Genomic DNA, 288,358 nt, shown 5'->3' on the forward strand with positions numbered 1-288,358 from the left:
ATTTAGTCATAAAACTAAATAAAAAGAGGGGTTGTTGCTCGCCACAACAGATACCAAGGAGCATCATTTCAGACACGGATACAAGATTTCTCAGTGCATTCTGGACTACATTGTGGGAGAGGATGAACACAAAGTTGAAGAAATATACAGCATTCCATCCACAAACCGATGGGAAGACAAAAGTAGTCAACAGGAATTTGGTACAGCTTTTGAGGGGTTACAAACAGAAGCATCCAAAGACCTGGGATGAAAATTTGGTATATATACAACATTCTTATAATAGCGCAGCCCACAGTTCTACAACAAAGTCCCGATTTGAGACTTGTTTTGGATATTTTCCACCTTCACCTTTGGAAATTGCATATGGACAACAAGGAGGAGTGAAGGAAGATCTTACAGGAGATTCTTTGAGGGCTTAAAATTTTATAGAGAAGATCAGGCATCTACAGGTATAGAAAAAACTGTAGAAATCTCTGGAGAATTATAAGGCCAGGCACGATCAATACAAAATAGAGAAAACATTCAAGGTGGGAAATAGAGTATGGCTACAGTTGAACAAGGAGAGGATGCAGGGGCCTAGTAAGAAAATCAAGGGTCTCATATATGGTCCCTTTGAGATATTGGAAAATGTGGGTGATAATTCCTATCGACTCAGTTTACCACCATCTATGCGTATTTACTCAGTTGTAAATGTAGAGAATTTGAAACTTTATGAGCCTTCAATGCTAGATTAGGAAAATGAATAGGTCCTACCTTCTGTGGACACTAGATGCTTAGGCAGAGTTAACAGAAGATATTTTTTGCAGAAGAGGTCCAGAACTACAAGACAAGGGCAAAAATACCTTTGGTATATTGGGTTGAATGGACAACTTCCAGGCAAAGTTGAATGGTACACCAGAGAGAAGGTGGAGGAAAAATTTCCTCACTTCACTCAGTAAATGATTTTGGGGACCAAAAGCCTCCGAAAATGGGAGGTGTGATCCGGACTGCATCTTATATTAATTTTCATCCATCTTGATGCATTTGGAGTGGAAAAAGTGGAGGAATCAACTCATGGGACCGTTTTTACTGGCGGGACCCAGTTTGGAAAAACGGCGTCCAAAACCTTCTGGGAGTGTTTTGAGGCTTCAAAAAACTTTCCTTAGGCGTAAATTTTTTCCCCTTCACGGTGTACATTTTCATTCTATTCTACACAAATATATTTTTCAAACGATGCAATAATCGCAGTAATCGGAACCCGTATGCAAAAGTTATGCCACTCAGAAGTTGACCTTCCTGTTTTCACACCTATATTTCGGGAGGATATCGCATCAGCAACCATTATTCATGGAAAATGGGATAGCCACGTGCTTTTGATGTAAAATACTCTAGAATATTATATTTTGTAACTCTACTTAAGATTTGATGTAATCAAAATTTACCACTAGTAGGCTATCGAGTTGTGTTATAACTAGACCACTAGGAGGAAGAGGCATTCCATTCTTTCGAGAGCATTTTCTTCCATAGCAAATAAAATATAGTCAGGAGAGCTAGGATGTAGAGAAAACATAGAGTATTTGTGCACTGTAGTAGCCCACGGGCACAGGCATTACTTCTTTGTACCTGCAGCCATATTTCCAAATAGAGAAAGAGAGTGAAGCGACCTCACCTTCCAGCTAGGTTTCCTCCCGAAAGGGTTTCTTAGAGAGCATATATTGTGTCTTATTTGTGTGTGAGCTTGTTTTTTCGTTCTCTACTTTTCTTCATAGTTTATATTCGCATGCATGCACTAATTATAATTAAATCTACAAATATTAAAGTTTAGTAAGGCTGGAATAGTGTAAAATCTCAAATTTTTAATACAATATTATCATATTTGTTGTGACGAACTATCTAATGGAATATCCACAGAAGTTTACAGATCATTTTTGTTAATCTGGCACAATCCATAGAATTTTGGTGCCAATTTTGTTTTCCCCTTCTATTTTAAGGACAATTGCTTGTAGGGCTAAATTTTAACAAATACGTATTCTCCAATGTCAAATTCTCTATGTTCTATTTCATTCAGTTCGTTGCTTCATATGATTTCTTACAATATTTGGTTTTTCCTCTAGTTCTTGGAAGACTTTTCGGGTTTCTTCCAACTAATCTTTAACTACTAGAAATTTTTTCTCGATAATGGAAAATTCCTTCCATTTAGGAGGCTCATAACCATATAGATCTCGAAATGAGTTCATTTTTGTTGAAGTGTGAGAATTGGAATTGTACCACCATTCAGTGAGGTGTAACCATTGAGCCCACTTATTTTGTTTTTTTATTCCATAACAATGAAGGTAAGCTTGTAAACATTTATTTACAACTTTTTTTTAATCGTATGTTTGAGGATGGTATGTTGAACTCATATTGAGGTATGTTTTGATATGTTTGAAAAAATATTTCTAGAAATTCCCCTTAAATTTGGCATCTCTATCACTAACAATGACCTTGAGAAACCCATGTAGCTTGTAGTCTTCTTGCAAAATATGTTAGTGATTTGTTTTGTTGAGTCTTATTTCTTCATTCCTATGAAGTGTGCATAATTGGTGAGTTTATTGACTACTATGAGGATTTTGTCTTTTCCATCCAACATGGGTAGCCCTTCAATAAAGTCCATCGATATTTCTTCCCACTTTTGGTTTGGAAAATTTAATGGATGGAGCTATCCAGCAGTCATAATGTTCTCACTTTTATTCCTCTAGCATTGATCACACTATGCTACATATTTTTTAATATCATTATTCATTCCTTTCCAGAAAAATGATTGCCATGCATTATAGTAGGTTTTAAATAAACCTACATGGGACTCCTTGAGAACCTTGGACTTAAATTTAGAATTTGGGCTTAGGTAAATTCTTCCTTTAAACCACTAAAGAACATTTTTCAATTTGAATTTGGAATTCTAAGGAGGATTATTGATTATAGCACATACTTCTAGATCTTTTGCATACTCACTTCAAATTTCATTGAGCCATTTTGGAACTACAAACGAGATTGCAAGCACTAACCACTCTTCATATTTTATGGATAGGGCATCTGCTACTATAATGTCTTTCCTTTTCTTATGTAATATCTCCATGTCAAAGGCAGAAATTTTTTCGATCCATTTTTGTTGTTCTGTAGAAAGTGTTTTTTGTTGGAGAAGGTGTTGCGGGCTATTATGGTCTATTCGTATCAAAAACTTCCAAAAAGATATTGTCTTTGTTGAAAGATGTGTAATCAGGTTTCAGTCTTCATATAGATGAAATTTACTTTTGATTCTTATAAAGTGTAAAATGAAAGAAAATTCTTATTATTTTTGGAGCATGGGTTTCATGTTCAAGTTCTTTTATTTTATAGGTCTAGCACCAATTGAGTGCTTCTATGGTTTGTCCTAGGTCAAGAAGTCAAACGAGTCATTGTCATAAGTTGAAGACACCATCGAGCACATTGTAACTTGTAAACAAAATTATTTTTTTCATAAAAAGTGTCCAGATACCCTCCAAGACCAAGTCGGCCTCGTAGCTGGCAAGTCGTCTTAAAAGGAAGATCCACATTGACCTTGAAGAGACTATATAAGGGAGGGAACTCATCCTCCTTGATACACATTCACTCATCTCTCATTTAGCGAAGAAGAAGGAAGAATAATGTTGTGAAGAAGGAAGAGGATGAAGAAGATATTTGTATGGTCTATTTCTCTCTCACACATGCTAAGGAGAACTAGGGTTTCTAAAGTGAGACCTAAGGTTTCTATCTTCAAGTTCGATCTTGGAGAAAAGGAGACAAGTAGGTCAAGCGAAGGTCACCAAGGGTAATACTCATGCTCCTGAAGTGAGGGAAAATTAATCAAAGTTCAAAGGAGGGATCAGAAGGTAGATTGAAGCTCACACGTGTGGAAACAACAACTATGGGGGGGCGATATTTCAGATCTGCAGTGGAGGCCGAAATTTATGTAGCTAGAGGTCAAAGAAGTGCTACTAGAAGAGATTTGACTGGGTTTGACATGATCAAGGATATCACATCATCCAGATAGGTTGTATAGGTCTTGGAATTCGTCAATTGAAGAATCTATAAGGAAGAGAAGGCATTTGCGGGTTTTCCTTTGAAGTGGAGAGGTTTTGGCCCTGGCTTGCAGCCTATATTATGTGTTCTTTTTCTTCTTGTTTTGGTATTTTTTTATGATTCCAACATATAATAATAAGTAACAAAGATAATAAGTAAAAATACATCACAAGCAGTTATCAAGTACATATAAATCTCTATAATCATTTCCCTTTTGATTTCTCAACAGTGTCCACTTGGCTATTGCATGCATAATGGTGATCATTTCCTTGTTGTGTGTAGACTTTAGACATTCCCTTTTATTGAGACTCATTCTTTCAAATTATATTGGATGCCCATCCTATACCAACATTGATCCTATTCCAAAACCTAAAGCATCACATTCAATTACAAAGGGCTTTGAAAATTCTGGAGTTGCTAATACAGGTGCATTAGACATAATTTCCTTTAAGGCTTCAAAACACTTTTTTGCCTTATCATCCCATTGAAATGAGTTATTCTTTAAAATATTTGTTAGGGGTGTAGTTACATGAGCATAGTTTTTAATAAACCTTCGATAGTATCTAGCCAACCCTAAGAATCCTCTTAACTTGGTGATGTTAGTTATTTTGGGCCATTCTTTTATAGCCTTGATCTTATTAGTATCTACTTTTACTCCTTCCTTGGATATTATGTGTCTGAAGTACTCAAATTCTTCCTTACCAAAAGTGAATTTGGACATCTTTGCATAAAACTAATGTTCTTCTAAAACAGGTATTCACTATGTTCTCTAATCTTATTCTAATTTCATAGTATCCTGATCACAAGTACAATTTTGAAAAGTATTTGACTTCATGAAGTTCATATAACATTTTGTATATAAAGGGAAATAGGTAACTTATTCTTAATTTTTATCTTGTTCAATCATCGATAATTTGCACATAGTCTAAACAATTCATCCTTGTTTCGGACTATAACTATTAGAGAAGCATAAGGACTTCTACTTTTTGTGATGATACCACACTTTAAAAGATCCTAGACTAATCTTTCGATTTCAGTTTTTTGATGATGTGGATATCTATATGGCTTGATGTTGACAAGATTTGATCCCAATTTGACTTCGATTACGTGATCAATTTCTCTTTCAAGTGGCATCTAAAGTCGGATATCTTGGAATACCTTCTTGTGCTTTTGAATTAACTCCTGAACTTCAGGTGGTTCTTTGTTAATCAATTTTGAAGCCAACATTTCCATCTGATGAAATTTCACTATATACGTTGATGCTCCTTTTTTAATCAACTTAATCATCTAGTAGGATGATATAGTTTCATTCTAAGGTGGTTGAAAACTATATAGTTTATATTTCCACCCTTCCCATATAAACTTTATAAATTTCTTTTCATGGTTGGCGAACTAAGTGCCTAAGGTTTGCATCCCTTGGATACATAGAACCACATCCACCCCTCCTAGCAATACCGTGTAAAATGAGGACTCTATCTTGTAGTCTTGAATCTGCAATTTGACCTTATGGCATTTTCTTACTTTAATGGTTTTCTTTCCATTTTGTGACATCACTTTCGTATTGGGCATTGGATATGTAAATATGTTAAGCCTTTTCGCAAATGTGAGTGATTCATGCATCTATTAGAACCATTACATTGCTCCTTTTGATATTTCCTTTTAACTTTAATGTTTTGGGTTAAGATATCCCTATCATGGTTGATAACACTACTTGCATAATATTTTCGTTGTTTGATTCTGGAGAAAATTCTTGAGAATCCTCAACTTTTTCTATGTTTGATTATTCACTAGTGTTGGAAATATTGAGAGGGGGGTGAATCAGTATTTCTTTTTAATTGTTATTTTTACCAGTTAGATCACTTATATTTAGAACACAAAATGAACAATGAGAATAAATGTTTTTATTAATTTCTTCTTTATAATAAATCAAGTACAATATATGCAGGGCTCCAACCTTAGATGAAGACACCGATCTTCAATCTCCTAGGCTCCAACCTATATTTTCCAAGCACCTACTTGGACTTCCAAGGCTCAAACCTTGTCAATTTTGAGGCACCAACCTCAAGGGATCCAACCCTATATCTGGTTCAAGCTCTGACCTGGTTTCTTGAGGACTCCAATCCTCTAGGGCTCCAACCCACGGCTTCAATTTGTCAAGATAATTTTAATAGTTCTTCAAGGCTCCCAATATCTTTTGCAACCAGCCTTAAAAATAATCTTCAACTCCAACAATCCCCTTGATCTCCAAAGAGCTTAGCTCATTAATGACAACTTTGTCTTCTTAGAAGGCGTCTCCACAACTCTTCATGTTACCTAAACAAAACTTCTTCAAGGTTACCTCATGATGGCTTCAATGTATCATGGTCTTCAATGATCTCCACAAATCTTCAATATGTTGCTTCACAAAGTTCTCCACCTCTGCCCTAATATGTTCTCAAGAGAAGACTTCAACAAGCTCTATTTTTCAAATCCCAATAAATCAACACTTCAACCACGACAACTATGACAACTTCGACCACGATAGTTTCAACAACAGAAACTATGACAACTACGACCATAGCAACTATGATAGCTTCAACCATGGAAACTATGGCAGCTTCGACCACGACAACTACAACAACTTCGACAATGGTAACTTGAACAACAACAGCTACGGTAGCTACAGCAGCTTCGACCACGGCAACGACAGCAACTTCAACCATGGTAGCTTCAGCCATGGCAACTACGACAACTTCAACTACGATAGTTGTGACCATGGAAACTACGCCAACTTCAATCACGACAACTACGACAGCTTCGACCATGGTAAATATGACAATTTTCACCACGACAACTACAACAACTTCTTTGCTCCTAGCTCGAACCTGTGGGAGGCTATTTAACCCAATAATAATTCCATAAACTTGTCTTCCTTGCTTTTCTAGGCTACAGTTGCTTCTCTACCTCTTGTCTTGTCTCCACCGAAAAATTTGACCCTGAATGGATGAATTTGGGTTTATATTTATAGTGTTTTTCCATATTCTGAAGGGACACATCTTTTTGCCAAGGGTTATGAGCCTACTCAAGTCGGCTTGGATAGTTTGATAATTTTTTACATATGCTAATTTCAAAAATTGATTTCTCTTCAACAGTAAGGAATTAGGAGGCAAGTGAGTGCTCATTGGAAAGCTTATGACCTCCTCTATAAGTTGGTATAGTATTCCCTTCAACATATGACCTCTAATGATGGAAATTTAATTTTTCTTTCATCATATGCATATTTTTTCATAACAGCCCTATTAAAGAATTTCTTTTATGGAGTTAGAGCATCAAGTGGATTAGAATTTTTTCACTAATTTTACATGCTAGTGCATGTGATCTTCATGCATTAGGATTTCATACAAGGAATAGGGTTTCTTTGACATATTCATACATATAGGGTTACTAGATTAGGGCTTCATCACATGTGAATTATGAGCATCATTCAACAAGGCTAGGGTGCCTTTTCAATATGTCTTCATGGGCATCTTCAACAAGGTAACTTCTTTCTTAGGGCATCTCCAACAAAGCTTGGGAAATGCATATAAGGGAAAGTTATTGGCTTGCCATCATTAATGACTGACATGGATAGCTTCAACAATGCAAACATGATATCATAATGACATCATTTCTAGCACTTCATTATGGAAAGTGCATCTAGAATTTCATTAATATACACATGCACCTAGGGTCTAGTCAAGTAGTTAGGGTTTAGGTCTCCTAGGGTTTGCACAATATCTAGGGTTTGTTTCAACAATTCAACTATGATGCCATCAATGACAACTTTATTCAACAATCTCCCCCTTTGTCATTGATGGCAATACTCTCCCCCTTTCAGCATTCTCTCCCCCTTTGACATCAATGGCAAATGGGGTGCCCAAGTACTCCCCCTATCAAGTTGCTTCTTGACATGTTGCTCCATCATATTTTCTTCATCAATGATAGTACTCCATGATAGATATGTTTCTCCCCCTGTCATGGTGCTCCTTCTTGTTATGTTTCTCTTTGCAACTCCCTTTGTCATTATGCCTTTCTTTAATGGACTTGCTCCCCCTAAGCCTTTGCATGCTTTCATGGAAATGGATGAGGTAGATGATGTTTTCATTTCTTCATGTGATCAACCAACTCCCCCTGCCTGCATAAACTCCTTTAGCTCTTCTTTTTTCTCAAGACAAGAAAGATTGTTGCCTTGTGATCAAGTGGAAGACATCTTCAACAATGGATGTGTAGTGAAGACACAATATCATGATTTTCTTCAATGGAATTACTCCCGAGAGATGATCTATCAAGAGATGATTATCCATGTGTGACTCATCAAGGGTTTCATAGGGTTCTTCACAGATAGCTTCCGTAGGAATAGTCAAGAATCATAAGCCTCCCCTATTAGTATCCTTTTTGGCAAAATTTTATCATCAAGACTTGGAATATCATATCTGCCAAATATGTACTCATTAGATCAACAACATGAGTTGATGTCTTGAGTGTTCAAGAGGCTTTCTGATCCAATTTTCTTTATTTTCCAAACGTGTGTGACCTTCTTCTCTTACATCGTATTCATTTTTTTAGCTTGGTTAGGAACCCAAGTCAAGTTACAATCACGAGCCATATGACCAATATTATGACATTTGTAGCACTCAATTTTGTACATAAATGAGGAAGCATAATTTTCTCCTGCAAAGTTGCTTCTGGGAGACTGATGGGGACCATTATATTTGTCTTTGTGATATGCCCGACAATCTTTTTCCATGTGCCCAAAGTTTGTACAAGAATAGCAATAACCAAGAAATATACTTTGGTACCTGGGAGATGAAGATTTCCTTGATGTACTTCTAAAGTATTTTTTTCCTTGGGATTCTTTGATGATATTCATTGCCATTTGTATTCTTGACACCATCTGCAAGTCTCCTTGGAGTAGGATTTCTTCCATTGTTGTCTTGATTCTTCTCCTTGCTTTTACTGGAATTGGGAGCATCAACATTTCTTCCAAACTTCCTCATATCCTTGTTGTTTGAAGCATTGCGTTTTGCATCATTCTTGCTTGAGGATTCACCTGCATAGCCAAGACCTGTCATCTTCTAAGGGGAAAATGGGATCACTTTCCTCAAGGTTCTCAAAAGGAGAGTCATCGGGAGTAATATCCTTGAGAAAGGTAAGGTTGGTCTCAACTTCATCCTTCCCAACACGTGTTCTCAAAATCATCCTTTTCGTCATGTGGACCTGAGGAGGACTCGTCTTCTTGCTCATTACTTAGATTCTCAATGTCTTGATGGTGGTCAATAAAGGCTTCCTCTTGGATGCTTAATGTGGAGAATACTTGAAAATGTTTAAGAAATCCATCAAAAAACTCCTCAATAGATGAGATGCTCTTAGGTTCATGATCATGCAACCATGAGTTATGACCACTGAGAGATCCCATGAACAACAACATAAGGACATCTTGGTGAACAACCTCCTCTCTTGAAGCATGTGCATTAAATCTTTCTACGTGGTCAATTGCACAGAGTGGATCACCATCAAACATGGGAACCCCACATACCATCCTTCCCGTGACATGATTAGGGTGCCCAAGGATGCTAGAAATGTCCAAAGAGGGAAATTCATCAAAGAAAGACAACCTATTTGAGATATACATGAAAAATATGTAGGAGTCGCCAAGGTGAATTTAAATATGCCTAGAAAAATGTTTGCTTCACCCTACAAGCATCGACCTTAAAGTTCAATGAAGAACGAGGGCTTCGTTCTTCCAATGAAGTCACCAATAATGTTATGTCAATATGCCGTATGGGGAACAAAACACGCATTTCGTGTCCCTGACAACAACACCAAAAATGTTACCGCTCAAACTAGCAGGGATCCTAGAAGGGCAATTGCTAGGTCAAGAGCAACAATGAAGCTAAAGCCTGTTGTCACCATAGCTAAAGCTTCCTTCTCTTTACAAAATTTCACTGATGGGAGGAGACCCGATATATAGAGAATCAATTATGAAGGATAAATCAACTAAGATAGATGTGAAGTGATCTCGATGACCATTTCATACGAGACACTCAAGAGTGGGACTTGCTTGCTTCTTAAGCAAGGTGCAAGGTTCTCTAGGATAGGGGAATAGGGAATTGAGGGGTCAGCTTAGGGAATGTGACTTGCAAAGGAGCTTCGTAAACCCTAAAATCCTTTTGGAACTTCATTTCCCAAGTGGTTTTTGAAGAGTTGACTTTGATAAGATATGGGACCACATGGGACCAAGTGGACCCAGGTTAGGTCAAGAGGAGGGAGTTTAGCAACCAATGATGAGCTTGACCTAAACAAGGAAGAGAAGAGGATTAAAGAAAGAGTCTTCACTTAAAGGTGATAAAATGATCCCTATGAGTTACTAGCCTAGGGAAACCTAGAGAAAGGTCTCAAGGCTAGGGCTTGGGATATTTCACAATCCCATCATCGAAATTCCCTAAAATTTGGAGGAGACTTAGGAGACACACCGGTGAAATGCCCAAGAGATCGAAGTTTTTCTATGGGTAGTTTGTCAGGAAAATGATGCCTTAGGATCCCCAATGTGACTAGACCTAAAATAAAGAAGGAAAGGTAAAGAAAAATGGTTCTTAAATTGATCACCTTATGGTAGACCAGTACCTAATCCTTTGGGGAGATTGGACTCAAGAAGAATAATGAGAATGGACTTCGTTTCTAGGTCAATGAGGCTTCAAGGACTACTTCCCTTAGCATTAGGGCAAAAGAGAGTGACCTTAAAGCTTTATACTTCATTTTGCAATATGAGATGGCATATCATGATGAATTCAACCATAGAATTATCCCTAGAAAAATTTGTTCAATATACATGGCCCCTACATAGAGAGTTGTTAAGTTATGGTATGTTCTATGCTTATAACAGTTTACTTCTTTTTCTTATTATATTCCACCGATTAGCAATCACATGTACATAAAGTAAAGTGCAGATAGAACATTAAACGATGGACAGAAAACAAGCCAAGACAAGAGACACAAGATGTGGCGGCTAGCCAGGGACAAACCCCACAATGTGTGGGGAAACCCTTTGATCAAATCTTCTTTTATCTTCAATAATTCAGCAGAGAGAAATAGTACAATAAATCTGATTCATATCAATAGTAGCAAACCCTAGATCAGTAGCATCAGCATTAGCGGCTTCATTATCAAACTAGGGCAGACCATATCTCACAAACCGACAGTCGGATTGACTTCATTCCACCACCAAAAGTTTCGGCTTCCAGAGGAGGTTCAGATGAACCTATAGCGCAGTTCAGATGAGGAGATCTTCTAGGCCACGCAAGTCAATCTTTAATTCTGCAGTTGTAGCTTCAGTTTCAGCAGTTTCCGGCTTCAAACTAGGGCAGTCGATATCTTGCAAACCGTTCGTCGAATTGACTTCATTCCACCACCAAAAGTTGCGGCTTTCAAAGGAGGTTCGGATGAACCTACAGCGCAGTTACAAAGAGGAGATCTTCTAGGCCACGCAAGTCAATCTTTACTTCTGCAGTTGCATCTTCATTTTCAGCAGTTTCCGGCTTCAAACTAAGGCAGTCGATATCTTGCAAACCGTTCGTCGGATTAACTTCATTCCACCACCAAAAGTTGCGGCTTTCAAAGGAGGTTCAGATGAACCTACAGTGCAGTTCCAAAGAGGAGATCTTCTAGGCCATGCAAGTCAATTTTTACTTCTGCAGTTGCAGCTTCAAATTCAACAGCTTCCGGCTTCACATGTGTGAGAGAGAGAGACCCATTTCAGCGCAGTAGAGAAGAGACTCATATCTGCGCAGTAGAGAGAGAGAGAGATGTGATGAGATGAGTGAGTCTAAATGAGGAAAAGTCCTCTTATATTTATACACAACGTTGGTGGGTGAATAGATGCGACTGTTGGGCTTCTAAGCCTACATGAGTTGTAGGTCGGCTTGATAATAATTCCATAATCAAAATAAATTCATATCTCCATGAATACTTATCGGAATTGGATGATCTTTATATCAATCCTACACCTCTCGACGAGAGGAATCTAATAAAAATATTATTAGCCATGAATAAGATGACCCACATGAAGTTTTGCCCTGGTTGCCAATTTTAACAAGAGTTGTTATCTAGAAACAATAATTCCACAATTTCGCAATAATGCGTGTAGCAATTAGCCCTAGTATAGCGAAAATCCATTATTAATGCATGTGATAAAGTAAAAAAAAAAAAATAGCATTAAATTTGTACTCACATGTAAGAGAATATATCGAACCATCAACAAATTGCCCATCAAGAAGCTCCAAGACAATAATAGATAATCCAAATATCAAAATTCATTCAATCCTCCAAAATTTCGTCCACCAAGAAGGAATAGCAAAAATCTCTAAAGAGATGCAAGTCCAAACCAAGTGATGATGCTAAAATGAATTCACATCACTTGTATTTATACACTCCTAATGAGTTTTATTTAGCTAATTAGGCCTACATTAGCCCCTAGAATAAAATAATGTGCAAAATAATTAAAATTTGGTGACAACCCCATCAAACTAGCTCATAAACAAAAGAAGAAGTCTCTCAAGAGGTTGAATGATCAATAGTACATGTCGTTGAGCCATATAAGAGGTTTGATGAAGTCCATGGGTGCCATAATGAGAAACAGGACTCCCAAAAGTAGTGAAAAAGGGGTTGGCCCCTTGTTCTCCAAATAATAAGTCTGTGGTGCTCCCAATGGGTGTGGGGGCACACAAGTGTCCTCATGGGTCTCCAAATAGACTAAAGATGTTTGTAGATCATCAGAAAGGGTTCGGATGATGGTGTAAGTGATGCCACATCATCATACAGGTCCTAGGTCATCTGCCAAGTGCATAATACAACTGTGGGGCTAGTTGGGCATGGTGAACCAAGTGCATCTTCCTCATCCAATAGATGAAACTCGAAGAATCTCTAGGGGATCCATGGAATGATGTCTATTGTTGTGGAGGCTCGTGGCTCTCTACACACATCCTACATGTGCCAATGTAGCCCTCTGGAGAGTTAGGACCCCGTATAGGGAGACCAAACCCAAAATGGAGACAATCTGCAATCCTGCATAAGATCTAATGCGTCCCCTTGCCTTCTAGTACAACAAGTCATTTAAATAAATCGAGTTAAAGAGCTTACGAACCATGGACAACAGGTGGGCACTTTATAATGGCATGTCCTTCCATAGTGGCCTTTGGCCTGTGCTAATGTTTCCAAGCTCCAAGGGGGGTTAACCAAGTGCCCTATTAGGTGGTTTCTACTTTTAAAGGGGATGATATGCCCAAGGTACATCCTTCAAATGGTGGTGGTGTGTGATAAAGTGATGGAATGGAGTAGGGGATGGAGGGGGCAATCCTGGGTCACATACCAAGGTACAAGGGTAGCTAATGAAAGGGAAGCCCATACTTGGGTATATAATGTATAGGAGGGAGAAATAGTGGTGCATAAAGTGCCCCAGCCTTGATTTTTCCACCCTTCTTTATATGCCTTTTTCCTTTTATGATTTTTCTTTGATTAACTACTCGGTGCTCAAGGGATAAGAGCATGATGTGTAAGGTATAGCAGTGGATACCCCCTTTAAGGTAGTGTGGTTCATTGCCCACCAGGGGTTGGGAAAATCATGGGTTCCTGAATGATAAAGGAGGCTCATCTAGGGCCTATATGAACCAAGGAAATGGTCATGATAATGGGGTAGAGCTCATGTATTGGCGTTTGCCCACGTGATAAATGTGTTTGTCTCGACTATCTTTCGCATTATGTGATACATTTTCCCGTTGGATATGGCCAATTATGCTTTTACTTTTATTTTCAGTTGCATCAACCTCTAGGGCATCATTCCAAGCCTGACCCAAGGTGTGGGCAAGGCGAGAGGAGGCTAACCCTATGTGGACCCAATGGAGGAATGTGGAACCAGGGGGGAGAAATGACGAATGGGGTTATAATGAGTGGAAGGGGAGATATATATGTGGGTGACGGAGTCGGACCACACAACCAAAATCAAGGTTTCCCATATAGTATCATCCATAAAGCCCAAAGGTCAGTAAAGAGATCCCATGGGACTAGGGTCCAAGGTTAACATCCAAAAGAGGCATAGGGGACAAGAGCACAAACCTAACCCACTCTTTCTATCGAATCCCCCCATTAATCCATGCCCAGAAGTATCAATAATAAGCAAACTACAATACTCAATTACCAAATGACAAAGCATACCTTTAGGTTCAAGAGGCCCACCTTCAAACATATGATCATGACAAATGGGTAAGGGACCACATGACTGACTTAGGTGGTGGAGAAATGGCACAATGAGGTAGTTGGTGGCTACAAGGGGTTCTTGGCTGTCGATTCAGTACCATTTTGGGGAAAATTTTCTCCTAGGGATATCACCCACAAAATGGTGCGTAACGCACCCCACAAAATATTATTAAAGAAGCACTCCACGAATAGATCCTGGACGATAAATTATTAAACCAAGGAAATAAGAAATCAAAGTAATTATAATCCAATTTCAATAAGTGATATTATAGTGGGGAAAAATATAGTTGGTACATATATATATATATATATATATATATATATATATATAAGAAAAATAAAAACACTTGTGAAGTCCATTATAAATATTAGAAAAGATTTATTTAAACAAATTACAAGTTAATATGAGTTCCACATATAAGCCAACATTTTGGACTATATTTCCGTTTTGTGAAACAAAAACTATGTATCTATGGTTTCCTACAAATTGCGAAATATGATGTCCAACATGTGGGAAATTATTTAGTACGGAAGAACGTCAAAGTAATGAGCTAATACAAATGAGAAAATTAGAAGAAGAACTCGGAAAACTTGAACAAAAAATTTAAGTATCAAAAAAGAATCATAAAAACTTTGAAGATATGTTATACAATGTGTCAAAAGAAAAATATGAGGGACTTTTGAGTCTAAGGGACCATAGTCAAAAATTACTTGCAAAGGTGAAGAAGTCCAAAGATGCAAAGAAAAAAATAAAAGAAGAAAAAAAATGTCTTGAGAAGAAATTCAACGAGAATCTATTGAAAATGGAAGAAGAAAATTTGCGCTTAAAAACCCTTGCTCAAAGGTTAATAGAACAAATTAAAGATTTAAAAAATGAAAAGTTTGAACGTCAAAACATTAAGAATAACGTTGATGAGTCAGAAACTTAAAAACTCTTACATTTTAGAAATCATAATCCAAATCTAGTCACTCAAATTAAGAAACTTAAAAATGACAAGAAATCATTGAAAAACAAATTGGAAACACTTATCACCAAAGAAGCATCAAAGTCTTCAGAGGTAACCATCCATGTAAAAGATAAAGGAACAAATACCGATATAGTTAATATTACAACTCAAGAAAAGGATAAACCAATGGAATTAAGGACATTCTCATAAGTTACAATTCAAACGACGGAAATTTCAAGTGAAGATCTCGCTATTAATCAAGCGAGCTTTGTACCTAAAAGAAATCAAATACCTCCAATAAACCAAGAAATCACCACAAACAGATTAAGGGGAGATCAAATCACAAGAACTCTTTATCAACATCCAAATCAAAAGAGTAGACATGTCAATTAATCTGAAAATCCATATCATTTGGACCATAAAAAATGACTTATGTTCCAAAAAATGTCGATGTCACCGCAATAAGTTGTGATAAAAATCCATCTCAAGTTTCCAATAACCGCAAGCTTCTGCAAAAGATTGATTTAAGATGGTCAGATTCCTTCTCAATTCTACTATTTTGTTTATAACTCAGAGGATCTTATCATCTTGTATCAATGGAGATGAGAAATCGAAGAATTGCAGAAGATGCGAATAGATTACAAAGACAAAGAAAAAATAATGCCTTGTCATAAATAAACTTTAAGGACAATGTTTTCTGAAGAGGAAGACAATGTTATGAATATAAATCTATAAATAATGTAAATATAAATCATAATTAATTAACTAATAATTAGTATTGATAAGGCATGCCTAGAAGGATCTTACTAATTTTAGCAACCACCACCTAAATTTTATGGACTTGAATTGTAATCTTCAAAGAAAGATTGACACACATAGTGATGTAAGATCTTACTAATCTTAAGCAACAACCACCTAAATTTTATGGACTTGAATTGTAATCTGCAAAGAAAGATCGACACACATAGACCCTTGTTGACACAAGGAGAAGGGTCTAGTTGTGGGGGCTTCATCAAAATTGACGACATTCCTTTCTTTGTAGATTAAAAATGGGTTTCTATTAAGACAGGTTGTCTTGCCAATTGAAATTCGATGGGCTATGGAAATTTATCATTTATGGCCTAAAATGGCAGCATTCCAAGGAATGGGATTCAAAGAAAGATGCCCACAAAAAGTGCTTGTCAATTTTTAGATGAACATAGAATAGTAGAACCAGAATATATTAACTCTGCTCTACTACACAACAGATACTTATTGCTAGAAATTCTAAGTTGAACAAGACGACCCTTATTAGTGAGATCTCATATTAGAAGAGAACTTGCCAAAAAGGCTTTATTGGATTCCACTATAGATTTCCAAACAGTCATCAGCCCACAAATGGGCTATGGAAATTTATCATTTATGGCCTAAAATGGCAGCATTCCAAGGAATGGGATTCAAAGAAAGATGCCCACAAAAAGTGCTTGTCAATTTTTAGATGAACATAGAATAGTAGAACCAGAATATATTAACTCTGCTCTACTACACAACAGATACTTATTGCTAGAAATTCTAAGTTGAACAAGACGACCCTTATTAGTGAGATCTCATATTAGAAGAGAACTTGCCAAAAAGGCTTTATTGGATTCCACTATAGATTTCCAAACAGTCATCAGCCCACAAACCCAAGTGATTTTCTTAAACTTGAACCTACAGTTTTTGGAAATGAGCATCTAAATTTGATCTCTTTGACAACCAACAATAACAATCGACTGACTTATACTCAGGAAAGGCTTTGGATACATTCCGACATCAATTTTTCCACCAGATACTGAGAGAATAAACTCTTTATTAGAAAAAGAATGCGTCCTTGGATCCTTGACTTTATCCAACACTAGTATCAACATCATCCACATTATCCAACACAGTTCATCAACATTATCCAATGTAAAATATCTCCTTCAATTTTGGTTACAAAATCTAACACCTACTTCCAACATTAAAAAAATATTTTATTTTCACTTCAATTATCACATGTCATTATTCTAACATGAATATATTTCAACCAATATTACTCATAATATAATGTGCTCCATCTTGTCCAGTTTGGCTATACAGCATTTAATTGTATATATTATTTTACATCATTTGAATCCTTAACATATAGAGAGAACTGCCATGGCTTCCCAAATCTGCCAAACAGTAAAATAAATAAATAAACCGAATAAAACATTCCTTATATTAAAAGGGTTTGAATACTTTGAATGCACTGAAAGCCTTCAAATTTTCTAAGCAAGCGTATTATTTTACTTGAATTCTAATATGATGCCATGCTTATCACTGTTTTCTGGTTGATTTTATTTCACACATCTGCACCAAACCGTGCAATTACAAGATTCAGTAGGGACTAGTAGGAGTGAATTTAATATTTATTAGTAGTTGACACAAGAATCCATTAGCTCAGTCTACATAATTACCATTGCATTCAAAGCACAAAATCTAAATGATAATGAATCTAGTTAACAGTTACAGCAGGAGTATTGTTGCTGCTAATGAGGATGGAATCTGAGAGATGTCTAACAAATTCTCTACTGCCATTAGTCAACAAGCTCATATCCTGTAAGTATCCAGTATCCTTTGAAGTTGTGAACCAGTAGTGAAGTTGATAACTCACCAAAGTAGGCTTTTTAAAATAGTCGATAGCTGGGCCAGCTATTAGTTTGATCTTGTGCTCTAATCTACCTACGATAATCACGCCTATTATCCAACGTAGCCATCATACGTATTCACCTTCCAACTATGTTCTCAACTGCTATGATTTTGATGTAATCATCCTACTGTCCAAGCTAGCTATCGTTGGGATTATCCTTCCGTCTTTGTTCTCAACTACTGTAATTTTGCTGTACATCTATTATCCAAGCTAGCCATTGCTAGGATTCTCCTTTCAACTATGTTCTCAATTATTATCAAACCTATGACCCAAGCAAGCTATCATTGAGATTTTTGTCCCTGGGTTATTTACAACTACTTTCTAAACTACTGGATTTTGATCCCCAGATGCCTAGTGTATTTCTTATAAGGTCTGATTAGATTGGCTAAATCCATTGGAATTTTTATTTTGGAACTCGTAACCTTTTAGGTGTGAATATGGATGTTTAATCAAAACACCAAGCTGGAGTTTCTCACATCATTAGAACTTGTTCATATTTTTCTGTTTATGAAGATGTATCGATACAGTAGCACCATGCCTACTTTTAACTATGTTGTCAACTAGATCCCCTTGGTTCTGTAGTTTATTTTCTTATAATGATCCAACAATACTTGTTAAATCTATGCTAGATACTGTTGCAACTCTCACCGTTGCCCACTTATATGTTCTCAACAACTGGATATTGCAAATCACTAGTGGTGCCAAGGGAAATAAATGTTAATTTGGCAAAAACACAAAGAATAAATGTTATTTTGGATTAAAAATAGCAAGTCCCTGAGTTTCATAATCTATCTCTTATGATGGTCCGATAATACTTGCTAAACCTTTAGATCAACATGCACAAACTTCTTAATATCTTATCACCCAGTTAAGACTATCGGAAACATAATCATTAAACCTCAAAAGCTGAGCATAAAAGATCACATGAGAAGAAGATTTTCATGACCAGAGATATTCCTCAATTTTCAGAATCTATCAATTAATACTATTAGAATCTAACTCGAGTCAAATATATGTTCCACAGGACATGAAAGTCACAATCTGAAACTGATGAATTTTATTATCTCACAGTGATAACTCTTGCTGTGAAACAAGAATACCATCACTGTCAGCATAACACCATTCCCCCGGAAGAATGCGGGTACCAGCAATGTAAATAGGCACATGTTTTTCACCCATACCCTTCTTGTTGGCCTTCAGTGGGTTAGACGTCAGTGCTCTTATACCAATGTCGCATCTGTTTATTTCATCAACGTCCCTTATGCAGCCAGTGACAATTATTCCAGACCAGCCATTGTTTTGAGCAGATACAACTACATTGCCCCCCAGTATGGCACATCTAAGGCTTCCTCCTCCATCAACTACCAAAACTCTTCCATTACCTCTCTCCTCAAGGAATTCCCGCAAAAGGACATTGTCCTCAAAGACCTTGAGTGTTACAATAGGTCCAGAGAAAGCTCGACGTCGACCATATATCTGGAAAATTGGTTGCAAGACACGAAGCTCACCATTCTCCACAAGGCGTGGATATGTATCACAAACTTCAGTTGTTGCTAAGGCTGCCATTAAACCTTGTTTGTCACTACCTGCATGTAACATGGAATGTAATTATGGAAGTGTACAAGATAGTTTAGTTTGAAGCTAACACAAATTTTCACGCACCAAGGATATGACATCAACAATAAGATAAAAAAAGCATTGAAATTTTGAGATTCTAACAGTTAGATTGGCAAAAATAAGAAAGAAAGAAATAATATATTATGGAGATCAAAAGTACATCAAGCAACAATGACAATACTGAAGTGCCTAAGGAATGTCCTGAAAATGAAAGATAAAAACCGGAATCTACACCAGTAAAATAACAGATAACAAATAACTAACAGTAGGGTGAACCCAAATAAGTAAACAATATACAATTGAATAAAGATCAATCCTGAATTAAGAAAAAAGGATATAATGTATATCCCAGTGCCGAAGGAAGGAGAATCCAATTTTTTTAATTTGCCATTAAAAGATTCTCCATCAAATTCTGAGACTATGACTTTCAGTTTTTGTTCTTTTCTTTTCCTTTCTTTGAAGAAAGTTCTTTTTAAGAGAAAATCTCTCATATTTTGACCTGTTCTTGTTTTTTTCCTCCCTCCTAAATGGATGAAAATTGAATCAGCTCACAAAAAGGTTTCTTAAGGCTATGACCCCTGTTTAAGATAGCTGTGAAAAAAGAAGCATCACTATGAATCTTAAATACATTAAAAAATTGGTCAAATTTGACTTTAGAATCTCCTTCTTTACCCTTCCCTAAAGTACTATATCGGGGTGACCTTAGCATGCCAGACTGGTCGAGGGGGCATGTCAGACCATTTTAACGAAAAAGTCACACTGCTTTCTCATCAATTGATGCACATTTCTCCTTCAGATTTCAACTCTATATATCATAATTAAAACTTCTACAGTAATTCAAGCTTTTTGGCATATATTTATATGGTATTTCTTAACCCTTGTTCATGCTTCACATCTTCTAGAGCCTATTCCTCCTCACCGACTTAAAAAGAAACAAATACTCCAATTCCTGTCACACATCGAGGAGCTGAAGACCTAGGACAATAGTTGAATAGCCAATCACCAAAGCTTAACAGCTTGATCTCCATGCATTATTCGCCATCCAACCCTCCTTTTCGAAACTTGACCCAAACATGTTCCTTAACAAAACTAAGGAAGAAATTGCATTCTGAGATTGGCCACTTTTCAAGTTTTTGAACAAGATCTAATAAAGGCTTCCTTTACCTTTACATAAACTATAGATAGGACACTACCAGACCTATATTCGTACCTAAGTAGCAAAGGTGTATAAGTGATGGTGCGGGGGTACCACTTTTGAAATCTAGTTATGGGTTGCATAGGGGAGGGTGTGTCATTTGTATACACATAATATATCTAAATAGTCTCTTTCTCAGACATAAAAGCTTCCTTTGATTGTTACTATAACAATAGGTATAGATTATACAAAAAAACAGGTGGATCACACATGCAGTGTCCACAAGTGCTAGCAAAGTCTAAGCAAACTCACAGAGCGGGTTGGCTTAAGGCAAAACACTCATTATATATAGACACAAATATACATAAATCCAAAATAAACATAAGCTGATACAAGCAAAAATCACAGTGCATTTCAACTGAGCATAAACAGTAAATTGTAGGGACCAAGCCAACAGCAAAAGGGGCTCACTACAATCGTTTGGCACTAGACCCTGTTGTGTGGAATTGGTTGCATGGATGTCCCAAATTCTTTTCTTGTGCAAGAGTTGAAACCTACACAATGTAATAGTCAAAGGTTAGTGTTGAACATAAACTTAGAAAAAAAGCTTATTAGATTCTACCGTGAGAGAATTAATAAAGCAAACAACAAACACAATAAACACAGAGAGTAATAGGAAGCAACACATTTTATTGATGATTGATGAGGTGGCAATGATCTACAAAGAGAGACACTAAGGAGAAGGCATTTGAGCAAGATCAACCCTCTCCTAGCCTCCAAAGGAAGGTCCTTCTCTCCTTTTGCTAGCTCTCTCTCCCCTTTTGAAGAAGCTTGCCAAGTCTTTCAATCGTGAAACTTGCGAGTTCACAATGTTCACGCAATCAAGCTTGGATATTTAGAGAATTCCAAATAGGGTTTGGCAGCATGACAATGTATTTCTTCTTTTTTAATTGGTCGCCCAAGATTGGTATTTACTATTTAATATTTATAGTGTTTCCAAGCATTCATGGTCGTTGGCTCATTCAATGAAGCTGTTGATCTCTCACATTTGGAATGAATATGATGAAGCCTTGGAGGCTCTAAGTACCCCTCCATAAACGGCATTGAGCCCTTAACGATACCATTCGCAATGTATACTTGCCACTATCTTAATTTGGTAAGACTTATTGTGCCTTTTGATACGAACGTCATGTCTACAGATCCGTACAACTGTTGAAGGAAAAGTCACATGAATCCATGCTAAAGCAGAACTGTGGATTTGCATGAATGAGGAAAATCCCATTTTATAAAATTAATCACTTAGTTTTGAGCTACTGACTAATAGACTTTGCAAACCTTTATCTTGATGGATTAATGACATTTTTCAATGATAACATGTAACATTGTTTGAGTGATTTTTAGGTCATAACAAATCCCAGCGAAAAACTGAAGAATCATTGTCAACCACAAGTCACCACTAGCTCGAGAAGCTTCAAATTGTCACGAATGGCTAGTGGAAAAGTAGGAAATACCTTGTTATATGCCAGAGGAGGCCAGTTGTGCTTGTATTCCTACCTCTCAGAAACCTATCATCCTACCCTATGGCAAGCATTGTTATCACCATGGTGAGGTGTTAACTAGGAATTCCCATGTTGCTCCTTGCTCATATTGCAAGAGTGTTGTTAAAATTGGCAACTAGGGCAAAACTTCATGTGGGTCATCTTATTCATGGCTGATAATATTTTTATTAGATTCCTCTCGTCGAGAGGTGTAGGATTGATATAAAGATTATCCGATTCCGATAAGTATTCATGGAGATATGAATTTATTTTGATTACGGAATTATTATCAAGCTGACCTACAACTTATGTAGGCTCAGAAGCCCAACAGTCGCATCTATTCAAACACCAACATTGTGTATAAATATGGGAGGACTTTTCCTCATTTGGACTCACTCATCTCATCACATCTCTCTCTCTCTACTGCGCAGAAAAGAGTCTCTTCTCTACTGCACAGAAAATGGTCTCTCTCTCACACATGTGAAGCCAGAAGCTGTTGAACCTGAGATGCAACTGCAGAAGTAAAGATTGACCTGCGTGGACTAGAAGAACTCCACATTTGAACTATGTTGTAGGTTCATCTGAACCTCCTCTGAAAGCCGCAATTTTTGGTGGTGGAATCAAGTCAATCCGATGGACGGTTTGCAAGATATCGACTGCCCTAGTTTGAAGCCGGAAGCTGCCAAAACTGAAGCTACAACTGCAGAAGTAAATATTGACCTGCGTGGACTAGAAGATCTCTTCATCTGAACTGCGTTGTCGGTTCATCTGAACCTCCTCTGAAAGCCGCAACTTTTGGTGGTGGAATCAAGCCGATCCGACGGTCGGTTTGTGAGATATGGTCTGCCCTAGTTTGATGATGAAGCCGCTAATGCTATTGCTACTGATCTAGGGTTTGCTACTGCTGATATGAATCAAATTTATTGTACTATTTCTCTCTGCTGAATTATTGAAGATAAATGAAGATTTGATCAAAGGGTTTCCCCACACACTGTGGGGTTTGTCCCTGGTTAGCCACCACATCTTGTGTCTCTTGTCTTGGCTTGCTTTCTGTCGATCGTTTAATGTTCTATCTACACTTTACTTTATGTACATGTGATTGCTAATTTGTGGAATATAATAAGAAAAAGAAGTAAACTGTTATAAGCATAGAACATAACCATAACTTGACATGGTATCAGAGCTGAGGTGAAGACAAATCCCGAGCAAGAGCAAGAGCAATCACCGAAGAGAAGATTGGCAAATCTATCCTAAAAGAACGATGGGGTCCTCAACACTCTTTCTTGCCAAAGACAAGCTCCGTGAGAAAGCTGACTATCACGGATGGAAGATGTCTATCGATCTAACCTTTGAGGATCAAGGAGTGTTGGATCATGTGAGAGGCAATATTGTTGAGCCTCCATCAAATGCACCTCCTGCTGCCAGGAACAAATGGAAGAACAGAGAAATTAAAGCGAAGATCATCCGGGACTCTATGGACAAATGCTTGGTGGCCTACATCTCTGAACTAGATACCTCCAAGGAAATCTACGATACACTGGTGAGTTTATTTAAAGTTAATGATGCAAATCAAGTTTTGTTTCTTAGAAATAAGCTGAGGGAAATCAGGAAGGGTAAAGATGAGAGTATGCAAGCATCCTTCTTAAGAACCAATGAGATCAAGAACGATCTCCTATCTATTGGGGAGACTATTACTGACAGAGAAATGGCACTCACAACTCTTGGAGGATTACCATCTAAATGGTACATGTTCAGGACTACTCTTCTGAACAATGATGTAATTCCTGGTTTCGAGGAATTAATGGCTAGATGCATTCAAGAAGAAAAAAGGGTAGAAGAGCAAGAAATGCCCTTGCCTAAAGGTCCTCCTGCTGCTTTTTCTTCTCATGCTAAGAAAGAAATAATTCTGGGTCTAAATCGAAAAGAACGGCTGGACCTAAGGGTGGAAGAAAAGGACGATGTTTCTTTTGTAATAAAGCAGGTCACTATGCAAGGGAATCTCCTGATAGAAAGGACTTTCACCGTGACGATGATCAAAATCCTCTCATGGTAATCGAAGGAATGGAAAATTCAACAGCAAAGGTAAAAGGAATGCTGGAAATCAAGGAAGAGGGCAACCATTCAAGAAGGCTAGAAATTCCAGGTATGAATCTAACACTGTTGACAATAAGCAGGCTGAATATTATCTACCAGCTGCTCTATCTACCTCCGCTCCTTCGGACTCAATGGGAATTTGGCTCATTGATAGTGGTGCCTCAAGGCACTTCACTGGTTACAAAGAAGTACTCCATAATCTGGTAGAGAAAGAAACTAACCTAGAAATTGTCCTTGGAGATGACATGAAATACCCCGTGAAAGGTGTAGGCAATGTTTCTCTCAAATTGAATCAAGGTAATACGATTCACTTACAAGATGTATTATATGTACCTGATCTCAAAAAGAACCTGATATCCATCTCGGCAATGGAAGACAAAGGCTACAAGGTAACCTTCAGCGATGGCAAGGTACGTATATGAAAAAATAATGTTAAAGATGCTTTCACTCTTGCGTTTCGAGTTGATTCTTTATATCAAGTCGGTGGAAGTCCGCGAGGTATCATGTCTTGTGACACAACTCTTCAGTCCGAACTTTGGCATCAGAGGTTTGCCCACCTTCATTACAAATCTCTACCTGATGTAAGACAGATGGTAACAGGGATGCCCGAATTCCAAGTAGAGAAAGAAGGTGTATGTCCGGGATGTGTCGAAGGAAAGCTCAAAAGGGGACCATTCCCTTCAAGTCAAAGCAAGACCTCCGATATATTACAACTAGTTCACTCAGACATATCTTATATGATGCCTGTGAACTCCTTGGGAGGATACTCATATTATCTTACTTTTACAGATGACTATTCTCGAAAGACCTGGATATACTTCTTGAAAAAGAAGGATGAAGTGTTCTCTTGGTTTCGACACTTCAAAGCCCTGATCAAGAATCAAACCGAAAAGAAGATCAAGATCTTAAGAACTGATAATGGGACTGAATATGAATCTAATGAGTTCCATGATTTTTGTAAAGAGGCTGGCATCAAGAGGGAGACTACTACACCATATACTCCTCAACAGAATGGTGTGGCAACAAGGAAGAACCGCACAATTATGGAAGCTGTCCGGGCCATGCTACATGATCAAAGACTTCCGAAGTTCCTATGGGCTGAAGCTACAAACACTACAGTATATGTACAAAATCGATGCCCTCATCAAGCATTGGGTTCCAAGACTCCTGAAGAAAAGTTCACCAGTAAGAAACCTGATGTTTCTCATTTTAGAATTTTTGGAAGCCCTATATATTTTCATGTGCCGAAAGAGAAAAGAAATAAATTGGGTGCATCTGGAAAGAAGGGAATTTTCGTGGGCTATGGTGAACATACTAAAGGCTATATAATCTATGTAGCCAATCAAAGGGAAGTCGTAATTAGTCATGATGTCACCTTTGACGAAGATATGGCTCTCAGCAAGGTGAACAATCTTCCGACTTTGAGGAGCTCTCGAAAAGCCGACACCAGGGAACCGAAAGAAAAGGATGATGAATCAATGCCTGATGTAGAAGAACCCATGGATCCGATTGATCCTCCTCCACATGAGCCTTCCTCCTCTAGAAAGAGGTCTTCATGGCTTAGGGGGCTACTTGATGATGCTGAAGGACATGCTGCACCCCGAGGAACCTTTCGTGAAAGTAAGAAATCTAATAGGTATCAGGGATACCTGACCATCATGAGCACGATCATACAAAATGAGCCTTCATCATTCTCAGATGCCGCCAAGCATCAAGTATGGAAGGATGCTATGACCGAAGAATATGAGTCTATCATGAAGAATGATGTCTGGGAAGTAGTTCCCAGACCCCAGGACAAGACAATTGCTACTTACAAATGGCTTTACAAGATAAAGCATGCAGCAGATGGAAATACGGAAAAGTATAAGGCTCGTTTTGTTGCTCGTGGTTTCTCCCAGAAGGAAGGTATAGACTATGATGAAATATTTGCACCTGTTGCCAGATATACGACCATCTGCTCGATCATAGCCCTTGTCGCTTCACAAGGATGGAACCTACATCATATGGATGTCAAGACCGCGTTCTTGCACGACTCAATCAAAGAAGAGGTCTATGTGGAGCAACCCGAAGGATTTGAAATTTATGATCGAAAATCTCATGTATGCGGGTTGAAGAAAGCTCTCTATGGGCTTAAGCAAGCACCCCGAGCATGGTATGAGAGGATCGCAGCTACTTGATGAAGCTGGGATTCACTCGGAGTGAAGCCGATCCTAACCTTTACTTTAAGGTTGAAGATGACAAACCTCTCACACTGGTGTTGTATGTGGATGACCTCTTTCTAACAGGTTCAGACCCTATCATTCTCAAATGTAAGAGGGAGCTAGCTTCTGAATTTGAAATGGAGGACCTAGGACTGATGCACTATTTCCTAGGACTTGAAGTGTGGTAGAAGCCAGGAGAAACTTTCCTATCTCAAGGAAAATATGTGGTGAAGATATTGGAAAGATTCGGTATGGTGGACTGCAAGCCTGTAACTACCCCGATGGAGCTTGACTTCAAGAAGTTAAGTGGTAGTGTTGTTGGACCTGTTTTACGAAATGTTATTGAGTATCGGTAACTCATCGGAGCATTAATGTTCCTAGTGAACTCCCATCCAGATATATGCTTCGCAGTCAACACGTTGAGTCAACATATGGTTGAACCCCACCACATACATTGGATTGGTGCCAAGAATCTGTTGAGATATCTTCGTGGCATTATCACTTATGGGTTAAGATACACTGTCGGAGATGTGAGATTATTTGGATACACAGATGCTGATTGGGCAGGCAATGTGGAGGACCGTAAGAGCACTTCCAGGTGTTGTTTCTTCTTGGGATCTGCTTCGATATCCTGGATGAGCAGGAAGCAAAAGTCGGTGGCCTTGAGCACCGCTGAAGCAAAGTATATTGCTGCCAGCATGGCCTCCTGTGAGGCAGTTTGGTTGCAAAAGCTCTACAGTGAACTGTTTGGATTTACATTGGATACCACCGTGATCTTTTGTGACAACCAGAGTGGGATTCGTTTGTCAGAGAATCCCGTATATCATGATCGCTCCAAGCATATCGATATCAGATACCACTATATTTGAGATATGGTGCAGCGGGGAGCTATAAGGCTCCAACATAACGGTACATATGAACAGTTCGCCAACATTCTGACAAAACCGCTTGGGAAAGTAAAATTTCTGACTTTCCGAGAACAACTTGGAGTTGTTCAAAGACCCTCCGATGAGGGTCATGTATGATACATTGAGCTCTGGGAGCTCCAGGGGGGTGCGGGGTGCTTCTTGGAGCAGCATACGACCACAGGATGATTCACTATCCCCTGGTGGTATACATGTACACCCCATGGCAACATTGTAGCAGGATTGATGTGTTCTCCTATGAGGCCTGGATTGATGTGTTCTCCATGGCGATTGTAGCAGGATTGATGTGTTCTCCTGTGAGGCCTAGATTGATGTGTTCTCCATGGTGGCCTGGATTGATGTGTTCTCCATGGCGATTGTAGCAGGATTGATGTGTTCTCCTGTGAGGACGGGATTGATTAGTTCTCCTGTCAAGGCATCCTACCCATGCAGTTTGGGACTCATGGGAAGTACCTCTCATCTGATCAATGAGCAGGGAAATGAAGTTAGGGACCATAGTAGTACCGATGGACGCATCGTTGTATCTACCATACTCCCTACGCTAGGATGACCTCCATTGATCTGGGATCAATGATACTGGTCTGGGACCAGTGGTAGGAGTTGTACCATACTATGACACTGACTTCGGGTCGGTTGAGACTAGTCTAGGACCAGTGGTACATACTCTGAGACTGACTTCAAGTCAATGCAGTACTGGTGTGGGACTAGTGAGAGTGGTACACACTATGATGCTGACTTCGGGCCAGTTGAGACTGGTCTGGGACCAGTGGTACACTCTCTGAGACTGCAATACTAGTCTGGGACCAATGGTAGGAGTGGTACTTACTATGAAGCTGACTTCGGGTCGGTTGACACTGGTTTGGGACCACTGGTACGCACTTTGAGACTGATTTTGAGTCAGTGGAGGATGATACTGGTCTGGGACCAATGGAGTTGTACTCACTATGACACTGACTTCGAGTCGGTTGAGACTGGTCTGGGACCAGTGGTACATACTCTGAGACTGACTTTGAGTCAGTATGATACATCCTCGATCATTTCTTCTTCTTCATAATTCGGACAAGAGCAGAGCAGAACAAAACAATGCAAGAGCAGAGCAAAACAGAACAATGCAAGAGCAGAGCAGAATAGAGCAGAGCAATACAGATCAGTACAGGGCAGAACAAGACAAAGCAGAACAGGCAGAATAGAGCAGAGCAGGGCAAGGGACAGGCTATACAGGGCAGTGCATTTGATGGATGAATAGTAATGACCGATAGACAGATTGCAGATGAAGTTCTTCCTAGTTGAGAGGGAGTATTAAAATTGGCAACTAGGGCAAAACTTCATGTAGGTCATCTTATTCATGGCTGATAATATTTTTATTAGATTCCTCTCGTCGAGAGGTGTAGGATTGATATAAAGATCATCCGAATCCGATAAGTATTCATGGAGATATGAATTTATTTTGATTATGGAATTATTATCAAGCCGACCCACAACTCATGTAGGCTCAGAAGCCCAACAGTCGCATCTATTCAAACACCAACATTGTGTATAAATATAGGACTTTTCCTCATTTGGACTCACTCATCTCATCACATCTCTCCCTCTCTACTGCACAGAAAAGAGTCTCTTCTCTACTACGCAGAAAAGGGTCTCTCTCTCACACATGTGAAGCCGGAAGCTGTTGAACCTGAAGCTGCAACTGCAGAAGTAAAGATTGACTTGCGTGGACTAGAAGATCTCCTCATCTGAACTGCGTTGTAGGTTCATCTAAACCTCCTCTGAAAGCCGCAACTTTTGATGGTGGAATCAAGTCAATCCGACGGACAGTTTGCAAGATATCGACTGCCCTAGTTTGAAGCCGAAAGCTACCAAAACTGAAGCTACAACTGCAGAAGTAAAGATTGACCTGCGTGGACTAGAAGATCTCATCTAAACTGCGTTGTAGGTTCATCTGAACCTCCTCTGAAAGCCGCAACTTTTGGTGGTGGAATCAAGCCGATCCGACGATCGGTTTGTGAGATATGCTCTGCCCTAGTTTGATGATGAAGCCGCTATTGCTGATGCTGCTGATCTAGGGTTTTCTACTGCTGATATGAATCAGATTTATTGTACTATTTCTCTCTGTTGAATTATTGAAGATAAAAGAAGATTTGATCAAAGGGTTTCCCCACACACTGTGGGGTTTGTCCTGGCTAGCCGCCACATCTTGTGTCTCTTGTCTTGGCTTGTTTTCTGTCAATCGTTTAATGTTCTATCTGCACTTTACTTTATGTACATGTGATTGCTAATCTGTGGAATATAATAAGAAAAAGAAGTAAACTATTATAAGCATAGAACATAACCATAACTTAACAAGTGTCCACCCCAATAATCTCACAATTGTTGTAAATGTGCCATCTCTACACTTTCATTGTAGTCCACAAGGACAGGCACACATGAATTGGTGCATTGTCATACCACGAGAAAGTTCATGAAGGCTCTTTATCATTAAATAGGACTCCAATGGGTTTCTTCTACAAAAAGTAAATCACTTCAACATAAACAAGCATCCAAAATAGTCAATCTCAATAACCCAAGGAGACAATCTCCTAACAAGGTTTCCTTCCATGAAATGGACACTAGCAGATATTGACGGAACAAAGACTTCACTCAAATCCATTCAAACTTCAAGATAAGACTCCTTTGGGTTTCTTCTACAAAATGTAAAGCACTTCAACACAAACAAGCATCTAAACAATGTCAATCTCAAAAGTCAAAGGAAGACAATCTCCTAACAAGGTTCCCTTCCATGAAATGGACACTCGGAGTTTTTCCTTAAATCTCGGCCTTTCTTTACAAATATTCAATGAAGCTTCAGAACTCTGATTACTCCTTCAATCTTAGACAAATCATCAAATTTGCTTGCCCAGATTTGCCCACGATTAGGGTTATAAATATTGGTTGAACATGCCTATAATGGGGCCAACTTCATCCTTTGAAAAGACATGTCTATAACAGAGTCAACCAATGCTACAACAATTAACTTTATTTTGAAATAACCCATTCAATAGGAGCCAACCTAAAGGAGGTGAACCAACCTTCTTAGAAGAGGCTTAGGGTACTCAAAAAAACCAATCGTTGCCTTTCAAGTAGTTTTCTTTCAAGGTTGATTAGGGCACATGAGTTTAGGCCTATTAGAATATAGTTTTGACCCTTTTTTAGGGCAGCAAAGAAGTGTTTAAGGCCATAAACTTTTGGCTCAAAGGAGTTGGTGCCAAACCATCTTTAGGGCATTAGACTTCAAAAACTAATATCTCTCCAACCTGGAGGACCCACAAGGCGTGCCACCTATCAAACAAAATGGTGTGACGAGGGCTATCAATTTAGAGGGTCCTTGTACCCAAATTTACTTGATTTGAACACACAAATCACCAAACAAATGTTGGCCCACTCACCCTTTGACATCAATGACAAATTCTTCCAACACAAAACCCATGTTTCAGAATTTTCATATTCGCCCTCATCTCCTCAAAAATCAAGCCTGAAGTTGATTGTATGAAAACTTTAACATGCAACATTGTTTTGGAGTTGGAGCTTCACATGTGCAGAAGTTCTTCTAGAAGGGTGTGTTACCGCTTAACTTAGCAGGGGTTCCAAAGGGACTACTACTAGATCAAGTGGCAACAATGGGACAAGGACCCATTGTCACCTCAGTCAATGTCCCCTGCTCTTTACGGACTTTCACCGATGGGAGGAGTCTCGATATAGGGAAATCACTAGAATGATGAGGTCAATAACAATGCACAATGTGATTTCCAATGCCCATTCAAAGGAGAGGCTCAGATAATAGGTTGTTTGTTTTAGAAGCAAAAGAAGGGCTCTCCAAGAAAGGCTTGAGGGAAGGATGACCTCGGGTTTAGGAATATTCAAAAATGATGAATGCCTAAGATCAAAACTTCCAAAATCCCTCACTTGTGATTGATGTGTTTATACTAGGGTTCAAAGTGAGGCAAGGATGGCTCATTCAATGGAAAGATTCAATTAAAGTGTGAGCTTTGGGAGAAGCTAGGATGACTTTCCACGAAAAACCCCTTGAGAAAAATACTATAAGAGACTAAGGGTTGAGAGATATACTATGGTAAAGGCTCATCCAATGATCACCTATAGTTAAGAGAAAAGGTTTTGAATGATGAACTACAAAGTGCAAACCTTCAAGAAATCCCCAAGTCAAAGGAGCTTCAAGGGTTCCCTCTTTGTGTTAGCTAGGGCATCAATTTATTTGAAATTCCACCATCGAAATCCATTCAAAACAAAAGGATGCCTAGAGGAGACATAAATGAAGAAACTTGTCTAGACAAAATCCTAAAATTCCTCCTCCCTAAAATTTTGCACCAAGCCCTAGAAAATCATCTTATCCTTAGGGGACAAAGAAAAGAGGAAGTAAAGAGGTGAAAGAATCATGTTTCGTTAAGTTAATGTGATCACCAAGGATTTAGGACCAGTTCCTAGTCTATTGGGAGAATGGAGTCAAGAATGAGATTGATTTAGGGTTTTGTTCTATCAAAGAGCCTCATTGCAACTTTGCATGCCCTACTGAAGCAACTACCCAACTACAACAAGGATTTATACTTTGACATGCCAAATAATGGAGTTTTAGGGTTAGGTTTTCAAAGATGACCCCTAGGAACATTCACTTTTTCTTTTCTTTTTTACAAATTCGGCTGTTGGTTGTATTCAAAAAAAGATAGGGAGGCTAAGCTCCAGTATTAACATGAGTATAGCTCGCAGGATGAGCTTGGAACTGGATTACATTAAAGCATTCTGCTATGCTTTCATTTTCAACTTGAAAAGTACTGACACAGGAATAGATTCGGACACACTGAAAAAGAAGTAAACAAACTTTACATAACATCTAATCTATACTTATGTGACTTTCTGCTGTTCCTTTTTTCCTGTTGTTCCTTTTCTGCTATCCTTTTTCTGCTGTATTTTCTGTTGCTCCTTTTCTGCTGTTCCGTTTTTTTTTTTGTTCCTTTTCTGTTGTTCCTTCTCTACTATTCTTTTAGATCGGTTGTTCCTTTAGTAGTGATTATCCTGGTAGCGGAATCAATTTTCTCATCCAAGAGGCATTGATGCGTTCTGATTTGCTCAAATTCTTCCTGCAAGTCTCGACAGTGAAGACAATCTTTGTTGCGGGCCATCTGGAGGTCCTCGGCTCTGTCCTGAAGAAACGCTGAAATACTGCTCCAGCAAGCTGTAATCGACGAGACAGTGAAAACCAAACAAGGGATCTGAAGAGCAAGGAAGAGGGAGGAAAGAGGGCTCAGAGAATCGAGAGCAGAGCGATAAGAAATTTCAGAAAAAATAAAGTCTGACGCTGAAGCAAATAGGTGGTCACAGATTCTGCACGGGCAACATGGATTCAAAAAATCTGAGGAGACTGCAGGGAGAAAAGGGAGGATTTCTGGCGGCGTGGAACAGATAGCCTCTAGATTGTTTTTGATTTGGTCAAGGTACACCCTGAGCAAGATGTGAGTCTTTAGATATGAAAATTTTTTACAAGTCATGGGAGTCATGGAAGAAATTGGAATTGTTCCTCGTTGTTACAGAAGATATTTCCTTTTGGTCTTATACAAGCTTGGCTGTCGCGTTTATCAACTTCCCGACTGATGGTCCGAAGGATATGGTAAAATTGGAAATCCTGAGTTTGATTGATCATGACTTGGTATCTATTGATGGTTTGCTGTAAGAAGATGTTGGAGGCTTTTCGTTTGCTAGTCATTAAACTGATAATGATAGCAGAATCGCCGAAGATCATAGCTTTCTTGATTCCATGAATTTGTAGTTGAAGAATTCCTTGATAGAGCACCAGAGCCTCTGCTCTGTTGTTTGAGAGGATCCCTAATCCCCACTCAAAGGTGACTAAGGGCTCACCATTAGGATTGTAGATAACTCCCCCTGCTCCCGCTACTCCTGGATTTGATTTGGAGGCACCGTCAAAGAACAAGGAGTGGGTGTTGCTAGTGCGGAGCCACTTGTTGAAGTCATCCTGCTTTAGTCGGATTTTCCAGTTGTGACTATGATTGCTATTGAAGTTGTTGTTGATTTTCGCTGCTGGCAGGATACTGATCTTATCTATCAGACTCCTTATGAAATCTTTTTCTTCAACCCAAAGACTTGTCATGTCCATTTTTTTGTGCTCTTAGAAGCGATGGTTTCTATCGCGAGGCTTTTAGCCTTGCTGCAAAGATGCCTAATTGTGGTCTTTTAAAGATCTTGTTGTTCCTAGCAATCCAGATCCTCCATAAGAGGGCAAATGGGAAGGCATCCCACACTCTCTTGGCAATGTTGTTTTTCATGAATTGGCAGGGGTAGTTTTTTTTCCAGTTGTTAAGGACTTCCCTAATGGATTGCTGAGAGTTCCAGGTGAAGGGAACGATTGGGGTAATACTGTTCCAACAAGAAAAAGCAAAAGGACACGAAATGAAGAGGTGCTGGATGGACTCCTCCGCTTCTTGGCAATTAGGGCATCTGGAGGGTCCAGCAATGCCTTTTTTTTAAGATTTTCTGCAGTGAGAGTTTTTTCTTTTAAGAGGGTCCACATAAAAAATTTCACCTTAGGGATGGCTTCTGATTTCCACACTGTTTTCCAATGTGTCCATGTTGGTGCCGGGTAGTCCCTGTTGCATAGATAATTGTATCCTGCTTGTATTGAGTAGCTGGTGCCAGTGGGGTCCCATCGGAATCCATCCTTGCCATTTTTTATTGTAGGAGCAATGTTGTGGAGGTGTATCTGAAAGTTGTCAAGATTCTCTTTGAGTCGTTGAGGGATGGGAGGAAGGCTCCATCTCTTCCAAGCTTGGGTATTTGTATCCCATTGCGAAATTTGATTTAAACTGTATATTCCTTTACTTTGAAGAAAGAGAATTATTGGAGCCATACCTGGAATACTGCTAATTGGCTAGTTCCCCATAATTTTATCAGTGCCAATGTTGATTTTGCTGCCGCCTTTGGGAACCTTGGAGACATGTTGAGCCATAAAGGAGATGGCTTTTTTACAGAGTTTCCAAATCCTTGTGATGTTCCTGTTGGGTATTTCAGTTGTAAGCAGATGCTGCCTTGGGTGGCTGAGATATTTGGCCTCCAAAACTTTTTTCCACCAAGCTGATTGGTCTTCAATAAGCCTCCAGACTCTCTTGCCGCCAAAGGCTGATTGGTGAGAGATGGGGATCTAATTCCAAGACCTCCTTTTTCTTGGTTTTGAATTACCTGTTTCCATCCAACCAAGTTATATTTTCTCATTTCATTTTTTCCTCCCTGCCAAAGGAAAAACCTGAGAATACTGTCCATTTTGCGGAGAAAAGACGCTGGAGCCTAGGCAAGGGAGAATTGGTAAAGAGGAAGAGAGGAAAGGCCCGATTTGAGCAGTACCAATCATCCAACTGGGTTGAGCCAAGAGGCTCCCCACTTTTGAACTTTTCTTTTCATTTTATCTAAAGTTGTTTCCCAAACATCAACTCTTGCGTTTCCTATATTCACTGGCATTCCCAAATAACTGAAATGGTGCCAATTTAACTTGCAAGGCACACCGAAGATGTTGGATATGTTTTGAAGCGTTTGAGTTGAGGCATTCCATCCATAAATACAACTTTTGAAGTGAGTAATCATTCCCCTTGAATATCTCATGAATTTGTCAAATAAAGATTTGAATCTTCGAGCTATGATTGCGGACGCCCCTCCAATCAGTAGGGTATCATCAGCAAATTGGGAGTGATTGATGTTTTTCACTCCATCTTCAAATTTGATTCCAGTGATGAGGCCTGTCTGCCGCTTATGGTCAAGGGCGCAACTAAAGGACTCGGCCATTAAAAGGAAAAAGTAGGGGGACAGAGGACAGCCTTGCCTTAATCCTCTTGAAGATTGAAAGGCAGGGTCGGGTCTGCCATTAATAAGGGGAGCTATCCAAGGGCCAGAGATATAGGCTCTTATGAGATCAATAAAGAAGGATGAGAAGCCCATTTTTTGAAGAACAGCAAATAGAAAGGAGTGTTTAACCCTGTCAAAAGCGTTTGCCAAGTCCAATTTCAGGATGAAGCCCTTTTCATTTCTAGAATGGCTTGAGTGAATGGCTTCCTAGACTAAGAGAATAGAATCTGAAATGTGCCTATTTGTCATAAAGCCACCTTGGTTTTCAGAGATTAACATAGGCAATATTGGTTTGAGACGGGAAGCAAGAATTTTTGTGAAAATTTTGTAGGAAGAATTACATAAGGATATGGGCCGGAAACGGGAGAAATTTGAAGGCCGGTTCTCCTTTGGAATGAGGGCCAGATGTGTTGAATTTGTGTAGCCTCCTAATTTATCTTTCCTCTAAATCCATTTAAAGTATTTGATGAGGTCCTTTTTTATCATTTCCCACTACTCCCTATAAAAACAAATAGGAAAGTTGTCCGGCCCTGGTGCCTTGTCTCGCTGGAGGCCCCATATTGCTTCCTTGATTTCTTCTTCTTTTATTTGCTCTGTCAGCGTTTCATTTGCTTCTGTTGCAATCTATTTTGGCAAATGTTGTAGGAAGTCAGCGTAGTTTTCGTCCTCCCCTGATTCAGTTAGCAACTCTTTAAAATGTTCTGAGGCAGCGTTTTTGATGGCAGTTTGATCATTGTGTTGAGTTCCTGCGTTATCTGTGATAGCTGTTATATTATTCCCGATTTGCCGAACAGTGGCTTGCTTATGGAAGAAAGTCGTGTTCCTGTCTCCACTCTTCAACCAAGTCTGCCTTGATTTAATTCGCCATTTTTCTTCCTCTTCTCTTCTGATACTGTATAGCTGACTGTAAAGATTTTCTTGATTTTTTTTCAGCCTGATAATATTCTTGCTTTTCTAGTGCATAGTGAAGTTCTTCAATTTTGGCTTTCACTTCTCTTTTCTTTGCTTCTGGCTCTTTATATTGGGTTTTTGCCCAATTCTTGAGAGCATTCTTTACATTTCTAAGTTTGCTTTCCCAAATAAAACTTGGGGATCCTTCGACATGTTGGCACCAAGTTTGCTGGACCAACACTTTGGCTGCTTCAATGTCATTCCATAAAGCACTGTATTTAAAAGGGAGAGGGCCCAGGGTGCAGAGGAATTCAAGGGTTAAAGCAGTGGGATAATGGTCTGAAGCAGCAAAAGGAAGGATGGAAGTGTTGACCGCTGAAAAGGTGGAGAGAAGGGATACATTTACTAGGATTCGGTCGAGCCTTTTCATAATATTATTTCTCCCCAATCTGTGATTACTCCAGGTGTATTTGCGATTCTTTGGAATGATATCGACAAGATCACCATGTTGCATAACATTTTCCAACTGATTTCTAAAAGGATCTGGGTTGAAGCTGCCTCCACGTTTTTCATTAGCATGTAAAATGAGGTTTAAGTCACCTCCTAAAATGATGTTGCTGTTGTTTTCTTCTACTATATTATTGCTAAGAGAGTCCCAGCAAACTTCTTTATCCCCGTAATGATTCGGGACATAAACATTGTAAATTACTATTTGTTGACCACTGATAATATTCTGCAATACAATCTTGACCCAATGTTGTTCTACTATTTCTGCTATGCTGTTCCATTCATCTTGAAGCCAAAGTGTAGCAATTCCTCCTGAGGCTCCTCTGGAATCACATATACATCCTTTGTAGCGCTTATGTTGTTCAATAATCTTGTTCATCTCTGGCTATCTCTGCTTTGTTTCTTGGAGTAAAACAATGGTTGGTTTCTCTTGGTTAATAAGATCCTTTAAGGCATTTGATTTGGAGGGGTGCCCTAGTCCCCTGCTGTTCCATGAGAGGATTTTAATCATTTCAGGTGAAAGGTGCGAGGAGTTGCTCTCCCTCCCTTGTCTTTTTTTGCTATGTCTTTGTCTATTGGTCCTTGAATATATGATTCAATGGGGTTCTGGAGCCCCAATGTTATGCCTTTTTGCGCATTTTCATCCCTATGTTGTTTCGCAGACTTTCTTCCAGGCTTCTTTTGATTGTCTAGAATGGATCCATGCTCCTTGGAATTGCTTCTGGTGATTCTGAGAGGGGAAGGATCAGACGGGAGGGAAGAGGAAACAACCTGGGGAAGGGGAGAAGAGGTAGGATCAGATTGAATCAAGGGAGGGGATTCCTCGAGAAGAGAGAGGATGTGAAAGGGATTGGAAGAGGGAGAAGAGGTAAGGGGATCCGGCTGGCGATCAGAAGATAGGGGAGGTTGTGGGGAAGAAGGGAGAGGAAATGAAGGCGAGGCAGAAGAGGGAGGGGAAGTTGGGGGAGGTCGAGAGGAAGGACCTGCTTCATGGGATGGTTTAGGATTAGGGGCTGTCTTTTTCTTTTTAACGGTTTCCCATTGCTCTTCTTGAGGATTATTTTCTACATTAGAAAGTTTAGTGCAACGATTAGCAAAGTGACCATACCCGTGACATACCTTGCACTTGAAGGGGATCTGTTCATAGTCAAGCTGCTGAATGTGCGTCCAGTCGTCAGCCTTGAGCTTGATGGATTTTGGCAGGCCTTTACCCAAATCCACTTTTACACAGATGCGGGCACAGGCCTGCATGTTATCTTTCAGTTCACTTCGATCAATGTATTTCCCAACAGCATTCCCAATAGCACGCACAGCCCCAGCAATGCAAGGGGAGGTGAGGAAGCCTAACCCAAACAGGGACCGCATTAGGAATATCAAGCTCCGTGTCAAAATCCGGAGTCCATTTGTTTAAATATAAACCTTTGGAATCCATGAAATAAGGCCCATTACGGAAGATTAAATCCTTGTCTTCCTTTGTCTCAAAATGAAATGTAAAATATCCCTTTCCACAAAAACTGATAGAGATTTTTCCTTGTATTTTGTCTATCCAATTCCTTTCCACCCACCTCTGGACTGTTTTTGGGGAGGGCCAAAGTCCTGTAAATTGCCCAATAAGTCATTTTTCTGCCAAGGCAAGAGCAGCCATTCTAGGCAAAGTTGGAGGGAGAGAAACTTCCTGTAACCCATCAAGTTTTTTCACGAACTTTGATACTGAAGGGCGAGCTCGCTGAGGAGGCATGGACTTGATCAAGGCAGAGAAGGCATGTTGGTGAGCTACCTCCTCCGGCAAAGCCTCCGGAGGGGCCATCCCGAGTGGCCGAAGATCGATTCAAACCTAATGTTTGCAAGCGGTGGCGGGAGCAGAGCGCGCGTTCTCAGGAACATTCACTTTTTCTTGCCCAATGAATAACACATGCAATAGATCAAGACTACCAAAGTGATTCAAGACTTTCGCATAATTCAGAGCACGAGCAGCATCGTGATGCAATATTCCATACATTAAACATATAATGAAAATTTCCCATAAAAGAGAAACTTACATGGCAAAAAAAGTATATCCATCCATTGCATTTGCAAGAGAGAAGCTCCAAAATAGAATAGCATTAACCCAAACATCAAAATGCATTAAAGAATCTCCAATTCGTCCTTCAATAGCTATAGCAAAATTCCAAAAGAAACAATGATGATATGATCCAAATCCAAGTGATGTTGAGTTACAAATGTGGCCTCACTTGTATTTATATGAGCCTCTAATAGTTCAATGGGTCTAATTATCTTAACAAACCCCTAAAAGTGTCTCTAATGTGAAAAATAACACCCTAATTGGTGACAAGCCCACCAAATAGCTCCATAACATGAAAAATAAGCCTCTCAAGAGGGCTGAAATGATAATACAATAGCTAGGAGGGCCATTGGAAGGCCTAGTGAAGTCCAACATGTGCCAAAATGGATGGAAGGGATCCAAAAATAGTGATGAAGGGGGTGGCCACTTGATCTCCAAGCAAATGACATGTGGTGCTCCCAAGTGGCTGTGGGGGCGCAAAAACATCCTCATGGGTCTCCAAGTGGATCGAACCCATCTATAAGGGTTGGAAAAATGATGCAAGCCCTCCCTTTGTCTCCCATGGGGAGACACATCCTCATTTGGACCCTAGAACAACTGCACAAGTGTGTGGTGCAAGTGTGTCACCGTTTGGGCAAGGTGGTCTAGGTACATCATCATCGTCAAATAAATGGAATGCGAGTGAGCATTGAGTGGAGCTGAAGGATCCCAGGATGTGGCTATCTGCTTTCTGCTATAGTGGAGGCCCATGTCTCTCTACGCTCACCCTACAAAGGCTCAAATGACCCTCTAAAGGGCTTGGACCTCGTATAGGGGACCAAAACCCCAGACGAAGACCCACCTACAATCCTGTATAATATCCAATGCGTCTCCTCACCTTCCAATGCAATAAATCATCAGTGCAATTGAGTAAATGAGCTTACAAATCATGGAACCAAGTGGACACTTCACAGTGGCATGCCCTTCCATAATGAGCTTTAGAACATACAAGTGTCTCCAAGTTCAAGAAGGAGGTTAATCAAGGACCCTATTAAGTGGTTTCAACCTCTAAGGGAGTGATAGGTCCATGGTACATCCCTTAAGTGGTAGGTGTCATGTGATATAATGATGGAACAAAGTGGGACATCAGGGGAAGGCTCCAAGCCACATGCCACAGTACAAGGGTAGCCATGATGAGGGAAGCCCACACTTGGGTGTATGAATGTAGGAGGGAGAAATCGTGGTACATGAGTTACCCTAGCCTTTGTTTTTCCACCCTTCTTCATATGCCTTTTTCCTTTTATTGATTTTTCTTATATAACTGCTCGGGGCTCCAAGGGATGAGAGCATGATGTGAATGATGTAGCAGTGAATACCTCCTTAATGTTAGGCAGTTCATCGCCCACCAAGGGTTGGGGCAATCATGGGTTCCTTAATGATGCAAGGGGCTCATATAGGCGCCTTAAGAAGCAAAGTGATGGCCATAATGATAGAGGGTAGAGCTCACGTTGGTTTTTGCCCACATGCTAAATTTGTATGTCCAGACCATCTTTTGCATCTTATGGTACATTTCCTGTTGAGAGTGGCCAAATTATGCTTTTTACTTTCTTTTTAGCTGCATCAATCTCTGAGGCATCGTTCCAGGTCGAACCCAAAGTGTGGACAAGGGGAGGGGGAGGTTAACTCCTTGTGGATCCAATGGACAAATGTGGTCCCAGATGGGAAATATGGTGAAAGGGGTTATAATGAGTGGAGGGGAGTGATGTATGTGGTGTCGGGAAACAGGACCACGCAACCAAAATCAAGATTTCCCATGTAGTGTCATTCCTAAATCTAGTAGCCAATAAAGGAGATCCCATGGGACTAGGATACAAGGTTAACCACCAAGTTGGACAGAGGAAACAAGAGTACAAACCAAGCCCATTCTTTCCACCGAATCCCCCCACTAATCCATGCCCAAAAGTGTCCATGATAAGTAAGCCAAAATACCCAACTTCATAATGAAAGGTTATACCTTTGGGGTTGGAAGGCCCACCTTCAAACATATGATCATAACAGATGGGCGAGGAAGCATAATGGTTGGCTCAGGTGGTGGAGATGATGGCACGTCGAGCTATCTGGTAGCTGCAAGGGGTCGCTCGCTGCTGGCTGGGGACCATCTAGGAGAAAAAAAAATCTCCTATGGATATCATCCACAGGTGGTGGTAATAGGGTGCAAATGTGCTAACTACGATTAGGTATTGGAACTGCGTTGTTGGTACAGCAACTGGGCTAAACAATTCATCATTATCAAAATCAACTTAAAATTCATTTAATTCATTAGAGACATAGGAATTAATGAAAATAAGCAACTTTTACCTTGTTATGCGTGTCAAAAGGGTTTCGGGTTCAGAGGGATAGAAATGCATAATAACATGGGCAATATGCGGTTATCAACATAGGAGATTGGTGATAAAAGGTTCAATGAGTCTTGCAAAAGGTGACAAAATGGGAATCCAACATAACGTACATAGAGGGATTGGTGCTCTTAATCAAATGCTAATTCCATACCCTCATACATGATAGAATCCAATGGAAACATTGCAATCCCCCCAATCCTGTGTTGAAAAATGTAACTAGTGTCGGTCTTCATAATTGTAATAATGTCATAAATTGATGTAATCATTGTACTTGTCAAAAGAAAGAAAAGAAAATATGTATTTTGTAAAAGAAAAATTATTTATGGGTTTCTTGCCCATGGTTTTTGGTCATAGGTCAAGCACCCATATGTGCTCTAGGCTTGTGTATTAAGTCAAGTCAAAGTCATGATGTAATCCCTTGTAGGGCACATGTATCAATATAAAGAAAAATATATTATGTCATGGAAAAGTCTAAAGATACCTAAGAGATCAGGTTGGTCAGCCCCATGATGTCGGCCTAGAAGAGGCTTGAGCACCCACTTGAAAAGGCTATAAAAGGAGGAATTCGTCCTCTATCTAGGATACACACATTCGATTGAAGCAGGTATGAGGCAGAAAAAGAAAAGAGTACGAAGAAGAGCAGAAAGGCAGTGAAAGTTCTTGGGAGTAATTCTGCTTTAGTTTTTCCTCTCTTGGAAACCAAGTTTTTTGTGGAAGGATAGAATTCTCACAAGTCTGAACTTATGAAGAGAAGCAGATTTTGTCTTTGTTTGGGTGGCTGGTCTGGTCTCTTGGTGGATAGTCTAGGTTCTGGTCTTGGAAGTCTTCATTGATAAAGATTCTATAAGAAGAGTTCTTTGGGTTTTCCCCTCAGTGAGTTTTGCTCTAGCTTGGAGCCTATTTCTGGTCTCTCTTTTGTTTGCATTGTGATCTTCTTATTGGCATTTATCTTGATGATGAACATAACAAATTAATAATGAAGAAATAATGTAATAAACATCACAAGAACTTGTCAATTGAAAGAGAAATCATTTAAGAAAACCCTAATATGTCTCTGCCCTACATTTCTCAACATGGAATCAGAGCTAGGGCTTTGAAGAAAAGGCAGAAAAGAAGATCTCCTTGGCTCCAATCCATCTCAAGGAAGGCATCTATCTAAGAACCGAGCTCCTAGACAGAAAGGATCGAATTTCTAGGCACTCCATCTAGCTCTCATTGCAGTGATAAGGCCGCAAGCATACACAGGAAGAGCATGGGTATTTGAAGGGCATACAAGCCTTGTTCTAAGAGACCGAAGGGCTAATCTAATAGCCCACTCTAGGCTGAATACATTGAAAAAGAGAACAAATTTTTGGGCACCTTTTATTAGTCCTTTTCTCTGACAAAATTGCAGACCTATACTAGAAGAGCAAGGGCATGAAAAAATTTTGGAGGACCGAAAGGCTAGATAAGCAGCCTAGGGAAGGTCGAGCATCATGACAAGAAGAGCGAGGGTCAAGAGTCACCTTACAAGGTCTAAAGCCCTCACCAAAAAGGATCTGAAATTGCACAGTAGTTCAATAGTTCTGAAATCTACTTATTGGCATTACCTTGTAAAAGAGACAAGTCTCCATCAATAGTTCTGAGCTCAAGTCTTACATCAGAAGCTCTAAAAGGCTAGCTACTGTCACCTTATCAAAGGAGCTGAAATTTCTGAAGTCTCATTAAAGACCGAGACCCATTCTCTATAAAGAGATCCAAGAGCGAGCTTCTGAGCATAATAGGACCGAAACCTATTAGGTCTACTTAAAAGAACCGAAATTCTGAACATGTTTGTGGTTGAACAATACCTTGTTAAAAGGGGTCATCTTGCAAGTTTGAATCAGTCTTCATAGATCCGAGTTGAAGGCCTATTTGAAAGCTAGAAGGAATAACTTCAGAAGAAGCCGAGACCTCCTCTTGTTCTGGGCATAATTACATTTCAAACGACGTATATTGAAGTCTCAGCCACCAAGAAAAGGAGCCTAGACTCCTACTGAGTGCATAAAATCAAATTGATTGAAGGCTATGTCACACAGTTCGAGTTCGAATTCGAGTTCGACAATGATTAAGTTCGATTCGAATTCGAATTTTCCGATCAGGTTCGAATGAGGTTCGGCATTAGGTTCGACTATACATATTTTTCAATATATATATATTTATATATATATATCTATATATGACAAAATAATAGAAAATTCAAAATCGATCCATAAACACATGAATACAAATTCTTATTAGTAAACATACATGAATAATGTAATCATTCTAACATCTAGTTAAATGTAAACATACACAATAGTAGTTTGCAAAAAGAAATGACATAATTTTCAGTCTTCAAAATTTAAATGAATGTCAAATACTAGTAATCTTTTAAAAAATCACATAATCAAAACATGATCAAAATTTAAACATACACATCATTGTAGGACATCTTCAATTTTCAAAATTTTAAATATCATCAAAGTCATCAACACATGGAATTCCATCATTTGGCTCATCTAGTGAGTCATCATCAATGCTAATATAATAAGGAAGTCATAAGGACACTGTACAGTGGCTACCAACAACATTATTTATCGAAGCTGGAAATTCCAGATTTATAAACAGAAATGGGTGAATCATACCACTGCTCAGTGCTATGTTTATTACCAGACTTTTCAGTATTTATATCAGACTTTTAATTAGTTTAGCGGTCCTCAAAATTTTAATAAAATGCCAAACAATGTACTAAGTTAAAGTTTGAACAAGAGGAACAGTAGAAAAGGAACAGCAGAAAAAATGGAACAGCAGAAAAGGAATAACAGAAAATATAGCAGAAAAGGAACAGCAGAAAATGAACAACAGAAAAGAAAAACGCAGCTCCAACAAGTTCGTCAAGCTTGAAGCAAGTTGGCGCCAACGACAAACTTGAAGAGTCCACTGCTTGACACATCAGCCATAGTAGTATAGATTGATATGCTTTGTAAATGCTGTTATTTATCACTGCCTTTTGGGCACTGGGCAACAAGACCACACTCACAGCGATCTCAAACGCAAGACCACAGCATACAACGCAATGACAAATTGACAATCAAACGCACTCGACAGCTTGTGCCAAATCCTTCCGGCACCATCGTTTATAAAGAAAATTTTGGCGGGAAGCGATGAAGAAAACCAGTATGCGACCCAAGGTTTTCTCGTAAACAGGCAAATAAAACTGCCAAAAAAACCATCGAACCTCAAAAAAAACCGTTGAAATTCGCGTTAAAATACGTTCAGGTTCGATTTTCAAGTTCGATTTTTCAGGTTCGATTAGGTTCGATTAGGTTCGAATTCATTCAGGTTCGCCGTTCAGGTTCAACTTTCAGGTTCGGCGAACCTGAACGAATTTCAAATTTTTTTCAGGTTCGGCGAATTTCGAACCTGAACCTTCAGGTTCACCGAACCCTGTGACATAGATTGAAGGCACAATAGACCTATCTTAGGAGAGTACTTATCAATCTACAGTCACCATAATTCACTGACCTGTGGAGTGGCATAGAAGACAAGAACCTGTGGTATGAAATCCACAAAGATGTGAAGGATCTGTGCATGCACATCTGCAGTGACAAAATTGGCATATATATATATATATATATACACAGTTCGAACCTATTCAACAGTGATCTGACCTCCTCTCTTGACACTAAAAGGAAGCCTGGATATATTAATGCTACAGGCAGTGAATAGTGAAAGGAAGGTTTTGTTGTGTTGGAAGTCATTGAATAATTCAAAGTTAACATCTTGAAGACTTCAATGAAATTCTTGGGTAAAGGGATATTGTTGAAATAAAATTATTCGGGACATGTGCATCACAAAATTTGCAAGCAGAGGAGCAGTAGCATCCTGAAGTAAGAAGAGCCAATCTCTGAACACGACATAGTATTTTGTCTCAAGGAAAGGAGGTAGTATTTATAAATAATAAGAAGAGCAGTAGCATATCGTCTCTGTTTCCAAAAGGGAGGGGAAAATACCCTTAGAATCTTCCTTGGATAGTTTTTCTTGAAGTCTTTACATTTGAGAGCAGCAAAAAGAATCATGACATCATCAAAGACTACAATACCTTTATAAGGAAGCTCTTGGCAATGGCATCATTAGAAGTCTTCACTCTTGAAAAACAATTAGAAGAGCATGGCATCCAATAGCAAACCTTGTGGCAGCCGCTATGATCATGAAGTACAAAGGTACGTAATCATGAGGTATGTATAGTATATTCATTTGTTAAGAGTCAAACAAGAGATGTCTCAGGGTCGAGGGTTTGTAATGTTCATTATATTAAAGATTGATATCTAGGAATGAAAAACCCTATGTAAACACTTGTCATATGGGAACCCTAACCCTAACTTACTTGTTCCCTCATAGAGACTCTTTTTCCTGATTTCTAGGGCTTGTGTGTAGTTTAGGGTATATGATAAACCCTAGTATGGATGGATGTGACGATTTTGTAAGCTAATATTTGTATTTGAAAACCCTAGGAGTCCATCCTCTTAGATTCCATGGAAACACTAGAATCACTAATGGACATCATGCTTTTATTATTACATATATTTGCTTGGTTATGTTTGGTAATAAGTGTTGCAAGAGCATCATGAAGAAAGCAAAGGAAGATAGCCTAGGAAAGCAAATCTTGTAGTTTGGTGAGAATAATAGAAGGAGGAAAATGGAGAGACCCTAAGAATGGTAACCTAGTAAACAAGCTGGATCCTTGGGCACTCTGATGCGTATGGTCAAATCCATGTAAAAGAAAGGTCGTATGGATACCTAATTGAGAAGATCATCATTATGAGTTGATTGATGAAAAGAAATATTTGGCACAACATACTAAGAAAGTCCACTATACATCTATAGCAGAAGTTCATGCAGCAACTGGTTGGTGAGGGTCATTCAAGGATCCTCCATTAGAAAACTTCATAGGAAGATTTCTCCGCTTGGTAGAAGAAGGACCATGATGATATTGCAGACATTTTCTACTCTCAGATTTGGAGCGAGCTTACTAGAAGTTTGTTGGTACAATTGCAACATGATGAAGTTCCATCTTGAAGATGGGAAGCAGTTTGCAAAAAACTAGAAAGAGAGGGAACTAAATAAACCTTGACAAGATGACCTAATGTGAGGATGACTCTTCCTGATGATTGGATGTATGATGAAGGGCATTGATGAAGACAAGGACATGTTGTAAACAAGCTATTATAATCCAATGAATTTGATGGTTCAATATAGTTCTAATACTGAAAGAAGATGTTTTGCAGGAAGATTTAGTAACAGACAAATATGATTGAGATTCAATTGCAGAAATTGAGTGGATGACTTTGGCAGTCTAAATCCAAAGGATATATACCACTAACAGGAAAGGTAGCAAGTTGCAGATGGTTTGATGATCCTATCTTGGTAGATCACTTTCCCAATGCTCAGAGGGAGCTATGTTCAAGCTCCATAGTGACAGATTCGTGAATATGCAGCAGGTAAAGATTGATGATATGGAAAGTGATGGCTTGTCCCTATGAGAAGTTGTGAAAGAAGATGGCTCCTTGATGAGCATAGAAGTTGATGTTGAAGAAAAAGGAGGCCTACAAGCAGTTGATAGTAACATGATCTCCACGGAAGAATACATAATTGATATTGGAAGCAAGTCCCTGATTGAGAGGGAGTCTGGATATATTCCTTTCATGTGTAAAAGATCCACCCTGGTTGAGAGGGAGAGATAGACACATCATTATTGCCTTCGCATAAATGAATAAAGAATGGAGGATTGGGTAAGCATTCGAGATCGATACTTCTTGGGGATAGAAGTAGTCTCAAGAACCGATACTCTTTGAGGATGAGGTAGGGCATCCAAAAGCAAGAGCAGTCGAAGAGGAGATTCCTTAAGGATGTGCAATTCCAAGAGGGGAATAGTCCTAAAAGGACATACCTTGTGAACATCCAGATGGGGTATGTGCCTTGAGAGACAATGATGAAGGTGTTTATAAGTCATCGTCTCCCCAGCACTGTGCTCTAATTTAGTGGAGAGATAGAGTTGTTAGTCAAGGCCTTACTATATGACAATGTTGGTTGATGTAATGAGATGCATTGATATAAGTTGAGAAAATAGCTTATAAGATGGCTTACCAATCCGACTCTTCTTATGAGAACTTTTCAATGGAAGTATTGTCCTTGTACCATTGGTCAATTATGAATACCTCCCTAGTTAAGAGGGAGTGTTGAAAAATGTAACTAGTGTCAATCTTCATAATTGTAATAATGTCATAAATTGATGTAATCATTGTACTTGTCAAAAGAAAGAAAAGAAAATATTTATTTTGTAAAAGAAAAATTATTTATGGGTTTCTTGCCCATGGTTTTGGTCATAGGTCAACCACCCATTGTGTGCTCTAGGCTTGTGTATTGAGTCAATTCAAAGTCATGATGTAAAGTCCCTTGGAGGGCTCATGTATCAATATAAAGAAAAATATTTTATGTCATGGAAAAGTCTAAAGACTGCCTATGAGATCAGGTCGGCCAACCCCATGATGTCAGCCTAGAAGAGGCTTGAGAAACCACTTGAAGAGGATATAAAAGAAGGAATTCTTCCTCCATCTGGGATACACACATTCCACTGAAGCAAGTTTGAGGCAGAAAAAGAAGAGAGTACAAAGAAGAGCACAAAGGCAGCAAAAGTTCTTGGGAGTAATTCTGGTTTAGTTTTTCCTCTCTTGGAAGCCTAGTTTTCTGTGGAAGGATAGTATTCTCACAGGTCCAAACTTATGAAGAGAAGCATATTTGGTCTTTGTTTGGGTGGCTGGTCTTGTATCTTGGTGGATGGTCTAGATTCTGGTCTTGGAAGTCTTCATTGATAAAGATTCTATAAGAAGAGATCTATGGGTTTTCCCCTCGGTGGGTTTTTCCTTAGCTTGCAGCCTATTTTCAGTCTCTTTTGTTTGCATTGTGATCTTCTTATTGGCATTTATCCTGATGATGAACAAAACAAATTAATAATGAAGAAATAATGTAATAGCATCACAAGTACTCGTCAATTGAAAGAGAAATCATTTAAGAAAACCCTAATAGATATATCCCTACCCTACATTTCTCAACATTCTGAAATTCTGAAATTTGTTAAGTATGTTGGATTTTGAGTGGGATCTAAAATTCTACTTTCTCCATATGAAATCCAATGAGCTTGGAACCACTCTCAAACATCCTAAAACAATTAATGATAATGTTAAAAATTTAAGTAAAAGTGTGCATCATTTTACTTTAAGAATTTAACATTAACATTAATTACATAACATTAGTAGAGACCTAGGGTTGAATTATAGGCTTCCCCACTCAAATTATTGTTTTTAGACAAAATTTAGGGGTGACAACTTTTTTAGGGTGGATGCCCACAAGCACCCCTTTTGGGGAAATGCGTCCCCTGCATTGGGGCAACATTTACCCCTGCATTTCCTCAAGTTTCCTAAAAGGGGGATGTGGGGAAATGTTTCACCAAGCGTCTTGTTAATTTTAGGTATGTTCTATGCTTAGAGAAATTTATTTCAATTTTCACAGTTGGCTCAATATCTAGCAATCACATCAGCATTAAAGTAAACTGCAGATAGAACATAAACATAAATCGCAGAAGACAAGCCAAGACAAGAGGACACAAGATGTGGCGCTAGCCAGGGACAAATCCCAATGTGGGGAAACCCTTGATCAATTCTTCTTTTATGTTCTTCAAAGTTCAGCAAAGAAAGAGAGAGAGAGATAGTACATTTACAATAGAAGTCAACATTTTGACTTTTGATATCTGCATGAGATCAGTTGAAGACATATTGCTTCAACTGATTCTCCAAGGTGACTGCTTCACCTATCGTAGTGTTGCATTTTGTCCATTTGCAACACTTTACCGTGTAGCACCAAGTTGTACCATCACAGTGCTGGACCTTGATGACTGAGCTGCTCTTGCTCTCATCATCATGCTGCCCATTATGCTGCATCTTCCATCATCATGTTGCCCATTATATTGAGATTATCTAACATGAGATTAGGACCATATCTCTGCTTTCATTGAGATAGTAACCGAGTTTATTATTACACTGAGAGCTGATGTGGTATAGCATCGAGACACATAAACATATGCCGAGACTATTAGATAACAGGTCCGAATATCCTTCGCTGTAATACCGAGATCATCTTTATGGCATGACTGTCTTACTGTTCCATCTCCATCCGAAGTTCTGTAGCTACAGGAGTATGATGTCAAGACTGCTCTTATTCATGCGAAATTAGCCCAACACTGGAATGTCGAGATTGTCCAAACCTTATGTATACTACTCCAGTTATCCGAGGTCTTGACTGTGACTGCACCTAATACCCAATCGAGGTGCAGTCAAGCCCTAGATTTGGACCTGTTCCTTCATGCGAGTTTAGAGAGAGGAATGTGAGATTGTTACCTCAATTGTTGATGCCCTTAGACAAGTTCTGTTGCTCCTTCATTCCGGATACCCTCATATCTTGACTGCAGCTTCAAGCTTTGACTGCGGCTCCATGTCTAGACTGCGGCCTCATGACAGCGACTCCTCTTCCATGTGAAATCACAGAACCATCTGAATATTTCCATGCAGTTTTGTGCTTCTATGGCTGCGTGAACAGGTCTCTGCGTTTAGGGCATCATCTGCGTGAACAGATCTCTGCGTTTAGGAAACAAGTCTCTGCGTGAACATGTTTCCTTCACCTTCTCTACGTTTAGGAGTCTTCAAGAACTGTGTATAAGAAGTCTCCATGACTGCGTTGGATCAGCTAGGGCATCATCTTCATGCTAGACCAACGTATGTTCTTTTGTGTCTCTCCTTCACCAAAACCAAAGACGTGGAGAGGAGGAGATCACATGAAGAGGATTGTTTCCAAACAACTTCAAGTCCTCTCCTATTTATACTAAAACGTAGATGATGAATAGACATGTCTATTGGGCTTCTGAGCTTGCTCAAGTTGCTGGCCGACTTGACAATTTGTCTTATAACACAAATAAATTCATAACTTCATAAATACTTATCGGAATCAGATGATCTTTAAATCAATCCTACACCTCTCGATGAGAGGGATCCAATAAAAATATCAGCTGCCATAAATAAGATGACCCACATGGATTTTGGCCCTAGTTGCCAATTTTAACACGTCCCCCATCCCAAGAGCATGGGAAACAAGGGGAGTGTTCCCCCCACCCTAGGGGATGCATCCTTTTGGAACACTACCTATAACCCAACCATTTCCCCATGAACTTTCCAATCAGAGATTTCTTGATGAAGAGTACCTTATGTCTAGAAGACGAAGTAGTGAATTTTACTTCCAAAACACCTAAAAGTTTCCACATAAATCACAAGAAATAGAGTTTAGGGTGGGATTAATACTTTGTTGCCTTAACTACAAGGTTTGGAACTTTGTGAATTCCCTATCAAAACTTGAATTGTCATCTAGTAGTGGCATGGACATCAACTCTCAATCTTGGATAACACTAGAGGGGCTTAGCAACTTAGGTTGAAACCTTAGCCGCAAATGGAAGCTCAAACTTTATTCATTTTTTACCTATTAAGAAAATCCTCCTCGCACAACATACAATGACGAAAAATCAGCCTAAAATGAAGGGAAAAAAAAAAAACTTAAAATCACCCTTCAAGAAAAATACACATAATTTATGTAACTAACAAATCCAACTTGAATTAGTTTTGTGCAGCGAAGCATTAGAAACTTAATTGTCTTTAGCCATTTTACTTATTTGCTCTAGTCCTCTCATTTTTTTAATACAATTCAACTTTTCTACCAACCATATTTAGTGTATATCCCATTCATATACCAGCAGTGTCCATAAACAACACATATCCTAGTCATGTCCCCACCATATCCAAGGCATTTCCTTACCTAATATAAATATGAACAAATACAAAGGCGAAAGGAAGGCATATTCGATAAATTAAACAACATTTGAACTCTAGAAGCCAACAAAAAGTTATTAGCCTTGCACTCAAAATAGAGGGTATTACCTCTAGACTTGCATTCCAGGATTTTCAAGTCCCTAAGTGAAGTGTAAACATAGAGAAACATGGAAAGGTTCCCCACTATTAACACAACAATTCTTCGCCTCACATTAGGCCAATTCTTTCTTGGCACAATGGAGGAAACCCTGGAAAAGAAGTTTATGATATTCTTTAGAATTTGCAGGATTGTTGATTGCCAAGACCATTGCCTATCCAATGGACAATGGAGTTAAGATCAACAATCAAGAAGGTTCAAACTTGCATGGAATGAGGACTAGTTAGGTTGTTATAAACATGCTCTAACCAACCACATGGAGCAACTTGCCCTTCAAAGATTATACCAGCAAATTTGTTCAAGTAACTTCCAGCCATCGAATCAACCCATGAAAAGTAAAAGAAAGACGCATAACCTCACATTGATATGCCTTTTAGCTTCTTACTCCTAAAACTCTTCAACGAAACTTGGAGGGCATCTACTACACTTCCAACCATGCCTTTAGCAAATGAAATTTTCTTCTATTTATAGGCTTCTACCTCAAACAAGCCCTAATTAGGGTGATCCTCTATAAGGCTCCTTTAGAGTTTGACCAATCAACAACATGCCATGTGAAGGCTCCTAATGCTAGGGTGTGGCTCCTAATCCTAAGGTGCACCTCCTAGGGCTTCTCTACATCGTAACACAACCCTTTTATCTCCCCAAGAGCACTCCAATAATAATGACTCTATTGTTTCAATAAGAATCAAGATTATACATTCAATCAAGGCCAACCTAAACATAACCTAAAGTTATGTTTTATTATGATTTTAGGTTAGGGCCTATTACCCACCAAAAGGTGGGTAATGTGAAATTTGGATGCCCAAATTCCTACTGCAACAACTAATTATGTTTCTCCTATTTGTTAATTGTTGAACAAAATTATTTATTGTTTCCTACAGTAAACACTGAAATGAATACACTGCAGCCTTCACCTTTTAAATAAAATGCGGAAACAAGAAACTGAACAAGAAAGAAATGCAACACATCTACACAGTTATTTTTAGACAAATGTCCCCAGAAAAACCCAATGCGGGAAAACCAGTGCAGCAGCTCTAAGGGTTTTATTATTATGCAATAGTAATTTCTGAATACAATCTTTGGATGTCTTCCCAGTAATCCAGTTACAGATAATATCACTGGCAAAGAGATAAGTGAGGTTACCTCACACTATCACTAGAAATCATCGCTGACCCAACCACTAAATGAACTGCCCCTGATTGCCTCTGCGCAGTCACTGCGTCAGCCCAGCATCACACCCTCTGGGGACTGCGTCACTCCTCCCAACTAATCGATTTTCCTCTGAGATTCTGACTTCTGCTCTCCTAGTCTCACACCCCGACTTCCAGCTACAGAAATCGATCTCCTCAGCAAATTTTTAGACTTCCTCAAGGCTCTGCGCTGCCTCTACATGGCTCTACGTCAGCCTCTCTGGATCTGCGATGCCTTTTCTGGATCTCTCTCTCTCTCCTTTGCTGAGTATTCTCTGACCAGGAAAGATTTCCCTTCAGATACTATCCCTACCCCTCACTGCAAAAGATCACTATCGAAAATCTCTCCGACAGCTGCTCTGCTTCAGAAAATCAAACTTCTTATATCTTTCTATTGGACAACCAACGGCCCAGATTAACTTCTAATCAATAGCATAGATCGTTTTGGCTTGATCCTCGTCTTCTTCTAGAAGTTACACCCACAGTGTAGATTAATACCCATTAATTATTTTAATTTCCTAAGTTTAGACTTAGGGTCCCATTAAAAATAATTAATTATCTTAATAAAGTTGTCCCCATGTGGAATTTCCCAAAATGATTTTTGGGTATTGGAGAATGCATGTGTCTAAGCCTCCCTGCAAAATTTGAGACTTAGAGTACATCCAATGCTACCAGAAATCAACACTCCCTCTTAGCGAGGAATGTGCTCTAGCAATGCAACCTATTGAAGCATCACTCTGTTTAGTAACATCTCTTTCTGTACTGTTGATGTCTAACATCCTGTCCACCAACTACTGCACAAATGCTGCATCTGTATTACTGCTGACCCTGCCACTGTCAGTACTGCATCCGTACTGCAACTCCCTCTCAATTATGCATCCATGCTATTGCTGGCACTGCCACTGCCAATTGCATTTGCACTGCAACCTTCTCCAACTACTGTTGTTACTACATCAGCAACGGAAAAGCATCCCAAATTACTAAACTAGTGTTCAATATGATGTATCTCGTTGTTGGAATTCTGACTGTTGTTAGTCTCTACGCTGACCCTCTAAAGCCTCTGCGTTGCTGCTGACCTCTGCTCTTTGCTAACTGCACTGTTTTCAACTCTGCTCTGCGCTGCTCAGTCTCTGGCGCTCCTAGCCACTACAGCTGTCACTCCGGCACTACTCTGCACCAACTAACATTGGCCCATCCTACTACTTCTGATCTGAGCTCCCGTAGCAAGGAATTGATCTGAGAGGTGGGCTCCTCAAGGATCCTGCCCATCTGTAGTCCTTTCGAACAACAGCTCTAAATCATTCCACCTCCATCTTGGAGATGCCTGGACTGTCATGGCAAACTCCTCCTCGATCTTCATGGCTGCAACCTTCAGATCATGCTTCTCATCTTTTTCCTTCTTCCTGAGAGGACACTGTGTTGCATAGTGATTGAATTCACCACACCTAAAGAATTTGATCTTCGAAACATCTTTCTTCTTCTTTCGCTACTCTTGTTGCCCCTTTGGATGTGAGGGTTGCATTTTCTTCCTCCTTCTTGGGCTTTGACCCACTGCTGTTGCTTCCGTCAAGTTTACACTTGACCAAGTCCTTCCTCAACTCCTCTTGCTTAAGAGTTGCCCACATTTCATCCCAGTTTGGCAAAGTCGTTGGTGGGCTCCAGTGTTGCAGCAATGATGCTGCAACTCCTGGACTCCCTTCTTTACTTTTATCAACCCGGTAGTTCGTAACAAACTTGGAAGTGACAGTGCTATATGCACAAGTACTAGCTCTTGCCGCAGGGTGTCACTTGATCAGCTGGCACAAGTCTGCTAGGAGCTCAAGCCAACTTCTATGAACTCTCAGAAGAAGCTTTTAACTGTGATGGATGAAAGCTAACTCAAAAGAGGCTAATCGACTTGCAGAAAGAAGATGAAAGCTGAAAGGAGATGCAAACCCTAGTTTTACCGACTAACCTTACTGGTGCAAGAAAAGAGATGAAAGTTGCTGAAATCGATGCCATTGATTCTTTGAAAGGTAAAATGCATGTGACTAAGCTACTTCTAAAGTAAAATTTGAAAAGAAACATCTTTTTGTATTTTTGAGTAATCTTGCAAAATTATTATGCATGTGCTTTAATTGTTTTTGACTGTGCAGAGGTTCACTGGCGAAAGGAAATGGAATGGGCGCTTGCAGGAGGTTGGGAAGGTGAGAAGAGGGCCTAAGGGGTCCCTAACACCCTTCCAGAGAGTTTCACAGCGATCAGATCTCGAAAAACTGCTCACGTGAACTTCTACAGGAAGTCTGCAGGGGTTCTACAGGATGTTCTACAAGAAGGTCTACAGGAAGAGCCGAAAGAGGATTCTAGAGGGTTGATGGTGGAAAAATGGTAGGAAAGTGGAAATGGAGGATGGATGAAGATGTGAAGGGGTCTAGGATCTGGTAAATGAAGCTAAGGAGTGATGAAGGTGGTTGGATTTGTTCAAGGATGGAGGGAGCAATGTTGCACAAAAATGTAGAAATTAGGTCAAATTGGAAAAGTGTGGCGAATGAAGGGAAGGAATCTGGAATTAGGGGTTGGAGTAGGTTGTATGATGAAGGAAGGATAGGCAGGGATGTATTACAGGTGTTCTGCACACTATTTTCCGAAATTGATTGAACAAAGACAAGAAAGACCAGAGATCTATCTATTTTGAACTAATCTGACCTAAAAACCAAAAACATAATGAATAGAAGGTTATAGACAGGAAATCATGCAAAGTAACTATGGAAACTAAGCAAGAACAGATCTAAACATGCAAGTACAACTGGTATCAACTTTTCCAACTAAAAATCTAACACTAGCAATTGCATAGAAAGGCAAAAACAGTGTTTTTGTGGCAGCAAGTATGCCTTGGTCTCAACTCATGGTCCCAAGGAGGGAGAGGTGAGATCAAGGATTGCTTGATGGCCTTTTTGCAGATCTTTTCTGTTACCAAACTGTCAAATCAACCTGAAGCATGAAAAGCTATTTTAATCATCCAAAACAACCTAAGTAACAAAGCAAGATCTTAACCTAAATAACAGAAATTATTCTATGAATGCAGCAAAGACACATAAAAGTACACAAAGGAGGTACTAGCACTTGGGTTGGGCCCAACCCCAAGAGCTACAACCTCCTAAGAAAACTCAGAGCTAGTGCAAAGTGAAATTTATCTCCATTACTCAAAAAATAATCATGTCACAACAATGTTTACAGCAAGAGCTCGAAAATGAGCTGAAAGGCAGAGCAGCACCAAAGTGCGAAAAACAACTATTCAAGAGCTAAACTACCAAGGCTTGAAGCCTTCCTACTTATGCACCACGAGGACTCCCAACAGCCCTCCTTAACTTTAGGGGCTTGGCTACTCAAACTGCAGTTAATCAACCACTTCACAAAATCTGCTCGGCTGCCCCTTGAAATCATCTTTGGTGGGCTGTTGAACTCCGAGCTGATGGTGGAGAACTCGAGGAAGGGGTCATTTAGTGCAGGAGACACCCTTCCTACAAATCCTCAGCCTTGTTCCCTCGTATTTGGCTGTCAACTGGCTCATAAATGCTTGACCTTGGTCCAAAAGATGTCCAAAAATCTACAATAAGCACGTATTAGACTTTGTGGTCAAGTGACTATTCTCATTCGTTCAATTAACATAAATATATTCAAAAGCATGCATAAAACTATGAAGAATGGTGGATTAATTGAGAATAATAGGCAAAATAAGCCCAATAAGTTACCCATTTTTGGGGCTCATCAGTCGCCCTACCCAGGATGCTCTGGACAAAGACTTACCACTCCTCAGATACTAAATTTAGGGCTAGTCTTACCATCTCGAAACCTTGAGGTGTTGACCCCACAGCTGCCAGCTTATATCGGGTCTCCTGAAGCTTAGAGAGGAACGGATCAATGTGTTCGCACTTCTGCATCTACTTAGATCTCATCTTCTGCTCCAAGTATATCTTCCACTGCTCAGAAGATCCTTGATACAGCGTTGACAATGCATCCCACATCTCCTTAGCAGTGTTTCTGCCAATGATGTGACAGACTATATGATCCTTTACTTCGTCAAGGATCATTCTATTTGTCTTCGCCATTTCTCCCTTGTACTTCTTGAGCGGACCTAGATCTGCGGGCTCAACTACCACGTTGTCGACATAGACTTTCAGAAAATGCTCATCCAGAAGGCATGACATCCTTGCCTTCCAGATCACATAGTTGGATGCCCCATCCAACCTATCTTGATCTCTCAGTCCACTAGCTGCCATCTCTGCCAATTAAAATGTCAAATGACCTCCTCTCTCCTGTTGTTGCTCAGCAAATGAGAATTCGAATTCCCTGGCTAGGAATTCTCTGAGGAAGAAATTCCCTCAAGTGTCTCTTCCTTCTAACGTCTTTCTGCCCAGCAACTGCCTACAGAAAACTGCGTCACACCAGGAACCCCTCTTCGTTGAAGCTTTTGTTGTGCTGCTCCCTCTGCCGCTAACAAATCTCGATCCGGAAATCCTACCTCTCTATCGACTCACTCAGAGAGAGATTTACCACGAAAATATTTCCCCCTTGGCCTGAACTGTGTAATCCCTCAAGGGATTCGAATTGTTGCCTCTGCAGAAATTTTGAACTCCCTTCCTCCTTCAACGTTGGGCTCTTCCAGCATTGTTCTCTTGTTTCACCTGCAGCGCTGATACCATGTGAAAATTTGGATGCCCAAATTCCTATTGCAACAACTGATTACGTTTTTCCTATTTGTTAATTATTAAACAAAATTATTTATTATTTCCTGCAGTAAACACTAAAACGAATACACTGCAACCTTCACCATTTAAATAGCATGTGAAAACAAGAAACTGAACAAGAAAGAAATTCAACACATTTACACAGTTATTTTTGGACAAATGTCCCTGGAAAAACCTAATGCAAGAAAATCGGTGCAGCAGCTCTAAGGGTTTTATTATTATGCGATAGTAATTTCTAAATACAATCTCTAGATGCCTTCCCGGCAATCCAGTTACAAAGAATATCGGTAACAGAGAGATAAGTGAGGTTACCTCACACTATCACTGGAAATCTTGGCTGGCCCAGCCACTGAATGAACTGCCCCTGACTGCCTCTGCGCAGTCACTGCGTCAGCCTAGCATCACAGCCTCTAGGACTGTGTCACTCCTCTTGGCTGATCGATTTTCCTCTGAGATTCTGACTTCTGCTCTCCCAATCTCACACCCTAGCTTCTAGCTACAAAAATCGATCTCCTCAGCAAATTTTTGGACTTCCTCAAGGCTCTGCGCTGCCTCTGCGTCAGCCTCTCTGGCTCTGCGCTGCCTCTGTTGGATCTCTCTCTCTCTTCTCTGCTGAGTATTCTCCGACCAGGAAAGATTTCCCTTCGGATACTATCCATGCCCCTCACTGCAAAAGATCACTATCGAAAATCTCTCTGGCCGCTTCTTTGCTTCAGAAAATCGAACTTCTTATCTCTCCTTTGTGTGCTCTCCAAGTGCCCCGTTAAGCCTCTTCTTATATCTTTCTATTGGGCAACCATCGACCCAGTTTAACTTATAATCAATGGCTTAAATCATTTTGGCTTGATCCTCGTCTTCTTCTAGAAGTTACACCCACAATTTAGATTAATACCCATTAATTATTTTAATTTCCTAAGTTTAGACTTAGGGTCCCATTAAAATAATTAATTATTTTAATAAAACTGCCTCTGAGTGGAATTTCCTAAAATGATTTCTGAGTATTGGAGAATGCATGTGTCTAAGCCTCCCCGCAAAATTTGAGACTTAGAGCACATCCGATGCGACCAGAAATCAACAGGTAACCCATATAAGAAAAAATTTCTCCTCTTTGGATAGCCAACTAGCCAACAACCCTAGATGATCAACACATAACATGATGTCGAGATCTTCCAATTCTTGCTCTAGTCAGGTTTCTCTCCCATCTAGCATACCTTCTTCAAGGAAGGTGGGTCATCCATCGACAAGTACTTTAACCCTATTTGCAATAATATGCTCTCATTTAATGTTATGGCCATACTGATATGGATGAAGGGCCAAATTTGATAATTTGCCAATCTTGACTATACTTTTGTTCCCTTACTTTACCTAGGAGGTTAGTCTTTGACTTTAGTCTAATGGGACTTCTTGAACTTAGGGTGTTAGGAATGACACTAATGGGGAAGTATGTATTGAAATAACATGTCCAAGGAAATCCATACTTACCACTTTCCATCTTTCTCTCGTATTCATCTTCATTCCTTGGGTTGGTGGTCATTGATCATAGGGATTGCCGCCATTCATTTTCATCCTTAAGTCTATGCCTGAAAATTTAGCTCTAGAAGTTGATGCAGCGAAAAGAAAGGTAAAAGCATAAGAAAGACATAATGAAAGAAAAATGTCAAAAGCAAAAGATGGTTGGGACATTTATTTATTACATAGGCAAAAGCCTAGCATGAGATCTACCCCCACATTAGCCACCACGAAGTTCCTCGAGCATTTGATGCTTCATCTAAAGAAAGGAACTCTTGTATGTCCTAACCCTAACAAGCAAAAAATTGCTTCATCTTAAAGGGGTAATGGAAAATCTCAAAAGCAAGCTTGGGCTCCTAAGCTATGTACCCAATGAATGAAAAATCATAAAAAGTAAAAGGTGCACCAGCGGGGTGGAAAAAGTAGGTTGAGAAAAAGGGTAACTCGTGCTTCCGAGATTGCTCCCTCATTACATCTATACACTCAGGATGTTGGACCCCCATCAACTGGTCACATGGTTGTGGCAACTACTCCAAAGTCTTTCCCACTCTGTAACCACCATTAGCACACTGCACACACACACTTATGGATTAATTCGCTAACATGGGACATCTCACTCCCCTCTTGGAGCTGGAAACACCTAATAGGGTTGTTGACCTAACTATCCCTAATATAAATGAGGTAACTTTTTTACATGTCCTGATCTAGTTAGACATTTAAAGGTAAGCTTTTTGTGAAGTATTATTGTGCCACTAGTAAAATTGTTAATGAAATTAGCACAACAACTCATTATCCGTGTATAACACCCTTTCTTCTGAAGGCGTTATAATGAGGAATGGTAATGAGGGTTGCAGATGCACCCCCTATCTATTCCAAATCATTATGGTGCTCATCCATACCTATCTCTCCATCCATATGCTCATGCTGCTCATCAAGAACCTGTGTCTCTTCGGGACTCATCATCACTAGGCTTCTCAAAGACCTTAATTCAATGGGGTTTGCCTCCACTTCTACAGTTATGTCTAAGTATCCAAGGCTCACAACAGTGAAAGCAAATCCTTTTTCATCTCAACTCATCCCTTGAATCACGAGGTGACCACCAACTGGCCTAGACATCTAACCTATAGGTCTATTATATTTTAGTTTCTTGTCCTTCTTCTACAACTAATTTTGCGACAAGGGTCTATGCGGAAACTTGCTAGGGAACCTAGCCTATTGTGTCGATAACTCCATGTTCCTTGCATGTTTAATAGCATCCCATAAAGTCAGTGGATTAAAACTTTGACCCAGCCCCTGAGAGATTCTAACAAGCCCTCTACGTACCAAGAATCAATCTCTTCTTAATCACATTAGTAACCATGGCTGACAATCATTGAAACTTTGAAATATATGCATCAAGTGTCCCAACCTATCTCAACTGAGCCAACTCTCCGGAGTATACCTTTGAATTCTTGTGGTTAAACCGCTATATCAATGTAGTGCAAAACTAATCATGAGAGACTATTGTGCCATTTCCTTGTGTCACTAAACTGTGATATCACCATTCATGTGCAACTCCCTCAAGGTGAAGGGTAGCAAACTTGATGGCCTCAATTCATCTAATTTAGGGCAAGATAAGTACCCAATTTCTGAATCCATGTCCTAGCTATACACTTGGATGATCCATTAAAATATGGTAAGGATAAACGGCACAACCACTTTGGCAGCCCATAGTTCTGCTTGCCTTGGTTCCATTGCTTTTGCTTTGGACTTGCGTGCTTTGTGACCTCCAAGTAGTCCCTAAAGGAGATGGCTGATTGAAAATCTACCCCTAAAGCTTAATACTTGGCTAATATTTCAGCATCCTCATTGTCCTCCATAGGTTTCCCTTGTGTAGGCTCATCCTCTTGTATAAATGTAGCCATGAAAAGTCTATATTATATTGTACCTAAAGGCTTGCTGGAAGATTGTTCAATGTGTTCTTCAACCTTGCTACTTTCCACTCCCTCTGTATGCATCATATTTCTTCCATTTCATGTGCTTTGAGCCATCTGACTCAAATAAAGGTTATTCATTTGTAGTTGTTTTAACAATTTTGCCAACATTTGTTTTGCCTCCTCCTCGCTTGACGGCGATGATTGATCATTTCCAACCATTATTTCTTCCCACTTTACCAAGTTATGACTGCCCTCTTCACACATGCAATTAACCCAAACAAGTTGCCAAATCTTGCAACTCTGATACAATTGTAATATCCCGAAATAGAGATACTAGAAAAACAACAATATTTTTAAAACAAGGGCACAAAAAAAATCTAAAATTGTATTTGCCTATAAAAATCAGGAATTACAACTATGAAAATTACTTGCTAAAGTAAACAAAAATCTGAAATTGCCCCCCATTAGAGAAATTTTGAGGTCAAAAATGGGCCTCAAAAATAAAATGTACAACAAAAATCAACTTTATAAGAACCAATAGGATTCAATATGATGATGTCAACCATGGGGATGATTCACCATTTTTGGAGTAAAAAGGTAAAAAGATAAAAATAAATAAACTATTTTTTCAACTTGTATTTTTAAACTTATCTCCCTACGATTTTACTTGAATTTTGAGCAGGAGCACTCGTTGGATGCAGAATTTAATTTTGCATCCAAAGAGTACCCATGTATACTTTCGATGGACCCTACTACGCGAAAAATGTGAAATGCATGAAAAAACATGATTGCAATCATGTTTTTTCATGCATTTCACATTTTTCAGGTAGTAGAGTCCATTGAAAGTATACAACATGGGTACTCCTTGGATGCAAAATTAAATTTTGCATCCAATGAGTGCTCCCGCTTGAAAATTGAGTAAAATCGTAGGGAGATATGTTGAAAATACCAATTGAAAAAGTAGTTTTTTCTTTATTCCCTGCAAAGCTTGATGAGGAAACCTAATCTTATTTTATTATTTCCAAAATTATTTTATAATATTCCTTAGGAGGCCCATTTTAGACCTCAAAATTTCTCTAATGTGAATTTCTATCTCTAAATTGACCTCCAACCCATTGAATGATTGCAGCCCAGAAAAGTGTTAATTTTTAGGGTTAGATTGTTCTTTGTTGTTGTTGACACCTAATCCTCTGCGATTGGGTGAATTTATGTAAATAGTTAAATTAGGAATGTGAACAGTCATCAGGAGATGAACTGAGTAGTCACACCCTTTGTATATAACAATAGCATACCTAATGAAATAAATTGAATCAGTTTTACTGCCAATTGGAGTTACTGCCTGGCCTGACATGGTATCAGAGCCAGTTCTCAAAATAGTTGTAACTCCCTTCATTTTTGCAACTGTCCTCTGCCGTTCTGACCTGAGCACTGTTCTGACTGACCTCTGTCCTCTACGTTGTGTATCATTGCCTTAACGCATCTGTCCATATTCCTTTCCGCTACGCCACTGCGCTCTGTCCATAACGCTCTCTATAATGCATCTGTCTCTCATAAGCCGCAGCTTGTCTCTGACCGCATCTGAAACTGAATAGTCAAGGTTCGAATCTCCATTATGGCGCCCATTCGCACTGAACGCTGCTCTGACATCAATGCTGGTTGAAACACTGTGTTCATTGAAACACTATGTTAACGCTGGATTGAACGTTGTTCAATTGAAACGTTGTGTTAACATTGTATACCATTCAGTCGCACCATTAATTTGCAAACCACGCCATTAGGTTGGGAGCTGGAAGACTCGGCATCATTGACAACGTATAGAAGCCCAGAGAAACCACTGTCTATAGCTCGTCTCTTGAACGCTTAAGCTTTTCTTTTAACGTTGTCCCTGTCCCATATTTTTTAAACGCTGTCCCATATGTTTTAACACTGTTTTAAATGCTGCCTGAAAGCGTGATGAGCCCAGCAGCGGCAGCGTGGTTGTGAGCGTGATTTTAAATGCTGCCTGAAAGCGTGATGAGCCCAGCAGCGGAAGCGTGGTTGTGAGCATGATTTTAAATGCTACTGTTTATTTCAAATACGTTTTGAATGATGCCATTTCAAATAAGTTCGAATGCGGATGTTTCAAATAAGTTCGAATGTTGTTGTATTTAAACGCTGGCCTGTTCATATATTTAAACGCTGACTGTTCATGTATTTAAACGCTGGCCTGTTCATATATTTAAACGTTGGCCTGTTCATGTATTTAAAGGCTGACTGTTGTATGGTATTAAGGCGATGCGCTGAACGGTGGATGTTCAATTAATGGTGTCCACGGACATGGTAGACATTTCATAAGGAGACAACGAGTGGATGTTCAATTAACGGTGCCCGGTGTATTTTCATGTCTGTCTCTATTAGTATTTTCGGTGCGCAGCAGAATTGGTATTTTCGGTGCACTGGAGGACTAAGTTGCGATACTCCCTTTTTAAAAATTGGTCGAAATATTCTCTTTGGATTGAATAATATGTTGCCATACTTCTTTCTTTTAAAGTCTGGTCAATATATTGAATGACAGAGGTGTGAAATTGTTGTATGGTGAATGGTGTCAAATACATTTTCAAATGTTGTTGTTTCATGTAAAAACATTGGTGCGGTGAGCGTGGAATGAAATTTTATTAAGTTTTTTTATGGCGATATGTTATATGGTTGAGAAGTGGAAGGTATAACATATATATTGTTTTCTATCAGCAGAAGTAATTTCTTTTCTTACAGAATGCATTCAATCATCTCCATGGTAGGAATAGTTCTCACTGGCAAGGAGAACTATCCTGAATGGTCCCGAATGATAAAACACACCCTCATCTTCAATGAGTTGTGGAAAGGAGTATGTGTCGGAGAAGGAGACAATGACCCAGTACAGCCTACCTCAGACAAAGAGCTCGTCATTTGGGAAAACAATAACAGCAAAGCTTATGCATTAATCGCAGCATCTGTAAATGAAGAGGTGAGTCGCCATATTTCGTCATATTCAACTGCCTTTGAAGCCCTACAAAAACTGAAAGAACTCTATGACTCACATTCTGCACTTGAAGTTGTCCAACTCATGATTAAACTCTTCACTCTTGAACTGCAAAATAATGATCCTCTTGCTCTTGTATCTGAAGTAAAGTCTATAATGCATGATATCAAATCTACTAAGGTTAAGCTGGATATCCCTCTTATTGCTTTTCTCAAGGCACTTTATCCTACTTACTTCAATTATCTTGAGTCTTTGCAAGCAAATGGAAATCTCAAAGATATAACCTTTTACTCTCTTGTGAAAAAGTTTGCTGAAAGAGAGAAAGCTTTTGGAAAGAAGACAGCCCCTGAATCTTCTGAAGAGACTGTGTGCCTTGCTCATAAAGAAAAGCATCTTGCTCAAGATTCTACAAGAGGAAGAGGTGGACGAAGAGGAAGAGGAAGATATTTCAAAGGCAGGGAGGGCAGAAATTCTCAAGGAGAAAAGGCAGATCTGCACTGCATTCGCTGCAAAAGAAATGGATCACATGATGCCTCTAAATGCAAGCTACCATGGGACAAAATTGAGCAGAAAAGAAACCAACAGAAAGGTAAAACTGATGATACAGACAAAGGTAAAGCACCTGAATCCGCTCACTATGTTGAGGCACAATGTAACATTGGAGTAAATGAAGATTTGTTTAATGCTTCACTTGCTTCTTGGAAAAATGATTGGTTGCTTGATTCAAGAGCAACCTGTCACATGACTCATAGAAAAGATTCTTTTGAAGATTTCACTGACAATGTTGATGGAGCAGTATACTTTGCAGATCAATCAAAAATCAAGCCATCAAGGCTTGGCACAATCAGGCTTAAACTGCCTAGTCTTCCAGACTTTGTTCTGGATCATGTTCTATATCTCCCACAGCTCAAAAGAAACTTGTTGTCCTTGGTCCACATCCGCCAACAAGGTCACTCCATTCATATGTTTGATGGCAAGCTTGAGGTAATAAAAGCATCTGACCACTTCCATCAAGTTTATTATGGCATGCTAGATTTGGACATTTAAACTATGACAGTCTCCGCTTATTGAAGAAAAATGGTGTTGCTGGTTTGCCTACAATTCCTAGAAAACTTAAGCAATGTGATGCTTGCATTCTAGGAAAGCATAGCAAACAATCTTTTCATGATTCACATTCAAAAGCACATAGGAAGCTTGAACTTATTCATTCAGATTTATGTGGTCCAATGCCTGTTCCTTCTGCAAATGGAAATAAATATATCATGACATTTATTGATGACTACACCAGAATGTGTTGGGTTTATTTATTGAAAAACAAATCTGATGCTTTCCAAACATTCAAGAATTTTCATAAATGGATTGAAAATGATGCACAATCTCATATTGGGTCTATTCGCACTGATAATGGAAAAGAATATACATCAAATGAATTTGAAAACTATCTTCGCCAACATGGGATCAAACATCAAACAACTGTGCCTTATAATCCCCAACAGAATGGTGTAGCTGAAAGAATGAATAGAACAATCTTGAATATGGTACGATCCATGCTTTTCTTCATAAATGTAAAGATAATGTTTTGGGCTGATGCTGTTCTATGCGCTGCATATATAAAGAATAGATGTCCATCTAATGCTATAAGAAACAAGACTCCTTATGAATTGTGGTATGGACATGTTTCTTCGGTAAAACATCTCAGGGTCTTTGGTTCCACCTGTTATGCTTTGATACCAAAGGTACATAGAAACAAACTTGGTGCTAGAAGTCGTAAGTGTATCTTCATGGGGTATTCAAACACCTCCAAAGCATACCGCCTCTATGATGAAATAAATAAAAAGTTTGTTGTATCTAGAGATGTAATTTTTCTTGAATCATCCAAATCTGACAATGTTGTTGAGCAGCAACTTGATCGCTTGGATAGATTCGCAAAAACAAAATCATTTCAAGAATTTGATAATCAGATTCGACATCTTGAAGGGGGATTCCTATACTAGATCAACATGTGGAATCTTCTTCTGAAGAACACTCTCCCCCGCATGAAACTCCAACAACGGATGATGCTTTAAGTGATGTAATTGATAGAATTGGGAGACTCAATCTTGATTTAGTCCCAACTCAATCAACAGAGCAGCCTGGACCATCTCAGAAAGGTCCCCCAAAGTGGCTGACAAAAACACTTGAAAGTGTTCATCCTGATGAAATTGGAAAAACGGGATCTAGAAATTCAAACCGACAAAATGGAGGTGATGTAGATGACTCTAATTCACCTGTTAATATGGATGTTTCTTATGATTGTGAATTGAACTTTTCTACAGATTTTGAACCAACTTCCTTTAAAGAAGCTGCTTCTCATGATGAATGGAAAGAAGCGATGCAAAAGGAGTATGATGCCCTCATAAAGAACGACACTTGGAAGCTGGTTGATCCTCCATTTGGAACCAAACCAATTGGCTGCAAGTGGGTCTACAAGAACAAGTACAAAGCTGATGGCTCACTTGACAAGCACAAAGCTAGGCTTGTGGCAAAAGGTTTTGCACAGAAAGAAGGGGTCGATTATGAGGAGACTTTTGACCCCACAGCAAAATGGGCCACCATCCGGACACTCTTTGCACTAGCAGCCCAGAATGGTTGGAAAGTCCATCAAATGGATGTAAAAACTGCTTTCTTGAATGGAGATCTAAAAGAGAATGTTTTTATGTCCTAGCCTGAAGGATTTGCTGTGAAAGGACATGAACATAAAGTATGCAAACTTGTGAAGTCCTTGTATGGCCTCAAACAAGCACCGCGAGCCTGGTATGAAAAACTAACTGAGCATCTTCTGAAACTCAACTTCAATCATTTTGATCTTGATGATGCAACTTTATTTGTCAAGAAAGTTGGCAAAACAGTTGTATATCTTGTGGTATATGTAGATGATCTTTTAATGACAGGGAACAATGAAAGCTACATTGCATCCATAAAGAAGGAATTGGGGAAAAGTTTTGAAATGACTAATTTGGGCTATGTTCATTACTATCTTGGCATTGAAGTAACCCAACATCCAAAATCCATATTTCTTTCTCAAAAGAAATACATTGGAGATTTGTTAAACAGATTTGGCATGACAGAGTGCAATCCTCTTGAGTCTTACTACTCCAATGGAACAAAACTTAAAGCTCACATCTATTGAAGGAAAGGAATTTGAGGATGCAACAAAGTATAGACAGCTTGTAGGAAGTCTCAACTACCTTACTACTACCGAACCAGACAATTCATTTGCTGTTGGAATCCTCTCCAGGTTTATGCAAAAGCCTTGTGAGGGACATTGGTCTGCTGCAAAAAGAGTTCTAAAGTACTTGAAGGGAACTCAAGACTTTGGAATCAAGTACACACAGCGGGATGACTTCAGTTTGATCGAATACTCTGATTCAGACTTCGATGGAGACAAAGAAACTGGGGTATCTACTTCAGGATATGCTATGAGTCTTGGATCAAGAGCTGTCTCCTGGAGATCACGCAAACAATCAGTTCCAGCAAATTCCATAACAGAAGCAGAGTACGTGGCAGCAGCTGAAGCAACAAAAGAAATTGTGTGGCTCAGGAAAATTCTTGAAGATTTGCAGGTAAAACAAGTACAATCAACTCCACTCATGATTGACAACACCTCTGCAATAAACTTGGCCAAGAACCCAAAGTTCCATGATCGAACAAAGCACATCAATGCTAAATATCATCTGATCCGACATCATGTTGAGGCCAAAACAATCCATCTCCGTCATTGTTCCACAAATGAGCAAATTGCAGACATCTTCACCAAAGCGCTTGGAAGAGAAAAGCTTGAAAGATTCAGAACGATGCTTGGACTCACCAACATCCCTTCAGATTAAGGGGGGGAATGTTGACACCTAATCCTCTGCGATTGGGTGAATTTATGTAAATAGTTAAATTAGGAATGTGAACAGTCATCAGGAGATGAACTGAGCAGTCACACCCTTTGTATATAACAATAGCATACCTAATGAAATAAATTGAATCAGTTTTACTGCCAATTGGAGTTACTGCCTGGCCTGACAGTTGTAGATAATTTCCTTTTTAAAACTTTCAACATTTTCACATTACATTCACCCCATAACATGATATCATCATTAGCAATTATGTAGAGAGAACAATAATATCAAAAATGCAGTGGAATAGTAAGGAACAATAGAAGAAATACATACACAATAGGGACACAACGATTTTGGTCGGAAACCAAGGCAAAACCCCACAAGGGGGAAACCCATAATCAATTCTTTTTCTTCTATTAGATATTCATCAAATGTTTAGTTGAGATACAAAGAACAATGAGACACAAGTCTTTCAACATTAAACACATTAGGCCTCCTAGGGCCAACCCGGTATCATACAAAATCCTCATAAGTCAATCAAAGAGGCTTCCTTCAAATCACTATAGATAGCATAGATCTATGTCCATCACAGCACATACCATGATTATGTGTCATTGTCAAATATTCTTGTCATAGGTATACATAGCGTAGTCCAATCATCATTGTCATTTGATATACATCACATCACTGGCATATTGTCATATATCTCTCTCATGAGAACATAGTCCATATAGCACTTACCATAATAATACTGCCAAATTGTCATTAGAACTGGCGTACACCAATGTCAACTAGAATATCTACTCAAACATTATTGTCAGTAGTACTAAAGGTTACCCCAAATATTACTGTTATAAAGAAATAAATATTATGCCATGTAGAGATAGGAATCCCATATATTATTGAGGAAAGGAACACTATTATATATCACAGAAGATAGGAACACAGTCATTTATCACACTATCATAAGGACGTTGTCATACATCTCTGCAACTCATTGAATAAGGGCTTGACAACTAGCCCTTTTATTTCCCCTTTAACTTCTTCAAATTGACATGACTTTAGACACAATACACAACTCTCATGATTGCAAGAAGTTTTCCCTAGTTGGTACTACTAGGGCACACCAAGCAGTGTTTAACAAACCTCCAAATTCATTGTATTGAGGCAAACAATATCATCTAGCAAATCATCAACATAAGAATGCAGACACATACTTTTAGGAAAGTCAAATTCTACTTCATCAAAACTTCAGTCTTGAACACACGTTAGTCTCTGAACAATTTGGCCCTGGTTAGGGCTTCCTATATGAGATGGAATAGCTCATATTTCATCCTCCAAAATACCTTCAAAACCTGCACATAATCTTCAATCTAGGTCCTTCACTCCTGCATTCTAGTTTTACTCAATTACGGCCTAACTTCAACATCCTTTTAGGCTTTTAGGTGTTGGGAAATCTAGGGCATAGCAATTAGGTGATTTCTCTTCTATTGATAACTGCTTGTGAATGCTTTTTACTTCTTAGATTAAGATCTTCTTTTACTTATATTATTATAGTGTTATTCTTCATCAAACAACTACCAATGCATAAACCATAAATAGACAAGAGACACAAAATATAGGCTATCAGCGAGGGCCAAAACCTCTCCCACTTGAGAGGAAAACCCGAACAAATTCTTCTTCTTATAGAGATTCCAATTGACGAATACCAAAACCAAGACCCTTAACCTATTAGCCACTCCAAGACCAAGTCACAAATATTCCTTGATGAAATCCTTAGTCAACGATAGCCAACCTTCTGCTCTTCTTCTCGGCTTCTCTTCAACCTCGACTACCTTCTGCTTCATATCTTCACTACTTTCGGCCTCCTTGAATTAGACCTTCATTTTTTTCATAAGACCTTCTTCTAGCTTGCCTCGGCTTCCTCTTAAACTTGCCCTGCTTCCAATTGGGCTACCTAAGAGGATTGTAATTCCTCTCGGCTCTTTCTGCAGCGAGTGTCATCTTCCTTCTTCGCACGTGTGTCCTAAAACAGATCCAAATGATACCCAAAATCTTGCTCTCCTTATCACCCTTCTTCGCAGATGGTAAGTCTCCTTCTTAAGTGATCTTTGCACCCTTCTATTTCAAACTTGATGATGACCGAAATTATGATCCTGAAATGGGGCCGAGTTGCCCTATTTATAGTTGTTTCTTCATCAAATAGGCCGACTTGTTGGAGGGTGAGCCAACGTGTCATTTGGAGGAGATCATTTATTATATTTTGAAGTCGACTTGAAGAAGAGGTCTTAAAGGCTCACAATGGGAGCCATTACTAAAAATAAAATTCCTTGCTCATGAAACCCATGAGACAAGCATTACAATAATGATTTTATTTTTCTTCTTTTCATCAATTACATAAAATCACAATTACACATGTCATTATGAAGACCGAACCTAGTTACACTTTTCAACACTCCCTGTTAACTAGGGAGGTATTCATAATGGTACTTGGTCATTCTCAATCTAAATAATTTCTCATAAGAAGAGCTAGATTAGTAACCCATCTGTTTAGCATCATATCAACCAGCGTTGTCACATAGCAAGGCCTTGACTAACAACTCTATCTCTCCACAAGATCTGAGCACAATGTTGGCGAGACCAATGATGTATCGACACCCTCATCATTGTCTCTCTCGAAACATACCCCACCTGGGTTCTCAGGGTGTGTTCCACCAGAACTATTCTTATCTTGGATCCCTAGTCCTCAAAGAATATCGGTCCTCTACGACTACTCTTATCTTGGATGCCCTAACTCATCCTCAAAGAGTATCGGATGCCAAATTTTTACCCAATCCTTCATTCTATCTTCCCAAGTGAAGACAAGAATGATGTGTCTATCTCTCCTCTTAATTAGGGAAGACATATCTATTCCAAAAGAGGAATGTACTCATTCCTACAGAAGGAATGTACCTAAGCTCCCTCTTTGGCTTAGGAATTTTGCTTTTGAGTTTCTTCCAAGTAAGAAACTTGTTTCCAGGCTCCCTCTTAATTCAGGACCTACAGTAGCTCTTCAGGTGGAGATGATGGGACAACCAGTTGCTTGAAGAACTCCTCCTCACGATGTCATGAACTTCTTTTCGCTATCCAGGAGTCTTCATGTTTGGGACTTCTTCATAGGGTACCGACCATCCATCACTTTCATCCATGAGTCAACCATGTCATCATCGGAAAGTGATCCATCAGTCCATATCTGGCCTTCCTTCATGCCATGTTGCCTTCTTAATGCCATGTTTCCTTAAGGATCTTTCATCCTACTACATGTGCATCAGTGGTGGAAGACATCCATAAATCTTCCCTCAGCAACCCTACATAAGCCCATCCAAATATTTGTTCAAAAATAAAGAAATGAACATTAAATCAAAATTACCTTTGCGATGGCATTTCATCATGACATCTTCTAGTTTGCATCAACATCCTGCATACATAAGCTTGATTTTGCTCACCTGCTCCCACATCAGATTTGGCCTTTAGTCTAGATTCTTCAACCTTGCACAGTAACCATAGATCCTGGAATGGAGTAGCTTCTTTCTTCCCATAAATACTTTAAGTAAAGTTACCCCACTCCTCCGATAGTGCATTTAGTACAACTGTATTCATTTCTCTATCAGACATGACTTCTCCTAGATCTTGTAGTTGATCCCGGATTTCAGATATCCTCATAAAGTATGAGGCTATTCCATCTTCCCTAAACATCTTTAGCTTGTAGAGTTCTTGCCTTAATGAGATGACTTCTCCAGCAGTGCTTATGGAATACAACTCTACCAATTTTCCATAGATTTCTTTTGAAGTTTCAAGTTTTGATACATATGGGATTAGGGGATCTTTGATGGATTCTATGAGAATCCTTTGAGCCCTAACTTCCCCTTTCATATACTTTGCAAGAGCTTGAGCATCTTCCTTTCCTGGTTTAGTGATAGATCCTTTGACATGTTCCATCGCCTCATTTCAATGAGATTCAGATTTGTCCTTTTCTTTCATGCAAGATAGTTTGAAGCCCCAACCAATTTGTTGCTTTTCTTGCAAAAAGACATTTTGACAGATTTAGATGTGGACATAAATATATTTACTTGTTAGGATGCTCCTTCTCCTTGTTGCTTCCTTGATGTTGATGATGATATAGAGACTAGAAAACTTCTTCTTGAAGAAGATAGTTTCCTTCAATAATGATCCTTGATCTCACAGAGAGGGAGATCCTTTGGACCCTTTGATTGTGGTGTCTTTGTTGATGAAGATCAATGATGACTTTTTGATGATGTCTTCAATGGTAAGGATCTTGCTTCAACAAGAGAGAGATCGCCTTAGAATCTTCATGACAACGCCTTTTGATCTAGCTTCCTTTGGGATGAATAGTCTTCAAGACACTTCAACTTCAAAGTGATTGAGAGTGGATCCCAGGAATGCTTCTTTGATTGATGATGATATGATCTTGATTTTGAAGTGTTTTTCTTGGATGAATAAACTTCAAGCTTACCTTGATTTGTAGATTTCTTCAACTTTGAGTAGATGTAACGTTTTGGCCTTCTTTTCTTGATGATGATATCAATACTTCTTTGTAGACTTCTTTTATCTAGGGTTATGAGGTTTCCTTTGTAGATCTTGACTTCAAGATGATCTTCGCTTTGATGCCTTCCTCAAGATTTGATCCTTGAGTGTCCCTTGATAAGATGCCCTTCCTTGACTTTGTCACCTTACCTCTAATACCATGTTGAGAAATCTAGGGCATAGCAATTAGGTGATTTCTCTTCTATTGATAACTGCTTGTGAATGCTTTTTACTTCTTAGATTAGGATCTTCTTTTACTTATATTATTATAGTGTTATTCTTCATCAAACAGCCACCAATGCATAAACCATAAATAGATAAGAGACACTAAATATAGGCTATCAACCAGGGGCAAAACCTCTTCCACTTGAGAGGAAAACCCAAACAAATTCTTCTTATAGAGATTCCAATTGATGAATACCAAGACCAAGACCAAAAACCTTGACCTATTAGCCACTCCAAGACCAAGTCACAAATCTTCCTTGATGAAATCCTTAGTCAATGATAGTCAACCTTCTGCTCTTCTTCTCGACTTCTCTTCAACCCTGACTACCTTCTGCTTCAGATCTTCTCTAGTTTCAGCCTCCTTGAATTAGACCTTCACTTTTGCATTAGACTTTCTTCTAGCTTGACTCAGTTTCCTCTTAAACTTGCCCTACTTCCAATTGGGCTACCTAAGAGGACTGTAATTCCTCTTGACTCTTACTGCAACAAGTGTCTTCTTCCTTCTTCACATGTGTGTCCTAAAATAGACCCAAAACAGATCCAAATGATACCAAAGATCTCGCTCCCCTTCGCAGATGACAAGTCTCCTTCTTAAGTGATCTTCGCACCCTTGTATTTCAGACTTGATGATGACCGAAATTCTGATCCTGAAATGGGGCTGAGTTTCCCTATTTATAGTGGTCTCTTTATCAAATAGGCCAACCTGTTGGAGGGTGAGCCGACGTGTCATTTGGAGGAGATCATTTATTCTATTTTGAAGTCGACTTGAAGGAGAGGTCTTGTGCTTGTCTTGGAAGGCTTTCATTCTTATTTAATGACTCATACAAAATGTAACATGCCCAAGAAGGGTCCTTCATACATTACATTGACTCAATTTGACTTTTATGACTAGATGACAAAACCTAAAGGCTCACAATTGGAGCCATTGCTAAAAATAAAATTCATTGCTCATGAAACCCATAAGACAAGCATTACAATAATAATTTTATTTTTCTTCTTTTCATCAATTACATAAAATCACAATTACACATGTCATTATGAAGACTGAACCTAGTTATACTTTCCAACATTAGGCTTACCCAAAACAGAGACTCGACCTAGAGATACCAGCGGCCTTGTCACAAAGAGATAGTGTCAAGTCATATGCCCATAATTGCCTTCCACTTCAGCGAGGATATTTCTCAAACTTGGCCCTACCATAAAGGACATGAAGACACCTTAAAAGGGTCTCAGCTCCCCTTATTCTCCATACAAATCTTGAGCGAATTTCCACAGTTTTAGGGACAGAATTACAATGATAATTTAGCTTGGATATTGCCCTAACAAGGGCACAAGTAGTCTCCCACAACCAGCGAAGATGTCTCCATAAACTCGACCCCCTTCCATTCACAAAAGACCATCAACAATTACACCTGCGACTTCTAGCTACCATACGAACCTCGGATCAGGGAATAACAAGAAATATGTGATGTCATATGTGTATGAAGGAGCTCCAAGTTCCCTTATTTATACTAAACAATGAGAAGCCAAGGGGTGCCATTTTGTGCCCATGAAATCCTTCCTTTAATGAGGTCGACTTGAAGAAAAGGCCTCCTTTTAATTTATCTTTAACATTATTAAATATATTTTCCAAATGCCTTGACTAATGCTTTCCCAAATAAAGTTGTCTCATTTAAATAATAATGAGAGGAGTGCCAAACACATTAATAATAATATTTATTTTGTCCAATTCGAATTCTTCTTTTGGGGCAAGATGGGCTTCCTTTGGAGTAGATGGGATTCTCATGGGAAATTCATTCCATAGCTGCCCCAAATTTCAACACTCTCTCTCAGCTTCTTGCAACATCAACATCCTCCACATGTATGAATCCATCTCCAAGAAATTTATTACCAAGATTCTTCTTTTGCAGTATACATATTAGGGTCTTCATACCTTCTTCTTCCATGGAGATGTCATAGCTAAATCTTCTAGTTATCGGATGTTGATTACTTATCTTATCTTATGTGACTATAGTTGCATCTTTCATGAACTCTTCTTCCTTTCTTCACATATTGCTCTCCTTGGGATCTTCTATACATAGTTTCTTCATCATAGGAACTATAATTGTCAACCACCTCATCTTCCATATGAGGTCATATTATGTTGATTTCATCTTATCAATATGTAAAAGATTTCAAGGCACATTGTCTACATGCCTTCATGCATCATTCTAATGGAAGAGATCCTTCATGCTCATGAGATATAGCATTCAACCATGTTATCTGCAACTACATGATGACATGACTTTATCTATCAAATATATACATACCTTTTCCTTTTTTTGGTCATCTAGACTTCCTTTTAGCAACTTCCTTTCCTTTCTTGAAGATTAAAGTACTTCAACCAACTCAACATGTTGCACATCTTTGTCATCATACGTTACCAATGGATCCCACACAAGGTGGAATGTGGACTATTTGCGAGGCACTTGCTTCTTCTTGGTAGAGGTGAACCTTCTAATGAAGATTCCAATGGAGGATCTTGATGATCCTCATTCTGCAAATGCTCCTTCCTAACGATGATGATGTATGATGATTTCTTTATCTTCTTATCTAGCTAGATGACTTTCCTCCATATATACTGCTACTTCGATTGCCCTTATATGCTTCCAATGGAGATGCCATTTCTATCATGATGACTGCTATAACCATGTAGACTTTCTACTTCCACTATCCTTCCATGCTTCTGTGATGATGTCATCTCTATCTTGCTCTAATGCACCCTATCATACTTGTGATGCTTCATATCATTTTCTATAACTGAAAAGAACTAAGTGAAGGAGATTATCTGAGTCATAGTAGAGATCTTTCACTTCCTCCTCCTTTGATTCCTTCTTTTGTGTTTCTTCCACTTCTTTGGTAACACGAGCTTCATTTCTTTCCTTTCTCTTTTTGTTGTCCTTCTTGAGTTTAGGACAATTCCTTTTAAAGTGCCCATATTCATTACACTCATTGCATTGTATCTTTGACATATTGATCTTCTTCTTTTTCCTAGGATCAAACTTTCCAAACTTTCCTTTTCTCTTGGCCATGGCAGCATATGGTCGAACTTGTTCATTTCATCCAACATTGTTTTTGCCTTTAACCTAGTTTCTTCATTCTTACATAATGACCAAAGTTCACAGAATGGAGTGGCTTCCTTCTTTCCATAGATACTTGATACAAATTTGCCCCATTCATCAGGTAGTGCATTGAGCACAATGGTGGTCATTTCTTTATTAGACATTATTTCTCCTAGTTCTTGTAGTTGATCTCTTATTTGAGATACCCTCATAAGGTATGAGGCTACCCCTTCTTCCTTTGATACCTTCATCTTGTATAGTTCGGTTCTCAATGATATAACTTCTCCTGTAATGCTTACAGAAAAACAATTCTACCAACTTTTCATATATATCTTTCGATGTCCTCAACTTTGCTACATAAGGGATGAGAGAATCCTTGATTGATTCTATGAGGATTCTTTGAGCCCTTACTTCCCCTTTCATATACTTTGATAGTGCTTGAGATTGCTCTTGAGATGGTTTGGAGATTAAACCCTTAACATATTCAATAACTTCATTCTCTATGAGGATCAAATCTATCCTCTTTTTCCATGCAAGGAAATTTGATGACCCAACCAGTTTGTTGCTCTCCTTGTAGAATGAAGTCATGTTGATAGTAGATTTAGACATAAATATAAAGATACTTGTCAAGTGAAGATGCTCCTAGATGATGATATCTTCAACTTGATGCCTTCTTGATGATGTTGCTTCCTTGATGATCTTCTTCAAGGATGTTTGAGATGTGATCTTTGCTTCAATGTGAGGGAGATCACCTTGATTTCTTTGATGATGATGGCAATGCTTCTTCTTCCTTCCTTGGATGATAATGTAGAATGTGGAGGCTTCCCAAGGTGCTTCAAATGTAGAGTCCTTTCAATGGAGGTAGGGTTTTTGAGGTCTTTTTCTTCTTCCAAGAGTTGTGATGATGTGATCCTTGTGATGTGATGGATGGTCCTCCTTGATGCTCCTTAGTTTGCTCAGCCCTTATGTATCCTTCTTTCAAGTGGATGATCTTCAAGTTGCCTCTTCTTGTCTTGTCACCTTAGCTCTGATACTGTGTTCAGAAATCTGGGTGCAGGTTAAATAGGTGATTTCTCTTACTTTGATAACTACTTGTGACGAATTTTTACTTAACTCGATTAGCTTCTTCTTTCACTTGATTATTATTAGTGTTCTCTATCATCAAACAGCTACCAAACAATGAAAATCAATGAAACAAGGAGACACCAAGTTTGTGTCTGCTAAGTCAACTATGGAAAATCACCCGCCAATGTGTAGTTACCCAAGTTGACATCTAACTAGGGAACCCCGTTTATGCATGTCAAATTATACCCATCTGCTACTACCACATCAAATCCTTCAAATGCCTCCATAGGCATGCCCCTCTTTCTCACCAAAGCATCGTTAATAAAGTTATGGGTTTCCCTCCCATCAATCAACACAGTGATCCTCTAGCCCTGTATTGTTCCCCTGACACTAAAGGTGTAATACCATGGAGCTTCTGAAAGTGTGGCAATAGCCCCACCCTTCACGTGTGGTTGTGTACCCTCTCTCGTCTCCACTTGAGGTTGCTCTTCTTCAGTTATGTTATGCTCAACATCGTAGTCCAATCATGTTTCTTCCTCTTCTTCCTCATTGTTCAATAGTACCTCAATGTAGTGCACCTTTCCTTTTCCCATGCATCTATGCCCTGGCTCCCATGATTCCTTGCAACTAAAACATAGTTTCTTCCATCTTAATTCATTGCAGGTGACATCATCCATCCTAGCCTTCCCTGTTCCTCCTGTCTAGAATGGCTTCTTGTCCTTGTTCTTTTGTGGGATGAAAGGTTTGATCTTTTGTGGGATGAAAGGTTTGAAAGGAGCCTTCATCTTTGGCACCACCTCCTCCATGTCTCAAGTTTTGGTAAAAGCATCTTGTAAAGTAGTTGGTTTGAAAGCTTTAACCCAGCCACGAAGGAATTTGACAAGACCCTCAATGAACAACATGATCAATCTCTATTCAGACACATCAATTGCCCTTATTGTCATCTTCTGAAACTCTTAAATGTAGACACTCATTGTCCCTATTTGTCTAAGTCAAATCCTTGAAATACAATTAAGGGGCTTTCATGTCAAATCGGTCCATCAACCTCTTTGTGAACTCTATGTAGGAAGCGATGTTATGCCCCAAAGTCACCAACCCATGGTACTACCACTCATGAGCTTCTCCTTCTAAATGTAGAGTGGCAAACTTGATGGCCTCCATTTCGGTTATGGGATTTAGTTGGTAATAAATTTCAAGTTTTTGAACCCAATCTCTGGCTATGGAGCTCGATGACCAATCAAATGAAGGTATCGACAGTTTTCCCACCTTCCTTAACAAATCAAAATTTTGGGATCCTTAGATACCCTTGTTAAAATCCCTTGGTCTAATTTTGTATTTGATCAAGCAAAAATCTTGTATGTCATAGCTTGGCAGAAATCCTGCCCAAGTACCTCATATTCCCATAAGTAGTCATCAAATCCTTCATTTTGACTTGTTTGTCCTTGGTTTTATGTCTATGCCCATCCATCTAAAAACGTAGGTAGAAGAGGTCTAAGGGATGACCTGCTCAAGGCACCTGGGTTATGTCCCACTTTTTGCTATCCAAGTTGATAGGGGTTATAGTTTTCTCCTTGTTCCTTGTTATCACTGTTGGACCCACCAGTTCCATGGTTATCTGCATGTTGGTTCTAGTTGTTTGTTACCAGTTATGTGATCAGAGAAACTAATTGTTGTTGCCCCAAGCTAGATCATTCAATATATTTAAGGTATTGTTACCCACCGCCAGTGGGTGATACCTATAGGAGAATTTTTCTCCTAGATTTGTCTTCAACCAGCAACCCCTTGCAACCACCAGATAGCTCAATGTGCCACCATTCTCTGCCACTTGAGCCAACCATTATGTGCCATCACCCATTTGTTATGATTGTATGTTTGAAGGTGGACCTTCCAACCCCGAAGGTATGGCTTTCATTATGTAATTGGGTATATTCGCTTGCTTCTTTGGGACATACTTGGACATGGATTATTGGGGGGATTCAGTGGAAAGAATGGGCTTTGATTGTACCATTGTTCCCTTGTCCCAACTTGGTGGTTAATCTTGTATTCTGGTCCCGTGGGATCTCCTCTATGGGCTACTAGCTTTAGGAGTGGCATTACATGGGAAACCCCAATTTTGATTGCGTGTTCCCACTTTCCGACACCATATATCTCACTTCATTCCACTCATTATAATCCCTTTTCATGTTTTTCCCATTCGAGTCCACATTTGTACATTGGGTCCACAAGGAGTTAGCCTCCCCCTTCCCTTGTCCACACTCTGGGTCAGGCCTAGAACAATGCCTCGGAGGTTGATGCAACTAAAAAAAAAGTTAAAATCATAATTTGGCCACTTACAACAAGAAATGTACCATAAAATGCAAAAGATGGTTGGGACATAAAAATTTAGCATGTGGGGAAAAGCCAAGCATGAGCTCTACCCCTTATCATTATGGCCATCACCCTAGTTCCTAGGGCCCCTATATGTGCCCCTTGTATCATTAAAGAACCCATGATTGTCCCACCCCTGGTGGGCGATGAACTACCCAACCTTAAGGGGGTAATCACTGCTTTATCATACACATCATGCTTTCATCCCCTAGAGCCCCAAGCAATTGAAAGAAAAACCAAAAAAATGCAAAAGGCATATGAAGAATGGTGGAAAAACAAAGGTCAGGGTAACTCATGCACCATGATTACTCCCTCCTACATCCATATACCCACACATGTGGGCTTCCCTCATCATAGCTACCCTTGTACCATGGCATGTGGCTTGGAGCCTTCCCCGTTGCCCCATTTCGCTCCATCATCATTTCACGTGACACCTGCCATTTGACGGATGTACCATGAACCTGTTACTCCCTTAGAAGTTGAAACCACCTAATAGGATCCTCTGTTAACCTCCCTCTTGAGCTTGGTGACACCTGTACTTTCTAAAGCCCATTTGAAAGGGCATGCCACTATGAGGTGTCCAATTTTGCCCCTGATTTGCAAGCTTATTTATTCAATTGCACTAATGAATTGTTGTACTAGAAGGCAAGGAGATGTATTGGATCTGATACAGGACTGCAGATGGGTCTTCATCTTGGGCTTGGCCTCTCTATACGGGATCCAAGACCTCTAGAGGGTCATAATGGCATTTGTAGGGGAACGTTGAGAGCCATGGACCTCCACCATAGCAAAGCATTGATCATCACGTCATGGGCTTCTTCAACACCACATATTGCTTGTTCATGCCCCAGCCATACAGAGATGATGATGCACTTGGACCATGTTGCCTAGTCAGCCACACATTTGGTAGTTGATCTAGGGCCCAGATGGGGCGTTGTCTCATCCGAAGAGACATGGGAGGGCTTGTATCATCATCCTAGCCCTTATTGATGGAGCATTGACATGTTTGATCCAGTTGGAAACCCATGAGACCATTCATTGTGCCCCATAGCCACTTGGGAGCACCACAGATGTTTTGCTTGGGAACTAAGGGGCCAATTCATTGTGCCCCATAGCCACTTGGGAGCACCATAGATGTTTTGCTTGGGAACTAAGGGGTCAACCCCTTGGTCATCATTTTGGGAGCCCTCCAAACTCCATCATCTCTTGCCAAAACGAAGTATAAATACCTCTTGTACCTTTGTTGTTTCCTCCTAGGGTTAGCGAAAAGTTGCATAGGTCTCCTTGGAAGAGCGAAATCCTTTCATCAAAGCTAATCTTGACTCCATTTCTCCCAATTGTCAAGGCACTGGGTACTAATCCTACTTGATCAAACCTAAAACTTTTTCTTTCCTCTTTTTCCATTTTCTGCCCTAACCTTAGAACGCCAATTAGGGCCTAGTGCAAATTACATTAGGTTGGTCATCTTGAAGAGCAAGTTGGTAAGGTAATGTGTTGTTGTTTCCTCTAAGTGCCCTCAAAATTTGAAGCTAATCCTGTGGCTAGATTTGGAGAAAGCTCAAGCCCTAGCTCCAACATCAATTTTACCCCTAAGCTTCTTTGGTTTGTGGCATTCCTTGGGTCATTTGTACTTGAAACGCATTGGAGGTTGATCATTCTTTGACCTCTATCACCCTTGTTTGACCTAGGCATCTCACTTCCCTTTAAATTTCGCAAACCCCAGGTCTCACTTAGATTTTTCTAGGTGTCTCTTGTAGTCCCAAACCTTCATATGTTGGTCATCTTCCATAACCCTAAGAGAGGTCTTTTCCATTCCTTAGGAAGCCTTGATTTAGGCGCATCTCTTGTGTTGAGTATCCCTTCCTCCTAGGTTTAGGCATCCTCATAAGTCGTTCTTGGAGAGCCACTTTCTTGCCCTTAAAGAAATCAAGCCATTATTTGAGCCTCTCCATTGAATGCACTTTGGAATTCACCTTACACTTTGCCACTAATCTTATCATTTGTGTGATTTGCCTTATACCTGGACTCCTCCCATTGGTGAACGTTCGTAAAGAGCAGGGGAAACTGACTGAGGTGACGGTGGGTCTTTGTCCCATTGTTGTCATTTGGCCTAGTAGTCATCCCTTAGGTACCCCTCCTAGGACCCCTGCTAGATTGTGTGGCAACAGGTACTATTCCCTGGTTGCTCATTCATGTCTCCCATGTTTTCCCCTTCTTCAAAATCTAATTATGTTGGGAAAGGATTACCTCTCTTTCTCCTTTGTCTTTGGTATGTGACGTTTTTTGTGTCTTCAGGAGACATCCAATCACTCGACCCACAAGTTGGCAAAATTACCAACTCTGATACCACTGTAATGCTCTTGGCCAACTATTGATTGGAATTTGTATGGTTTTCTTGCATGATTGGTTGCTTTGGATTTTTGGAGGTTTATATTGTTTTAGTGGTGTTCTTGCAACTTCTTGTGTTCATGCAAAGGAATTATAGTCCAAACACAACAAAGCAAATAAAAATATATATATCCAAGATTGTTGAGTTTTTATTTCAATGAATGGACTAAAAAATGCATGCTCGGGACAGTCCTTAGATGAATTAAATGTTGAGATTTGAAGCTGCCAACCGGATCTGGAAATTACACGACTTCTTAGGCATAATCAACCTTTATTAATTTACTAGGACACCAACTACTTGTCAGGTGCGAGAATCGTCTGTTGTTCCTTGTTGGTTGCCCTCAACTACTTGGAATGATATCCTCTATCTGCGCATGGGTACCCCTATAATGTTGTTGTGTTCCATCTAATGGTTGGAAGTGGCATTTACTAGTTGCTCCAACCCATTCCTCGTTCGACCCAACACCCAAGCAATAAGCTACTCATTTTCTATGGTTATTACGACCCTGCCAATTCCTAAGAAGCTCACAATCTGCTTTAGTAACCTTTGGCACTCAATGCACTTGCTCCCAAGCCAGATTTATGGTCACTGCTCACCAATATGAGTTGCGTTCAGCCTCATTTTTACCCAGTTTCCCTCTTTTCAAAATTTGCAGCCTCCCTATGTGTTGTTGTAACCTTGAACCAGCAATTTTATTCTTCTCCTATGCACATTGGCAGCCTCAAAAAGTAGGTCGACTCTCACTCTTCACTCTCAGCTATTGCGGCCCCCCTTGTTCTCTCTTGCAACAACTAATCCAACAAATTGACTCGACCAGCAAGTAGATCTTCCTCCTGCACACTTGGGCAACAATAAATAACAATATGATCTTTCTCTTGTGCACTCATGCAATCCATGAATAGTAACTTGAATCTCCCAACAATGAAGCAAACTCACAGGGTTGGACAACGGTCCCTCTAAGGGAAAGATTACCTCTATCAATACGCAAGCTATTCACCAAATCTCAAGCAAGACCTGCTTGATGGAAAAGAGGGTCCTCTAACAAAAAAATCGATCTCAATGAATTTTGCAATGTTGATCTCCTTCAATAGTTAAATCTAATAAGAGATCTGAGTGATCTCTCCTCCAACAACCTAAGGCAGGTCATCATCCACTGAAACTAGTTTCCTTCTAAGGCTTTTTGTCCAGGGAAGAGATGAAATGCTAGCCTCTCTAATTCGACCTCATAAGAGAAATAATCACAATGGTGAGAAGCAAATCAATTTCCCCCTTTTTATCTCCTTTTATAATTTTCCCCCTTTTTCTCCAATTTGAATTACTTTTCCTCTTTTTTAATTTTTTATTGATTCCTAATGTTTTTTCCATCACCTTTATTATTGTCACTTAATAGCATCATTTTATAAAGTTATCTTGACCCATGATGTTTCTTTATTAATTGACCCCCTTTATTAATTTCTCCATTGTAACTCTAGAACACGAGAGTCGAAAATGAGCTAGTGAGTCATCCCTCTGTCAACCATTCGAGGAAGGACATTACAATGAAATTTCTCCTTATTACACCTATTATGTGGGCTCCTTATTGCGATAATGTGAACTCTCTTTTCTAATTTTAAACATAGATATGTAAGCTTATATGTCAATATTCAACAACAAAACAAGAGAAGCTTTTCCTAAAGTTTGTGGCTCTAACATTTTTTGTCCCATGACCCTTCCTTTTACCCTTTTAAGGAAACAAAACAATTTTTCAAATATCATCAATATTAATTAAAATCCATTGAAATCTCTTTCTAAAAGAGTTTGTAACATTTGTTGATACGTGGCCTATTATTGCAAAATCTAGTACCCCAGTGCTAGGTAATGTTACCCACCACCAGTGGGTGATCCCTATAGGAGAAATTTTCTCCTAGTATTGTCTTCAGCCAACATCCAACAGCCCCTTGCAGCCACCTGATAGCTTTGATGTACCACTTTTCTCCGCCACCTGAGCTAGCCATTGTGTACCCTCGCTCATCTATCATGATCGTATGTTTGAAAGTGGGCCATCCAATCCCAAAAGTATGATTTTTCATTATGTAATTGGGTGTTTATGTTTGTTTTTCTTGGGCACACCTAGGCATGAAATATTGGGTGATTTGGTATAAGGAAGCACTTTGACTGTACTCTTGTTCCCTTACCTCAATTGGGGAGGGGCTATTCATGTACCATAGTCCCGTGAGATCTCCCTTATTGGCTATCTATTAGCTTTAGGAGCGGCACTACATGGGAAACTCTAATTTTGGTTGCATGGTCCCACTTCTCGATACCAAATATCTCACTCCCCTCCTCTCATTATAAGCCCTTTTCACATTTTCCCTATCTAGGTCCACATTTGTCCATTGGGTCCACAAGAGTTAGCCTCCCCTTGTCCACACCTTGGGTCGAACCTGGAACGATGCCCCAGAGGTTGATGCAGCTAGAAAGAAAGATAAAAGCATAATTTGGTCACATACAATAAGAAATGTACCACAAAATGAAAAAGATGGCCGAGACAATAAAATTTAACACGTGGGCAAAAGCCAAACATGAGCTCTACCCCCTATCATTATGGCCATCACCCTAGTTCCTAGGGTGCCTATAACTGCCCCTTGCATAATTAAGGAACCCATGAATGTCCCAACCCTTGGTGGGCGATGAACTACCCCACCTTATTGGGGTAATCACTATTATATCTTACACATCATGCTCTCATCCCTTTGAGCCCCAAGCAATAAAATGAAGAAAAAACAATAAAAGGAAAATGAAGAAGGGCATAAAAACAAAGGTCAGGGTAACTCATGTACCACGATTTCTCCCTCATACATTCATATACCCAAGGTGTGAGCTTTCTTCATTATAGCTACCCTTGTACCATGGCATGTGGCTCGGAGCCTTCCCTTTGTCCCCACTCCATTCCATCATTATTTCATATGACACCTGCTTCTTGAAGGGTGTACCTTGGACTTGTCATTCCCTTAGATGTTGAAACCACCTAATAGGGTCCTTCATTAACCTCTCCTAACCAAGAAGGTAACATTAGGACATGTTCAAAGCCCCAAATTTGGAAGCGAAACCCATTATTAAGTTTCCACTTATGTCCTTGATTAGAAAGCTTATTTACTCAATTACACTAACGAAATATTGTATTGGAAGGTCAGGAGACACATTGGATCTTATATAGGATTACAGATGGGTTTTCATCTTTGACTCGGCCTCCCTATATGGAATCCAAGCCCTCCAAAGGATCAAAATGGCATTTGTAGGGTGAGCGTTGAGAGCCATGGGCCTCCATCCATGCAGAGCATCGATTTCCGCACCATGGGCTTCTTCAGCGCCACGATTTGCTTGCTTGCGCCCTAATTATTCAAAGATGATGATGCACTTGGACCACGTTGCCCAGCCAACTACACATTGCAGCTGACAATTCATATATTTTCTAAGGCCCAGAGAAGGTTGTCTTTCCTAGGGAGACATGGGAGGGCATGTGTCATCTTCTAGCCCTCACTAATGGAGCATCGACTTGATCTTGAGCCACTTGGAGACCCATGAGACCCATTTGGAGCCCACAAAGCCCAAGTAGGGGTTTGGAGATGTTTTCAAGCATATGGAGGGCATCCTCATCTTCATCGTCACTTTTTAGGCCCACTCTCTTATTTTAGCACATGAGGCCTCAATGCTACTCCTCTAGGCCTCCACGCATGCACGACATCAGTCTTGTGTGGGCTTGAGAGGGCAATTCGATTTTATTTTTTAGCTATCATGGTTGGCTTGTAACCATGGGTGGGTTACTTGACATTTTACGCATTGGAGGGGCTTTGTTTTTCATAATTTGAAATCTTAATTATTGTATAAATAGGAGAGACCTAGTCTCTTCCTAGCATGATCACTTGGATTTTCGATATCTCGCTTGAGAATTTTGGACTTCCAATTTGAGGACGAATTTGGATGATTTGGATGAATTTTGATGTTTGGATAATTTCGCTATCTCTACTGGAGCTTCTTTTTACAAATGTGATGAATGGATGTATTCTTCATTGTCATGTAAGTGTTATTTAATATTATATTTCTGATTTGATTAATGTCTAATGCACAGAATATAGTCTCATGGATGCTAATGCACCCTAATTGATGGAATATTGTCTAAACATTGAAACTATTAAGAAATTTTACATGCATTACTCATAGATAATGAATGAATGAATCAATGTTCCTAGGGGATTTGTTGCATGTGTATCCTTGAAACTCCATTAATAATTTTCATCAGAGTATTAAAATCTATAAGTGTTGTGTAGTTGCTTCATTAAGGGTAGCAAAGTTGCTTCTAGGTCTCCTTGAAGTGCAAGTTGCCATATCAAGATTATCTTTGACTCCTATTCTCCCAATTGTTAGGTACTGGTCTTAAATTCTTGGTGATCACCTTAAACTTGAAAATCATCTCTCCTTTCACCACTATTCCTCATCCCTTTAAGGATAAGGAGGCCTCTCTAGGGCCTGGTGCGAACTCCATTTGAGGAGGACGTTTTGAATTTCGTCTGGATAGAGCTCTTCCTTAGTGTCTCCTCTAGTGATCCTCAAGTTTTGGTGGATTTCCCACAGTGGAATCTTCGGAAATTTGATGCCCTGGCAATCACACCAAGAGGGAACCCTAGAAGCTAATCCTTCAACTTGGGGATTTCTTTGAAAGCATTTTCTATAGTACTCATTGGTGTAAATCTTACATTGCATTTTTTCTTGTATACCATGACCTTGGATGAACTCATATCTCAACTCTAGGTCTCGTGTGGACTCTTTTCCAAGGGGTTTTTCATGGAAAGTCTTAATAGCTTCTCCCAAAGCTTGCACTTTAGTTGAACCTTTCCACTGAATGACCTACCTTACCTCACTTCAAGCCTATCATAGGTATAAATCTATCACAAGTGAGCATTATTGGGAATCCTCCCGTCGGTAAAAATCTAAGAAGAGCAGGGGAATTAGGTTGTGGTGACAGTGGGCCTCTATCCCAAGTGTTGTTGTGCCCTCTAGCTCTTTCCTATTCACAAGGCCAGCTAGTTTATGCAGCAACATTTTTGGCACTGTTACCAGGGAGGACGTAGGTCTACCTCCTCGATCTAATATTTGTAGAGGTGATTGATACTATGACAATATAGATCCTCTTCTGGAAACTCCACTGCTTAAAACCCCTAGTTTGCTTGGAGGTGAAGAACTTGAAGACACAATTCCTCCTAGAATTAGGGTCGCTACAAAAAGAGGGGAGAGAACTCCATCACTTGTTAGAACTAACCTACTCCCCGAATTTGAGGAAGTTGATAACACAAATATCAACATGAATACCAACACTAATCAAAATCAAAACCAACCTAATGCCCCTAAGACCAAAAGATATCTTACTGTTGCTTTCAAACCTTTGAATTTCAGTGACAACCCTGATACACTACCTAAGAAATATCATGAATGGTTACCCAAATTCAAAGCGATTGTTGATCAAAGTGTTGAGAAACATGTAGAGGACTTCTTCTGGGCGATGAGCCCTCAAGGAATTGATGATGAGGATCTTGTGATGATGTTATTTGCTTTGACCATTGAGGGAAATGTTAGGGAATGGTATCTTAGTCTCCCTCCAACCAACATTGACGACTTTGACAAATTTGAAGAAGTCTTTAAGAAAAGATGGGCATCTAATGTTGATGGAGCTTTTAACCTTGAAAAAATTTACCATATGGCAAAGATAGGCAATGCAAATATTAGGGATTTTATCCAAAAATTTGATAAGATTGTCAAGGAAATCCTAGATTAGTTGAAGCCCACCGAAGCTCAAATACTAGATAACTTCATTAAGGTTGTTGGGGGGCACTTGACATATCAACTGAGGGATAAGAAACCTAAGACACTTGCTGAAGCAAAGGAGATAATCACTAAGGTCGAAAAAAATCTAAATGCTTCCAAAATTGAAATGTTTGATTCCCCCAGGGCTAAGGTTGAGACCAAAAAGAACAAACCTAAGGATCAAGTAGAAGAAACCCTACTCATGACCCTTAAGAAAGTTGAAAAATTGGCAGAGAATATGGATGCTAGGAATAGGTTATATATGAATAAGTTCACCGCTCTTGAAAAGGTCAAAAAATTCAATTTTGTTCCAAAGAATAAGCCTTTTGTCAAGAAAACTAATGAAGAAGGCAAGCAGGGTCCACCCCATGTCCCCAATACCTTAGCTCCAACCAATGTTGTGGGACAAGAAGAATCATCTTCCGAGGATGAGCAAAGTGATAGTGCTAGTGAAGAAAGTGAAGATGAAGAGGGTGGTGAGCAAATGAATGTCGTTGGTGAAACCCAAGCCTTCAACATTATGTTAGGTGGTACATACATGCATCCTCTAATTAGTGAGGTTAAGCTTAAAGATGAAAAGGATGAACCTATATTGAATGTTGATGATAGTGGAAGATTCAAAGGGGTCCAATATTCTAGGAAAAATGACAAAGACCCCTCCTCAAGTTCCAATGCATCAAAGGGAAAGGAACCTCCTCCTAAGGAACCCCCAAGGAAAGATCCTCCCAAGAAGGATAACACCAAAAAGGATCCTCCTAAAGGGGAACCCAAGCATAAAGCCAAAGATAAGGAAATTGAGCTAGACATTGATGCAGGTGTTGTTATAGGAAAGATGACTATGCAAGTTCCTATAAAGGAGATTGTGAAGATTCCATCCCAAAAATGGTGAGTGAAGAGAGCTTTAGGACTTGAGGAAGAAGACCCACCTATCATGTTGCAAAACATTCACCTCACTAATACTAATCTTGATCATGAACCATTCTTACTCACATTAGCCATCAATGACCTTCTCCTCCATAATTGCATGTTAGATTTTGGGGCTTCTGCAAATATTATGCCATTGAAAGTCATTAAGCAACTCAATCTAAACATTACCAACAAGTATAAGAATGTTTGTGGCTTTGATTCTAGAATTGTTAGTGTTGAAGGATTCATCAAAAATCTTAAGGTATCTTTAGCCAGGAATGAGGACATATCATTGCTCATGGATGTTGTGGTCATCGATATACTTGATGTATGGGGGATGTTGTTGTCTAGGAAATGGGGTGCTACTATGGGAGGTCAACTCCAAATGGATCTATCTTATGCCACCATCTCGCAACCTGATGGAACCCCATTTATTTTTTATAGAGAGCCTTTGTATCTGACTCATGTGGTAAAACCTGGTCCCCTCCCATATTATAATAAGCTTGAAACTAAGGACCCTACCCCTATTCTTTTGTCTCGATAAATCTGTGTTCATAAGAAACCTAACACCAAAGACCATAAGAAGAAGTGGGTGCAAAAACCTAGGAAGGAATTCAAGGTTGGGGATGTAGTGTTGGTAGATAAGAACCCTATGCCTGTCAAGATTCATGGTAAGGTTGGTGAGGGATATTACTATATTGCTAGACTTGATGACGAACTTTGGCCAGACCCAGTCAAAGGTAGTTGCATCACCCCTTTCCTTGACACTTGACATTGTATCATATGCATGGTAGAGTAGGATGCATTGCATATTGATTTTTGCATTAGAATTTAATATCATGTTATGTTCTCATGCTAGATTAGGTGCATTTAGATTAAACTTGCATTTACAATAGATTTTATTTCCTGTTTGATTTTTATTATCTAATGAAAGCATGAGTAATAAAAGTACGCCTTGGACACATGATTCTTTTATTTGCTTGTTTCTGATGTGCAGGGAACAAGTCTACGGTCCCAAGAGATTGTTGGTGTTCTCAAGAACTCCCCATTCGAGCACATAATTTGTGCACTCCACTAAGAGCTCATGTCCCAGTTGGAGCCAAATGTTACCCACCACCAATAGGTGACCCCTATAGGAGAAATTTTCTGTTAGATTTGTCTTCACTCAACAGCCCCTTGCAACCACCTGATAGCTTTGATTTGCTACTTTTCCCCGCCACCTGGGCCAACCATTGTGTACCCTCGCTCATATGTCATGATTGCATGTTTGAAGGTGGGCCATCCAATCCCAAAGGTATGATTTTTCAATAGGTAATTGGGTGTTTATGCTTGTTTTTCTTGGGCACATCTGGGCATGGAATATTGGGTGACTTGGAAGAAGGAAGGGCTTTGACTGTACTCTTGTTTCCTTACCTCAACTTGGGGGGGGGGGGGGGGGGGTTAATCCTCTACCTTAGTCTCATGAGATCTCCTTTACTGGCTATTAGCTTTAGGAGTGGAACTACATGGGAAACTTTGATTCTGGTTGCGTGGTCCCACTTCCCGATACCATATATCTCACTCCCCTTCGCTCATTATAAGCCCTTTTCACATTTTCCCTATATAGGTCCACATTTGTCCATTGGGTCCACAAGGTGTTAGCCTCCCTTGCCCCTTGTCCACAACTTGGGTCGGGCCTGGAACAATAACTTGGAGGTTAATGCAGCTAGAAAGAAAGATAAAAGCATAATTTGGCCACATACAACAGGAAATGTACCACAAAATGCAAAAGATAGGTGAGACAATAAAATTTAGCATGTGGGCAAAATCCAAAAATGAGCTCTACCCACAATCATTATGGCCATCACCTTGGTTCATAGGGCCCCTATGAGTGCCCCTTGCATCATTAAGGAACCGACAAATGTCCCAACCCCTGGTGGGTGATGAACTGCCCCACCTTAAGGAGCTATTCACTACTATATCTTAGACATCATGCTCTCATCCCTTTGAGCCCCGAGCAATAAAATGACGAAAAATCAATAAAAGGCAAAAGGAAAATGAAGAAGGGTGGAAAAACAAAGGTCAGGGTAACTCATGCACCATGATTTATCCCATTGTTTTAAAAAACGGCCGTTTCGATACCGAAACGGCCGAGTTGATCCAAGCCGATACCCTCAGCCATGACTCGGCCTTTGAAACGGTACGTTTGGCCGAGTCATGGCTGACTCGGCCAACTCGGCCGTTTTTGTTATGACTCGGCCGAGTCACAAAAAGCCAGCCCAGAACACGTTAAACAGCAATTTAATATTTTTTTAATGGATTTTTAAGGTGATTTCTTATTGGTTTGGACTCCAAGGTGTTATATGAATTTGCTAAATGTCATTTGGGGTCCATTTCCCCTCCCAAACCCTATTTAACACACTCAAATGCTCTCTACTATTGATATGCTATTCAAATTTCATGGTAATGTTAAATTCTTAAAGTAAAAGTGACATTCTCCTTAATCTTCATTTTCATCCTTTTACTTAAATTTTTAACATTACCATGAAATGACTCAGGATGTTTGAGAGTGGTTTCGGCCTCATTGGATTTCATATGGAGAAAGTAGAATTTTAGATTTCATTCAAAATCCAGCAGACTTATCAGTTTTTCAGGATTTCAGGATTGGAGGATTGCAATGTTTCCATTGAATTTTGTCATGTATTAGGGTATGGAACTCGTATTTAATCAAGAGCACCAATCCCTCTATGTACCTTGATGTTAGTGACATTGGTTGTCGAACTCCTCTGGGATTCGCTCCCAAACCAGGAGCTTCTGAAAATGTCGCTCCCACTCCCATTTTCGCTCCTGCTCCCAAGTAACACAAAGAAGAGAAACCGTTTGGATCAAAAACGGTTAAATGATCTAGTTTATGTCCAATACAACCTTCGGCTCAGACGAAACCATTTGCTGAACAAAAGACCTGATTCAGATCCCATTGTGTTGGAAGACATTGATCCAACATCAGATTGGGTAGTGGAGAGTCGTCCAGCAGAGTTTGATCTTGATGAGGATCTTGATTTAGATTTAGATATCGAGACATCAATTGAACTTGAACATGTTGTTCAGTTGAATGCAGATCCCAATCCACCATCCTCAGTCTCACAGCCAGCAAGGACTCCAGTTGTAGGTGCTTCCTCTGCTCAGCCACGACAGAAGCGCAGCCGCATATCTACTCTATCTCAGCTTGCATCTGCTGCAGTTGCACAGCCTGCTAGTGGTACCACTTCTACAGCTGCAGTTGGAGATGATGATGAGGAGGAGGAGCCATGGACCCCCTGTCTAACTCTGATGATGATCCAGAGATTGATCGACATGATCTTGGCTCCTCTGGCAGTAGCTACTAGCCAGTAGCTGTAGTACTAGTACTGGAGTCTGGTCCAAGGATAATTTTAGGGGCGAATGTTCGCCCTTTGGCGAAATTAAGGGGTTTTAAATTTTTAGTGGGCGAATATTTTGTATTAGTACATTTTTACAAATCACCTCAAATAGCCCACCTTATTTTAAGGGAGAGGGTAAAAAAGGTAAATTTAGCCCTTGAAATTAGGACTTACAACCTTCCATTCGCCCATTTTCAAGAATAGGTTTTATTTAAGTGAATCTATTCGCCCATTTTCAAGAATAGGTTTTATTTAAGTGAATCCTATGGGCCAAATACTATATTTATAAAAGAGGTATGGTAAATTAATAAATATATAAATAAATGAGAGGTATGGTAAATAAATAAAACATTTTTTATATTTACTCCATAACTCACCTTATATACATGTAAGAGTGTAAACAAATAAAAATATAAGTAAAGTGGAGGTATGGTAAATAAATACTCAAAAGGTACGGTAAATAAATATAAATATAAATAAACTAGACGTATCGTAAATAAATAAAACCTCTTTTGATATTTAGTCCATAACCCTCGTTCTATTTATGAAGGCTCAAGAAAGAGGTTTTGTTTAAGTGAATCCTATGGGCCAAATACCATATTTGTAAAAGAGGTATGGTAAATTAATAAAAATATAAATAAACGAGAGGTATGGTAAACAAATAAAACATTTTTTTATATTTACTCCATAAGTCACCTTATATTTACGAACACTCAAAAAATGGGTTATATTTAGGTGAAACTTATGGCCAAAATACTATGGGACAAATACCAGGGACTAGATTGTTATTAATACCATGCAAAAAACCATTATTAACTCTAATATTAGAATTAATAAAAATAAAAATGGCACATGGTATTGACCCATGGTATTCACAAAAATGGCACATGGTATTGACCCTTGCTATTCACCTGGAATGTAGCCTATTTAAATGGGGGAATTAAACCAGCATGTAGCCTATGCTAAGATTCACTAGGACTTTACAAAGTTTTATTATTTAGGGAAACACTCGCCAAGATCTTACAAGATTTTATAATTGAGTAAAATATTCGCCATGCTTGGTGAGAGATTCGCCAAAAAATTATATATACATATTATATTATTGATAAAATCGCCTTCCATTTTTCCTATATACCATGGAGATTCGCCCATTTATTATATTTATAAATTTAGGGGGGGTTCTTAAAATTTTCCCTGGTCTGGTCACAGTTTACTTTTGTTGTAGAGGCCATTTCTAGCCTCCTTGGTTATGTCTTTTTTGTTTTGAGTCTTTGATCATGTATGACAGTTGACTATGTATTGCCATTGGGTACCATTTTGATATAATGGATTGGTTCATGAGCCTACTTTGATCATATGTTGTCTTCCGTCTATATTATAATGCTGTGTGTTTGGAAACATGAATGAAAATCTCTAAAATTATGTTTAAAATCTTTAAAATTATGTTTTTTTATAAATAAAAAAAATATTTAATGTATTTTTTACAACGACCGAGTCATTGAAATCGAGCCGGCCGAGTCATTACCGTTTCGGAGTCGGAGTCGGAGTCGATCCTCGGCCGAGTCGGAGTTTTAAAACACTGATTTATCCCTCCTAAATTCATATACCCAAGGTGTGGGCTTTCCTCATTATAACTACCCTTGTACCATGGCATGTGGCCCGAAGCCTTCCCTTTGTCCCCACTTCGCTCCATCATTATTTCACGTTACACCTACCTCTTGAAGGGTGTACCTTGGACCTGTCATTCCCTTAGAGGTTGAAACCACCTAATAGGGTCCTTCATTAACCTCTCCTACCCAGGAAGGTAACACTAAGACATGTTCAAAGCCCCAAATTTGGAAGGGAAACCCATTATGAAGTGTCCACTTCTGCCCTTGATTAGCAAGCTTATTTACTCAATTACACTAATGAATTATTGTATTGGAAGGTGAGGAGACGCATTGGATCTTATACAGGATTGCAAGTGGGTTTTCATCTTGGACTTGGCCTCCCTATACGAGATCCAAGCCCTCCAGAGGATCACAATGGCATTTGTAGGGTGAGTTGAGAGCCATGGGCCTCCATCCATGCAGAGCATTGATTTCCACACCATGGGCTTCTTCAGCACCACCATTTGCTTGCTCGTGCCCCAGTTATTTAGAGATGATGATGCACTTGGACCACATTGCCCAGTCGGCTACACATTGCACCCGATACTTGGCAGTTGTTCCAAGGCCTAGAGGAGGTTATGTCTTTCCTAGAAAGACATGGGAAGGCATGTGTCATCTTCTAGCCCTCACTAATGGAGCATCAACTTGATTTTGAGCCACTTGGAGACCCATGAGACCTATTTGGAGCCCACAAAGCCCAGATAGGGGTTTGGAGATACCTTGCAGCATATGGAGGGCATCCCCCTCTTTATCATCATTTTTGAGGCCCTCGCTCTCATTTTTAACACATGAGGCCTCAACGTTGCCCCTCTATGCCTCCACATGTGCATGACGTCAGCTTTGTGTGGGCTTGGGAGGGTAATACGATTTTATTTTTGAGCTATCGTGGTTGGCTTGTAACCATGGGTGGGTTACTTGACATTTTAGGCATTAGAGGGGCTTTGTTTTTCATAATTTGAATGCTTATCTATTATATAAATAAGAGAGACCTAGTCTCTTCCTAGCATGATCACTTGGATTTTCGATATCTCTCTTGAAAATTTCGAACCTGCAGTTTGAGGACAAATTTGGATGATTTGGATGAATTTTGATGTTTGGATAATTTTGCTATCTCTGTTGGAGCTTCTTTTTGGAATTGTGATGGATGGATATGTTCTTCATTGTCTTGTAAGTGTTATTTAATGCTATATTTTTTATTTGATTAATGTCTAATGCATGGAATATTGCCTCATTGTTGCTAATTCACCCTAATTGATGAAATATTGTCTAAACATTGAAACTATTGAGAAATTTTGCATGCATTACTCATAGATAATGAATGAATTAATGTTCCTAGGGGATTTGTTGCATGTGTATCCTTGAAACTCCATTAACATTTGTCATCAAAGTATAAATATCTAGAAGTATTGTGTAGTTGCTTCATTAATGGTAGCAAAGTTGCTTCTAGGTCTCCTTGAAGAGAGAGTTGCCATATCAAGATTATCTTTGACTCTTTGAGGAAGACATTTTGAATTTCGTCTGGATAGAACTCTTCCTTAGTGTTTCCTCTAGTGATCCTCAAGTTTTGGTGGATTTCCCACGGTGGAATCTCCAGAAATTTGATGCCCTTGCCATCACACCAAGAGGAAACCATAGAAGTTAATCCTTCAACTTGGGGATTTTTTTGAAGCCATTTGCTTTAGTACTCATTAGAGTAAATCTTACATTACCTTTTTCCTTGTCTACCTTGACCTTGGATTAACTCATATCTCGTCATATATCTCAACCCTAGGTCTCTTGTAGACTCTTTTCCAAGGGGTTTTTCGTGTAAAGTCTTAATAGCTTCTCCCGAAGCTTGCACTTTAGTTGAACCTTTCCGCTGAATGACCAACCTTGCCTCACTTCAAACCTATCATAGGTATACACTTATCACATGTCAGCATTACTAGGACTCCTCCCGTCGGTGAAAATCCGAGAAGAGCACAGGACTTAGGTTGTGGTGACAGTGAGCCTTTGTCCCAAGTGTTGTTGTGCCCTCTAGATCTTGCGTATTCACAAGGCTTGCTAGTTTGTGCAGCAACAAGCAGCACTAGATCCTTGGCAACAATGCGATCCACCACCAATGTCACCTCAATAGCGAATTCCCATGTTTTTGGGGCAATGTTATCCCCACAAGGGAGGCTTCCTCGACAAGGCTTAGAGGTAAGATGACTAAGGGATTCCTAAGCCATATGGCTCTCTAAGGAGTTTGTTGATTAAGAGCTCAGATTAATCTTCAATAATGTATGGCTACAGGTGAAATGAAGTAGCAAGGTCAAAGAACCAATGGCTCAAGACATGCCTTAGAAATGCTCAAACAGACTCCCAAACACATGCTACTTTGAATTTAATGAAATATAAATAAGTATAATGTGATGGAGAATGAAGGATCAATGCCTTGGCTCATTAACAAATTTCTAGGCAGATAGAGGTAGACAAGGAGTGAATTAAGGCAGAAAACCTTGGATGGAGTGGGAAAAAGAGAGGGATATCTTCTTATTTTAACCCTAGCGAATTTCCAAACTAAGAGACTTGAGGTCAAGGAATGCAATCTAGTTTCCTTGACCGATACTTGATGACAAATTCTGCATGTGAAAAAAATAAAGTTCATAAGAAATGTAGCATTTATTAAGAAGGTTTAAAAACCCTAATTCCACAATTATAGCAAAATGGAAGGTGCCTTTAATAATAAAATAGCACTATTCATCCAAGCATCACTTCATGAACCCAAAGAAAAGTCATCCATGCAAAACATATGTTCCCCCAGACAATTCGTTCCACTTGAAATATCCATAGCCAAATTTTTACAAGGAAAAATCGCAGAAATTTCAGATTGTTATGGGATTTCTCCCCCAAAACTCCATGAGAAAATGAGAGGAAGTGCACCTCTATTTATAGAGGAGGTGCTCAACTTCCCTCATAATAAAATAATAATTTTCTGAGCTAAAATCCCCTAAATTAGCCTAAGGAGGAGCAAAAGGCCCTCTCTACAAATTAATTAATCTAAATTACTGCTAAATGGGGCTTCGAATTCCACATGTACAAATATCAGGGGCTCAAGTCATCAAAAGATGACCCTTATTCATGAAACAAGGGAAACAAAGGGGTGCTGGTGTAGCATCCAGCCACCAAAGGCTCTTCAATAGCATAACCTCTTCAATCAACCTTCAAATCTGTCATCAATCAGCCCCTAAGCAACCTCCAACGCGGGCACGCAACCAACAATTCTCCTCCTCCAAACACCACACCATACCTCAAATGTGAACATGTGGGCTTAATAAGTGGACACTCAGCCCTTGGCCAGGTTTGCAAAATATCCAAAATTTGGGCACATCAGCCATCCAAGTCCCTTGAATCTTTCTCAGAAATGTTGCAGGTGTCTTCTTTACAAAGGGTAAAAGTTAAAAACCCTCCAATGTAAACAGGTCTGCTATAAATCTGTTTAGCAATGAGAATTTGAATCAGTCCTAATAAACTGGTCCAAATCAAGCCAGAGGTCAGCCCTGGGTCCTCTCATACAGGTCAGCCAATTAAAATTGTTTAATTAACTTCCATATTCAAACTTTTTAGACAGGACAGCCCTCAAATGTGAAAAATTAAATGTACATTCATGAAACAGAGGTCGGCTCCAACAAGAATACCCCAGTGCACAGCTGTCTGCATATATATAGAAAAGAGATCATTCTCTTCAAAAATCAGTGCACCTGCACTGAAATTCGGCCTGAGGTATCCTGCAAACTCTGCTGAGCACATACTCAGACCTGTAGCCTGCTGTGAGCGAATAAATGCAAAGGACCTGGAGTAACCCAATACACAGTTCTGATTTTATGGGGAAGGTCTGCAATTGAGTCCATTCGCTGAGTCTACATGCTGCTGCAGGCATGGAGGTCTACAATGTACCAACCTAGATTGTAGACCTCGTGACATAAGTTTTACTGCCATAGATCGACTATTTGCTGAAATAGCAAGATTCAATGCCTGATGAATAATCCAGAGGCTTGCTGAGATACTCAATGTCTTGGCTTCCTGACTTCAATATTTCTTTCACAGGTCCAACAAACCCACTATTATCAGGATGATCCTAAGGAAGTGATTCCTTTAGTGCCACTCCAAAGGGTTTCTCCACTTATGATTTAACCTGTGGTCTAGTTGTGTCTGAACCCCTTAAGTGCAGCTCTCAATCTATTGCTGGAGATAAATTTTGTGTTTGAGGAGGCTCTGGGTTCTAAATAATGAACAGGCAACCTTCTTTGCTTTCCAATGTCACCATTCTGGAAATCAAAGGGACTAAGAGGTGGCGAAAAATGTACACAGCATATATACCAAAACAGATACAGGGGCCTTCCAATCTTCACTTGCTTCTTTATTCTCATTCTGCATCCCAGATGCTTCCCTTAAACACAATTTTATGCTTGACAAAATTGTGGGTAACATCTGGCTCCAACTTGGGGACAAGTGCTCTTCTTGAGAGTATTTGAGAACCCCGGAATCTCATCATTCCTTCAATATGCTAAGGTAAAATCCATAGTCCATTGCAACCACCTTAAAATCTCCAGTATGCAATATCACTTTCCTCTATGCTTTACCATTATCCACGATGGGCAATGTCAATATATGAGTGCTTGTATGCGGGAATTTCAATGTAAAATTTATCAGACCATGTACCGTTACCAGCCTCTGGTTTTGCAAGAAAAATCATCAAGGTGTCTTTACCAAAATCGTTCTCTGCATTCTTGCATGCCAATGGATGGTTAGTAATTTTCATAGTAATAACTGGTTTCCATGCATTCCCCTATTTGTAAACTTGTCCTGAAAGTCAGCCACATCCATGGGTTCAATCCTGGGCAGCGCATGGACACTCATACTAGTGAATTTAAACAAACCATGAATGCAGCCCCACTTGCTTCAATTGTCAGAATGATACACAGCCTTATCCAACTTTTTTATGAAACCAGAAAAACTTACTCTGCTATTATCACCTCCTGATGACACAGTATTAGAGTGCAAAATGACATGGATCAGTTTGAGGTTTAAACTTTAGCCCCTCCATTGTGTCAAATGCATGCACAAGGATGCATCTGTGCTTGTGTTGAAGAGAGCAAATCTTCCAATAGTTCACCAATACACCTATCTTGATCAGATTTATCACAGCTGGGATGAACATCAAAATTTTGGGAATAAAGGTTCTTGCCTCTGCCCATAGGAAGTGTTTGAATCTCAGTAGCACGATCATCAAAAAGTTTGTTCCTCTTTATTTGGGGGTGCAAGGCAAGTGCGCAAAGTCTGCCATTAGACTCACTAAGCTGATCAAATGTTACCTGATGAAAAATTTCATGTCCAAATCACAGCTAAAACATTCTCCTTGTGCCTTAGTGTTTGTTGTGGGAAAAACCTAGCTAGCACCACCATAAAAAAACCTATCATCACAAACTGTACAGTGCACTGTCATCGAAGGGTTTTAAAATTCGTTTTTCTTTGTGTTCAACTTTTGTCAAAGCTGTCATAGGTAGGGAACTCCTCAAAATACACCACATATGATTTCGGGTTCAGCTGTAAACAAGTTTTATATTCTCCAAGTTTATTATGTAAATCTGGATCTTGTTCCTCATCAGTCAGTGTTAGAATTATGATTACACTGATAGGGGAGTGAATCAGTATAATGGCAAATTTTAACAATTAGTAACAATATACAACAATTCAAACCATTCAACAGTCAATTAGATAAGCAACACATAGGAATATCAGACATATGCGGAAACCCATGAAGGGTGAAAACCACAAAACTTATGTCAGAGTATTGTTGTATGCTCCAACCTACTGTTACATCAACTTTACTGGCACCAAGCAGAAGGAGACACCCATCCCCTGCACTTTATAGGCACCAACCCCTTGAACTTTACAAGCGCCAACTTAAAAGAGACTCCTATCCCCTGATGTGCAAGCATCAACCTACTCTACCTAGTAGATCCCTCTTTCATCCAGTTTAAAACTCAAACACACAAGCTTTCTTTTCATTTTAAACATTCAGACTTATTTGATCTCTCTTTCAACTCTATCTTGCACTGCTCTCACTTGTTCAGCTCTCAATCAGCTAGATATTCAACTGTAACCCACACATACTCAGAACACCAACACTTCAGATTCTAACTCAATTACATCTACAAACTCTGTCTCTGCTCTGCATCTCTCTCTTCATGCCATATCTGGTCTCACCAATATTTTCACACATTCTATGTACTGCATTCAGATCTGCTCTTATTTACTCTGCATCTCTTCTCCTCGAGCAGCAACATCACAGACATTCGCTCTGTGTTCTAGATTCAGATCTTCTCTGATCTCTATATGTTTAGTCACCACACTTTACTCTGCAACCTGCTCAACGTCTCTTCTTGTGGCACAGATTTGATAACAACATTCAGATCTATTCTGTTATGCTTTGCAACTCTTCTGCTCTGCCTCAGATTTGATCACAGCGTGTTCAAATCTCCATTTTTCTCTCTTACACACACAGCAACTTCAGATCTTGACTTGTCTCTGTATTCACCTCCTGCACAACCCAACTCTTACATGCTCAACACTCTCATCACTTAGGGTTTACGCTCAGTTATATTTTTCACACAGGAGCCCAGCTTCCTCTCGTTCTATCATATTAATATGATTGCTTCAAGAGTTTACAGAGATTACATCGTTAGTTTCTCATAATGGCCGCACTTCCTACATTGTTCTCATCTTCTTTTATGGTTTTGGCCCTTCATTTACCATGGGCATCAATAGATGGCATTTACCCACAGAGTTGTAACTTGACAGGGTCACGTGGTCAGTTCAGCATGTTGCCCTTTGTTAACTCGCATTACTCTCATAGTGCTTTTTATTCCATCTTTTACTAACCAGATCTTCACAGTTCTCCTCTGGCTCAGATCTTATTTCTTATGTTACACAAAAAATCTCTCTTTGCAGATTTCATTCTCAACTTCCTTTAATCCTTGCACTCTCAGCCAAATTCGCATTCTATGCATATCTCCTTCTTTACCTATGTTTTCATATTTGTGAATGGCGCGAGAGCACTTAGCACCTTTACCCTTAGCTAAACCTTCCATATGATCAGGGTGGGATAACCGAGAGCTTATCAACAGCTACCTTGGTAAATCTGGTGTTTGCGCCTTTTGGCATCAACCACGCGCCAATCGCCTCAAACACAAGCGAATACCGGATCCCTGGATATCCCTTGCCAAACGCCTTCAATGTTGAGAGCTTAAAACTCGTTTCCTTGTGACCTAGGGCTAGGAACATAGCCTTAAATACCTTTTCTACCATATCCAAGGTGGAAGCACGTTAAAATCAAAATCCTAACAATTTGGCATCCGACTCTTCACTTAGTGGCGCACTCCTAGAGGTGATCTACACCCAGATGTCCTCGCATCCGATATCCAATCCCTCCATTAGCAGCTTAACTTGCCACATGCCTAGAGGCCTGGTTACCTCCACTTGCCCAAAACCCTAACCAAGAGAAACTTCAAATAACTCATGTTTGCTTAATTGAATCTTAATCCAGCCTAGACGTTAAGTGCTTGACCTTGTATACCAAAGATGGTCGGATGGTTGAAACACTTGCTGATCTGTGGAACTTTGTCTTACTTGAATCTTAATCCAGGTGTATGGTAAGTGTGTATGCGGCATACAACTCTGAATCCCCAGATACCTAGATGGCATTTGGGTCCAGACTCCAGAAACATTGAAAAAATCAAAATTCTTTGACACTGTGAAGTCTTAGAAAATAGCCTCCTGGCATGAATCCTAAGGCCTCAAAGTTTGCCATGTCGAAACTTTGAGAACCAAACTTCTTTTGCCACATCATCGCTGCCATGTCAACACTGTCACATGCCATTCTCTACTATTGCCATGTGTCCAACTACCACGTGTCATCTACCACCCGTCCAATTGGCCACCTAAAAGTGCTTAAAATGATTGCCATGTATTGTCACCTCTGGTTGCCACATCATTGCGCCACTGTCCTGTCCTCTAACTACCACGTCATCATGCCATGTGTCATGTCCTCCAGCTCCCACATCATCAACCTGCCACATGTCCTACCACTTCATTATGCCACCTGTTTGATGTCCATTGTCTTGAGAAATCCAGTATCCGACCCTTTTCTTAAGTGTTTGCCTTGAGCACACTAGAATGCCCAAATACCCCAATAACCTTGAAGCCTGGATAAATCCAAATAATTTGGCATCTTTCTGTTCCAACTGCGCAACTACTGACCGCACCCCGAATGAGTCTGGATGTCTAGATGCCTTGAAGCCATCTCTGCCTGTTGGACTGCCTTCACTTCAAAGCAACTTTTCTCACCATTCCCTGGGAGTTTGACTAAGTGCCATATACCATTGGAAAGCTCTTTTAGAGGGTTATCTAACCAAACACTTTGCATGCTCTTTTGACCAAGATAAATGTAGGAAAAACATCTGCAAATCTGGTTACCCAACTGGTCTGTATTCATGACTTCAAGTCAAAAAATCTGCAACCTACACTCAGTAATCAATGACACTAGACACTTAAAGCAACAATGACATCACTAGCATCACAATTCTCAACAAGCTCCCCCTGAACTTGACATCGATGACTGGACTTGGCATCATTGACAACAACACACTGCCAACACACTTAACAGTGAAACCCGTTTTGAATTTATGCGAACGAGTAAATGCATCATCATAGTTATAGGTTGAGCATTGCACATCCACAATCTGCTCTACTTCTCTACTCTGTTCGGTTGAAAAATGTGTAACTAGGTTCGGTCTTAATAAATATTAAATGTACTTTTGATTCTTGTATATTGTAAAATAAAAGAAAGATTATTATTATTATTATTGGAGCATGATTTCATGCTCAAGGTCTTTTATTTTAGAGGTCAAGCACCCATTAAGTGCTTCTAGGGTTTGTCCTAGGTCCAAAAGTCAAAAGAGTCATTGTCATAAGTTGAAGACCCCATCGAGCACATTATAACTTGTAAAGAAAATTATTTTTGTCATTAAAAGTGTAAAAATACCCTTCAAGACCAAGTCAGTCTAGTAGCTGGAAAGTCGGCCTATTTTGAGGAGCCACGTCCACCTTAAGAAGCCTATATAAAGGAGGGACCTCGACCTCCTTGGAACACATTCATCTCTCACTCATTCAACGAAGAAGGAGGATGAAGAAGGCAACAAAGAAGGAAGAGGACAAAGAAGATTTGTTTCTGGGCTAATTCTCTCTCACGCATGCAATGAAGGAAGCTAGGGTTTTGTTGCTTTAAGGTCGAAATATTCTATCTACTCGAAGAGGATCGTCATCAAATTGTTGGAAGGAGGACTCAATAGGTCACCTTCTATTCCTAGACAAGGAAGCAAGGCAAGCGAAGTTGTTGGGAGGCCTTGGAAGGCTAATTTCGCTCACACGTGTGGAAGCAGCAGCAGTTGTTGGGGGCCAAAATTTTCATATCTGCAGTAGAGGCCGAAATTCTGAAGTTGGAGGTCGAAGTTGTGCTACTGGAAGAGATTTGACTGGGTTTGACTTGGACAAAGGAAGCACATCATTCGGATGTGTTGGACTTGGTCTTGGAGGGTATTGGTCTTGGTCTAGAGGAATTCGTCAATTGAAGAATCTATAAGAAGAGAAGAGATTTGCGGGTTTTCCTCTCAAGTGGAGAGATTAAAAATTATCCTATTATTTCAATTCATTTATAATCAAATATATTGATTAATAAAACATAATAATCTTAATCTATTATTTTAATACTATAAAAATAAAATACTACATTAGGAAGGAGGAAAACTAACACATTAAAAGGAGGAAGGCCAAAGTTAATTTTAGACCAAAGACATACTTCGACTGCAAACAAAGAAATTAAAGAAAATTAATACAAGATCGAGGGGGAAAAGCCTGTAGGCAAGAAGGGAGATCCAGCAAGAACGGAAGGGGGAAAGGAGAGGGAGGGGACGAAGGGTCAAGAGGAGAGAGCTAGTTTCCAGCTTTTACTTAATTTCCAGCCATCATCCCTATTGAGGTTTTTGGCATGCCGCTCTATTTCAATTGCTTCTCTGAGTTTCCTGTGGTGGAAATGATCAACCCTAGCAATGACTTTGGATTCTTCAATGCAGACATGGTGTTTCGATTTCACAGAATGCTCGGCAAGGGCTAATGTGCGAGAACGACTGTGTCTAATGTCAGCCGCATGTTCACCGATTAAGACACAGTTGTTCTTGCACATCATCCCTTACCGAGCATTCTGTGAAATTGAAACACCATGTCTGCATTGAAGAATCCAAAGTCATTGCTAGGGTTGATCATTCCCACCACAAGAAACTCAGAGAAGCGATTGAAATAGAGAGGCATGCCAAAAACCTCAATAGGGACGACGGCTGGAAATTAAGTAAAAGTTGGATTCCAGCTCTCTCCTCTTGACCCTTCATCCCCTCCCTCTCCTTTCCCCTTTCCATTCTTGTTGGATCTCCCTTCTCGCCTTCAGGCCTTTTCCCCCTCGATCTTGTATTAATTTTCTTTAATTTCTTTGTTTGCAGTCGAAGTATGTCTCTGGTCTAAAATTAACTTTGGCCTTCCTCCTTTTAATGTGTTAGTTTTCCTCCTTCCTATTATAGTATTTTATTTTTATAGATATTAAAATAATAGATTAAAATTATTATATTTTATTAATCAATATATTTGATTATAAATGAATTGAAATAATAGGATAATTTTTAATATTATTAATCTCTATAATATCAGTAATAATAGAAATTCCATCAATTCATCATTAGCCTTCCTCCATTTTTAATGTGATTAGTTTTCCTCCTTCCAATCTTAGTCTTTTTGTTTATAGATATTAAAAAAATTATTATCATAGAAATTAATATATCGAATTATAAATGACTTTAAAATATTAAAATAATGATTTTAATATTATTAATCTCTATAATAATATTATACCATCGTTACATTATTGATAGGACTTAATATTACAGTCTCTCTATAATATTATAATAGGAATTTATAATATTAAATTATTAATGAATTAAATTCTATTCCAATCAATAAAAGATAGGGTCAGACCCTAACAAATTACACTATTTAAACTAACTATTTATAGATAACATTACTATTAAACATTGAATTTATGATCTCTAAATAATATTACTTCATAACAACTAGTTTCTATTACTATGAGTCAAACCCTAACAAACTATATTAATAATTTAATTATTTCTAGACAATATTATTACAATATTTAATATTAATTATTTCTAGATAATTTTTAATATAATATTTAATACTAATATTCCATTTATAATATCAAAATATAATATTTATTTATTCCACAACAACTATTTTATAACTAAATTTATAATATCGAAATTTAATATTTATTTATTACATAACAAATTACCTAACGGCTAACTCTAGGCAGTGTTGCATCCTTGCTATTTATTCCCTCGGATCTATTGATTTCTCACCTTGTCCTAAGGATGAACCACATTAGTTGGTTCGAAATGTCCACCAAATCCTAGCGATGTGATTAATCTGAAAGACTAATATCAACATTATGGATCACAAAAGTCTTAGATCTAACAATATCTTATTTGTTCCAGGTTTGCACAAAAATTTACTTTCCATTTCATGCTTAGAAGACGAGTTGCATTCATTGATGGAAAGGTTGTAGTATGGGGTAAAAAAAAAACTCAAGCACAGAAGATGCAAGAATAATTGGGATTCGTGAAGGAAGACTTTATAGATTGATAACTCCCCTCTCTAAAGCTTTGGTTCACATTGAAGTTAGCCCATGTGAACTTTGGCATAGAAGATTTGGTCATATCCACTACAAAATCTTACCAACCCTAAATACCATATTAAACGGCATCTCTGAACTGAAAGAAGATCATGAAAGAGTTTGCAAGGGATGTGCATTGGGTAAGAACACCAAGAGACCATTTGAAAGCAGTGCTTCAAGGTCAAAAGAAATTTGGATCTTATTCATTTTGATGTTTGCGGTCCTATGACACCAAAGTCGCTTGGAGGTCATCTATATTATGTCACATTTATAGATGACCTCTCTAGGAAAACTTGGGTTTACTTAATGAAATCTAAGGATGAAGTATTTATCAAATTTCAAGAATTCAAAGTTGAAGGAGAGAACCTTACAAAAAGGAGAATCAAGATATTAAAATCTGATAATGGAGGAGAAAATACTTCCAAAGAACTTATAGCCTACTGTAAGGAGTCTGGGATTAAGAGGGAGTTTATAGTCCCATATAATCCCGAGCAAAATGGAGTTGCAGAACGAAAGAATCGGTCCATTGAAGAAAGTGTAAAAGCAATGCTGCAGGATCAAGATTTGTTGAAATTCCTGTGAGATAAAACAACAAAGACAGTTGTATACATAGAAAATCGAAGTCCCCACCAGTCACTAGATAACTTGACTACTGAAGAAGCATTCACTGGGAAGAAACAGCGCAAATCATCTTTGAATTTTCGGTTGTCCTATTTATATTCGTATACGGAAGGACAAAAGAAAGAAGTTGGATCCATCAAGCATGAAGGGAATATTTGTTGGCTACAGTAATTCTTCAAAGGACTATAGCATCTACATAAAAGGACACCGAATAGAAATTAAAGGACATCGAGATGTCATATTTGACAAAAGTATTGCATTCAAGAAATCAAAGGATCTCCCTATGGACTCTGATGATGAAGAACTTGCAGTGTTTGAAGAGGAAGTTACTAGGGAGGAAGCATAATCAAATCATGAAGATGAAGGTCCCAGTGAACCTATACAACCTATGGTAGTCCCCCAGACTAGAAAGAGACCTAATTGGCTAAAATCTACTCTTCTAGATGGACAAGGTCATGGAGCAACTAAAGGTGCATTTAGAGAAAGCAAGAACCCCAAAAGATATTCTAGGTATGCTGATCCAGGTGGATATTGGTAGCCACCCACCTATTCCTCTTAGGCCTCTAGTCAGTTTCATTTGTTTCCTTGTTTATTTCAGCATTTACTATTTTTAGCAGGTTTTTGGGTCCTGAACTTCTGGAGCAGTTTTGACCCCCTAAACAGCATTTTTTTTAGGTTCGTTGCAGGCCCGTAGCCGTAGGTAGGGGACTGCAACAAATCTTGTAGTATCGTACATGCCAAATGGAGATAATATGACCAAGTTATGACCCCAAGAAGTTGGTTGACCAACTAACCCCAACGGGCCCTCAAACTCTTGGCATTACATACCCTGGGGTTAGAGTCTTGGTTGTTTAGGGTTTTGGTTGTTTAGGGTTTTTCAATAATAAATAGGCCCTTGAGCCTCATTGTAACACAGTTCAGAGGCATGTAGCCGCCACATCTCTTCTCAGAGATAAGCTACCATCGCCCGAGCTAGTCTTATTTCCATTCTGTTTGTAAGCATATTTCAGTATTTGATATTAATGAAATGAAGTGTTATTTTTGCTGCATCTCTGTATTTATGGTTATATCTGTAATTTGTTGCATTCCTATTTAAGTTCGGATCAGTGGTATCAGAGCGGTCTGCTCTTTCTCTGTTTTTCTTTGCATGTCCCCAACAAGGTCGGGATATAAGGAGTTAGGGCTCGAACTGGTCGAACCTTTGCAAGACCAGCCTCGCAAATCCCGACGGCCTCCCATGGCGGAAGAGAAGAAAGACGAGGGGGCAAGAGATCCTTTCAAAATCTTGCTCGAAGAAGCCCTCGAGCGACAACAGAACGTGATGATGGACAACTTTGCCCAGATCCTTCAGCGCTACCCAAATGCGACGCATCTACTTCTGGCAGCTACTCTAGAAGCGCCACACCCTTTAAGGTACAAGTTAACTTTGACATCCCCATATTTGAAGGTCAAATAGATGCGGATGCCGTAGATAAATGGTTAAATCTGCTAGATGTATATTTTTTTGAACATGATTTTTCTAGCAGGGAAAAGATACTTTTGCACTTCTCAAAGCCGAACCCCACGACAAAGACTGGTGGGAAACCTATTGTGAGAAGAAAGATGAAAGTACACCCTCACTGTTTTCAGCCGCACCCACTTGGAATTCGTTCCAGGATGCCATCAAGGATCAATACTACCCTGTCGGGAGCTATGAGGATAAATAAATAAACTGGACCACGCTGCGGTAGGGAAGAGACCAGGACATGCTGGAGTTTACCAATGTTTTCCATACCCTTCCGACGAAGTTAGATATCAAGGATTCTGAGAAACATTTGGTACTCAAGTACTGCCGCTGCCTACACAAGTACATCTAGGATGAGATGGAGTTTCTGGACATCTCCTCGCTCTGCACAGCATACCAGTACGTTGTCAAGATTGAGCAGAAGTTTAAATAGAAAAAGCGAGACTTTAGATCTACGAATCTGAAGCAAAGGAAAGGCACCCCCAACCTGTAGAACAAAGGGCAAAGCTAAGGCGGGGCAACCCAGGATAACCTGCTGAAGCCGCAAGCAAAGAACAACACCACGAAGACAAAGGACACGGGAAAGTGGTGTGAGTTCCATAAGAGCTCCACTCACAACACAAGTGAGTGTCGGGCCAAGCAGTCACTGATCGCCGAATTGAAGGCTTCCGAATCAGACGCGTGTTTCGACTCTGAGTCAGAACCCGATAAGGGGAATGACAAAGAGAAGCAGATCATTGACGCGAAGCCCAGTGCCATTGTGGCCACCACCAAGATCCAGAAGATCAAGCCTGAAGATCCACAAGAGGGGCAACGCCTATTCCACGTGGGTGAAGGGTTCTCAGCTACAGTTCATTGTCGATAGTGGGAGCCAAAAGAACCTCATTTCAGTAGAGGTTGTGAAGCGGCTGGGCCTACCGACTACAGCACATCCGCAGTTGTACACCATCGGGTAGCTTCACCAAGGACGAGATCTTTGCGTCAACTAGCAGTGTCGTCTTCCCTACAGCATCAAACCCTTCACGGATGAGGTATTGTGTGATATTGCTCCTCTTGAGGTTTGTGATGTATTATTAGGACAACCATACTTAAGGAAGCGACATGTTGTATATGAGTCTAGACCTCACTTTGCTGTTATTTCTTTGGGTAGTAAGTTATACAGGATACCGAAGGTATCCCCACCTACCGCCATCTCCTTGATCTTTGCTAAGCAATGCAGCAAGGCCATCTCCCAGACTGGGAAATTTGTTTTCTTTCCGATTTGCTCTCAAAGTAAGGGGAAGGTCGTAGCCACATCCATGGCCCCCGAGAAGGGTTCCTCCAAGCAGCAGAAGTAGGTGGATACGGTAGTGGAAAAATACAGGGACATCTTCTCCTCACCCATAGGGCTACCCTTACATTGTCCGATCAAGCATTCGATCAATCTGACTCCCGGAGCACCTCTACCCAACAGGCCGATATATCACCGCTCCATTTGGGAAAATGAAGAGATCAAGCGGAAAATCCTGGAGTTGCTGCAAAAAGGGCAAATCCGACCAAGTTCCTCGTCGTGTGGGAACCCGATTGTACTTGTATAGAAGAAGGATGGGACCTGAAGGCTCTGCATTGATTATCGAGCATTAAACAAAATCATTGTAAGGAATAGGTATCCAATCCCACGGATTGATGACCTACTAGACCAACTCAAGGGGGCCAAGTATTTCACCAAGATCGATCTGAAGTCTGCTTATCACCAGGCCCCAATAGAGCCCATAAATGTATGGAAGACCACCTTTAAATCTAAGGAATGCATTTCCGAATGGTTGGTTATGCCATTCGGGTTGACAAATGCCCCTGCTACTTTTATGAAGCTAATGGATGACATCTTGTGGCCCTTCACCAACTCGTTCGTGGTGGTTTATCTGGACGACATCCTCATCTTCAGCAAGAGTTAGGAAAAACACTTGCAACACATTTGGCAAGTCCTTCAAACCCTTTGGCAGCACAAACTATATGCCAACTTGGAGAAATGCACCTTTGGCATGAGCCAGGTCCAATACTTGGGTTACATCATAGATGAGTGTGGCGTGCATGTGGACCCGACTAAGATCCAAGTCATTCGGGATTGGCCAGCCCCGACCACTCTAACGAAGCTTCGCAGCTTTTTGGGCCTTGCAAATTTTTATCAGAGGTTCGTGTTGGGATTCTCCCATATTACTTGGCCTTTGAGTCAGATTACTAAGGGCGGGGCGAAATCAAAGTTTTCCTGGTCCGAGTCCCAACAAAAGGCGTTCGTTGAGTTGAAGCACTGCCTCTGCTCTGCACTGGTACTCACACTGCCAGACCTGCAGCAACCATTTGAAATCGAGATAGATGCCTCAGACTATGCTATTGGTGCAGTCCTCACCCAACACAGGAATCCAGTGGCCTATCATAGTGAGACACTTTCCAATACAATTCGGAAGTACCCCACCTATGATAAAGAGATGTATTCCATCATGCAGGCTTGTCAACAGTGGAAGCACTACATTCTGGGGAAGGAGACGGTCATCCACACCGATCACCAACCTCTTTAGTTTATACAGACACAGGGGAAGTTGCAAAACGATCGCCATCAGAAGTGGTCTACATATCTGCAACAATTCCACTTGAACATTAAATACAAAAAGGGCAGCACCAATCATGTTGCAGACTACCTCAGCCAGCCCCCAATTGCAGCACTAACTACTGTTCTCAACTCTTGTGGTCATGAGACCTTTGGATGGCCGCAACTATACAAAAATGATCCAGAGTTTGCCTCCACATACCAGATGCTAGTAGATGGAAAGCAAGTTCCTAATTTGCACCTCCAGGACGCATTATGATGCTACCTGGACCACTTTTGTGTTTCTTCAAGTGAGTGTGCCAAGCTGATTTGGGAGGCGCACTACAGTTGGGTCGCAGGACACTTTGGTGTGGAGAAAACTATGGTTGTACTACAAAAGTACTTTTATTGGCCCAAACTCTGACTGGATGTTGGGAAATATATCAGATCCTGCACTACCTGCGCCATCGCCAAGCCAACCATCAAGAAGCAAGGTTTGTACACTCCTTTGCCTACTCCCAGCCAGTCGTGGGAATCCATCTCCATGGACTATATGTCTGGCCTCCCTTCTACCAAGCATGGTAATGACTGTGTATTTATGGTCGTGGACAGATTTTCTAAGATGGCTATATTGGCGACCTGCAAGAAGAGTATCACCGGGGAGGACACTGCCAAACTCTTCTTTGAACGAGTATTGATACATTTTGAGATCCCGTAAACCATTATATCAAATCAGGATAGTAGGTTCCTGAGCACATTCTGGTCAAGCCTCTGGATACTATTAGACACCAAGCTCACCAAGTCGACTGCCTTCCATCCCCAAACTGATGGCCAGGCGGTGGTCATCAATAGGATGATAGTGCACATACTCTGCATGTACAACTAAAAGCATCCTCGAACCTAGGATGAGTCTTCCATATGTGCAGCACAATTATAATAGAGCTCTCCATAACTCGATTGGTCCCAGTCCCTTTCAAGTGGGTCTAGGATTTCAACCATTGTGCCCGATTGATGTTGCCATGCCTCACGCGACTACACAGACAAAATCCACACATCTATTGTTCGAGGTTGATAAAGCGACCATATTTGTTGAACGCATCCAACACATCCGCCAGCAAGTCCACGACATCCTGGAGAATCCAAATGCCAAGTACAAGCAGCGACATGATCAACATCAGGTGCCACACAAGTTTCTGGTGGGCGACAACGCTTGGTTGCATTTGCAGAAAGAACGCCTTACCGGAGCCCATTGGCAGCTGAGACCACTCTGATATGGTCCTTACACCATTACCAAGGCTGTGGGAGATAATGCTTTTGAGCTCAGCATTCCCCCATTCCTTGGCTTGCACTCAGTGTTCAATGTGGACCGCCTTCGTCCACACTTCTCACCATTACTGGACACATCAGACATTGCAGAACAACTCACACCAACAGGGTTAAATCCATACTGCATGGAACAGGCCACAACTGATCGGATTATGGACACACAGGTCAAAAACACTCGCCAACAGAAGATCCAACTATATTGGGTTGTCAAAGCTAGCCAACTCTTGCACCAAGGCAAGTGGCTCACCAGGGACCAAGTTCAGCAGAAATTTCCTCACCTCATGGAGGCTCTGCATGCGATGGAGACCATTGCTTTTGCTTCCTAGGGGGGGAGGAATGATCCAGGTGGATATTGGTGGCCACCCACCTATTCCACTTAGACCTCCAGTCAGTTTCATTTGTTTCCTACTTTATTTCAGCATTTACAATTTTTAGCAGTTTTTTGAGTCCTGAACTTCCAAAGTAGTTTTGACCCCCCCTAAACAGTGCTTCTTTAAGGTCTATTACAAGCCCGTAGCCGTAGGCAGAGGCTTGCAGAAAATCCTAAGTACTCGAAGAGACCTTTCCAACAAGGTATCGTACGAACCAAACAGAGATAATATGACCAAGTTATGACCCCGGGAAGTTGGTTGCCCAACTAACCCCAACAGGCCCACACACTCTTGGCGTTACATCTCCTAGGGTTAGGGTTTTAGTTGTTTAGGGTTTTTCAATAATAAATAGGCCCTTGAGCCTCATTCTAACATAGTTCAGAGGCATGTAGCCACGACATCTCTTCTTAGAGATAAGCTACCATCGCCTGAGCTAGTCTTATTTCCATTCTATTTGTAAGCATATTTCAGTATTTGATATTAATGAAATGAAGTGTTATTTCAGCTACATCCTTGTATTTATGGTTATATCTGTAATTTGTTGCGTTCTTGTTTAAGTTCGGATCATATGCATCATATATGACAAAAGTAATAGAAGCAGAGCCATCCACCTTTGAAGAAGTTGTGATTCACCAAGAATGGAAGGATGCCATGAATGAAGAATCTCAATCGATAATGAAGAATGGGGTATGGGAGATCGTTCCTAGGCCTGAAGACAAGTATGTGGTAACTTCTAAGTGGCTCTACAAGATTAACCATGCGGCAGATGGAAGTACTGATAAGTACAAGGCAAGATTCATGGCTAGGGGATTCTCTCAGCAAGATAAGATAAGATAAGATAATTTTATTAATGTCCAACGAATGACCACAAAGTAGGTCAACAGGACTGCCGGTTACATAAGGGGTTGTGCCCAGTAGGAGAACCAATCGGTCTCCTCAGAAAGACAAATGCTGAAAGGAAGATAGAAACTAAAAACGATGCGGGTTGGGAAGAGCATATGGAGCTCCGATCCCGGCCACGCCTGTTAATCTCTAGACTGCGTCGTAGGATCACTGGTGAAGAAGACCCTGGGGACGCGGATGTGGGAGTCCGCTACTCCTAACATTCGAGGCCGAGAGACAAGAACTGTGGGTAGTTCAGTAAGGTTTGCTGGTTTGAAGCGGTGGGCGCTGGTTGCCTCCCATTGTGTTGTCTCCGTGATCTAACGATCCTGGGCCACCTCTCGGGGAGATGCCTGGAACGGTTCTGTTGCTGGGCCCTCATAAGCAAGGGGCCTCTCCTCCTAACTGAACGAGGGTCTGTCGATCTGTGTGAGCCGGATTGATCGGTACTCGGACTGGTTGATCTCTTAACTCCTCGGGCTGAAGGGAGTATGCTGAAGAAAGAGGTGATCTGACGAGTAGTGTTGGGTCGGACGGGAGGCTGGAGAATATGCTCCCGATGCTTAAGAGTCTCCTGGATGTAAAGTGCGACGCATCTCTGGTCCGTGTAGCTGAAGAAGCTGGATAGGTTCTGTGGTCCTCTTAACAGACAGTGGTAACGACCTCTGATCTCATAATATATCGGACAACCGAAGATGAAGTGCCATTCAGTTTCCACCTCCTGTGTATGGCATAGTCGACAAGTCCTGTCAACTCTCTCTATCTGGTGGTCTGTCTCTACCCGAAGCCTATGTGATCCAACTCTGAACTACCCGAGGGGGATCCGAAGAGCATGCATCAAATGTCGAAGCGTGTACTGGGGGCGAACTATAAGCCCGTCTCTGATACTCAAGAAGTGCTCTGCATAGAAAGCCATCTTTGGGCGCAGGCCCCCCGGGGGGTTAATCCATGTGACCTGGATAAACTGCCTGTAGATGTCTTCCTTGATGATCTTATTTAGTTCCTGCCTGGGGGGGAGTCCTCTGGGGGCGTTCAGGGAATACCGAAAGGGGGGAAGATGATCTATATGGAGTCCCACTGCCTCGAGGAACTTCGAGACCCCTGTATACCAACACTTGGCTTTTCCTGGTTGGGTGTGGTCGATGGCCTCAGAAGAGCAGTAGGCTAGATAAGGGTACCTGTCGCGTCCTTTCAATGTATCTGCGAAGCTCCGGACTCGGTGAAGAAAGGAGACCAGTCTGAAGGCTGTCTCAAGGCGGAAGGGCTGTGCACCAAATTCGGCCAGTATGATTTGTTGTGGGATAGTATGCTTGCAACGGATAATACGTCGGAGGAGAAGGGTTTGGACTCTCTCAACTGCTGCCCAATCTGACTCAAGCAAGGAGGGGCCCCAAATTTCCGATCCGTACAGGACCGTGGGTCGGATCAGGGCGTCCATAAGGCTCAACTTTGACGAGATGTCCTGGAAGTGATGGCGGAAACATTGTCTCTCTAAAATGGCTAGAGAGCCATACCCCTTATTGATCCGAGGTTGCAGAGCTGGCCGCATACTGAACCGGGGGCCCGAAAACTGTACTCCCAAGTACGTGTAGCTATTGGTAATCTCCACTTTCTCTCCCTTGAAGAGAAATTGGAGATCCTGAGACTTCTTCGTCCCGTTGAAGACTATTAGCTTTGTCTTACTCAGGTTCACTGTCAATTTCCGGAGATCACAGAATAGGGCTAATGCATCCAGCTGCCTCTGGAGACCTTCTGGTGATGAGGATAAGAGTGCAATGTCATCTGCAAAGAGTAAGATATAGATCAAAACCTGATGAAGATAGCACCCGTCAGACTCCTGTATGTGTTCCTACAGAAAGGCTTCGAGCTCATCAATATATATCCCAAATAGGGTGGGGGAGAGCGGGCACCCCTGCTTAACTCCAATCGTGCTCCGGATGAACTCAGATAGTCCCCCCACAGTGCGAAGACGGCCCAGGACAGACTCGTAAAGACGCATAATAGCAGCAGCCGGGAGTTTGAGGTATTGACGTCTTTGAGTCGTTGTAGAAGATCCTCTCTCGGGACTGAATCAAAAGCCTTCCGGAAGTCCACAAAGCAGCAGTACACCTTTGAGGACCGGTGGCGTGCTTCCTCGATCACAGCACGGAGTGTAAAGATGTGGTCAATGGTCTGATGATCTGGCCTGAAACCAGCTTGGCCTCTGGCCCTGAGATCTCTTTCTTCGAAATCGCCGGAAAGCTTTCTATGAAGGATAGTGGCATAGAGTTTTGAGAATGTATGACCCACCATAATTGCCATGTAGTTGTTGGGGTCCGAGGTATCCCCTGACTTATGGATGGGATATATAATATGGTGGGACCATATGGGGGGGAACCCTTCTCGGACCACATGGTTGAAGAGATCTGCCAAGTATCCGACTAAGGGTTGGAGGCCTTGTTTGAAGAATTCGGCTTGGAATCCTTCCTCGTCCGCTGCTTTGCTGCTATTCATCGCCCAGATGGCTTCCCTGACATCTTTATCGGTGAACAGGTGGCAGGAGAGGGGAGGAGATGTGACTTGGATCTGGGACTGTCCGGGAATGTTGTAAAGGCGGGAGGTGTGTGAGAACATGGAGACTGGGTCGAGATCAGCGGGAGGAGGAGAGTGTCGGGGGAGGATCTTGCCCCAGAATTGCTTGGGGGAATGGGTAAGGAGGGCGGAAAGCTCCCGTCTTTGTTGGGAGATGAACTGTCGTTTTTTGTGGCGGAGGAGGCGACAGTAATTCTTTTGGATGGCAGAGTATGAGGGAAGGGACTGACGGAAGGCTTGGTGGAGGAGTTTACACTCTGTATCGTACCATTTGTTCATAGGGGAAGTTCCTGTCTTGCAGGAGGTCGAGGTGGTCCGAATGGAGTGGGGCAAGGATTTAAGCGTCGACTCCCAGATTGCCGAGGAGAGACAGTGGTACTTATCCGAAACAGTCTCGAGACGGGAGAAGTCATCCGTGTCGAGGAGGATTTGTCGGAGTGAGGAGGAGAAAATGTCGGGTTCGCCCTCATCAAAACGGAAGATGGTTCTATCTGGGGATCGGGGTGGGGGGTGGGTTGGTCGGGGGGGATCAAACTGAAGAGAAAGTGAAAGTAGTGCGTGGTCGACTAGAGGGATGGGTGATACGAAGAGATTCTGGATAAAAGGGAGCAGTGTTCGACCGGTTAAGGCGTAATCCACCACACTAGCCCCTCCTCCATGAGGCCTACACGTGAAGAAGTGGGATTCTGGGAAGCGCGAGAGGTCGTTCAAAATTATCAGCCCATGTGATTCGCCCAACTGCAAAAGATGTCTACTGTAGGCTATGATGGGGCCCAAATCGTCCTCCGAGATCCTCTGCAAGCCTATTGAAGCCAGGTCAACACCCCTAGTGCAGAACACATCCTCGGACCGGTCATGGAATGGGACCTGGTGATCCTTGGTACGGGCATTGAAGTCCCCCATAATGATAATTTCTCCATCAGCTGAGTATTTAGTGATGTCTGGGTATATGTTGGTGAAGAGGTCCCTTTCTACACCGTCGTGGATGGCAAACGGAGATGTGGTTCGGGGGAAGTAACAAACTGCAATAAAGATATCCCTCAGGGGTGGGGCTCCAGTTCTGATTCGGATCCACATGTATCTGGCGTACTCATCTGTATTTGCCACTGTGACTATCTCTGAGCTCGTCTTTGACTAGGCACGCTACTCCCCCTGACCCTCTGACCCCCCCTGAGCTCCTTGTTTCCTGTCTACATACTGAATGCCATTGGTACCCCATTATGTCTGGAGAGGCCGAACTGGGCTCTCATGGGTCTCTGTTACTAGGAGGATATCTGCTGACTCAAGGGCGTCGTAGAGTAGCCCAAGTGAAGACCAAAAAGATCCATTTCCGTTCCAGCAGTGAATTGAAATCCTTATTGTTCGACGCCTCCCCAGGCGGACCCGTCATTTGGAACTGCCTGATCGAGGTGTCCATCCTGGGGGGAAGGAGTCTCGAATGACCGCACGGAGGTTCCTTATGACTGCCCATTTTCCCGCTTGTCTTGCTGCAGCCACTTGTTCCCTAGCCTGTTTGAGTTCAGCCACCTGTGTCCGAGTGAGATCCTCATCTAGGAATATCCTGTGTGGAAGGTCAAATAGCTTCCGTTTAGCTCGAAGAGCATATAGACGATCTGTGGTATTATGGAATCGGATAAATAAGGTGGAGTCCTGTCCCAGCCAAGCTCTGTCTAATCTTATATCGGATATGTCGAGGGTGTCTCTCAAGAATCCTGTGGCCACCTCCATCGGATCTGCTGAAGATAAAGGGAGAGGGAGACCTCTCACTTTGAGGTTTAGCTCTCTCGGTCTACGGGATCGTTCTTCCACGAGTTTGGCCTGTACAACTTCCTCTATTGTTGTGATAGGAGAGGATCTGTCTTTCCCCTGAACCACCTATGCCCATGAGTTGATGTGTGTTTCTGTTTCCTGTCTAAGGGAGACCTGTTGTGATATAATCTCCTCCTGCTTGTTCCTGATCTCCTGGATTTCTGCATGCAAAGTTGTTTCTGTGGGGTCTTCCTGCACTGATTTCCGAAGGGACAAGTTTTCCCCTTCCACAAAGGAAACTCTGTCATTGAGTGTGTTTACCTCGCCCCGGAGCTTGTCATTCTCGGTTTCAAGGGAATCTACCCGACGTAACAATTGTTTGATTTGAGATGTCCAGAAGGCGAAGTCTGACTCCATGGCAATGTCTCTGGGGCTATAGGTCTCTTCCGGCTGGTTGAGGCACTGGTGGAGGTAACGGGAAGGTCCTCTGTTGTTGAAGGGGTTTCTGAGGTGGGTCTCGTGCTCTGGTTCCATGTGTGTCTTCGGGGAACTCATAGTTAACCTGTCATTTTAATGGAAAGATGGAAGATGGAAAATGGAAGAGAGGGGCCGACGTTAGGACGTGGGTTTGTAGGAGCAGACGAGGGTTTGCAGGGGCCGCGAGGAATGGGCCGACGCAAGGGTTTGCAAGACGCGAGGGTAGACGGGCCGACAATCATCGACTCGAGCAGACCGACGCGAGCAGAGAGGGGCCGACGCGAGCTAACGGGCCGACGCCGCGAGCAGAGACGGGACGCCGCGAGCAGAGACGGGCCGAGCAGACCGACGCCACGAGCAGAGACGAGACGCCGCGAGCAGAGACGGGGCGAGCAGAGGTGGTTGACGTCGCGAGCAGAGACGGGACGCCGCCGCGAGCAGAGACGAGACGCTGCGAACAGAGATGGGCCGAGCAGACCGACGCCGCGAGCAGACCGACGCCGCGAGTAGAGCAGCTACTAAGAATAATAAGGCATCGATTATGAAGAGACATTTTCTCCAACAGCAAGGTATACAACTATACGATCACTGGTCTCTTTGGCAACATCAGGGAATATTCATCAAATGGATGTCAAGACTGCATTCCTAAATGGTACAATTGATGAAGAAGTCTATATAGAGCAACCCTTGGGATTTGAAGTCAAAGATAGAGAGGCATATGTTTGCAGGTTGAAAAAGGCATTATATGGCCTTAAGCAGGCACCAATGGCATGGTAGGCAAGGATGTATGCATACCTACAAAGATTGGGCTTCACAAAAAAATTTGTTAATCCGAACCTTTATTTCATAGTTGTAAAGGGTGAGCCTATAATCATTCTTCTGTATGTGGATGATCTTCTCTTGACAGGTGTAGAAGGTCGAATCGAAGAATGTAAGAAGCAACTAGCAGCAAAATTTGACATGAAGGATCTAGGGCTAATGCACTACTATTTGGGACTGGAACTCTGGCAAGGACCTGATGAGATCTATCTAGGTCAAGGGAAGTATGTGATCGAGATGTTGAAGAGGTTTGACATGATGGATTGCAAACCAATGACAACCCCGATGATCACAAACTTGAAAAGACTAAGGAGTTTTCAATCAAGCCCAGTGGATCCAACCAAGTATAGACAATTGATTGGCTCACTGATGTACTTGCTAAATACTTGACCAGATGTATGTTTTGCAATAAATGTTCTCAGTTAGTTCTAAGTGGATCTGAAGCATGATCAGTGGATAGCAGCCAAGCATATTTTGAGATATTTGCAAGGAATAATCCACTACTTCCTGAAATATGATAAGAGGAATGATGTCCACTTGATTGGATATACAAATTATGACTGGGGAGGCAGTGAGAAAGATGGAAGGAGCAGTACAAGAGGATGTTTTAGTTTGGTATCCTCCATGATCTCATGGATGAGAAGAAAATAATGTACGGTTGCTTTGAGTAGTGTTGAGGCTGAATATATTGCAACCTGTAAAGTGAGCAAAGAAGTTGACTAGTTGAGGAAATTGTTGTCTGACTTATTTGAAGGACCAATGGACCCTACAGTGATACATTGTGATAACACCAGTTGTATAAGATTGTTTGAAGACCCAGTGTTTCATGGAAAGACAAAGCATATAAACAACAAGTATCACTACATTCGAAAGCTAGTACAAGATGGTGTGTTGCAACTACAGTATATCTCCACCAATGAGCAGGTAGTTGACATATTGACAAAATCTCTTACTAATAAGAAGCTTGTGTATTTGAGAAACAAATTTGGTTTGGTTGATATATCCTCCTTGGTTGAGAGGGAGAGATAGGCACATCATTCTTGTCTTCACTTGGGAAGACAAAATGGAGGATTGGGTAAGCATCTGGCATCCGATACTCTTTGAGGATGAGGTAGGGCATCCAAGATAAGAGTAGTCAAGGACCGATATTCTTTGAGGACTAGTTATCCAAGATAAGAATAATCCAAGGAAGGACATACTCTGTGAACACCCAGGTGGGGTATGTGCCTTGAGAGACAATGATGATGGTGTCTATAAATCATTGGTCTCGTCAGCATTGTGCTCTGATCTTGTGGAGAGATAGAGTTGTTAGTCAAGGCCTTGCTATATGACAATGTTGGTTGTTATGATGCTAAACAGATGGGTTACCAATTTGACTCTTCTTATGAGATCTCTTCAGATTGAGAATGTCCATGTACCATTTATGAATACCTCCTTACTTAAGAGAGAATGTTGAAAAAATGTGTAACTAGGTTCGGTCTTCATAAATATGAAATGTACTTTTGATTCTTGTATATTGTAAAATAAAAGAAAGATTATTATTATTATTATTGGAGCATGGGTTTCATGCTCAAGGTCTTTTATTTTAGAGGTCAAGCACCCATTGAGTGCTTCTAGGGTTTGTCCTAGGTCAAGAAGTCAAAAGAGTCATTGTCATAAGTTGAAGACCCCATCAGGCACATTGGAACTTGTAAAGAAAATTATTTTTGTCATTAGAAGTGTAAAAATACCTCTTCAAGACCAAGCTGGCCTGGCAGCTAGAAAGTCGACCTATTTTGAAAAGCCACTTCCACCTTAAGAAGCCTATATAAAGGAGGGAACTCGATCTCCTTGGAAGACATTCATCTCTCACTCATTCAAGTGAAGAAGGACGACGAAGAAGGCAGCGAAGAAGGAAGAGGATGAAGAAGATTTGTTTCTGGGCTAATTCTTTCTCACTGTTAAATTGGCAACTAGGGACAAACTCCATGTGGGTCATCTTATTTATGGCAGCTGATATTTTTCTTGGATCCCTCTCATGGAGAGGTGTAGGATTGATCTAAAGATCATCCGATTCCGATAAGTATTCATGGAGATATGAATTTATTTGTGTTATAAGACAATTCGTCAAGGTCGGCCAGCAACCAAATAAACCCCACAAGTGCTCAACGTTTTAGTATAAAAGGAGATGACTTGAGAGTCATTTTTGACACACACTTCTATCTTGATTTCTCTCCACTTGTCTTGGGTTTTATAGGAAGGGAAATCTAGGAGTGGAAGCCCTAAACGTTGGAGGAAAGATGACTAAGGGAGCTACCCTAGACGAGATGCCCTAGCCCTAGACGCTGTCAAAGAAGAAGTCAAAAACGTTGTCAAGGAAGCATACCCTAGCTGCAGTCTTAGAGGAATCTTGTCACAGCTAAGAGAGGCCCTAACGCTGTCCAAAAGGCAGCCCTGGACGCAGTCTAAGGGAGGCCCTAACGTTGTCCAAAAGGTAGCCCTAGACGCAGTGTAAGAGAAGCCCTAAACGTTGTCCAAAAGGAAGCCCTATAAGCAGTCTAAGGGCAGCCCTAAACGCTGTCTAAAGGCAGCCCTAACGCAGTCTAAAGGGAGCCCTAACGCTAACCTACGGTGCCCTAGATGCAGGCCTAATACAGCTGAAAAGGTGGGTTGTAGGTGACCCTCAAAATAGGGACAACATGAGAGTTTGAGGACTCAAACATGCCCAGGACAACAATGCTAATAATTGGGACAGCAGCAAGACATGGTGCTGCAATAGCAATTGTGACAGCAATGACAATGATGGGACAGCAGCATACTATGATGGGACAGCAATGACATTGATGGGACAGCAGCATACTATGATGGGACAACAATGACATTAATGGGACAGCAGCATACTATGATGGGACAGCAAAAAAAACAATGGAACAGCAAGCTAACATGGAATCGCTATGTCACTAATAGTGGGACAACAGTATGCCACATAGGACAACAGTGGCTAGCATGGTGCAACAATGGCACATGGGACAGCAGCGCAACATAAGGTGCAGCAGTATGATGTGTACAGCATGGTCATGAAGTCCAGCGTTGTGATGATGGGTGCAGCATGGTGCAGCACGGTGAGATGCAGCATGATGACGAGATGCAGCACAATGATAGGTGAAGGAGTCACCTTGGAGAATCAGTTGAGGCAACATGTCTTCAATTGATCTCATGTATCATCTTCTTAGAGATGATCTATGCTCTTATCTAGATAAGTCAAAATGTTGACTTCTGTTGTAAATGTACTCTCTCTCTCTCTCTCTCTCTCTCTCTCTCTGTTGAACTATTGAAGAACATATAAGAAGAATTGATCAAGGGTTTCCCCACATTGGGGTTTGTCCCTGGCTAGCGCCACATCTTGTGTCCTCTTGTCTTGGCTTGTCTTCTGCGATTTATGTTTATGTTCTATCTGCAGTTTACTTTAATGTTGTTGTGATTGCTAATCTGGAAAAGATATTGAGCTAACTGTGAAAATTGAAATAAATTGCTCTAAGCATAGAACATAACTAAAATTAAAACTCACACGTGCGAAGAAGGAAGGTGGGGTTTCGCTGCTTCAAGGTCGAAATTCTCTATCTACTGGAAGAGGATCAAATTGCTAGAAGGACTCAATAGGTCACCTTCTAGTCCTAGACAAGGAAACAAGGCAAGCGAAGTTGCTAGGAGGCCTTGGAAGGATAATTTTGCTCACACGTGTGGAAGCAGCAGCAATTGCTGGGGGGCGAAAATTTAAAATTTCAGATCTACAGTAGAGGCCGAAATTCTGAAGCTGGAGGTTGAAGTTGTGCTACTAGAACAGATTTGTTTAGGTTTGACTTGGACAAAGGAAGCACATCATCCGAAAGGGTTGGACTTGGTCTTGGAGGGTATTGTTCTTAGTCTAAAGGTCTTGGAATTCGTCAATTGAAGAATCTATAAGAAGAGGAGATTTGTGGGTTTTCCTCTCAAGTAGAGAGGTTTTGGCCCTGGTTTGCAGCGTACATTCTATGTTCTTGTGCACTATTGTTCATCTTGTTTTTGTTAATTGTTTGATGATATACAAACATAATAAGTGAAGAAGTTAATAAGTAAGAAGAAGTAAAAAGACCTCATAAGCAATTATCATAGAAGAGAAATCATCCTAACTATTGCCCTATAGATTTTTCAACATGTTCAAAAACAGCATGATAATATGAACCATCATCATCATCTATATCATAGTGAGGAGGAGATTCATATTGCAAAATACATGATCTATGGCTCGTTTTATCATATGAAACAAAGAATTCAATCTCTCCACATCTTGGTTATTCTTAGATCAATAGTATTGTTTATAGTGGGGCGACCAATAGAAAAATCATCAAAATGATGCTCATCTTTCCCATGAATATATCCTCTTCAAATTTTGAGCACAAATCACTCTTTGAAGCAACCTCATACTCTTTTCTTTCTTAGATAGCAAACTCATCACCAAGCAATGCCAATTCTTCATAATGCAACCCTGTCATGTGGTCCAACTCTTCCCAACATATTAGATCCACAACATTCCCTTGATCGACTTCCATGAGACTATTTTCTTGATCCGAAGCATCATCTTCAATGGATACTTTTCTATTGTTGCATCCTTCAAATTCTTCACAAAACTTCAAAACTCTAGGATCAATGATGTTGTCTTTTTTAGTAGTTGGGTGTGAATTCCAAACTGCAATAGTAACAACATCAACACAACCGGTGGAGCTATCAATAGCACATTCCATATCCTACTCATCCACGTGCTTAAATGCCTTTGTCACAATGGAATTTCCTATGTTAACAGTGCTACTAGCCTTATCAAATTCTAGATCCAAAACATTACCTAAAACAGCAGCAATATCTTCATGATGTGGCGTATCATCCTCTTGAAGGTGTTAGTTTATGTGTAAATGGTGTCTATGAGGCTAAGAACACAAGTGGATTACTTACTTCAATACCCAGAAAACGTTTCTAAGTAAAATTGTCTTAATTAGATTTAATTAACTAGTTTAATTATTTTCCCAAGTCTAACTTAAAGAAATGGGTTAATTAATTGGGATTAATTAATTCAGATCGATTTCGCTCTTATGACTTCTAGAAAAGTGATTAGAAGAAGTGAAGATGATCTTAACCATCGATTGTGATTAGATTGTGGTCGTTGATTCGTCAAGGAGAGATTATAAGAGGAGATTGATGGGGCCTTTGGAGATCATTCGAACAACACATTTGGAATAATGGCAAGGGCGCAGTGATAGTGTGGGAGACACAAGTAGCGGGGTTTCAACAAGAGAAATTGAGGAGAGAATTGTTGAATAAATTCTTCACAGTGATTCCAATTTTCTGAGCTAGGAGGAGGCCAAATTATTCTACAAGAGAAAGGCCAAGACAGGCAGTAACAGTAGCCAATTTATCTAGTGCAAGTTGTCGAAGACTCGCATTTGTTGACAGTAGCCAAAATGATATTCTAGAGGCAGTGTGAGTGGGTTAGTCGAGTTGTTGGAGGCAGTATTACTCACGAGATTGATTTCTCAGAGGCAGTGCGAGTTTTTGAGAAGGCTAGTTCGAATTTCCAGTTTGCCAATGCGAGTTACTGGAGGAAGTGTGAATTGTCTAGGAGAAGCTGAGTTGATTTGCAAAGGAAAATTCTTGATTTCCCAGTTCGATCTAGTCAGCAGTGAAGATCAATTAAAATTGTTGGAGCTTTGCTAGTGGAAGGCAAGAAGTTTATGTAATTCTCAACTTGCTAAAGAAATAATAAAACCCTCATCTATAGAACTGGTTTTCCCCACACAGATTTTTGCAAGGACTATTTTGTCCAAAATATTGGTGTCCAATTTTTATGTGTGCATTATTTCTTCAGTTCCTGTGATTAATTTTTGGTGAAATTGTAGTTGTGTTTTTATTCAATAATTGTCGTAAGTTAGTTTACAAAAAAAAATCTTTAAACATAGAAGAATAATTACCAATAACTGCAATAGAATTTTCACATGGTATCAGAGCAACTCAGTGAAGCATAGATCTAAGTGCAGAAGAGGCTCAACACAGTACACAAGAAAAGAAAATCGAAGGTTTATAAAACCCAGTTCTACTTCTTCATATTTATTTGGGGTTTGTTTATTTTTCCGAGAGTTTTCAGAAATGGTTTCAGCTAGTTTGAGAAATCAGGACAGATTGGATGGAGCTTCTAACTTTGGTGTCTGAAAAGCCATAATTTCATTGTTGATGGAAGAGAATGGTCTCAAAGAATATGCGACCAATGTTGTAGTAGCGCCGACAGATCCAACACAACTTCTTGCATACAAGAAGAAAGATGCCAAGGTGAGGAGAATAATCCTAGACGGGGTTAAGGATCATATTGTTCCACATATCGCAGATTTGGATACAACGAAGAAGATGTGGGATGCCATTCTAAAGTTGTTCCAGGATGCTACCATTAACAGGAAGTCGATTCTCAAAGAGAAGTTTGGAAATACCCAGATGAATAAGGGTGAAAGTGTTGTTAGTTACCTCACCAGAGTTCGACTTGTCAAGGACGAGTTAGCTGCTGTTAGAGATCAATTAACTGGTGACGAGCTCATGAGAACACCCTTGAATGGGTTCTCAAAGAAGCAAGATGTATTCATTCAAGTGATCAACGGAAGAGATACCCTACCAAGCTAGGATCGTTTGTGGAGTGATTTCACTCAAGAGAAGCCTAGACTAAGTCTTGTCAGTGACAACAGCAATAAAACCTAGAAATGTGAGGATGACAAGAATGTAGCCCTAAAAGGAAAAGGCAAAGCCAAGAAGGGCTCTAATGAAGGGTCTAACTCCAAGGGAGAGAAGAAGAAAAAGGACTTAAGTAAAATCAAGTGCTTTGGATGTCTTCAACCAGGACACTATGTCAGTCAATGACAGTGACCTTCATTGATGACTTCTCAAGGAAGACCTAGATTTACTTCTTGAAGACAAGGGACGAAGTCTTCAATCGCTTCCAAGAGTTTAAGGCTCTTGTGGAGAACTCAACTAGAAGGAAGATAAAGGTTCTTCGGTCAAATAATGGAGGTTAGTACATTGAGAAAGCCTTCAAGGAGTTCTATGCAAAGGAGGGCATCAACAGAGAATGGATAGCTCCATACAACCCGCAGCAGAATGGGGTTGCAGAAAGAAAGAATAAGACAATAGTGGGAGCAACGAGGGTGATGCTATATGACAGGACATGCCTAGACTTCTCTAGGCAAAGGCATGTAGTGCACCAGTGTACATTCAGAATAGGGTCTGACACAAGGCGGTGGGGAAGATGACACTCGAGGAGGCATTTACAGGAAAGAAGCCAGAAGTAGGACACTTCGGGATTTTTGGCAATATAGTGTATTGTCACATTCCAAAAGATAAACGTGCCAAGTTGGATTTGACTGCAGAGAAGGGATATTTCGTTGGCTATAGCGAAATGTCCTGTTGGGAATCACGATTGCCATTAGACCAAAACCCACAGTTGTTTGTCAACGATCGCATCGCCAGAGATAAGGATCCACGAGTCACGAAACACACAAGGAGCATTGGTTTATCCAATGTCCAACAATCTCCCCCCCAATGTGAGTCGAGTGTGTATCGAACTCGTGACCTACGCTCTGATACCACTTGTTGGGAATCACGATTGTCATTAGACCAAAACCCACAGGTGTTAGTCAACAATCGCATCGCTAGAGATAAGGATCCACGAGATGCGATTAGTCCATGTCGCAAAACACACGAGGAGCATTGGTTTATCCATTTTCCAACACGTCCAAGCACACAGGATCTACATTCTAGGTAGCAAAAAGACTATCATGAGGCCGGGTGTAAAGTTCCAAGAGGAGAAAGCCTTCAGGATATCTCGCGAGTTGCCAACAATTGATCAGAGTGAGCCAGCAGAAGCTCCAAGGGATGAGTGGGGATCTCAAGCTCAAGGCATTAGTACAAGTACAATGACTAGTACCGAGATAGGTACAGGTGCTGAGGTGAGTTCACAGCAAGTGGAGCAACAGCAGCAAGCAGATGACCATGAGTCTCCACCCACCACCAGTGGGAGAAGAAACAGAGAGGTTCTTCAGACATTGAGAGATGCGCAAGAGTTTGTGGGAGCTCCTAATCGAGCACCAAGGACTAGAGACCGTAAGAAAGGTATTCAAGGAAAAGGTGTTGATTAGTGAGCTCATTAATAGTGAACCTTCCAACTATCAGGAGGTTGCGCAACATCAAGTGTGGCAGGATGCAATGTTGGAGTACAACTCCATCATGCTCAATGATGTGTGGGAGGTTGTACCTAGACCATTGGACAGGGCATTGGTCGGTTCCCGTTGGATCTGCAAGATCAAACACACTACAGATGGCAGTGTGGAGAAGTACAAGGCTAGGTTCATGGCCAAGGGATTTGCTCAGAAGGAGAGCATGGAATATGAGGAGACTTGCGCTACAATAGCCAAATACACTTCCAACAGGGTTGTAATCTCACTTGCAACATAGATGGGATGCCAGATTCATCAAATGGATGTCAAGATGGCTTTTCTAAATCGAGTAATAAAAGAGGTGTATCGAACAACCAGGGGGATTTGAGACGCATGGGAGGGATACTCATGTATGCAAATTGAAGAGAGCACCATGCGGACTCAAGCAAGATCCCAAAGCATGGTATGGCCGGATCGATAGTAACTTGCAACAGAGGGGCTTCATGAAGAGTGAGGCGGACTCGAACCTCTACTAGTTAATGGTAGGAGGTGAGCCTCTCATTCTCATGTTATATGTGGATGATCTATTTCTAACTGGGTCACTAGGGCTCATAGAGCACTGCAAAAGGGACTTGGCAATAGAGTTTGAGATGAAAGATTTGGGGTTGATGCATTATTTTCTACGTCTAGAGGTATGGTAAATAGATGGGGAGATTTTCTTTGGTCGAGGGATATATGCTATAGAGACCTTGAAGAAATTCAGGATGCTAGATTGTAGACCCATGTCTACTCCTATGATTACAAATAGGAAGAAGATAGATGTGTCAGAGAAGGAAGCAGTGAACCCCACCTTATATAGGCAGCTTATTGGCTCTCTTATGTATCTGGTCAATACTAGGCCATATTTTTGCTTTGCAATCAACACTCTTAATAAGTTCATGGTTGAACCAAAGAGGGTGCATTGGACAACAGCGAAACATGTGTTGCAATATCTACGAGGTAGAATCGAGTATGGGATTAGATATACTAGAGGTGATGGTGTCAAGTTGATAGGGTATACAATTGCAAACTAGGCAGGTAGTGCAGTGGATAGGAAAAGCACATCAACATGTTGCTTCAGCATTGGATCAAGGGTTGTCTCTTGGTATAGCAAGAAGCAAAAATCCATGGCACTGAGTTTTGCAGAAGCAAAATACCTAGCAATGAACATGGTTAAATGTTGGCTATATGGCTTCAGAAGTTGCTAGTGCATTTTTGGTCTGAGGTTGGAGTCGACTAATATCTATTGTGATAACCAAAGTTGCATCAAGCTCTCTAAGAATCTGATGTTTCATGATAGGTCGAAACACATCGACATTAGATACCACTTCACCATAGATTGTATACAATGTGGATCAGTTCAGCTACAGTGTGTTTCCACATATCAAATATTCTAACAAAGGCCTTGGGAAAAGCAAAAGTTTGCTTTCTTCAAGGATAAGTTGGGAGTCGTGGAGAACACCTTCCTCACTAAGAGGGAATGTTAGTTTTTGTGTAGCTCGGACAAGTGTTCTAGTCTCAACTGGTGTCTATGAGGCTAGGAACACAAGTGGATTAATTATCTCCAATAACTAGAAAAAGTTTCTACGTGAAATTGTCTAGATTAGATTTAATTAACCAATTTAATTATTTTCCTAAATTCTAACTTAAGGAAATGGGTTAAAATCGATTTGCTCTAGTGACTTCTAGAAAAGTGTTTAGAAGGAGTTAAGATCTTAACCATTGATTATGGTTAGGTCATGGTCATTGATTCGCCAATGAGAGATTATAAGAGGAGATCGATGGGGCCTTTGGAGATCATTCGAACAATAGATTTGCAGTAACAGCAAGGGCGCAATGATAGTGTGGGAGACACCACTAGCGGGGTTTCAGCAGGAGAAATTGAGTTCACAATGATTCCAGTTTTCCAAGAGCTAGGAGGAGGTTGATTATTCTGCAAGAGAAAGGCTGAGTTAGGTGGTGTGAGTAGCTAGTTTATCCAGTGCGAGTTGACGAAGACTTGTTTTTGTTGCCAGTAACCAGAACAATATTTTGGAGGCAGTGCGAGTAGGTTAGTCGAGTTGCTAGAGGCAATATTACTCACACGATTGATTTCCCGAAGGCAGTGCGAGTTTCTAGGAAGGCTAGTTCGAATTTCCAGTTTGCCAATGCGAGTTGCTAAAGGAAGTGTGAATTGCCAAGGCGAAGCCGAGTTAATTTTTAGAGGGATATTCTTGATTTCCCATTTCAATTTGGTCAGTAGTGAAGATCAATTAAAATTATTGGAGTTTTGTCAGTAAAAGGCAAGTCGTTTATGTAATTCTCAATTTGTTGAAGAAATAATAAAACCCTCATCTGCAAAACTGGTTTTCCCCACGCTAGGGTTTTCCCAGGGACTATTTTGTCCAAAATATCGGCGTCTAATTTTTATATGCGCATTATTTTCTTAGTCCCTGTGATTAATTTTAGGTGAAATTGCAATTGTGTTTTTATTCAGTATTTGTCATAAGTTAATTTACAGAAGACAAATAATCTTTAAAGATAGAAGAATAATTACCAATAACTGCAATAGAATTTTCACATAAGGATATTTGGAAGACTTCCTTGCACCCCTGCTTCATCTTCATCTTCATCAATGCCATCATCTTCAACAGGACCCACAAGACCTTCCTCTTTTGACTCTTCATCCTGCTATAGGGATGACAACAAACCCTGATAAATACTTTCAAATTCTAGTGATATTGAGCAACACAAACTAAAAAAACTCAATCAAAGCTTTGAAAGAAGGGATAGGGTTTGGACTGCAACAGCGCTTTAACCAACCACTATGATCTTGTCCCAAAGAATAAATGAATAATCTTATGATGACATTCTCATGTCTTTCTTTGAATTTTGAGATGTCCCATAAATGGCAAGACATGGGGGGAAACAATCAAAGGAGTACCATCAAATGTCGAAAGCTTCTTCTACAAATTTGGATGAGGCTTGTTTAGATATCCTAAGACGCTCTCAACATCTGATGTCGCGTACAATACATGCCAATTCCAAGGAACCATCTTTTATCCATACAAAACTTCAAAAATTACAATTTGCAATATCCTAGTTTTTCACAATGGAACCTCCAAAGGTGAGCTCTCAAATGCCTTCAAATGGTGCTCATTTCACCTCACGAGCACCAAGGCTTTACAGCCTCCAAAGAATAAGGACTTCATTCATCTTGTGGATCCGCCAGACAAGCAGATTTATCCTTGACATCGAGATGAGTTCATTCAAAGAAATTGAAGGACTCAACCCTTTTGGCAACGACGCAAAATTCACCTTAGGTTGACCCATTTATTCCCCCATACATTTCTATCAGCGAAAGTCGCTATTGCCGTTCCTTAAGAACTATCCCTTTTCCTCTCCTCCCATTCATTCCTTTCATTCCTAGGGCTAAAAGTAAATGTTCCTGAGATCGTTCCAATGATGTCCCCCAGATGTCCAACCAAATGTTATAAGGAAGACGGAAATACTAAGTTTAATTGTAAACGTACATGGCCAAACTCTAAGTTCAGAGAGTAATCAGGAAACTGCACATAGAGGTAAAATAATATAGTGGTAAGAATCTGAGGCCAGGTCCCAGTATTACGAAGATCGGGGCTTATTAAAAGGGCCTTTAGGCGTTCTGAAAAAGCAATGAGTGTGGGCTAGGCTAAGCTCTTCCTCCTTCCACCAAAGAATAGCTAACCAAACATAAAGGGATAACCTTAAAAAAGAGGGCGGGTAAACTTGACGAAGTGAAATATCGTAAGTAATAAGGGCTGGGTAATCATTCCAAAGGTGTAATGGGTAACCCTGCCTTCCATAGAGGTAAATGGAATAAAAAAGAGTCAATATCTCTGAGCGTACAACGAGGGAAAGTGTTTATTGGGCCTTTCTTTAAAACAGGCCTTCGTCTAAAAGTAAGAAGAAATTAAAAGAAGTTTGTCCCGATGAGGCAAAAAGTTCAGAGGCTTAAAAGTGTCCAGCCTCTATTTCTAAGGTAGATGGAACAACCAAGTAAATTTGTAGTGATTGACAAACTCAAAGTTCAGAGTCCTTTTATTGGTACACAACGCTGAGAGGTAAAAGAAGAGTGTTAAGAAAGCAAGGTCCCGAGCAACGAATAGCCTAGGAGGGAGTTAAATGATGCACATCGTTGTCGTGTTTAAAAAACATCCCCATTGAATGCTTTTCGATAGGCCCCACCCACCCGGTAGACGAATCAGAGAAATAAAGGGAGCCTCTCGAGGGAGCTTCCTGTTCGAGCCTCTACAACCTCAACGTCAATGAGAACGGTCTTACCAGCAAGTTCAAAGGGAACATTTTGATAAAGTCCCTCTGGTTGAGAAGGACGGCCATCGTACACTCTGAGATTTATTGTAGATGGTACTAACTTAGGAGATCCAAGTCTTTTCCAAACAGTGGAAGACATGACACACGTATAAGCTCCTTCATTTATGATAAACCAGTGAACTGTGATGTTCTTTATGGTAACTAGTATTTGAAACACAGCCGAAGGTTCCAGGCAAGGTGTTGCGTTATTGATATAAGATGTGATCCATTCTATCATTTGAAGGATTGAGAGCACCCAAAGTCGATAGTAAGGCTCCAACAACAAATCTTCGAAACCCAATTTTTTTTGAAAGGACGATGGATGAAAAATTGTCCCCAATTCATCGTATACCTTTTGATCATATAGGGTACTCAAAAATGGTTGAAATAGTGAAATAGGAGGATCGCCATGACTATAGCCCTTAGAAAGTCTTCTAAAGAAGAAAAAACTTTATTCAATACTATGGATGACTGGCTACACAAAGACAGTGTTGTTTTTGTGGGTTGGTATGGTCTGTTGCTCTTTCCTTGTGCCTATTTTTCCCAAAGGGAAGCCAATAACTCAAGGAAATGAAAGGATCTATTACATTTTTCATATGCTCTCCCCTCATAGATAAGGATATGTTCTACAAAACTTTGTTCTTTTCTTATTTGACTCTAAGTCTGGATAAGAATATTTGGGATACTTAACTTAGTCCCAGGTCTTTTATAAGGATAAAAAGAATTTGCATGTCCTATCCACTCCCTTCCTTGTCGCACGCATCATGAATCTTTCCAACCAAAGTATAGTTATAGGAAGAATAATTCATTTGCTAATTATTCAGATAATGCTTTCAGCTTAGCTTCTGCTTTTTGCTTCATTTTCTTGGTCGCCATCAACTGAGATTGCACCTTCCTTGTGAGTTCTCTTACCATATTCCTTAGTCTTTTATCATCATCTTCAGGGCATCCTACCTCAATGTTATGCACCGTACCTACTCCGTCTTGTCATCTATAGTGCTCCACGTGATTGCTTCATGTTAGTTTTTGTAGCATCAGAGGTATTCTAGTCTCGAAACTTTGTGGAGAGGCTAAAACATAGGAGTTCTCCATAACTCAAAAATCGTTTTTGGAAATTCCACCTAGAAGTGTCTCAATTAGATTATTAGCCTATTTTTAAATATTTCCTAAGTTTAAACTAAAGAAAAGGGGTTAATCAGAATTAATTGATAAATTTGTGAATTATCTAGAAACTCACACAGATCGACTAGGAAATAACCTTAGCCATTGATTAAGATTTAATCTTGGCCATTGAAGTCCCACAATGATATTATAAGAAGAAGTCGATGGGTAGATGGAGGAACACACTCAGTGTGCGAGTTCCTTGGCAAATCAAGCTACCCAGTTGCAGAGATCTAGCAAGGGAGAAGTTCGAGCCAGAAGGACACACAAGTGAGATTGAGGGTACACCAGTTGCAAATACTCAGTGATCAAGGCAGATCGATTTTCCAGTAGCAGGTGATTCAGCAGTGAGATCGAGCCAGTGATCGAGTAGCAGGTGTCAGAGGGGCAGAGTAGCAGATTTCCAAAGGAGTTTCTAGTTCTGGAAGAGTTAGGAGAGAGGAGATCGAATATTTCTGTAGAAAAGGGCCACACTGCAGGAATTCAGACGTGACTACAAGAATTCGTGCATGATCACAAGAATTTGCATGTTATTGCAGGAATTCGTGATTACAAGAATTTACGTGTAATTGCAAGAATTCACAATTACAGGAATTTGCAATGGATTTGCAAAAGGGAGAAAATTTCTCTAGAATATTTTTGCCAGTATTTCTCTCAAATTAGATTGCTAGTTGGGCATCCATAGATTGTACTCCAATTTCTGATGCTACATCATAATAATAAAACCCTCAGTTGCTGCACCAATTTTCCCAAGTTCGGTTTTTCCGAGGACATTTGTCCAGAAATAATTATGTCAAATTTTTATGTGTGTGCTAGCATTTCTCAAATCCTATTTTTATCTTCTGCGGAATTTAATTTGGTGAAAATTGCAATGTGATTATTTCGTTGTTGTTGTAGCAATAAACTGATAAATTAATTTACAATTAGAAGAAATAATTCCAGTTGTTGTAATAGGATTTCCATAGTGAAATTTTCACACTTCAGTGTACAACTTCTCATACTGTTCTTGTAGCTGCTCTGTATCCTATTGAATATTCTCCTCGAGTTCTGCAAGGAAGGATTGCTTGCTTGACGTTAGGAGAGCAAGGATGTCTCTATGCTTAAAAAATTGAACATGTAACCTTTTACACTTCAAAGTCCAGACATCACCTCTCTACCTTGTTTATCCATGCACGACCTTCAACAATCATAGGGTATATGATGAAAGATTTTATTTTCATGTGTGCTTCAATCTTGATGGCTTCCCATTGTGCAATTTCTTCCTTCTTCTCCTTCTCTCTTCTTGCCTCTACATATACTGCGGACTCCAGCAACCCTTTTTTGTTTTCTACAATCTGGCACAAGGTTGTTGTTACCTTGGTCACTGCACTATTTTCTTACTTAGAAACCTCCAAAACCTCAAGTAGGTGGGGGAGCACCTCCTCAAAGCATGTAGCTAGCTCATCACCTACCTTCGAAGCTACTTTGTGGACTTCTTATTCTCACTTTCTAGAATAAACAACTTGTTTCCTTAATATGTCCTACATGATAGTCTTATCCTTGGCCCTGCTCGTGATCTCTATTGTGTACCCCATAATGAGCTTGGTGAGGAAGGGTAAATCCACCTTCCATACATAAATAACATGATGCATCTACAACATGTCTCCTTCACAGACTTATTTTGTTGTGATTTTCACCTTGGGTATGTTAGTTAGGCCTACTCTATTACCTCCACGTTTCAATACTCTGTCACAGAACCTTTTGGTCTAGTTTGGAACCCAAACTCAAACCTTGAACCAGTTGCATGTAATGTGGCCAATGGGTTGTACACTCTACTGGGTGGGGCCTACGACAATGGTTTGGTAATGATAGAAGGTGTGTTTTGTCTTTCGTAAAGTTTCCCCCATTTATGGGTTGCCTACTCGAGACTGCTCACAACCTGCCTTGACAAATCTATCTAGCTCTAGTTTTTTTGTTACTAGCTCCTCACAATTTGAAAACTAGATGCATGACAAAATGAGTGAGAATGTTGTTTACCCTAACAATTTAGAAAGAAGCATTTGAAGAGTTTGTGTTGGGATTTCTGTGGGCATAAGGGAGGTCAATGGAGAGGGAACTCCCCAAGTCCCTATAGAGGCAATGGTAGCGTCCTTTGATCTCATAGTAGAAAGGGCACATTAAAATGAGGTGTACCTCTGTCTCTAGCTCCTGTAAGTGGCACATCTAGCATTTCCTCTATGGTTGGGGTGGGGGCTAGATTTTTTGAAGGGATGATTTTGCAAAGAAGGGAAATTCCCAAGTGGAAGTTGTGAGTGGCCTAGTGCTAGGACACACTAGATCCCCAAAATTAGTAGGATTCACCACCACTGTCACCTCAACAGCGAATTCCCCTGTTGTTTTCTAATCAGGATGTTATCCCCACAAGGGAGGCTTCCCCAACAAGACTTAGAGGTTAGATGACTAAGGAATTCATAAGCCAAATGGATCTCCATGGATTTTGTTCATTAACACGCCAGAATAATCTTCAATAATGTATGGCTCCAAGTAAAATGAAGTAGCAAGGTCAAAGAATCAATGGCTCAAGATAGGCCTTGAAGATGCTCAAACAGATACCAAAACACATGCTACTTTGAATTTAATAATTTATAAAAAACTATTAAGTAATGGAGAATGGACGATTAGTGCCTTGGCTCATTTAATGAATTTATGGGCATATGGAGTCAAACAAGGAGTGAGTCAATGGCAAAAGACTTTGGATGGACAGGGTAAAAGAGAGCAACATCTTCTCATTCTAACCCTAGAGACTTTCCAAACTAGGAGACTTAAGGTTAAGAAAAGCAATCTAGTTTCCTTGATGGATACTTGATGACAAATTTTGCATATGAACAAAATAGAGTTTGTAACATATTTAGCATTTATTAAAAAGGCTCAAAAACCCTAATTCCACAATTATAGCAAAATGGAAGATACCTTTCACAATAAAATAACACTACTCATCCAACCATCACTTTGTCAATCCAAAGAAAGTTCATCCATGCAATATCCATAGCCAAATTTGTACAAGAAAAAATCACAGAAATTTCATATTGTCATATGGAATTTCTCCCCCAAACTCCAAAAAATGAGAGGAGCGAAGGTGCTCAACTTCCTTCATGATAAAATAATATTTTCTTAGCTAAAATCCCCTAAATTAGCCTAAGAAGGGGCAAAAGGCCCTCTCTGCAAATTAATTACTCTAAATTAATGATAAATGGGGTTTCTAATGGCACATGTACAAATATTAGGGGCTCAAGCCCTTAAAAGATGACACTTATTCATGAATCAAGGGAAACAAAGGGGCATTTGTGTAGCAACCATCCTCCAAAGGCCCTTCAACGACATAACTTCTTCAATAAGCTTCCAAATCTACCATCAATAAGTCCCTAAGCAACCTCCAACGTGGGCACACAACCCATAAGACTCCTCTAATGTGGACATAGACATTCCAAACGCCACACTATACCTCAAATGTGAACATGTGGGCTTTATAAGTGGACACTCAGCCCTTGGCCATGTTTGCAAGACACCCAAAATGTGGGCACATCAACCATCCAATGCTTTGGAATCTTTCTCAAAACTATTGTGGATGTCTTCTTTACAAAGGGGAAAACCCTCTCAATGTAAATAGGATAGCTATAAATTTGTTTAGCAAATGAGCGTTTGAGTCAGTCCCAATAAACTGGTCCAAATCAAGCTACACGTCGGCCCTAGGTCCTCTCATATAAGTTGGCCCATCAAAATTGTTAAATTAACTTCCATATTCAAACTTTTTGGATAGGTTGGCCCTCAAATGTGAAAAATTAGAAGTACATTTGTGAAACAACGGGGCTCCAAAAAGAATACTCCAATGCACAGCTATATATATATATGTGTGTGTGTGTGTGTGTGTGTGTGTGTGTGTGTGTGTGTGAGAGAGATAAGAGATCATTCTCTTCAAAAATCAATGCACCTGATCTAAAATTCGGCATGAGGTGTCTTGAAAACTCTATTGAGCACATACTCAAACTTGTAGCCTTATGTGAGCGAATAAATGCAAAGGCCCTAGAGCAACCCAATACATAGTTTTTATTTTATGGGAGAGGTCTACAATTGAGTCCATCCACTAAGTCTACATGTTGTTGCAGGAATGGAGGTGTGCGTGTGTATTATAAGAGATCATTCTCTTCGAAAATCAATGCACATGCTCTGAAATTTGGCCTGAGGCATCCGAAAAACTCTATTGAGCATATACTCTGACCTCTAACCTAATACTAGTGAATAATGCAAAGGACTTAGAGTAACCCAATACACAGTTCTGATTTTATTGCAGAGGTCTACAATTGAGTCCATCCGCTAAGTCTACATGTTGTGGTAGGCATGGATGTAGACCAGAATATATTGCAAGGTCTTTGATTGTTGGATCAACAACACAAGCACCGAGAACTCCATGGAACATCGAGAGTACACTAAACAAGTCTTCTTTCAAGCAAGGTATCACCCCAAACTCAAAACTCAAGCTAGGCGCTCCATGATCTTGCATTGGCCTTCATGCATCACATAAGAGCAAGGATGCAATATCATCCAAGGCATTAGCCCTTTTATTTATATCTTATTTATGGTAAAACCTTAAAGCAACCTCCTCTTGCTTCACAACAAGAGCAATGACTACAACAAGACTAACCATCAACTCTTCAAGCACTATATTCTCCACTAGGTTTTTCTTGAGTAGCTCAAATCCTCGTGTCCTCTAGCATCTCACAAGAGCAACCTCTCCAAGAACACCAAGTGCTCTATTTTCTTCATGTCCTCTCCTAGAGTTTACATCATAAAACTTAATCTTTCTCCCCACAAGACTTCTCCAAGACAATAACAAAAATTGAATAAAGAGTACAATGATAGTGATGTATAACAAAGGGTATCTCCTACCTTTATATAGATTAGGTGAGAGAGACCAACATAAAACACAAACTTAGGTCCATACAAGTAACCCCACAAGAAGTGTTATACAATACAATGATGACAAGTGCCACATTAGGACTTTACAAAACCTAAGTCACAAGGTTGGCTGAACCCAAAGGTTCAAGTTCGAAATTCAACAAATCTAAATAAAAAAAATTAAAAAAATATTTAGGTTTGTTTAGGTTCCCCGAACCTAAAAGACAAACCTTAATTTGAATCGAATCGAATAGAATCACAAAGACGAACCTCAAGTTGAATCGAATCACAAATTTAATTAGAAAAAATCAGGGTTGGATTCAAGTTCGATTCAAGGTTCCTAAAATTTGTTTAAAAAAAATTGAAAAAAATGAGATTTTAGTGTCACTGCAAGTAGTGTCACTGCATTTGGTGCATTTTTGCTTGAAAGTCGAAATTTGTTGAATCTCAAGGTTTTTCGAACAAATTTGACCCCGGTTCAACAAATTTCAAACTAAACCATAGGCGAATAAAGTTGTACATGTTCGTTGAACTTTGGAAATGGAATTCGGCAAAGTGAAAAAATAAAACCCTGGTCACTCACTTTTTGTGGTTTTTTTTGCCCCGAGGCTCAAGTCAACCATTGTCTGGCGCTACATTAGTTCCTCTACAATGCGCACATACAATTTTATTCCTCCACCCAATCTCGACGCCCTTGCCTCCATCCTTGTTTAGTTTAGAGTCGTCTTCAAGCACAATTCATGGGTTAGTAACTTAGTTCACACAAATCGTGGGTTAATCCATGATTTCGCCATCCTCCAACTTATAGGTTGATTTTTTCCAAAATTATCTTGCTAACATATGTGCACATTAATGGAAAACCTGAGTTATAATGCAAGTTAATTTTATTCAATCACTATTGTATATTTCAATCACCATTTCTAATTATAGGATCCCAAATTGACTTAGAAGTTATTAGTTATGCGCAGTTGAATGCATATGTTTCAAGTTGTTAGATGGTTTATTTTTAATAGGACAAATAAAATTTTCATTTTATTAAATATGATATTATATTTTAAAATTTTGTAATTTATCGAACTTAAATGTTGAAATTTATTACCAAAAAGTTTTAATTCCATTTTTTACTCGAATTTCAAGGTTAATGAATTCAAATTAGAATTTGAACTAGGGTGTAATCGTATTTCTCATCATGCTTATCGGTTGTGTGCCAATGTAACCATTTCTTCATATTCACATGTGTTTATTGATGTGATTTCCTATTTTTTATGTTACATTTCATTCTAAATTTTATATATATGTATATGAAAAATAATAATAATAAAAAAAAACAAATATATATATATTTGAAAACTATATATAGCTGAACCTCATCCAAACCTTGTCAGAAAATTCGAAGTCGAATCAAACTTAATCGTTGTCGAACCCGAACCGTGAGACTTAGTACAAAACCCAAGTTGGTGCACCGTATAAGCATGATCCTCCTTGGCTCTAAACTCCTCCTTCAAGTTGGTACACTTTCAAACATGTTTTATCCCAATGCTCCCTCTTCGATGGTGGTTAGTTGTTCAAGTGTCCTCATGCAAGGTATTCATCCTCTAGTGTGTTGTTACCCACCACCAGTGGGTGACCCCTACAGGAGAATTTTTTTCCTAGATTTGTCTTCAACAGGCAGCCAACAACCCCTTGCAGCCATCAGATAGCTCGATGTGGCACCATTCTCCGCCACCTAAGCCAGCCATTATGTTCACTCGCCCATCTGTTATGATCATATGTTTGAAGATGGGCCTTCCAACACCGAAGGTATGGTTTTTCATTATGTAATTGGGTGTTTATGCTTTTTTTTCTTGGACACATTTGGACATGGATTAGCGAGGGGATTTGGCTGAAAGAATGGGCTTAGATTGTACCCTTGTTCCCTTGTCCCAACTTGGTAGTTAACCTTGTATCCTAGTCACGTGGGATCTCCTCTATTAGCTACTAGCTTTAGGAGTGGCATTACATGAAAAACCCCGATTTTGGTTGCGTGGTCCCCTTTCCTGACACCATATATCTCACACCCCTTCCCTTATTATAATCCCTTCACACACTTTTCCCATCTGGGTCCACATTTGTCCATTGGGTCCACAAGGTGTTAGCCTTCCCCTCCCCTTGTCCACACTTTGGGTCAGGCCTAGAACGATGCCCCAAAGGTTGATGCAGCTAACAAGAAAGTTAAAAGCATAATTTGGCCACTTACAATAGGAAATGTACCACAAAATACAAAAGATAGTCAGGGCATAAGAATTTAGTGCGTGGGCAAAAGCCAAACATCAGCTCTACCCCTTATCATTATGGTCATCACCCTAGTTCCTAGGGCCCCTATGTCTGCCCCTTGCATCAATAAGGAACCCATGATTGTCCCAACCCCTGGTGGTGATGAATTGCCCACACTTAAGGGGGGTAATCATTGCCATATCATATACATCATGCTCTCATCCTCTGGAGCCCCGAGCAGTTAAAAGAAAGAAAAATCAATAAAATGCAAAAGACATATGAAGAAGGGTGGAAAAACAAAGGTCGAGATAACTCATGTACCATGATTGCTCCCTCCTACATCCATCCACTCAATGTGTGGGTTTCCCCTCATTATAGCTACCCTTGTACCATGGAATGCGGCTTGGAGCCTTCCCTATTGTCCCACTCTGTTCCACCATCATTTCACGTGACACCTGCCATTTGACAGATGTACCATGGACATGTTACTCCCTTAGAGGCTGAAACCACCTAATAGGGTCCTTTATTAACCTCTCTTATTGAGCAAGGAAACACTTGTACCCTCTAAAGCCAATTTAGAAGGGCATACCACTATGGAGTCTCCACTTTTGCCCATAGTTAGCAAGCTTATTTACTCAATTGCACTAATGGATTGTTGTACTGGAAGGTGAGGAGATGCATTGGATCTTATACAGAATTGTAGGTGGGTCTCCATTTGGACTTGGTCTCCCTATGCGGGGTCTAAGCCCTCCAAAGGGCCCTAATGGCACTTGTAGGGTGAGCGTTGAGAGTCATGGGCCTCCACTATAGCAAAGCATTGATTGTCACGCTATGGGCTTCTTCGGCACCACATACTTCTTGCTTGTGCCCTAGCCATACAGAGATGATGATGCACTTGAACCACGTTGCCCATCTGGCCACATACTTGCACCTGACACTTCGCAGCCCAGATGGGGTGTTGTCTCATTCAGAGGGACATGGGAGGGCATGTGTCATCATTCTAGCCTTTATTGATGGAGCATTGAAATGTTTGATCCAGTTGGAGACCCATGAGACCATTGATTGTGCCCTACAGCCACTTGGGAGCACCACAGATGTTTTGCTTGAAAACCAAGGGGCCACCCCCTTGGTCATCATTTGGAGAGCCCTTCTATTCATCATGGCACACGGAGGACTTATCTTGGCCTTCCAAAGGCCCCTTTACTATTGATTTGTGGTAGCATCAGATATGCTCTAGCCATGAAAATTGGTGCAGAGGCTAAAGCACATGAGATCTCCAAGACCCAGAAATGGTTTAGGCAGATTCTACCCGGATTAGGAGACATAAAATAATTAATATTTTTAATGGAGTTCCTAAGTCTAAACTTAGGAAAAATAAAATATTAATGGGTATTAAAATAAAACTGAGTTAGAAGGTTCCAAAAGACATGGATCAAGCCAAATCTAATCTTAGCCATTGATTAAAGATCTAATCTCGGTCGTTGAAGGACCAACAGGGAAAGTATAAGAGGAGGCTTGAGGGTCAATTGGATAATACACCAGCATGATCAGTAATTCGATTTTCTAGAGTAGGGTTTGCTAAGAAAAGTCGAATCAGTGATCAGTTGTAGCGAGGGGCAGTGAGTACGAGGCAGAGAGGCAGAGATAGTGCCAAGAGACCAACGTAGAAGCAGAGAGAGGTAGACATTGAGCCAGAGAGAGCCACGCAGAGCTAGCAGGGACTACGCAAAGGTTGTTGGAGTGACGCAGAGAGCTAGAGACGCTGCGCAGAGCCTCAGAGAGCTGACACAGGGGGTTTTCAAGCTGACACAGAGGCCAAGAGGGCTGAAGCAGTGCTTCAGTTGTGCTGGAGAGGGTTTCGTGGGGTAGATTTTCTGAATAGCTGTTTCTGAATAGAGAGGTATTACTGTCGGATTATTTTCTCTGTCGGGTGAGCCAGTTTAGCACCCAGTTGTAATCAAGGATAGACTACATAATAAGATAACCCGCAGAATCGCTGCACCGGTTTTCCCAAGTTAGGTTTTTCCGGGGACGAGTTGTCCAAAAATAACGGTGTCACTTGTGTGTTTGCTATTTCTTTCAGTTGTTGATCTGTAGATGGTTGACACTGTATCGTGTTTATTTCGATGTTTATATGTTTAAATAACTTGTTCGTAATTAACAAGTAGGAGAAATAAACCAGAGAATACAAATAAAATTTCTAATGGGTAATACTTAGAAATTTCAACATGGTATCAGAGTGTGGTTGCAGATCACAAGAGAGCTGAAGGCACCAGCTGAAGTAGAGCATTTGCAGCAGAGACAGTTGTCCCGAGTGACAGAAGTTGTTCCTTGCAGAAAGCAGCAGAGAAGGGTTGACGCAGAGGGACTGCATCATCAGTTCGGGCTAGAGAGAGGCCAGCGCAAAGGTTGAGGAGGGCAGAAAAGGCTCACGAAGAGCCACACAGAGACCAGGAGGGTTGACACAGTTGGCTAGGGGAGCATTTTCAGCCAGTGTCGGGATTGCGCAGAGCCTAGAGGCTCAGTCCTTCAGTTGTTGGGGCATAGGAAGCTGTGGGTAGATTGCGGGGAGTGAAGTTGGTGGGGTGTTGTCGCTATCGAGTCAGAACAATACCTAACGGGCAAAACCAAGGTAGAGGAAGTCGCTACCGAGGCGGATTTCTAGCCAAGGAATCCAGATCAGTGTTGCAAGTGCGTAGGAGATCAGAGAAGTGTGACTCGAATTTCCAGGAGGGAAATCGAGACTCATAGGGAGTCTAGCAGAGAACTTCCATGAGGGAAGTAGCAACTCAGAGGGAGTCGAAGAGAGAACTTCCAGAGGGAAGTAGAGACTCGGAGGAGTTGAAAGGAAGAGCAGAGAGATGACCATGAATGGACTGAGGAATTAGAACAGGCTGGACGGGGCATCCAACTTTGTGGTCTGGAAGGCCAAGATCCTGTCCATTCTAGATAGACATCGCATCAAGGCCTTCACCTTGAGAACAGTGGCTATCCCAGTTGACCCAGTTGATAATGAAAAGTATGAGGAGGCAATGGCCAAGGCGAAATGCATCATCCTTGATGGGGTTAAGGATCATGTGGTCCAGCATATTGCCGAGAAGGATACAGCAAAGGAAATGTGGGACACCTTGAAGACGTTGTACCAGCATACTTCCGTGCGATCATACCAGATGCAGAAGGAGGAGCAGATAGATCACTTTCTCAGTAGGTTGAAGGAGATCCAAGACTAACTAACTTCCATAGGGGCCACGCCAAATCAGGAGTTGATGGTGAGGACTGCCCTAAACGCAGTCTCCGAGGAGTGGGAGACATTTGTCCAGAGCATTTTGGGCAGGGCGAATCTTCCAGATTGGGAAGAATTGTGGGCAACTCTTCGCCAAGAAGAGATTAGACGACTATCCAAGACGGGAAGTAGCAGCAAAGGAGTTTGAATCAAGAAGGAAGAGGAAGAGGATGCAGCTCTAGCATCTGCGGGGAAGCAGGAGAAAAGGAAGAAAAAAGACCTCTCCAAGGTTAAGTGCTTCAACTATGGGGAACTAGGTCATTATGTGAACCAATGTCCGAGGAAGAAGAACAAGGGAGAGGCGTCTGACTCCAAGGCAATGCCAGCGAAGGCGGAAAAGGAGGTAGAGGATGACAATTGTGCATTGAGTGCTCATGTACCTCTAGAGAAGAGGTAGGGAGACATCGAGCTGTAGTCAGGAGGAGTATAGGTGATGAGGGGCAGGATCCTTGAGGTACCCAAACTCTTGGATTATACCTTACTATGGGAGCCTCGAAGTGAGAAGCAGCAAGACTGGCGGATGTTGATAGAAACGGATGTGGATGAAGCGGCAAAGAGTGCTATAGTGTAGTAGTCCCAGGCAGCGCAGAGCTAGCAAGTTGCAGCAGTGCGAGAGGCACAGAGGAGGTTGCAACAGTGCAGGATGGCACAAAGAGGTTTGCAGTGGTGCGAGAGGCAGGGAGTTGTTGCAGCAGCGCAGAGGCAATAGAGGGAGCACTTGATAGCGGCAGAGAGAGCTTCAGCATCGGGAGTGTTTCTAGCCTGACAGGGATGTCAGTAGTTGGGTGGATCAGTTACTTACTTCTCAGTAACTGAGTTGCAGTGCAGTAGCAATTAGCAGTAGCATGATGCAGCATGATGAGAGGGGGTTGCAGTGCAGATGTAGTGTTGGGAGAAAGGACCAGCAGCAGCATGGATGCAGAGGGAGTTGTCGTACGAATGTAGCAGTGGCAGTGGCAGGGCCATGGGCAGCAGTACAGGATGCAGCAGTGCAGAGGATGTTGGGCAAGGAGGCCTAGCATTAGCACAGGTACCGGTGTCGTATAATCAGAGTGATGCTCAGTGTGGAGTATTACTAGAGCACAGTCCTCGCTAAGAGGGAGTGTTGATTTGGGGTAGCATCAGATGTGCTCTAGCCATGAAAATTGGTGGAGAGGCTAAAGCACATGAGATCTCCAAGACCCATAAATGGTTTGGGTAGATTCTACCCGGTTTAGGAGATATTAAAATAATTAATATTTTTAATGGAGTTCCTAAGTCTAAACTTAGGAAAAATAAAATATTAATGGGTATTAATATAAAATTGGGTTAGAAGGTTCCAAAAGACATGGATCAAGCCAAATCTAATCTTAGCCATTGATTAAAGATGTAATCTCAGTTGTTGAAGGACCAACAGGAAAAGTATAAGAGGAGGCTTGAGGGTCAGTTGGAGAATACACCAGAGTGATCAATCATTTGATTTTCTAGAGCGGGGTTTGCTAAGAAAAGTTGAATCAGTGATCAGCTGCAGCAAGGGGCAATGAGTATGAGGCAGTGAGGCAGAGATAGTGCCGAGAGACCAGCGCAAAAGCAGAGAGAGGAGGATGTTGAGCCAGAGAGAGCCACGCAGAGCTAGCAGGGACTGCGGAGAGGCCAGAAGGGCCTGCATCATCCACGCAGAGGCTGTTGAAGTGACGCAGAGAGCCAGAGAGGCTGCGCAAAGCCTCAGAGAGCTGACGCATGGGGTTTTCAGGCTGACGCAGAGGCCAGGAGGGCTGACGCAGTGCTTCAGTTGTGCTGGAGAGGGTTTCGTGGGGTAGATTTTCTAAATATCTGCTTCCAAATGGAGAGGTATTACTGCTGGATTATTTTCTCTATCGGGTGAGCCAGTTTGGCATCCAATTGTACTCAAGGATAGACTGCATAATAAGATAACCCTCAAAATTGTTGCACCGGTTTTCCTAAGTTGGGTTTTTCTAGGGACGAGTTGTCCAAAAATAACAGTGTCACTTGTGTGTTTGCTATTTCTTTCAGTTGTTGATCTATAGATGGTTGACACTGTATCGTGTTTATTTCGATGTTTATATGTTTAAATAACTTGTTCGTAATTAACAAGTAGGAGAAATAAACCAAAGAATACAGATAAAATTTCTAACAGGTAATACTTAGAAATTTCAACATTTACACCATTATTTTATCATTTCGGTCTCATTAGTAAGGCTTATTTTATATTTTTGAGCTATTTGGTGGGCTTGTCACCAATAGGGTTGTTATTTTGCACATTAAAATATTTTTAGGGGCTTCATTAGGCTAACTCGGTTATTCGAACTTATGAGAGGCATATAAATTGAAGGAGAGCCTCATTTGTAACTCATCATCATTTGGATTGGGATTTTCTCTTGAAAATGAATTTGGACCTGCAATTGATGGACGAAATTGGACGTTATTGATGCATTTTGATGTTTGGGATTTTCACTATCTTGTCTTGGAGCTTCTAATTGCAATTGTGATGGATGGATATACTCGCATTACCTTGTAAGTGTGATTTTGATGCTATATCTTTATATTGTTACATGTCTAATGTATGGAATATCTTGTCATAATCTTGTTTGTGCCCTAATTTGATGCGAATTCATGAAAAGCATTTGATTATTGAAGTGTTACATGCATTACCCATTAGGTAATGTGAATGAATCTTCCTAAAGGCTAGTTTATCTTGTATCCTCGAAACTCCATCATTTCTTGTCAAACAAAGAATAAATACCTATTGTGGCCAAGTTGTTGCCTCCTTAGGGTTAGCGAAAGCTACATAGGACTCCTTGATAGAGCAAAGTCTTCTCATCAAAGAAAATCTTGACTCCATTTCTCCCAATTGTCAAGGCAATGGGTCTCAATCCTAGTTGATCAACCCCCAAACCTCTTTCTTCACCTTTTTCAAATTTCTGCCCTAACCCTTGAAGGCCAACTAGGGCCTAGTGCGAATTGCATTAGAGAGATCTCCTTCGGGTGTGAGTTGGTACACTACTGTATTGTGGCCTCCTCTAGCTGTCCTCTAAATTTGAAGCAATTCCCATGGCTAGTTTGAGAGAAATCTCAAGCCCTAGCTCCATCATTGATTCTAGCTTTAAACTTCTTTGGTTAGTGGCATTCCAAAGGTCATTTGCTCTTGAAAACTCAAAGGAAGTTAATCATTCTTTGACCTTTCTCATCCTTGCTTGACCTAGATATCTCCTTGAAGATCATCTTCTAGCCCTAGGCCTTGCTTGGATTTTTGTATAGGTCTCTCTTGTGGTCCCAAACCTTTATATGGTCGTTATTTTACAAAGCCCTAAGAAAGATCTTGCCTCCTTAGGAAGCCTTTGGTCTAGGAGTGTCCCTTGTGATTGAATAACCTTTCCTCCTAGGTCTAGTTCTCCTCATAAGCCTTTCTTGGAGAGCCATTAGCTTCTCTTTGAAGCAATTGAGCTATTATTTGAGTCTCTCCTTTGAATGGTCTTTGGGAATCACATTATACCTTGCTATTGATCCTATCATTCAAGTGATTTCCCTTATACCAGGACACCTCCCATCGGTGAAAATCTGTAAAGAGCAGGGGACACTGGCTGAAGTGACAGTGGGTCTTTGTCCCATCGATGTCATTTGGTCTATTAGTTGTCCCTCAGGTACCCCCTAGGACCCCTGCTAGATTGTGTGGCAACATGTGCCATATGTCCTCCTGTGTCCAAAGCTACTCAACAGATGTGCCAATGTGGCTACCATGCTCCAATATTTCTCCTCAACATACATATCCATGTCCACAACAACCTCCATGACATATGCTCCTCAACCTAAGTGTCCAACCTCCAAGGTCTATGCCACATGGTCCATGCCTCCTAGGACTAAGTGCCCTCCTATTGCCTAGTGCTCCTCCTCCTAAGTGGGTTGCACTCCTAATCAAACAACCAACTCCCCAAATTGTGTGCACCCAATCTGTAAGTCAACATGACAACTAAGATAACAACCTCCTAGGTAAGGCCACTATGTTAACACTCTAACCAAGGTCAAGCATCGACACAATCTAAGCCATCTATATGTCCATGAATCCTCACCAAAGGATTAGGAGACCTGTTGCTCTCCTAGCAAGGTGAAAACACTTTTGGAGCAACCCCAAAAGTTGACATATCTATGGATTAGTCTGTAAACACTTGCTTGTACATCTTTTAAATCTTGTACAAGCATATTTTAGATTTTTACAACTTTCAAAATTGTCCTAAATTAGTTCATGACCTCATATTTAGCATCCAAATAGCTCTGGTCTACTGTAATAAGAGTGAGGTTAGTCGTGTGTGAATTTAATGTTGATTTTTGGTAGCATCGGATGTGCTCTAGCCTTGAAATTTGGAGGAGAGGCTAAGGCACATGAGATCTCCAATACCTAAAAATCGTTTTGAGAAATTCCACCTGGATGAGGAGTTATTAAAATAATTAATATTTTTAATGGGTTCCTAAGTCTAAACTTGGTAAAATAAAAATATTAATGGGTATTAATAAAGATAAGGGTGTGAAGGTTCTAAGAGACGAGGATCAAGTCTGTTTTAATCTTAGCCGTTGATTAGGGACTTAATCTCGACTGTTGATTCGTCAATAGGAAAAGTATCAGAGAAGACTTGAGGATCATTTGGAGACACACCAGCAGACACTCAGTATCTCAAGGAAAATCGATTCTCAAGTAGAGGAGATCGATTTCAGAGGGAGAGTTGCAGGGTGGAGGAAGAGGAGGGCATCAGCAGCAGGCAGTGACTGAGGAGGAGGTGACGCAAGGACAGTGGGAGACAGCGCAAAGAGAGACGCAGTCCAGAGGAGAGACGCAGAGCCTGCACAGGCTGACGCGGAGCTACGCTAGGCCATGCAGAGTTACACAGGGGTGATGCAGAAGTGGGAGCAGGGTCTCCAAAGTGTCAGAAGGTCTCAAAGGGAAAGTCTCAAGTATTTTCTTTCAATTTCTCTGTAAAATCATTCCTTATAAAAGCAATTGTTGCTGAATATTAATAAAGCCCTCATCTGTTGCACCGGTTTTCCCACATTGGGTTTTCCGGGGACAATTGTCCAAAAATAATTGTGTTGATGTGATTGGTTCTTGTGCATGTATTTTTTTCTTTGGGTAATTTTGTGATAACTACAGTAGAATTTATTTTAATATTTATTGAAGGGATTTCATAAATAACTTATTGTGAATAATAAGTAGGTGAAATAAATCAGTTGCTGCAGTAGTAGAATTTCAGTTTAGAAATTTTCACATGGTATCAGAGTAGAGATCCGGCAACAGGAGAGGAAAATCGATTATGGGTCAAGAGCATGATGCAGAGGCATCCACTCAAGGGGACTCGCGCAGATTTCCAGAAGAATGCACAAGGGACATAAATTACGATTATTCTATGTTAGCTTCCAGATTGGAAGAAGAAGTCGCTTGCTTAGCAAGCTCTGCCTCCTCGGAGGTTTGGTATATAGACAGTGGAGCTTCCTGGCATATGACAGGAATCCGAGAATGTTTTTCAGATTATCAGGAAGAAAGAATGAATTTTCAGATCACCATGGGAAATAAGGCAAAGTGTACTCCAGTAGGAAGAGGTACTATAGTTTTTCAAACCGAAGCAGGAGAGCGACTTCGAGCAACCAATGTGTTGCATGTGCCAGGATTGGGGATGAACTTACTTTTTGTATCTCAACTTCAAAACAAGGGCTATGATGTTTTCTTCATTAAGGAAAAAGTATATGTCAAACACCCAAGTTGGAAAAAGAAGGCCCGGATTGGAATCAAAAGTAACAGGTTGTACAGGTTGCAGCTAGAATCACCCATGGCACTGATAGGCAGTGATGGACACAAAGATTTGAATGAACTATGGCACAGGAGGATGGGACACTTACACCATGGGGCTCTAAGAGTTCTCAGGAAAACAGTGTCAAGAGTTCCAAAACTAAGTATTGAACGAGATGATTGATGCAGAGGGTGCGTTCTAGGCAAGTATGCCAAAACAACGTTTTCCAGAAGTAATAATAAGGCTAAGAGTGTACTAGGATTGATACACTCAGACATCTGCGGACCGATGTCCACAAAAGCTTTTAGTGGTGACGAATACTTCGTCACCTTCATCGATGACCATTCCAGGAAGACTTGGATATACTTTCTGAAAACCAAGGATGAGGTTTTCGGTCGATTCAAAGAGTTCAAGGCTCTAGTAGAGAATCTGACGGGGAAGAAGATAAAAGTGTTATGCTTAGACAATGGTGGAGAGTATGTTGACAAGGACTTCACCGATTTTTGCGCTAAGGAAGGCATCAGAAGAGAGTGGACAGCTCCCTACAATCCGGAGCATAATGGAGTAGCAGAAAAGAAAAACAGGGCTATTGTGGAAACAGCTAGGGTAATGTTGTATGATCAGGACATGCCTAAATTCCTGTGGGCAAAAGCATGCAACACGGCAGTTTATGGCCAGAGTAGGACTCCTCATAGGGCATTGGGAAAAATCACTCTGGAGAAGGTCTTCACAGAGAAGACACCTGAAATCAGTCATTTCGGGATATTTGGGAGTTTAACGAAGAGAAGAGAAAGAAATTAGATCAAACTGCTGAGAAAAGATATCTTGTGGGGTATAGCAAGAATGCTAAGGCATATAGAGTCTATCTTCTAGGGAGTAGGAAGGTAGTAGTTCGGCGGGATGTAGAGTTCATGGAGGATAGAGCTTTCAAGAAATTTCGAGAAATGCTTTCCGAAGAGCAACAGAAAGACGAGCCGTTGGTCAAACCACTTCAACCAGCGGAAACTAGTACCAGAAATTCTCCTGAAGACAAAGCTTCAGAACAAGAGGAATCTCAGGAAGAGGAAGAGTTGATAGATGTGCCTACTACCAGTGGAAGAACGAGCCAGGAACTCCAACAGATTCTACGGGATGCAAAAGACTTCATTGGTGCACCCAGGAATAGTAAAAGGGAGCAAAGACACCCAGACAGATACCAGGCCTTAGTAGCTCAGGTTGGGGAACCTTCTAGTTTTCAAGAGGTCGTTCAGCATCAAGTATGGGTGGATGTTATGGTGGAGGAATACAGCTCTATAATGGTCAATGATGTCTGGGAAGTGGTACCTAGGCCTCAAGACAGATCAGTGGTAAGTTCGAGATGGATCTTCAAGGTCAAATATGCTGCAAACGGCAGTGTGGAGAAATACAAAGCCAATTTTGTGGCTAAGGGGTATGCTCAGAAGGAAGGGATAGACTACGAAGAAACCTTTGCCCCAGCAGCCAAATATACTTCTATTAGAACTGTGATATCTCTTGTTGCACAGATGGGGTGGGAGATTCATCAGATGGATGTCAAGATGGCATTCTTGAAAGGGGTAATAAAAGAGAAAGTAGACATTGAACAGCCAAAAGGTTTTGAGACACATGAGAAGAAATCTCATGTATGCAGATTAAAGAAAGCCTTGTATGGGCTTAAACAGGCACCTAGGGCATGGTACGGTCGAATTGATGGCTACTTGCAGAAGATGGGGTTCGTCAAGAGTGACACAAATCATAATCTCTGTTATCTGGTTGTAGAGAATGAGCCTCTAATCCTAGTGTTATATGTGGATGATCTCTTCCTGACAGGATCATCTAGGCTCATCAAAGACTGCAAGAAGAACCTAGCCACAAAATTCGACATGAAGGATTTGGGACAGATGCATTATTTCCTGGGGTTGGAAGTTTGGCAACAGAAGGGTGAGATCTTCCTTGGACAAGGGAGATATGCTACAGAAATCTTGAAGAGATTCGGGATGCAGGACTATAGACCTATGGCTACTCCAATGATCACCAACTGGAAGAAGATTGATGCATAAGAAGATAAAGACGTTGATCCCACCTTGTACAAACAACTTATAGGGTCCCTGATGTATCTGGTCAATACCAGGCCAGACATTTGTTACACTGTCAACACCCTCAGTCAGTTCATGGTGGAACCTAAGAGGGTGCACTGGGCAGCAACCAAACATGTTCTCAGGTATATACAAGGAACAGTCGAGCATGGACTATTGTACACCAGAGGCAATGACATCAAGCTAAGTGGGTTCACTGACGCAAATTGGGTTGGAAGTTCAGTAGATCGAAAAAGTACAACTGGGTACTGTTTCAACATTGGATCAGGAATGACCTCTTGATGCAGTACGAAACAGAATCCGTGGCTCTGAGCTCAGTTGAAGCAGAATATATGGTAGCTAGTACAGCTTCGTGCGAAGCCATATGGCTTAGGAAATTGCTTATGAATCTATTCAGGGGAAGGATGGAAGCGACCAGGACCATGTGTGATAATCAAAGTTGCATCAAGCTCTCTAAGAATCCACTATTTCATAATCGGTCGAAGCACATTGATATTAGGTGTCACTTTGTCAGAGACTGTGTACAACGAGGGGCAGTACAGTTGAGATACACTCCTACAGGAGAACAAGTGGCAAACATCATCACCAAGGTTCTAGGAAGAACAAAGTTTGTTTATTTCAAGGAGAAGATGGGGATGGTAAAGAATCCATTTCAGTAGCAGAAATGGATAAGTGTTAGGAGTTGCAATGCATCAGTTAGCAGTGGTAGTGCTATGGGCAGCATGTTGAGAGGGAACTGCAGTACAGGTGCGGAAGTGGCAGTGGCCGTGTCATGGGCAGCAGTACAGGAAGTAGCAGTGCAGGGGATGTGAGGCAGCAGGCCAAGCATCAGCATAGGTACCAATGTAGCAGATCAATGTGATGTTTCTATAGTCAAACATTGCTAGAGCACATTCCTAGCTAAGAGGGAGTGTTTATTTTTGGTATCATCGAACGTGCTCTAGCCTTGAAATTTGGGGGAAAGGCTAAGGCACATGAGATCTCCAATACCCAGAAATCATTTTGAGAAATTCCACTCGGATGAGGAGTTATTAAAATAAATAATATTTTTAATGGATTCCTAAGTCTAAACTTAGTAAAATAAAAATATTGATGGGTATTAATAAAGATAAGGGTGAGAAGCTTCTAAGAGACGAGGATCAAGTCTGTTTTAGTCTTAGTCGTTGATTAGGGACTTAATCTCGGCCATTGATTCGTCAACAAAAAAAGTATAGGAGAAGACTTGAGGATCATTTGGAGACACACCGCAGATAGTCAGTTTCTCAAGGAAAATTGATTCTCAAGTAGAGGAGATCGATTTCAGAAGGAGAGTTGCAGGGTGGAGGAAGAGGAGGGCATCAACAGCAGGCAGTGACTAAGGAGGAGGTGATGCAGGTACAGTGGGAGACAGCGCAAAGAGAGGCACAATCTAGAGGAGAGACGCAAAGGAACGCAAAGCCACTCAGAGCCATGCTGGGCCATGCAGAGTGATGCAGAGGTGACGTAGAAGTGGGAGCAGGGTCTCCAAAGTGTCAGAAGGTCTCAAAGGGAAAGTCTCAGGTGTTTTCTTTCAGTTTCTCTATAAAATCATTCCTTGTAAAAGCAATTGTTGCTAAAGATTAATAAAGCCCTCATCTGCTGCACCGGTTTTCCCACATTGGGTTTTTCCGGGGACAATTGTCCAAAAATAACTGTGTTGATGTGATTGGTTCTTGTGCATGTATTTTTTCTCTAGGTAATTGTGTGATAACTTTAGTAGAATTTATTTTAATATTTGTTGAAGGGATTTCGTAAATAACTTATTGTGAATAATAAATAGGTGAAATAAATCAGTTGCTACAGTAGTAGAATTTCAATTTAGAAATTTTCACATTTAATTACCCTTGTAATTAACAGTCCAACTTCAAAATCTAGTAGAAAATATGCCGCTGCTGACGATTGTTTTACCAAGCAAAATTCAAATAAATTAAACGCAATCTCTCTGGTGGTGTAAAATGTGTAATTCTTTACCCATTTCGTATACTACAGTCTTCTGCCACTCTTAATATCACAAAGCTAAAACTATAACATCATGTTTATAGTATTTGTTAAACATGAACATGTGAACACTGTATCACATCAAACTGAATATTTATTATTAAGCAGTTCCAATTGCATCAGGGAATTCTGAGTTGCATTCTTGCAACCCAGCGGCCAAGGTAAGATGTTATGGTACCCAATGGAATCACTGAAAGCATTTTGATCAGCCGGTATATCTAATTTAAAAAAAAAAAATCTCAATAGCAATATTAGTGACAACCTGTTTTTCTATGACACTTTTGTCACTACAGAATCATAATAGTCGGGAAGGTACATGTATTAAATGTGTGAAGGCCTTGTGTTATATATGTTAGAATGTAACAGCTAGCTGTCATCCTATAAAAAAATCCATAAATCACAGCAGAGCTCACCACCAAATTTCAAGAAAAAATAAATTACTGTAACAAACACACACGCACATGCAACATATTAAAGACGTAGTCTAACCGGACTGCCTTTTTGCCCTGAAAATCATCGAAATTTTGGCAAGATTTTGATAAAAGCCTGCAGGGATTTTTGTAAATCCAGGTTACAGCGGTCAAACTTCAAGGTTTTGGGTGCCCCAGAGGTGTTTGATGGTCTTGAATCCATTTCCACTATCAAAGACATGATTCAAACACTACTTGTGCAAGATTTTTTGAAATTTTTTTGGTGGGATTCCGTCCACTTTTGGCCATCCGGGCAAGTCCTCCACCTCGGTAGACATTTCCCATATTAAATGGTAAAGGACCAGGTCCCATAAGAATAGCATATGTGCATGTTCATTGCAACCCAATAGGCCAATATTATGCATTGAAACATGATAACCATTAAGCAATTGACCATTGATTGGTAAACTTCCAATCCTCAGGCAACTACCCTGCTTCGTCCTCTCAGTTTCAATTTTGAAGATCAGCATATTTCACATAAATCTTCTTAAACTATCCTATAGGATGCACATCCATAAAACTTATGCATAGTAAATACTTAACAAAACACTCATCATTGTGGCGTTGGCAATTTTACTTTGAAGCAGATGACCAAATAACCCATCCCGGTGTGGAAGCCACCATGAGGTATAAGTGAAAACTAAAGTTTTAAAGATATCAGGCATGTCAGTTTCAATAATACTATGCCATGAAAGAGCATTCAGGTTCTGCAACAAAACCAAGGTTGAGGATGCAGAAAGCATCTAAAATGCTTGGGCAATAGCAATATGGGTGTAACTACAAGAAAACTGAAAGCACCAATATGTTGCAGCCTATGTTACCAGAAACGAGAAACCGGAAACGAAACGAGAAACGACAATGAAAAGAGAAACAGAGTTTTGAGGTTTCGCCAAGGAGAGAGAAAAAAAACATTAAATTACTTTAAAAACTCATTTACTAGAATACCAAGTATTCCAAACCCATCCTTCTTCCTAGCAGTTTTATTATGTTAACCAAAATTCAACAATATATTAATGAACTATAGCATGCAACAAAACAAAACACCAACAACAAATTAACAATTTAATGAAAGTAACTAAATACCTAGAAATGCCATCTTCCCTTTTAAGTATATGTTGAGTGGGGATTGCTCTCTGTTGGGAACCATAGATTTGTGTATTTAGGTGGACAGATGGGGAAAGATCTGTGATCAGCTTGTACAGAGGATTGCTGGTTATAATAAGAAGAAGTAAAAATCTCGGTTATAGAATGACCATCTGATTCATTCCAGAAAGTTGTGGGGTTAAATTCTTCGTCTTCTTCCATTCAGAGACATACCTATTGGACCGTTAATGATTTTATTGAATAATTATCTAACATAATTAATAGCGCCCAACTGAGACATTCCAGATTTGCAGGTGTCACAGGTTTGCAGGTTTCACAGTTTCAATCCATGATCTATACAGAACGAAACTAAAGATATTAAACTCTTGACATTAAAAATAAATACCAAATCATTACTTCAATCATTGAAAATTTATTCATCCTAAATTGTTCCCCTAAGCTGCGCAACTGGAAAATGAAAGTAGTTGTCTCTCTGCATGCCGTGCGTTTTGCGCAATGCTTTTTTGGGACGAGAGTTAACCGGAGTTTCTAAGATGTAACCGAAGAGAAACCGGTGATGACTAAACCTTGTGGCATAAAACTGTTGTAAGAAAAAATGATCCATTAAAGAAAACACAAATTTAGCACCAACAAAAACCGAAGGACGTTGGGAACGGCGTTTTCCGTACCGTTTTGTTTCTAATGCGTTTTTTTGTAGAAACGGTTGTCTTCGTCCCGTTTCTGGTAACATAGGTTGCAGCCCGGCTTCCTAGTCGAACTGAGCGGAAGAGAGGATTCCTTATCCCTTCTATATTCGAGTGAAACCGAGTGCCTTTCCAAAACAGAGAGAAATTACAGATCCTAAATCTACACCATCTAGTTCATGCATACACTAGGGATTGCTCCTCTCGAGTCATCAACAGCAAAAGATAATTTCATTGAATTTTGGAAATCCAATAACGAAATCCTTGATCATAGAGCAGCGCTGTTACAGTCCTGTAGAGGAATGCAGACTGAATTGCCATTTAGAATTAACTAGATATACAAATTTTAGAAATTCATTGAAGTAAAACAAATTATCCTCTGGAATCAAAAAATACCAACTTTACCAGCCCTCAAAGACGACCGAAACCATCAACTGGTACATAAAACCAGCTGAACCCATCAAAATAATCAGAAAAACAGATCAAAACCATCAAAGCACAGATAAAAACAGCTGAAACCATCAATCCATCCATAAAGCAGTTGAAAACGCCAATATATACATCAATGCAAAGCAGACATAAACCATAAAAATACGAAGTGCGTAATGGGAAAACCGATTTTGGACCATATAAAGCTATAATATTCAATCTACAGAGAGAGGCGTAAACTTTCAAACCCATCAATCTACCTTCGAAATTAGCTATATGAATGGAAGAACGACCCAAAATATTACACTGAAAACACTGAGCACGTTCGCCTTACCAGATATTGACAGAGGAAACCCTAAATTCGTAAGTACAGAGCCCAGATGACAGTAAGTTCTTTACGTGGATTTTTTGCTCCGAATTTAGTAAGCCTTCTGGAGGGGACCCAAAATAACAGATGGATCCAACTGCTATTATATGTCAATAAGGCTGCCAGACTTTTATCAGGCCAACCCTGGTCTATGTAATTAGGTGACCAGCCTTTCGAACATAGAATACCCACTAATTTATAATTGGTACATACAATGTATATGTATATTCAATCATCGTATTTTTCTTTAACAGACGTAGACTACCATGCCCTATGATTCCTTGGTTCCAACTTCTGTTACATAGCTCGCTCTCAGGCCTTGAGAATGGTTGTTTTGGGTATAATGATCTAAACGACCATTGAGCCGTGCAGGAATCAGATGCTGAATGTTCCCCATGCCGACTTCATTTTTTGTTTTACATCGTGCGACTATAACGTTACCGGACAAAATCTGTCCTGCTATGCCGTACAGTGATCTGCCATTCTTTTGACGTTTTTGAGAACCAATTTCACATTCATGTCTAGGTGGATAGATTTTTTTTATTAATTTTTTTGACTGTCAACAAAATCAAAATTATATTGTATGTGATTAAAAAAACCGTATGACTTATAAAGTGAATTCATAAAAATAATATGTAAAACATTCCTGATCACATGAAAGTTACTTTAAATGATTAAAAGTGATAGTGGAAACCAAAGAGAACAGTAATGGTTAGTTTCACGTTATAATAATAAAAACAATATAAAATTAAGGATGTGTTATTAAATTTTTTCCCCAAGCAATTCCTTGATTTGTGTTCTTCTTTATTGGTCTTATGGTATGTAGTTTTTAAGTGTATGGTTGTTGGTACTTTTTCTAAGACATACATATGCAATAAAATAAAGAAATAAGTGTTGTTCTATTTCCATTTTATTATTCTAAATATTTAATACAGTATTAAGTGTGATTATATTTCCATTTAATTATTTTATATAACATTAAATGTTATTTTATTTCTCCTTCATTTTTTTAATATTTTATATAACACGATTGTTTTGGGTACATTAATAATCCATCTAACTATAGAACAATTATGGTCAATTTTTTGTTTGCAAAGCTTTTCAGCAACATTGTAGAAAATAGAATTAGTAAGTGGGCAGAAATAAATAAATAAAAGAGGACAAGCGGGTTTTAGGCCAAAGCATTCTACAGTGGATCATGGTATCACGTTGAGACACATTGTTGGAAAGGTTTGGGAGGACAAAGAAGAAGTATTTTGTTGTTTTGTTGACTTCAAAAAAGCATTTGACACAGTCCCTAGAGATAAGTTGTGGCGTAGAATGGAAGAACTTGAAATTCCTGTCCATTATAGAGTCATTGTGCATAGACTTTATGAAGAACTGAAAGTCAAAATTAGAACTTCAACAGGTTTTTTAAAAAGCCTTAGAAGTGACATTGGAGTCAAGCAAGGTTGCCCTTTATCCCCTACTCTTTTTGGCTTATATATTGATAAATTGGAAGAGTGATTAAATCTGCAAGGTGAAGATGGTGTTCGGTTGCGGGAGTTTGTGATAAAGCTTCTTTTATATGTTGATGATATTGTATTGATTTCTAAATTGACCCATGGATTGCAAATGCACTTACATGCTCTTGAGCATTTTTGTAGAGCAGTGGGGATACGAGTCAATACTAGCAAGGCCAAAATAATGATTTTCTCTAATAAATGGAAGCAGATCCAACATACTTTCTTCTTTGAAGACAACATTCTTGAAGAAGTAAATGAGTACAAGTACCTCAGGATTGATTTCAACAACAAACTCAATTGGGAGGACTGCAGAAAGAAAAGAATTTTAGGAGCGTGGAAAGCATTATATGCTCTTCAAAACAGATTTAGAGAGGCAGAGTTATGGGATTGTAAACGATTAAAGTGCTTTTTGGACTCCTAGTTTGTCCAATGATGCTATATGGGTGTGAATTGTGGGCTAGCAGCACCCCTGTTTCAAAATGCAAACAAATTGAGAAAATCCAAAAATGTTTGATCATGAGCAAGTTCAAAATAAAATAAAATAAATAAATTCAATACCTTATGAGATCATGTTGAGTGAAATAGGAGCAACTCCCATCGAAGCAATTGCTATGGTGCAGCTCATAAGATATCTAAAAAGAATTGAGCAAATGAGAGTAGGTACATGGCCTAATGTTATCTTCAACGAAGGCATGAGTGAAAGAAAGAAAACATGGATGAAACAGAACCACACATGGATGCAAAAATGGAATATATACCTCAATGTCAGTCCCACAAATAGCAAGGAGCTAAAGGATTTTGTTATGGAGAAGTTTCGTGAAAAGGAATGGGGAAAAGAGTTGGGAAGAAAGAAGAAGCACTACATTGAGGAATTCAACCCTACGTGTGATCTACAACAAAAAGAGTTCATTGGAGCTAGCATTTCGTGGAGGGCAAAGGTTCTTATTGCTCTTAAGGACCAAATCGCATCAACTTTGGTGCGAAACAAGACGATGGAAAAGGCCTAAAGAAGCTTGGGAAGAACAGGTGTGTACATTTTGCACGTCGAGGGCAATGGAATCAGAAAAACATCTCATTTTGGAATGTGATGCGTTCAAAGACATCAAAGAAAGTTATGAGCACATGTTAGCATAAGTTTCTTGGCATTGTCTTTTTAGCGAGGGGATTGTTGGAAGGTTGGGCCAACGCATCACCAATTTGAATTGAAAAATGAATGAATTGCAAAAAGCCAAAAACAAGGAACTAATGGTCTCATAGACTATTTTTAGTCTCGTGGACCTTAAAATATCATTTCATTTCATTTATTAATTATGATTTTTATAAACATTTTGGTTTTGTAATTGAGCATGTGAGTATAATAAGTAATAAAACAAATAATAATGCAATACTGACAATTTCTAAGTGTTGTAAGCTTATAACAAAAATCAAATTTTAAATCAATAACGCGTCCTTTCAACATGCTCTGTCATTTTAACCTCTACTATATTAAACAAATCCTCTATCTTAAAAAATATAAAACCCCAATGGTAAAAGCCTCAATAACAAATACTAAATACTATTTTTTAAATTAAAATAGAAGATAATAAAATTATAATTTACAATGAATTTTTATACTAACATATAAAGTTATGGAATTTATTTGAATAGACTATATAATAATGGTAATGAATCAAATGTAAGGTTTAAAATTTTCACAACAAAAAAATTGAAACCCCAAATTCTTCTTAGTTCCTCGATAATCATGCCTCGATGGGGTGTATCAACACATGGCAGGTTCACCTCAGAGTGCGCCTCATGAGTCATGTGGTAGGTGTAAACATGTTGAACCATAAAGTGATGTGACAGGTTGGCGGTCAATCGAGCCCTCCAAACCCACCTCTAGTTGTTATATTATATGGTGGTGATAATATAACGGTTGTGGTTTCTTGGGCGATGAACTTTGCATGTAGGGTGGTGGACAAGAGTGTTAAAGGTTGAGCGAGCTTGCCAGGGCCATGGGGTAGCTGGACCTCTATGGAGTATTTGGACTCTGGCGTTGTGGCTTCTCTGCTAGGCTGGTGTGCATTCACATGAGATCCTGGTTCGTTCAGAGGTTTTTCTCCCCTTTGGTGCGTCAAGGTTGGTAATTCAGGGTGGAACCTTGGGTACCACCGAATGAGGGTTGTTTTAAGCTGTAGGGTACTCAGCGGTCTCCAGGTTCTTGTTTCTACTTGGTTAAGGTATTTTCCTGTGTCGTGGTTGTTGGTGGTGGTTCGTAACTCGACATTGCCCATTGCCCTGTGGAAGGAATGGCTCTGTCTGTGGCCACATTTGCTTTCTGAAGATAACTCTCTCACAGTTGGTCAGGGTCTATGATGGCACTTGCTTTTGTCGAGGCCCTCTGGAAAATTCCACGAAGGAGGGGGTGCTCTTGGTTGTGGGGCAGTGTATAATTCTCTTGTTATTTGTCTCCTGGTTTTGTATATTGAGGAATTACGTGAGCTATCAGGTGTGTGGTTGTATGGTCTTGGGCAGAGAATTGCGACTAGCCCTCCTCTGTTTTGCCTGTGGACTGATAGTGGATTAGTGTCATTCAGGGGATCTAGCGGAGTGATTCTTGTCCAACTTCATTTAGTGGCCTGGCTTGGTCAGTGTTGTAGGGCCACAACGAGATGTGTGTGGCATTGTTCATGGTGGCTAGGGTATATATAGGTAGTTGTTTCCTCCTGGGAGGTTGTACCCTCTCTAGTCATTCTGGTTAGTGTATTCGGGAGTGGCAAGTAATGCCTTGGCAGCGTGGGCATCCTCGTCATGGAGGAGGGTATCAGGGCCATGCTAGATAGTGAAACAATGGTTTGAGTTCGACTTTAGAGGATGTGGTCAGCGAAGAACAGGCGGATGATGTCGCTCAAGCTCGTGAGTGTTTGCCAGGTCAAGTGGAGGCTCTAACCTCGTTGGAAACCATTGCAGATCAGTTGAGAGGCATCTAGGCCAACCTGGACATCATGAGAGATCACCGATATGAAGACCAGAACGAATTGGTGGCCTATTTTAATGACATCCAATTATGCCTCAATGAGACTCTGAAGTTGCTTGAAAGTATCTGCCACAATCAGAGACGCCTCAATGATCGCCTACGTGATTTAGAGGCCCAAGTGGAGCACATTGATTTCCATATGCATGAGCGGGTTGGCTTCCATGCAGGTCCTCCTGGACTTTCGCCTCACCACCCTCCATGACATGTTTATCTCAGGTTCTTGGTCTTTTTTGTCATCTTTTTGTAATGTAAGGCTAGTAAGCCTATCAAAAATAATGATTATCTGGTTGCATATTTTGTTATCTCTGGCACCCCTCGCTCTCCCCTCTGTCTGTAGTGAAGCTAAGGGGGCATGTAGCCTAATTTTGTACTTTGGATTTCACTGATGATAATATAATGATGCTCTTTTGACCAACCAAAAAAAAAATCCTTGATAATCATGAAACAATGGCTACATGAATAGCTAGCCACATAGCTGTAGTCCTTTTCATGGCAAATATTATGCCTTTTTCTCCAAGGAAACTAACCAAAAATCGTGATTATTTGCAACTAAGACTATGCATCATTTAAAAACAAACCAAAGGAAAAAAAGGGTAAGTAAAAGGAAGAGTGATTTATATATAAATCGTTGACCTTGATAAGAACTTGTTGAAGAAATGAAACACCTAATTTTATTCTTTACAAGGTAGAAACCTCCAATGACCTTTAACGATAAACATTGCATATAAAAAGGCTCCAACTCATCATTTGGAGTCAAGTAAACCTTAGTTTGAGTGTTATCATAACTATGACATAAACCCATCATTTGGAGTCAAGTAAACTTTGGTTCGAGTGTTATCATAGCTATGACATTTCATTTTTTAATCTTTTGAAAGAAAAAACACTAAGCAAAAATAGAAATTCCTAAATAATAAGAACAATTAAATATTTAAATAGGTTGTAGCATCTCACAAATATCCATAACACGTGGAACTTCTGAATATTATAGGTCAAATTTGATTTTGTATTTGTCCTTGCTTACTTCTACACCTACTTATTAAAAGGAAATCTAATATAAGTCTCTTTATGGGACCACTGAGTGGTTGGCACAACCTAATGTTATCTCTTCCACCCATTTTCAAATCCCATGGAAGGACATTTTTCGTGCATTGTGATAAGGCTTAGGGAGTAAGTTCCCCTACCCTCATGGAGTCTCGGCTCTTGTTAAGTCATAAATTCATGGTATATATGACTTACGGACTATTGGATATACTCTTGGTTTTAGAGTAGTTTTCGTTAGGTTTGATCTTCAACCTCACCTAAATTACTCTAACAAATTACTAATTCACCATTCTAAATATATATATATATATATATATATAAATAATATAAAATTTGAATAAATTTGATTTTGGGTCATTCTCCTTTCATCCCCATTTAATATATATATTTTGCGTTTAGAAAAATAAATGTTTCTATTATTTTCCACCACCACCACCACCATGATTATACGACACTACCACCACCACTACCACCATGATTATACGACACCACCACCATTACCACTATAATTATACGACACCACTACCACCAACTATGCTAAATATATATATATATATATAATATAAAATTTAAATAATTTTGATTCTCAGTCATTCTCCTTTCATCCCCATTTAATATACATACTTTGCATTTAGAAGAATAAATGTTTTTATTATTTTCCACCACCACCATACTATAAAAATAGAGTTCATAAATTATTATGACTTCAGCGAATTGAAAATATGTGTTGATAAAGAAAAAAACCCTAAAAGTGGAAGTAGCATTATGTGATGTGCAAAAACATAATTCATATTCTTTTGTAAGTTCATTAATAATTAGTGTTTTCAAGGAAACATTAATATTATTAATGTAAAGAATAAAGACATTAAAAACATCACATTATATTATTATCTTTTTCTATTTATTAATGAAAATTGTTATTTATATTTTTTAATAATTAAAAAATATATGATTGAGAGTATGTACTTTTTCTCAAGAAAGTTTAAAAATGGAATATATACCTTTTAAATTATTAGATAAAAAGCAAATTCTTTATTTTACAAAAAAAATACTCATAAATCCATTTAATATTTAATTTAATTGTAATTTTAAAATCAAATTTTTACTCTTATTATTATATAATATTAAATTTTTATGTCTTAAAAAAACTATAATTTTAACATGCATAAATTCAAAAGTTATTAGAAAAATGAAAACAATTTTCTCCATCCTCTCTTTCCTAGAAAGAAAATGTTAAGTCATATTACCACTCCAAAGTGTTATATCATGTTTCCTTCTTAACAATCTATAATATCCATTTTATTATCCTTGCTTAATTACTCTTTAGTTAAATTGCTTTGATTTTTAATTAGTTGTTGTGTCAAGAGGCATTCTCGAGCCAAGTATGGAAGAGATGTTGTAATGTTATGTAAATATTTTGACTCAGTCAAACTTATAACAGTTTTCGGACTCTGAGTTTTAATAACCTATGATTTCTCTCATGGTATTATTCTCTAATGTAGCCTATTTAAAGGTATAAAATTCTAATCAATTCTCTTTGTCAAATATTTAGTTTAATACCTATACAATTCAAAACTTTAATAAAATTATATCAAAATTATATTATTTAAAACCAACCTACCTCCACAGTAACTCTGGATTCATCAAACGTTGAGAGGGATCAAATCTCACGAGGTGCAAACCTTTCTTCAAGTTTTGCACTCAAGAAAGAGGTTTACACTTTAAGAGATTTGGTTTCTCTTAGCACTTGATAAATTTGGAGTTAAAATGGATCTATGTTGGTTTAAATATATATATTTGCTAGCCCATGGGGTTATGGATTGACGGTGAATGGGTGCACCATTAAGGCACTTCTTGTGACAAATCACTAGTTCAAATCCCTTGTGAGTACTTACCTACCAATATATATATATATATATATATATATGTATATGTTGTATTTTTATTAAAATTTTGAAATATATAAATATTAAGCTAAATATTTGATAATTTCGAAAATATTTTTCAAAATTTTGAAATATTATATTCTAATTTTCTTATTGAATGACATTGGTATTAATTTAAAAATAAAATTAAAAAAATTATAACTCCAAGTGTAACTGACAAGTAAATGTCCATTATACTTATTATTCAAACAATTAACCTTACCAATTTGTATAGAAATGGTTGTAATGAGAACTTTAATGCTAGTGTTATATACTAACCTGAAAATTAAAAATTAAAAAATAATACTTTTTTTGTTATTAGCGAGAATCAAGAAAGATTCAACATAATCAAGATAACCAGTATAAAGGTGGTTCCCAATGGAGCATCATGTCACATCGAGACTTGAACTTGGGTGGGGATGTTATCATTAAACCATCCCAACCACCTAGGATACATCGTATACTATCAAAGTCATTGAAAAAATATTCCAATTAACATGACAAATAACTTAAACGTGACACTACCCACTCCAATTTTAGCCACATTTCCCCTCTCTTTTTTAATTGAAATCAACGTTCAGCGTATAATGTTAGATTTGTGTTGATTTGGAGGATATAACGTTTCTAATTTCAAATAGTGACCAATATTTGAAAATTTTGAGGAGCTTCTAGAGATTTTTCATTTGTGGTTAAGGATTTTCAACAATTGTTAACTAATGTGGCAAAATGAGAGGCGCTCTATAGCCCAATATGGCAGCAATGTTGTAAAACGTAATGAAATCTAATGTAATATTATGTTGACTCTGTCAAAAAATTAAAATAAAATTAAAATTAAAAAATTATTATTATTAAGATAAGTTCGAGTTAGTCATTTAATAGGTTAACTAATGGTCGTTTACAAGCCCATGGTATTGCATAGTGCATGGTATTTGTTATGATGAAGTATATTTAAAGGCTTGAGGAAATCCATTATGGAACACAAGAGTACTAGCTTAGATCCATCTTAACTCTAGACTTGATCACTCTCAACTCTTGATAGGTTTGGATTTGAGATGGATCTAGATTGGTTGAGCCTAGAGGCGCTCTCCAACCTAATATGGAAGAGATATTGCAATGTCTTGTTATGCTATGTCATGTTATCTAAACAAAAATAAATATGGAAGAGATATTGTAATGTCTTGTTATGCTATGTTATGTTATCTAAACAAAAATAAATAAATAACCCTACCTTCAAATAAAGTAGCTTTAAACTAAAATGATAAAAATGAAAAAATCTAAGGTATTATTATTATTATTATTATTATTCTTTGTTGGGTGGTTAAGGTAAACTTACTCCATCAAGTGTGTGGATTTTGAGCTAGATTTATGAGAATCCATCATATTGAACCATGGTAATCATGTGGAATATAATCTATTTCAAAAAGTAAATTAAACTAGCCAAAATTCATTTCAACTTTAAATTTATTAAGTTCGAGATACGCCTCTCTCAACACTCCGAGATTAAAAATAATCTAAGTTAATTTTAGTATAAACCATCTTATATCACCTTTTGTAACTTATTTTATAACTTTTGTTATATTTTATTTAAAAGTTTTGGTTTACTCATTTTAATATTAATAGATTGATTAGTTTAATATATTAAAGTATTTTGTTACGAAATATATATTGTTTAAGATTTTAGTTCAAGAATATTAATAATGTTAAGTATTTATATCACATTTTGTAAATGATTTTCTAACTTTTGTTATATTTTATTTAAAAGTTTTGGTTTACTCATCTTAATATTAATATTAGTGTAATATATTAAAGTATTATGTTGCGAAATATATATTGTTTAAGATTTTAGTTCAAATTCTTATAACTGATGTGATAGTTTAGTTTTTATTTTATTTTTTTAATGTTTTTAATAATGGTTTGTAATGATAGGTTTTTATATTAGAATTATTTCGTTTTATAAATAATTTTAATATTAATAGTTTATTATAATTTTTTTTTAAATTCTATCATTTTTTTTTCAATAGAAAAAACTAACAGAATATAAAGGATGTTGTAATGTTCCACTTAATTTTATTATGCAAATTTTATTAGTGTTTAAATTACTTGAAAATATTGACTTATAATTATCAAGAAATATTGGTAAATAACTAATCTGGGAAACTGTAATTTTTATTTACTAATATAAAATTTATTATTGTTATTATTTAATTCTCAACTTGTCTTCTCAAATTTAATCTTGGATATGATATGGTCTCCTTCCATTATTCCAATTTAAATATTCATATCCCCAAAATGTCCTCTCAAATCTACTTGGGAGAAGATATGGTCTTCCCCAATTAATCTCCAAATTTAATATCCATATCTTATCCCCAAAATGTTCTCTCAAATCTACTTGGGAGAAGATATGGTTTTCCCCAATTAATCTCCAAATTTAATATCCATATCTTATCTCCAAAATGTCCTCTTAAATTTACTGGGGAGAAGATGTGGTATTTCCTAATTAATTTCCAAATTAAATATCCATATCTTATCCAAAAATGTCCTCTCAAATTTACTTGGGAGAAGATATGGTAAGAAAAGTCAAATGAAAGGATGAGGGGGTAGTCATGACATTAATGATAGGTGGTTGAGGTGGATGAGAAGAAGAGGCATAAAAGGGGAAAGATGATGAGAGGAGAGGGGGATCCTTGGTCTTGGTTTTGGTTTTGGTTGTAGTTTTGGAGGATGTGTTATGGGAGGAGGGTGGAGAAAAGAGAAGGGAGAGAAGGAGAGTGTTTGTTTAATTTGGACACACTACATCTAGTTGGACTTGGGCTCGGAGGGTTAGGGAACTTGTGGAGGTTCCCTAGGCTAAGAAATACTTCCTAGTTGGCTGGGAGGCAAATCTAGTTGGGTAGTCAAGAGGAGCATCCTGACAGAGTCAAGAGCTCAGGAGCATCTCAACTAAGCTATTGGAATAGGTATTTCTCCGTATATTGATTACTTATGTAAATGGTTGCAATGAAATTCTTACTTATTTAATTTGTGATAAATAAATTTTAATGGTATATTATCATCAAATAAATGTTTCATCTGTATATTGATTACTTATGTAAATGGTTGCAATGAAATTCTTACTTATTTAATTTGTGATAAATAAATTTTAATGGTATATTATTATCAAATAAATTTTTAGATATAAATAAGTTATTTCCCATCTTATTAAGTTTAAAATTAGAGAAATTTAGTTTTTAGTTAGAGGAACCTAGGAGGGAGCCTCACACATGGTATCAGATCGAGGTTCAAAATCTGAGGCCTAAATCCCACCAACCCAACAAAGCCCTAGATCAAAATATGAATCCTAAGGCAACTAAGAACAACTCCCACACAAAAAAAGAGTCAATTTTTTTTTTCATGCAACTCATCTTACAAGATTCTAGAAATATTTGCTCATGGTTAACTCCATATTTTCAACTCTTTCATGCTCAACGGTCTCGATGATAGAGTCTATGGGGATAGCAAATCTAACTCCATCAGCGGCAAGAGTCTTCATTGTGTTAATACCTATTACTTCTCCATCAAGATTGACTAACGATCCACCAGAGTTTCCCTCATTGATTACACAATCCGTTTGTAAATAGTAATATTCTCTGCGCATTCCACCAAGACCCAAATCACTACTCTTGCGATCTACATAGCTCACAATTCTAGTAGTAATTGTATTTTGGAGAGATAGAGGGCATCCCAAAGCTATTACCCATCCCCTAGTCAAAGTTTGCTAGAAGAACCCAGTTTTGCTGCTGGCAATGGAACCTTTGTGTTAATTCTAACAACAACAATATCAGTATGAAAATCAACATTGATAACTTCTCCATCAAAAGTCTTCCCATCTTGCAATGTAACAACAACCAGCTCCCAAACTGCCTTCTTCTTGTCAAAACTTATGCCAAAAATCGGCGAAAATAGGACAGTCAAGGTATGTCCAAAAAAAAAAAACAGTCTCATATCTCTGTCCAAAAGAAGGTATGGCTACCCACCAAACCTGCCAAAAGGCAGTCCAAAGATGTTTGCAAATTTCCTTCAGCAAACAGTCCCCAAAGCGTGATCTTTGCTGCCTTCTAGTCAGCCCAAGGGACAGTCCAAAAGATGGTACCTACTGTCCTCTAAGTCTGTTCAAGAAAAATTTCCTTTGTAAAGCACTCCTGCACTTGTAAACTCTGCTACTACATGTGCATTTGTTAAAATTGTGCCATTTGAATCACAACAGATGTAGATGTAGATGCAACGGGTATTAGATTTGCATTTGGCACATTGAGTCCTTTCTGCTGTGAATTGTTGCGAATTTCTAATCTTTTATTTGAATTTTCTAAAACAAGAAGATCCTAGACTTGTTCATTGTATACTTCAATCTTTTGAATGGAAACCTCATATAATGTATCCTTTCTTTGTTTTGATATCTGGAATAAGTCATTCAAGGCTCGATAGTTCACACCCCAACTCTCCTATGTAATCACCTTAGGACCAGTCATTATGTATGTCTTTCCAGAACCTGTTTGCCCATATGCAAAAATGCAAACATTGTAACCATCCAAAACAGATCTGATCAATGGCCTCGTATCCAAAAACACTTCCTCTTGAGTAGCAGATGCTCCAAACACTTTGTTGAATGTGAATGATTTACGTATATCCTTTCCTTGCTTTGCAGGATTTGCAATCATAATTTGACTGTCCCCCCAATATAATCCACTGTACTCTGACAGTTGGATTGGCCAGGCAAGAATGGTCTGACTCGGCAATACACCCTTATGCTTCCTTTCAGATCCTGCACTTGATTGTATAGTTGTCGATTTTCCTCTAGAACTTGTGGTAGCCTGTTGCAGCTTGCGCTAGTCCACGCATATGCTTTCCAAGATTGTTTATTACATTCCATTTGCATCGATTGAACACCTTCCTTCGAATATGGTAAAGTTTCTTGATCTTGGGATCTACCCATATCAGATGGCAATGCTTTCTGGACTGAGTAATCCTGAGCCTTCTGGTCCTCCGTGGCCTTAATCTGGACACTAGCATATTGCCCTTTATTGTTGAAATCTGGTTTCTCTGCAAATCTCCCATCACCAACCGTCTGCTCCAATACTCTGCTTGCAAACCACGATATTCTTCCTCTCGTTCAACTTTAGCAGTAATTGCACCAGCATATGCTTCCAGTAAAATATCAGTAACCTCCTCCAGCTGAGAAGCTAAAATTGATTTCATTGAAGGTTCTGAAACATCTGCTTCCATTTTTAATTCTAGGATAAGCGATCCTAGCTTCCAAATTCCAGACCGTACTATCAGTTGGCAATACCAAGGTGTTAGACCTTCAAGAGATGGATACCAAGAGTATTGGATATCTCTATAGCAAATAGCAGTGCGTACTACACTTGTGCAAGCAATTGAGATTTCACGAAGTCGTTCTATTTGTAACCGAAGTGGAAGCTCCCTTCCTACTACATAAGTTAGATGTTGGTTAACATGGGAAAATAACTCCTCCAACTTAGAAACTCGACTATAAAACACTTCTACTTTCTCTCTATCCATCAGCATTACATTATTCCGACGAGCTTTCTCACCAACTATCTGGACAAGATCCCAAAGAGAGCCACTAATTTCACTGTGTTGTAAATCAGTGTTTAGAGACTCAAGCCTGCTTTGTGGCCTAGCCTGGGCAGATGCATTATGCAGTTCCCTGAGTCGAATCATGGCAGAAAGTTTTTCACCATGTCCCATGATGGATTGTAAAGCTTCTCTCTGCCTCATTTGAAGCTCTTCATGGCACTTGGAGGCAGCAAGAAACTGCAGAAATTGTTGATGTCGGTGCTGCTTTTCTAAAAGCTGGGAAGATACAACAACCATTACTGCTATATTTGCTCCTCTGCTTGTTGTCTAGTGTTTTGCAAGTGTGTCAACAATAGCTCGACTTGCACGGGTAAATACATTCATTTCCCTGTCTCTTTCAAATGCACCAACCTAATGGAGCTTTTCAAATTCTCCTTCAATTTGCCCTGAGTTAAGAAAATTTTGAAATAGATGCCCAATTAAACTTTCTGCTTCCTCATCTTGGGCAGTACGCTGGCCAACTCCTTTCAGTACAACCCTTTCTCCATTATCTCTGGCAATCCATGCCTCGGTACTTGCTCTTCGAAGAGAAAAATTACCTCCAACCATGAGGTTTTGCCTTTCTTCTTCTGCAACTCCTTCATTGGAGGTCCCTTTGTGGGACAAACTTCATTCTGGTGGTTCAGCACCACCCAGTAGAATAGATTTTTCAGGGATTTCCCATAAACTTGCTTTCTTTGTGAGGACTATCCATGCACCTTCCTCACCACCATCCACCGACGGAATAATTGAGGCATCTAGAACCTTCCCTGCATCCCACGGTAACTCAAACTGATATAGGGATGTAGCTTCATTCCAATAGTGAGTAACGGTTGTTGTTCCATCTCCAGATAATATCATTGTAGATCCAGCAGGCTTGCCACCTACTCGTAGATGCATGGAAAATAGGAAATCCTCCTCCACTTGTGATTTTGGAAAAATCACCCGAACTGAAGCCTTTCTTTCAAAAAAAAATTCCAGAAGCCAACTCATCACCTCTCATCTTTTGACCAAATAACTTGTAACACAATTTCAAAAGAGATTACTCTAGTATTTTGTTATGTTGTTTGTTCAAGAAGCTTCACAAGCTATCCCCATAATGACATAAGGTAGCCCTGAAATGTTGAAAACTGTGAGCATCCATCACAAAAATTCTCACCCAACAATTAGATGAGTGTGGTGGCACTGTGGATGTCACCCTTCATGCGAGTGATTTAAACAGTTTCTATAGGGAATGTGTTTGTAAGCTCATGTGACCTTAACCTCTTCCCATTTAATATCGCAAAGTGACAGAAACATACCCTGAATTCTTCATCTACATGGAGATTCTCAACATGGCAGATATGTTCTTTGACTGTGGGTGCGATCAGTCTCCTCCAAAGAACACGTGGTTCCTAGTATTGACTTCAATCCAGCTACATCCTGGCCTTTTTATCAAGCCCCTGCCTTTCATAATTGTTTTGACCTTTGCTACATCATCTCATCTACCTGCAACAAACAACCTATACATTTAAGGATGCTGCAAGAGAACTAATAGATGTCCAGACTCCACATAACCCATGTAGCCATTTCATTATGAGCTTTGTTGACAAGGTATTTCAAAATGTTCAAACAAAAGCACCAATAATTCAAGAAGGGCATGGAAACATAAAGGGAAACTACAATAAATGATACCTTTTGCGCAAGTAGATGGCCGATGTCACTAGGATACTAGAATCTGGACATATCTAGACATCCTTCTCAACAAATTGAAGGGATTCCACATATAGTATCCTAAAGAAGGAATCTGTTGGATTGATAAGGAAATCAGAACCAAGATAGATAAACAAATAGATAGTTATCCACCTATAGATTAAGATGGACACCCATCATTTTAGAAGGTAAAAGTAGAGTTAACAAAATAATAAAATTAGACTTACGAAGGTTATAAATAGCACAACAAACTCATTATGTGGTAACTTCAGTAGAAAGTGGTGTAGAGAGTTATATGATTGATCCAAATGCTCACTAGCGAAATTAATAGACACAGAGACAACAACGATAAGCTCAAATTACATATACAACTATTAGATTATGGCACCAAACCAGCCTGCTTATGAATTTACAACTATACTATCTCACATGATTAACAAAAATGTAATTAGACAAAATAAACAAATTTTAACAGATAATTAAAGCGCAGAATGGGCATCATCTACAAAGTCAACGTGGTCTCCAAACTTCCATTTTAGACTCTTATGTGAGGCCAGATGTAGCAAAATCAACAAAGTGATCAGGCAGGCCAAGTGTAGGGTCAAGATTTATGTGAGCTGAAATACACACTACCAGGTCAGATATGGTGTCCAGAATGGTGGACAACTTTGTATGTTTCCTGTGCAAAATCCGCAGTGGCCCACGGTTCCTCTTACCAGTCTCAAGGGCTAATGACATATATAGCCTCAAGGGTGAACTAGACCCCAACCTTGTTGGCCTCTGAGTGCTCCTCAAAACCATGCTTCCAATTTTCCCATGCTAGTGCCAAGTAAATTAAACTGCCATGGGCAACCACAATGTCTTTATCACATTGGTGAAGGCACTTCTTTAAACCACAAATCTCCCTGAAAATGCAGCAGCAGTAGTGAGACCTAGAGGCTCTCAGATAAGGACCAATAGAGTCACCTTGATCCCAGGGAACCAGTGGGGTCACTCAGTGTCAGGCCCTCCACCAAAATGTGGAGCTCCAAACTAAACCCTCAAGCCAAACAAGAATGATCATGCTTATGTTTCAACATATTGATAACCCTTATTAAGTAGCCAATTTAAAAGCTAGAAATGATAGCTATTAACCTTGGGTAAGGCCATCAAGTTTCACACACAGGAATCGAATACTGCTTTAAAAAAAAAACAAAAAACAAACAAAACAAAACAAAAAAAAACTTTTTTAATGACCTCCATTAATTATTAATCATGGGAGGGGTTTGGTCAATGCCTTAGCCCCATTGCAATTGCTTATCAAAATTCCCCCTCCCAAGGCTGTTGGAAGCGGAATTCTTCCAGTAGAGGAATGTTTCGGAAGCATTTTTATATATACACATTTTAATATAATTGTTGCATATATATATATTCAAAAGAAAGCATGCAAAAAGTTGAGTCAACTACAAAAAACATGAAAACATATATTTAACTACTAGATTAATGATGATCATTAAAGCACAACCATTTGGTACACAAATAACATCAATCATTTAGTAGTTATAGCATTATCATCAACCACATTCCACAACATCAACCTTCAAGTTTCAACATATAAAATTTGTCATCGACAAAAACTAATAAATAACATCAACCATGAAATGAAGCAAAGCATCATATTCATTACCAAAGAGTTGTTAGATTCAATCAACAGTTCAAACTTTAAAGGCAAGTTCAAAGTTCAATCTTAAAAAGTCATATAATATTTACGAAATAGGCCATAATAAAAACAAATTACTAATTTCTAGGGACTGCTTTTAAACAACAAAAAGAGAGAGATCTAGTATCTACTAAGCTTTCTTCTTGCCACAAGAAACTTCTAATTTCTTTTCCCATGATATATGAGGAAGAGGAGCAAGAGTAGGTGAAAGTGTTCATGGAACATGACCAGCAACTACATGGCCCCCATGTAACGCTAAACATTGTGAAGCTAAGGGCAAATCCCCTACATCCGGAAAACTGCTAGTGGATGGGGGTGTCGTGTTTTCTCCATGAATATAATCACCCAAAAGTTCAGCTTCCAAGCACTCTATAACTATGAATCCATCCTGCAAATTAGCCTCCTTTGGATTGTTGTCCCTCATGACATTGTTGATCACCTCTGGTGAGCATTGAGGTGTCTTAATGAAAGTTGTTCTTATGCGCACTTACCTACTGTCGTTTCCCTCGAAATCACATAACCATGGGGGTTTGTTACTATGATTTATTATTGATATCCCATTGATATCCCATGTTAGATAATGCACATTATGTCCTTGGTTGGCGTCATCATTTATTGTTTGGAGGCTTGCATCTCACACATATGGTGTTTGAAATGTGATTGAGGGCCATGGATAACATTGCTCAAACATTTGATTTACCCTTAGCACATTTATGATGAGGGATATCCATCAACTAAGAGTTTCCTTAAATATTGTTGGTTAATTATTGCTCCTTGACATAGTGAATTAGTTGTTGGGCATGTTTGCATGAGTTCATAGGGTTTCACTTGGATTATTGTTTCATGACTTGGATTGGTGAACCTTGAAGTAGTACACCCACCCTTTGTTACATAAGTGATGTCCCTTTTGGTGGATGTCTTGATGACATGGAAAAGTGGTTGTGGTTTGTTAGAAGAATGCCAATGGATATTTATAGTTTGGCTATGATGTGGCATGTTGTGAGTAGTTATTTTCTTGATAGAGGAAATCACTCCCCTTATTTGGCATCTTCTCATGAATTTGGAGGCATTCAGACCTTGCTCGGGTGGTCTTCTATATTGACACCCATGGTTTTGGTCATTTGGCATGTTATTTTCACATTGTATCATATGGTTTCTCTTGGTTTGGGAAGATCCTTTATTACCATATTGGAGTGTGTCCTAGCCTCATTACACAATCTCTTAGGGTGACCTATTTATCATATTCCTTGGAGGAGAGGTGTTGGTACATGTGCATTTAACCACTTTGGCACATTGATTGAGGACGCCCCACTTCTTTGAGGAGTTTATAACAACTTCATGGACAATTATGGCACATGTTTCTATGGGATTACTATTTATGGCCAATTTGGTTGATCATGGGAGATAATTCCCTAACATCTTATTACTATTTCCATTTGGAGGAGTTACGTTGTTTGTCTACAAGACTCTAATTACCTTGGCATATTCTTTGAAGTCACTCCACTTGTAAATATGGTCATGACCATTATTTGCAAAAATATTTTTTATGGATTGCTCTTAAAGTATAAGTTGCTCTCTTCTCAGAGAAACAACCTTAACATATTCTATTTTGGCCATGTATTTGGTATCTCTAGGTGGCTAACTACCTTGTCTAAGAGACTGCTCCCATTTTGGCTTGAGTATTTATAGATGAAGTTATCTAGCTACATGGGTTACCCACAAAGATCATTTTGATAGGGACTCTCGCTTTACATATACATTTTGGACAAGTTTACAGTTAGTGTTGGGGGCTTAGTTAAGCCTAAGCACTACATATTGTCTATAAATAGATGGAAAGACTAAAAGAGTAAATCGGGTTATATAATATATGCCTATAATGTATGTCATGGATAACTAGACTCAGTGGGAAAGGTACTTACCATTGGTAGAGTTTTCCTATAATAACAATAGCCATAATTCAATTAGGATGCCTCCTTATCAAGCTTTATATGGGAGGCCATGCAGGACACCATTAAGTCGATGAAAGGATGGAAGACACAGTAATAGTCACGATAGGATTGTTTCAAAAATAAATAAATGGAGGAATATGTAAGATAGATTTAACAAAGTTTAAAGGAAGCGCAAGATAGGAAAAAGAGTTATGTTGATGCACATAGTACCGATCAAAGTTTTAAAGTGGGGGACCGAGTTTTATTTTTATTTTTTAGTTATTCCTAACACTACTCAGTTTGAGAAAGGTATGAAGTTACCACCTCGATTTATAAGACCTTTTAGAATCAAAGAGAAAATTGGACTAGTGTCCTATTGTCTTGTACTACCACCCCATTTGCATAAAACTCATGATGTTTTTTTTTTTTTTTTTTTTGTATCTTTCCTATAACATTATGTTTCTGATGAATCCCACAAACTCGACTGGAGGGAATTATAGGTCTCAGACGTGGGAACCATAATAATCAAACCAATATGCATATTATACCATAGGGTTCGATAGCTCGGGCATCACTTGGTGGACCAAATTAAGATATAATGGGACAAGTATAACCCAAGATCTGCTACCCGGGAGGATGCAAAGACTATATGTCGCAATTACCCCTCACTTTTGACCATTTATGATGTCCATTTTGACTTAGATGGCTACCTATGCTAAGGCTCTATTTTGCAGTTCCATGTTATTTATTTATGAACGTTGTGTAATATTGATGCATTTAGTTGGAGATGTTAAACTACTTATATAAATCATTAGATGGATTAGGTATTGATGATGGAAATGTTTGATGTATGACCTAATGTATGACTTGGTTATGATTTATCTAGTGCATAACTTATGAGAGTTATTGTTGTTTCATGTATGGCTTAAGTGGATATGATTTATCTAATGAATGACTTAGTGAAATTATGATTTATCTAATGTAAGATTTATTTCCAGTGTGAACTACAAAATTGATATGTGGATAATAGATTTAATAACATGATGTTTAAGATCGCTTATATATATATTTTGCTGTTATATATATGCATGAATGAGAACTAAACTGCAAATTGGAAAGAAATATATGATAACCAAGATCTACTCTTCCATTGGGGAAGGTCGAAACATCTAAAGGTATGATGTACATTGTTCTATTACATTTTGTATCTACTTGGTATGCACTCTTATGACATAGGTAAAATGTAAATGGCAGGTGAAAAGACTACCTGACTGGATTATTTGATGACAAGTATCCAATCAGTGTTGTAGTGTGGTCCATATTAGTGTGTTGACCCTAGTGTAAGGAGGGGTGGAGGTATTTCCCACCATGTAACCTCCAAACCTGGAATCGTGGGAGGGCAGTGATGGACATGCTCCCCTAGACGTGTGATGATGATTGCCAGTTGGTGTTGACCCTAGTTGTAAGGAGTGGTGGAGGTATTTCCCACTGTGTAACCTCCAAACTTGGAATCGTGGGCGGGCAGTGATGGACACGCTCCCCTAGATGTGTGATGACGATTGCCAGTTGCCTGCTGGGGAAGTTAGGTCGATATAGTCGATGTTTCTGCCATATTGGTTTTATCAGTGGTTAGATTGGTATAGTCGATGCCACAGTTTATAACAGTAGAGGATGGATAGTTTGGGAACGGAAGTAGGTTAGGAAGGATAGGAGGATATAGATTAGTTGGAGAATCTTGATGGGAAGTGGTATTGTTGCCTGACTTTTTAAATTTTACTAGTATAACTCTCTTTGTATTTTGTTATGCCTTCGAACTCCTTGTATCTTTTCACTCTAACTTCAGGACGAAGATTTCTGAAGGAGCAGCGTATGTAATGCCCCACTTAATCTTATCATGCAAATTTTATTAGTGTTTAAATTACCTACAAATATTGACTTATAATTATCAAGAAATATTGGTAAATACCTGCATTTGGGAAACTGTAACTTTTATTTACTGATATAAAATTTATTATTGTTATTATTTAATTCCCAACTTGTCTTCTTAAATTTAATCTTGGATAGGATATGGTCTCCTTCCATTATTCCAATTTAAAAAACCATATCCCCAAAATGTCCTCTCAAATCTACTTGGGAGAAGATATGGTCTTCCCCAATTAATCTCCAAATTTAATATCCATATCTTATCCCCAAAATGTCCTCTCAAATCTACTTGGCAGAAGATATGGTCTTTCCCAATTAATCTCCAAATTTAATATCCATACCTTATCCTCAAAATGTCCTCTCAAATTTACTTGGGAGAAGATGTGGTATTTCCCAATTAATTTCCAAATTAAATATCTATATCTTATCCACAAAATGTCCTCTCAAATTTACATGGGAGAAGATATGGCAAGAAAATTCAAATGAAAGGATGAGGAGTTAGTCATGACATTATTGATAGGTGGTTTAGGTGGATGGGAGGAAGAGGCATAAAAGGGGAAGGATGATGAGAGGAGAGGGGGATCCTTGGTCTTGGTTTTGGTTGTGGTTTTGGAGGATTTTATTTTGGGAGGAAGGTGGAGAAAAGAGAAGGGAGAGAAGGAGAGTGTTTGTTTAACTTGGACACACTACATCTAGTTGGACTTAGTTTCGGAGGGCCAGGGAACTTGTGGAGGTTCCCTGGGCTAGGAAAAACTTCCTAGTTGGCTGGGAGGCCAATCCAATCGGGTAGTCAAGAGGAGCATCTCGACAGAGTCAAAAGCTTAGGAGCATCTCAACTAAGCTATTAGAACATGTATTCCTTCGTTTATTGATTACTTATGTAAATGGTTGCAATGAAATTCTTACTTATTTAATTTGTGGTAAATAAATTTTAATGGTATATTATCATCAAATAAATGTTTAGATATAGATAAGTTATTTCCCATCTTATTGTGTTTAAAATCAGAGAAATTTAGTTTTTAGTTAGAGGAGCCTAAGAGGGAACCTCACACATGTTTCATGTGCAAGAGTTTTTATAACACTTTTTACAAGCATAAATTTGACTGAAATAAAAAATCTTTCAATTCGGTACAGTGTTGGGACAAACTAAGAGACAAAAAAAAACACAAAACAAAAACCTACCAAAAGGCTAGCAATATGAGCAGCATAATCCCTGAAACAATGGAAACAGAGCATCAAGATTCACTTACTAGAAGAAATTACCAAGAAATATAAACCACCATCACACAAAAGCAAAAGACCCTTAGTTGATGATTGTTCCCTGATCAATGCATTCATATCTAATCAGTCCATTCTGCGCAGAGACCCCCCTCTTATATAGTTGGTCCGCCTGAGAGTTCTGCTCCCTGAAGGTGTGACAAAATGAAATTGATTTGAAACCATCCTTAATCGCTTGGATTTGCAAGATCCAATGGGATAGCGACGACACAAATAGAGAGTGCACTCCCTTGATCCAATCAATGGTCACCTTCGAATCACCAGCCACCACTATCTCATCCACTGCAAGCCATAGGGCACATTAACGAACTCCCCACAGGGCCAAAACTTCAGCTCTAGTATTGGAGCCTAAACCATGGGACCAAAAGAAGTGGTAGCAACGAGAAGGACAAAGGGAAATCAGAGCTCCACAACCACACTTCCCTCCAACTGAGGCTCCATTAAAACACCCAATCAGGAAGATATTGTCAAGGGGCTTATGAGCCAAAGGACGCCTGTTGCATGAAACTTTACAAGGCCCAAGCTCCATGAAATTGTTCACAATTATGAGAACAATGCCACTGCAATTAGAAGAAAAATTTTCAAAAATAGCATCATTCTTGCAACGTCAAATTCTCCATAAAGTGTAAAGGGGAAGTCTCCTAAATTCCTGATGTATGGAAGACCATAATCGTAAGCAATCAACAACAAATTGTCTATCCAATATAAGATTGATCTTGAGGAGGGAAACTACACATTCCTAAACCGATAGAGCAAAAGGAAACTCCAAAAACAAGTGAGCAACATCCTCAGAAGCTGATATACAAAGCATGAAAATGCTTGGGCCCAGGAAGCCTCTCTTTACAAGGTTATGCCAAGTCAAACAATTCAGCTTAGCAAGGGCCTCCCACCTCCACATTTGGGCCAGTTAAGTGTCTATAGGTTCCAACAGAGGTGAATCAGAGATATATTCATACGCATTTTTAGCAAAGATGTATCCTCCTTGCGAAGTCCCACCCCAAGTGCATTTTTCCTCATTGTCTAATAGAGATATGTCATCATGTATTAGGTTAGAGCGAAAGGACTCCCACTCAAAGTATATCTCTAGCTCCAAATCAAGATTTGTCACTCGCAACCACTGGGTAGAGGGGAAACCCCTAGGCAATGTTCCCCAATCTGTCTGAGAGAAAAAAGGCCTCGACAATTGAGGAGTTGGATGATGGCCAAAGATAGAGAGTGGGCACCCTCCATTCAAAGACTGGCATCTAATCCAACTAGGATTTGGTTTCCTCTGCCAACAACCCAACAGAGATTACTGCATATCCACAACCTAGGTTTCATCAAGTTGCGCCACACAAAGGGGGCTTTGCTCTTCATCGGTGCTCCTGCCATGATCCAATCCTCCAAACTAGCATTGTCAATATATTTATCCTTAATAATATTTTGTCAGATTCCCTGACCCTTAAAGACCCTCCAAATATTCGAGGTGAGCAAGGCACAGTTGAAGATTTCAGTGTCCTTAATACCCCATACCCCACTTTCAATAGGTCTGCAAATGGATTCCAGAGAGGAAAGGTGGAATTTCGGTTTCTGCCTTACGCCAGATGAAATAAAATATATTATAATGGAATTGATTCGATTGATGATTGTCATGGGGAGATGAAAAAAGTGCATCCAATATACGGAGATAACATGGAGGAAAACCTTAGACATTAACAATATTTTTCCTAGCATAAGCCACTTGTTTTCCCACAACATTAGTTTCTTCTCGAATTTATCCAATATCCAAGTCCAAACCCACAACTTGTAATTGTTGGGATTCAATTGAAACCCCAAATATTAAAAACCTCCATCCAGGGCTCTGATTTTGATCCCAAATAGTTATGCAATCTTCTTAGCTTCTTTTCTTCCATACAACTGACAATAAGTTCAAATTTGTTCTTATTCGGACAAAGCCTAAAAGCTTTGCCAAAATTACCCATTATCTGGAAAAAAAAAAACTCATAATTCTGAAAGTTTTGTCTCCCCAAGGCTAAGGACGTCACCCACAAACATTAAGTGAGACAACTTGCTATTTGCAGTGACCCTACATCCCATGAATCTACCAGCTTCCTTAAGCTCCCTAATGTTGAAAAATGTGTAACTAGATTCGGTCTTCGTAAGTATGAAATGTATTCATGTATATTATAAAATCAAAAGAAATAATTATTGGAGCATGGGTTTCATGCTCAAGTTACTTTATTTTATAGGTCAAACACCCATTGAATGCTTCTAGGGTTTGTCCTAGGTTTAAGTGTCATTGTCATGGGCACATTGTATCTTGTAAATAAAAAATTGTTTTTGTCTTTAAAGTGTCAAAATGCCCTCCAAGATGAATTCGGTCTACATGAAGAGCCATGTTTACCCTTGAAGAGGCCTATATAAAGAGAGGAACTCGTACTCGGTTAGACACACTCACTCACATCTCTTTCTATGTGAAGGAGAGGACAAGAAGAGGTCGAAGAAGAAGGATGAAGAAGAAATCAAAGGAAGTCAAAGTGCTTGGGCTAGTTCTCTCTCTCCCACGTGTAAATCGAAGTTAGGGTTTATGCGTTGGGGTTATCTTTGGTTCAATCTTAGAGGAAAGAGAGATAGGAAGTTAAGCAAAGGTCACTTAGAGTATCTCACTAGCCCTAAGTTTAAAGGAAAGGCAAGCGAAGGGGAAAGGAGGCCATACGAAGACAGACAGAATTTTGAGTTTGAAGTAGGAGGTCAAAGATATTGCAGTAGGAGGCCGAGTTGATCTTGATCTTGGAGGGTATTTGTCCGAGTTACTAGGTCATGGTATTCATCAATTTAAGGATCTATAAGAAGAGTGGAGATTTAAGGGTTTTCCCCTCAAGAGGAGGGGTTTTGGCCCTAGCTTGCAGCGTATATACTGTGTCACAGTTCTTATTGTTTTGGTAGATGTTTGATGTATCTCACACTATAATAATAAGGAACAAAGCTAATAAGGAAAAAGGTAACACAAACAATTATTAAGTTAAAGAGAATTAACATATTAATTGCCTTATTGAATTTTCAACATGGTATCAGAGCTAAGGTTATCAATGGGAATCATGAAGATCTCCTCTACAGTGAAGGAGTTCATAAAGAAGATCACAAGCCATCTCAAGAAAAGTAACAAGGAAGCATGGAGTTTCTTGTCTTCTTCAAAGAAGGTATAAATCAAAGAAAAAGATGAAGGTCTCTTCTCGGCACTCTCCGACATATTCCAAGATGAAGACATTTGGGTAATTGATAGTGGTGCATCAAGGCACATGACTGGTCATTTCAATCAATTGAAGATGTTATCAAAAGGAAAATCCACTTATTCAGTGGAACTTGGAGATAACAAGAGCTATCCTGTGAAAGGTATTGGATCAAACTCCATAAAGCTGGAAGATGGAAGCAACATTCACCTCAACAACATTCTATTTGTTCCAGGTTTGCACAAGATCTTACTTTCCATTTCAAGTCTAGAATATAAGGGTGATACAATAGCTTTCATTAATGGTGTTAGCACTTGAATTTGGCCTCAGGCTGAAAAGGACAAAATCCAAGGCAACATCAAACCACTTAGCCTTGTAGCTAGCCCTACGGGGCAGGAGAGGGCTCTCTCCGGGTCTATCTCGGCGAAAGGTCTTCAAAGGGCGGAGATGACCAATTAAGAACACTGATTTTAGGCTAGTAAACTCATAGGGAAAGTTTGATTTTAAATTTTTAGAGTTTTGGTGGAAAACTGAGCACATCAATTTTGGGTGCGGGGATGAGACACAGTTTTTGCAGAGGTCTTCTTGGGGTATGGTAGGAGATTGTCTTGATGCCTTTGAATTAAGTGAATGGATAGAAATGACCGTTGAGGAGCTAAAGAGAGCAAGAAACTTTCGAGAGTTCTCTTTAGATAGAGGAAAACATAGATATTAAGCAAACTTAAAGGCAGAGCATATAAATTATGAATTCTACCTTAACACTTCATTTACTTAATGTGCAGAAAAGAGAAGTTGGAAAATGATACACATAACACACTTACAAGTACAAGAGAGAAGCACACCATCAACAAAAATAACCACATGAATCCCAAATAGTGCTGTAAAACCCTGGTCTTTCCTTTGCCAAAATCGCAGAGATACAAAGAGTAATACAGTCTAAGCTTATCCCTCAAGAGTCCAACCATGAAAATGACTAAGAAAATACATGATATAGGCAAGCTAACACCTTTCCTTGCCTCTAGCGGTCGAGCTCATCCTTCTAGGAGCTGTTTCAACCAATTCTAAACTGAGCACTAAAATCTAGGTAGTCAAAACAACTTGCCTCTATAAGCTAGGAAACCAATTCATTCATTAAATTTTTGACTTTTTATGAATGGATCTTCTAGAAGAGATAAATAAGTGCCATGACATCATAAAATTACATAAATTACATCAAGGAGGATGAAAAATCACTCCAAAAAGTCAAAACTAGTCAAATCTGCGTTTTGCTGAGCTGTAGGTGAAAATCTGGCAAATTTCCCTGATGCGTAGCGCCCCAATTCTCTACGCGTAGCGCGCCTTTGAGCCAACTTTTGAGGCACTTTCTGGCATCCAAATGAGGTAAAAGTAGGCTTGTTGTAAAGGTCTGGACGTCTACTTTCCAGCCCAAGTGGAATTTCTCAATTTGGTGGTCATTTGCCCCTCCAAAATTGCAATATCCCAAGACTACTTCCTGTGTGTCCAAAAAGTGGCAGAAGGTCATTTTTTGCATGTTTTTTGACCTTCTGAGGGCTCAAAACCTGATGAAATGTATTGGCAATTGCTGAGCAAGTGTAATTTGTCATGACAAATCCAAAACTGCTGAGTTTTTGAGAAATGGACTTGCCCATCTTCAGGGTAGCACGCGGCGCGCTACGCGTTGAGGGCAAAAACCTATGTTTGGCACAAAAAAGTCAAAATTGACCAAAATTGGTCAAAATTTCCTGAAATTTGAGCTGAAGGTGTGTCATTTAGTGCCATTCTCCTTCAAGGAAGCCTCAGCCAAAATATGAAGGGGATCGGGCCTTTTTCTCCATTTTAGTGCCTTGGCCAGCCGTCCTTTGAGTACCTTCATTCTTGCTTTACACACATGCATTCGAGCCTAATAGTGATTCTTCATGTGTCAGAGCATGTCCTTTTCCCTGTTTGCCTTTGCTATCAACCTCTCTAAATGTGTGTTCACCTGAATGAGCATAGAGCTTTGCTCCTTAGGTGTCAAATCACCGGGTCTCTTGCGAGCCAAGTTCCGGTCTTCTCGGATCCTCCGCAACTCATCAAGAGAGTGTTCATCCTCTAATTGTTTGTTGCGCTGCTCTAAATAAGTAATTGTCCAATTTTCCATCTCCAACTTTTGTTGCAACAAGTCATTTTCAACCCTTAGTTGCTGGATGATCTCCTTTGACTCTAGTCTAGGAGAAATGATATCAAGGTCAACAACATCTATGCCTGGAACACCTGATGGCCCCTCATCAATCTTGGGCTGCTTGCCTCCCTCTGGTACCTGTGTTGCTGTCGAAAGTGAGGCCCCTTCCACCTGAGGTGGAGATAACACTCGCTATGCTGATGAAGAAGGTGAGACCCCTTTCACCTGGTGTGAAGATAATACTCGCCTTGCAGACGCAAATAAGGCCCTGTGGCCTCTCTGATATGTGAAAAATGGAGGGGGGCTGACATGCTCGGGCTCTGGAATGTCAAACTGATGTGAAGGCCCTCCCTCATCACGGACAACCTCAGGAGGTGGCTGTGGCACTGTGAACAAGTCACGAGAAATGAAATCCTCCCATGGAATACCCTGTTGTGCCAACTGATGCATGACCACAATCTTGATCAGTGCATAATGATAGATGCTCTTGTGTTGCTGTGTTGGGATCTTTCTTTGCACCAAGGGCACCATTCTCTCTATATTTCGGCACATGAAGAATGGAATGTTCATCATTCGTACCCGTGTGAAATGCATCAACAAACGGATATGGTACGAATATAAACGTGAAAATCTGCCCTCGCAAGTGAAATAGCGAATGATGATCCTCATCAAAGGTGCATACTCGTCTCTTAAGAATCTGAAGGGAAAAACAACAGTTAGGTGTCTCATATATACAGGTTTGATATATGGTTCATAATGAAATCTGTCCAATTGCTGGCGCTTGTTCCACTCTTCTCCAATATTGGGTATCCCTGTTGCTTGAGCAACAATCTCGGGTGACAATGTGAAGTCCACTCCTGCAAGATTCACATGCCCATTGTGCAAATGTAGGACAAACAAGCGGACCAATTCCGTGTGGTGTTGAATTTGGGAGATTCTCTCGCAATATTCATAACATGATTGGTATCGGAAACATGTCACTGCAAGTGGACAAGCTTGTAGATAAGCCAAAGAGGTGGGCTCCTCCCTGACATGCTGACCACCTTTACCACCCCTGTGATGCCTCCTTGGCACCTCTACCTCTGGTGTTGATTCACGGTCATCACTTTGCTCATAATCTGTTTCGGTTTCTGACATGGTTTTGGAGGCAAGTGACTGAAAAATAACGCTGACTGTGCACCCAATGAACTGCTGTTTTGACTTGTTTAAATGTTGTGACCAAGGGGACAAACACACATGGGAAAAGTTAGGGAAAAGGGAACATTGAGGGGATTAGGGAAAACAAATGTGAAAGGAAATTTTAGGAAGGAACATGGAACATATACAATCATAATTTGTGGGATTTTAATGGGAAGTAGGGTTTAGGAAATTTACATAGGGTTTTAGGAATTAGTAGGGTTTAGGGATTTTAATGATTTTTAATAGGGAAATTATATGATTGCATGGAAAAATGTCAAGGAAAATGGTGATGAAAATATGGGGAAAGAGGAATGGAAAATGGGTAACCTTGGGCAGCAAATTTCAATGAAACCCTAGCACATTTATATTTTTAAATTTTGACACAGTAAGGTAGGGTTTTTACTCCATATTAGCATGGCATTTTTTGCATGTTCATTGCTCATTCATCTTAACCAAACCAAAATCACCATGGATTAGAGGCCTACCTGAAAAGATTTTGAGAGAGAAGTAGTTTTGGTGGCTTGCTGGCGATTTCCTGAGCAAGAAACCCTACGCGTAGCGCGCCCAGCCTGATGCGTAGCGCGTCTCCAACGCGTAGTGCCTGAGTTAATTTGCACTGGAAAATGCGCGCTGATGCGTAGCGCACCCCCAACGCGTAGCGCGCCTCCTCTGATGCGTAACGCGCCGCTGCAATTGCCCAATTCGCCCAATGAACTTTGAAATCGACTTGACAAGTATTCTCTTGAAGTGTTGAGAGGCAAATGAGTTACCAATGAGGAATGGCATGCTTTTATAGGCTTCCTTTTAATTTTTACTTGCCCAAAACCCACTTTGTAATGTTTTGAATGTTGACACTTTTTGATTTAATTGGCTATGACCTTTAATTTCATTTCTTTGAAAAATTGGTTGAAATGATGATTTCTTCTGAAAATTTCTGCAGGGATAGCTTATGGGATGCTTTGGCAAAGGAGACCAAGGTTGCACTTCGACATTTGAAGAATTTGAAATTTTGAGAATTTTTACAAAAATGAGATAATGACCTTGTTTTCAAAAACAAAGTTTTTGAGAACAAGGTAAAAATTTAGCTGTACAATGATAAGAAATGTTTAATGAAGGACATCCCATTGGCCTGCTGGTCCTTGATTACCTCTCAAGACAAAATTAGACTCAACCCTAGACCTAAGACCTTAAAACTTCAAGATGAATGACCCTTTGAGGACTTTATTTACTTGAACAAACCTGAACCAGCAGTGCCAAACAAGAGGGGAATAACGACACAAACTCCTTCCACCAAGATTATGGCATGCCTAACGGAATGCAACATGATCACACTGATGGGAAACCTAATCATGAAATGCAAAGAGCTTTGATCTCTGGTGGAGGGCTACTAACCCGACTCTAACATTGGCTCCAATGGGGATGGTAGCTCCTTGGAGGTGCCAAGAACCGCAAACCTCTGGGAGAGCAGACCAGTGTTTTCAACCATTGGGCGATGGAGTCATTATTTACTCATTTGACACAAACTCTGACAGCTTTAATGACTGCAGATTTGACTGAAAATTGGACACAACTTTGACCCAAACTAACTCAATAGTGAACAGAAAATGGACTGATAAAAACACGTTGACAAACCTCAAACCAACCAATCTCCATCTTCAGAATTATAGCCTTCATCGCGGGCCCCAGACTGAGGATGAAAGATCAGCACACGCATGTGATAAAACAGAAGTAAAATGGTATATACAATGATGGTGAGAAAAATGCTCAGACATGGTACCTCTTCAGCAGTCGACCATTGATCGACCCTCCGGGATAATTATCTCCGTTCATTTCCTTGAGAAGAAAAGCATTTTGGCCACGATATGCTGCGATCTTATAGGGACCCTTCCATAAATTATCAAATTTGTCGTGCTTCCCTTTGTCTTCATTCCGAGCATCCCACTTCAAAACCACATCATCTATTTGAAAGTCGTCTGATTTTGCTTTCCTGTCATAAATCTTCTTTATGTGCTCTTGCAACTTGAAAGTATTGTGAAGAACCTCTTCCTGTGTCTGTTGTAAATGAATCATTTGATTAATCTGCCTCTGCATGGGATCTTCCTCACTATCAATTTCTTGAAGCAATTTGACCATCGGAATAGCAAGCGAAGTAGGAAACACTGCATCTGCCCCGTACACCAGCTCAAAAGGAGACATGCCAATTGAATTTTTATGACTTACCCTATCAGCCCACAGTGCATTCACTAACTTTTTATGCCAACTCTTCTTATTGATTTCCAGCAACTTTTTAATGATATTTACCAAGGACTTATTTGAAGATTCTGCCAGCCCATTTCCTTGCGGATGGTAGGTAGTAGAATGCCCCAAGCTGATATTATACTTGTAGCAAAAATCAACCATTCTCTTTGATTTAAATGTTGCTGCATTATCTGTAATTAACTTACTTGGACAGCCAAAACGTGACAGTATATTATTTTCAAGGAAAGAAATAATTACCGCATCTGTGGCCTGCCGGGTGGGAATGGATTCAATCCATTTTGTGGAGTAATATGTGGCTGTCAATATCCATTTATGCTGTCTTGACGATGCCGGATGAATCTCACCGATAAAATCCAAGCCCCACTGCTGAAATGGTGCGCTGACTTCAATTGGTTTGAGAGGCAACGGCTGCAATTTCTGTTTTCCTTGAAAAATTTGGCACTCATGACAACTCTTAACAGCTTTACATACATATGAAAACAATGAAGGCCAATAAAAACCTGCTCTTAGGATCTTATTTGCCGTAGTCTTCCAAAACAAATGACCCCCACAGTCACCTTTATGAAAATCTTCCACCACTGTTTTGGCTTCCTCCTCAACCAAACAATTCAGCAATATTCCACCGGGGTCTTTCCAATATAGTGCAGATTTAAGGATGCAAAACTTGGCTGCTTTCAACTTCAATGTCCTACTTTTATTTCGAGGCATCCCGGGAGGTGAAGACAAATTTTGAAGTACATATACAATATCAGCATACCAAGGAGAAGAAATAAAGATGTCGGATACCTGTTGTGCTGAATTCTCCTCATCTTCATCGGACATGGCAGCTATCAAATTGATGTCTAGGACATGTAGATTTGTTTCAGCCATCAATTTGGCAAGACCTTGCCCTTTGATCAACTTAGTGGGTTTAATCTCCACATCATACTCTAATAATGCAGCAATCCACTTTCCCCGCCTTCCTTCCGGTTCTGTCTGTACCAACACATCCTTTACTGCCGCGTTAGGAACATAAGCTATAATGTGGGAATGCAATACATACACACGGAAATCCTTGAGGGCTTTCACAAGTGCAAGTGCTTGTTTTTCAATGATGTTATACTTTAATGCTCCATCTCTAATAATACGGCTGAAAAAAGCAATAGGCTTCTCAACTCCATCTCTCTTTTGCATTAGTACAGCTGCCAATGTGTGCTCAGAAGCAAATGAAAACAAAATAAAATCTTGTGTGTAATCCAGACTGATTAGAGTAGGGGCTGAAGATAAAACCAACTTTACCAAATTGAAAGATTTTACCGCCTCTTCAGTCCACTTTAGTTGGCTGTCCTTTTTCAGCATGTTTGTGATTTCTGTAAGATGCTCGGCAAGATTCGGAATGAAGCGACGCAGAAAATTCAGCTTACCATTAAAGGACTGTATTTCCTTTTTGTTCCGGGGCTGCTCAAGTTGTTGAATAGCTTCAACACGTGCAGGATCTATACGGATGCCATCTTTGGAAATGATGTGGCCCAAGAGCTTGCCTTCACTCATGGCGAAAAGACTTTTCTTTGGATTCAGTGAAATACCATATTTTCTGCACTTTTGAAAAACAATTTGCAAGTGATATAAATGTTCTTCATCAATACAGTCAAATCATCAAGGTAAACAACTAAAAAGACATATTTCTCATTAGCAAAGGCCATGTCCATTGCACGCTGAAAAGTGGCACCTGCATTTTTCAAACCAAACGGCATTTTCGCATAATGAAATGTACCCCATGGAGTAGTGAATGCAGTTTTATCACGATCATCCTCATGCACCAAAATGTGATTGTACCCGCAATAGCCATCGAGTAGCGACATCCTTGATGCTCCAACTACTCGCTGCAATATATGATCCATTTTGGGCAGCGGATAATTGTCCTTTAAAGACACCTTATTCAAATTTCTGAAGTCAATGCATAAACGGATCTCACGGGTATTCTTTCTTACGGGTAGCAAATTTGATATCCAATCGGAAAATCTGATAGGTACTATGATTCCGGACTTGTACAACCTATTGACTTCTTTTTCTATCAATGGCAGCAATTTAGGATTGATTCTCCTCAACTTTTGGCGGAAAGGCTTTTGATTTGGCTTTATAGGAATAGTATGTTGAATGATATTAGTATCATATGTTTTCAGATCTGAATAATCCCATGCAAAGACATTAGAAAACGAAGACAACAATCTGACATACTGCTTCTTTACCTTTGGTGACAATGACTTAGATAACTTTACCATCTTAGGATTCTCAGCTACTCCAATGTTTACCTCCTCAACACCTTCTTCGGTTGGTCTCAATGTCGGCTTGCGGGCCACATCATCTTGATCAAACAACTCTTCCAAAGGAATCAATCCTTTAGGAATAAAATTATCCTTAAGTTGCAGCACATCCATTTGATTTACTTCATCAGGTTCTGTATCTATGGAGATGTCTTTAAACTCACCTTCAACTTGCAGAAAATCTTTAATTTCTTCATCATCTTGGAAGACTTGCCAACATCTTTGATTGTCCGGAACTGTAGGACGGTGCTTCACATAAATCTCAAATTTGTTGCTGGAATTCATGGGAATTTTTAAGTTACTTGCTGCCTTAGCCAATGCATCAGCAACACCATTTTGTATGCGGGGCACACACGTCAAAGTATGTTCAGAAAATAATTTCAAAATATCTAGGACATCATTTCGATATGCTCTCATGCGAGGATGCTTGGCCTGAAATTCACCTTTAACTTGCTTTATCGCCAACTCGGAGTCTCCATAGACTGCAATCTTCTTTGCTTTCAACTTGCGAAGAATTTTAAGGCCAACAATAAGAGCTTCATATTCTGCCTCATTGTTGGAACAATCAAATGCTAGTTTATAAGAGCACACTCTCACCTTGCTTGGGACTTTGTGTCGGGCAGAAAAGGGACTTCGAATCCACACACAAATACCAGCACCATCGCTGCCCACAACGCCATCGAAATCCATGGGCCAAAGACCATCTTCATCTTCCTCCAACTGCTGAAACTGTGTTGCCTCTGTTTTTTTTGTTTGCTGCCCCTTAGCTTCATCTGTTTGCCTCATGGCAGCTGACTTTTCTTCTCTTTCCTTTTGTAGAACTTCTCTAAAATTTTCAGTAATCTCTGGTATATCTTCTGCCTGAACTAACTGACTATCTACCTCATTAAAATTATCAGCAAACAAAACAAACGACTCCAAATCTGTATGTACATAATTTACAGGATGATTTATTGGCTTTTCTTTGCTAGTTATCATGTATTTCATCTTTTGCTCCCGATATAACTTTCTCATTTGACCGAAGACTGGAATTGTAGCATAAGAAAAGTCTAGCTGAAGTGTACCTTTCAACTTAGCTCCCCAAGATCTTGAAAGCAACATACCAAATCGCGGAGGAATATCCGCTGATACCACATCCATCAAAACATTTTTAGCTGGAATTTGATGTAGGCTTACCACCAAGTCCTTGATCAATCTGATACACTTTATCTGGTTGGAATCAAATGAATACAAATCATGATATTTTCTTGTGATATCTAATCCCAGCCTTTCCATGATTGCTTTCGGCATCAAATTGTGCGAAGCACCCGAGTCAAACATAGCATTATGTAAAATATACTCGTGCAACCTCAAACTGATATAGAAGGGAGGACCATCATTTTCAGGAGACTCACCATTCAAAGCAGGCCCAAAAATTAATTCCGGCTAATCATCTTCTACATTTACCGTGTCAAGCATTGGATCAATATTCAGAATTTTGGAAATTTTACCTCGGTAGGTGGTGTTTTTCATGATTTCAGTCAATGGAATAAACACTTTCAGCTTTGAAATTTCATTCTCCAAACTAAATGCTGAAACTTTTTCACCTTCTTTGGCCGAAACTTCTCTTCTTTTGACTTTATCCTTCATTATGCTTGGTGGCTGATTTATCTTATCCGCTGAAGATGATTGACTTGCTGAGGGATCAATTATGTCTTTTCCTTTTGTCTGTGGGGAAGCTGAATCATTTTTTGCTGAAGCATCTTTCTTTTTCTGAATGGGATTTATGGGAACAGCTCGGTTTCTTAATTGTCTCTGCTGAGCGGACAAAGCATTGAGATATCCTCTTTGGTACTCCTCCGATTCTTCCTCAAGTGCTGCCTCATTCGATAGGATATAATTCTCATCTTGATGTATGATGGAATTTCTCACAAATTCTTCTTCTTTTGTAATATAGGTAGGCAGATCATCAGGAGTGAAAAAGTGATTTTCCTCTCCTATAGTATCACCTTCATCCTCGGATTCTTGGCTAACAAAATTCTGCTGAAGCAGAGGTTTTAGTTGTTGCTGAACTGATGTTTCTTGTGCCCTTGTTTCACGCTGCTTGATTCTGTATTGTGGCTGCTGTGGACCTCGGAAATTAGGTTTACGAATCTGCGGTTTTGGCTTGCTGAGATGAGTATTTTCAAGCAACCTTTCTACCTTGCGAAGGAGCTGAACTGATGTAGAAGCTTCTTCTTTGATTGTCACTCGCTTTTCAGCTTTCATCCTCGCTCTCTTATCATTCAAATTCGCTTCAACACTAACAACGATTTTCTGCATATCCTCCAAGGTAGGCGGATCTCTATCTTGCAATGAATAAGCCATCTCCGGATCAAAGCCATCCAGGAATTTGAGAAGTGTTGATTTTTTAGATGGCCTTAAATCATCGGGAATAGCATTATAAATTGTGTTAAATCTGATAATGTAATCTTGGACCGACTCACCATGATTACGTTTGAGATTGTTGTACTCAGCATTGATCTGAAGTGGATCCTTTCTAATTTCCCATCGATCTAGAAACTGCTTCTGAAGTTCTTCCAATGTGGGTATACTTCTAGCTGTCAAACCTCTGAACCATTTTCTTACTTCTCCATCAAATGTTTGTACAAACAAACGCATAGTTACATCCTCTTCATCTATCTCATATAGATCAAAGAAAGTTGTCATCTTGTCTATATGCTGCTGAGCGGAAACACCCTGAGGAGTGCCATCAAACATTGAAATTTTACTCTGATAATCAGCTGGCATATCATGCAGATTTTGAGGAAGAGCAAGTGGGGCAAACCGGGCAGCCATTGCTTTAGGTAGATTGGGTCTAGGAGTAGCAGGTGGAGTAGGTGTAGCTGTAGTATGAGGGGTATAGGGAGGTGTAGGCAGAGGAGAAGCGGTATGTGATGAGGAAGGAGAATTGACTGTTGATTCATGATGTGTGACTATAGGGGATATAGAAATAAAAGGAGGATTGGTTTGTTCGTGCGGAGCTGAAGCCGTGATAGTAGATCCAATATTGCTAGATATAGTTTCTAGGAAATCAGCAAGATTAGTGACTTGGATATCTGTCTGAAGGTGTCTTAGGATGAAATTTTCAACCAATTTATTATGTCTCTCGATTTCAAGAGCAGCAGCAAAATCAGGGTTGGGAACCAGAGAATCAAGTGCACTTTCAGATTTGGTTTTGAACAAGGACAACTCAAAACTCTCGTCAAAATCGATGTCTTCAAGATACTCAAAAACAGCTGGACATGAATGAGATTTGAATATGTGATTAGAATCTGAAGCCAGTTTGGATATCGAGGAACAAATAACCAATCAGCCTGTGAAAACTCTCAACTAATCATCCAAAAGTTCAGAGTTTACAAATGAACTGGGGTAAAATGCAATCGAAGTGGCCGTATTCACAAGCTCACGGAGATTGACTGAAGCAGCGTTTATCTACTTCCGCTTATGCAAAGCAAAAGCGTTTCGAAGGCTACCTGGCATAACTTCAGGCTCCGTCTAAGACTTATGAAACAAACACATCAATCCACAAACAAGTTTGTTCTCCCCAATATGTTAGCGCTTGAATTTGGCCTCAGGCTGAAAAGGACAAAATCCAAGGCAACATCAAACCACTTAGCCTCGTAGCTAGCCCTACAGGGCAGGAGAGGGCTCTCTCCGGGTCTATCTCGGTGAAAGGTCTTTAAAGGGCGGAGATGACCAATTAAGAACACTGATTTTAGGCTAGTAAACTCATAGGGAAAGTTTGATTTTAAATTTTTAGAGTTTTGGTGGAAAATTGAGCACAACAATTTTGGGTGCGGGGATGAGACACAGTTTTTGCAGAGGTCTTTTTGGGGCAAGGTAGCAGATTGTCTTGATGCCTTTGAATTAAGTGAATGGATAGAAATGACCGGTGAGGAGATAAAGAGAGCAAGAAACTTTCGAGAGTTCTCTTTAGACAGAGGAAAACATAGATATTAAGCAAACTTAAAGGCAGAGCATATAAATTATGAATTCTACCTTAACACTTCATTTACTTAATGTGCAGAAAAGAGAAGTTGGAAAATGATACACATAACACACTTACAAGTACAAGAGAGAAGCACACCATCAACACAAATAACCACAGGAATCCCAAATAGTGCTGCAAAACCCTGGTCTTTCCTTTGCCAAAATTGCAGAGATACAAAGAGTAATACAGTCTAAATTTATCCCTCAAGAGTCCAACCATGAAAATGACTAAGAAAATACATGATATAGGCAAGCTAACACCTTTCCTTGCCTCTAGGGGTCGAGCTCATCCTTCTAGGAGATGTTTCAACCAATTCTAAACTGAACACTAAAATCTAGGCAGTCAAAACAACTTGCCTCTATAAGCTAGGAAACCAATTCATTCATTAAATTTTTGACTTTTTATGAATGAATCTTCTATAAGAGATAAATAAGTGCCATGACATCATAAAATTACATCAATTACATCAAGGAGGATGAAAAATCACTCCAAAAAGTCAAAACTAGTCAAATCTGCGTTTTGCTGAGCTGTAGGTGAAAATCTGGCAAATTTCCCTGATGCGTAGCGCCCCAATTCTCTACGTGTAGCGCGCCTTTGTGCCAACTTTTGAGGCACTTCCCGGCATCCAAATGAGGAAGGAGTAGGCTTGTTGGAAAGGTCTAGATGTCTATTTTCCAGCCCAAGTGGAATTTCTCAATTTGGTGGTCATTTGCCCCTCCAAAATTGCAATCTCCCAAGACTACGTCCTGTGTGTCCAAAAAGTGGCAGAAAGTCATTTTTTGCATGTTTTTTGACCTTCTGAGGGCTCAAAACCTGATGAAATGTCTTGGCAATTGCTGAGCAAGTGTAATTTGTCATGAAAAATCCAAAAATGCTGAGTTTTTGAGAAATGGACTTGCCCATTTTCAGGGTAGCGCGTGGCGCGCTACGCATTGAGGGCAAAAACCTGTGTTTGGCACAAAAAAGTCAAAATTGACCAAAATTGCTCAAAATTTCCTGAAATTTGAGCTGAAGGTGTGTCATTTAGTGCCATGCTCCTTCAAGGAAGCCTCAGCCAAAATATGAAGGGGATCAGGCCTTTTTCTCCGTTTTAGTGCCTTGGCCAGCCGTCCTTTGAGTACCTTCATTCTTGCTTTACACACATGCATTCGAGCCCAATAGTGATTCTTCATGTGTCGGAGCATGTCCTTTTCCCTGTTTGCCTTTGCTATCAACCTCTCTAAATGTGTGTTCACCTGAATGAGCATAGAGCTTTGCTCCTTAGGTGTCAAATCACCGGGTCTCTTGCGAGCCAAGTTCCGGTCTTCTCGGATCCTCCGCAACTCATCAAGAGAGTGTTCATCCTCTAATTGCTTGTTGCGCTGCTCTAAATAAGTAATTGTCCAATTTGCCATCTCCAACTTTTGCTGCAACAAGTCATTTTCAGCCCTTAGTTGCTGGATGATCTCCTTTGACTCTAGGCTAGGAGAAATGATATCAAGGTCAACAACATCTATGCCTGGAACACCTGATGGCCCCTCATCAATCTTGGGCTGCTTGCCTCTCTCTGGTACCTGTGCTGCTGTCGAAAGCGAGGCCCCTTCCACCTGAGGTGGAGATAACACTCGCTGTGCTGATGAAGAAGGCGAGACCCCTTTCACCTGGTGTGAAGATAATACTCGCCGTGCAGATGCAAATAAGGCCCTGTGGCCTCTCTGATATGTGACAAATGGAGGGGGGATGACATGATCGGGCTCTGGAATGTCAAACTGATGTGAAGGCCCTCCCTCATCACGGACAACCTCAGGAGGTGGCTGTGGCACTGTGAACAAGTCACAAGAAATGAAATCCTCCCATGGAATACCCTGTTGTGCCAACTGATGCATGACCACAATCTTGATCAGTGCATAATGATAGATGCTCTTGTGTTGTTGTGCTGGGCTCTTTCTTTGCACCAAGGGCACCATCCTCTCTATATTTCGGCACATGAAGAATGGAATGTTCATCATTCGTACCCGTGTGAAATGCATCAACAAACGAATATGGTACGAATATAAACGTGAAAATCTGCCCTCGCAAGTGAAATAGCGAATGATGATCCTCATCAAAGGTGCATACTCGTCTCTTAAGAATCTGAAGGGAAAAACAACAGTTAGGTGTCTCATATATACAGGTTTGATATATGGCTCATAATGAAATCTGTCCAACTGTTGGCGCTTGTTCCACTCTTCTCCAATATTGGGTATCCCTGTTGCTTGAGCAACAATCTCGGGTGACAATGTGAAGTCCACTCCTGCAAGATTCACATGCCCATTGTGCAAATGTAGGACAAACAAGCGGACCAATTCCGTGTGGTGTTGAATTTGGGAGATTCTCTCGCAATATTCATAACATGATTGGTATCGGAAACATGTCACTGCAAGTGGACAAGCTTGTAGATAAGCCAAAGAGGTGGGCTCCTCCCTGACATGCTGACCACCTTTACCACCCCTGTGATGCCTTCTTGGCACCTCTACCTCTGGTGTTGATTCACGGTCATCACTTTGCTCATAATCTGTTTCGGTTTCTGACATGGTTTTGGAGGCAAGTGACTGAAAAATAACGCTGACTGTGCACCCAATGAATTGCTGTTTTGACTTGTTTAAATGTTGTGACCAAGGGGACAAACACACATGGGAAAAGTTAGGGAAAAGGGAACATTGAGGGGATTAGGGAAAACAAATGTGAAAGGAAATTTTAGGAAGGAACATGGAACATATACAATCATAATTTGTGGGATTTTAATGGGAAGTAGGGTTTAGGAAATTTACATAGGGTTTTAGGAATTAGTAGGGTTTAGGGATTTTAATGATTTTTAATAGGGAAATTATATGATTGCATGGAAAAATGTCAAGGAAAATGGTGATGAAAATATGGGGAAAGAGGAATGGAAAATGGGTAACCTTGGGCAACAAATTTCAATGAAACCCTAGCACATTTATATTTTTAAATTTTGACACAGCAAGGTAGGGTTTTTACTCCATATTAGTATGGCATTTTTTGCATGTTCATTGCTCATTCATCTTAACCAAACCAAAATCACCATGGATTAGAGGCCTACCTGAAAAGATTTTGAGAGAGAAGTAGTTTTGGTGGCTTGCTGGCGATTTCCTGAGCAAGAAACCCTACGCGTAGCGCACCCAGCCTGATGCGTAGCACGCCTCCAACGCGTAGCGCCTGAGTTAATTTGCACTGGAAAATGCGCGTTGATGCGTAGCACGCCCCCAACGCGTAGCGCGCCGCTGCAATTGCCCAATTCGCCCAATGAACTTTGAAATCGACTTGACAAGTATTCTCTTGAAGTGTTGAGAGGCAAATGAGTTACCAATGAGGAATGGCATGCTTTTATAGGCTTCCTTTTAATTTTTACTTGCCCAAAACCCACTTTGTAATGTTTTGAATGTTGACACTTTTTGATTTAATTGGCTCTGACCTTTAATTTCATTTCTTTGAAAAATTGGTTGAAATGATGATTTCTTCTGAAAATTTTTGCAGGGATAGCTTCTGGGATGCTTTGGCAAAGGAGACCAAGGCTGCACTTCGACATTTGAAGAATTTGAAATTTTGAGAATTTTTACAAAAATGAGATAATGACCTTGTTTTCAAAAACAGAGTTTTTGAGAACAAGGTAAAAATTTAGCTGTACAATGATAAGAAATGTTTAATGAAGGACATCCCTCTGGCCTGCTGGTCCTTGATGACCTCTCAAGACAAAATTAGACTCAACCCTAGACCTAAGACCTTAAAACTTAAAGCAAGATGAATGACCCTTTGAGGACTTTATTTACTTGAACAAACCTGAACCAGCAGTGCCAAACAAGAGGGGAATAACGACACAAACTCCTTCCACCAAGATTATGGCATGCCTAACGGAATGCAACATGATCACACTGATGGGACACCTAATCATGAAATGCAAAGAGCTTTGATCTCTGGTGGAGGGCTACTAGACCGACTCTAACAAATGGCAAGGTCGTTATATGGAGTAAAGACTCAGGTATAGATCAAGCCAAAGTCATTGGCATTCGAGAAGGAAGGCTCTATAGACTAATATCTCTTATGGGCCCTAGTTCACATTGAAACTAGCCCATGTGAACTTTGGCATAGAATATTTGGTCATCTACATTTCAAACTCCTTTCAACTCTATGTTCCATAATAAATGGAATTCATGGTCTGAAGGAAGATCATGAAGGAGTTTGTAAGGGATGTGCATTAGGTAAGAATACCAAGAGACCATTTGGAAGCAGTGCTTTACGATCAAAAGAAATCTTGGATCTCATTCACTTCGATGTATATGGCCATATGACTCCTAAATCTTTTGGAGATCATATACATTATGTTACATTCATCGATGATCATTCAAGAAAAACCTTGGTTTACTTAATGAAAACCAAGGACGAATTATTTACAGTATCTTAAGAATTCAAAGATGAATTGGAGAACCTTATAGAAAAGAAAATCAAGATACTGATATCTGATAATGGAGGAGAGTATACATCCAAAGAGATTATAGAATTTTGTAAGGAGTCTGGGATTAAGAGGGAGCTGATAGTACCATATAATCCCGAGCAAAATGGAGTTGCAAAATGAAATAATAGATCCATTGAAGAAAGTTTAAAAGTAATGTTACATGATCAAGATCTATCTAAATTTCTATGGGGAGAAGCCACGAAGATAGTTGTCTACATTCAAAATCGAAGTCCCAATAGATCTCTAGACAAAAAAACTCCAGAAGAAGTGTTCACTGGAAAGAAGCGATCTGTAGACCATCTCCGGATCTTTGGTGTCTTGTATATATCCACATACCTAAGGACAAAAGAAAAAAGTTGTATCCTTCAGGCATGAAGGGAACATTTGTTGGGTACAGTAACTCATTGAAAGCTTATAGGATCTACATGAAAAATGGACATCACATAGAAGTCAGTCATGATGTCATATTTGATGAAAGCATAATATTCAAGAAATCAAAGGAAATTTCCATAGACTATGATGATGAAGAAATTTTGGTATTTGAGGAGGAAGTTGACAAGGGGGGAGAAGAATCACACCATAAATATGAAGGTCCTAGTGAGTCTATTCAACTTGTGGTCATCCTTGAAACAAGAAAAACACCTAATTGGTTGAAATCTACACTACTTGATGCAAAAGTTCATAAGGCAGTGAAAGGATCATTCAGAGAAAGCAAGAAACCCAAGAGATATTATGGGTATGTTTTATACATGACAAAAATAATAGAAGCAGAACCATCCACTTTTTAAGACGTTGTAAATAATAAGGAATGGAAAGATTACATGAATGAAGAGTATCAATCTATAATGAAGAATGGAGTCTGGGAGATCGTACCTAGGCCCGAAGAAAAATTTGGGGTTACTTCCAAGTGGATCTATAAGATCAAACATGCAACAGATGGAAGTATAGATAAGTATAAAGAAATATTTGCGGTTAGGGGCTTCTCTCAACTTGAAGGCATCGACTATGAAGAGACATTTGTTCTAACAACAAGATATACAACGATTCGATCATTAATCTCTCTGGCAACATCGATGGGATGGAACATCCACCAAATGGATGTCAAGACTGCATTTCTGAATGACACAATAGATGAATAAGTCTGTATATAACAATCCTTGGGATTCAAAGTTAAAGATAGGAAGGCATGTGTTTGCAGATTGAAGAAAGCATTATATGGCCTAAAGCAAGCACCAAGGGCATGGTATGCTGGAATGGATGCATACCTATAAATAATAGGTTTCACAAAAAAAATTGGTGATCTGAACCTCTATATTAAGGTTGTATATGGAGAACCTGTAATCATTCTTCTGTATGCAGATGATCTTCTCTTGACATGTGTAGAAGGTTGAATTGAAGAATGTAAGAAGCAACTAGTAGTAGAATTTGATATGAAGGATCTGGGGTTGATGCATTACCATTTTGGACTAGAAGTCTGGCAAGGACCTAATGAAATTTATTTGGGTCAAGGAAAGTACGTAATCAAGATGTTGAAGAGGTTTGAAATGATAGATTACAAACCTTTGACCATTATGATGATCACAAACTTGAAGAGAGTAAGGAGTTTTGAATCTAGCCCTATGGATCCTTCCAAGTATATGCAACTTATTGGCTCATTGATGTACTTGGTGAATACTCATCCAAACATATACTTTGCAGTAAATGTTCTCAGTTAATTCCAAGTGGAACCGAAGCATGATCATTGGGTAGTAGAGAAACATATTATGAGATATCTATGAGGAAACATCCACTACTATCTGAAGTATGATAGAAGAAATGATGTCCAACTGATTGGATATATAGGTTCTGACTGGGAAGGCAGTGAGCAAAATGGAAGGAGTACTATGGGAGGATGTTTCAGTTTGGGATCCTCCATGGTCTCATGGATGAGCAAAAAGCAAGACACAATTACTTTGAGTTGTGCTTAGGATGAATATGTTACAACCTGTGAAGTAAGCAGAGTAGCAATTTGGTTGAGGAATCTCCTATCTAACATGTTTGAAGGATCGATGAACCCTACAGTGATACTTTGTGATAACACTAGTTGTATACATTTGTTTGAAGATCCAACATTTCATGGAAAGACAAAGCATATAAATTACAAGTATCACTATATTCGAGAGGTAGTGAAAAATGGTGTGTTGTAGCTACAATATATCTCCAATGATGAGTAGGTATTTGACATATTAACAAAGTCACTTCCAAACAAGAAGCTTGTGTACTTGAGAGACAAGCTTGGTTTGGTTGATGTATCCTCCCTAATTGAGAGGGAGAGATAGACACTACATTATTGTCTTCACTTGGGAAGAAAGAATGGAGGATTGGGTAACCATCTGACATTCGATACTTTTTGAGAATGTGGTAGGGAATTCAAGACAAGAGTAGTCATTGATGGATATTCTTTTAGGACTAGCTACCCAAGATAAGAATAGTCCAATGGAAGTTCATACTTGGTGAACACCCGAGTGGAGTATGTACCTTGAGAGACAATGATGATGGTGTCTATAAATCATTGGTCTTGCCAGCATTGTGCTCTGATCTTGTGGAGAGATAGAGCTATTAGTAAAGGCCCTGCTATGTGACAATGCTGGTTAAATATGATGCTAGATAGATGGGTTACCAATCTGACTATTTTTATGAGATCTCTTCAATTTGAGAATGACCATGTACCTCTTATGAATACCTCCCTAGTTAAGAGGGGGTGTTGAAAAATGTGTAACTAGGTTTGGTCTTTATAAGTATGAAATGTATTCTTGTAAATTGTAAAATGGAAAGAAATTATTATTGGAGCATGAATTTCATGCTCAAGTTCTTTTATTTTATAGGTCAAGCACCCATTGAGTGCTTATAGGGTTTGTCCTAGGTTTAAGAGTCATTGTCATATATTGAAGACCCCATGGGCACATTGTATCTTGTAAAGAAACAAATGTTTTTGTCTTTAAAGTGTAGAAATTCTCTCCAAGATGAAGTCGACCTAGAAGTTTCCAAGTCATCCTTCATGAAGAGCCGCATCAACCCTTAAAGAATCCTATATATATAGAGAGGAACTCATCCTCCATCAGACACACTCACTCACATCTATTTCTATGCAAATAAGAGGACAAGATGAGATCGAAGAAGAAAGACAAAGAAGAAATTGATGGAAAACAAAGTGCTTGGGCTAGTTCTCTCTCTCCCACGTGCAAATCGAAGTTAGGGTTTCTGCGTTGGGGCTATCTTTGGTTCGATCTTGGAGGAAAGAGAGAAAGGAAGTCAAGTGAATGTCACCTAGGGTATCTCACTAGCCCAAAGTCTCAAGGAAAGGCAAGCAAATGGGAAAGGAGGCCATACGAAGGAAGATAGAAGTCTTCTTGAGGAGCAACAACAGTTGCTAGGAGACAGTATTTTGGATTTGAAGTAAAGATCTTGCAGTAGGAGGTTGAGTTGATCTTGATATTGGAGGGTATTTGTTTGAGTCACTATGTCGTGGTATTTTTCAATTGAAGGATCTATAAGAAGAGAAGAGATTTAAGGGTTTTCCACTCAAGAGGAGGCGTTTTGGCCCTGGTTTGTAGCCTATATACTGTGTCATTGTTCTTATTTTTTTTGTAGTTGTTTGATGTATCTCGCACTTTAATAATAAGGAACAAAGGCAAAAGGAAAAAGGTAACACAAAGAGTTAAGAAGTTAAATAGAAATAACATATTCATTGCCCTATTGAATTCTCAACCCATAATTGCCCTACTCAGTGCATCCAGGACAAGGATGAAAAGCAGAGGGGAAAGGGCGCATCCCTGGCGCAACCCTCTACAAATGCGAGAGAACTCTGTCGGAACCCCATTAATCAATACTGCAATGTTGGTCATTGTAACACAGGCCATATTCCAGTTGATGTTCCTTTTATGGAATCTTATTTTATGTATACCATTGTCCTTATCCTTTCATAAAGAGTGTTGATAAAGAAATATGGGAGTTAGGGGTAGTTTATTGTATTTGTATGAGTCAAAGTCTATGTTGTTGGCGACATGAAGGTCAAGTTACTACATGTGTGTTTTAAGGGTTGTTGTTTATAAGAGAAAGTGAAGGTTCATATATCTAATTATAACTTATTCTTAACTTTATTATCAATTTTAAGTTTTAAAATGTCAAAGTTTAAATAAGTTAAATAAGCTTATAGGAATATAGAGTAAAAGTATGCATCTCACGAAGATTCTCTTCAAACTAAAATTTGTTTACATTAGAGTTTTAGCTCAATTTTTTTTTAATAGGAACGATTAGATTTTATTAAGTGTTAAATGGTTGGGCCGAAGCCTAAACAACCTCTATTACATAAAGCTTCCGTAGAATACTTCCAGTCTACACAGCGTTGACAAAGACCGATTTTCATTGGCCATGCGATTTGAATACCTTTTCATCTTTAGTTTCTGATGCGGTTACAAAGGGAATCATGAGGACGATGCACAGGGAGCAGCTTGTGTTGTAATTCTGGTTCTTGCTGATAGAATGTGTCGAAGACTAGAGGTGCCCAGGATCGAAACCTTCAACATATTAGCTCTAGTTTCAACTGCCTTCATGAGTATATTGAGCTGATCCGTCTTTTTTTTAGCCCTTGCTTGATTGCTGAGTGCGTGGATACTACCTTGGGCGCTCAGGAGTGTTGGCCGAGGTGAGAGGGATGAGCAGGAATGAGATCCTGGCTGTAACGCTAAAACAAAGATCTTACCTGAGTTGCTATACCAGAGGTTCTGAGGAGATGAGATCATTTGGTCGCTGCCTTTTACCTCAATTTTAGTTAAGTTAGGATTTTTTTTTTTATTTTTTTTTATTTTTTATTTTATTTTATTTTTTTTTTAAATTAAAAAATATATATCTAAAATTTAAATTATATATACTATCAATATTAAAATGTTTATTATTATTATTTTTACTTTAAAATATTGTTTAATAAATATATTTTAAATATAAATATTTATTTTATTTTTTATAATAAATTGTAAAATATAATATTAACATAAGTATTGAAAAAGTATTTTCAATCACATTAATATTAAAATAAATTAAATAACTTGTAATGTAAGATGGATTATTCTTAATTTTGAGGAAATATTGTTTGTTATTACGTTTGGAGTTTTGGTATCTCTTTTAACAATTAAGTTAAATATTATGTATTTTTTCAAAGCTTGAATCTAGCAGAAAAAAAATATATATTACATTATGAAATTCAAAGTAATAGGGGTTCCAAAATAATCTTTAGATATATAAGCTTCAAATCAAATCTATTACATTCTTGATTAGCATTTATGGTTAAGAGAATGAGACCTACCAAATTATCAAAACTACTATGCCGTAATTGTTGTTTTTCCATGACACTGGAGTATGCCTTAATTGTTGTTTTTCCATGACACTGGAGTCTAGGTACCACAACAAACTACTTTGCATAGTGGAATATAAACAACAGTAAATCAACACGTGCACAAATATAGACAACTTTTTATAGTTTTCAACTGTCCAACTTTGTTATATTAACAAACTATAATGCAATTGTCTAGGGCTCCCATACCAGGGATAATGGCCCTCATACATCCATTGATACAAGGCTACAATTGGGACTTGGTGTCAACAACTATGACAACCAAACTGTCAGAATAAGATACATTGATTGTCTAGATGATGTAGCACGCTCTCTCATCTCCTCTTGGTCGTATCTTGAACACACATGCCCGGTCCTTTGGCTACTGATTTGCGACAACATCGACCTGCCTCTATCAATGAACCAGTTCCTTTAGGTCACTGAACATGGCTCCAATCTACCCTCTAGCTAATCTTTGTCCATGAATGACTTAAAACCTTGGGTATTCACATATGCCCACTTGCTGCTCCTTTGTCCTTCGAGAAGTCAACGCCTTTGGGACTTCTTGCCCACTAGTTTCTCCTTATTCCTTCAAAGACACAATTTTTAGGGACTTTCTTCCCACAATTGTTAGGGACACAGAGGCTTGCCCACTTCTATTGTAGATGTCCTTCTCTAACATGCAATCTAGGGCTAGTCAACCAACTTCCTTAACCTCCTTTCATCCTTCAAAGATCAATCCTGGGCTTCTTCAATTTTGCCACTTCTAACAACCCTCAAATTCCTTCTCAAGTGAATGTACTTAGGGCTTGGAATTGTTGTTTTTCCACGATACTAGAGTGTAGGATAGAAACTTAAATCACTGACGCTACCAATCCATGTATCACAACAAGACTACTTTGCACAAACGAACAACAAATAGCAGTAAATCAACACGTGAACAAATATAAACAACTTTTTACACATTTATACAACAACCCAACTTCTTTATATTAATCAAAATGTTAATACAACTATCTAGGGCTCCTGTACCAGGGATAATGGCCCTCCAACATCCACTGATACAAGGAAATATGACAAATAGGGCTTGGTGTCAATCCTTTGACAACCAATCTACTCTGAACAAATACTATGACGGTCTAGTTTATGTAGAATTCCTCACAACTCCCTTTTTTGCACCCTGTACACATGTACCCAGTCCTTCAGATCTTAATTTGCAGCAACAAAAATCTTCCTCTATCATTGAACCAACTCCATTAGGTCACTAAAATTAGCTCCCCCTGCTCCTTGTTGACTGTTAGTCCTTCTATGCATCAACACATTGAGACTCATGTCGAGTTGTTCACAAATTCATTTGAAACAACTCAAAAATTGCCTACTGCTGCTCTTTAGCTCTTTTGAGACTTTCTTCCCATTAGTGCCTTCCTGTGTTGCTCGATGAAGACACACTTAACGTCGAAGGGCTTCCCATTATTGCTATCGAATGTCATTCTCCAATAATCAACTTAGGGCATGTAGGACTGCCCAAATTTTGTTGTAGATGCCCTTATCCATAAGGTGAGTCTAGGGAAACTCAAACTACTCATGGCTGATCAAACCCCTCAGCTCTTCTTATCCCACTTCTAACAATCCCTTAGTCCTTCAAGAGACTTGTTCCTTAGTGCTTCAAGCAAGTCTCTATAATCCTCCACTATTTGTTCTTTAGGTTGCTCTAACTCTGCCACTTCTAGCAAGCCTAAAGTCCTTCTTAGATCATTTCACTCAGGCCTCAAACTTGGACCACTCTGATGTTGCCCTCCAATAGTCCACAAGTGTCCATTACAAAACCAACCAAATTGTCCAACACTAGGACACCATCCTCCAACAAATCACCTCAACTCAAGTAGCAACCTCCTGTTGCACTTCTTGACATGACATAAAAACAAGTGTTGATGTAATCGCTCCTTAGAATGTCCTCAAAACTGTTATCCAAACTTCTTTTGGAACAACCTCATCCCTAACAACAAAATTCAACATGAAAACATCAACAACATACCTTCCTAGGCTTGTACATATTGTTGTAGCATTTGCCTATTGGTTAGGGCATCTAACCACTCTTATAACCCTTCCTCTTTTATTACTAATAGTCCTTCAAGCATGTGGCCTTCCCCTGTCTTCAATATGCTCCCATTCACTGCTCTTCTAGGTGGGTATGCACTAGGTTTTATGGCATTCGACTCCCAAAACTCCTTCAACGTAGACCTTGGCCTAGTCTACACCAAACATAGGGATTGCAACCTCACAAAATAGGAAATTCTTACTCCAAAGCAGCCCAAAAATACCATCTAACAACTCAGCCTCCCTAACAAATCGTCATGGCCTCCAAACAATCACGAAAAATGCCAATACTAGCCTCCTTTCCCTTCCCTTGGAGTCTACCAATGACTTGCAACCCAAACATATATCTTTCTATGATTTTTTTTGCTCCTTGCCTCTTGTGCCCTTGCCTCAGATCCACTGTCCAAATAAGAGGTATTTCTTTGATGGATGATGCACCTTAGATGTGTGTAAATGACTTCACAACTCTCTTATATTTATACCTTTCCTCAAGGGCTTCAACAAATTGGCTAGTGAGCTTATTTACCTCAAGTCGACCTGACTTGTTCACAAAATAACCCACCAACCATACATAAAAATTCATATCTCATGATAAATACCTTTGAATTGGATGATTCATATTTCCCGTTGCTTGTATAAAGGTCCTCTATCATCTCAAATAATCATATGTCAAATTCTCCTCATGGTTTTGGCCCCACACCTTTGGGTACAAAACCCCAAGCTTGGGTTCCAAGCCCACAAAGCAATTTTGTGGCTCTCCAACCTCCAAACACAGAACCATAGGGTTTGTAGTACCTCCCAAGCTACAAATCTCAACAAGGATAAGTCACTGCAATCCTCCTACAAACTATTCTTTTCATTGTCCCAACTTTAGTCCTAAACTAGGACAACATCTACTTAGCAAATCATCAAAACAAGAGGACAAACTTACTTTGCATCTAAAACTTCTTTTTGTTGAAAATAACAAGAAGAAATGTTAAAAATAAGATCAAGAAAAATCCTAATTTAGTTTGTCCTTGAAATAAATTGGGAATTAAATTGTAATTCCACATCTCATGACAACTTGTAATAGTTAACTAAGTTAATTTGACTTAGTTGTTTGAGATAATTAGAGTTGAGGGTATAACTAGAGTCATGTAGAGTGTCTCCTACAATTAAGAGCACTACTTGAGTTTATTTTCAGTTGTAATTATTTAATTCAGCCTAACTGAGTTAAAGTCAGTTAAACTAGTTCCAATTGATGGAGGAATTAGTGGGAGGTCCAGTGGTGGGGTGTAACCTGTTGTAGTGGGGTATAACCTGCAGTATTGGGGTTTAACTTGTAGTAGTGGGGTGTAACCTACAATAGTGGGGTGTAACCTACAGTAGTGGGGTGTAATATGCAGTCGAGTGTGGTGCTACTTGTCAAACAATGGGGTGTAACCTGCAGTAGTGGGGTCTAACCTACAGTAGTGGGGTACAACCTGCAGTAGTGTGATGTTGCCTGCAATGATCAACCAGTAAACTGAAGATTCACTCATAATTAACTCATGCATGTCATATAAGAGAAATACCTAATTGAGATTGGAATTCAAGGACAATGTAATATCAATTGTAAATTCATCTAAATTAAATCGATGGTGCATGCAGTCAGAGGAAGGTCTATGAGGATTTCAAAACTCATTATTGAGGAATTTCTCCATTAAATAGGGGTTAATTCCCAAGGGAACAACATAAGGAAGTATGAGCTTGGAAGGCTAGGAATTTGGCTAAGTATTGGCAAAAGGCAGTCAACTAGGCAGAGGATAGAAAATAATTGTGCAAGCTAAGCTCAAGGTTGAGCAGAGCACATTGTATTCATCCAAGGGTTGTCTAGGAAGTAGTGAGATAGATAAAGATAGTGCAAAGGTTGCTCATGCTTGAGCAAAGAATTGTAATCTTCTCATATTTTTTATTAATGCAATATACAAATAACATGGGTTTCTAGTTGTGGCTTCCCCCAGAAAATCATTGGGTTATGTGTGATTTAAATCTTTCTCTTATATGCTCCATGATTTCATCGATTGTATATTGTTTCCGCTGATGAGTAGAATAGATTGAAGTCAATTTTTTTAGCATATTACATTTTACAGTTTGAATCTACAAGGAATTTCTACATGGTACTAGAGCTAGATTTGTAGAAAATTATGCAAGGTGTTAGAGGTAGATTTGTAGAAACTTCTACACGGTATCAGAGCTTAAATCATAATAGAAAATAAAAATTTGAAGTTATCCTAACAAAATGATGGAGCTCTAGTTTAGGGCAGATCAAAAAGATCTTATGTGGAGACTTCTTGACGCAGCAAGAAGGTTGCTAGTGGGAAGATCAATGAGCTAATATTTAATGACACAAAAAGGAGTAGTGATCTTTGACATTGGTAGATTGAGGAGTATAACCCATAAGGAGATCGAAACTCATAAGGAGTCTAATTTCAAAGGAGAAAACCTATGGAAGCTAGTACTTCACCATCTGGGGAGATTAGACTCATTATTGCAGTAGTTGCAGCAGTAGTGCAGAAGCCGTAGAAGAGAAGTTGTAGCAACAATATGAGTAGATCATATTTAGCTCATGCATGCAAATCCTTGAGGAGAAAGGCAAACGTTAGAGACATGTTGTTTGAGAGGGAGCACATGCAGCCTTAGAAAGTTGTCTAGCATCCATAATTAGAGAAGCATGTAGCAGATAGGGTGGAACCATCCACTCAAGCAGAGACCTTCAATAGGGGGAAATTTCGATCCAAGTGGGAAAAGGGAGCACATGCAGTCATACCTCCAGGTGTGAGGTGGGGTGATATGAACCATAGTCCCAGGAGTGCGGAAATTTGGCTAGGGTCAATTGAGGTGTTTTCTGTCTCATGGATCACTACCTTGCTATGGGGGCCCACAATATTCAGTAGTAGGAGGTTCAATGGCAATTAGATACCGAGGAGTGCAGATCAAAGTTGATAGCAGAGAAGGAGGCTCAGTAGCAGAGTCAACAACAACACAATTTTTCCCAGTAGACAATTGCAGACACAGTTGATTCAATTTATTTTGTTTGGATGATTTTTCTGGGTTGCAGATGTTGCAGTAACAACAACAACAGTGACAAGTGTTGCATATAGAACATTCCAAAGGTACTGGATTGGGATAGAGTTGAATTCCTTTCTTGTTGAGAGGGAGTGTTGAAAATAGCAAATAGAAATGTAAAAAATATCATCAAGAAAAATCATGATTTAATTTGTCATTGAATTAAATTGGGAATTAAATTGTAATTCCACATCTCATGGCAACTTTTAATAGTTAACTAAGTTAATTTGACTTAGTTAGCTCAGTGAATTTGAGTTGAGGGTCTAACTAGAGTCATGTGGAGTATCTCCTACAATTAGGGGCACTAATTGAGTTTATTTTGAGTTGTAATTATTTAATTCAGTCTAACTGAATTAAAGTCAGTTAAACTAGTTCCAACTGATGGAGGAAATAAGTGGAGGTCAAGTAGTGGGGTGTAATCTTCACTAGTGGGGTGTAACCTGTAGTAGTGGAGTGTAACCTGCATTTGAGTGTGGTGTTGCCTGATCTTCAGTGTGGTGATGTGTGTCGAACAATGGGGTGTAACCTGTAGTAGTGGGGTGTAACCGTTAGTAGTGGGATGCATCCTGCAGTAGTGGGGTGTTGCCTACAATGATCAACTAGTAAACTGAAGATTCACTCATAATTAACTCATGCATGTCACATCATAGAAAGACCCAATTGAGATTGGAGTTTAGGGACAATGTACTATCAGTTGTAAAATCATCTAAATTAAACCGATGGTGAATGCAGTTAGAGGAAGGCCTATGAGGATTGTGCAATTCATAATTGAGGAATTTTCCCATTAGACAGGGGCTAATTCCCAAGGGAAGAACACAAGGAAGTAGGAGTTTGGAAGGCTAAGAATTTGGCTAAGTATTGGCCAAAGGCAGTTAGTAGGGCAAAGGACATAAAATACTTGTGTAGGTTGAGCTCAAGGTTGAGTAGATCATTATATATTCATCCAAGGCTTGCCTGGGAAGTAGTGAGATAGATAAATATAGTGCAGAGGTTGCTCGGGCTTGAGCAAAGCATTGTAATCTTCTCATATTTTTTGATTAATGCAATATACAAATAGCAGGGGTTTTTAGTTGTGGCTTTCCCCAGAAAATCATTGTGTTATGTGTGATTGAATTCTTTCTCTTATATGCTTTGTGATTTCATCGATCGTTTATTATTTCCGCTGATGAGTAGAGTAGATTCAAGTCAATTGTTTTAGCATATTACAATCTGTAGTTTGAATCTACAAGGAATTTCTACACTTTTTCTCCTCTTGTCCTCAACCTCTATCTCATTTCCTGCAACCCACGTCCTTCTCATAAGGGTTGAATATAGATACAATCACGTCCACTCAAACTTAGCCTCTTGTACTTCCAAAACCTACGGCTAAGCTTTCCCCAGAGTCCTCCTTAACTCGTTGGCACTTATGCATTACCAACCCTCTTGTTTAGGCTCTCGACTCCTCCAAAAGTACCTTAAAGGTCTGTGACCTACAATTAGGGAACACCTAAAGGGTTCGAACCTGTAACAAGAAGAAACCCAACCTCCAATTAGGCAAAAAACTTCCCTACTCAGCTCTCTCCTTCATTGACTACAATCTACTCCTCATGAGGCTCAAACAACTTGAGAAAGTAGCACAAATTGTCGTTTCATCCTTTGTTTGTCCTCCTAAAGCTCTCAGCCTATCTTAGAAATATTTGCCTTTAATGTTTACAAATTGGATGTGCGAAATGATCCTCCATTCAACATTTATTTATATGTTTTACTAGGGTGTTCACAACTAGCCCCCGGGGGCTTACTTCATGTTGAGCCTACATGAAATACCTTTGCTAAACCCACATAAAACATATAAAAATTAATATCTCCTCTTTAACAAGGGATGATATGGTGCTTGAAGTTTCCCCTTGCTCTTTTAAGGGTGCTCTTCCATCTCCCTGTTCCAAGTCATCAAATCTTCCCATGGTTTTCGCCCCACACCTTTGAGTAAAAAATCCCAAGCTTGGGTTCTTAGCCCACAAGTGACCTTATGAATCCAATTCCTCCACAACCCTCTATCCTAGGGTTTTGAGTACCTCCCAGGATACAAATATCAACACTCCCTCTTAGCAAGGGAGGTACTTCCAACATTAGGAAGTCAACAAGATCAGCAACACTAGCCCTTATGGCATCCGTCACTACAACATACTTTGTAGAATGAAACATGTTATCTTGGTAATGCCTTTGTCTCATCCCATATGAACCCAAATACCTAAAAACTTCCATAGGGTTGCTCCCTCTGAAGCTAGACTCCCTCTGAGTCAACACGATCTCCACTAACTAAACCTGTTATCGATATCATGTCCTACAAGGTTAGTCCAAGTTACGGTCCAACATGGGCCATCATCACCATAACCGAGTCCTAAAAGCATTCATCCTTTTGGATCAAACACAACCCGTGCACAACCCTCCAATATTGGATTTGATTCATTACGATCGAAAGAGGAAACTAGCCTACCAATATGTTGTCTCTCACATGAAGCAATCTTGATCATTAGCAATATTGTCCATGCCAAAGCAATCCTCGAGTTGTCCCAATGATCCATAACAAGTCAAAGGAAGTCCATGATCAACAACCTACCCTACAACAAACTGTTGTTCCCCGGGTTCACCATCAATCGACTAAACTCCCAGCCAATCTCGTTGCCAAGTAATTCAAGACCACATCTCCATGTATTGAATTTAACCATCTACTTGTTGTGTACACTTTGATCCATTGGCCCTTCAAAATAGATTTGATACCATGTTTTTTTTCCATGGCATTGGAGTCTAGGTTAGGGTCTTAGAATCACTGACACAACCAATCCAAATACCACAACAAACTACTTTGCACAACGAAATATAAACAACAGTAAATCGACATGTGCACAAATATAGACAGCTTTTTACAATTTTCAACTACCCTACTTTTTTATATTAATAAATAGTAATATGATTGTCTACGGATCCCATACAAGGGATAATGGCTTACACATTCAATGATATAAGACTACAATTGGGACTTAGTGTCAATAACTATGACAACTAAATTGCTCGAACAAGATACACTAACCGTCTGGCTGATGTAGCACGCTTTCTCAGCTCCTCTTAGTTGTATCCTGAACATACTTGCCTGATTCTTTGGCTACCGATATGCAATAACACCAACTTGCCACTATTAATGAACCAACACCTTTAGGTCACTGAATATGGATCCAATATGCCCTCTAGTTGATCATTTTTCCCTCAATGACTTAACACCTCGGGTCTTCACATCTGCCCACTTGTTGCTCATTTTTCCTTCAAGAAGTCAACACCTTTGGGACTTCTTGCCCACTATCTGCTCCTTATTCCTTCAAGGACACAACTATTAGGGACTTTCTTCTGACTATTGTCTTCCTTTGTTACCCGATGAAGACAAACTTAGGGCACGAAGGGCTATCTGCTTATGTTGTAGATTTCGTTCTCTAACATGCGATATAGGGCTAGTCAACCAACTCCCTTAAACTCCTTCTTTCATCCTTCAAAGATTAGCCTTGAGCTTCTTCAATTCTACATCTTCTAACAGCCCTCAAATTCCTTCTTAGGTGACTGTACTTAGGGCTTGGGATAAGTCACTACAACCCTCCTACAAATTGTCCTTTTGACTGTCCCAACTTTTGTCCTAAACTAGGACAACATCTACTTAGGAAATCATCCAAACAAGAGGACAAACTTACCTTGCATCTGCAACTTCTTTTTCTCCTCTTATCCTCATCCTTTGTGCCTTTTCTCACAACCCACAACCCTCCGATTAGGGTTGAATGTATTTACGATAGCAACCCTTCAAACTTAGCCTCTTGTGCTTCCAAAACATGCGGCTAGGCTTTCCCCATAGTCCTCCTTAACTCGTTGGCCCTTATGCATTACCAATCATCTTATTTAGGCTCTTGGCTCCTCCAAAAACATCTTATAGGTTTGCGCCCTGCAATTAGGGCACACCTAAAGGGTTTGGACCTGTAACAAGATGAAACCCAACCTCTAATTAAGCACATAAATACCTTGCTTGACTCTCTCCTTCACAGACTACAATCTGCTCCTCATGCAACTTAAACAACTTAAGAAAGTAGCCCAAAAATGTCCCTTCCTCCTTCGCATGTCCTCCTACAGCTTGCAACCTATTTCAAAGATATTTTCCTTTGATGTTTACACCTTGGATGTGTGAAATGATCCTCCATTCAACATCTATTTATATGTTTTGATAGGGTGTGCACAACTAGCCCTCAAGGGCTTACTTCATGTTGAGCCTACATGAAATACCTTTGCAAAGGCCACATAAAACATATAAAAATTAATATCTCCACTTTGATAAGGGATCTCATGGTGCTTGAAATTGCCCCTTGTTCCTTTAAGGGTGCTCTTCCATCTCCATGTGCCAAGTCATCGAATATCCTCATGGTGGTGGCCCCACACCTTTAGGTACAAAACCCAAAGCTTGGGTTCTTAGCTCACAAGTGACCTTATGAAGCCAATTCCTCCACAACCGTTTAGCCTAGGGTTTAAAGTACCTCCCAAGCTACAAATCTCAACCTTAATCACCAAAAACTCCATAATTTTTTAAGAGACATGTTATAAGCACCTTTGCTGCTAGTTAGGTGATATTATATAGCTTTGACGTAAAAATATTAAAAAAAACAAGTGTTTTAGTTCGGTTATACTTTGGAGTATTGTGGATAAAACTAATAGGTCACATTTTTTATTTACCAATTTATTTATTTTCAAAACATGTTAGAGACTTTAAATTACACTTCTAACATTGTCAATAGTTACTAATACTTAAAATTTTGAGTTCTACTTTAACTTTTAAATAAATAAATAAAATTATTCTTACTTTTATTTTGCTTTTAAACTATGCATAAGTAATATATTATCACAAGTTTTAAACGTCTCATAATTATTTTACTTTTCATTTTAAAGTGTTGATAACTATTAAATTAACATATTTATAATAGACATCTTCCTTATATTAAAAAAAGAGGATAGGCAAAGCTATGACATCCCTTGCGGTGCCTAGGGTTTTGCTCATTGTTGATCAATCTATGCTTAGATTGCATTTTTTTTTTCCCTTATGCAGTTTGATTAGTGGCGAACCTTGGTGATCTGACAAATAAGACAATTTCTTTTGCATGCACAATTGCTAGTCAATCAAGCTATTACATCCCTTGCGGTGACTAGGGTTTTGCCCATTGTTGATCAGTCTATGCTTAGATTGCATTTTTTTTTTCTCTTATGAAGTTTGATCAATGGCGAACCTTGGTGATCTGACAAATAAGACAATTTCTTTTGCATGCACAATTGCTAGTCAAGCAAGCTATGACATACCTTGCGGTGGCTAGATTTTTGCCCATTGTTGATCAATCTATGCTTAGATTGAACTTCTTCTTTTTTTTTCATTTTTTCTTTTTCCATTATGCAGTTTGATCATTGGTGAATCTTGGTGATCTGACAAATAAGACAATTTCTTTTGCATGCACAATTGCTAGTCAAGCAAGCTTTCTTCAGTTTCATATAGTTCCATGCTGAAATTCAAATCTCGTCTTCTGATGGTTCAAGAAGTTCCATGGTTTCATATAGTTCCATGCTGAAATTCAAATCTAGTCTTCTGGTGGTTCAAGAAGTTCCTTTCCTGAATATTCCTTTTGATGATGAAGCTTTTAGTTGTGAAAAATATTTTCGAAGCAAGGTTTGGTTTATAGGCTTAATGAGCTTTGACCGTGGATTACTAATCTACACAAATGGATCTCTAAGACATAAAAGCCTCTTTTGACGAATTAGCTGAATATTTTCCCTATGGAACGAGGTTTTATTGCTGTTATTTTTGAAAATATTGAGGACAAGAAGGCCATTTGCGAATTAGGGCCGTAGTTTTGGGGTAGTTTCGATCTCTTCATGAAGCCCTGTACTCCCACTGTAAATCTCCACAACTCCTATTTGGGTAAGGCTTCCAAACCTTCCCTTGGATATTTGGAAACTTCCATTGTTATCTTCTATGGGGAATTCACGAGGAAATTTTTATTACCGCAACCCAAAAAAAAAAAAAAAAACGAGGTTAGGGAAGAGGCTTAGGATAAGAAAGAACCAAAAGTTAAACAAGAAGTAGATATTGCCAAAGAAAATGCACCAAAGGCAACATAAATCAATTGAGAAAAAACATATGCAAGAGAGGATCGTTTGGACTCAACAAAAGCAGAAAAGTATCGAACCCTTGTGGAAAATGGATCTCCTCCTAAATCCATAAGGAATATTACTAGAAAGGAAACTTATTGGGTAGATCGGGTAGGTGAGGAAGAATTAAAAAATAGCAATGTTCACTTTCCAAAGAATGATACACCATAATTAGCAAAAAACACAAGCTAGACCCAAGTTGGGAAGAAAGGAAAGGGTATTTCGCCAAGGAAAACAAGAAGCTAGACTAAATCTAAGAAAAAGTAGTGAAATATGAAATGTAAATGTGTATGTATATTGGGGTTTTTTTTGGAAATTTTTTAGTTGTAAATGGATTGAAATTTTTGTAGCATGGGGAACTCGCTTTGAGGGTTTGGATTGAGGCAGGAAGAGGCTTAGGATGAGAAAGAACCAAAAGTTAAACAAGAAGTAGATATTCCACAATTTTCATCTTTGCTTTGTCGATGTTTCGAGCCTAGACCAAGACTCATCATCAGGACTTACTTTACAAAGGATAGAGACAATAGAGATAAGTAAGGTTAGGTTGAGATGTCAAGTCTGAGAGCTGACCAACCTAATGATTTGAATTAACTAGATTTTTAATATTTTAATAACAGTCCTAATATATTAAAACTCTTTTTAATTTTGTTATAACTGTCCTAATATATTAAAGCTCTTTTTATAACTGTCCTAATATATTAAAGCTCTTTTTTAATTTTGTTAAAGCTCTTTTTAATTTTATTTATTATACATGGCTCTTTTTTAATTTTGTTAAAGCTCTTTTTAATTTTATTTATTATACATCCATGTATAATAAATAAAATTAAAAAGAGTTTTAACAAAATTAAAAAAGAGCTTTAATATATTAGGACAGTTATAACAAAATTAAAAAGAGCTTTAACAAAATTAAAAAGAGCTTTAATATATTAGGACTGTTATTAAAATATTAAAAATCTAGTTAATTCAAATCATTAGGCTGGTCGGCTCTCAGACTTGACATCTCAACCTAACCTTATTTATCTCTACTGTCTCTATCCTTTGTAAAGTAAGTCCTGATGATGAGTCTTGGTCTAGGCTTGAAACGTCGACAAAGCAAAGATGAAAACTGTGGAATATCCGAGTTCGGATTTTAAAAAACCTAACCACACAAATCTACAATCCATTAAGAAGTAGATACTGCCAAAGAAAATGCACCAAAGGCAACATAAATCATTCGAGAAAAAACATATGCAAGTGAGGATCTTTTGGACTCAACAAAAGCAGAAAAGTAGCAAACCGTTGTGGAAAATGGATCTGCTCCTCAATCCATAAGGAATATTACTAGAAAGGAAACTTCTTGGGTAGATCAGGTTGGTGAGGAAGAATTAAAAAATAGCAATGTTCACTTTCCAAAGAATGATACACCATAATTAGCAAAAAACACAAGCTGGACCCAAGTTGGGAAGAAAGGAAAGGGTATTCGCTAAGTAAAACAAGAAGTTAGACTAAATCTAAGAAAATGTAGTGAAATATGAAATGTAAATGTGTATGTATATTGGGTTTTTTTTTGGAAATTTTTTAGTTGTAAATGGATTGAAATTTTTGTAGCATGGGGAACTCGCTTTGAGGGTTTGGATTGAGCCTCCATTCTCAATCTCAAACCTGCAAGGAAGATTGGAATATGTAAAGGTTCTGACCTTGTCACCAGATTCTTTTAATAATACAAATTTGTACCCATTCCCTTTCTTATATATAACACAACTCCTCCTAAACACTACCAAAACACAGACTAAAAGGAGGTGGTTCCTATGCTAGACCCAATATCCAAGGTGCCACTATGTAAATGGGGTCTAAAAATTTTGATCTTCTCAACTAGATCAAAGCTTGAAATAAGAATTACCTTTGTGTTCATCTTGTCAAGATCATCCTAGTGACATAAAATTTTAACTCAATCCGACCTTCGGATCAAGAGTTATGACCATGTGAATTTTTGACAAATTAGAAATCACCACATCATCAACTTTTCCACCTGACTACCCTAGCCAACCTATGGGCCCCACTTGGTGATGGTATAATGGTTGTCAACCCGTTCATCGCATTGGTTTTCATGATCCTTATTTATGTTTATATAACACTGCCTACGCTGCCCCACACACACACACATATATATCACAATTGACACACTGTTTGCTAATGAAAACCTTTCATGTCTCTTGGGCTTTGTTAACTGGCTCTTTCTCTCTTGTGTATCGACAAATTCTCCGAGGGTTTCTCTTCTGGGTTGACTTGCAAGGTGGGTCTGCCCTTGCACCAATGGATATCCAGGCACGCTTCTGTGCATGCCACCGCAACCCTAGCTTAAGTCATCCCACGCTCTTTTAAACATGCCCTCTTATTGAACACCTGGGGACCAACCTTTAGGATTATGTGTCTAAACAGGTCCACACATTTTCATAGTCAACACTTTGGCTTGGTCCACTTTTCCTTACTCTCATTTGACAACTTCGATGGCTTTTCTCCAGCCACAACAATCTGGTGTTGAGTTAGCGCGAGTCTTCTCTGAGCATTGTGCATGGATACCTTCGAGGGATGAGCTCCAAGACAAACATATTCCCATCAACTATTGCAATAAAGTACTATCTATGTGGGCCCTACCTTCCACTTCCTATCATAGCGATAAGCCTTTTCGTAACGGATTTGGTTCTTTCGCGAGTCAAAGCATGACCTGTTTGTGCGTGAGATACTGTCAAACCTGGTATTTGTGATATAGTGGCCAACAACGACTTGCTTAGCATTGACCCTTTCGTAACACCCACAAAGTGAATGAATTATCACCCAAAAACTAATGGGTGACTGTCGAAACCAGGTTTTCGCAGTATGATAGAATTGTCATGTGGTTGCAATGCATTTTTCACACTAACACATGCTATAATACCTTGTCATTATCATGCACTGCACATGGAGTTGAACATTAGTTATCCAAGGCATAAAGCACATATTTAGTGATCATGCACAAAATGATACCTCCAATATGAATCCATATGGCGAAATCTGAGTCGACCCTAGTCTTTACCAGTTTACGTGTAACAACCCCTAGTTGATTTTCCATGTAAATAATATAAAACCAAGGTCATGGGACACATGTTCCAAGCTGAATGTTGGACAAAACATTATAGTGGGCATCGCTTGTGGTTTATCTATGGTTATGGAAATTGACAAAGGCAAAGAGGCAACAAATGACATTTAATTATGAAAATAAAGGAAAATAGGAGAAAAGGAAGGTGAAGAGACACAAATTTGCATGCAAGGGAAATTAGAGGAAAAATGAAGAAAAAGGCCACATCAATGATGAAAAGACATTAGAGGATTAGTTGCTAGCTTTTGACAACTTTTGGTCACTATAACTTTTGACAGTTTTGAGTTAGATATTGTTCATTCTCTCATACTCTTGCCCACTTAGAGCATTCTTAAAGCATGTTTGGAGCACTCCAACATTCACTTAGATTGGAGAAAGAAAGCGAAGGAAAGCAAGGGAGCTTAAGGGGACGGTTGGATCAACAACTACAACAAGGATACTTTGCAGGTATCAGGTTGGATGTCTGATTTCATTGCTTATTTTTGGATGAAAGGTATATGCATGTGCTTCCTTGGTTATGTGTTGTGATTGGCATGGAGATTTGCCTAGATTGACAATGGTTACAACATTGATTTGTCATTTCCTAGACAACCATGGTGTAGTGAGTTCCCCATTCTTGGATTTTGTGATTGGTTCTCAGGTTCCCTATGGTTGTGGGCTGGAGAAAATTCTATGGAGCCTTGGGGTTGGGACAAATGCTATGTTTCCTTCGAACAACTCATGTTCCCTAGAGATTGTGGGTTGAGTTACTAATTATTGGAGCCCTTGACAACTTGGGTAGAGACCGATCTCATTGATGTTAGTGATTTCTGGACCTTATAGGTGAGATCACTGTGCTTGAGGGTTGAGGTGGTTTAGCCTCTGAAATCCCTCATTGGTTCTATTTTGGTTTAACCCATATGATCCCACATTCATGCTTGGAATATGGCGCGGGGCTAATTGGCTTAAAGAGAGATTTGGTTCAACCCAATCTATGGTCGGGTGGTACATGGACGTCCCTGGCTTGGTTGAAATTTTCATTTGTTAATAAGAGTTATTTTCCTATTCTGATTTATGAGGCACTTGTACTAGATATCATGTTGGTGTTATGGTTGATTTGTTATGGTATCTATTCTGGTTATATGTTGGTTATATGATGTGCTCTAGTTATGGCTCTTGTTCATGGTTTTTTAAATTACTCGATGGTTGCTGAATGCATGGACTAACAAGTGTTTTTACAACTAGTTAGAGAAGGCTTGGAGCCTTCTTGGTGATTTTCATATGAAGTTCAGAAGTTTATTATTAGATATTCATTCACGACTTGTAGCTTATATGTTTGTCATATGTTTGACCAAATGTTTATCTTGCATTAGGCATGTATTGGTCAAGATTTTGTTCAAGTTTTGTATGGTTGGCCTTGTTATCATGCTATTTATGGTTCTGGAAAGTTATAGGCAGTTCTAGGAAGTGGCCTGGAGGCTTGCTTAAAAAAGTGGCATAGATCTCGTGATCGCATGCACTTAATTGAGAAATTTGGGTCATAACCTTGTATTGATAGGCTTATGAGTGCGGTTGGAGCTTCAAAACTACATGCATGCAACCTTGTTGGAGCGGTTAGAGGATAAGCCTAGTGAAAAAGAGTTACAACTCAGGGATTAACCACCTGGGGTGGTTTGCAGACTCCTGAGTGGTATGTAGTCCCTGTGGGATGTCAGTTTGTTGTCAATTTGTAGGCCCCACTTCCATAACTAGAACTTGGAGGTCAGGTCATATCGTAGCGACACTCATCTCATGTTTACCCTGGAGAGCTTATAAAAGTGGGTAAATGTGGGAGGAGGCGTTTACATTACGACTGACATCCACAACCTCAACCAACACCCTAAACCTTATCAGTCAAGCGACACTTGAAACTCATTCAGACAAATTTATTATGCACAATACAACAGTTCCATACTAGACCTAGTCGTCACCATAAACCATCATTCCACAACGTAGTAACAACACAAACATCTGGATTATCCAAAAGGGTTATAGCTCATTACAGTGTTGTAAACTATAAACATAAAACAAATAAAACCATAGTTTATTGTAATACATCACACATATGTGAAATTAATATGAAGCATCCACACAAATATGTGTCAAAAAGACTGCAATAGTTTTTCCAAACAACAATTTATATTCACAAAATACCACAATAGTTTCTCCAAACCATAGTTCATATTCATATTCGGAAGAGGCATAACATCCCTAGTTACAGAAGTTAAATTAACAGGCTCAACTATCATCTAATATAACATCAAAACCAAACCATAACCCATCTGTATCAAACCGATATAATTAAAGACTAATCCCATTGCAATGAGGTTGTGAGGCAACACCATACTCGACTATAGCATACAAATTACATAAAAAAAACACTAGCATAGAAATCGACTCTAGAATCAGCTTGTGAACACTTCTGACCAATCCGCGCTTTCTCTTCCTCGGGTCATCTTATAGTTGTTTCGAAGCCTTTCTATTCCTCTTTCCTTCCTACCCATTCAGACTGGTTGTCCTGAAACTCGTTGAGATATTTCTCCCGATTCCTCCTGAGTTGTCCGATGCATGGCAATGAGTGTCCTAAATACCCCCTGCCATGTTCGGGTCCACCCCGCCTCGTCTTCCCCTTCTTCAAAATATGTTCAACCATCTGCTAGCCACGTTTTACGTAGTTGGATCCTTTCACTATAAGATCATGGATGAGCGCCAGTATTGCAGCAAGGATGTTGCAACTCCTGGGCTACCAACTTTACTTATCAACCCGGGGTTCGTACAAACTTGGAGATGACGGTGTTATATGCACAAGTTGAAGTGAAGGTCATGCTTGTTGTCACTTGTTCATCTGGCAAGAGACCCCAGGGGTTCCAAGCCAGACCTTTATAGAGTCAGAAGAGGCTTGATTCTTTGATGGAAGAAGAGCAAATCTATTATAAGGGAGCTACTGTACGCACTACTGAATAAAACAACATGTAATGCTAAATCACACCATATCCTAATTAACCATTTAAACAACTAAACTAAGCAGAATTGCTAAATTAACACTAACCTAATGCCGCTATCTAAGTTACAGAAGTAAAAAGCATCAAACCAAACTAATGTGTAAGCAAGGAAACTAAACTAAGTCAGTTTTCATGTTTTTGGTGTTTTGATAAAATCAATCGTGCAAGGAGTCAAGCGAAAGAGCAAGCTAATATCAAAATCAGTGAAAGGAGGACGTAACGAAGCAGAAGTGCATAGGAACCATTGGATCGATCAGTGAACAGTAAAAATGGAAGATGAGCGGCAGAGATCTTATCGTAGGAGATTACGCGAATAGATGGACGAACAGGACTAACAGGAGATGAATGGCGGAGATCTTATCGTGGGAGGTTAAGTCAAGAGATGGACGAACTGGACTAACAGAAGATGAATGGTGGAGATCTTATCGCGGGAGGTTAAGTCAAAAGATGGATTGTTAGGTCCCTATAATACTATTGATACCCCTATTACTATTGTCATTGTATCCCTTATTATTATTACTATGCCCATATTGTCCCCATATTGTTATTATTGTGCCCCATAGAATCCCTCTATTGCTATTTTTTTGGCTTTATATTATTATTGTTAGGTCGGCTTGGTTATATTGTGTCCCCGTAGACTCCTATATATAGAAAGGAGGTTTTGTCATTTGTATCATCCAAGAATTTTTATTTTGTGTAATGTAAAAGAGGTTTCCCCCTCGAAGAGGCTGAATTCTAAGGCTTTCAACTATCTTTTCTATCTTTTTTTGAGCTCGTTTCATAACATTTGGTATCAAAGCTTTGGATTCTAGGGTTTCACTGCTCCAAATAGGTTATCGTGGCATTTCCGCTATAACTTTTTTTTTTCTGCGACGTTTCAGACACTAAAAAAAAACCATTTGGGTTGAAATCATTTTGAACCTCAGGTCCGAATTCCTGAGCTTTTCGTGCTATATTTGCATAGATATGATCTGACGAAGTAGACCTTTTTGCAGCCTCTCAAATTACATTCCAAACAAGTGACCTAGGGAAAAACGTCATAACTTTTGTTTTGAGCATCAGATTGAAATTTCGTAAGAAGTTACAAAAAGAGAACGGATTGTAGTTTCCTGTGTATATTTTTCAGATACTAAGGTAAAAAAAATGACACGTGGCACTTCATACAATTTCGCTCTTCTCAAAAGGTATATAATTAGGTCATCTTGGGAGATTGTCCATAACTCTTTCATGGAGAATCTATATTCGATCAGACTGGTGGCATTGGAAAGAGGACGCAAAGGGATACTGCAGGTCGTAATTTCAGAACTGGAAGATCTGAAATTACAGAGATACATCAGATGCAATATTGAGCTCCTTCAAAGTGAAAAAAGGTGTGTAGATTTTTTTAAATTTTTGCATAAGCTTGGTTTGAAAAATTTGTTTGAAGGAATTCAAAGGGAATAGTGACGAATTATTAGCATTAATTAATTCCCCGAAGAAAGAAAATGGAAACGCCTAGTAAGCAACCTAAAAGCTCTAGCATGACTCGTGAAGAAGAGGAAGAAATGCAACATGATATATCAAAATTACAAGACCAAGTACAACAAATTTCACTCTCACTAAAGGTCAATGAAGCCAATATGAATGGAGTGGAAGCTAATATGAATGGCATGCAAGTTAAGATGAATGGCATGGAAGCTAAGATGGATGGCATGGAAGCTAAGATGAATGGCATGGATGATAACATGGAAGAACTGAAGATAAATTTGAATAAGTTGCTACAAGAAATGGTCACTAATGGTGAAAGGGTAGTTAAGGAAACTCATGATGAGAACAAAAGAAATGTTAATCATGATTTCATATACTCTAATGTTGGATTGAAGAGCCACCATATTCCAAAAATCGATATGAGGAAGTTTGATGGCAAGGATCCTGCAACATGGATACTATAGATGGAGCAATTTTTCGATCTCCATAATGTGCAAAACACACAAAAGGTACGTATTGTAACTATATATTTGGAACCAAATCAATTTGTATGGTATCGATGGCTTTTCTATCATAAACAAATTGCCACTTGGGCAATTTTTATGGAATAAATGACAGCACATTACGAGGATACAAAAAGCAACACCTTTTTTAGCCAATTGATAAGTCTCAAACAAAAGGGTTCAATGATGGAGCACATTGAGGACTTCCAAAAATTGAACATAAGGGTAAAAGATATTCCAGAGGAGCATAGGATTGATGTGTTCATAGGGACTTTAAAGGATAATATCCAACATGAGGTTCGCCTTTGGGACCCTGATTCATTGGAGAAGACATTCAAGTTAGCAAGAAAAATGGAAAGCAAAATTATGGCAATGAGGAAGCCTACCACTCAACTATAAAGATGGAAGTGTTGTTGCCCCTAGCCTTCCACAACCTATAAGGTTGACACCACAACAATTGGAAGAAAAAAGAGCAAAAGGGCTTTGTTACAGTTGTGATAGAAAATACACTAAAGGTCATAAGTGTGCTGAGAAGAAATTATTCTACATAGATTGTGAAGAGTAGGAAGAAAAGGAACAAGAAATGTCAAAAGAAGAGGACATACTCCAGGAACAAACCATAGATAAAGAAGAAATGAATCTAAGCATATCTTTTAATGCATTGGTTGGAATTACCACTCCTCAAACTATCAAGATAGAAGGACATATCAAGAAGAAAAAGGTAATAGTGTTGATTGATTCAGGAAGTACCCACAATTTTATTCATTGTAAGATAGCAAAAGAATTGAATTGCTTCCTATATCCAGCACCAGAGTGTCAAGTGATGGTTGCAAGTGGAGGAACCATAAATTTCTCTAGAAAGTGCCATAATATCAAGCTATCCATGGGAGAATATGCATTGAATAGCCCAATGCTTTCCATTCCAATGGGAGTTGCTGATGTTGTACTAGGAGTCCAAAGGCTAAAATCCTTGGGTACACTAGCTTTTAATTTTCAAGAACTTTTCATGAAATTTTCTGTGGAAGGAAAGGAAGTTGAATTAAGGGGTATTGTAGGGAAACCGGGAAAGATAATAAGCTCTAACGGTATGACAAAGCTTCTTAAAAAGGAACAACGAGGAGTAATTGCACAATTATGTTCGCTAGATGTTTCCAGATCGAAATAATCTATTTCTCTAGATCTCCAAAAAGTCTTGGACAATCATTTCAAGGTATTTGAGACTCCCAAAGGTCTCCCACCTATTAGTGATCATGATCATGCTATTCATTTGATTCCAGGAAGTGTTCCTCCAAACATCAGGCCGTACAGATATCCCAATGCCCAAAAGAGTGAAATTGAACATATGGTTGCAGAAATGCTAGAGGCTGGTATAATTCAAATTAGTCAAAGTTCTTTCTCTGCTCCAGTAGTATTGGTGCACAAGAAGGATGGATCATGGCGCATGTGTCTGGATTATAGGGAGCTCAACAAAATCACTATTAAAGATAAATTTCCCATTCCTGTCATTGATGAATTATTGGATGAATTGCATGGATCAATTTACTTCACCAAGTTGGATCTTCGTTCAGGATATCATCAAATCAGAATGAAGACTGAAGACATTCCGAAAACAACATTTAGAACTCATGAGGGTCATTATGAATTTTTGGTCATGCCTTTTGGGCTTACCAATGCACCTTCTACATTTCAAGGTTTGATGAATTCCATTTTCAAACCCTTCCTTAGAAAATTTGTGTTAGTATTTTTTGATGATATACTAATCTACAGCAAGTCTTGGAAGGATCATGTTGAACATGTTGACAAGGTGCTACAACTATTGGAGGAGAAACAATTATATGCAAAAAGCTCCAAATGTTTCTTTGGAGTACAAGAGGTGGAATATTTGGGTCATATTGTATCTCATGAAGGCGTTAAGGTAGACCCTAGCAAAATTAAAGCCATTAAGGAATGGAAAATCCACACATCCATAAAGCATCTACGAGGATTTATTGGGTTGACAGGGTATTATCGCAAGTTTGTTAAGAATTATGGGAGAATAGCAACACCTCTAACAACATTACTGAAGAAAGATGCATTTTCATGGACTCCGGAGGCAACAAAGGCCTTCGAACATCTTAAAAAGGCAATGTGCCAAGCATCGGTCTTAGCTACACCGGACTTCACAAAAACCTTTATTGTGGAATGTGATGCTTCAGGAAATAGAATTGGTGCTATTTTAATGCAAGATGAAAGACCCATTGCTTTCGAAAGTCGTCCAATCAAGGGAAAGTATTTACACAAAGCTTTTTATGAGAAGGAAATGTTCGCAATACTACATGCACTTAAGAAATGACAACCCTACCTAATGGGAAGACACTTCAAGGTAAAAACGGATCATGATAGCCTTAAATACCTTTTAGAACAAAGATTATCCTCTGAAGAGCAACATAAATGGGTCACAAAGATGTTGGGTTATGACTTTGAAATTATCTACAAAAAAGGGAAGCAAAATGTTGTGGCAGATGCACTCTCAAGAAAGGATGAGGATGTGGAAGCATTGTTGTGCGCCATTTCTATTATCCAACCAGATTGGATAAATGAAGCAAGGGAGAAATGGAAGAATGACGAAGAAGTGTGGGCACTTATTCAAAAGTTACAACAAGATTCCAGTACATCTGATACATTTAGCTGGAAAAATGATTCGCTATGGTACAAAGATCGCTTATACCTCTGTAAGAATTCCCAACTCAAACAAAAGATTCTTATGGAATTGCACACTTCTCCCTTAGGAGGGCACTCAGGATTTTTAAAAAATTACCACAGGGTTAAGAAGGATTTTTTTTGGGATGGCCTTAAATAAGATATTCAAAAGTTTGTGGCAGAATGTTTGGTTTGCCAACAAAATAAAGTTGAAACAATTAAGACCCCAGGTCTATTACAACCTTTATCCATTCCAAGCCAATGTTGGGAGGAGGTTTCAATGGATTTTATCATAGGTTTACCCAAGTCTGAAGGAAAGAGTGTCATCATGGTAGTAGTTGACAGACTTACCAAGTATGCACACTTTTGTGCATTATCACATCCATTAAAGCCAGTGTAATTTCTACTGCATATATGGAAACAATTCAAAATCTACATGGAAACCCAAAGATTATTGTAAGTGACAGAGATCCCATTTTCACTGGAAATTTTTGGACAAAATTATTTTCTTGTCTTGGTACTCAGCTAACTCATAGCTCATCATATCATCCTCAATCTAATGGGAAAACTGAGATAGTAAACAAATGTTTGGAAGGATATCTTTGTTGCTTTGTATCTGATAAACAGACACAATGGGTCAAATGGTTGCCTCTGGCTGAATGGTGGTATAACACTTCCTTCCACACTGCAACAAAAATGACCCCATTTATGGCACTTTATGGATATCAGCCACCATCCATCACATCATATTTAAGAGAAAATTCTAAGGTTCAAGCAGTGGAACATCACATCGAGCATCAACAACAAGTTATCCAACTCTTAAAGGATAAGCTCGTGTTGGCACATAATAGAATGAAACAACAGGGAGATCAACATCACATCGAAAGAAGTTTTGATGTAGGTGACTGGGTATTCCTACGGCTACAACCATATAAATAAATGTCTCTCAAGCAAGCTAAGAAGGATAATAAATTATCACCAAAGTATTATGGTCCCTACAAGGTGTTGCAAAAGATTGGTACTATGACATACACATGGAGCTTCTTGCAGCTTCTCGAGTGCACCCAGTTTTCCATGTTTCATGTTTAAAGAAGGTTATAGGCGACAAGCTCCTAGTTCAAACAATATTGCCAGAACTTGACGAGGAAGGAAAAATTATATTGGAACCGGAAGCAGTCACGGAGACAAGAACTCGACAGCTACGAAATCGATCAATTTTGGAGTATCTCATCAAGTGGAAGAACTTATCTGCTGAAGATTCCACATGGGAGGATGAGAATTTTATACAAAAGCATCCATAACTACTCAAGCATTGAGGACAACACTTTTTTGAAGGAAAGGGGCATGTTAGGTCCCTATCATACTAGTGATTCCCCCATTACTATTGTCGTTGTATCCCTTATTATTATTGTTGTACCCCTATTGTCCCCATATTGTTATTATTGTGCCCCATAGAATCCCTTTATTGTTATTTTTGTGGCTTTATATTATTATTGTTAGGTCGGTTTCGTTATATTGTGTCCCCTTAGACTCCTATATATAGAAAGGAGGTTTTGTCATTTGTATCATCCAAGAATTGTTCATTTGTGTATTGTAAAGGAGGTTGCCCCCTCGAAGAGGCTGAATTCTAAGGCGTTCAACTATCTTTTCTATCTTTTTGTGAGCTGGTTTCATAACATGGACAAACATGACTAATCGGAAGATGAATGGCGAAGATCTTATCGCGGGAGGTTAAGTCAAGAGATAGATGAATGAGGCTAATCGGAAGATGAATGGTGGAGATCTTATTACGAGAGGTTAATAGATGGAGGAACAAGACTAATGGGAGATGAATGGCAGAGATCTTATCACGGGAGGTTAAGTCAAGAGATGGATGAATAGGACTAATCAGAAGATGAGTGGCAAAGATCTTATCATAGAGATGAAGTGAATAGATGGATGGATCACATCAAGTCACATGGAAAAAAAAAAAAACGTGCGGAATGATGGAGTAGGTTTCGGTATGCAGTAAGCAGTTTCTCGCACACCCTCAAAGCTGTAAGTTGTATTTCTAAATTTTGTGTGATTAGCCTAAGTGAATGACAAGTAGCACGGGAAAACAAATTTCTCGCATGCTCTCGGGCGGATATCGATCATGCAATAATCCGTGCGAGATTGCGGGATAGCCGTCAGATCATGCAAGTTTGATCAACGGTGGAGATTGGGAGCGCATAAAGTATTGAGATGACGCAATAGCCGTTGGATCAAGCTAAATAGATTGACGGTGGAGATTTGGAGCGCATAAAGGCAAGTGTTGAAATGAATTGGACGGTGATTGGTCAGGTTTATTGTGGATAGGACAGTAAGGAGATCTACGAGTATAATCTGACTAAGATGTTATTTATTGGCTTCCACATAAGCATTTCGTGTTGAAGGAAATGAGAATATGAGCGAGACATATTACAGAAAGAGAGTGATTAGAGGAGATAATGATGAAATGAACCAGGTATCAAATTATGAAAACAAACTCCAAAGCTCATGCGATAACTAGAAAACTGAAACACAACCAATCTACTCTACACTGCTGTAATGGAAATGCAGCTACTTAAGCAAACATACAATTAAACCATGAATCTATGCTAGCATACATGTACAATAAAGAGGAGCCTTAGCTGTTAGGGTTGGGCCCTAACCCAAGAGCTTCAACCCTCTGAGTTAACTCAGTGCTAGCTTAAAACAAAACTCATTCTTATTATCAAAACAAAGGATTACATAAAAAATTGTCACAAGTCTTGCAGCTCGAAAATAAAGTAGAATTTTACAATCAAAAGTTCGAGTCCTGCTGAGGTGTGAGACATCTATACTTGTACGACTTAAGTCTCCAACGACTTCCTTAAAATTAGGGAGGCTCGACTCCCAAACCTGAGATAACTAGTGCTTTGACTTTCACTTGCTTGGCTGCCTTCTAGTCCTCATGATTTGGCTGGTTGCACTTCTAGATGATGAAGGAATATTCGAATGGAGGGGTAGTAAATGAGGAGGATTTAACTCCTGTAATTCCTCTCCCTTGTCCAATTTGAGTTTTTACCAAGGCCTTTGCTAAAATTCCTTGCTTTTATCCTTTAATCCCGCGTTACATGCACATTAGACCACAAAGAAAAATATCCAACTCTAACTCATTTCATAAACAAAATATAATCAAAAGTATGAAATAATTTGTGAGAATAGTTGGTTTGACTAAGCTAGGAGGTAAATTAAGGGCCATATAATTACCCAATGATGAGGCTCATCATTACCCCCCTATTGAAAGTGTTTCTCATCCTCTGAGCAACTTAGTCAATGTCCATGTCCTTCATGGCTTTGCTAGCCTCTTTGACATCCCATGCCTCTGTTGTGGTCTCTTCTTCTTGTGCATAGAAGCCTGCTTTCCTTTCTACTTCTTCCCACTGCCTCTTTTCCTCTTCTTCTTTTCTCCCTTCTAGCATTCCTAGTAGTAGTGGTGGACTGAGTTTTAGGCCTATCCAATTGACCTTCAACCTTTGCATTGATTGCTTATACATACGTGTCATGTTGAGTTCCTCTCTTAACCTTTGAGGGGAGTGATATTCTCTGATCTTCAAGCTGTGTGGCAATGTGTTCCATCTCCTTGAGCAGGCATGTATACTATCATCTCCTAGCAGCCTAAACATATCCTCAAAATGTGAAATTGCTTGCTCTTGGGTAGCAAGATATCTAGGTGCTAGCTGAGGATCATTTGCAGTTATATTATAGGTGTTGATTAGGGCCTTGGGATTTGATTGTTCATCTCTAATGAAAAGAGGTTCATTATGCTCTCTGGCCAATATTCTTTTCATCTCTGCAGCCCTTGACTCCTATTGGTTCATCCATGATGCCAAAGCCATTAATTGTAGATCTCCTAGCTCGGCATTAGGATCCCAAACATTTTTGTCTATGAGGGCCTTGTTTTGCAAGTAAAATTTAGCCATTTTGGCCCTATCCTCTAGTTTACTTTGATCACAAAGATCAATAAACTGCCTGTAGTCCTGAAATGGCATGGTGCCCCTTTGTGCTAGTGTTTTAATCTGAAATTGCAGCCATTGTTCTCTGAGGTAAAGAACATAGGATTTAGCTGGCATCCTACACTGGATGACCTCCAAGGAGAGGCTAGCCATACATGCTAGTTGGTTTTCCCTTTCCTGCAGATGTCCTCTTAGCCATGCATTTTCCCTCTCAAGTTGATCTCTCATTATTGCTTATTTGTCCCTTGGTGTAGGGGAACCTTCAATCTCAATAGGGATTTTGTTGATATTTATGGCTACCCTTGTTTGATTCTTGTGCTCTTTCTTGTTATGAAATATAGAGGGGTTTGCCTCCTTCTTTTCCCTTTTTGCTTGACTGGGGTGCTGAGAGCAGTGAAGGAAACTACAACCTTCCTCTCAGGGGCCTCTGGAGACACCTTAGGTGACTCCTCCTCATGTTCTTCCCCTTTTGTTTCAATGCCTTCTTCCTCTCTGTTTTTCTTATCTTCTTCCTCTTGTTGTTCTTTCTTATCTCCAGCAGTTTCTTCCTTCGTTTCCTCCTCTGTTTCAGCATCATCCTCCTTCTCTTCTCCTTCATCAAGTTCCTCTGTATTAGTTTATTCTTCATCCATCACATCCCCACCTAGCTCTGTATCTTCTTCTTTTTGTTTTGCCTCCTCCTCCTTGACAGAAGCACTAACATCATAGGTGAGGGTTTTGATGTCATCCCCTGCTGGTAAGTCTCTGAAGACTGACCATGTTATAGGGATCTAGAGGTTTTGGAGGGAATCCTCAATGAGGATCCTGATCAACCCATGGTCAGCCAATTGTTGGGAATTCCCTTCCTTTACTTTGTTGCTGGAGTCTATGAGTGATTACATCAAGAAATAGGGTATGCTGAGTCTTTGGTGAACTGGTGTTTCTACCCCAAATCCTAATTCTTCAAGCATCCTAATATGGTAACCATAAATAACATTGTATCTATGGAATGACAGATGAGGTGACGGGGTACGGTGAATGAGGTGGACGGTAATGAATGAGGGTGGTAGATGACGTGGAGGAGATGAGATGGAGTGGAGCGATTGGGGTGGCCCACTACGGGGGTAGGGAGTGTACGGGATGTTCATCAGGCTTGAACCCCCCGCAAAAATCTTAGGTCATAGATCTTGGTCAAACACCTTGACGTCATGGTCAACTGCGGGGGTTGAGCCTGAGTTATAACTTGTGCTCGTTGCTCCCTCGCAGAGCACTTTATTTGCCTCTCGAATCCATGCTTACTTAAATCTTGTGCTATCGCTCGAACTTTAATATGGGTCGGGGCCCCACCTTACATCGGATTTAAATGCCATCAAAAATAAATCACTGTTTTCGGACTCTTGCATTCTCTTTTGATTTTAAAAATAATTTCGTTTTTGCCACCGGACTGTCTTCTTTGTCGAAGGTGGCCAAGTTAACTGGCCACCTTTTAAATTATAAACCAACTACCTTGTAACCTTTACAACTTTTGATCAAATTATGCATATGAGTGAGTGAGCGGGATACTTAGCTATGGTCTCGATGCCATGCTGTAGTTGTCGAAGATCAAATGTGCTGCATTGTTTAATTGCTACATGGTCATTCTTCTTCCTCCTTTGTTGTCTGTTGTCTGGAGTCTGCTGTCTGGAGCTCTTGGATCATCCTAGTGAAGATCTGTAGTTGATGATTGATATTTTGTGGGATAGGCTGCTACAGGACCTAACCAACCTGCCATTCACCCTCAGATTGCTTCCTGTAGGTTTCAGGGGATCCTCTAGAAAACATAGTCTTCGCCTAAATAGAAGCAATGAAGTGAAAAAACAATGGAATTGATGGAGAGATGCATGGCAAGGAGTGGAGGAGATGAATATATGTGTGGCAGGGTTCCATTTGGATCTTCTATTTTCTCCTTGATTGTCTTTTTCGCCACCTGCAAATAACAATTATGTCTTTTTTTTTTTTTTTTGAAAAACACCTAGGTTGCCTCAGAGAGGTTTTCACCCTAGATGTTTTCCCTAGGCGCCTCAAGGAAGGTTTTCACCCAAGGATCTTCTTATTCTTTTTTCATTTTTCTTTCATCATTGGGCCACCTCATGAGGTTTTCAACCCAAAGATGGGACTCAGGCGCCTCATGGAGGTTTTCACCTGAATCCTTATTCTTTTTTCTTTTTTCTTTTTTCAGTGACCTGATGAGGGAGGAGCTGGAACTTGCTCCACCATCATCATTGTCTTATTGATATTATCAATGAACTATTGTTTTGATAAAGGCCTCCTGTACATTTTCAATCAGTGTCCATAAACAAGCAATGGAATGGCTTCTTCATCTATAGTTTTGATTTGCACTGAACCATTATCATGGCATCTTTCCACCACATAAGGTCCGAGCCATCTTGTCCTTAGCTTGCCCTTGAATTCTTTATACCTAGAATCATATAACAATGCCCAATCGCCCTCTTGAAATTACTTCTCTTTAATATGTTTATCATGCCATATCTTCCTCTGTAGCTGAACTATCTCTATATGTAGGAGGGCCTGCATTCTGAATTCATCCAAGCCATTCAATTGGAACAATCTTTCTTTCTGTTCATGACTGAGATCCAAATCTAGTTCGGCTACCATCCTCAATGTGTGATATTCAAACTCAATGGAAAGCAAAGCCTTTTTCCCATAGACCAGCTCATAGGGTGTAAATCCAGTGGTGGTCTTCCATGTTGTATTATACGTCCAAGTGGCCTCAACTAGTCTCTCTGCCCAATCCTTCCTATTTCTGCTCACTACCTTGGTTAAGATGCTCTCTAGTGCCATATTGGTCACCTCCACTTGCCCATTAGATTGTGGATGATAAGGAGTGGAGGTCCTATGCTTGATTTTTTGATGGTTGAGCAGTTCTTCAATCATGTTGGAGGTAAACTGACTGCCTTGGTCTGTGACTAGCTCTCTAGGGTACCCAAATTTGTAGAATACATTCTCCCTTAGGAACTCAACCACCTTCTCTTCTGTTGCTGCCTTAATTTCCTTAGTTTCAGCCCACTTAGTCAAATAATCAGTGCACACAATAATGTACTGTTTTTGCTTTGAAGGAGGGTTGATAGGCCCAATGAAGTCCATGCCCCACTTATCAAACGATTCGAAATTCACTTGAGGTTGTAGGGGAATTTCATCTCTTGGAGTAGGCTTTCCCATTCTGTGGCACCGATCACACTAACTAATGTACTTTTTCACATCCTGATGAAGAGTGGGCCAATAATAGTCTTCTTCTAACACTTTGAATGTTTTCCTCTTTGTTGCAAAGTGACCTCCACAAGGCCCATCATGATAGGTCAAAAGGATGTCCAAAACTTCCTCTTCCCTTACACACCTTCTCAAGATTTGATCTGGGCCAAGTTTGAAAATATTTCCCCCAATCCAAGTGAAGGGGGCGCTTTTCCTGACTATCTTGCTCTTTTCTTTGGAGGGAAAGTTTGGTGGGAACTGTGCTGATACCAAATAGTTTGATATATCAGCAAACCATGGGGAGAGAACTGAAATAGCAAACAAATGCTCATTTGGTAACTGGTCATCCACCATTCCTTCTTCACCTACACGTAGATTCATCCTAGATATAAAATCTGCAGCAACACTTTCCTTACCAGGCTTATCAACAAAAGTTAGATCAAACTGTTGTAATAAAAGCAACCATCTTATAATTCAAGCATTCACATCTAGTTTGTTCATTAAATATTTGATTGCAGCATGGTCAGTGTGCACAAATGATTGGTAGCCTGTAATGTAATGCCTAAATTTGTTTAATGAATGCACAACAGCCATGAGTTCATTTTCAGTCACAGTGTAATTTAGCTCAACCTTTGACAGGTTCTTACTGATAAAATAGATGGCATAGGGCAATTTCTCCTCTACTTGACCGAAGGTTGCTCCTATGACTTTGTGTGAGGCATCAACATGAGTATGAAAAGGAAGGGCCCAATTTGGGCCTCGAAGAATTGGTGCAATGATTAACTTACCCTTTAAAATGTCTAAGATCTCTTGACATCTCTTTGACCATATACACTCAGAATCTTTGGCCAACAACCCAAATAAAGGAGAGGCAAACTTGATGAAGTTCTTTATGAAGCTTCAGTAGCATCCATCTAACCCCAAGAAACGCCTGACATCCCTCTGCTTTTGAGGAGGCGGGACCCTTTGGATGATTGTTATTTTGTTTGGGTCCACCTGTAGTCCTTGCTAAGATATTAAATGACCTAGCACGGTCCCTTTAGTCATTAAGGATTCAAATTTTTCTGGACTGAGAGGCAGGTTCATTTCAATGCATTTGTGCAATACTTTGCCTAGGTTAGTCAGGGCTTCTTGAAAATCACAGCCATAAGGTGTAAAATCATCCATATAGATTTCCACCGCATCATGTAGTAATTCAACAAAAATACTCAAGATTGCTCTCCGGAAAGTGGCAGGAGCATTGCATAGGCCAAAAGGAAGGACCTTATAGGAAAAAGAACCCCAAAGACAGGTGAATGTGGTCTTATCCTGGTCTTCTGGGCAGATTTGGATTTGGTTGTACCCACTAAATCCATCTAGGAAAGAAAAGAAATTCTTCCCTACCAAGCCATCTGGCACTTGATCAATGAAGGGTAGGGGGAAATGATCCTTCTTTGTGGCTTTGTTAAACTCCCTGTAGTTGACACAAATCCTCCACTTACAATTTTTCTTGGAAACTAACACTAAAGGAGACACCCACTCACTGTCGGAGATAGGGTAAATGTTAGGCCCCTATACTACTACTGTAACCCCTTATTGTTATTAGTACAACCCACTTATTATATTGATGTACCCATGTAGTGCCCATATTGTTACTATTGTGCCCCATAGAAGCCCACTATTGTTATTATTGTGCCCTTACATTATGATTGTTATGTCGGCTCTAATTATGTTATGACCCCTTATACTCCTATATATAGAAAGGATGTCTTTTCATTTGTATCATCCAAGAATTGTTCATTTATGTAATGTAAAGGAGGTTGCCCCCTCGAAGAGGCTAAATTCTAAGGCATTGATCTATCTTTTCTATATTTTCTTGAGCTGGTTTCATAACATTTGGTATCAGAGCTTTGGATTCTAGGGTTTCGCTGCTCCAAATAAGTCATCGTGGAAGTTTCGATATAACTTTTTTCTGCAATGTTTCAGAAGCTAAAAAAAAACCCATTTGAGAAGACATCGCGTTGAACCTTGGGTCCGAATTTCAGAGCTTTTCATACTATATTTGCGGAGATATGATTTGAGGAAGTTGGTCTTTTTGCAGACTTTTGAATTACATTCCAAATAGGTGACCTGGGGAAAATTGTCATAACTTTCTCTCTGAGCATCAGATTGCAATTTCATAAGAAGTTATAGAAAGAGGACAGGTTGTAGTTTCTTGTGGATATTTTTCGGAGCCAAAGGTCGAAACAGTGACATGTGACACTTCATACAATTTCGCTCTTCTGGAAAGGTCTACAATCAGGTCACCTTGGGAGATTGTGCATAACTCTTTCTTGGAGAATCCAATTTGGATCAGACTGGTGGCATTGGAAAGAGGACACAGAGGGCTACTACAGGCTGCAACTTCAGAACTTAAAGATCCAAAAGTACAGAGTTACAGTTGTTTCAAATTCGAGCTCCTAAAATCAAGAAAAGGCAAGATGAGGAAGTTTGATGGCAAGGATCCGGTAAATTGGATACTTCAGATGGAGCAATATTTTGATCTACATGGTGTACCACTGTTACAAAAGGTATGTATTGCATCTTCATATTTAGAACGGGATCAATTTTTATGGTATGAAGGGCTTTGTTCTCGTAAACAACTTGTTACGTGGTCAATTTTCACGGAGGAAATGATAGCACATTATGAGGATACAAAGAGAAAGAGCTTCTTTAGAGCAACACCACAACAATTAGAAAGAGTAAAAGGGCTTTGTGACATAGTGGAAAGCAAAATTATGGAAACCAACAAGCATGCCCCTCACAACTATAAAGATGGAAGTGTTATTTCTCCTAGCCTTCCACAACCTACAAGGGTTACACCACAACAATTGGAAGAAAAAAGAGAAAAAGGGATTTGTTACAATTGTGATAGCAAATGCACTAAAGGTCATAAGTGTGCTAAGAAGAAATTATTTTACATAGAATATGAAGAGGAGGAAGAAAAGGATCAAGAAACATCAAAAGAAGAAGATATATTCCAGGACCCCACCCCAGAGAAAGAAGAAATGAATCAGGCCATATCTTGTAAAGCATTGGCAAGAATTACCACTCCTCAAACTCTCAAGATAGAAGGACATATCAAGAAGAAAAAGGTGCAAGAAGTGAAAGATCACATCGAGAAAGAAGAAATGAATCCAACCATATCTTGTAGTTCATTGGTCGAAATTACCATTCCTCAAACTATCAAGATATAAGGACATATCAAGAAGAAAAATGTTCAAGAAGTGAAATATCACATCGAGCATCAAGAAATGAATCCGACCATATCTTGTAAAGGATTGGAAGAAATTACCACTCCTCGAATTCTAGAGATAGAAGGAAATATCAAGAAGAAAAAGGTTCAAGCAGTGAAAGATCACATCGAGCATCAACAACAAGTTCTCCAAATTTTAAAGGATTTAACGCCACTTTGGTGCAAAATCAAACGAAACAATAGGTAGATCAAAATCATAGTGAAAAATGTTTTGATGTAGGTGATTGGGTATTTTTACTGGTACATCTCAAGTAAGCTATTTATGAGAAGGAAATGTTGGCAATACTACATGCACTTAAAAAATGGCGACCTTACCGAATGGAAAGACTCTTCAAGGATGAGGATGTGGAAGCATTGTTTTGTGCTATCTCTATTATCCAACTAGATTGGATAAGCGAAGCAAGGGATGAATGGAAGAAGGACGAAGAAGTATGACCACTTATTCAAAAGTTGCAAAAGATCCCAATTCAAACAATATTGCCAAAAATTGAAGAGGAAGGAAAAATCATATTGGAACCTGGAACAGTCACAGAAACAAGAACCCGACAGCTACGAAATCGATCAAGTGGAAGAACTTACTCGCTAAAGATTCCACATGGGAGGACAAGAATTTTATACAGAAGCATCAAGAACTACTCAAGCGTTGAGGACAACGCTTTTTGAAGGATAGGGGCATGTTAGGCCCCTATACTACTAGTGTAACCCCTTATTGTTATTAGTACAACCCACTTATTATATTGATGTACCCATGTAGTGCCCATATTGTTACTATTGTGCCCCATAGAAGCCCACTATTGTTATTATTGTGCCCTTACATTATTATTGTTATGTCGGCTCTGATTATGTTATGATCTCTTAGACTCTTATATATAGAAAGGAGGTCTTTTCATTTGTATCATCCAAGAATTGTTCATTTATGTAATGTAAAGTAGGTTTCCCCCTCGAAGAGGCTAAATTCTAAGGCGTTGATCTATCTTTTCTATCTTTTCTTGAGTTGGTTTCATAACAGTAAATGAATCCTGCATCTAGCAGTTTTTGCAATTCTTCTTTGACTATATATTTAAGGGCTGGATTCATCCTCCTTTGTGGTTTTCGGACTGGCTTGCAACCTTCTTTGATGTATATGTGGTGAGTACCACTGAGGGGTGTACTCCCTTCCTTTCCTTGTAACTCCAAGAGAAGGCTTCTAGGTTTTCTCTCAACATGTTGCATAACTTTTCCTCTTAAAGAGCAAAAAGAGATGGATTAATTTTCAAAGTTTTCTCTGGGCCAAATTCTATGGTCTTGACACAGAGTGGGTTGGAATTGGCCAAGCATATGTCAATTGGATGATTGTTCTAGGTATCCCTTACTTCTTCTTCTAATGGTAACGAACTAGGAGTTGGTCTTTGGAGTAGGTGTTCAATTAAGTCATCTTCATCTTGTTGTCCTCCTACTATAGTTGCTTCCAAAGCATAAAGTTGGGCTGAATAAGCCTCATCTTCTTCCTCCTCCTCCAACCATAAAGGTATTTCATGCTCTAGAGAAGGTTGAGCAGGAGCGTATAGGACTAACTGTTTGGACATATGCCCATTCTTGATGGTCATATTCCCAGCTCTGCAGCTAATGTAAGAATTAGTTGTGGCCAACCATGGCCTCCCAAGGATGAGAGGGTAACCAGTAATCTTAGCCTTAGCCTCAAGAACTAGGAAATCTGCAAGGTACTCCCAGGAGTCAATGGAGACCATCACATCCTCTACAATTCCCTCAGGGGTGATTGTGGAACAGTATGCAAGTTGTAGAACTGTTGTGGTCTTCCTCAAGGACCCTTGGAGGTTGAGCTTGAGCATGGTGTCCTTGGTCATCACATTAATGGCAGCCCCAAGATCAATCAAAGTGTGTGGGACAATGGTGCCATTGATGTGCACATCTACTACAGGGCTTCCAGGGTCCAAATATTTTGGACATATTACCTGCCCCAACATTAAGTCAGATAGCTGCCAATGACATTAATGGTAGGGGCATCCCTTTTTCTTCTTCCTGGATGCTTGAAGCACTTATCCTTAATCAAATTATTGTAAATGGGAACATCTTTTATTGCTTGGAGAAGGGGGATATTTACACATAGATTTTTCAATTCTCCTAGAAGTTCAAGTTATTTTGGGGTAGGATGGAGTGGTTGGGCTAATCTCTCAGGAAAGGGTGGATTTACTTTAAGGTTGCTTTCCTCTCTTTCTTCCTCAACCTCCCTATGTGGAGAGGGAGGTTGGTTATCTGGGAGAATTCTCCCAGATCTTAGGTTGATCTTTTGGATTTCTACAGCATAAGCTGGGTATGATGTCTCTCCACTGTATACTTGTTGAGCCTGCCTATTGTTTTGGTTCAGATTTGGTTGGGCAGGCATCTGGGGTTTCTTGGGTGAAGCAGAGTGTAGGAGTTGTGGTTGGGTAGGTGGTGGAGGCAATAGAGTTGGAGCATTGTTGTATTGGGGCCTCCACTCCTTGTGTGGGGTATTCCACTGAGGTTGTGGTGGAACATAAGCTTGAAATGACTAGTTGGTTGGCTGGGTGTTATCTCAAAATCAGATCCTGATAGGCTGCTGGTCAGGTTGACTCTAAGTAACTATTTCAAACCTACTTTAGGCTGAGGCTTAGCCTCCTCAACCTGAGAGGGCTCTCTCTGGATGGGTTAATGATTTTGATTAAGCTAAGATGGCTAACTCTTTGTGAAATAACTGAGACAAATATGGATGCTAAAAAAACATTAAACAGGTTTCCATTGGGCCTATGGAGTCAACAACATCTTAATAAACATGGATCTTGACTTTACATAGAAGTCAGGGCATTCAACATTTGAATATTCAAAACACAACTCATATGGAACCACGGTTTATAAATGCATACAGGAAATCAGAGCACAATCAATGAATTCTGAGTGATTATACATTTATACAACTGTAAAAAATTAAGGAAAGGACAAGATCACACATTTTGAACATAGAAATCCTTCATGAGTCCTGAGAAGTAAAGCCAAATTATATTACTGAAACTCTGTCTTTACATAAGCCAAATACAATGCTCTGTCATAAAGTTTTCCAACCTTGATTACATTGCTGTTTCAGCTATATATAGAGTTTTTATTCTAACTGATCGAGATTCCTCCTCCAGCATGAGGGGAATTCGAAAACTACTTCTAATGACACCTATCAACCATTTAACTAACTAATAAATACAACAAAGTGCTGACTGGAGTTTTTTAAGAGATCTAAATCAACTATGACTCTAACTCCATATTACATGCATGATGGATTTAATTAAGATGATTTCGTTCTCTGACATCTGGTTCCCTTCTGGCGGTGGCTGTGATGGATGTTTAATGCTCCATGTTGACCTTGGATGCTGAATCTTCTTAACTGCCCAGAAATATAGGAGACTATCCTTGCTTCTCGGCTTTAGTTTTCCTCAAAATATTCGAATGCAAAGAAGCATGTCTTTATCCTTTAATTACCCAAAATGTAGAAGACTGCCACGTCCTTGATGCGTTGGAAGCTTTTTCCCATGTACCTGTGTGATGACAAAACCTTTCAAAAAGATTTGCTGCTTTGTCAATCATAATTGATCAACTGAATTGTAACATGCAGCTACAGCAGTTTCGTAGCGCGCTACGAAACTGCTGTGTAATTTCAAAAACACAGTCTTCCTTTCATAGCTAAATGATCGCCAGTGTTCATGGCTTAAGCACCTTACTCCCTTGATCGTTTTGAAAATATTTGCTTGCAACTTTTCAAGAAACAGATATTTCTCCTGAGGAAAAGATGCAATGACATCAATAACACCATTGACTGTTCCAAATATAACTGTATGAAGCTGGCTGGTACCTCACTGGCTGATTAATGGATTCATTGCCTGTTTGCCCTTCATCAGTTGCAATAGCATTTCCAGAATGACCAGCTGAATCAGGTGCTCCACCCTTGGATCTCCTTGATTTCGTGGGTTTACCTGCCCCAGAATTTTACGATTGTGCCAACGTAGAGTTTTGGGATGATTGGGCAGGTGCGATTGCATTTAAAAAAAACTACACCAACATGAGCTTGTTACCTATATTACAAACAAATAACTCTAGTAACACTAGAATGAGAAAACTATTCTCAGAAGTTCTCCCATTCATAAGCCAATATTTTATGCCAAAAGGAACTTGAGGTATTACATTAAAATAATACCGTGAACCAAAAAAACTTGTAAAAGAATTTTATGCTTAATGCATGCACTACGAACCATCTGAAGGATTTGCCACACCATGATCTCTGTAAATCTCAAACTCATCAGGACTCCACCGGCATACAAGGTTGAGGTGGAATGTAGCCATTTGAACACCCATTAACTGTAGTATGCGAGATGCTTCGGGTGATATTGGCTCTCCTTCTCGGCAAACTACATGATCTGCTACTAATTCTATCACACCTTTATTTAATCGAACTGGCATCCCCTGCTTCCGCAGAAATGGTTCCATCTCATGCGTGAATTGTTCCAAAGGACCTTCATTCAACTCAACCGTTTCTGTTGCAAGTGATCCAGTCTTTGCAAAATCACGCTCTTCAAAAGTTTCAAAAATCCTCATAACCTCTCCTTTTGGTAGATTGGTAAAGAATAGACCACATTCACCATGTAACATCTCACTAGCTTTATGAATACCGTCCTTGACTTCATCAGCAGCTGTGCGACCCAATGCAATCTGTAATACTTTGTTTGATCCTGGAAAGAACCTGCTGCTACCCTTTAATCGGTCTCTGAGATCTTTGAACTTCACATTCCGCATATTCTCAAATGAGAAAACATATACTGAGATGTAATCCTCCACAGCTTGCCTCACTTGATTCACTATTGATTCCTTACGCTCCCTTCCCTTCTTTTTGGTTTTAGAAAGAGTCACCATTTTGTTGCGCTTAGACTTCGGCATCTTTGATGCTGGGAGTAAATCAGAGCAGAACAAAGGCCAAAGTAGCAAACACGCTTAACAGAATACAGTGTCAGAGCAAGGGTTTATCTTCGAATAGAGTTTTTGTCGCGTTAAATCTCGTTGAAGGTGTTGCTTTGTGCCTTTTAAATGAGAGGCATGTGGAGTACAGTCAAATCCCACCGCATTTAGGCCCTTTCCCAGGCGGTCCAATCCGGGTATTGTTAACATTAATAATATTATGGCCTCTGCTGCTGCGGTGTACCCATGACGGCCACATTTAGACTGCAATTCTCTTGAACCATCATCACGGAGCTCCCATTTGTATAACTGAATCTTTTGATTGATGCCAGCAAGCAACTTTCCATTAAATGAATTCAGGTCGTAAACAGAACCCTTTGTCTCCAATCACCTAGACCGAGTTTCTTCGCTACGAAATCACATGAAACATGTTGCGCTGCGAAAACACCTAAAACTGACTTATGCGCTACGAAATCACTTAAGGAGCTTTGTAGCACATAATAACCTTTGAACAAAGCTGACACATGGAAATTGTGTGAATTATGAGACCAGTGGTGAATGAGTATGCACACTGGACTCCTAAGACTCAGACTCTAAGGCAAACAAAAACTCAAACATAGACTAGCACCGAAGTTTTTTTTTTTTTTTTTTTTACCATCAAACTAATGTGAGCGGTTTTGAAATTAGAATTCTTAAGTGATAACACTGGGAATGATACTGAGATGCATAGGACGAAGGAGGGGATGTAGACTAGGAAGGATGAGTAGGGGGTCCCCAAGAAGGTATAACTGTGGTTTGGTTGGGGTTGTAATATGCATGGGATGACCCTTGCATACCCTACTGGTATGGTCTAGGCCCAGGAGGTCTCCTTTGGTTGATGTAGCAAAGCTGCTCAGTGACCCCTTCAGCTCCTTGATATACAGCTTTGAGTCCGGGTAAAGAAGGGCACTTGTCTGTGGAGTGGTTTTCTTCACAGACCGAGCAAATCTCAATGCAGTTCAATGGAAATTCATTCCTGGGATGCCTCTTGGTGCATCTAGGAAAAAAGATGGCCAAGGCTCTCTTTGCTTCATCTTGCTTCCTCTTGATATTCATGGTGTCCAATTGCAAGGCAAGGGTTTGCAACATCTCACTTTTGAAATCTTCCAACATATTTCCAATTTCACCCTTGATGGATGAGTTGGAAGATGATGTACTGGTTATAGGTTGACTACCCCTACCTTTTTTCCTGGTTGCCCTAGAATGGTTTCTAAAGACAGTCTTGATATCCTCATAGGGTAATTGGTAGATATCTCCTCCTACTAACAAATGTAAGGTATCCAGAAGATCTTCCCTTACTGCTCTGAGCAGGACCAGCTTTAGTGACTCAGGGTCAAGTGTGCACTTGGCCCTTTTGTAACTGAGCTGGAATCTTTCTTCATAGTCTTCTAAGGATTCATCCTAGCCCATGGTCATCCTGAAAATCTCTTCTTTAGTATCCTTTGACCTACAGTAGTCCCTATATTTTTTGTTAAAAGCTTGTTGCATCTAAGCCCAAGTTGTGATGCTATCTCCAGGTAAACCCATGAACCAGCCCAATGTTGCATCCTTGAGGGTAGATGGAAACAATATTTTTTTTTTCCTCATCATCTGTATAGTCATAGGTTCGGCATATAAAAACAAACTCAAATAGGAAAGTGTCATGGCCCTTTGTGGCCAGGGCATGGAAATGAGGTAGAGCAGAGGGGCTTATATTCTTCATCTTAGTGTTCCCATTGGTTTCCCTAATGGGGAAGGCACCCTCAACTCTCTCTCTATTCCCTCTGTCATTTCGGTTTTTAGCCATTGGTTCAGTAGGAATGGGTTCTTCTTCTTCTTCTTCCCCTATAGGTTCTTCAAATATGTCAGGTTGCTCACCTAAAGGTTCCTCCAGTTCATAGCCACCGAAGAAGAGAGAAGGTTGGATGTTGGATGCAGTGGGGGTATTTGGCAAGAATTTTCCTAAATTGTCCCTACTCCTATGAGGCATGAAAGGAAATGTTTTTGAGTTGGTTTTTGGAAGATTTTTTAGCAAGAAAGTACTTTTCAGAAATGAAATTGTTGATTGAATGAAAACTACTGACAGAAAGAAACTACTTGTTGAATTGAGATTCTACTTGTAGAATGGAAAGGAAAGCAAATAATGACAAATGAAAGAAAGGAAGCTACTAGATTACTTTTGCAGAAATAAACTAATGGAAGAAAGTTGAAGACTAGAAATAGAAGAAAAGAAAGCAGTAATCACATTCTACTCTGACACCTCCCCGGCAACGATGCCAAAAAGTGATGAGCGCCAGTATTGTAGCAAGGATGCTGCAACTCCTGGGCTACCAGCTTTACTTATCAACCTGGGGTTCGTACAAACTTGGAGGTGACAATGCTATATGCACAAGTAGAAGTGAAGGTCCTGCCTGTTGTCACTTGTTCATCTGGCAAGAGACCCCAAGGGTTCCAAGCCAAACTTCTATAGAGTTAGAAGAAGCTTGATTCTTTGATGGAAGAAGAGCAAATCTATTCTAAGAGAGCTACTCTACTGCAGTAATGAAGAAAACAACATGTAATGCTAAATCACACCATATCCTAATTAATCATTTAAACAGCTAAACTAAGTAGAATTGCTAAATCAACACTAACCTAATGCTACTATCTAAGTTACAGAAGTAAAGAGCATCAAACCAAACTAATGTGTAAGCAAGGAAACTAAACTAAGTCTATTTTAGCATTTTTGGTGTTTTGGTAAAATCAAGCATGCAATGAGTCAAGCAGAAGAGCAAGCGAAGATAGAAATCAGTGAAAGGAGGACGTAACGAAGCAAAAGTGCATAGGAACCGTTAGATCGATCAACGAACAGTAAAAATGGAAGATGAGCGGCGAAGATCTTATCACAAGATATTACGTGAATAGATGGATGAACAAGACTAACAGGAGATGAATGGCTGAGATCTTATCGTGGGAGGTTAAGTCAAGAGATGGACAAACAGGACTAATCGGAAGATGAATGGCAGAGATCTTATCGCGGGAGGTTAAGTCAAGAGGTGGACGAACAAGACTAATCGGAAGATGAATGGCAGAGATCTTATCGCAGGAGGTTAAGTCAAGAGATGGATGAACAAGACTAATCAAAGGATGAATGGCAGAGATTTTATCACGAGAGGTTAAGTCAATAGATGGACGAACATGACTAATGGGAGATGAATGACAGAGATCTTATTATGGGAGGTTAAGTCAAGAGATGGATGAACATGACTAATCGAAAGATGAGCAGTGGAGATCTTATCGCGGAGATGAAGTGAATAGATGGATGGATCACATCAAGTCACATGGCGACAGAAGGAAAAAAAACGTGTGGAATGATGGAGCAGGTTTCCGTAGGCGGTAAGCAGTTTCTCGCGCGCCCTCAAAGTTGTAAGCTGTATTTCTAAATTTTGCGTGATTAGCCTAAGTGAATGACACGTAGCACGGGAAAATCACTTTTCTCGCATGCTCTCAGGTGGATATAAGTCATGCAAGAATCCACGCGAGATTGCGCAATAGCTGTCAGATCATGGGGGTTTGATCAACGGTGGAGATTGGGAGCGCATAAAGTATTGAGACGACGCGATAGTCATTGGATCAAGCTAGACAGATCGACGGTGGAGATCTGGAGTGCATAAAGTCAAGCGTTGAAATGAATCGAATGGTGATTGGTCAGGTTTATTGTGGATCAGACGGTGATTGGTCAGGTTTATTGTGGATCGGACAATAAGGAGATCTATGGGTATAATCTGAGTAAGACGTGATTTATTGGCTTCCGCTTAAGCATTTTGTGCTGAAGGAAATGAGAATACGAGTGAGATCTATTATAGAAAGAGAGTGATTGAAGACGATAACGATGAAATGAACCAAGTATTGAATCAAGACAACAAACTCCAAAGCTCATGCGATAACTAGAAATCTGAAACACAACCAATCTACTCTACACTGATGTAATGGAAATGCAGCTACTTAAGCAAACGAACAATTAAACCATGAATCTATGCTAGCATACATGTACAATAAAAAGGAGCCTTAGCTACTAGGGTTGGGCCCTAACCCAAGAGTTTCAGCCCTAACCCAAGAGTTTCAACCCTTTGAGTTAACTTAGTGCTGGCTCAAAACAAAACTCATTCTTATTATCAAAACAATGGATTACATCAAAAACTGTCACAAGTCTTGCAGCTTGAAAATAAAGTAGAATTTTACAATCAAAATTCTGAATCCTACTGAGGTCCTAGGCCTCTCTACTTATACGACTGAAGTCTCCAACGAATTCCTTAAAATTAGGGAGGCTCGGCTCCCAAACTCGAGATAACTTGTGCTTTGACTTTCACTTGCTCGGCTGCCTTCTAGTCCTCATGATTTGGCTGGTTGCACTCCGAGCTGATGAAGGAATATTCGAATGGAGGGGTAGTAAATGAGGAGGATTTACCTCCTATAATTCCTCTCCCTTGTCCCATTCGAGTTTTGACCAAGGTCTTTACTAAAATTCCTTGCTTTTATCCTTTAATCCTGTGTTACATGCACATTAGACCACAAAGAAAAATATCCAACTCTAACTCATCTCATAAACAAAATATAATCAAAAGTATGCAATAAGTTGTGAGAATAGTTGGTTTGACTAAGCTAGGAGGTGAATTAAGGCCCATATAATTACCCAATGCTGAGGCTCATCAATCATAACTGTCGATATTCCCTATGTGCGTCCTTATCCCTCGAATACCGTAGTCAATCTACTGTGTGACATATGTCTTCATGGCACCCCATATCCTACATCAACCTTGTGTTGCGTTTCACTTCCTACGTCAACCCTATGTTGCGCTCTGCCTTGTCCTTTTCGTGCCACCCATTCCTATTGTGTGATCCCACTATGCCAAAAAAATTTCAAAAAAAATTATGGGCTCCAACATGGCCTCCACATCATCTAAACCTTCTCCACGCTGTAGACCCTACGACACCATCCTGATCCTTGTCATCCCAGGGGCTTCTCTTGTGTGACCTTCTGTAGGCTTCCAGGATGTAACCTTTGGGCATACGTCATCATGGGCTCTCTCCTAGTCGTCAATCTCTCATGTTAAATCTTGTCCATTCATTACGCTGGCCTTGCGCTAGGTTATGACTTGTGGTCATATGGCTAGTGACTTGGCTTTCCATCCAACCACCATGCGGCCCAATAAACTTATCCAAGCTCGTGGATAAGGTTGAAAGGATAAGCATATGAGATAAGGTCTTTCCTCTACTTTGTTCTATGCGCCATTCATGAAAGGGTTCATCCATGGTTCACCCACAATGGTTTTGTAAATGTCTAGACTCACGCCAGAGTCTAACCATAGCCATTAAAGGCTTATGAAGCACACTTGGATGTTATCCCTCTTGAGCTTTTGATGAGCCCCAAATTTGGTAACTTGTTGGGCTCCTTTGGCCTAATTATCCTTGTTCAGTCCTTGTTCAATCCTTCATTTTTCATAGCTTATGCATTATTTTTCAGTATGTTTATGTCATTTGTACGAATAAGGGTAGTCACTCTTCCTAGGTGGCTAACACGTGCTCATTTCAGGTTTTTTGACACATGTTTGAGCAAAACCGAGCAATCATGGGCTAGAAGACAACCAAGCTTGAGGTGAGGATTCGTAGGGGGGTTGTCTATGGCATTAAATAGCCCTTCCTCGGGATCTTCACCCCCAACTCCGAGCTCCAAAGGCCACCAAAACCGGATCTAGAAGGCAGCCAAGCAGATTTTGGAAGGGGCTATCTACTCACAGTTTGGATAGCCAAGTCCCATAGATCTAGGAGGCCAGCTAGGGCCCTCGTGGTGTATAAATGTTAAGGCCTCAGCCTTCGTAAGGGACTTTTGAAACCATTGCATATTTTGCACTACAGTGCTGTTAGCTTTACTTTGTTCTCTTGTAGCCATTTTGGCATAACTCTTGACTTATGACTATTTTTTGATAATGAGAAGCAGTCCGATTTTATATCAACTCTGAGTTTTCTATAGGAGCCATAGCTCTTTGGGCCCAACCTGAGAGCCTAGGGCTTCCTTTTTGTACTGTTACCTTTCCCTTATGCATCGTTGTTTTCCTTTTATGCATTTGAAACGTATTTCTGTTGGGAAGATTTAGTTGTGTTGGTTAAATAGGTCACTGTTTATGAATAGAATTGCTTCAGATGTTTAAAATAGATTGGTAGGATAATAACAGGAAAAAAAATCCAAGAAAAGGGTCAACAACACTCTCAGTTTCACCTCATCCTTATTGGATCAGGGGCTGGAATTGAAGAAACAGTGCTGCCCCAACAAAAACACTAGTTTGCTTGACCATGCAATCCTTAGTGTACTGTTTTCATTTGCATAAGTTAGTTATGGGTTCAGATCTCTGAAATGTTTCTTTGCATGATTGATGTACATGGTTTTCTTTCCAAATAAAGCTGCCGTTCATTCGTTTTATTGACAATTAGATTAGATTAGATAGGACTTTGATTATTTGTAAGACTTTGTTGATTCGGTTAAATGTACACCGTGCAGGGCATCTCTACCACTCTCTCATCCGCCTAAGCTTCATCAGAGCCAGCTGTTCCATCTCCTAGCTAGGTTCCTTGTCTCACACCTGTCCTTTTGCCCACGTAACCCTACCTTCTTGCTCCATCATTGTCTTAGCCTTCTTTAAGCCAAGTCAGCCTTCTACGCCCTCTCACCACTCCATCCACCAGTCCCTGGGTCACTCCAGGCCCCTATCCTACCTCCCTATCCATTCATGCATCTTCCCTCACTCACCCATCCTCTAAAATCCACTTTTTAAACATCCTGTAGAAATTTCTGAACATCCTGTAGAAATCTCTGAACATCCTGTAGAACCCCTGCAGACTTTCTGTAGAAGCTCACAAATGAGGTTTCTTGATAGCCAAACTTTGTGAAACTCTACGGAAGGGTGTTAGGGACTCCTTAGACCCTCCCTGAACCTTCCCAACCTTTTCCAAGCATTTCTCCTCCTTGATCCACCCCTGCACAGTAAAAAGCCAGTTAAAAGCACATGCATGATAATTCTAATAACTTATTCAAAAATACAAAAAGATGTTTTCTTTAGGTAGAGGTAGTCTAGACACATGTATTTTACCTTCATAGAAGTAATGGCATCCCTTCTAATAGTTTGCATTCTCTCCTTTACATCAGTAGGACTAGCTGGTAGAATTAGGGTTTGCTAGGGTTTGCGTTACTTTTTGGCTTTCAGTTTCTTTTCGCAAGTAGATTAGCTTCCTTTGAGTTAGCTTTCATCCATCAGTTAAAAAAATTATTTTAAGAGCTCATAGAAGTTGGCTTAAGCCCCTAGCGGACTTGTGCCAGCTGACCAAGTGACAGCTACGCAAGAGCTAGTACTTGTGCATACAACACCGTCGCTTCCAAGTTTGTTACGAACTACCGGGTTGATAAAAGTAAAGAAGGGAGTCCCAGGAGTTGCAGCATTATTGCTGCAATACTGGAGCCCACCATATTTTTGGCGCCGTTGCCGGGGAAGCGTCAGAGTATTGGTGATTGTTGCTTTTCTTCTATTTTCTCCTACAACCTTCTGCTAAGTAGTTTATTTCATTTCATTTCTGCAAAAGTAGAGTAGATATTCCCTGCTTTCATAGATTAGCATTTCAATTCCGCAATTTCAATTCTGCAAGCGTAGATTAGCGTTTCAATTCAGCAAGCGTAGACTAGCATTTAATTTCTGCATTTTCATTTGAGAAAGATAGATTAGTCCTTTCATGCTTTCATTTCAATTCCACATTTTCATTTCAGCAAGATAGTTAGTTGCAGTTCAATCTATTTTAGTTTTGCAGGTACTAGAAGAAAAAAAACAAAAGAAATCAAAAGTCTTTCCATTTCATGCCTCGTAGGAACAGAGATAAAACCGACAAATTCTTACCCAACACCCCCACCACATCACTGAGTCAACCTTCTCTCTTCTCTGGTGACAGTGAGCTAGAAGAACCTATATGTGAACCTCTTGAGATATACTAAGATCCTATAATAGAAGGAGAGTTAGAAAACACTCCACCTGAAGCCATGGCTGAAAACCAAAATAGTAGAAGAGAAGATGAGAGAATAGAAGGTGCCTTTCCCATCCGAGAGACCAATGGAGACATGAAAATGAAAAACATAAGCCCCTCCGCTTTACCTCACTTCCATGGATTGACTACTGAAGACCCTGATACCTTCCTGTTTGAGTTTGCTGTCCTTTGTCGAACTTATGAATATGCTAAGGATGAGAAAAAGTTGAAACTCTTTCCCTCTACCCTCAAGGACGCAGCATTACGCTGGTTCATGGGGTTACTTGGAAACAGTATCACCACTTGGGCTCAGATGCAGCAAGCTTTCAATGCCAAATACCGGGACTACTATAGATCCAAGGAAACTAAGGGAGAAATCTTCCGGATGACCATGGGAAGCGATGAATCTTTAGAAGACTACGAGGAAAGGTTCCAACTCAGTTATAAACGGGCCAGGTGCACACTTGACCTGGAATCTCTGAAGCTGGTTCTGCTCCGAGGAGTCCCTGAAGACCTTCTAGACACCCTTAACATGCTGACTGGAGGAGACATCTACCAACTACCTTATGAGGACATAAAGACCGTGTTTAGAAACCATTCTAGGGCGGCCCGGAAGAGAGGTAGGGGGAATCATCTTTCAGATAGTACCACCTTCTCCAAGCATGAGTTTGCTAACCAGATGGAAGACCTCAAGAGTGAGATGAGACAGACTATTTCCATGCAACTTGATACCTTCTGAATTCAGTAAAAGAAAGAAGAAGCTGAGAGGGCTTTGGCCATTTTTTGTCCTAGATGCACGAGGAAGCATCCCAAGAATGAGTGCCCATTGTACTCAGTAGAGGTATGTTTCATTTGTGAGGAAGACCACCCCACCAAACAATGCCCTACCTTGCCTGGATTTAAAGCCATGTATCTAGGGGCTGAGGTGGCTACTGAACCTCTCTACTTCCTCAACCAGAGGAGGCCACATGGACCTAGACCTTACCAGCAGGGGATGCAAGGGACATCCCAAGCTTATTATAACCCCAACCAATCCGCTCATATACCTTCTTGGGGCCCCCCTGCTCATCCTTCCTGGTCCACACCTCCTCCGTGGTCTTATCCATCTCCATACCATACTCAACCTCCTTCTCATTCGTTTCACTCACATGCCTAGCCACAACCTCAGTGGAATGCACCTCAACCGGGGTGGAGGCCCCAGTACAACACTCCTCCCGCCATTTTGCCTCCACCACCGGCTCAACCACAACCATTACCTCCTGCTCCTCCAAGACAACCCTAGATGCCTGCTCAACCGAACCCGAACCCCAACAACAGACAGGCCCAACAGGTATATACTGGGGAGACAACATGCCCTACCTATGCTGTGGAGATCCAGGAGATCAACCTGCGATCTGGGAAGGTCCTTCCAGAGCGCCAACCTCCTCCCCTAGAGGAGGAGGAAGAGAAACAGGAAAGTGAACCCTAAGCCATTCCACCCTTTCCTGAGCGACTCACAGTAACCACACAACCCAACCCAAAAGAGAATGAGCTTCTGGGAGAACTCAAGCAGTTGTGTGTGAAAATACCACTTCTCCATGCCATAAAAAATGTACCAATATACAACAAATTGATTAAGGAGAAGTGTTTCAGGCACCCAGGCAAGCGAAAGAGAGATGCCTCAACCATCAATGTCATAGGACAACTGTCCGATCTCATGTTGGGGCAAGTAATCTGTCCAAAGTATTTGGACCCTGGGAGTCCTGTAGTTGATGTCCACATCAATGGCACCATCATACCCCACACCTTGATTGATCTAGGGGCTGCCATTAATGTGATGACCAGGGACACCATGCTTAAGCTCAACCTTCAGAGTTCCTTAAGGAAGACCTCGACAGTGCTGCAATTGGCAGGCCGCTCCACCGTGACTCCTGAAGGGATTGTGGAAGATGTCTTGGTCTCTGTTGACTCCTAGGAGTACCCAACGGACTTTTTGGTCCTTCAGCCAAAGGAAAAACTCACGGGATATCCCCTCATTTTGGGAAGGCCTTGGCTGGCTACTGTGGATACTTACATCAGTTGTCGAGTAGGAAGCATGACCATAAAAAATGTGCCTATGTCCAAATAGTTGGTCCTATACCCTCCTACCCAACCTCTGCTATAACATGACTTACCCCTCTGGTTGGAAGAAGGAGAAGAGGATGAGGTCTAATCTGCACCATTATGCACAGTAGAGGTCACCAGGGGAGGTCCTCAAACCGAGGATGATTTGATTGAGAACTTAATCCAAAATCCTCCCCCTGGTGCACTATCCTTGGAAGAGTTGGTGGAAGATACCCAAGCCAATGCTTTAGTGGACCTATGTGCGATTGATCCGACCACTCCTAGAGTTAAGAATGTGGAGTTTGGCCCTGAAAGAACTTTAAAGATCAGCTCCTCTCTCTCCCCCTCTTAGGAAAAGGAGCTATGTAGCCTCTTGACCCACCATTTGGAGGCTTTTGCCTGGAGCTACAAGGAAATGAAAGGAATCCATCCCTCGGTCTATACCCATCATATTTACATTAAGGAGGACTGCAAACCAGTCAGGCAACCTCAGAGGAGAATGAATCCAGCCCTTAAGGACATTGTTAAAGAAGAAGTGAAAAAATTGTTGGATGCAGGATTCACCTACCCCATATCGGACATCGAATGGGTTTCCCCTCTGGTGTTGGTACCCAAGAAAAATGGGAAGTGGAGAATCTGTGTGGACTACAGAGAATTGAACAAAGCCACCAAGAAAGACCACTTCCCTCTGCCTTTCATATATCAAGTGTTGGATGGACTGGCAGGAAAGTAGTTTTTCTCTTTCATAGATGGGTTCAGCGGGTATAATCAGATCCAAATCAGCCTGGAGGACCAAGATAAGACCACCTTCACTTGTCCATGGGGTACCTTTGCCTATCGAGTCCTTCCGTTTGGGCTATGCAATGCCCCTGCCACTTTCCAGAGAGCTGTATTGAGCATATTTTCCGAGTTGGTTCATGATTCGGTGGAAATCTATATGGATGACTTTACTCCTTACGGGTCTAGCTTCCAAGAAGCCTTGTCCAACCTGGGAAAATTTTTAAGCAAGTTCATTGAGATGAACCTGTCCCTCAGCCCTGAAAAATGTGAATTCCTGATGACTGAAGGGACTGTGTTAGGTCATACCATTTCTCGCCAAGGATTACATGTGGATCCTAATAAAATTGCTATCATAAAAAAGGTTCCACCTCCTCAGAAGGTAAGAGATGTTCAGAGTTTCTTAGGCTTAGCAGGATATTATAGAAGATTCATTAAAGACTTCAGTAAGCTAGCCTTGCCATTGTTTGGCCTCTTAGCAAAAGATGTTGAGTTTAAATGGACGGACGACTGTCAGAGGGCTCTGAATGAATTAAAGGATAAGTTGGTGTCCGCCCCAATTTTGAGAGGCCCAAACTGGGCCCTACCTTTCCACATCCACACTGATGCCTCGAACAAAGCCATAGGGGCAACCTTAGGAAAAGTTGAAGAAAAACTTCCATATGTCATATACTTTGTCAGTAAAAACTTATCCAAGGTAGAAATGAATTATACTGTAACTGAGAAAGAGTTCCTGGCCGTGGTCCATTCCCTGAACAAGTTCCGACACTACATCACTGGCTATCAAACATTTGTACATACTGATCATGCTGAAATTAGATATTTAATGAATAAGCCTGATGTGAATGCTCGTATTATTAGATGGTTACTTTTGTTGCAGCAGTTTGATTTGACTATCGTTGACAAACCAGGTAAAGAAAATGTTTTTGCTGACTTCTTGTTTAGATTGGATTTGCCTGCAGGTGAAGAAGGAACAGTGGATGACTAGATGCCAGATGAACATCTATTTCCTATCTCAGTACTGTCTCCGTGGTTTGCTGATATAGAAAACTATTTGGTCTCAGTACAGTTCCATTCACATCTATCCTCAAAGGAGAAGAGCAGAATCGTGAGGAAGAGTGCCTCATTCACTTGGATCGAGGGCAACCTGTTCAAACTTGGCCCCGATCAGATCTTAAGGCGTTGTGTAAGGGAGGAGGAAGTATTTGGCATCCTCCTAACCTGTCACGATGGGCCTTGTGGAGGACATTTTGCAGCCAAGAGGACTGCCTTCAAAATCCTATAGGCAGGCTACTATTAGCCCACTCTTCATCAAGATGTCAGAAGATATATCAGCCAATGTGACCGATGCCAAAGGATGGGGAAACCGACTCCAAGGGACGAAATGCCTCTCCAACCTCAAGTGATTCTTGAGCCATTTGAGAAATGGGGTATGGATTTTGTGGGTCCTATCAACCCTCCTTCAAGGCAAAGGTCTTACATCATTGTGTGCACAGACTATCTGACAAAGTGGGCGGAAACCAAGGCAATCAAAGCAGCAACAAAAGAAAAGGTGGCTGAGTTTTTAAGAGAAAACATCTTCTACAAATTTGGCTACCCAAGAGAGTTAGTCACCGATCAAGGAAGCCAGTTCACCTCCAACTTAATTAAAGACTTGCTCGCTCATCACAAGATCAAGCATAGGACTTCCACCCCATATCATCCTCAAGCAAATGGGCAGGTGGAAGTCACCGATAGAGCATCAGAAGGGATTTTGACTAAGGTGGTGAGTAGCAGCAGAAAGGATTGGGCAAATTGCTTGGTTGAGGCCACTTGGGCCTACAACACCACTTGGAAGACCACAACCAGTTTCACACCTTATGAGCTGGTCTATGGGAAGAGAGCTTTGCTGTCAATCGAGTTTGAGTACAACATATTGAGGATGGCAGCTCAACTAGACCTAGATCTCAGCCATACTCAACAAGAATGGTTATTGCAGCTGAATGGGTTAGATGAACACCGAATGCAGGCCCTCCTCCACTCAGAAGTGGTTCAACTTCAGAGGAAGATATGGCATGACCGACACCTCAATTCCTGCCGAGAGATTGGGCGCTGTTGTATGATTCCAGACATAAGGATTTCAAGGGGAAGCTGAGGACAAGATGGCTAGGACCATATGTAGTGGAGAAGTGTGATGACAATGGTTCTGTCCTTATCCGGACCATTGATGAAGAAGCCATCCCCATGCTCGTCAATGGGCATCGACTAAAGATCTACAGGAAACCTCTTTCGAGGCAAGAGTTCATCAAAACTGTGCAAAAATCAGTGCTGGTCATAGAGAATGGTTCTACCTCTGTTTTTGGCACACCCTGAGCATCATTATATATATATATATATAAAAAAAAAAAAAAAAAAAAAGAAAGAAAAGAAAAAGTTTAATCTCTGGAAATTGTTGCAGGTTGCAGGAACACAATGCAGAAAGGAGGCCTCTCAACTCAAGGACAAGGGTCCCTACCAAGCTACCAAGCAACCTCACATACACTGCCTCCATGAACACTCATTTTTTTCAAGGTTTGGACGCAATCTAGTCATGGTTTAGCCTTCTACAGGAAGCTATAGGACTTTCTACAGGAAGTTCTATATTTCTACAGAAAACATCCTGTAGAGCCTTTGGGTGGGCCAGGATCGATTTTGGAGAAGGATTTGAAGCTTGAAGTCCGTTGAGGAGGCATGCAACCACTCTTTTCTTCCATCCTCCACTTGTTTCACCTCCTTTCACCACCATTGCTGCCATCTGGTCGAATATACCTGCATAGTCATACCAGAACCCTGTTTTCTCAGATAATTTTTTTTTTTTTTAAAGTGGGAAATAAAGCATGTAGAGGCTCACACACTTTACCTGTCAAGGCAACCTCAGGACCCTGCACCTGTGAACGCGACTCATTTCTTTCAACATGCACCCCAGGAGGAGAAACAACTGCAGGATGTCCTACAGGAATCCTGTAGCAGCTGATTCGGCTGGAGCACATACCATGGAGACACCAGCAGCTCATGAAGCCGGTGCATGCAGCATTCACCACCAGGAAATCGGGTCTCAAGGTCTCGTAGCTAGCAACAACCAATGAAGAGGAGCTCCAGCATCCGTGCACGAAGCAACAACAAGCAGATCCAACATTCCTCGTCCCGAAACCTGAAAAAACCACGTCCACGGCCGCACAAGTAAGTGCCTAACCTTATTTCATTAGATTACATAAGCTATACTCTAAATGTGCATGACTGTGAGAATGGACGGATTGAACAAGTCTGGTAGCCATTCAACAGGCCACCACAACTAGTCAGATGGCCTCGTAGGATCCGAATGGGCTTGGTTATGTCGAAAAGACGGGCAATTGACACGTGGGAAGTGTCCAGTCGGGGAGAAGCGGCAGTATGACAGGAATGGCGGCGGTGAATGCAGAGGGAAGAATTCGGTGGTCAGGCACACGCCGAGGAATGATGGCTGTGACATCAGCCAATGGATCGACCGGGACAGCTCACCCCCGTGCCATGAATTCCGCAGAAATTCAAAATCGGTCGGTTGAATAACTTATGATACACTGCAGTCATTTACACTCACAACCGTTTTGCAGCCGAGTACGTGTCCTCCTCCTCTGCAAGTTGTTAGCCCGAGTTCTCGGTCTGTTCCAACGTCCTATTGTTGCTCAGACTCATCTAGAACCATCGTAATGTCCTCCAGAAGCCGTGCACGATTTCTACAGGAAGCTGCGCTACAGGGAGCCCGACATTACGAAGAAGCTTGGACTGTTCATGTCGAGGGTGGCAATTCTCAGTGAGGTAGGCCTGAACATAACTTTCCCATGAAAATAATTCAAAAGGTGGTGAATTCGATGTGTTGAGGGGGTAGGGAAAATGTGAATGCAAGTCTGTCTATGAATTCAAAGTCGTTTTCTTATCGCTGCATTAAATTGTCTTCGTAGTCTGCATGCGAGATTTTCTCCAGGGTCTTGAATTAAAAACCCTCCTGTAGAAAAATCGAGACACTATCAAGGCTCACCGGTGAAAGATCGTGAACTTTATATGACTGTGTGCATAACGGAGACGTAGCTCTGCACTCTGTGTAGAGAAATCCCGAAGTCCTCCTTCTGTACACGAGTAGGCAAGTTCAGAACAACAAAAACAGAGTTTTTTACCATGCCGGGAGGGTTCATTAGAAAAGAACCTTCGGACTCCAAGAAATTACGGGAAACCCCTGAGGTGGTGGACTTGTTTTCCCGTGCACACTGGATGTCATTCTGTGACAAGCTTCAAGGTCACGATGACGAAATTACAGAAGAATTCCTAAGGTCCTTGAAGCCGAAGTCAAAGACATTGGCCGTTGTCAACTTCAGAGGATTGACCCTCAGACTCACCCCACAGCTCATTAGCAGAGTAACTGATCTACCGATGGGGGTACCCTGGGATGTGAGGGTGGCGATTAAAGCAATGAAAGACGAGGAGCTGGACTAGTTGCTCAGAGGATGAGCAACCCTTTTAGCAGGGGGGTGATGATGAGCTCCAAATTTGGTACTTGTTGGGCTCATTTGGCCTAATTATCCTTGTTCAGTCCTTGCTCAATCCTTCATTTTTCATAGCTTATGCATTATTTTTCAGTATGTTTATGTCATTTGTACGAATAAGGGTAGTCACTCTTCCTAGGTGGCTGACACGTGCTCATTTCAGGTTTTTGACACATGTTGGAGCAAAACCGAGCAATCATGGGCTAGAAGATAGCCAAGCTTGAGGTGAGGATTTGTAGGGGGGTTGTCTATGGCATTAAATAGCCCTTCCTCGGGATCTTCACCCCCAACTCCAAGCTCCAAAGGCCACCAAAACCGGATCTAGAAGGCAACCAAGCAGATTTTGGAAGGGGTTGTCTACTCACAGTTTGGACAACCAAGTCCCATAGATCTAGGAGGCCAGCTAGGGCCCTCGTGGTGTATAAATGTTAAGGCCTCAACCTTCGTAAGGGACTTTTGAAACCATTGCATATTTTGCACTACAGTGCTGTTAGCTTTACTTTGTTCTCTTGTAGCCATTTTGGCATAACTCTTGACTTATGACTATTTTTTGATGATGAGAAGGAGTTCGATTTTATATCAACTCTGAGTTTTCTATAGGAGCCATAGCTCTCAGGGTTGGGCCCAACTTGAGAGCCTAGGGCTTCCTTTTTGTACTGTTACCTTTCCCTTATGCATCATTGTTTTCCTTTTATGCATTTGAAACGTATTTCTGTTGGGCAAATTTAGTTGTGTTGGTTAAATAGGTCACTGTTTATGAATATAATTGCTTCAGATGTTTAAAATAGATTGGTAGGATAATAACAGGAAAAAAACTCCAAGAAAAGGGTCAACAACACTCTCAGTTTCACCTCATCCTTATTGGATCAGGGGCTGGAATTGAAGAAACAATGCTGCCCCAACAAAAACACTAGTTTGCCTGACCATGCAATCCTTAGTGTACTGTTTTCATTTGCATAAGTTAGTTATGGGTTCAGATCTCTGAAATGTTTCTTTGCATGATTGATGTACATGGTTTTCTTTCCAAATAAAGCTACTTTTCATTCGTTTTATTAATAGTTAGATTAGATTAGCTAGGACTTTGATTATTTGTAAGACTTTGTTGATTCGGTTAAATGTACACCATCCAGGGCATCTCTACCACTCTCTCATCCACCTAAGCTTCATCAGAGCCAGCTGTTCCATCTCCTAGCTAGGTTCCTTGTCTCACACCTGTCCTTTTGCCCACGTAACCCTACCTTCTTGCTCCATCATTGTCTTAGTCTCCTTTAAGCCAAGTCAGCCTTCTACACCCTCTCTCCACTCCATCCACCAGTCCCTGGGTCACTCCAGGCCCCTATCCTACCTCCCTATCCATTCATGCATCTTCCCTCACTCACCCATCCTCTAAAATCCACTTTTTAAACATCCTGTAGAAATGTTAAATTGAGACTTCTGTGATCCATAACAGTTGTAAGAAGAGCTTCGACGTAAATCACATATAGAAAGAGATCTTTGTCGATGCGTTTCGAGCCAACAAGTGTGGTTCATCGTCAGGACAAGTTGAAGAAACAAATCCAGCTTTGCAAGTTAAATAGTCTGAGCAGGGCCTCCAACAGCTATCTAGATCAACGACTAGATTTGACCAAGGGACAGTCAAAAAGTCAAATTGATTATTTAGAGGAAGATAGTTAATGACCATACCTATAAATATATAGAAGAAATGATATTAGAAGGGGGTTACATTATTAATTTAATAATTAAAATTTTTTATTAAATGGGAAATAGTTATAATGGAGACCTAACATTTATATACCTAAGGTAAATGTAAGTTGATAGTTAAAAAAGCAATTAAATAAATAATAATAATAAATATTCGTTAGTAGATAAATAAATAGATTAAAGAAATAATAAAAACATAAATAAAAATAATATATATTCGTTAATATATAAATTGTAAAATAACACTATATAAAAATTAGTTACGAAAAATTAGATAGAAATAACAATAATAATATAATTAAATAAATTAAGATATAAAATAATATAGATTAGTTATGAAAGAAATAATAAAATATATATTCGTTAATAACTATATAAAATAACGGCTAAGGACGGTTATCTCTCCCACTCTGTGTCCCGGAAGAAAACACATACTGAGCAGTATCTGCATGCCGATTCCCATCATTTACCTGCTCAGAAGATAGGTGTCCTTAACACCCTCACTACTCGAGCCCTCAGGATTTCTGATAATAAGAGCTTTGATAAGGAGAGATCCCATCTCCTTGATGTCTTTGTGGAGAATGGATATAGTAGACGCCTAGGTCAGAAGGCTTTCCTTTAAAAAGCATCTAGGAATGCAGCTATTAAAAAAGAACCTAAGGAACGCCGAATAGGGGTCCACCTTCCCTATGTCCAAGGAACCACGGACAAGATTGCTCGGATCTTTAAGAGGTATGATATTCCCTCTTCTTTTAGACCCCTCAACACGATTCGTAATTCCCTCCGATCTGTGAAAGATCCCGTTAACCCCAAGGACATGAAGGGTGTCTACTTGATCCCTTACTCTTGTGGGACCCCCTACATCGGGGAAACGGGGCGCTCCATCCATCAGAGGATCAGCGAACATGCAGCTGACCTAAGACATGGGAGAACCAATTCTTCAGTGTTAGCAGAGCATGTGGTGAAGACCAAGCATCATGTTTGTATTGAGGAGGCTAAGGTTGTTGCCAAGGTTTCCCAGTTCCATCATCGTAAACTCAGGGAAGCTATTGAGATTGAAAGAAGACCTAACAATCTTAATAGAGATGACGGCTGGAAGATCAGTAGGTGTTGGATCCCTGCCCTTTCATCTTAGTTCGCGCCTCCCCCCCCCTTCATCTTTTTCGCTTTCGTCGTTCCCCTGGAGCCTTCCTGTCTCCTTTAGTTTATCCTTCTTGCTCTGGTCTCTTTCCGGTCCTTCTCCTTCTAAGTTGTATCGTTCCTTTCCCGCCTTTACCAAGTTGATATTGGTATTCATAATCTTAACAATTTTTTATTTACTCATTATTATTTTTATTTTTTATCTATTTGATATGATTTTTATGTATATTTTTAGGTATTTATCTATTAACGAAAATATATTAATAATATCAGTATTATTTATTTGCTTATTATTTTTTGAGTCGTCCCCCCCTTTTCCCTGTTTGATATTGGTACTTATATTATTAACAAATATATATTTACTTAGTTTTATTATTAGTATCTTTATATATATATATATATATTTTATTTATCTATTAACGAATACATATTATTATTATTATTATTTTATTTTATTTTTTAAAGTTATTTATTTATTTATTTATTTTTATTTTATTTTATTTTATTTTTATTTTTATTTTTTTTCCGTAACTAACCTTTATATATTGTTATTATTTTATATAGTTATTAACGAATATATATTTTACTATTTCTTTCATAACTAATTTATATTATTTTATATCTTAATTTATTTAATTATATTATTATTGTTATTTCTATCTAATTTTTCGTAACTAACTTTTATATAGTGTTATTTTACAATTTATATATTAACGAATATATATTATTTTTATTTATGTTTTTATTATTTCTTTAATCTATTTATTTATCTACTAACGAATATTTATTATTATTATTTATTTAATTGCTTTTTTAACTATCAACTTACATTTACCTTAGGTATATAAATGTTAGGTCTCCATTATAACTATTTCCCATTTAATTTTTAATTATTAAATTAATAATGTAACCCCCTTCTAATATCATTTCTTCTATATATTTATAGGTATGGTCATTAACTATCTTCCTCTAAATAATCAATTTGACTTTTTGACTGTCCCTTGGTCAAATCTAGCCGTTGATCTAGATAGCTGTTGGAGGCCCTGCTCAGACTATTTAACTTGCAAAGCTGGATCTGTTTCTTCAACTTGTCCTGACGATGAGCCACACTTGTTGGCTCGAAACGCGTCGACAAAGATCTCTTTCTATATGTGATTTACGGCGAAGCTCTTCTTACATCCTGTAGAAATTTCTGAACATCCTGTAGAAATCTCTGAACATCCTGTAGAACCCCTGCAGACTTTCTGTAGAAGCTCACAAATGAGGTTTCTTGATAGCCAAACTTTGTGAAACTCTCCGGAAGGGTGTTAGGGACTCCTTAGACCCTCTCTGAACCTTCCCAACCTTTTCCAAGCATTTCTCCTCCTTGATCCACCCCTGCACAGTAAAAAACCAGTTAAAAGCACATGCATGATAATTCTAATAACTTATTCAAAAATACAGAAAGATGTTTTCTTCAGGTAGAGGTAGTCTAGACACATGTATTTTACCTTCATAGAAGTAATGGCATCCCTTCCAGTAGTTTGCATTCTCTCCTTTGCATCAGTAGGACTAGCTGGTAGAATTAGGGTTTGCGTTACCTTTTGGCTTTCAGTTTCTTTCCGCAAGTAGATTAGCTTCCTTTGAGTTAGCTTTCATCCATCAGTTAAAAAGCTTCTTCTAAGAGCTCATAGAAGTTCGCTTAAGCCCCTAACGGACTTGTGCCAGCTGACCAAGTGACAACTGCGGCAAGAGCTAGTACTTGTGCATACAACACCGTCGCTTCCAAGTTTGTTACGAACTACCGGGTTGATAAAAGTAAAGAAGGGAGTCCAAGGAGTTGCAGCATTATTGCTGCAATACTGGAGCCCACCAGCTTTCCACAAGAACACCATTTCAGGTTTCTTGATGACAAAAATACAAGGCATGGTTCATGGAATTGACCATCCAACCTCTCATAGATCTGTGGTCCCTTGGGTCCTTAATATCTTACAAGGGATGAACAAATCTCGTCTTAGAGATCCACAGGTCTCTTTCAATAAATAAATTAGCATAACAAGCTCATAAAAACAATCAAAGAACCTACGATGCTGAGAAGACCACAAGGAGACCATCATTCCACGAGTAAACATGAGTCTCCCCTTTATGGCTCGATTTCAGGCGGAAACCATAAATATAGGCACATAAGCAACAATAAAACAAGCTTGTACGCTTTTCATTCATATGGACAGGAATTTTGGGCATGGGTTGCACATATGATCATCATATACCCCTTGCTATAGGCTTGAAGCCTCATGAAGAGCCTCTAATGCTCATACCACACACAACAATTTTACCAAGCATGTATTGCACCCACCCAGGTGGTTACACGCACACACACACATATATTTATATTTATATTTATATCAAAGTTTTCTATAGAAAGAGAAATGCTATAAATTCACAATAATAGTGCACACATGCATCAAAGTTTCATTATGCAAATCTTAGCAAACCATGAGCCATTCTTACCGTAAATACAACAATGATTTACAACTCAACATGAGCTCAATAATAAGGGGGTGCAATTACAAATACTTATATGGAATTAATACTAGAGTTGGAAACTTAGATTGGGACAACGACTCTCCACCCACCCATAGACAGTTACTTGCAATTGTCACCCTCGAATCATATTACAAAGGTTGAGGTGAGGTGCTTCTGTGTGTTTTTCACCAACCAACATAGCTAAGATAGGATGTAAAAAGGCCATTGTTGCCTTCATCCACCAGCTAAGCTCATTATGACTCACATTGTTCAGATCTGCATCCAATTATGCCAACATTTCACAATGCATAGAACTCCCATTCACTTTAAGGAGAAGAGAGTCCACTATTAGGAAGGTTCATCAGTGGTAAGTTGTTAATGGGTAAATAAATCACTTCTCCAGGTGGTTCATTGGTGAGTCGAGCACCAATGTTTTAGCCCAAGGCAATTCCTGGTGGCTTTATCAATCCTCACAAGCACCGGGGTGAATCCTTCCAATCTAGCAGCTTCTTCAAGCCACCAACTTCTAGTGGTTTCTTCAGCCTTACAAGCAAGGCACACTTTCTAAACCATTTACACAGCAAGCTTCACTTAGAAGGTTCCTTAGTTGTGTTCAATTTTCTAGGATTTCATTATGTGCAAGAGACCACTTGATCTCTCTCTCAACTTTGCGTTCTCCCACATGCAGTAGTTATGAACACCACGTTTGTTGCCAATACTTCCCGGCTTTTACGTGTGTGGGAGCAAGAGGGAGCCTGTATATTTTCCCACTAATGAATTAATATCCATGTGTCCCCTACCCCTCCAACCAATTAACTGCCTTCCTTCTTCCACAAGTCGCACTGAGTCATCCCCTAACAGTGTAGCCCATGTTGCTCATCAATTTTGCCCTGTGCTTTGCTTGCAATTTGGGCTAAAAGACACTTAGCCCAGAACAATGAAATATGTGTCCATTTCTCAATCATTTCAAAATAATTACAATTATTTACAAAAAATATATTAACCAGAAATTTATATATATGTAAACAATTTTATTTTTAAACGAACATAAACAATTTTACTGCTAAATAATAAAAAACAATGTAAACTTATATTTTTCATTTTTATAATTTTATAATAATAAAATATACTATATAATATATGTTACCTTTACCATAATTACTTCGTAACTACAAAATATATCCACTCAAATGAATAATACATAAATAATGTAAGAATTTACTGTTGAATTGAGGTTTCTGTGATCCATATCAAGTTTATGAGAAAAAGTTTTTCGGCGTAAATCACATGATATTTCATTTGTCGACGCGTTTTGAACCAACCAGTGTGGTTCATCGTCAGGACAAGTTGAAGAATCAGATCTAAGCTGCATGTTAAATAGTCAGAGCAGAACATCCAACGGCTATATTGAACTGGTAGGCTAGACCGGCTAACGACTATATTTGACTGGGAAACAGCTAGTCGGACTGGACTAAGGGATAGGGATAGGAGAGCATAACTATATTTAATTAAAAATTAATCAATAGGAATTAATCACATATATTTAAGTAAGATAAATAAATATTTAGTTAGTTAATTGAAAGTTAGTTAAGTATCAAATAAAACTAGGTAATATATTAAATAAATAAATAAGTTAAAGTTACAGATTTAAATAATTATTAAATCAATAGTAAGTTAGTTTTACTATTATTAAATTAAAAGGGGTTTAAATTTATATATAATTAAATAGTTAATGAGAAGTTAGTTTAAAACATATGTAAATAAGGTAACATATTTAATTAACATGAATTAAAAAGGTTTACATTAAATACACATAAAAGTTATATAATTAAATATTTCATATTTATTTAAATATTTAGTTAATTAATTGTAAGTTAGTTTTATATTTAATTACAGAGGTTAATAAAAATTAAAAATCTAATTGTAAGTTAGTATTGTATATTTATTACCATAACCACTAATTGTTGTTAGATCTATTAATCGATCTTATTAATAAAGCTATTAAAATAAATTAATTTAAGTCTTATATAATAAGAATAATTCTTTTATATTTTAATTTTTGAATAAATTATTAGGAATTTCTCATCACTTTCTAATATTTATAATTTTTAACACTATAACTATAAATTAATAAGCCATAAAACATATTATCATTTTAATTTAAGCCTAAATGTAGATTGAATTTCAATATCAAAATAATTATTTTTCTTTTTTATAATTAAGTTAAATTTTGTATATAAATAATTGTTTAAAATAAATTTAAATAATAAAGCCGTCTACTTGGAACAAAAAATTTCTATTTAAATATCTTATACTATATAAACTAACCCACTAGAAGAGGATTATCAAGGAAGAATACCAAAGAGGATCAAAGAACTATGGCAAAAGAGAGCAGGTTAAAGGATAACAAGGGGAAACTTTCTTTATAAGAAAACTAGAACAAGCTATTAAAAGAGGGAGGGGAGGAAGGGAAGGACACGACTAGGAAGCAAGGGCTGGGACCCAACAACTACTGATCTTCCAACCGTCATCTCTATTGAGATTGCTAGGCCTTTTTTCAATCTCAAGGGCTTCCCTAAATTTTCAGTGATGGAACTGCGAAACTCTAGCAATAACATTGGCCTCTTCAATACAAACATGATGTTTGGTCTTCTCGGCATGCTCTGCTAGTGCGGAAGACTTGGTTCTCCTATGTTTAAGGTCAGTTGCGTGCTCAATAATCCTCTGATTAATGGAGCGTCCAGTCTCACCAATATAGAGGGTTCCACAGGAACAAGGAATAATATAGACACCCTTCATTTCCTTAGGTTCAATATGATCCTTCACTGATCGGAGGGACTTACGAATGGGGTTAAGGGGTCTAAAGGTTGAGGGAACATTATGTTTCTTAAGAATCCTCACAATCTTATCAGTGGTCCCTTGCACAAACAGTAGATGGACCCCTCGGACCTGTTCTTTAGGTTCTCTTTTAATTATCGAATTTTTGGCAGCGTTGAGGAAAGCCTTATGACCCAGGTATCTACTATAACCGTTTTCAACAAAAACATTAACGAGATGGGATTTCTCTTTCTCAAAGCTCTTTTCATGAGAGATCCTTAGGGCACGAGTAGCGAGGGTGTTGAAAACGCCCAACTTCTGAGTCGGGAAATGGTGGGAACAGGCATGAAGATATTGCTTCGTATGTGTTTTCTTTCGAAGGCATGAAGATATTGCTCCGTATGTATTTTCCGTATGGTGGGAACAGGCATAAAGAAGTTTGGTCGGGTAGGCTCTCTTCAATGACAGTGCCACTACACTCATCGTAGAAGCTGATCCCATCCACTTGGTGCCACTGTGCTCATCGTGGAAGCCGATCCCATCTTGGAAGTGGAGAGGAAAACTAAAACGACCAGCTCTTTCTAGGCAATTTGCAACGATAGGGAAAGAAAAGTGTAAACTAGCGTTTGTCCCAAAAGGTACAAAGAGAGGCCGATGGGATTATTAAATTAGAATTGTTGAATTTCTCTAGAAGAGATGTTGGTTCAAGCCTAACGGATGAGCAATTTGAGTTGACTAAAGGCCTTCTAATTGTTTTTTATTATGGTAAAATTATATTGATAATTCATTGGTTTTACTTTCAAAAGCTTGAAGGAATTTGAAGAGCATGTATAGAATTGCTTTGTGGGATTTGATCCCAAAATCACTGATTTGTAGATATATACTCAATGAAATGTTAATTGGTTGAAACCTTGCACAAATGTTTGATATAAGCAAATAAGCTGAAAAGGTTGAAAGGCTTAATTGGTTTGTGGAAAACCTTGTTTTCTTGCACTTGATCATTGTGCAATTACTTTTCTTTAGATGTTTTGTTTATATCTATATTACACAGAACACATTGAATATCTTATTTCATTTTAGAGTAAGTTAATTACCCAAAATTAAGAACCCTCTATAGATGGCCAAGCATCTACGAAGCTTTCTAGTGACCAAGGCAATAACCACCATGACTATCCCCTACCATTTGACAATGCTTCTCTACTCAACTAGATTGAATACTTAGGGAGGGAGAAGCAAGCCAATTACACAAACAAATTGCCTTTGGAATGAATTATGCACATACATAGAGCAAAATCCAAATACTCTACCAAGAAGAAAGAAAGTTGTCCACACAAATTTGTTAAATGGATCCACTTTGCACGCTTGTTCAAAGTGAAAATAATGAAGAGTGGTTATATGTAAAGACAAAGAAACTGAAATGTATTTCAATAATGAAGAAATAAAGCTCACGTTTCTTGTCTCATGTAATGAAAAATGGCTTTATGTAAAGAAATAAACATTCAAAATTAAGAAATATTTATGAAAAATTAATAAAAATAAAAATACTCATTTATTTAAGTGGAATGCATTTGTAGACATGATTTGTATTGTTAAGACACTCCTAAGTGTTAAGTTGTTGGTTTAATTTTCCGCCTTACCATGGGAAATTGAATATTTACACAGTTGAAAATTTTATTATAACATCATGAGCACAATGCCGCAAGTTAAAGCAAAGAGTAAATGAACTGATATTGTTTTCACCATTTAAATTATTGCTATACCAATTTAGGTTTTTCCCATGATGTTATTTTGTTATTTTTTAAAGTACAATCTTCAATTTACTTGATTGTTGATAAATAATCCAAGAAAGGGCGGTGAAAGAAAATTATTTTTCACTCTACTTATATTGTTGTTAAATTACTATTATTGATTTTATTTATTTATTTTTCCAAAGAAATATCCAGGTAGATCCATACTATCAGCTTATTAGTTGGCCTAACTACAAGGGTGTCGAGGAGAATTGACCCCGTGGCCTCTCATTAGCAAGGTGCTTTAATGATGGGAACTCAACTAATTGAGTTAACCCTTGGGGCTTACTATTATTGATTTTAATTAGTAATTTGTTAAAAGTGATGGGAACTCAACTAATTGAGTTAACCCTTGGGGCTTTACTATTATTGATTTTAATTAGTAATTTGTTAAAATATTTTTTTTTTGTTTAGTTAAATTAAATCAATATTTATAGTTATGTATTTTTGAAGCAATTTATTTCTATTTATAATCAATAATAGATAATAAATAAATATTTGTTATTATGTTTTTTTTGAAAAATTATTTCCAACAAATTGTAGATAATACAAGGAGCAAAGAGATTTGATGTTTGGAGTTCTATGCTTTTTCAACACCATATTTCTTAAAATATAACTTAACTTCTTGCATGTTTATTATCAACAATGTAGGTAAATGTTTAGGTTGTATATTTTTTAATTTAGATTTAAGACAAATAAATTAATTTTTAAGTCAACTTAGTTGTTTGAGGTATGAAAAGATTATATTTACTTAGGGTGGAGAGAAAACATATATAAAAGTAATCAATCACCATGTATGTATTGTATTATTGTATAAAATTATTGTCCGAAGATTTGATGTGAAAAAAATCAAATTTAATGACCATACATCCTACACTATTACCACAATATGTGATTGAAGTCACAACTTTTGTCGAGAAAAAATTGGTCTAAAATTCTACCCCCACCATACCGAACAACAATTTTGCCTAGGGATTTGGTCTAAAATTCTACCCGACCATATCGAACAACAATTTTGCCTAGGATGCCTTCCCTATGCTATCAAATAGCATAGGAGATATCAAGGAGAGGTAGGCACAATATATCAATAAATATTAAGCTCTCCTCATTGAAGGTTTACAATTTTACAGTTTAGCATGATAGCAAATATGACATGGCGGGACATTGGAATTTGTGCATTATGATATAAAGCATTCCAAATTGACGATCATGGACTTTTTCCTATGCTTTAAATAAAAATGTAAAACTAATAATCAAACAATGAAGTGCTATATAGAGGGACATCACAAAGAATTAGGATATTACACTTTTCTCATTGAACAACTTATGACCCAATAATGCTTTTCTCATTGAACAACTTGATTACCCAATAATGCATGGTGTGGATGGATTTTTTGGTTTTATGAATTACTTAAATATAGATGAGAAGGAATTTTTTAGTTTTGTGAATTACTAAAATATAGATGAGAGGGATTTCTAAATTTAATGACATAAATCTAGTCCCATTTTGTAATAAGGATTGAGCACTTTACTCATAAATTAAAATGAGTTGCAATATGCCATAATACAACTGGCAATGATTATTTAATTATTTGCAATACACCATATTACAATTGGTAATGATCATTTGGACATTTATGGGATCATTTACTTGGTGTAATATCATCGTAAGTATCATCACTTACGAGAATTGGTGAACACTAGTTGTATAGATATCCTACATGTGTAAGATTGTTAATTATCATGGTTGTTTTGTTCGTTGTATAGATGTCCTACATGTGTAAGATTGTTAGTTATCATGGTTGTTTTGTTCATGTTAATGTGGTTTTTTATTTAAAAACATATGCCTCTTACAATTTGACATAATATAATTTTTTGTTTGAAAATATATAATGAAATTTGCATTATATATGAAAGGTTATCAACCTGAAATCAAATTATTTTTAAACAAGTGTTTTCTCGTTCTCCCTTCATGTGGATCATATTGCAATGTTCTCCTACAATGCTTTGATCTCATTTTGGTCATAAGTTCATTGATAGACACATAGTTATATGTTGGTGTTTAATAATATATGTTGTGTTAAAAGTAACACACTTGTCTTGTCTTAATTTATAATGGTTATGAGCCTCATATACAACAGTAACAATGAAGTGTATTCTTGCTGATCTGGGATATAGAAATCCCAATAGTGAGAAACTCAGAGGTGGATCTTAGCCAGAACGTCGTAGGCATCCTGTAAGAGTCCTGATGTCCCTCTTATACAAACACTATACAGCAAGCAAAATTGATGTAGGGTATTATCATAGCAAGAAAGAAAAATTGATGGATAGTTTCATGTGGACTCCGTTTAGGAATCCCACTGGACACATCATGTAATACTAACGCGCATCCTCTGAGGTCACCTCACATTAGGGTGAGGTATGGTCGTGGGCTCAACCAAAGACCTGACTCCCGTAAAACCCCTAAAGCTTGTCTTCTCCACGGTTAGTAATGACTAACTGAATAATAAATAGGGAGATGGGATGGTCGCGCCCCGGAAATGATTATACCAATAGTCGGGCCCTCTCTGCATTGTTGTTATAAACACTTAACCCTTGTTAGAGGGGGGATGGGTTTTAAACCCAGGGTTGTTAAAACCTATGGTAAGGCAACGAGCCTTCCATCCAGGGTATGGCGAGGGGAGGAGGTGTTGAAGCCCCGAAAACCGGGTCGACAACAAGGGGGATACCCACCCGGTCCGGACCTTGGTTGGCAGCTCCTTATCCGTTTGGTATAGCGGGTCCAACGGGGATAATGGGACCAGTTTCCCAATTTAAGGGTGTGTGTGTGTGTGTGCAGAGTTGGATGTTGCTGATCTAAGAGTACTTAAAGCTAATTTAATTCAAACTTTTAAACTAACTCTATGCTATTGTAATCTAATGAGAAATAACACATCTAATCTATGCTAACCCGGGGTGAATTTCTTCTATTATGCGATCTAAAAAGATTTCAAACAATAACTGGTAATAAAGATCATTCAGCTATCATAAGAATATAAATCGATTAAGATAAACCACTTTGCATAAAAAGTTAGGCAAAATAGTTGTGAACAACATATCGCATAATAAGTTATTCATATATCAAACATAAATAAATGACTCCACCATAAAAAAGTGCCAAATGGTAACTCATACATTCATGCAGTAACATATAAACAACTAAAAACTGTATATCACTTTAAGAATATAAACAGAAACAGTCAAGAGATAAAAGTACCATTTATGACTGGTTCCACTCATAAGCTTCAAGCAACAATGATTTATCTCTCATTGTTCTAACATCTACTAAGAGTACAGAAGTGCAACATCAGTAGCAGATATCAAATACAAACATTAATAAACCTTGATCCATCCATTCATCAAAACCCCCTCCGAGGGTGCAAAAGTGCATGTTCTGAGGACAAGTTTTTTGACAAATTTCTGGACCCTTCTCCTAGTGCCTGAGAAGGGTTTAAATACTGCTAACTAATTAACTTAATTACATAAATTTAGGATACGGTTTTAAATGACTGCCCTTCTGCTAAAGCAAAACTATTTCTAAAAATTGAATCTAATTCCTAACCATTTCTGTATTTGCTCCTTAGTGCTGCAAGCATGCAACATTCGCCTGGGAAGAGTCGGCTGGTCGCCTTCTGCTTTCGTTTGAGCTATGAAAATAGAAATAACAAGCGCTGGCACCACTTTCTGGTAAACTAGAAGATATTTTCGAGAATCTTCCTCTGGCTGGGTGTATTCACTGCGTGTATACTTGGTAATAACCCAAATTTCTCTCAAACTGATTCTGCTTTTGCTATTTCGTTTTCCGGCCTTGCGAATGACTGAATAAGTTAGGGACTTTGCTCTCTGAACAATTTTTTGCATCGAAAAATGCCTCCGTTCTTTGTTCCGGGCTTTTCTGGTGCGTTTTCCTTCTTTAGCGCCTTTTTTCTTTTTGCTTTACCAGGCATAAGCTTCAGGATCTTTTGTAAACATGCTGCTTTTGTGCGCTTTTGACTCTGGGCGTTGGATGGCCTATTGACATCAGCATCTGTTGAGTGATACTCTGGGATCTGTGGTCCTGTTGCATGCGGCATCCGTTTATGAAGGGATCTCTTCTCTGTTCTCCGAGCATTTGACGCTTTCCCCTTTTCCTTAGATGTTTCCTGCACATTGCTTCATGTTATTTCCTGTCTTACAGTTTACGCAAAGGAAAAGAGTAATGATAATAAAGATTGACATGAAAGCTTTAAGCTCTTATGAATGCATAATCATGACACCCATAACTAACTGACTCTTCGAAAAACACAAAACTGTCCTTCTTGAATACTTTGGCGTACATTCATTAATTTCTTTTAAGGCGCGCGCCCAATTTTGGTTTACGGACAGCTTTCCTTGAATACTGCGCCGAGGAAAATTTGCGATGGGTGATTTCTGCAACTCGCATCGCAGCATCGTGGATCGCGTCGTCAAGATGTGTCATCGCAGAAATTTATGATCGCATTTATCGCAAATCACATTCATCGTAGATCGCGCTTAGTCATTCAATCATCGTGTGCTGCTTACGCGATGTTGCGATATGCGACATCGCATATCAGCCGTCGGAGATTTCTTAAGATTTTTCTTTTAAGAGCGCTTCATAATGTATGCGATGCAATGAATTTCGCGTCGCTTCTTCGCAGTTTATTATGCTCATAAGAAAATGTTTCATTCTCTTCTCGCGATGCGATGTAGTTTTAGGGAGTTGAATACAAAAATTTTCATAAAATGTTTTTTGGATTTTTTATTAAGGGTCCCCATTTGCTTGGTGTTATTGCTAATACCAAACAAAGAGGGGGGTTGTTGGTGGCCACAACAATGGCGATTCACTGGGAAGAACCAGTTATCTCTGCTTTTCTATTGAATTTTAACTTCCAAAGCAGAAAAATTTTCATAAGTCTAAATTTTGTTATGGACAGATAGAGTACATTATGCCTTATCCTATCAATGATATTTTGTTTCAACCTTTTTCTATTCCAATTGTTTGCTTCCTCAGGCTTTTTCCTTGCATTTACATCAGCCATTACTTGGTCTTTTAAAGATAAAATAAGGTCTTCTCTATGTGCTGGCTTTTAGAATATGCTCATTTGTCGTAGGTAGAGCCTCTGCTACCAGTAGGCGTCCATAGCCTCGACAGGGTTACCTGTTACCCAACAATGATCCTTTATCCCGCTTAAGGCTATTTACAACTTTTCAGAGAAAAACCCATTTTGACACTTTTTTCCTTTTTTACTCTCTAAAGAACAATGTCTTGGTTTGGTGGCCAAATTATGACACAGTCATTCACTTGATTTACACTTTTGCTGAACAAGCTGGCTCGTGATGAGACCCCTTGTCTTTTGATTGCAACAATCTTGAGTCGTTGCCCTGTTTTGGTGGACAGTATTGGCAAAGTCAGCAAGTTATAATATCTATGATCATGATAAGCCGGCTCGTGATGAGACCTCTTATTCTTTGAGATATAGCGTTTTCTCGGATTGTTCCTCTGAATGCTGCGATTTTCTTTAGCAGGGAGGAAATCATTGTTTTTCCTTAAGAAAGCTCTGGACGACAATAATAGAGTTTGAAAACAGCAGTTTTACAGAGAATATTTATTTTGTTATTGATACCTTTCATTGTGCTGATATAAAACAATTTCTTCGCTAAAGGTTGCTTTCATCAAATTTTTTGAAGTTGAGACTAGTATCATATCTAGGCTAAAGTAACTCTATCTGTCAATAATAAAGATCAGATTTTTCGAAAAATTTTACTATTTGTACAAGCGAAAAAAAAATCAAAATCTGATAGAGAATTGGTGTCTTTTTCGTGAACCCCTGTAGTAACCATCTACAACTGGTTTTATTTATAAGAAAGAAAAGAAAAAACTAAAACTATCCTACAAAATAGAAGAATAATCTTCTATGGAAAATATATTTTAAGGATCTGTCCATTAACAGGCAAAGAATCCCTTCTACCTGCTAAATCCTGCAACACAAACGTTGATGGGCCTATGACTTCTACAATCTGAAAAGGACCAAGCCACATCTTCTGAAATTTTGTATGTTTGCCCTTTTCTTCATGAGCCTTATCCCATTTCAAAACTAGATCTCCCATCTGAAAATTTTTTCTGGTCATTATGCTTGAATTAAAAGAGGATTTTATTAGCACTTGGTGATGAGCATGGGTTTTCTTAGCTTGTTCTCGTCGTTCTTCTAACTTAATTATTTCCATTTGTCTTAATTGTAAGGAGGAAGTAGATACTTCATCGATGTATTGTACTAAAGACAAGGAGGGGATCACTAAGTGAGTTGGGAGAATCACTTCTTTCCCATAAACTAAATTAAAGGGAGAAGTGCCGATTGAAGCTTTCTTCGTTATTCTATCTGCCCATAAAGAATTTACCAAAGTCTTGTGCTAATTCTTCTGGTTCTGGTCAAATGTTCTTTTAATAATCCTGATTAGGTTTTTATTTGTTGACTCAGCCAATCCATTACCTTGCGGATAGTAGTTGGCCGAATATTTCAGTTTGAACCCTTTTTTAAGTGCAAACTCAGTCATTGCATTCCCAGAAAAGTATGAGGCATTATCAAACATTAAAGCCGTTGGCAATCCAAACCTAGTGATTATAAATTGATCTATGAATTCAATGATGTTTTCAGAATTAGCTGTCTTGAGAGGAACTGCTTCTACCCATTTAGTAAAATAATCTGTTGCCGTGAGGATGTATCTATGCTGCTTAGAAGAGTGAGGAACGATCTCACCTAATATGTCCAAGCCCCACTGACTGAATGGTTGCTCGATGTTTACCGTCTGTAGTGGCATGGACGGTTTCTTTTGTCTCCCTGCAGTAGTTTGGCAGACTTGCCATTTCCTCACGTAACTGTGTGAGTCTTTGAACAATGTGGGCCAATAATATCCTGCACGTAAGATTTTATGTGCAGTAGCATCTCCAGCATAGTGTCCGCCTGCTGGTCCATTGTGGAGTTCCTGCAAAACCTTTTCAGCTTCAGTTTTCTCAAGACACCTAAGAAGAACAAAATCGTAATTCCTTTTAAACAGAACATCATTTATGAGCTGATATTGTTTAGCTTTCAATCTCAGAGCTCTTTTCTTGGTGTGATCCAGGTGTGATGGAGCATACCCGTTCTTAAGATAATAAATGGTGTTAGCATATAATGATTCTGCATCCTTTAGGCTTACCTCATACATTTGTACCTCTTCAGATGAATTTTCAGGAATTTGCGATGCTCCAGCCAACATTTTGCAGAAGCCTTGACCTCTCACAATGCTTGCTGGTTTGATCTCAAGGTCGTATTCTTGTAAAGCAGTGATCCAATTTGCTCTTTTTTTACCCACATCCTTCTGTATTAGAAGATTTCTTACCGCTGGAAACGGTACTATGACCTTAGTATGGGTTTTAAGTAAGAAAGGTCTGAAATATTTGACCGCTTTGAAAACAACATATCCCTGTTTCTCCACGTCTGAATAGTTGAGTTCAACACCTTGTAAATTCAAGCTAAAAAATGCGATTGGAGCTTCTGCTTTCTCTTGATTTGCTTGAGTTAGAATCGCGACATATGATTTCTCTGAGGCAAATGTGTATAAGATAAAAGATTCTGAAAAATTCGGGGTTGCTAAAGATGGAGCGTTAATGATAGCTTGTTTGATAAGGTTGAATGCCTCATGCTCATCTTGACCCCATTTAAAATTTGAATTCTTTTTAATCATGGTTTGCAAAGGAGAAACAATTCGTGAAAAATCTGGGACAAATCTCTTCACAAAATTGATTTGACCAAGGAAAGATTGCATGGCTTTTTTGTTATGAGGCAGGGATATTTCAGAAATTTCTTTGATTCTGTCAGGCTCAATGTGAATACCAGATTTTGACACTATGAATCCTAGAAGTTTTCCTTCACTTAATGCGAAAAAAAATTTCTTTGGGTTAAGTGAAATCCCATACCTTAAACATCGTTGAAAGATTTGTTTCAAGTCTTTGAGATGGTCGCTTCGCTTCTTGGAGTACACTGTTATATCATCCAAATAAATTACTACAGATTTATTGAATAAACCCTTGAATGCGATGTCCATGGCTCTCTGAAATGTAGCGCCGGCATTGATCAAACCAAATGGCATCTTCCGATATGCGTATGTGCCCCATTTAGTTCGGAATGTGGTTTTTAACTGATCATCGGGATGTACCAGCACTTGATTGTATCCTGAAAATCCATCCAAAAAAGACATTAGTTCTGAGCCTGCTACTGCCTGTAATATCTGCTCCATAGGTGAGAGGGGAAAATTGTCTTTTTGACAAGCTTTGTTGAGATTCCGAAAATCGATGCAGATTCTAATATCTCCGTTTTTCTTTCTAACGGGTACCATATTGGAGACCCATTTGGAATGTCTAACGGGGAAAATTATTCTGGCTTTTAATAACTTATTTAGCTCAGTTTTTATCTGATTTTCTAAATTGGGGTGGATTTTTCTAAGTTTCTGTTGGACAGGTTTTTCGTTGTCAATCATAGGGATAGTATGTTGAATGATAGAAGTGTCGTATGTCTTCAACTCATCGTAATTCCAGGCAAAAACATTTTTGTATTGTCTCAAAAGACGAATATACGCTAGTTTTTCTTCAGGGGCTAGGCCGTGGCCTAGATTAACGTTTTGCGGTTTATCATCGGTTCCTAGGTTTACTAATTCGTAGTTCAGAGTTGAACTATAGAGCTTAGAATTGGTAGACCTTTTAAACCGACTTTTCAAATCGTATAAGTCTTCCAACTTAACCACCGATTTAGGTATAGCATTATCAGTGCTATCTTGTTGTATTTGTCGATCGTGATGGTCTTCGTCAATTATTTGATTGGAGTAGGATCCTTCAGAAGTGAGGAAATTTACAATATCAGGATCGTCATTGAATACTCTCCAATTTGTGATGTTGTCAGGGATGGACGGTCTAAAGATTAATTCTATTGAGAATCTATCTGGACTAAAATCTTCGGAGGGAATAAGTCTAGAGGCTACGTTAGCTAAAAGGTCTGCACTCGCGTTTTGGAGTCTTGGGATTGACAAAATATTGAATGCTATGAAATGCTCAGTCAGATCTTGTACTAAAGATTGATAGTGTTTCAAATGACCTGATAGGCAATGTATGGTGTTACGTACCTGTTTGATGACAATCTCAGAGTCTCCGAAGACTTGAAGATACTTGACGTTCAACCCGATTGCTTTATATAGGCCTTGCACCAAGGCCTCATATTCCGCTGTATTGTTTGTGCAATCGAATTCAAGTCTACACGTAAGCATGGTCTTATTTCCTTCTGGACTAATCAGAACGCATCCTGTTCCTGCTCCTTCGTTATATTTAGAGCCATCAAAATATAATTTCCAAAACAAAGATGTATTTACAGGTTTGTCTACAAAATTAACACACTTTGAATTATCAGTTTGGGAAAAATTTTCGACTTGGGACAAAACTGAATTTTCTAAGTAAGGTGATGTATGAGCATTGAAATTGCCGAGGAAAGAACCTACCGAGTAATTGCCTATGATACTGCTGTTATATGCTATTGCTTCATTTTCTCCCTCCAATTCTGTTACTATGTACTTTTGGTGTAACTCTCGTTCAACCTTTATTTGATTCGGTTTACCATTGTAGGGTAACCACATGTGCGACCAGTCGGTTGAGAAGTATCCATGGAGTTTTTCGGACCAATCCCTGCTAAGAATTAAGCCATAGAATTCTGGGATATCAGCTACTAGAATGTCAATAACCTGACATACCTTCGGGTTAGACGACAATCTTATGGTCACTTGATTAAGTTCACCAATCACTTCGACTTGAGATCGATCAAGCTGAACTATGCGCACTGCGGATTTTTTTGGTTGAACATTCAACTTGGCACATATTGATCTGGGTAAAATATTCGTTGAAGCCCCAGAATCTACCAAACAATTGTGTACATTTTTTTTGAAAATTTCATAAGTGAGAAGAAAAGGGGGAGTGTGAGACCTTGATCTTCCTCCAATCAAGGCGATGCCATTTGGATCAATCTTATTGATCGTGTTGGTTGGAGGTCTTCCCATGTTGTGGGAAGCTACAGCTGTAGGCAAAGATGTAGTAAGTACGACATGTAATTCTTTCATCATTATCTTATGTTGATGTTTCAATTTGCTCAATTCATAAAGGGTGATATTAGCCCTAGTCTTTTTCATGTCATCAATAATATTGTATTCCATTTCATCCGACACTATCAGTGTTCTTGATGGAGGTGTTTGATCTGGTTGGACTGGGCTAGATTGAGTCGCTTTAGCAGTCGTTTTCTTTGTTGCGACTTTATCTTTTGCTGCAGGGCTTGCGCCCTTCTACTTAGGGGTAGTTTGGGGAGGATCAAGTTGATTTTTGCTTCGTGTGCTAACCGAAAATGCTTCTTGATCTTCTTCTTGTGGGAGGATGAAATCCCACATTCCTTGTAGTTCCACAACTTCTTCGTCATCGGTCTGCCCTTCAGTGGTACTCTCTTCTTCTTCCTCTTCTTCGGATTCGACATTTGAGATAGCGTTGGGTGGTTTCACATCCATTGAAGGGCCTCTTTTAAAAGCTCTGTAGGGCTTTTTTGAAGAAGTTTCTGCTACTTGTTTTTTTATGTCAATCATCTCATTGGACATGGTCTTTAATACTTTTTGCAATCCTTCCAAATCGAAAGGGTCTTTCGTTTGTTTCTTCTTGGGGTCTTCCTTGAAGGTGATTTTTTTAGATTTACGTTCCTCTATCGCAGATCTCTTTTCCAGGGCTACTACGCGTTTCTCTACTGCTATCGCCTCTGTCAGGTTTTCAACTAAGGTTGTTTTATTCGCCCTATCCACGAAGATTGCTAAGTTTGATGGTAAGGCCGTAATATACCATTCACATCGTACTTCTTCGCTGGGTTGGGAAGCAGTGGGAATTTTGTTGAAGATTTTATTGAATCGTAAATTGAAATCTTTGATGGGTTCTCTAGCCTCGGCTTTAAGATTGGATAGGTCATTGATTAACGTTGCCGTTGATCTGTCATCACCAAACTTGGTAAGGAATTGACTTTGAAAAATGTCCCAACTTGTGATAGACCCGGAAGGTAATGAAAAGTACCATGACCTGGCTGTTCCTTGCATTGTATAGGGAAAAAGCCGGACAACAACGTCCTCGTTGGTAACTCCGTTGAGATTGAAAGAAAGCATGAAATTGTTAATGTGCTCTTCAGCTAGCATGCCTGCTTCTGGATTGAATTTGGGTAGCCATTTCTCAGGATGGGCCGGTATTTGGCTCAGGGGTGGAGGTATTAAAACTGCCCCAGGATTGTTCCATGGAGACTGGGCCATCGTTGAGCTGCTGGTAAATGAAAGTGCAGAGGATGATCCCTGAGGCTGGGAAGATGAAGATATTATGATCTTAGATGATTGAAGAAGAGGGGTTGTGGAAGATGGATGAGTGGTTTGGAATGAAGATGTGGGTGGCTGACTTCGCAGTGAGGGAGTTGAAATGGACGATGTAGATGAAAGAGTCTCACTGTCAGACTCTTATGGTGTTTTCCTTGCTCTTTTCCTGGTGGGGAGAGGGAATTCAGTTGGCTGGATTCCAAAATTTTCACTCTTTAATCTAGTCAGGGGGTGAGCAGGATTGTACTGCGAAGTCACGCTTCTTTGAGATTTATCAGACCTCTGTGTAGAAATAGAAAATCCCTGGAGTTTGCGAATTAGAGTTTGAACTTCAGGGGGTTCAATGATAGATTGGTCTGAAATATTAGGGTATGTAGCAGCGGTTAATACTCGAGCGACTTCTGACTCTGGATTTAAACGTACTGGGGAAGTCGGGGGAGTTGATGAGGGCGATTTACTCTCATAATGGTATTTAGATTTTGATTTAGGTGCCATTCATAGTTCGGGCCCTCCTTCTAGCGCCAAATATGTTGAAGCCCCGAAAATCGGGTCGACAACAAGGGGGATACCCACCCGGTCCGGACCTTGGTTGGCAGCTCCTTATCCGTTTGGTATAGCGAGTCCGACTGGGGATAATGGGACCAGTTTCCCAATTTAAGGGTGTGTGTGTGTGCAGAGTTGGATGTTGCTGATCTAAGAGTACTTAAAGCTAATTTAATTCAAACTTTTAAACTAACTCTATGCTATTGTAATCTAATGAGAAATAACACATCTAATCTATGCTAACCCGGGGTGAATTTATTCTATTTTGCGATCTAAATAGATTTCAAACAATAACTGGTAATAAATATCATTCAGCTATCATAAGAATAGAAATCGATTAAGATAAACCACTTTTCATAAAAAGTTAGGCAAAACAGTTGTGAACATCATATCGCATAATAAGTTATTCATATATCAAACATAAATAAATGACTCCACCGTACAAAAGTGCCAAATGGTAACTCATACATTCATGCAGTAACATATAAACAACTAAAAACTGTATATCACTTTAAGAATATAAACAGAAACAATCAAGAGATAAAAGTACCATTTATGACTGGTTCCACTCATAAGCTTCAAGCAACAATGATTTATCTCTCCTTGTTCTAACATCTACTAAGAGTACAGAAGTGCAACATCAGTAGCAGATATCAAATACAAACATTAATAAACCTTGATCCATCCATTCATCAAAACCCCCTCCGAGGGTGCAAAAGTGCATGTTCTGATGACAAGTTTTTTGACAAATTTCTGGACCCTTCTCCTAATGCCTGAGAAGGGTTTAAATACTGCTAACTAATTAACTTAATTACATAAATTTAGGATACGGTTTTAAATGACCGCCCTTCTGCTAAAGCAAAACTATTTCTAAAAAATTGAATCTAATTCCTAACCATTTCTGTATTTTCTCCTTAGTGCTGCAAGCATGCAACATTCGCCTGGGAAGAGTCGGCTGGTCACCTTCTGCTTTCGTTTGAGCTATGAAAATAGAAATAACAAGCGCTGGCACCACTTTCTGGTAAACTAGAAGATATTTTCGAGAATCTTCCTCTGGCTGGGTGTATTCATTGCGTGTATACTTGGTAATAACCCAAATTTCTCTCAAACTGATTCTGCTTTTGCTATTTCGTTTTCCGGCCTTGCGAATGACTGAATAAGTTAGGGACTTTGCTCTCTGAACAATTTTCTGCATCGAAAACTGCCTCCATTCTTTGTTCTGGGCTTTTCTGGTGCGTTTTCCTTCTTTAGCGCCTTTTTTCTTTTTGCTTTACCGGGCATAAGCTTCAGGATCTTTTGTAAACATGCTGCTTTTGTGCGCTTTTGACTTTGGGCATTGGATGGCCTATTGACATCAACATCTGTTGAGTGATACTCTGGGATCTGTGGTCCTGTTGCATGCGGCATCCGTTTATGAAGGGATCTCTTCTCTTTTCTCCGAGCATTTGACGCTTTCCCCTTTTCCTTAGATGTTTCCTGCACATTGCTTCATGTTATTTCCTGTCTTACAGTTTACGCAAAGGAAAAGAGTAATGATAATAAAGATTGACATGAAAGCTTTAAGCTCTTATGATTGTATAATCATGACACCCATAACTAACTGACTCTTCAAAAAACACAAAACTGTCCTTCTTGAATACTTTGGCGTACATTCATTAATTTATTTTAAGGCGCGCGCCCAATTTTGGTTTACGGACAACTTTCCTTGAATACTGTGCCGATGAAAATTTGCGATGGGTGATTTCTGCGACTCGTATCACAGCATCGCGGATCGTGTCGTCAAGATGTGTCATCGCAGAAATTTATGATCGCATTTATCGCAAATCACATTCATCGTAGATCGCAAATCGCATTCATCGTAGATCGTAGATCGCGTTTAGTCATTCAATCATTGTGTGCTGCTTACGTGATGTTGCGATATGCGACGTCGCATATCGACCGTCGAAGATTTCTTAAGATTTTTCTTTTAACAGCGCTTCATAATGTATGCGATGCGATGAATTTCGCGTCGCTTCTTCGCAGCTTATTGTGCTCATAAGAAAACGTTTCATTCTCTTCTCGCGATGCGATGCAGTTTTAGGGAGTTGAATACAAAAATTTTCATAAAATGTTTTTTCGATTTTTTATTAAGGGTCCCCATTTTCTTGGTGTTATTGCTAATACCAAACAAAGAGGGGGGTTTTTGGTGGCCACAACAGGAGGCCAACCACCTGACCTGAGCTCGCCTCCAGTTTTACCCGATAGGGTTGGTAGCTAGAGTCGGCCTTGTAGCTGCTACAGGTTGGTAGCCATGAACCAACATGGTATTGAACTCACCTCCGTAGCTAGAGACGAGAGGTAGCTAGGGATATAAAAAACAATTAGAAAGCCTTTAGCCAGCTCAAATTTCTCATCCGTTAGGCTTGAACCAACATCTCTTCTAGAGAAATTCAACAATTCTAATTTAATAATCCTATGGGCCTCTCTTTGTACCTTTTGGGACAATTTCTAGTTAATAGAGAGGAAAAATAGTCTTAAAAATAATTTAAATTAAAAAAATCACTTAAAAAAAATTGGAAAAAAATAATAATAATAATAAAAAATACTCCCATCCCGCCTTTCAAAAGATTCAAAACGAGGAAGAGCCAGATATTTAGATCCTCCTGAATTTGTTATTTATATAGTATATTTTGTTAAGAATTTGACATTGTGATCGCTGGATGACGAAAACCCAATACTACCAATGTTTTAGGTGGGTCCAGCCAAGGTCCACAAGTAAGCTTCATTATCAGTAACAGTTGTGCAGGAGCCATGCAGGCCATTGCAGCGAGGAGTTTCATTGTATTATTTCGTATTGGGCAGACATGGTTTGGAAATAATTATTAAATGTCCAGTAAAATCCCCATTCAGAATCGATGCTATGTTTTGAATGATTTATTGTATCTGGAATATTTTTATTTGGTATCTAGGGTTTATCGCAGTAAATTATTTTCAGTGAATGGTATTATAAAATATTGGACAGAATTTTTTTATGAAATTTTTGAAATAACTTCGTTTATGACAAGGTTTTACTGCGTAAATTATTTCTTGCAAGTTTCAAGTTTTAATTCCAGATTATTCGACAACGACATTACATAAATTCTGGAAATTTTCCTATTGAGATATATACCGTGGAATATTTAAATTCTAAATCGTCTTATTAACAGTAAAATTTCCATCCAGAACACTACATCAAGATTTGAGATTGAAAACGAAAGGGTGAAGTTTGCAGGTGGGGAAAATAACTATAACTACAGTTGGAGATTGAAGATTTCAGTATGTGGGAAACTAAATGAAGTGTATTTGGTGGGTTGTAGGTCTATTTAATATTGGAAACAGAAGACAACCAGAATAATGATTTTTCTTCTTCGAGCAACAAAGGATTGATTTTCCATCCAGATAAAACAGAAAAATGTGAAAAGGGAGTTCACGACGTTGCTGTAAGGGACTCGAGATCCTCCATATGCAATCAGTGTAGCCTAATGCACTGTTAATATGAAACAGAGCACTCTGTCATAGTTATTTTCATATGACAGAGTATCATGTATGGTGGAGTTTTTATACCACTAGAAAATTTTCTTGACAGAAGGCCATGTGTTATTGTGTGCATTCTTTTTTATTTGTTCATTTTCAGATCATTTATATTTAGACCTTGAATGTAAGCATTATTGTTAGCTATAACTTTTGATTTTAGTTGTTATCGAAACTTTTGATTTTAGGTGTCATTGAATTGTTATTAATTTTTTTTTTTACAAGAACGGTTATGGATTGTATTAATGGGACGGTCTGAATACCAATCTTCTGATTACAATAGGAGTGGGCACGATCCAATTGGATTCGTCCTTCTGAGAAGCTATGAGGTTTTCTTTCCACTTCCAACTCCTTTTGGGATCAACAATTGAGCTTATTTCTGCAATTTTACCAAGTTTAAATATACAAACAAACAACTTTAGAATTAAACAAAAAAACATATCTTCTAAAATGATTTAAGGAATTGGGACCCATGTTTCTTCCCCATCTCTTTTCATTGCCCCGGTCGATAGATGTGCAGCTTTATTGGCTTCAAGATCTGCCTCTTTGTTATTGTCTCTCAGCACGTGAGAGTATTTTAGATTTTGGAACAGCTTCGTCATGCTTCTGATTCTTTGGATCAGCCTTGCTAATCTTAAATCCCTTGGTGTAGAATTAGTCACCATGAGTTTTATGATCACTTCGGAATCCCCAAAAATATTGGCCTCCTTGATTTCCAGATTCAAGAGCAGCTTGAGTCCTTGGTAGAGGGAAAATGCCTCAGCTTGGATGCTAGAATTGATTCCTAGACCCCAGGCAAACTGGAGGATCGATGTACCTTCAATGTTTTTAATAACTCCTCTTGCTCCAACGTTGCCCGGATTACCTTTTGCTGCCCCGTCGAAGAAGAGGGAGTGCACCTTTTGCTTGAGGATCCAGTTTTGAAAATCCTCGCTATTTTTTCCCCTTATTTGCCATTCCTCAGGAGGAGCCATGCTTCTGATATTTTGGTGGAATTGCAGGTTCAAGGAGGTCCCCCAATCTTTGTCTAGCTGGCTGAGGTTTGAGTCGTCTTTTTGTTCTCCCAAACATTCTTTTAATTGAATCTTTACCTTGACCGCCACCGTCTTGGCATTATGCTGAATGCTTCTAAAGATTCTGCTGTTGCGCTCTAGCCATAGCTGCCAGCAGCAAATTTTAAGCAGTGATGCCCAGGCCGCTTTGATCACTTTATTTTTAGGAGAGGGTCCAGGATAGCAGATTTTCCAAGTGGCGAACAGATCTATTATGGAGGCAAGGAGCTCGAATCTGGGGTTCTAATAGTCCATCAGTTCTCTCCAGACCTGTATGGAGAACTTGCAATAGAGGACCAGATGCGTGGCACATTCCTCAGATTCTTTGCACAAGGAGCACCTGGACGGACCATGGAAGCCACGCCTCTGGAGTTTGTCCTCAGTTAAAATTTTTCTGTGGCATAAAAGCCAACAAAAAATATCAATTTTTGGCAACGAAGAGATACCCCAGACAACCTTCCACGGGGCCGGGTCCGGAGGCACGTTTGGGATTGCAGCAAGGTGCGCATAACCCTGGGCAACAGAATAGCTGGTCGACTGATCGCCCCAGCCTCGCCTATCTTTCCTGCTGATGTGCGTGGGTGCTATCCCGTTCAGAAGCTCGCGGAGGTGGATGAACTCTTGATGGAGGTCTGAAGGCGGATCCGGCAGACTCCAGCCCGCCCATTTCATTCCATTCCATGAGGATATGTCCCACAGTTTTATTTTTCCAATTGCCGTCAACCATTCTTTCAACGCTTTCACCTTTGGGCAGTCTCCTATGGGCTCACGATCCATAATACGATCATTCCATATGCTTATTTTTTTCCCCTTTTCGGGAATCCATTAGGCTTTGGATTGAATCAATGGGGCAGCTTTGGAGCAGAGGCTGACGAAAGGCGAGGCTCCTTGAGGTGAAGGTCCATCTAAACATCTCAACCTCGTGCCTTTGAAGTATTTTCTCCAGAGTGCTGTTTGTGCCCAGCTTGGTTTAGGCGCAATTAATCTCCAGAGTGCTGTCTGTGCCCAGCTTGGTTTAGGTGCAATTAATCTCCAGAGGAGCTTGGCTCCAATTAATATGTTCTGCAGAGGGAGCTTCTTAAAATTGAGCCCACCCTCCTTCTTAGATTTGAGGACAGTCTCCCATTTAACCAGCGGGAATCTTCTCTCATTGTGTTTACCCCCTTTCCAAAAGAAATTTCTAATATATTGCTCCATTTTTTGGAGTATACCAGTGGGCGCAAGAAGCACTGAGAACTGGTATACTGGGAGGCTGCTAAGGACGGCTTTAATGAGAACTGTTTTGCCTGCCATATTTAGCCAATTAATTCCCCATGCCTGGAGTTTGCTTTTGAATTTTTCTACCTGTGGAAACCAATCCTTGCTATAGGTGCGCTTGAGGAAAATAGGTAGACCCAGATACTTGAACAATGTCCATTCTGAGGAGGCTGTAAATCCTAAGCATCTGGTGATGGTATTCAGCAGAGAGGGCGGAGTGTTCTAGCAGTATGTATGACACTTATCCTTGTTGAGGCTGCTTCCAGACTCCATACAATACTCATCAAGCGTCTCTTTAAATCTTCTGGCTGAATGGATCAAAGCTGCCCCAAGAAGCAGAGTATCATCTGCAAATAGGGCTGGTTTATGTTTTGGACCCCCCTCACTATGGATATCCCTGAAATCTCCTGCTCTTGAATTTTTTTGTTTAGGTGGAAATTGAGAACTGAGGCTTGAATAACAAACAACAGTGGAGACATGGGACAGCCCTGTCTTAGTCGTCGTGTAGCTTTAAAGAAACCTGCAGATCTACCATTGACTAAAGGAACAATCCATGGTTCTGAGATACAAGCCCGGATCCAATTGATAAATCTCACCCCAAAACCAAATTTTTTCAAAACATTCAAAAGAAAGCTATGATTAACTCGATCAAAGGCATTTTCTAGATCCAGTTTGATAGCCATACCTTGTTCTTTGCGCTGCTGACTTGACAGAATTGCCTCTTGGACTAGTATGAAGTTGTCCACCAAATGCCTTCTGTGGATGAAGCCTCCTTGGTTCTCTGGAATGATTTTAGGAAGAATATGCTTCAACATGTTATCAATAATTTTTGTGATCAGCTTGTAGCCAATGTTACACAGGGATATGGGGCGAAACCTATTAAAGGAGTTGGATCCCTTTTCCTTGGGAATGAGAGCAAGGAAAGAGGAGTTAGTACTTCCTCCTAATTTCTGGCAAGCCTGTGATTTTTGAACCATTTTATATAAATCTTTCCCCACTATGTACCAACAGGATTGGAGAAAAAAGGTGGAAAAACCATCAGGGCCCGGGGATTTATCTGGGTCCATAGTATAGAGGACACTTTTGAGTTCTTCCATTGTGACTTTGTTTTCTAGATGATGATTCATCTTGGCAGATATTGAAGTGGGAACCCCGTCCAACAAACGAGAGTTCTGGTGGCTGTTTGTCTCTTCACTGTACAGGCATTTGAAATGTTGATGGGCTGCATGTTTAATACTTGCAAAGTCTTTGTGTGTGATAGCGGCTTCTTTGATTTCAGTTATGGAGTTGAAACCTTTCCTGGCTTCAGCTTGTTTGTGAAAAAAAGAGGTATTTCTGTCGCCTGCCTTTAGCCAAAGACAGCGCGATTTGATCCTCCACGTTTCCTCTTCGGCCAGGCATGTTTTATGATACTGCTGTTGGAGATGTACCTCTTTGTCTAAGATTTATCTAGACATATGTGCCTCTTCCATGATCAGTTGATGGGCGTCAAGCTGACTTTGAATATTTTTCCTTTCAGCTGTTGGATTGGCAAGAGATTTGGCCCAGCACTTTAGGGCTGCTTTCAATCTCTTGAGTTTTTCTTCCCAAATATAAAATGGAGATCCGCTGACTGGCTGGGACCAGCTTTCTTTGACAATCTGCAAGAAGCTGGGTTCCTTGATCCACAAAGGACTAAACTTGAAGGGAATGGGGCCAAGGTCGGTGTGAGCTCGAAGGATTAGCTTGATTGGCTTATGATCAGAGGTGCTACAGGGAAGAATGTGCATGCTAGCGTCTAGACCTAGCAAAAGAAAGGAGCTATGCACAAAGAATCTATCCAGCCTTGCTGCAATATGGCCAGGACCTATTCTTTTATTGGACCAAGTAAACTTACCTGAGACAGGCTTGATATCTAGCAGATCCCAGTCTTGGAGGAGATCCTATACCCATTCCCTTGCCAGGTCTCACACAATGCAGCCTCCTCACTTTTCAAAAGAGTGCAGCGTGATATTCAGGTCACCTGCTATGGTGACATTTTCGAGATTGCCCAGATCTGCTTGCTGCCTTAAGGAGTCCCAACAGATCTTTTTTTCTCCAGCATTGACCGGTACATAAACGTTGAAAAGACAAAAGATTTCTTTTGTAGTTAGATGCTGCATCTTTAACATCGCCCAGTGGATATTTGATGCCTCTGACACCAGCAAAAACCTGCTTTCATTCCAAAGAGTACCCCCCTCTAGAGGCTCCTCGGGTTGAGACAACTGTTTCATTACTCTTTTTCCAAAGTTTTTTGCTTACCTGAAGAAGATCTGACTCCTCCATCTTAGTCTCCTGGAGAAGGAGTATATCAGGGGCCTCTATTCTTATTAGATTTCGTATAGCCTCTTCTTTGATTTTGCTGCCCATACCCCTACAGTTCCAGGAGATTATCTTCATTATTTACCTTTGCTCGGTTGGGCTCCCTTGGAGCCTTGATGCTGATTTCTTACCATCTTCGGCTTTTTTGCTAACAGCTTCTCCAAAGTTGGTTGACTGCCCTATAGTTTATCTTTGTATGTTTCGTGCTCTCTTTTCTCCCGATCCATTTTGCGCCCTCTTGTAGATCTCCTTACAGAGGATTCAGATTCTCCTATTTCTCCTTCCTCCTCCGAATCTTCTGAATCTTGATCCTCCTCCTCAACTGCATTGGGGGTTCCTTTTGAGCTTTATGCGGCTCCCGTGTCTTTAAAGTTGGGGGGTTGGGAACCTTTGTCAGGGGACACTGGCTTTTGAGCTACCACTTCGTGGGAGTCCTCTGTTTGGGAGCTAAGAGGATCAAACCCGTTCTTTGGTGTTATAGGGAAAAGTGTCTACTCAGAACTGCTTATCCCACTAAGGTGTGATAGCTACCTTAGAAACAAACAAATCAAAGCTACTTTCATTTTTCCTTTATGAAGTATAGATAGAGAAGAACAAAGAAGACCAACCTCTGTCTTGCACTAATCTCCTGGTTCGATTCCTCTCCTTCTTGATAGTCTTTCGCTACTTGTTCCCTTGCACGCCCAGCTTCACGGAGTACCTGTAAGATCACAGTAGCATAGCACTATACAAGAACATGGATCTATAAGAATAAACAATCTAGGATCAGATGTAAATTGACCATACAAATGCAGCAAACATAAATGACACAAGAGTATGGAGGAAAACTTGAATAGATTTTATTGATAAACAAGAAAGAGCCAAGGGGAGTTACAACCAGTTGTTCTGACCCAGCATCATCCTCTTAGCAAGGAAGCCCCTCTTCACCTCATACAAAGCTTATATCACCCAACAATTTGATGTTTGTCTCAAGAAACCAACAACAATTCCTTACAATATGCAAAATTCCAGCCTCCAACCCCCGGATCTCTGGGATGAGAGATCTATATATAGATATTTGCAGAGGTGTGAGTCAGCTCTGGGTTATTCATTAGTGTCTTCTCTCTGATAGTTCTTGATGCCACTTGGAGATTGATGATCTCTTACTCATCCTTGGTCAAATTCAGAGAGGCAAGTGTCACAGGTGAAGTTTCTGGAAGCTTCCATTGCCTCTCCACCTCGCGGCATGACACTGCCATTTGTCATTTCTCGCCCATCGCACCCCATACAAGGGATTTTTGAAATGAAACACACCCACACAATGTGTTCAGGTGAGATGCAATGCACTTTGCCTATGGAGCAGTTGAAATGATCCTGTTTTGACCAATTCCGAGCAGTTTTTTATGGAGAACTTCTGGGAGAAGCTGTAATCAGTTGACCTTGTTCCTTTAGGGGTTAGAACAACACTTTTAGGGATTTAGGAGCCCTTGGTTTATGGACATTTCATGCTTGGGGTTGTAGTGCCCAAAAATGTCTATAACAGTTGCCCCTTAAAGCATGAGGTTGTTAATCTTTTGATGTCGGGTGAAATGCTTTATTATGAGGATCCGAAGTTCTTTCAAGCTGGGAGGAGACCTGTAATAAGATACAATACAATACATTATCTTCATAATATTTTCATGATCTAGCTGAGGCGGGCATTCCCATGCTCAGCTTTATAAATTCATTTTCATGTACATAGGACAGACAATCGTCTGAGTGTAGACTGATGATTCTGGTAGAGCCATCATCCCTTTGATTGGATGATTATCTGTGCAGTAATGATGTACATTTAATGTCTTTATTTCCCTGAATATATATCGCAGCCCGGATGGATGAAACTAGATCCGGGGTCTTCAATCTCGTTCGATCTTCACTCGAAGTACAAGTCGATCCATGTGAGAGATGTTCTGGAGTCGAACATGGAAAGACATCGCCTGATTACCAGCCAATGATGTGAGCTATTAACAGGCGCGAGAGGAATCACCGATAATGATAATGACCCTCAAGGTATTGCAGTACAATTCACGTGGTGTGAATAAAGGACTTGGCGTCGAACACCACGCAAAATCTTTCGGTCGAAGGCCATTGATGTAAACCTGTCGCCGGAAGTGAGAAACTTGCCATTGAGGCATGCAAGCTTCAAAGTACTGAACGGGGTGTTCCTAGATCGACTTCTTGGATAATGAGCTGATGTCAACAAGAAGTGATCCGTCACAGGAGGGCCTTAATGAATCCCACATCAATGACACGGAACGAAGCAAATGATTTTAATGGAGGTGAAAACGATCTGACGACATAAGGTTCAGGGTGGCGGTCATGAAAGAATGGAGTGTAAATGTATTGTAGCAGGTGAGACACAGGTGAATTCTCTGAATGACTTCTCTTAAACATATCAGTGACACTGACGTGATGGATTGGTAGCATTAACCCCAAATGTGGATGGTGTGATGGGACCATGGCGATGTGACTGGTGAATGAAACAACCCAACCCGACTTGGATGCGGAGTGAAAGTGTCATGTTCAAGAGCGACTTGTTACCAACAAAGTTTCTTCAAGTTTTCTTCCCAATTTTTCCCGAGTCATTGCTAACCAGTACCTCTTTATTTTTATCAAGCTTGAGGAGGATAACATATGCTTGTTCTATAATTTTCCCTTCGGGCAAACCCATCACTATGTTTTAACGAGCCTAGCGATAGTGAAACTCATTCTCGTCTATAGACAAGTTTGTTGCTATTAAGTTTTAACGAGTTTAACGACAAAGATAACTCGGTCCTTTTCAATTTTAGAGAGTCTGAAAAGGAACGTAAAGGCAACTCCAAAATTCCTTTTTCGTCATCTAATCCCTTAAGTCCGAAAAAGTATAAAACAATACAGAAGGGATGAATTTTTGATCCTTTTAACGAGCCGAACAAAACAAGCGCTCGATCTTTTTGTGTAATAATCTCTCAGTTCCAAAAAGATTAAAATTTAGAGGAGGGATAGCACTTCCGGTCCCTTTAACGAGCTGGAGAGGCCAATGGCTCGACAATATTTTCATATTTTACGAGTTAGTTGAAAAGAGCTTAAAGGAGACTCGTCTTTTGAGGAACGAGTGATAAAATGGGTAGCAGCTGATTCCAGGTAAGGTTTGGAATGTTCCAATCACGACAATGTTACAAGGATGGCTAGTGAGATCACTCTTCGCAGCTGTTCCTCAAAAGGGGTAAAAAATCAAATGGAGGTGAATTATCGACCAATACAGAGTGGAGGTGATGGTGAGAACACGACCAAGGCTTTTAAAGGCTGAAGTACTACATTCACGATGATGATTTACGGGGGGGAAACATTTGCTCATGGCTTATGTTTATTTTTTAACGAGCTTGAACTATGCGCTAAAACTGCTCGATGCGGGTTTATTTTTTAACGAGCTTGAACCCTGCAGTAACATTGCTCGTGATAATTTTGCATGCCCCCAGCATAATAACGCAAATCGAGGTGCATGCCCCCCAAGCTTCATTTCATTTAACTCGGTGGTTGGAATGAAGGTTTACTTTTGAGATTTGGAAAGGGGATTTCTTTCATTTTTTTAATGAGGTTGACACAGTAAAAGAACTATCCTCATGACTCCTTGTTTCATTTTTTAACGAGGTCGACACGAGATAAGAACTGTCCTCGGAATCCACCGTATTTACAGTGTTT

At 39.5% G+C, this 288,358-nt stretch overlaps 1 protein-coding gene and 2 pseudogenes across 4 annotated transcripts; all 3 read right to left on the reverse strand.

Annotated features, from left to right (window-relative positions):
• Nucleotides 1–18,910: 18,910 nt before the first annotated feature.
• LOC149172496 (putative 4-hydroxy-4-methyl-2-oxoglutarate aldolase 2) lies at nucleotides 18,911–155,238 on the reverse strand. Of its 4 annotated transcripts, none has more exons than XM_089424330.1 (3): nucleotides 154,820–155,236; nucleotides 21,182–21,264; nucleotides 18,911–19,544 (listed from the first exon to the last, which is right to left on the reverse strand). In XM_089424330.1, exon 3 carries the CDS (start codon nucleotides 19,522–19,524, stop codon nucleotides 19,024–19,026), a length of 501 nt encoding a protein of 166 aa, XP_089280456.1. In that variant the 5' UTR covers nucleotides 19,525–19,544; nucleotides 21,182–21,264; nucleotides 154,820–155,236; the 3' UTR covers nucleotides 18,911–19,023. The 4 variants fall into 4 exon arrangements, with proteins under 4 accessions (XP_089280456.1, XP_089280458.1, XP_089280460.1 ...); XM_089424332.1 differs by lacking the exon at nucleotides 154,820–155,236 and adding an exon at nucleotides 154,746–154,764; XM_089424334.1 differs by lacking the exon at nucleotides 21,182–21,264 and having other exon boundaries at nucleotides 154,746–155,238.
• Nucleotides 155,239–167,169: 11,931 nt separating this feature from the next.
• On the reverse strand, nucleotides 167,170–168,988 carry LOC149172497 (nuclear pore complex protein NUP133 pseudogene; annotated as a pseudogene).
• A 69,261-nt stretch (nucleotides 168,989–238,249) lies between these two features.
• On the reverse strand, nucleotides 238,250–239,215 carry LOC149172498 (uncharacterized; annotated as a pseudogene).
• Between the last annotated feature and the right edge of the window lie 49,143 nt (nucleotides 239,216–288,358).

The sequence above is a fragment of the Pinus tabuliformis genome, chromosome 4_2 (genome assembly GCF_031772625.1).
Source record: "Pinus tabuliformis cultivar Carrire ecotype Pingquan chromosome 4_2, CPIR1, whole genome shotgun sequence".
NCBI classification, from domain to species: domain Eukaryota; kingdom Viridiplantae; phylum Streptophyta; class Pinopsida; order Pinales; family Pinaceae; genus Pinus; species Pinus tabuliformis.

What these genes read in the sequence shown, in the direction of transcription:
- LOC149172496 (XM_089424334.1), bottom strand. Translation starts at nt 19,524, where the DNA reads ATGGCAGCCTTAGCAACAACTGAAGTTTGTGATACATATCCACGCCTT.